This window comes from Agelaius phoeniceus, chromosome 3, assembly GCF_051311805.1.
Source record: "Agelaius phoeniceus isolate bAgePho1 chromosome 3, bAgePho1.hap1, whole genome shotgun sequence".
Lineage (NCBI taxonomy): Eukaryota > Metazoa > Chordata > Aves > Passeriformes > Icteridae > Agelaius > Agelaius phoeniceus.
In genome coordinates, this window is record NC_135267.1 from 86082031 (window position 1) to 86370388 (window position 288358).

At 36.0% G+C, this 288358-nt stretch overlaps 3 protein-coding genes across 4 annotated transcripts; 1 reads left to right on the forward strand and 2 right to left on the reverse strand.

Moving 5' to 3' along the window:
• Window positions 1-38416: 38416 nt before the first annotated feature.
• Window positions 38417-153161, reverse strand: BTBD9 (BTB domain containing 9). 2 transcript variants are annotated; one of them, XM_077175805.1, is made up of 13 exons: window positions 153032-153161; window positions 151062-151228; window positions 145926-146136; window positions 145030-145393; window positions 143157-143421; window positions 141117-141336; window positions 137156-137275; window positions 83524-83633; window positions 75574-75763; window positions 68156-68263; window positions 52324-52402; window positions 48366-48386; window positions 38417-47687 (listed from the first exon to the last, which is right to left on the reverse strand). In XM_077175805.1, exons 2-13 carry the CDS (start codon window positions 151141-151143, stop codon window positions 47583-47585), a joined length of 1875 nt encoding a protein of 624 aa, XP_077031920.1. In that variant the 5' UTR covers window positions 151144-151228; window positions 153032-153161; the 3' UTR covers window positions 38417-47582. The 2 variants fall into 2 exon arrangements, with proteins under 2 accessions (XP_077031920.1, XP_054485680.1); XM_054629705.2 differs by lacking the exon at window positions 48366-48386.
• Window positions 153162-154697: 1536 nt separating this feature from the next.
• GLO1 (glyoxalase I) lies at window positions 154698-162114 on the reverse strand. Its single transcript, XM_054629331.2, has 6 exons — window positions 161960-162114; window positions 160900-160982; window positions 159601-159741; window positions 158754-158821; window positions 157763-157852; window positions 154698-155878 (listed from the first exon to the last, which is right to left on the reverse strand). The coding sequence occupies exons 1-6, from the start codon at window positions 162038-162040 to the stop codon at window positions 155790-155792; spliced, it is 552 nt and encodes a 183-aa protein (XP_054485306.1). The 5' UTR covers window positions 162041-162114; the 3' UTR covers window positions 154698-155789.
• A 3365-nt stretch (window positions 162115-165479) lies between these two features.
• DNAH8 (dynein axonemal heavy chain 8) lies at window positions 165480-281011 on the forward strand. Its single transcript, XM_054629253.2, has 92 exons — window positions 165480-165671; window positions 166291-166425; window positions 168619-168703; window positions 169534-169682; window positions 170990-171179; window positions 171539-171702; window positions 172665-172841; window positions 173199-173312; window positions 175708-175815; window positions 178517-178618; window positions 179903-180049; window positions 180970-181167; window positions 181704-181780; window positions 182256-182355; window positions 184578-184697; window positions 185421-185556; window positions 186253-186440; window positions 187341-187421; window positions 188198-188314; window positions 190786-190905; window positions 191647-191776; window positions 192819-192928; window positions 193838-193944; window positions 194886-194946; window positions 196458-196653; window positions 198413-198603; window positions 200181-200307; window positions 201832-202067; window positions 204054-204158; window positions 205136-205249; window positions 205795-205857; window positions 207192-207292; window positions 208180-208317; window positions 209537-209777; window positions 210786-210985; window positions 211350-211503; window positions 211596-211759; window positions 211905-212007; window positions 212563-212667; window positions 212953-213114; window positions 214911-215135; window positions 216078-216250; window positions 217894-218072; window positions 219777-219964; window positions 220825-220911; window positions 221012-221119; window positions 221898-222032; window positions 222701-222862; window positions 223689-223935; window positions 225259-225500; window positions 225583-225723; window positions 228989-229226; window positions 230126-230268; window positions 230834-230968; window positions 233165-233287; window positions 234306-234519; window positions 235070-235179; window positions 236114-236277; window positions 238289-238481; window positions 238906-239028; window positions 240591-240721; window positions 241053-241206; window positions 241641-241805; window positions 242380-242606; window positions 242997-243115; window positions 245780-245883; window positions 246712-246888; window positions 247744-247911; window positions 248723-248935; window positions 250098-250235; window positions 250500-250627; window positions 251344-251515; window positions 252559-252714; window positions 254010-254165; window positions 255155-255337; window positions 255813-255918; window positions 256744-256996; window positions 257097-257287; window positions 257667-257788; window positions 259761-259879; window positions 261172-261374; window positions 262325-262398; window positions 264670-264822; window positions 267300-267455; window positions 269490-269606; window positions 270767-270868; window positions 271244-271404; window positions 275968-276124; window positions 276649-276801; window positions 276887-277076; window positions 280119-280240; window positions 280698-281011. The coding sequence occupies exons 1-92, from the start codon at window positions 165480-165482 to the stop codon at window positions 280983-280985; spliced, it is 13896 nt and encodes a 4631-aa protein (XP_054485228.2). The 3' UTR covers window positions 280986-281011.
• The last annotated feature ends 7347 nt before the right edge of the window (window positions 281012-288358 follow it).

Here is a 288358-nt window from a genome sequence, read left to right on the forward strand (position 1 = left end):
TTCTTGATTTGCCATGATTTCCATAAGCTTTTCTCTGTTATCCCTTTTGCAAATTCCCCCTCATCGACTATGATGCCCACTCTTACATCAAATTGTCATGTTCAGAGACAGATTCTGTGTGAAGACAACAGGAGAGCTGATCCATATCTAAAGGTGCTGGGGCTTGTACTGTCATCTGCAATGAAAACATAATTTTCAAATGTTAAATGATTACTGCTCTTTAGTATATGAAACTCCTAGAGCTGTTTTAATACACTGTAGCAAATAACATTAAGGCTGAGTTCTACTTGCAGTTCAACCCCCTTCTTCCTTGCTCTTAACTCTGGACTTTCTCCATCTGAGGAACCTTAGGCTAGCTTGATACTGCAGCCACTGGAGATATGCAGGCAGTGTTTCATAGCACCTCTGCAAGTACCAAATACCCATCCAGACCAAGAATAAAATATTGTCTGTTTTTCTTTAGTTCTTTCTTCTTCTTGTTAACCCAGTATTGTTATTCTGTGGATAAAACATAAAGCTATCAAGCACTCATTTGCCAAGTAATGCTAAATATTTATCAATCACAGTGATTGCTTTCAGATTTTTAGCATGTGGTTGATACTGTGGGTTTGTTTGGTCTCTTTACACCAAGCTTCATGAAGACAAGTGTTAACTATGAAACAGGCAGATCTGACTGATGTAGAAATAACACATCAGGCAGACCCGAGTCAAGACTTCTTAACATGAATCAGGAGTTCCTTGCCTTTGCTGTTCTCCATGTGGAGAATAAAGGTAAAGCCAACTCTGCTGCCTCAGCTGACAGCCTGTGTCGGTGGTCCCCTGGCTCGGCAGCTGTGTCCCAGGCCCTGAAAGATCTCAGGAGTCACAGAAGAATCATCCACGAGTCCCTGAAGGCAGTCAAGCTGTACACTGTACCTCCTCTTTCTAAACGTGTGTGTTCTGCAGAACAATAAAATTGTTTATGAAGAGATGTGATGCATTAAGACAATGCTGACCTGCAGTTGAATTGTGCATTCCAGGGTGGCTTTCTCTTAGCAGCTTTTGGCTGGTAGCAGTAAGGTGGGTAAGGAACTTCAACAAGCCTGTGGAATTTAAATCACTCCACAGGAACTGAAACAAACGTTAGGCTTTATGTAGTCTGCATACATCCAGCAAGGCAGAAAGATTAATGCTTTTATTTCACACCAACCCTGATTCAGTCACTTAACACCAACACAGATCAGTTTCCCTCAGCCAACATTCAGCATCTTTCTAGAGTAAAGGCAAGGAGGATCAATCATTTTGAGAGCAGTTTGCAGATAAAACGCATCAGAGTTAAATATCTACTATAAGGATTACACAGTTTAGTGTAAAGTGTGCCAAAATAGAATTCTAATACCGCAATGCATTTCAAACACAACACTACATTTCTGATTTCTCAGAAAGCTCCATGTGAGCTGAGATTGGGGAATTAACAGCAGAAAAAAGCAAAAGGCAATAGGCTTCCCACACTATATAATTCTTCACAGTAAGACAGTCTGACCCTTGCTGTTCTTACTGTTTATGGATTTCTTGGTGTAATTTTCTGTTTGAGAGAGCTTAACAGTGAACTACAGTTTGTGGATACTGTGTAATTCCATTGCTAGATAACTGCTGCTCCAAGTGTGTGAGAAGAATGAAAGCATTAAGTCTTAGAATGTCTAGTTTTTATCCTTGAGGCTAAGGGCTTGATCCCCTGAATATCGGAAAAACAGGCAAATTTAAAGTAGCAAATTTTCTCAAGGGGCCTGTGTAAACTGTGTGCACAGATTCCATCAGCATGTTAATTGAGAGCTGCCAGGTAAACAATGTTCAGTTTAAAAAAAGCCTCCTCAGTGATACAGTGATTCACTCACTCCAGCCAGGGGCACATTCTTCATGGCATGCTTCTGTTCCATATGAATTACCCGTGACTACTGAGGCCCTGCCCGTGCCAGCACAGCCACACAAACAGTACAAGCTTTGCACGGCAGCTCTCACAGTCCACAAAGGCAGCTGAACTTCAAAGGTTTGCAACAGATAACGGGTTTACACAATGCTGCTCCAACCATCCTTTGTTTTACTTCTCTGCTGGCACGTAGGGCTTATGGAGAAGTGTAACAAATGTCTTTGTTTTGTGAGGTGCCAAGCCAACTAAGACTTAAACACTGCACATAACTGTCCCCAAAATAAAAAGGATCTTTCCTTCTCGAAAAAGGTCACATTCCTTTAGTTGTGATGGGCCTACAACACTCACAGGGGAGTCTCACACCGGCATTATTTCTTCAGAGATGACAAACTATGCAACCTTCACCTGCACACAGTTCAGCAACTAGTTCATGTAATTTGGCCAGGAGAGAGAAGTTATACTGTACCCCAAAGTATCCCAAATTTATCTGAATCTGGTAGCCAGCTCTGATACTGAGTTACAGTCCACAGCAACCCGCATAAAAGAATCAAGCTCCATTTCTGTGCTTGCCCACACTGACCATGCCAAACCAATAAAAGAAATGCCATCTCTGGTGTGACAGTCAAACAAGTCCCTTGTCACTCCAAAGTCAAAGGCAGCATCAAGGAGTTCAGATTGGCCAGGCCAGGCCAGGCTGAGACCTGTGCACCAGCCTCTCCACAGAGAAGAGGGTACAACCCCCTGCTAGTGTGGAGGGAAGTCACTGTGACATTCCTGCAGTGACTTTGGTAGGCAGGACAGAAGGGCAGCCATGGGTAAGATACTGTCAGTACAGCAACTGTGCAGTGCTGCCAAGGCACCTCCTGTGTGAGCTCCATGCTCTGCCCCCACATCACTTGGCCATGACTTCCCTGTACTCTGCAGAGCTTCTCCTGCAGCAGTAGAAAGGGCTTAAGAGCTCCTCTGCAATAACATCCTCTCATTGTCTCATTCTCTCCTCAGAGAGTGGCAGATCAACACTGGCAAATGCTTGACCAAAAGCCCTCAAAGAGGAAGAAAAAAGGACTAGAACTCTCTGTGCTGCTTTGGACTGCTGAAGGCCATTTTGAAATCTTCCCTTTCCCCATTCTCCAAATCTTGTTTCAGGTCCTGAAAACCTGTCAAGCAAAGGTCAGTGAAGGGACACACATGCTCCACACAAGCCTACTTCCAATATCCCACCAGCTCCTGCCCAAAGTTGCAGCGGCGGCTTTGATGGTACTGGAAAGTTTGGTGGGGGTGACATGGGATGCAAAACTTGGGTAGAATGTCCTCCTGACACAACAGAGGAAGTTGCTATGCTGTTTTTGAAAACTGGCATGAACCAGCCTCTGTTTAGTGAGGTGACTGTGCCCATTTTATCATTTTGGACACAGAGCTTCCTGCAGAAGGCAAGTTTCAGTCAGTGACCTGATGTCTGGGTACAAGACTGTTCCTCAGGAACAGGAACAGTAAATCTGCCACAGTTTCATTCTCTGCTCAAGCTGAGCCCTGCATCAGTGATTCCACAATGTCAAGGTGTGACATAAAATATCTGGCTCCATGCTGACCTAATGCTTTGACTCAGTATTTCATTTTCACAAGAAATGAAAAACAAATAGACATGGAAGATTACTGAAAGGACAGGTCACTAGCCAGGGTGACCGGGCTCTACATTACACTGACTTCTTACAAGCCATTCAGGTTTCCTAAGGTTAGCTGGAGTACCATTCTCCTCTTTCCCACACTAACATGGTGTTTGATTTCTCTTTCAATGTTGTAAACCTGTCGGATCCTCCCAGAGGTATTTGCCCTTTGGGAAAGGGATCAAAGTGTGCAATCCAATTTGTAAAGCACAGAAATACTTGCAAAAAAGTGCTGCATACAGGCTATTAAGAGGCTGTCTGTCAGTATTCATTTCAGAATAACCTGTGTGTAGCAGAAAGTAAAATAAGTGTGTGACCCTAAATATAAATAAAGTCAGTATGTGGCTCCTGAAAAAGAACATGAACATTGTTGACCCAGAACCTGAAGGGTAGGGTTTAAATGACTTTCCTTTCATTTGTTTTAGCAGCCTTGAAAGTAGAAATTCTCCCCATCTCACATGGCTACCTCTCCAACAGTTCAGGTCTTTGGTAGCACTCCAATTTCACATCTGTGTTTATTAATAAGTGGAAAAATGTACTGGGCTGCCACATTTCACAGCTGAGAATTAAGAGACCAAATAACTACAAAAACTTCTGCTATGTGGCTAGAATAAAACTAGATCCTAGATAAATCAGAAGTTCCTGATTATTACCCTTACCATTAAGATTCCTCCCAATTCCTTTATTTAAAGAAAAACTCTCTGGGAATGCTGCAACATCACAGAAATTACAAAAGACTTCTGTAAATTTCTAGGCTAATAGAACTTTAAAAATCCCAAACAAATATCAATGCCATGAAAATGCATTTGCTGCCATCTCTTTAGGCAGCAAAGACTAAATGACACGATGTCACCTTTCATAAAGAGTTTTAGTTAGGTACTGCTAATAGCTGTTCTGTGGACTGAAATCAACTGCACAACATCATGCAGCCGTGTTACAACACCAGAGTATATGGAATTCTGCTCAAGTGCTGTGGGAGACAAAGCAAGCAAAAGAAGAAACAGCAACAAGGGGATCTCATGCCAGGAGAGAGGCAGCCACCCTGAGGGCACAGCCAACAGCTGGGGAGCTGTGGTGGCACTGACCACCCCTCCACTCCACACAGATGCAAAAGCAGTTCTGAACTTCATGGGGCATTGCTCAGCCTGCAGTGCTTGCCTTGCAAAGGCATTGCTCAAACTGGCTTGCAAACCTGGCCAGCAGAGTTAGGCTGTACTTGTCCACATCAAGTCTGGTTGAATTCTTGCCACCAATTTAATCTGTGGGTCTTGGGCACATCCAGTGCTGAGATCTCCTGACTGCAGATTTAATATCCATAGTGTTCAGCACCTGAGCATCAACACAGTACTGCCACAATGCCACAAAGACAGCAGCAACACTGACCAGACTTCAGCAAAGCCTTGGGTTGTTTCTTATATTTGGCAAAATTGCCATTTATCAGGTAAACAATGCCCAGCCTTTCCCTGTTGAGCTTCACAATCCTCCTCTGGCCCCAGCAGAGCCAGTGCTTTGGAATAAAGACCCTTTCCTGCTGAAAACTGGGCTAAGTCTCTTCTGCTCTAAGATCACCAGGCCACACTGATTGCCAGCTGCTGAGCTCTGTTGTTATCTTTGCTTTTAAAGCACTCTAGACAACCACAATGCTGCACAAAACATACTCATTTATTTAGCTAAATTACATTAGCCCTGCCTATTACACTGATGCGGCCAAACTGACATTTTTATTGATCCAGGTAGCCTGTTCTATGTACCTTCTTCATTATTTTCCATTTGTCCAATTAAAGGAAAAGGAGAGAAGAAAAATAGGCTGTGACAGAACCCTGAAACAGCTTGAGTATTCATGTGGAACAACTCCCCACCTTTTCTCTCAGATAAGCACATCAAAGTACACCAAGAAGCTCTCAATCTCTAAAGCAGATGATGTTCTAGTTTATTAGGCTCTAAAATAAGCCCTTTCTTCAAATAGATAAAAAACCGAGATTTGCTTGGTAAGGCAGTCAATAAAAGAGTTTCAAAGCACATTCTCCCTTTCACATCACCCTGTTCTTATGGAAAAAGAGAGGGATTCTGTCTCTCTGTTAGGGTTTCCCTACCCACGTTGCTGATCTATTCTGCTGAAGATTTTCTACCTGAGAAGAATCCAAGAAGCCATCCCCAAGAGAAAGTACAAATACTTCCAACAGTATTTCACCCTTATGTAGCAGGTGCAAGACACACAGGGAGCTCTTCCTCACTGCTACTCCCCTACAACACACCTCATGAGAAACAAAGGGAACAAATTAAGCAGATGCACCCTTTGCATCTGGTACCACCCTCATCTGCTAAACATGTCAAAAAACAAGAACTGTGTACAAGAACTAGGACAACTCAGCTGATGTACCCAACCTGCATTACTATACACCCTAGATAATGAATTTCCTGCAGCCAAGAATAACTAAAAAGTCATTTGGAATAAACAGGAAAGCTGGGGAAGATGAGCTTCCCAAATTTAATTCAAAATATTAAACCTGGATTTTTGTGGTTAGATTTTGTGGGCAACTTAAAAAGACGCCATGAAGAGCTATGAAGACAATATTCTTCCTTTTACAAAGAAAAATCCAGACAGAAAGCAGCTGCCAATAAGGTAGCATTTGTTTTAGTCACATAAATAATATCTTCCATAACCTCCATGTCTTGATGTCAACAAATGACAGTAATAGAGAAACTGAGATAACAGCAGGTCTGGATGAGCACAGAGGTAACTCCAGGTCTCCAGTGATGGGTGGGTGAGCACTGTTTGACAGATGGCCTGAAAACCTGTGCAGTGCTCAGCTCATTCTGAATGGCTGCTCTTTACTGTGGAATGGAAAGGGCACGTGTTGACAACACTGTGCGGGAATCAGAGGGACGTGGTTTGCATAACAGCTCTATTCTTATGTTTGTTTGTTTTTAAATGAGGCGTGGGAACCTGTAATCCAAAAGTTTTTAAAATGCTCTCCCTTTTTACAGCTTCCTTTCTCAGCTGCCAACATGTTTTATATCTACATGCTTTGAGAATTTCCATAGCTGTTACACACAATAGCTTCTGCAGCAATTGTGGGGTTGTTCAGTGGTTACAGACATATTCAATTAGTTAGCATGGAGAAATCTTTGGTCCTAATTTGTTCCATTTCTGTCTTCTCCAATACCTTTCCACTGAGATCAGAATTCCAGAAGTCGAGTCAAACTGTGCAAGTCAGTCAATGTCAGATGCTGAACCAAAGCACTTTTTTGAATAGCAAAAATAAATTTTTCTTCTTTCATTAATTACAGCAATGCAGCACCCCTTTATCTTTCTTTCCTCACCATCCAAAGAAGACAGCTGAGATGCATATGTTGGCTAGGCTCTCTTGCCTCATTTGGAATCATTTAATGGGTTTGTAAAACAGGCACCCAGCAGGCAAAAAAAATTAGCCAGAAGGTTTTCCATTCAAACATAAGTTTGGCTACAATGGTTAATCTTCGGCCCCCACCCTCTGTCTCTCAAGTAATTCTGTCGTTTAGGATGCAGGTGAAAAATCAGTGCAATTAGTACCTATTTCTCAGTGGTAGCTGAGCTGACCTACCTTGTACATGCCATTTTTTCTCCTTGATGCAAGAGCATAGCTGCATCTTAACTTCAGCAGCATAAAGGGAAGATCAAGTCAATTAGTGGCAAAAGGAAAAAAGAGCAGTTCCTCTTATATGTAAGAAAGGGAGAGCAAGTACTGCACAGATTAGGTGGCTCATTACATTCTTTTTCATCTTAGATTTTAAAAGGCAGCAAAAATGGTAATATATCATCAGAAGTATTTGCTAGGAGTTTCTGCAGTCAAGCCAAAGTCTAAATGCAACAAAGAAGAATTAGAAATCCCACGCAAAGCCTTGGTGCCAAACGATTCCTGATCAGAGCAGTGAATTGCTTCACGTGGCATTTAGAATGCCACAAGCATCAGAGATCTGCCCTTTGGAGATGATACAAGGCATCAGAACATCTCATTATTCTTTACACTAGAAAAATCCAAACATTCACTCTGCTACTGAAATTTTACTGCTAGATGTAACCTCAATTGCAAAGAGCCCCAATCACAAACAATTTGTTCTTTCAAAAAATAAAACCTCTAATATGAAAAATACTCTTCTCCTGCTGAGTTGCCTACACACAGGTAAACAAAGCCCAATCCTTTTCACACAGGAAAATCATGAAATGTGTGGATTAAAGAGAGACTCATCACTATCCCTCTGAGCACGCTGGTAACACTGCACCTTTCTTTGGCATGAAAAAACCCAATCATTTTCAAATGAGATTGCTGTCTCCATCCTGAATGGAGCTGCAAGTGATTGAGTTACTGTGGTGTACAGTGGATCAGAGCTTGCCCATTGAGCAGCAGCAGCCAAGGCCATGGTGTGCCCTTAGCCCATTGCAAATGCAAAGTAAAACCACTTCCACATGGCCTAGCTTAACATCTTCTACTAAGGAACCATCTATCACCAGCACTTCAGTAATTCTTCACATGCATTTTCCTCCTCTTGCAAACACAGGCCTTCACACTCAGTACCTCAAACATTTGTTATCATAGGAATGGAGATTTAGGGAGGCAGCACTGAAGCTGTTTACATGGAAATTTGAACAGGCCATGCAGAATAAGACTCCCCCTGCCTTGGGAAGTTTTTAAGTGCAGCATAAACCAGATGCAATTTTCATGTAGTGCATGAATGATGGCACTTCCAGAAGGACAACATCCCCTGTTATCACAGCAAAGTGCTCTCTGCCCCTGAAGAGAGAGGAATGCCAGCTCCTCCATCAAAGAACTACACTCCTTGCAGCACAAGCTTTTCCCTCTGCATTCTCCCACCTCAGAACTGACCAGATTTGAACCTGCATTATCTCACAAAATTTAACAGAATCATAGCCTGTGGCAGACAGCCAGCATGCCAATCAAAATGCTACTCTGATCTATGCAGTCAGTGTCTTTTTCCCAGCTTGACTGATTGCCTTTGAGCTGGAGCCTCAACTCCAGTGACATCTTCAAAGAGACCAGCTGCAAGATATCACACTGCCCATGTCAACAGTCTGGCACTAAAATGGCTGTGAGATCCCACTGCATCAGAATGGGACATGGATATTGTAGCCCCACAAGGAGATGTGTACTAGAATGGGAAAACAAGACACACAAAAGGAATACCACATTTGCTGATGTTAAATGGCAGTCACCCAAAGTATTGTCCCTCTTTTCCTTCACCTGTGCAAGTCCCAAACGGATCAAATAACTTTCTGGAAGGTCACTAGTCAGGAAGAGAAGGATTCAACAGCCAGTATTTCAAAGCCAGCCTGACTTGAAACATTCAAGGCACAGCCTCATGTTTATATCATGGTCCATTATCCTTGGGTTAGAAGACATCTCTCTAGACTACAAAGTCCTTGGGATTCTAGATTAAAGTTGGGGATAACATGGCAGAATGCAAGGAGTACAGGCTTCCCAAGAGGAGTTTCTCAAGCATACACATTTTACACAACAGAGGCAGAGACTCAGTGCCCAGGATTCAGGAACCCCAACCCTCTGACACAGCAGCCACCCCAGCCCACTGACGATGCAGAGGAACAGTACAAACACCTGTAAAAATATTTCAGCAGGTTCATGTTGTGCCCACCTCACTGGCTGCAGGCACTGAGGCAGATCTCAGCAGCAAGGTGTGCTGGCAGGAATGGTGTGGATGGCAAAGGGGCCCAGGCTAATAAACCTGGGCTGATAAACCTGTCCCTGGCATTGTGGAAGCGTGAGCTGCAGTAGTGGCATGAAGGAAGCCTGTGGGAGTCCCAGGTGACATGGAGATGGGAGAAGCAGTGTGTGCCTAAGAAGCACCTGGGATCCCACAGTCTGGTTGGCAGAAGCAGTGTGAGGGCTCTGAGGGTTCTCTTGGTCTGTTGTTGCCCCAGGTGCTTATATTCTACTGGCAGTTGTCATTTCAATGTTACAGCTTTCTTCACATCTGTACTCTTACATCAGGGATGACCTGGACCTGTCTGCACTGCTGAAGGAGACAGACAGTAGAGACAATTACTCAAAAGAAGCAGAATGCTGTCTATATTTGGACAGTGAAGCAAATTTTGCTTCAGCTTTCCCATGAACAGCCAGGTGATCAGAAAACAAATGAGAAAAACAGAGGTAGGGTCACAGGGTGAAACTAAACAGGAGAGGTCCAGTCCAACAGCAGCTGCACACAGCAATCACAAACACTCTCCCTCTCCCAGGTGTTTTTTGTACTCAAAAGCTGGGAGCAGTCAGAGTTGTGATCTCTGCCCTTGGTAAGAACCGGGCATGATCATCTCAGTGGGAGAACACATCTCAGGGTAAAATTAGCAACTCTTCTGTAGACACTCATCAGACTCTGCATCTTGAGAGACACAAGATGGAAAGTATAAAACCCCTGTTAGATCTGCAATTTTGCTGCAGTAGAGGAGCTGTAAATTAAGAGACATTCAGCATATTTTTATCAGCTTAGCAATAAAGAAATCATGCCATAGATGGTTTAGTAGCACTTCACCCCCACTTAGAGCACCCCCTACATGGGCAGCTGAGCTAAGCACTGTCCCTGCAGCCCAGGTGTTAACTGGCACTGGGCTAGGAGGAAATCCCAGAAGGAAGTTCTTCCTTCCCCCAAAACACTAGTGAAAGCCCTGCTTGATAGACTACACAAAGAATGCAAGGGTAATCCTGAGTGGCACAGAAGCACTGCACAGCCTCAACATGCCAGACACTACTTCCTAAAACTGCTTCTGTGGATGTAAAATCAACAGAAGAGCTCACTCCACACCTGCTGTGGTTTAACTGGTTTGGCCGTAGGTGACCAGGCTGGTACAATACAATATTCTACATATGTTGGTACATATATTCTATACATGTTGGGCTTTCCTGTTGCTGCTGCAAACTCCTCATTAAGCATGTCTGGAAGCAGAAATAGAAAGCTGAGTTTATCACAAGGTGTTGGGACCTTGTGATAGTGAGGTCTATCCACGTTCCATTTGTCACCTCTGTTAGAGCAAGAGGCTGGCCACTATTTTCCTCTTTCTCTCAGCCTACTGGCTCCGTTTACATTACTGCCTCACATAATGCAACTCCTTCACAGTTCAGTTACCTCCACTCTGCAGATTTTTGTCCTAATGTTGAGGCAAACTTAATTGCTCATCAAGTCAAGTGTGCCTCAGGCTCTTTCTGTGCTGCCCTTTAAACACAAAAGTAGTCACACAGTAAAATCTACAGTGTCACTGAGAAAATTCTTCAGGTCTCATCTTCAGTCCACAAGATATATGACAATGGTTGGATGGATCATGCTGTTCCAACATTAGTCACTCCCCAAGCCGCAATTTTTATTCCCCCCTTCTACTGTTATCCTGCATTACTCTGGCCCCTATCCCTCTATTTTTTAACAATTGTTCAAAGGTTTTTGGGACAGGGCTTAACTTTTCATTACATACAGAGTACAGCGTTGAGTCTGATTGGGGCCCTTAGATGCAATGATACAAAATAATAATAATAGCTGCAGAGCAGTGGTAATATTCTGCAGTTGTAATGGGCATGCTGGAAAGATTACTTGATGTTTATAAAGCTTTTTCAGACTCTTAGATGAAAGTCAAGCTAGTGATGCACAGGATTTATTATTCTATTCAGCACTTCAGTATCCAAGGCTAGCATCTATTCTAGTTGAAAAAGATCTTTACTGTATTGTAAAATGGAAACAAAATGAAATATATACAGTGCATGGTGCTTTATATATAAGGCACAGGCAGCACAGGAACAGAATTTCATTATTGAAATGGATGTAGCTGAAACTGTTACACACAGTAGGTAAAAGACCAGATTCAATGACCTCTTATTCCATTTAATCAAAATTGTTAGTATATGGTTTTCCAAAGGCCAAAGAAAATTTCTGGGTTTTTTTCCCTTTTCTTTATTACATATTTCATCACTTTGTAATAAACCTTTGTAGTTGCTTATGATGTGAATCTCAAGCAGACTTGACCAGCAAAGAAATGAAAATAAAGCACATGTAGGCTTAGCAAACAAAGCCAGGGTTCTCCTGTAATACCCTGTGCATTTAACCAGCAGTTCACAATCATCGGAGGCGGCTGCACTCCCTCTCCCCCCTCACAAGTTTCTGCTCATTTCACAGCATCCCCCACTGCTCCATTTGGATGTGAGCTCCCCCCCATCCCGTTCTGTGCTTGCTGAGCACAGGGGGAAGGCGATGCTGTTTTAATGGCGCTGGTTATGTTGTACGTGGTCTTGCTGTTTCTAGGAATAGACATGCTCAGACATCAATTAACATCTAATTGCGGGAATTAATCTTGTTCCTCTGCCTCAGACACCACAGAGATCAAACCAAGCCCATTTGCAGCTCTATTTTTAATTTACTGGAATTATAGTTTTTTCCATCCAGTGAAAAATAATTAAGTGACACATTGTCCAGAGAATACACAGTTCAGGGATCGGGGTGTTCAGGAAGAAATGAACCAAGCCAGAAAAGATCATAACTATTTGTGCCAAAGCATCTTTGTTACTGAAAGTCTTTCCTCTGTTCACACCTTCTCACCAGTACTTCTCTTCACACCTTCCTGCTTGAGTGATCCTAGGAGAGACAGTGAGAATTATGACAGTGCTTTGGGAAGGAGCTGGATTTACCACCCTAGCAGATAATCCCTACTGTCTCAGGGTCAGCCTGTGAAAAGGGCAAAACAAGAGTGGAAAGATAAAACAAGGAAGTGGAGGGAAATATTTTAAAAACAACATCCACCAGTGCAAACCAACCAAAAAATCAAGCAAAATGTTTTTGCAGCTTTGCCTCAAAGCAGCCACCCATCTTCCTTATTATTTCTTGAAGACAGACACTGCAGGCCACGGACAAAGCTTTGTACTGTATTTTGCAATTTTTTGTACCAAATGGAGCAAAGCAGCTTTCAGCAGACAGCTCCCAGTCTTAAGATCCTGCCCCAGTTTCCTGTACACATCAGCAGGGATGGCTCGAACGTGGCCAGTGAAGTTAGGGTGGGAACAAATTGGATTATTTAGCAAGAACAGAATCCTACACAATAAGAGTGAACCTGCAACTATCAGAAAGCTGAGCTGTGAAGGGCTCTGTGACCCAACTCAGACATGAGACTGCACTCTGGGACTGGGTCACAGCACCTTCTGTGCCAAACCTAAAGCAGCTGAAGCAGGCATTATGTCCACATACAATGCAGACTGCTGAGCCATATTTATGGAAAGTTCTTTGATGGTTCCTTTGGTTTTCAGAAAGAGCTGAACCACTCTTCCTCATTCCTAGGTTAAATTGGCAATGTCCTAGGTTAAATTCCAAGGTCAATTGGCATGACATGTAGCATCACTCATTTTTAGTGCCTGTGTCAGTCCAATTATTCTCTTAGCTTGTCAGCACGAGAGACCTGAGCTGATCTCACCTAAGGCCATTACCCCTTTGCTTCCTTTTTCTGTCATTTGTCAAGTTCAGCATGCCCAGTAATAAATAACATCGAATCCCTCCTCTTACTTCCTCTTGCTTGAGGAGAATGTGGAACACTCCCACTTCATACCAGCTCAAACTCCACCCAGAAATGCAGTTCAAGAAAAAGCTGCATTGATGAGGTTTTCTGGCACCTTTACTGTGGACTGTCTCTCCCTGTGTGAGGAGCCCATTTTGAGGTCATGAACATCAGTCAGCTCCACACCCAGAGACATTTCAGAATTTCCTCCCCCCCCCCACCTGCCAAAAAGGGTGTGGAGGAGTACCACCACCATTCCATTCCCACTCACAGATTTTCCAAAATCCCACATTCTTACTTTCAAAAAGAAGAATGGTTCCCAGAGCTTTGGCAACCAGACCCATCATTCCCACACTGCGTTGTAGTCATAAACATGACAAATGTTGGTGGAACACCAACATGCCACGTCACACCTGACTGGAGAAACTTCTGGCTCCTTTAGAAGAGGGAGATGCTCAAAAACAAGACTCAGTTTGGTGATACTTTCTAGGAAAAGGTCAAATTTGCACATGCTTATGTGTGAGTGAAGGGCAGAGGCAGGCTGTGAGTAGCAATCTGTGCTAAGAAGTAAGACAAAAAAACCAAAATGCATTTATTCAATGCACATCATTAGGCACTTAATTTACATTCCTACCAAGCAGCAATAAACATCCTTCTGCTGCTTCCCATTTCCCCTCCCCCCAGTATTTCTATTAGGAGCTCAGCTGGAGGCAAGGAAGGAATGGGAGAGGAGGGAAATAGAGAACCTAATTCTATCTATCTAGTTCTCAAAATACTGATACATTATTCTGCCAATACACATTACCTTGACTCATGACCTTTGTGCCCCCAGCAGTCCTTACTGCTGACAGCAGAGCTTCCAACTACCAACACCACATCTCAACAACAATTTGACTCACTTCTTCCATTACCTCTCTTCTTCCACTACCTCATTTCTGGAGTTTGCCCCTCTTCCTCCCAGTTGCATCCCCCCAAGCCACCAACAATCCACACCACTACAATCCAGTAACTTTGTGCAGCAAGAAAAAGTAACACAATCAGTGAGAGAGCTGAAAGAATCCATTCCCTACTGTCTCATCCTACCCTACAGTAAATGTACTTTCTCAGGAGATGGACATTGCAATGAAGCAAGAACATAAAGAAAAACAAACCCTTCCCAGCATAAAGGTCTTCTGTCCAGGTGAAACCCCCACAAAACACATAAAGTAAGGACCATTCTATTTGGATGGTATTTACCTGACTTGCAACCCACACAGAATTTTTTTGGTGTGAAAAAGCTCTGGCTATCAAGTGCTAAATATATCCTAGGGCACAGAACATGAAGAAAGTAACTTTAATGTAAACCCTAAGCACAAACCCGCATTTTTAAAAGTGAGCCGTGCCCAAACAAAAAGATTTTCACATTCAGAGATTTTCTTTCTTTTGCTCTTCAAAGGCACAGCACCTGATCCCAAAGCCACCAGGCTACTCCTTCAGAATAATGGATACACACTCAAACTCAAGAGTAACAAACAGGTACAGTTAGAGTGGTGCAAACACGAGAAAAGAAATCAAGTAGCTAAACACAAAACTGGTTTGGGGAACACGGCCCAGGCATGGATGTACTGATGAAGCATCAGCACTTTAGATGGTTTTTGTTGAGAGCAGCCAAGGATTTATTGAGTAGGAGAAAAGGGTGTTTAGATGAAAGACTGTAGTATCCCATTTCTGACTTAAGCTGCAAAGCAAATAAAAGTGTAACTTGCATTCCTACCTCAGTTTTCCATTTATATAATCAGGACACTAATATTCAGACACCTTTAAAAAATATTTTACTATCTTTGTTTGACAGTTGCAAAATTAATTAAGTTTATTCATGCTAGTCACTTCCATCATACTCATTAGCTCTACTTGAAGACATCACAGCTTTATTAGAGACACCAAAACTGCTTCATAAATTTCAATTACCTAGTACAAATCATTATTACTATTATTTTATTAACTCTTGTGTAATTGCCTGTTGTGCATACAATTACAAAGTTAATATATGCAAATCCAACTTTAGAAGTTCTTTCTGTAACTTTTATCTCCATACCTGGCACATGTGTATGCTTACATAATTTTTCCATTAGTTTTAAAATCTCCATCCTGAAATTTTCACTGTGTTCACACACTGGCATGATTTAGACATTAAAATATGATTTTTTAAATGACCTTATTATTTCCAAAGCAGCCATTTGTATCATTGAAAAAAACCAAAAATCATCTTACCATTCAGATGCATGCAGGAATATCCATATTGCAGGAAACCTCAAAAAAGAGGAGCAGATCATTATTCCTTTGATTCTTTTTTAAGAGGAAAACAAAGCCACCTAGTTGGGCTCCAGGCATAAGGTATCAAGATCCCAAATTACTAACCCACAGCTTTCACTCAGTTGTTGCCTATTAATGGCAATGGTCTGCTTTTACAGAGCACCTGAAGACTTAAAATATGCACCTGAGAGAAGGCAGCATTGAGTTTTGAGCATTACTCCAGGGAACAATGTTAACTGGAAAAATAACTACATGTTCTCAGAACTCTGGGCACTCAGGCAACTGAAGTACTTCATGTGGGTGCCAAATTTTCTTTTCTCATGTATTATTTTCTGGATGATGACACAGGTAACAAGTACTGTGCCTCTCTCCCTGTAAACTGCAGGCTTAGAGTATTTCTGGGAGTAGAGCGAGATGTGACTTTGAAAGTTGTGAAGTTGCATAGAGAACAGTCTCTCAGTTGCTGCACAGTTTCTCTGACAAGGTGCTGTATACCAAGATGATACCTTCATCTCATCTCCTACAATGAGGATGCATTAAGGAAAAAACAAAAGCTCTCTTCTCTTTGTAGGCATCTCTGCTTGGTAAAGAACTCCAGACAATATCCCAAATGTTTCCTAATTAAACACTTGAACTCTAAAAAGAAACATGATGGATGATGAACCCTTCCACTCACAATTTCCTACTGGTTAGATCTATCTTGTGGAGCACTGTTGTGCAGACACTGTTCTGGAAGTAATTTCAAAGCATCTTTAAAATACTGTTCTGGAAGTCATGTTGATATACCCAGCTTTTCCTACAGCCCATTCAAGAAGCACAATTGGGATTTGATACAGGTTTCAGACTCAGCCCCAAGGAGAAGGGATTTCAAAAGAAACCATTTTGCCATTTAAAGTGCTGTGCTTCATTGTGCTGAATTGTTTTTGGTATCTAGCTCCTAGAAAGTGGCATAACGAAGCTGTACTTACCTGCTTTCCTTGAACTAAACAAGCATCTGAAGGTAAACACAGCAAGTTGTTTTTAAAAGGAAAAGGGGAAAAACTGAATTGATGGGAAGCCGAAAGCACCTTTCATTGTAATATTACAATGAAATAAGAGATTTCAGGTAAGACTATAGTGGTTTTACCAGGCAGGGACGAGCAGTTCCTCTACAGACCCCAGACCTCGTGGTTGCACGGCACAAAGGAGCGACTGACTCCCCGGGAGCCGCGACACACGGCGGGCCCCAAGAACTGCATGGGAAATCATGGAACCACGACTGGAAAAGGCAGGAAAACAACAGGCAGAAAGCGAACGAGTAACAGGACACCTCTTGTAAATAACCGTAACAACGATGGAATTACTGTCAAATCAAATTATACCAATTACAGATCGTAGGGTGCAGCTATAGAGCAGCCTGGTTGATCCGGGTGGCTCCAGGCGGAGCGGGCGGCGGGCACCTCCGGCACTCCGAGCAGCCCTTTCCCTCAGCGGGAGGCACGGCAGCAGCACTGACACATTTCACGCCCCTGGGGCTTGAGCCCTGCTCTGCCGGCAGGCCCCGGCAGGAGGAGGGAAAGCCGAGCCGCCCGTGCTGCCCACAGAGAGAACACCGGGCCCGAGGGCCCCGGCGCCGCCTCCGCGGCTCGGCGGTCTGCGGCTCCCTCTGCCGGGGCCGCACAGCGCTGCCATGGCGGCCCTGGGCTGGGCAGGGGCAGCCCCGGCACAGCTTCCCCTGTCCCCAGCACAGCTCTCCCTGTCCCCGGCACAGCTCCCCCCTGTCCCCGGCACAGCTCCCCCCTGTCCCCGGCACAGCTCCCCTGTCCCCAGCGCCCCGGCTGGCTGAGGGGGTGCCCGGAGGTGCCGGGCCCGGCCAAGGGCAGGGGGAAAACGCTCGGGGTGCGGCCGCTGGAAGAGGAGCGGGCCTGGAGGAGGAGACGAGAGAAGCGGGGGGCGATGTTGGAAGTGCAGCGGGGGCGGCTCGGAGCCCCGGTGTGGAGCCCAGGCAGGAGCGCGGCTCTCCCGGCGCCTCCGCCGTGAGGGGCGGGCGGTGCCTCCCACCGGAATCCCGCCCGTGTCCCTGAGGAGGCCCAGAGCGAGGAGTGCAGCCCTGTGCCTTGAATTCACCGGGTATCTGATCTGATAAACCACCTTTCCTGTAACAAGCCTTCTCGTTTCCAACTTGAATGGTCTCTTTCAATAAAATAAGTTGTTTTTATCGTTTATTCTGTCTGTACAAAGCACACCAGATTTGTTGCTAGAGATGAAACTATAGCAAAGGACAGTGTTTAACAAAGATATCAAAGGGTTTTTCACAAAGCAATGCCCAATACACACTTCACATTACTGATACTAAGGAAAGAAATTGATGGCCATTGTAGATTATCCATCTCTACAGAGAAGAGAACTTTCCCCAGAAGTTATTAATGCAAAATTACACCTGTCACCCAAAATGCCCAAATCGGTTATTTCAGCTGTATTTTGCTAAGGATCCTAAAACAAAGTAGTAAACCCTTAAATACATTACTGCATTAAGCTCACAATGTCAACCTTAATATGTCACTATTGCCTTTCTGGCCGGTGGATATCAAAAAGCATTAAGTAGTTTGTAGGTTGCTTTCCCTTTAATCTTTCCTTGCCCAGCAGTTAGGCAGCATTTCCTTGGGATACTCTGCAAGAAATTATGTAAAAGAAACAAAACTAAATATTGCCTCAACTTCTATTACAGTGTGAAGCTCATATTGTAGCTCAGGTAAATCTTCATTTGAGGTCTTGTCTTCACAAACTGTTCCTTAACTCACCTGCTTTTATTTTTTAATAAAATTGTCTTTAAAATGTATGTGGAACATTGGAGGGGAAAAGGTATACAAGGACAGAAAGTGCACTGTCAGCCAAATAAGCCCCTAAATGCAATAAATAAATAATGAGTGGAAGCAGAAGGCCCTGAAACATGGGGCCATAAAGATGTGGGAATGCCCAGGAGAGCAGTATTGTAAAAGAGCAAACACTACAGCTTTGCTTCCAGACAACCACCCAGCACAGGGGAGGTGGAAGAGAAAGCTGCCACTGATGAGGGCAGATGCAGTGAGACTCCAAGTGCAGGCACAGGCACTTCCAGGGCTAGAAAAATTAATGCCTCACACAGGACTCAGATGCTAATTGCAGGTCACAAGGGAAAGGAGAATCAGTTCCTACTTGCAATGATGAGCTCTCTGCTAGAAAGAAGATCAGGGAGTCTGCCATTTCAGGTCATTAAAAATCTGTGATCTTGCTCTGGAATGACTAAGCCAATTCAGGGAAATAAATCAGGAATTGTCCTCTCTTCCTTCTTTCCCTTCCTTCAAGATGAGCAGGACAATACTCACCTTTCCATAATGTCATATGTCTAACATTTCTGGGAAATCTGATGCTGTCATTAAACTGACAAATCCAAGTTGATGCCATTATTCCCGAGTTTCATTGATTTGTTATATAGCAAGGAAAATTATTAACTGCCCAGATCACTGTGTGCCCTTGGCTTCACTGTTTTCCATTTAAATAGATGGAGACTCAGGGAGATATTTTCAAATAGAGGAGCTGTAAATTTAACCACTGTTTTATTTTCAGAGGTGCTGATATTTCTTAACTATCAGTGAAACAAATTGGAGGGGCATTTGCTCAGCCCTGCTGAAAATTAGGGTGGTTTTATTCAGGAATTGCATCAATTTGAAAATAAAAGTCAAACACAAACCTCATCTGTGCACTCAGGTTGAAGATTTTGGCCGTGATTTTTAGCAAGCATCAGTCCAGGCCCAGTGCAAGATCCATGTAGCACATGGGGGAAAAAAATCCTCATTTCATTCTTTGCAAATGTTAAGAACAGCATTTTTGACTCAGCTTTTCTTTCTCAGTAGCACACATTGTTCTGGAGATTACTGGGCCTGCTCTGTTCTGTTCGTACTTAGATGCTCATGAATGGAATTGTCCCCTTTGGGGAGAGGGATGGGAGAGAGAGGCCTGAGGATTGATAGCTGAAATACTGATACTGGCTGTGGAAAGCCCATAAGAGGAATAAACCTATAAAAAGATGATTTTTTTTTTTTTTACCATGAAGATGCAAAAGAGCCCGTGGCACATTAATTTTTCATATGGAAAAGATAGAAACAGGTTGCAAGTTTAAATAATTTACTTAGAAGAGTTAACACACTCTCTTTTATCTCTAACTCATTCATTTTTCAAATACAGATATTTCTGAAGAGCAGACTACTGCTGGCTCCTGAACAAGTTTATAGTGGGTGTGGTTTTACTGGCTCAGTGGAAACTCTAGGTGCCAAGCCAGCCCCTAAAGCCAACTCACCCCACCACAGCAGGAGCAAGTGAACAGCAGGGTGAGGGAGAAGAAAGGTCCCATTTGTCAAGACTTCTGTAGTAAATGCACAAGTGAAACTCAATAAAATTTCCCTTTAAAGCAGCTAAATCTTTACTGTGATATCATTATGAATCTAGTCTCGAAGCATCTCAAATTGATACTATTCCTGGACTCCCATCTGTAAGGATTTCTGGGAACACTTTCACACTGTAGTTATTAGGGGAAGAGCAAGCTTTGCTGTGCTTTAGTCATCCTGCTTCTTGCTGGGATTAATCTGTGTATGAGGAAGAGGGACATCTCCCAGACCTTTTCTGGCTACATAGTGCAGTATCGTTTAATTTGATAATTGTAATTAATACTATGCAGAGGGTTATGAATGAACTGTGTTAGATAGAGAATAAGAACAGAAAATGTTTTAAATGCACCAAAAACATTCAAAATACTTTGTACCAGCAGAAAAATTGGAGTGTCTATTGACAAACAGTCACATCTTTGGGAAATCTCCATCCGATTATCAATGTTGGAAGCCTTTCTTTTCCAAGAATTCACTCTAATTAGAGATCAGATCACAAAACAAAACCTCTAGCTGCTTTCAACATCTTTTTCCACAAGAAAGATCATTATATGCATAACAATTAGGTGTATTTTTTTTAAGGCACTACTATCATGCTAGGAAAACAGCTTTAGAAATGCCACCACCTTGAGCCTCCTACCATGTTGGGAACAGCATTAATGAGGAAGCTGGCAGGGAAAGTGTCTTAATCTCTGCTGAGCAGTATTGGGGTGTAGCCACTCACAGAGGTCTTTCTACCATGCAAGATCTACTAATAAGAATTTAGATTAATCTCTCATCTCTCAGTACAGAAAAGCCTTTTTAAAAGACAAGTGTAGAAAAAATAATTATTTTCAAGACTCCACATTACAAAACCACCTGACAGATGGCAGCTGACAGTGAATGTGGCTGTTTTGATGTAACTTACACATCTGAGGAGCAAAGAGTATTCTGCATTTAGAATTAATGGTTAAATCATGCTCATATTATTGGCTAATGATTACTTTGTGAGTGATGAATATATTAGTCGTGAGCTATTTTCAAACAGCTATATGACCTCATGGAACAAGCCCATATCAATCTGATTTTAGATAGCAAACATTACAGTGCCAAACAGTGATAGCTATCAGTACAGTCCCTCTGTTAAAATTTCTTTACACAAAATACTCATTGAGTAGCTCTGGGTGAGAAACTTGTTCTCTGTTCAGAAACAAAATTCAGACTCAGTGGGTAAATAATTTGTTGCAGATAGCTCAGGTAGACCAGCAGTGGCAGGCTGCTCTGTCACTGTTCTCTGTACCCACAAAAAAAACCCCAAACATTTGTAAGGGTGCATGCTGCAGATCAGCATAAAGGACAAGCAGAACATCAAGCTTTTTTTTAAATGGAAAAACTATACGTGATGCTTTTGTCAGCTGCTTCCAGTAGACAACATGAAGCTGTGGGCAGGAAAGAGGAAGCTCTAATAGAACAAAGCTTTTCTAAAGGGCAAGTCAAGCAAGCGCTCTATAAAATTTCCAAAGAACAAGCACACTTTTTGCAGTCAAATCCGCTGTCCAACTGGATCTGTTTACCACCTGCCTTATCTCAGAGGCACAGCTGAAATAATAACAGGGATTTTGATGCTGGTGAATTGCTTAAATGTGGCTCATTAAAACACAGAGCAACTTGTGAAGGTGAAGTATTTTCTACTGAGACTGAGTAGTGTCAGTATCAGGGACTGACATATAAGAATGCCCTCCTTGCTGGTGGCCTAAGGTGGCCAACAATGAGGGCTGTCTGCTCAAGGAATTTGGAATATGATTTGGTTTCACTCTGAGAAAGGGGCTTGAGTGGGATATGGGAAAAAGGACAATATGTATAAATCAGAGAAGCTGCAGATGGACAACCTAGTCTACATTTATATCAGTGTCACGTTAGATATCAGCCAAGATTTATTCTTCCAGAGCTTTTATAAGGAGCTGAAGGTTCCAGGCAGGCTGGGGAGAGAATTGCTATGGGAATGGGTACAACATGATGCTTTTCCTATTAAAGAAACATGATTAGCCTATTGCTTACTGTACCTCTTAACCTTGGTGATTTGAAACCTGCTTCATGCTGACCATGGCTGGCTACGATCCCAGTGCACAGAACCTTGCTGTGAAGGCACTTGGCTACCCAGGAGGGATGATTAGTGACTCCCCTCATCACCATCACACAGACTAGGAAAATAACATTTATCTGACCTCCCCAGAAAATCTGAAACCTCTAAAAAGCCTTGGCAGCAAGATGAAGTAGATACTGATTGGTAGGAATCTTGCAACTACTATCTTTGGTCCAATCCTGCCAGCCTTCAGAACATACTTGACTTTTGCACCCTTCAAGGAATAGTCACACTTTTCTATAAATTCCTGAGTCATCTTTTTGTTGCCATGAAGATAACAAAGGAAATGGGTATTCTCTGAAGCCAGGGACTTTTAACCAGAACTTTTCTATTAACATTCATTCTGAATCCTTATTCACAAACATGAAATGTTGGGCTCATATTGGTTGTTGCTTCACGTTAGAGTAGAACAATTGATTCTTCATGGAAAGGTAATGCTGGCACAGAGGTATCAATCAAAATTCTAGTCTCTAATTCTCAGCAGTGTTAGCACGTGGGAATGTGTCAAAAGAATCAATGTGCCTTTACTCTTCATTATATAGCAATAAAGAAGAATTTCTAAATCTGTATCTGACTTCTTGTTCTCTCTTTTTTCTCCCCAAAACAGGGTGACACAATGCACCAACTTACACAAACCCAGTATTTAAGACAGCAAAAAGCTGATTATAATACTGTGATCTGTCAGCTCTCCAGAGATCTTATCACAGTTCATAATTGCTAATTCAGGCTCAGAAACCCCGGTGAGATAGGCTGAAGCCAGTATTTTCATTTTCAAATATGAGTAAACAGAGACAGAGTGAGAGGTCATGGATCATGGAGTATTGCTTCAGGAAGACATCTTAGAAACGTGGCACTGCTGCCTGAAAGCAGACTGGTTAATGAAGGCTCGTGCCTTCTCACAGAACTCCAGAACAGTGTGCCTACTGAGCTTAAGGGTCTTGGTCACACGTGGGCAGTTCTACCACCACATAAGTCAGAGGAAGGTATAAAATTTCTTTGGCATAAATTCACATCATTCCCAGGGCATACATTAGTCACTTCTATTAAAAACACTGTCTCCCTATTGCTTAATTGCACTAAAACCTTGGTGTCCTTTCTTCAGGATATCAAAGGAATAAAAAAAGCAATAAGTAATTCTGGGGGCAGGGATGCTGGTGTTTGGATGTCCTTTACCCATTAGAGAATCAGGATAATCTATTAATGCTGTCACAGTGAAAAAACAGCTCTCCTTCAAATGCTTTAAAATCACAAAGAGAGCTGTTTTTAGTGGTTGGTTACATATTCCTTTTAATGGAATTTTCCTTTTTCGCTTGTTAGCCAAGAAGGGGAATGTTTCAGATTACTGCTATCCCCCGCAGTTTTCCATGTTCTCCCAGGGAGGTGACTATATCCAGGAGGCAAATGAAACCTGCTTTGGTTCTTTCTAAATATTTGAGTACCCGGGATTCCCTTCGAGGGGTTTTTCATTTAGCTGCCTCTCCTGCATATACATTTCAGCAGATTTAAGAAGCTCATCCTACTTTCCCCCTGAGAATACTCAGATAGTCAAGTATCTGATTTGTCATGACAGTGTAGAAGACAAGCACTTTTCCATGTTCAGTTCAAGACACCTTTGCAGTCTTTCTTCTCCTGCACCTCCACACTCATCCTAGCCTTGCAGAGCTGTAATTTGGGAAAACTAATACCATGGACACGACGATGCAGTCACCTCTCTGTTTTCTGGGATTGGATTATTCAGATTGTGTTTATCTCTGGTATGGCTGCAGGGGGAGTTGGCTCTGATACAATTCCTGGTATTGCTTAGGTGGGGAACAATGACACACCACTGTGTGAGGTGTGGAAATCACAGAGCTGATCTGTGTTGCTTGGAGCCCCCACTGTAAACCTTAGATTCAAAGTCCCTCAGTGCCTGTGCCAGACTGGCAGGATCAGGTGGGCTGTCAGGAATAGTGTGCAGGAACAACTTGCAGAGCAGTGAGACTGAGTACAGCTGTGCAGAGCAGCCCTGTGCAAGCAGGATCTGAGTTAGTGCTGTGCAGAACCACTGCCTGTGCACTGCAGCTCCAGGTTCCAGGGCCTGTTTGTTCAAGGCACGGTGCAGCTGCAGACCCAGAGTCAGCCTAGCACTGTGCCTAGGATATTAGTGAAGCCTCTCTGGAAGACTGGGAATGCTAGTGTGACAGAAGAGCCAGCCTAGCTCTGATACAGCCAGCTACCAGGCTCAACTGAATGCAGCCCTGCACTGGACACACACATGTGTTCATTTTATTGTGCTCTCAGCTGCACCCAGTAGTGCATGTACAGGCTTCTCATCTCCCAGGCTTGTCCATTACCTTTGATATGGGAGATTCTGCTATAGCATCTCTCTCCCATCTCTTATCCAACAGTATTTATGTACACAGGAAGAACAAACATGGAAGAGATTTGCAAATTGCCAAACACTGCAACTGTCGCAGCTCAGTATCCACGTTTCCATTCTTAGTTGAATACATTTTGCAAGAGATTCTAAAGATGCCCAGGCACAACTCGATCAAGCACAGCTTCATTCTTGGTTCATTTGTTGCCTCTGATGTTTTACTTATTTACACACAGATAAGATCAACAGATTCAACCTAGAGCAGCACCTGTCTTACATTTCCAAGAGGCCAGGGAATGCCCAGGCAGCCTGCCAAGGCAGAGTATGGTACTGGAGAGGCCACCTGACACAGAGGAAAATTGACTGGTTTCTCTAGCAGGGGTGCTAAATTAATTAACTGTAGTTTGTAATAAATCTGGTATGCTTTGGACATTTAATGATCAAGAAAAACAACACTTTGGAGGGAAATAAGAGTAAATAATTGTTAGGACTAGCTGATTATGACTACCATTTCTCTACTTCTAGCTCTATTCCCAAGTTCCTGGCTGTCATTTTTGCACCATTGGTGTGTGAGATTTCCTTCAAGCCGATTTAACAGAAAGTATATTTGCACATTTCATTTCACTTCAGTTTTTCCAAAACTAAGCTTCTTTCAGGTTTTTGGCTCCCTGTACCTGATTTTTGTCACAGCTTCTAATTTTTCTCTTTGTTTTGGCTGAGATACAAAAATTGAGATTCTGAGTAACTTTGCTTATTGAGGTTCCATTTTTTGAAAGAACTAGGAAATAATTCAGTTTTCTTAATGGAAAATTCTATTGGCTGTTTTTCCTTTTTAATACCTCTTCCACCTTTTTTTAAGGATCAGTACTGTCCTTTTTATTTGTTCTAGTTCTCCACATCTTTTCCCTCCTACTTTTTCTTACTTTCTGCTCCTCTAACCTTTCATTTTCCCTTTCTTTCCAGCTTCTCTCTACTGTGGAGCACAAATGCCTGTTCCCTGCAGTCCTGCAGTGTTTTTCTCTTGCCATGCTTTGTTTGAAAAGCTTTCCACCTTTAAAATGGCTTCTACCTTTAGAGTAGTCTTAGTGTTAGCCTTAATATCTGAACATGGCATGGGGTTTTGAGTGTTTCAATTTGACTGTTCTCTGCCCTGTCTCCTCTTTCTGTGTGTCATTCTCCAGTGCTGTCCTAAATTCCTGGACAAGCTGTGAGGATGCATGTTTATTCAGAAGTTTCACTTCAGAGGTGAAGTAAGTGTCATGGTTTGCTGAGACTTATAGGAAGTTTTGAGGTGGTTATCAGCTGATTAATAATCACAGGAGAATGAATAAAGTCCACAGACAAATGGCTGCCCTGCCAGTAGCATCCAGAAGGCTGAGAAACCCATTTGAATGTAGAGAAATGTACTAAGATTCACCAAAAAGGGCATTTCAGGAGGGGTGTTTAAAACAAAAACTATGTTTTGGAAAATAAAATTTACATCAGAAAAATGAAAGCCTGTAACTTTCCATTTGCAGTCAAATTACAGTCATGCAAGATCCTCTACATGCCTGCAGGGGCCTGTTTGGTAGTCAGAAATGCAAGTTTATTTTTTGTTTTGTTCTTGAACTTATTAAAATGAGGCCCAGATTTACCATTTTTGAGCTTGTATCCTGCAGAGAATTTAGACTTTCCTATAGCCATGGATCATAAATCCCTGACCTGACATGATAGTGAGTGATTCTTGTTTGCTCCTTCCCTGCTACAATCATTAGAGAAGTGCTTTCTCTTGATCAGAGCCTACAAAATGGATTCCTACAGTTCTCAGGCCAGCCAGCCAGTTAGTTAGCCTGTTCTCTTTCTGTCATCAAAAGAACTGTGTAGAATGATTAAAAACAGGCCATGAACATGGAGAACAGTGCAATTATTTCAAATCCATATTTTAATCATGCCAGCAGGTTCCTCCCACTCTGCTTCATATGCTGAGCCTCCTCGTTTCCTTTAATCATTAATTAGAGCACTTTTCAAGCAAAAAGATTCTCAAAAACTCCAAGGCCCCTCTGAATTTAGTGATTGTCAGCCCTGTCAGCCTTTCAGCAAAGTTTATTGGTTATGTTTTATCAACTCCATTCACAGTAAAATAGTTTATCACTGCATTGATCCTTGCTGGTTATATTATGGGATAGCCACTTTCCTGACACATACTAGGGCCAAAGGGACACTTGCACCAAAGACATGTCATAAAGGGATTGCACAAAAGAGCAATAGCAAGAACCAGAAAGGAGGAGACAAAAATGTGCAGAGCTTAGGATTTATTAATTTAGGATACGCTCTTTCATGTGTTGCTTTCTCCTCCCTCTCTCATCAGTTTTTTCCCTTAACATAGATGTTCCTTCCTGCCCACCTAAATTGTAAGTCTGATGTCCCAGACTGGATTTAATTGTGCTATTTTGTAGAAACACATCAGGCTGAGCATCAGTATAAATACAGTGACTTCTGTGTTTTGCTTTTTTTGCATAGTGAAGCCTTTAATCTTATTTGGTTATCTAAATTCTGCTAAAGGGAAATTTAGACAAAACAGTAATTGAAACACAGATGTACCACGGTGAAATATGAAAGACAGCTGTTACAATCTCTTTTGCTTCAAGGTATGAATGAAAAAAATCCCAACATTCTAAGGTAAATTTGTTATGTGGCAGGATACTTGTAGCAAATTTTGAGGAAAGGCCTCCTGGGATGGAATATACTAGCTACTTTCTCTAAATATAAAACTACAATGAAAACAAAATCTGTCTTCTACAGAGACACCACTATTCTATGGTTTCTATTTTTATATAACAGACATTTGGCAGAGTTCCTTTAAATCCATAATCCATTCTTTGGGTACAAAAAAAACCAACTAATTTTTGTTTAGAATCATAGAACCATTTAGGTTGGGAGGGACCTCTAAGATCATTGAGTCTAACCATTAACCCAGCACTGCTGGGTTCCCCACTAACCCACGTCCCTGAGTGCCCCCACCCACACATCTTCCAAATACCTCCAGGGAGGGTGACTCCACCACTTCCCTGAGCAGCCTCTTCCCATACTTGACAACCCTTTTGGTGAAGGAATTTTCCATAATGTGTAATCTAAACCTCCCCTGGAGCAGCTTAATACCTTTTCCTCTCTTTCTATCACTTGTTACTTGGGAAAAGAGACCGACTCCCACCTCAATTTCTTTTCTCACTTTCACCTCACATCTCTCTATTTTTTTGTGACCTTACCTATTATTAGTGTTTGAAATTAGATTTCAAGTTCCTTTAGACAGGAATCCTATATTATGCAACATAGAGATCTTTAGAACACACTGAGCTGACTTTAGAAACACCTTAAAAAGAAGAAAACATAACACAGCAGTGATTCTGAATTTCATGAGCCTCCATTATTGCACATCTCCACCAGTTTTTACTTCTCAAACAAAGGATTTTGTGTTAGATTTGGAATTAAAGATTGCATGTGGGCAAACTGGGAGCAAAGGCTATACTCATAATGTTTTTACATTTTAGTTTCACAGACCTCCTGTCACTCACCTGAATAAAGACAAATCTCCCCACCCAGCTAACCAATAAGGCCACCACAGACATCACTAAAGTCATTAGCTCAGGAAGGTTTTTATCCTTTTATCCATTTATTTATAAATGTTTCTTGCTTTTTTATAGATCCCTTTGTCTTGTGAAAATACCAGCTCTTTGGAGAAGAGGTTGCCTTCAAGCAATTTCTCAGACACCTAACTTTGCTATTGCTGGGACACTGATACCTTCTCCTGCTTTTGCATGGGGCCTTTACATTCTAAGCTTTTTTCTGAACTTCTGCATTATAGAAACTCATATTGATTCAGTCACAGAGTTTAATGTTACAATCTTAACTTACCATGCCCATCTTAAGTGTGGGTGGTGCTCATGGCTGGAGAACCTGAGTGCCCAGGCAGACAACAACTCAACAGTTTTACTGGTGAGTAATAGAGTAAATCAGATAATCATGCAGTTTTGAGATCAGCAGTGTCTCTCAAATGTGCACTGGCTGTGCCACTCTGTTTTTTGTTCTTACCAGAGTTCATTTTCCAGGTGACATGGGACAGGCAAGAAGCAGAAAGAATTTCTGAAAAATCATTGCACTCTTGGTCTTTGGGCAATGATGACAACAGCACAAATTGACCTTATATATCACTGATGATCACTCCCCCTAAATACAAGCAATTCAGGAAGCTGATGTTGCAGCTTCTTTGGTAAAACTCTGTGATTCAGTAGCTGCTTTGGTAAAACTCTGCTATTCAGTGTGTAACACACAGCACTTACTGTGTGACTTCACTCCAGAACTCCTCCAGGATTTATGGCAGTTCAAACCATGTAGGAACATTGCCAGACACTGTGACTTGGATAACCTAACTGTGGATAAATATAAGTCATTGTATATACTTGGTTTAGCTATTTTATTGGAGCTTTGATATGTATTTGCCAGTTAGTTGAGAGACTTGGGGAGCTGGATCAAAGAAAGCTCTTGTGTGTGTCTGTGTGCATCTGCATTTTTTTGTACATACACATGCATAGATTCATACATACATAACCTTACCAGTATAAAAAAGTGGTTGAAGAGTCTTTCAGTCTGTCTAGACTTCCATGGTGGAAGTACTTGTACAATCAATATCTATGACCAGTTCATTCATCTCAGAAAAATACCCTGGAGTTTTGGGGTTTTTTAATTGCTCTATTCCTATTTTCATACTACTGTATACTTGATGCTTTAGAGGTGTGAAGTACTAGGAAATATACTATATACTATAATATACTATACTAATATACTATACTAGTTTAGGAAATACCTATAACTACTACATATGCCACAGACCTTAGACTATATCCTCCCTGATTTACAGCCTTTCAGTACACACCATCTGTCTGATTTTGACTAACAAGGGGAGGGAGAAAGGAAGAAGAGTGGACTTGGGGGTTGAAGGACAGAATATTATAACTGTTCACATATTTTCTGTTTTGAAAACAAAGGCAGTTAGGTTAATAAAATTCTCACACTAATGTTGTTCGTTACCATTAATTAATCTTGATGATATGCATGCACTGTACCTCTCAAAATCACAGTGACATCTTTCACAGTGCTGCTTTCCAGCATCTGATACCATTGTAATAAGACTTTATATGAAAATCCTTTATTACTATGGCTAAGGATATAAAAATCTAACAGATGTCTGAATGACAAACATGTAATTGAATAAATCAAATTATGCAGTGCACTGATGTGTCTACTGGGAACTGGAAAAAGCAGCATCTACTTTGGTCTGGATTTATTTTTCCACCGTGGTTCCAGCTGGAAACCATTGCATAGGAGCAGCATGTTGCTTGTATCCTGAAGAGTCTCATTGAGTCTGCATTTCTTTGGACTCTGTTTCAGGATTTTTTAGGATGGTTTTCTGACTTCACTGACTCATGCTGCCCTCTACAAGGTGACCCTTAAGCAGGCTGATGCACTTGTTCTCTCCCAGAATCACTACTCACTCCCACCTGGGACATGCCCCCAGGATGATGATGTGAAAAGTCATGGTCTTCAGGGTAAGGTGAAACAGCAGGAAAAGTGCTTTATGATGAACAACAGGGGTTTGGGTTTTTTATTGTCATTTTATTAAAAACCACTGAGCACTTAGATAGATTTGACTTGCCAGTATCAACAAGATACACTTATATTTTGATACTGAATGGGTGGAACTATGATGCAGTCCTACATTACTGTAAGAGCTCAGCAAAGATCCTTGAGCATGTTGCATGTTTTGAATTTGCTGTAATGGAAGAAAATATTTCTGGTCACTTCAGGAGGAGGGGATATTGCTTTACTGTGATTCCCCAAGCTTTGCCATGAAAATCAAGTCATAGCTGTTGGCAGTAGGAAGTTAAAGCTGACCAAACACTCTAATATATGATGCCTTCTGATTGCTCTTCAGTGTTTCTACAGCTTTCAGTATTCAGATATTCAACTTTAAAAGCCTTTCCCAGTTTAACATAGAGTCCCTGATGCATCCCTAACTAGGGAGGATGATTAGATGAGCCAGGCACACGGTGCTGTTCCACTAAGGATAGTCTCTGTGGCAAATCTTCGAAAAGCAAAAGATAAACTCCCACTGGAATACACAAAGAAGCACTAACCATATGGGGATTGTGATGTTGAATATATCAGAGAAATCAAGAAAAAATATATCTCAGAATAAGTCACCATATGGCAGGCATCAGCAAGGCTTAGATATTCTCCTCAGCTTGGGCTGTTTCTTGCACAGGTCACAGATAAAACCCAATAATACCAGGAGAAAAAAAAATGAAAGATCAAAGTCTGCACATGAGTTAAAAGCATCTCAATATGTGGGCACAGTACGTAATCCATGGAGCAAAATAAGCAGTGTAACATATTGCCAGCTGACACTTCCAGCACCTGATTGCACACAGGGGTACAGCCCATCTCAGTCCCTCTGCCTGCAGCCTGGTCTCTGACTACCACTATGGGGACCATGGAGAGAAAAGGAAATCTGACCTCACACTGCAGGACAAACAGTCATCACATGAGGAGATAACTGGAATTTCTCTTTACCTGAATCTTATACCATGCTGATTACCACTGTTTCTGAAAATGCACTCAAAACAAAAATTAAACTTCTTTTTTTTCTCCCCTCTACCCCCAGGGGGTTTTCTCAGGAATTGCTTCCTGACTGTTTTCTGTCCAGGACCACTCAAATTATGTATGTTTTAGAGAATGTTTCCCTTCAGTTGAAACATCAGACATCAGTCCTTGCCAACAGCAATGGAACAGATTTGACAGAGCAAGAGATGTGTGACAGCATCTATGCTAGCAATAGTTTCCCTCCCTTTCTGGAGGCAGCTCATATATTCACAAACTGGTCAAATTTGTTTTGTAATGCACTGGTCTATCGCTTTGGGAAAGTGAGTTAGCAATTTCCAAGGTAATTCCCCAATTTTCCTGCCAAGAGCTCTGACAGACTCCCCAGGGAAAGAATCATTAAGCAAACATCTGTCTGCTTCCTATCTGTCAACATCACAACAGCTTCAGAAGTGGGGACTGACATGAAGGACCTGCCAGCTTTACCAGAGCCCACATTCTGAGGCTGCTGAGATTAGCAGAAACTCTGTCTCTACAGTGATAAAGACCCAGAGAGATGCTTAACTGCACAAAGTAGTGAATTGCTATTTTCCTAAATGTATTTTGATTGCCTTGATACAAGATATGTCAATTTTTACAATAAAAATCTCCCTTGAGAACCTGCTGCAGAATTAGCATTGTCACCTGTCTCGTGATGATACAGTGTACTGTCAGCTTGTCAAAATGATTAAGTGAACAAGAAAACCAAATTTTTAGCACTTTCTTGATAAATTAAGAGCAGAAGGGGTTCTTTCTGTTTGTCAGCATCTGCTATGTTTTAGTAGTTTGGCTCTGATGGTGGAGGGAAAAGGAAAAACAATGGTGAGAAAGACAAGTAAGGAAACCCATTAATCTTGAGAAAAACAAGACTCTGATCTGCCCATCAACCTAAAGATTAAAATTACTCAAAAAAAAAAAAGAAAAAAAGCAATATTATTTTCACTTAAGAGGAAAATGTTAAAACAACTTGCTACTTCACGTTCTCAGAAGAACAATCTAACAATCAAACACCTAAATATTCGCTAGAATATTTTCAGGGGAACAGAATACCTTAGTTATCTTCCTTGCCACAAAATGGGCCAGCCAACACTTCCAAACTACACCTGAAATAACACTTTTGCACAGTACCTAGCAGAGAATATTTTCATCAGTTAGATGACTACCAAAACTGTGATCTTATATCACCAGGGAGGTGCTGAAAGTGGTATTAGTGGCAGAGACTGTACCGTAGTTACCTTGACACAAACTTGTAATCAAGTTGAAAACATTTAATATTTTGGATGTAGATATTACAGATGCATCTTAATGGAATAAAATTTGATACAGAACTGCTTCAGGCAACCATGAGCATTCTCTGTGGTGTCTTAGCAGAAGGCACATAAATCTATGTCTTGCCCAACAGCGTGGTTGATTTGGCCTGCCCACTACTGCAATCAGTGAAGACAATTAGAGATCATCTTCAATATGCCTAATATAGGTATCTGCCAACTTCAAAGTTCAGGCTACATTCTCAGTATTTCACAGCCTTGAAAAGTAAATTATTTAAATTGTCATCTCTTGACCTTAGAAACTATTACAGGTAGACACACCAGCCTTACCTGTTGGTCAATTGCCTGCTGTGGCACTGAATATTCATATTTCATCAGCTCCTATCTCTGTCAGAGGGGAAAAAATCCTTGCAATGTTTACAAGAGCATCTCCTTGACTATGGGTCATATGATAGCCTAAAGTGAAGTGCCAGGCCCTTTCATGAGCTGCTTCATATACATAAATCTGACTAAAGGATCATTTTCTAAAGATGAATAATAAGCTGGCTTCCTGTTTTCTTATCCCACTGAGAGAATATCTGAAATGTGTCATGGTTAATCTTAGAAATCATAGCATTTAAATTTTTGGGACAGTAATTTCCCTGAACAGCTAACACTGGGAGCAGTTCAGAGTTAATACTTGGAAAACAAGAAATAAAATGCCCTTGGAGTATCAGTAAACTTGTGGCTTGTGTTTCTGAGCCTGCCAGTTTTAACAATGACATGAAGGGAAAACAAACCTCTGAACCACCCTCTTTGAGCAGATGTTTTATTCACCCTGGTCATGTACAAGAACCCCCACGTGTTGGGCCATCACCCAAACAGCTGTGTGCCAGTGTGAGAGACAGTGGAAGTTCTTAAACACACCATCAGTCAAGCCTGAATCTGGCAAATGCTAGAAGATTACAGGATTTCTTGCTGTAAGTCATGGGGCCTAGTTTAGTTTGAAACAAAAAGAAAGGTCAGTTTAATGGCGAATTCTGATCTCATAAAATATGCAGGATAACACATGTATGCTTATATTACTGCTCCTCATTCTAGAAAAGTAGGAAGAACACTGGACTTACTGTGTTCTAATCTGGAGCTAACACTAAATCACAATTGTGCCACAACTTTCCCCAGTTAGTTTTCAAGGCTTTTAAAGTACTAATCCTGTATTCAGTGTTCTCTGCCCAAATACTCCCCCCCAGGTCGGCAGCTGGGAGTGATGCTTTTGGCAAGGGAGCTACTGGCATTTCCCACCATTTAAATAAATATTTGTACCAAGCCTGTATGAAAACGTGGACAAATAAAATATCTGTATTATAGTAATATAGCAATTATATGCTTTATTCCCCTTTCTGTAGAACTTGGGAGCTGGGGAACAGAACTGTCCCGGGCAGAAAGCCCTTCAGACTGGAGCTACAGAAGGGTGAAAGCTGCTGGGAGCAGGACACCAAAGCAGGACCATTAAACATATGGGAGAAGAGTTAACTGTACACATCAACTGGAAAGCTGTTCACTGGGAATATATGAATCTCCCTACTGTTATTTCCTGTGCTTGTGCAGAAAACCACATTTCTTCTAACAGCCTCAATTGCAAAGCTGTGCTTTTTTATTCCCCTACTAAGGGTTAACCAGGACAGTACTATGACAGCATCAAAAGCACGGGCAATTGCTTTCCTTGTTCCAGTCACTTCCAAAGGTAGCCATTCCCATCTGGTATTACCATTAATAACCAGATAAATCAAAATGTAACTATAATGTAAGCTTATATATTGGTAGCAAACTTCTACTAACATTATATAGCTTAGAACATGGCTAAAGGATCATTGTGACATATGTTCCATTTATATTAATAAACTCCCATTTATCTGTTTATTAATAGTGAAACTTTAGCTTAGAAAAACATCTATAAAATAAAGCATCACCTCCATTATGTGATACTGAAGTCTGAGCAGTGTAAGTAGCAATAAAACCATACTATGTCAGCACCTTGACAAAAATATCTTTTCACCCAGCAGCTGATAACAAAATGTGATAATGTCACATCTGAATTAAAACAACAAGGATATTTATGCAGACGTTTAGCAGAGAGCATTCAGCATAAAGAACACACCTGACACAAACAGATCTATTTCTACCACATTCTCCTTTCCTAAAATACACATTGTAAGTGTTCATTTCATTAGACTGCTGGAAAGCAAGAACTTTTCAGATCCTTACACCGGCATCAGTTGAACACATTGCAATGATGGATTGATAGTAATTTGCCTTGTAAACAGAATGCACTTATAGACCTGCACCAGGCAGCCTCAGCTGTGCCTTAAGCAAATTTCTAATACTCTTACCATGCCCTTCATTGATATGTACAAGTACATTTGTCAGTGCATGATCTCTTTGTACGTGCGACTAATGAAGCCATTAAATCAAGCTGCAAAATGGCTATTTATCAAAAAGTAAATACCTCTGAACAGAGCTCAGACCTCGTATCATGCATCTCCAAGGCAAGGGCAATTAGGAGTAATTGTTGCTAGAATCACTTTCACATGGTTTTTAAGCAGCAATCCTGGAACCTGTGACAAAGCTTACTACCTAAGGATACAACAGCCCATATTTTCAAAGCTCACAAATTCTCTGTATCGCATTCGGGATCTCTCATTAGCAAAGCGTGTGCATGAGCACAGCTGATTTGCTGGTGGCCATTTGCATACATCAGGTGTGCAGAAATATGTGTGAGCATGCATCACCTACAAGGCAAAGAGGTTTTTGTATGAAATAAGCACAGCTGTATCTCAGTCACTGCTCTTGCCCACACATGAGCTCCAGGCAGTAGATGCAACTATTTGAAAGTACCCAAGGCACGAGGGAGTAGCCAAGGGTAGATCAGGGAGGATGGACTGGAAAGCAGTAACACCTCTGTGAGGATTTTAGCCCGGAGAACAGGAGGTTCAGGGGAGACCTTGTTGCTCTCTGCAACCCCTGAAAAGAGGGTGTAGTTGGGTGGGGATCAGCCTCTTCTCCCTGGAACCCAGTGCCAGGATGAGACACAGCCTCAGGCTGTGCCAGGGGAAGTTCAGGTTGGACCTCAGGGGGAATTTCTCCACAGAACAGTTGATTCAACATTGGAATGGACAGCCCAGAGAGGTGGTGGAGTCACCATCCCTGAAGATGTTTGAGAAATGACTGGAAATGGCATTTAATGCCATTATCTATTAAAGAAGATGGTGTTCAGTCAAAGATTATGGACTCAATGATATCAGAGGTCTTTTCCCATCTGAGTCTGGTTCTCAGGATGACCAAAGCCCTTGGCTATTCTATAGCTGTGCCTCCCTGGCTGGGGCAGGTTCCTCCCTTACATACAGCACATGCAGGTGGCCAGCAGCAGCTCGTGTCTTCTAAAAACCACACCACAAGTGTGAGTGAAGGACTATGAATGAAACTGGGGACTGACAAGCAAGTCTCAGGTAGAAGCACACATATGACCTGGCAGATGTGAAAATGTAAAAGCTATTGCACAGTGCACAGAAGGGTGACTCATCTTCATTACCTCCCCAATAGACACACAATGGGAACACTCAGGATGGCTTTGTAGAAGAGATAATTAACTAACAAATACATTTAGTGCCTTGAAGAAGTGAATGAACAAGGATACCAGTGATCTAGTGGGTATATTTAGGTTTCCAAAAAGATACTCAGTTGTCATAGGGTGTAGAATGTCCCCTCACAAAAAATAATGTTCAGACGATAGAAAACCAAATATACCTTTTATATTATGAAAACACTTCCTTCTTGCCAACTTGATTTTATTCCACAGATGGTGATATTTCTGTGCTAAGAATACCACTATCTCCCTTACACACATGCTGTGAACAGTCACATCTGAAAAACATGGAGGTGTTTGATCAAACAGAGCTGCAGATGCACACATTGAGAACAACCATCCCATGCCCTCTGTGCAGGCCAGAAGGGTTCCTGTGCAATCATACAGTTTGTTGCTGAGGGAGAGGGGAAGATTTGTGACTATTTCAGTTTCTCCCTAAGTGATGCAGTCTTCAAGGAAACATACCTAGCAATTTAACCATCAACCTTCAAGTTAATGTTTACCACCTTCAAAAGCAGACAACAAGGAACACTCTTTCATAAACAGGACTAAAGGGGGCACTGCACAGACCAGGCACTTCCCAATGACTCAGCTGCAACAAGAAGTACTTCTGTGATGTGTCTACTCTTATTAAGAGGGATATGCTTTTATCTCTATACCTCAGTTCTTGCTGCACTCTTCCAGCTGCAGAAGGTCAGCATATTATTGGATGAGAAAAAGGGAAAGAGAATGGCAAAGCATGGAAATTCAGAGACTCAAATAAAATTTTATACGATTATTTCTTTTTTGCCTTGAGCTACAAGGCAACCATTGCCTACTTTCCAGAATGTTTAATTTAATTAACACAGCCTACAAGGATATTTAAGCAGAAGTTAATAGATTATAAAATACAAAATAGCAACAAAAACGTCCTGTTTATGTGCATTTTGCTTTGTATTGTAAAGATAAAACGATGGTGATTTGATTGGTATCTGGTCTTACTGAAATGATGTGTCATGGTGTTTTAAGCTTCAATTGCCACTGCTCAAGCAAGCAAGCCCTTTGCTTAGAATTAGAAACAACTTTGAAATAAATCCTCAGGCTATAGCAGAGACAGTGCTGACTGCACTCCACTACTGCTTGGAAAGGCAGCTCTGTATTTCCACTTCAGTCTGCACCCTCTTCATGAGCCCTTCCTGCTGATGATTTTACCTAAGCACAAAGATAAACTGGACCCTTACGAGAGCAAGGAGAAAGAATATTTCTTCTTAGCTTTGTTCTCATCCTACCTGTTTTCCTCTTCTCAAAGCTTTTTAAAATTTGTTTTTTCTTCTAGTTTAGTATATCCAGCACTCACTACAGACTGCATTATCTTGAACACAATCAAAATTTTGCTGAGGGCTGCAATGCAAATTTCCCAAAGGCCTCAAGAGGCCTCTGATGTGTCAAGACAGTCAAGCCATTGACTCTCTTTTTAACTTGGACACATGGCATGGGAATGCAGATGGCTCCAGCATGAGCTTCTTCTCATTGACTGGGTTATACTGCTTTCTGGCTTGCTTTCAGCCTGTACCTTATTATGCACGCATCATTTCAAAAGTAAGGCTTCCTCACCCCACTATTTCCACACAATTTAGCAACTGAGCTGAGTGGCAGCTTATGCTTCAGAATCTACACATCTGCTTCTTAAAATGAACAGGAGGATCTGACACTTAAAAAAATCTCATTTTTATTCTCAGAATCTAATAGTAACTGTCAAATGTATTTACTATTATATGACTAATCAACCACAAAAGAAATTAGATTTAATTGCATGATGGCATTGTATGGTTTGCTGTGGTACCTCAGTTTGATCTCACAACTTAGTACTATCTTTTTTTTTTGTTTTTTTTTGTTTGACCTTTTTTTTTTGTTTGACCTCTCCACTTTCTAGGTACTTTTATGAAGAAAATAGCATGACATACAAATGTTTAGAAGATTACATGGTGGAGGAATGTAGCATAGCTACAGAGAGAGACTGGAGAACGGTCACTGCTTTAGGGCATGAGGTTCTGAAAGATGGGCAAGGCTCACAAAAATTCTGTTTGATATGTGAGGCTGATAAGCCAGGAAGATAAAGGTCTAATATTCATTAATCAAACATTCAATGCTCCCACCTTACATGGTAGTCTGATGGGTTTATTAGCTAAAAACCTCTGAAAAATTAAGCCTTTTTTGGTTTTTAGGAAACAGAATCCCAAGTCTCACAATATTAGTCCACTTTTTTTGTGAAATAAAGTGAAATACTGATTCATACACTTCATCCAGAGAGTGTAGCAGCACATAATGGTAGCAACACCCAGCACCTGTTGGTCCAAACATTTGCAGTAGCTTAGTGGATGCCCGGTGGCCTGGAATCACAGTGAAAATCACCCCCATTTTCTATGTTGATATTAGGACTGTGTCGTTATGAGTTAATATATCAATGATGGGGTAATTAACTTCCTTGATCTGATGAGAAATCAATACAGTTCTGCCCAAAGTCTTCTATTCACACATGCAATATGTGAGCAGCATCAGACAGGTTCTAACATTAAGTTAACAAAACTACAGACAAGCAGTGAAGCACAAAAGATCACTTTATTTTCCAAATCACACCTCTCTCATTCTTGAAAAGGTGTATTTCTAATTGTTACTATTTTAAATATACTCTATATTTTCCTGTGAAGTTAAATACTTTGAAGAAGAATCCCCAAAGAAATAAATACAAAGCACAACAGTTTCACTTTATTATTTGCTTTGAGCATTGTCTGGTCCTGCATCCACTCTGGCACTCTGCTGCTCTTTGAAACTGTAAAATCCACAGCCAGCCTTCCTCGTGTGCCACAGCCCTCTGCTTATCAGCTGTTAATACAAACTGTTAATACAAGGCCAGAGCATGCACAGAATAGCTTACAGCAGTTTAATAATTCTAAAACTTTTGTTACAAATACACACATTGCTACTAAGAAAATAATTGGGATGCTTCTTTTTCTGGATGCTCATAGAAAATTCCATGTTACAAAATGCTTGTTTGATGATATGCATGTCTGCTGGTGAAAAGGAAATCAGTACTAACGAGGTTTGCCGGGTTGTTTAATGGATAACTTACAAAACCAGACAATTCCCAAAGTTATCAACTGGATCACTGCAGCACAATCTGCAACCACCATTTAACCTGAAACCTAATTAGCCCAAAGGGTCGGTAATGCATATCTGCAACAGTATAAAATGACACCGAGGTCATCAGAACACACCATGTGGGGTTTATTCTCATATGATGAGCACAGTCCAATGCAATAGCACGGATCCTGCAGCCAGGGATGGAGGCCTGATGATGCAGTTTTATGATGCTTGTCACGATGACGGAGAGGTGGAAGTTGTCCAGTGCAGGCAGCATCATGTCCCTTCAAAGAGAAAGTTGGAGCACTTCTCATACCAGAAGTTGTGCTCCTGAAAAGCTTTTCTTGAAAGAGGTATCAGCAAGAGCCTGAACAGGTGTGGCTGTGAATTCATCCCAATTACATGTCTCACTTGGGACCATGCTCCTGAAAACGCCATCAGGGTCTGGCAGGCCGGTTTTGCTACATACACATGCACTTAAAGAACATTCCAATATTATGATAGAGGCTAAAAACTGTAGCTGAAACTCGTACCTGTTCACAACAAAGTCTGAGGTAGTTTAGAACCACTCTATGAGAAAGAAGGAAAGGGATTTGATGCACAACAATTTCAAGATACAATTATAATTGCTACAGAGAAGGAGAAGGTAACATAGTGTAAAATGGATTTAAATTACTGTCTGTCAAGAAAGAGGAGCCACTAACAGAGAATGAGTGAAAAAGTTCACTAAAAGCTAAACTTCTATTTAGCCTGGCTCTGAACATTAACATTCACTTAAAAAAGAAAGCCAAAGACAACAGTGACACTGAGCAAAGCAAAAAGGAAAGAACATCTTACGAGAGAATGGACAAGGTTAACAGACAAAATTGTTAAGTAATGCTGAACTTCACAAAACAAGTCCATGTGCTCAGTATGGTGTTTCATATGGACAGGTGAAATACCCTCACACAGGGACACTGAAAAGTTATGAATTCTTTCAAGGTTCACTCGTGATGATGCAGTTAACTTAGAAAAGAGCACTTACGTACAATTAATGCCTTGGACAATGCACTACTAGCAAATTGAGTGCATAGCTGGTGTACCATGGTGAGAAAGAAATACTTCAAATTTATATTTAAACTGAAGTTATGTAAGCCAGCATAAAACCTGACCTATTTCCTAAGTCAACAGTAAACTTCTTACTTATTTTCCTCTTAAGGGTAACAGACTGTAAACAGATCACGGAAGTACAAGGCCCAAAATAGTATTTCACACATCCATAGAGAGCCAAATTCAAACGCTGCTCACTAGCACTTGACAGCCTAGTGGTGGTTGCCTTTTAGAGTCTGATGTGAATGAAAGGGGATGATTATATTTTATTCAGCATAGGATAAAGAGGTAAAAGTAATTTTTAAAAATTCCTTTATACATCACAATATGGAGGAAAATTACAGGGAACACTCCAGCAGCAGTGATATGATGCTATGTAGGGAGGAAAAGAAAAGGAGTAACAAGCAGGTTGGGGAAAGCATGTAGGAGAAAGTAACAGCTGGAAAGACTGGGGACAAATAGAACTAGCTCAGACCACAGGAATTTTATCTTCATGCTGGTCTTGCCATAAAATCTACTAAAGCCTCACTTCCTGTGTTCTCTTTTAGCACTCATATTCAGATGAGTGATAGATTCCTTAACAAAATTCCATTTTTAACCAAAAGTAAGGCCATATAGAAACACATCTCTGCAAATAGTCACTCAGCTTGCTTAACACATACGTTTCCATTGCTACATATGCACAGATGCAGCCATGTAATTCCATATAATTCCATACCAGTCTTTCTCTCCCCCAAACGCCTCTTTTTGCAACTCCAGCTCTTGCTTTAAGAGATATTTCTAATCTAATCATCCAAGCCTCATGAGCTTTGTATTGCTGCATAAAAACATTCACGTAAGTATTTACCTCTCAAAATGAGTGACACAATTTCTGAAACAGATCCAGATCCTGCAACACCAACACCCTTGTTATTAAAAATGGCAAAAACAAACTCAGAGAATAACCCAGACACGATCCTGGCCTGTGGAAGCAGGAGAAACCTGCCCCTGTTCTCCAGCAATGTACCTGCCATGATTGTTTCAAAAGCCATTTCTCAGCATGACAAATCTCTATGAGAAATTCCTGAAAAGAATCTTACCATCTTTTAGCAACTAAAGATAACTCAAAAATCCAACAGACAGCTATAGAAGATGCCCAAAAGCCAATTCTGTGGCCTGACCATGTTTCAAAAGCACAAGCTGAAAGTTTTGAGTAAAGACAAAAACTTCTTAACATCTGTGGTTAAACACACTGGATTCCAGGTATCAACCACTAATCTTGCCACTTAGAAACTACAGCTCAGGAGTACAGAGACAACAGATATGTGATGTAGACCACAAATTACATGAATGAAGGGAAGGCTGAACTGGGATTGCTCAGCCTGGAAAAGAGAAGGCTTTGGGATGACCTGACTGTGTCTGTGCAGTACTTAAAGGAGCCTACAAGAGAGATGGAGATGGATGTTTTACACGGACATGTACAGGCAGGACAACGGGGAATGGCTTCAAACTGACAGAAAGCAGGTTTAGATTAGGTATTAGGAAGAAATTCTTTACTGTGAGGGTGGTGAGACACTGGAACAGGTTGCCCAGAGAAGTGGTGGATGACCATCCCTGGAAGTGGCCAAGACCAGCTTGGATGGGTCTCTGAGCAACCTGGTCTAGTGAAATGTGCCCCTGTCATGGAAGGGAGGTGGGAACTCGATGATCTTTGAGGTCCCTTCCAACCCAATTATTCTGTGATTCCCTGATTCCTCTCCAGAAAGATACTGTGATAACTACTGTTCACTTGGACTACCAGGCACATAGTTTAGACAGCTTCATCTGAGTGGTGATACTGTCCAACTCACTTGGTATTTCAGGACTTGGCTGGTACTTTTTGGGCACATAGAATCTGGTTAAAGGCCATATTAGATTACTTTTGTAAATTCCTCAGACTGCTTAATATAATTGACTGAAGTTGTTGATGTGGATCTGCAGATTTTCAGGAGTCAGAGGATTAATTCTGAAAATGACGAGAAACATGTTTTAACTGAGCAGCTGCACAAAGAGAAGTGCCAAGATGATAAGCACAAAAAGAATGCATAAAAGTTTATTTTATCAATAGTGTAGCTTTCCTCCTCTGTGATAGCCCAGGGCCTAAAGAAGTAAGAGGCACTGGAGAGGCATGTTTACACCTGTGCAGGGTGATGCCACCACTGATTCAAATATTTAGTAATCTGAACTTCAATTCCATTACATTCATGTAAGCAATCTCAATTTCTTCAGAACACTGTTGTATTATTGTATTAGGCTGCAAGGAACAGTACAAGAAGTACTTCTCTAATGACTGGCTGTGTGAGAATTCATCATGTCATGGGTGAATGGAGTTCATTCTTCACTTTCCACCAACTGGACATGCCCTAGTAATTAAACACATACAGTATGATAAAATGGGTATGTGGTTGCACAGGTTAGTTAGAATGTGGGTATATGACAGATACCTGTAGTCTCCTCATACTACGCTGCAGTTTTTAATTTGGGCTTTCTTTATTTAAAGAAAGTTGCAGAGCAATTTTAAAATTTTTCATGTAAGCATTCAAACACAGATCCAGATTCCACCGTGGAATGTGAGTGAGACTTTGTCATTACCCAGCAAAAGCTTTGCAACAAAAGCTTGGCAAGGGCCAAAAAGACTGCAGGGTTTTTTTCAGCAGGTAAGAGAAGTCCTAAGAAGGTTCACTCTGTAAATACTGCAAAACATGGCAAAGTAGCTAGGAGGAATATCTGTGTTCTTTGGACTGCACTCATCTTTGAGATGAGCATTTAACTTGCTTTTATATATACCTCACTACAGCGAAATTGCCAATATTTAACTGGACAAAAACTTTGGACTGGTTCATTTTTAGCCATTTACATTTTTAAAGCAACCAGCATCCTGCCATACCACCACAGCAGCATTTCACACCTGCCTGCATAGGTTTTTTTTCCCATTTTGGAGCTTTAGAACATATTCTAAATGCAAGTTAAATAATTAGCTATGACCTCAATTTAATGTACACACACACATATATATATGTATGTATGAGTATTTAAGCAGTCCTAACACTTGACCCAGGACCTTTACTTCTCTATCCTGAACAAAGCTTTGTGGAGCTTCCACATACATATATGAGTTAACTAGCACAACTGACAACAACAATCAGTTCAGAGAGAATTAATGATTCTAACCTAAACAGAACCATTAACTGAGAGATGGGGATGGAAACCAGGCCTCAAGCATCCTCTGAGATCTACAATTATTTTTGAAGCATGGTTTAGTCCTCTGGCAACTGATATGATGACGCACAAGCCTAAATGTTTACTCTTGGATACATCAACTCTTACTGGTTCTATCATTTGCTCTACTACTCTAGTCACAACAACAAAATTACAAATGCATTTGCTTGTTTGTTTGGTAGTAGACTAACACCTGTCAAAATATAAGCCAATTAATATCTTCATAGAGAAATACAATCTATAGCTTGTGAAATCAAAGTTCTAACTCCTTATTAAGCATCTCTGAGTGGGCGTCACTTTATAACCAGAACTACGATGACACAACAATCAGACAAGAACGGCAATAACTTTGTAATCTAATTTTTGTACTGAAAATTTAATTAGACTGAAACAATTACAAACTTCTTTTGCTTTCTTTTATGGAAACTAGCTCTCATCAAGTCAGGTACTGAACTGAAAATTCTCTAATGTTGTCATTAGTAAAGATGAAGATGCATTAAACTGAATTTTTCAGCAATGCTGAGAAGCACTGAGCTCTTACATGAGTTGTCATAATGAATAACTTATTTTCATGGAGAAAAGAAGAAAGAAATGGAACTCTGAAGGAAGAAAACTGCAATGAAGAAGAGTTCTTACTCTAACAAAATTAGCAATTTCTTCTCTGTATTGTCTTTTACATTAGACTTGCATTAACTTCTCTCATTGTAATTCCATTTAACAGCCATTTGAACTTTTTTTAAAGCTGATTGGAAATGGCTTGAAAAGCATCTTGAAAAATTGTAAGCTGCACAATGTTTGCTCACTTCAAAAATTAATTTTCTCAGATAATAATTTTACCCTACATTCTGTGAATAAAAACCCTTTTATTTTCATTTGGAAAAAGTTAACTAAATAAAAAGATTTTAGAAAGGCCTTTGCTGAGCTCCATGTGAGTTAAGTCTAAGCCTGAATTCAACCTACAGAAGTAAAATTGAGAAAAGAAGGCTTGGGGAATTTAAAGATGCTGAAGTACCAAATAGAATCAATGGCTCAATATTGTCAGTATAGTTATTTCCATTATGCAGAACTCTTAACAACAGGTCTATTTTATAGATTCTGATAAAAAGCAATGAGTACCTGGTCTGTTCTGCTCTAACCTTGTTCTAAATAGAATAAGACTGATTATACAGTTCTGAATAATTACAGCATTTCATCACTTTGATAAACCCTGATACTATGCCATAACAGCACAAGTTAGTTTTCCTAAAAGAAAAAGTAAAGATAGAAAAGGAAAAAAAAACTTTAGAGGAATATACAGGAAGCACATGTGAACTTGAGAGTCAATAAACACACACAGTAATTAGAAAGAATGAGAACATTCACACAAAACCACAAATCAGTTCTGTGTTGTATCCTCCTTTGTCACTACTAATACATTGCTAACACAATTTTTAAGACAAGAGACCTCTTCTAGGCAATGCAGGTAACTAGGGGTGTTTGTTGGGGGGCAGCACTGGAAGACCCAGTGGAGTTCAGCTCTCTGTAAACATTTATATCTTTAAATAAAGAAGGTAAAGGCTGAAAGTGGGAAGGGCTTGTGGCAGGGCGTGCCTTAAAAGCCTACGGCTCATCTTGATGCCAGGTTCTCAGAGTAACTCTAAATAAAATAGACTCTGAGAAAGGCCAATTGTGACTGAGAAGAAGTCTACAACTAAAAATTGCTATTCACCTGCATGAAGGGATAATGCAAAGTTAGTTCTTCTTTTTATTGATTTATAGGGGTGGGAAACTGAAGGGTCTGTAGGACCTCAAGAGTTTTTGCTTTGGGGATTTCAGATATGTTCATCTAGATTCTTGGCAGAGAGTGAATGTCATGGGAAATAAAGAGACATTTCTTTTCCACAATGAGTTACAGGACAAGATCAAACAGATGTTCCATAGGTTATAGTCTACAAGACTTATTTGTAACATAAAAAGTAAATGTGCACATCAAAGATTATAAATGGAAAAATTCCATTCTTTCTCTGAGAGCCTAGGCTCAGAACAGATGGCACAACCTTTTTTTTAGCTTTTTTAACATTCTCTAGAAATGTTGGCTACTAAATAATAACAGCTAGGAAGTTATGCCCTTTGCTTACCCACAGTCTGAGAAAAGCAGACCGGTTTGATGGAACTGCAAAGAAGCACCACCACTGCCATGCAAGGACTTATCTACCAAAAGCAAGATATGCTCCAGGCATCTCAGTAGTTCCAGCATGGATTGCGACTGAAAAACTTTTCTGCTCTTAAAGGGAAAAAAATTCCAATATTTTGGACCTGTACATGAATATGAGAGTGGTTCCCTCAGTAGCTGCTCTCATTGTTCCATGCTCTAAAGGCTGTTAAGCCATAAGATAATCAGCCCTGCAGACTGGGAGGTGGCTGGCACACGCAGCGTCCTGCCTCAGAACTCTGCACTGTCCAAGGCAGCTGTGGCACAGGAATTAGAAGCTTCATACAGCACAGTGGGCATTCATCTTCACCAGCAGACATTCACAAGTAAGAACACAGCAGTGGGAAGGGAGGGAACTGTATGCAAATGTCTGAACTAAATTGTAATTTGGCAATGAAAAATACTATAATATTATTGATAAAGCCTAATCAATTTTATTTGAAAGAAAAGGGATGCTTTTCTTATTTGAAATATCCTCTGATTCATTGCTACCACTGATTATATTTCTTAGGTTTAGCACAACTAGTATCCAACAGGGAAATTATTTCAAATTAAGCAGTGTGATAAATTAAGATACAATTTGCTATGTTGATATAACTCATTTTATCACTATGGTTATGTAATAGAAAGCCATATTTATCCTGCACTAGCTTTGTTTTCTTCTGGCAAGGTTATTTATCACCACAGGAAATTCCAAGTTCATAAAACTGGTTAGCTGACATTTCCAATATAATATACTTTGCGAGGAGGAGCAAGCATCCTAATCAATTTTGCCAATTACATCAGCGTTTGTCTTAATACAAAATCTCTTTATCCCATATGGAAAGACTGGCATGGAGCTCTTCCTAAAAGTCATGCAGATCTGGAGAGTAAGAGATTACATCATCATCAGTGTGAAAACAGAATAAGCAAAGTAGCAGGCAATGTAATCCAGACAGATATGGATGGATAATGAATTCTGTGACTGTAAAGTAAGAACCAGATCTTTTACAATACAGTGCAAAAACATCACATTTTATGAAGATCATGAGAAATGTTAATGCATACACAGCCTTTGAATTTTTAGCTCCAGACTGTAAAACAACTCTTCTTGGAAAAATGTAAATTATCTACAAATTTGTCTTTTGGTATTTGAACAACTGCTTGTCAGTGACCAGATGGAGTTCCACTTTTCTAAACCAAACATTTTTGATGTTCTGTTGCAAGTTGTCTTAGGCAGGCAGAATTTAAATAATCATCTTCAGGAGTGAAAAAATACAATTTTCTTCAAGATGGATGTTTGATTTAGAAACTTCCTTTTGAATGTAGGAAAAGACAATTTTGTACTTAGAAAAGTCAACTAAGGTCAAGATTAATATAGATACATTAATTAGTTTGTTGATATCATGAATGCTTTTCTTATCATCCCACTGATGAATGAGAGAATTTGCATCTCAGCAGGTAAACATGTCTGATACTTCCTTAATCTACTGTACAGCATTTGCTATAGTCAAAAATAAGAAACTAAGTGGAATACAGAATCAAAATTATTTAGAAAACAGATTACTAGTTACAAAAGAATATGGATGAAGAATCACTTCAAAAATAAAATATATTCTGGACTGATGTGTTCCATAAACTTTTTTTTTGCTAATAAAAGCCTCTAGGGAACAAATACTTATTTCATATGCTTTCCATTCTGCTTGAGTAATTTTAGATTTCCACTGTAGCTCTGCCTTTTATTCCCTTCTGTTTTCCTTGCCTTGGTTAGATTAGAGAGGTAGGGTGTTAATGGGGTACTTGATGAAGATTGAAGACCTATTTTCTCCCCCCTTGGGACCAGCCTGATTTGAACATATCCAGGAGAGTGCAACAGTCTCTTCATGTCCTTGGGAGAAAGCCTTTTCCATTTCAATACTTCCAGCTTTCAGACATGGTCCCCTTCATTCACAAAGAAAGAAAAGGTGCCAGCACAAGAAGGTTCTGAATAATTTCATAGAATGTCAGTGGGGCTGCAAAAGCTCCCTTTCAACCTCCTTTACGGTTGGTGAGCATGAGGATGCGAGATGGATCCAGGAGGGGAATGCAGGGAAGCAGGTGCTTGCAGCTCCAACAGGGCAAGAAACAAACTACTGTCCACCAGTCCCCACCTCTGCTGTTGCTACTTCCTTACTACTCTCGTCCTTGTGGGTACTGTTTTGTGCTGGGCACTCAAAATGCACACAGTGAAACACCTGGAGAGAACAAAAAAATGAAGATAAAGCAAAACAATTTAATGCTGGCAAAAGCATGATCAAAGTAAGATGAAATCTACATGGAAGTCTACGTGGAAGTCTGCAGGCCAGTGACAAAGTCAAAACAGAGTGTTTCACCATGAGGTCAAAAACATTTACTCATGGGCAATAAACATTAGGCAGGGACAACACTGGAGCAAGAGAAGGCCTTCAAATTATAGCAACCTTTATATATAGCACTAAAAATCAGATAGGGATATTTGTAAACAATTTTTTTTCTTTGCCAACTACCAGAAATACCTACTACATGCTATTGGATAATAACAACAACTATATTAGTAGTCTTAAACACATTTTATGATCTAATCACTTCCTCAAGAGGCTGAATGTTCATGCACACTAGAAATGAAATTTAAATCATTACCAACATGATTCTATTTCAAGATTGCCCTCTGTTGTAATAACAATGGCAGCTCTACAGACATGTCCTGGAGTATGTAGAAAGGCATTCAGAGTGTCCAAGGTGGCTGCTGCTTCATGAGATGAAATATTCCTTTTGAAATAGTGATCATTTTCTGATGATTCAAATACTTGGGACCATTGTACAGGTGACTGTATCTTAGAGTAAGAGGACCATGTGCTTAAGCATTTTTCCAATTTATTTTCTACTTTACTTACTTCTACTTGTTCTTGAAGAGCCTGGGAGGAGAAGGGGGAGGAACTCTTTAAAATTGTTATAAAACCTCTTTCCATATGATTTTGCATTGCTATGAATTGCACATCTTTGTCACATACTAAACTTAAGTATTTTTACACTGCTTTATATTTGCTATTTTCCCATGCATTATAGTTTAAAAGCTAAATGATTATTAAATAATGAATTTCAAACTTATTGTCTTAATTTTGCATACTTTTATGACATCTTCTATTATTCTTGTCTTTAAAACTCTTCTCACAAACAAAGGTAATCTCTTATAATCTTAACTGCCCTTTCCCAGACCCTTTCAAATTAATATGGGCAAAATCAAATATCATAAACAAGACATGGATATACTACATATTCATACAAGACTACAGAATACTGTGTTTTTTATCTTTTCTCCAACATAACCTAAAATCCTATTATTCTTTTTGAACCATCCCTGCTCAAGTGAACATTAAGCAGACATCTGCACTGACATGTCTGCAGTAGCCCCAGGTCTTTTCTGAGGATGTAGCTAGCTAATTTGAATTCTGACAGCATACATAAAATTAATTTAAAAAATCTTCAGTCACTGCCTGTTTTTTTTTTTAATCCCCATTATATTGTCTTGTGCCCCTCAGTGTAAGTTTTTTATGCAGATACCTTGCAATACATGCTTATATTTCTATATATACACTCATGCTCACATAAAGATGTATTGCTATGTCTTTATATATACATATATATGAAGAGATTACAAATCTGCACAGGCACCCACACATAGACACGTGCACAAAATGGTTTTCCTCTGCATTTCTTCTGTTTTTTTCCTAAAGCTGAACTAATTCCTATACTGGCATGCATTCTCTGCATCTGTTACAGTTCTTGAGAAGCCAATTTTTGTATTTATCTACACTTCTAGAGAAGTCCCTTTTGTACTCATCCCAATCCTGTGTTTTTCAAGTAACAGCTATTGTAATTTTTCCAGCTGCACTTTTCAGGATAAGGCCTTGAAGAAAAGAACATTCTCTCATCTGTGTAGCTCTGTAAGATGCTGCTTTCCTTGAAAGGAAGCACAGAATCTGATGGAGGTCTCTAAGCCAGAAGATTCTGTATTTCTACTGTATCCCACAATAATAGTATTTCTCATTTAAAACCTCACTTTACATAGTTACACAGCTTTTTTAAACATAGTGTGGATAGCCCTGAAATTTAGCTAATACTAATCTAGAAGGTCAGAAGTACACAATTCTTAAATTGTAACTTTCATTTTTACTGATTCTTTCATATCAAATTGTTAATGGTGAAAACATGTGGCATATTGACAAGCCTGTGAATTTGGAACATTATTCTCAGTTACCCTGCCACCTCAGCATATAAAGAATTACACTGTGTGGGAAAAGCCTAAGCCTGAGAAGCACAGTTGAGCTCAGCTGCTTCATCCGGCATCAGAATTAAGCATTTCAGAACAGTATCACTAAAACAAACAATCTTGCATGTGCTTCTCTCAAAAGAAAAAATGACAGCTCAGGATCATCCTGTGACCCACATCATGTTCTACTTCTCATGGATATTTTAAAAGAGGTCAGACACCCAAAGCAGGAAGGCCAAGTACAAATACACTGGTGCAGTAATTTGTAAGATAAAGCTCTCACATCAGCAGCTAGGTGTCCTTTCCAGGTCAGTGATACTGGAGAGGAATAACAAGAGAAAACTTACATAAAGTATCAGGTGACCTAGCTGACAAATAATGACAAGGAAAAATAATTCTTTTCTCTACAAAAGTAGGAAGTGTGTAAGCTCAAGAAAACAGAAAGTTACACTTCTATCATGCTCTAATGTACCAAAAGCTATTCGAACTCCAGGTCAAAAAAATTTGTGAACATGTCTTTCAAAACTTGGAAAACTCTGTGAGAAAAAGACGCGTTTAAAAGATTAAAGAATTCACAAAATGGAGAAATTTTATGGGATTTCTTTTGAATTCCAAAAATCAACTCTTCCCTTTGGGATGTACAGATTGTGTTTCAAAGTTCAAAGGTATTTGTTGGTAAAACAAGTAAGGAGTATTTTGTACCTATTACAGTAACATTCCTTGATAAGAATATGCTGCTGAATATGCTGTGTATTTTATTTAAAATGAAAATGGTTTGACATACTGTACAAGAAGCTGTGGGCAAGTAATTCTGGACATTGCTTGCATTCTTACTGAAGAGACTACTGAGACTATAGAACAAACCAAGACTTTGGTTACACTGTTCCTATTTAATTTTTAACTATGGAAAATAACTTGCTGCTTTCTTTGGAAAATTAAAATCTATGACAAAATGTTACAGACCCTCTGTTTAATATATATATATATATATATATAAAAGTCATTTAGTAATATGTACACAGTGACAATGTTCCTCCTCTATAGGTGTTAGAAGAAATAATTTAAAAAATAAAAACCAAATTAGTGCTGGATACAGATTTTACAGACAAAAGAGGGAAAGACAAAGGAGAACAGCATGTGTTTATAGTTCAACTGAGACACTACATGAATAGCTGTAACCTCTATCTATACTCATCTTCCCTACAGTTATGCAGTGCTCTATATAAATAATTATACAGGATATTAAATTCCTTGGAAATAGTAACCAATTTGAAATAAAACTTACGGCTAAAAGGCCATTGCTCTTCAGGGCTTAAAGCTACCTTCAAGAACTCAAAGTTGAAAGTAATGTTTCATGCATTGCTAAATTTATGCAATGCACCTCGTTCTTTTTTAACAAAGAGTTGGGAATTTACAAACACTGGCATGAGAGGAAACAAGACTGTCAATATGGATCAGTAATGGAAGAAGCCTTCTTCACACATGTACTGCCCCACAGGCAGCTTCTGACACTAATTCTAAGGACTCATTGAGGCTGAACTGTACGTGGTGGGAGACACTGCTCAGAAACACAAAATAAAAATTTGTATTCCCACTTCTGTTGGTTGGTCAGCTACTTTCCAGCTGTTGGCTGAGATGTTGATATCTGGTGCTGCTTTTGTTTGCAGGAGTTGCACTACAACTGGGAATAGACACTGCCATTGGACAATGCTCCCATTGCTTAGGAACCAGCAGGCCCAAATGCTAAATACAATCAGAAAACCTCACCTCTGGAGCTGGCAAATTCTAATTAACCCAAATGTAGTAGTGCTACCTCAAGCTCAGTGTAAAGCATCAAAGTATCATGTTTGGTGGTGAGTTACATGTGTGGGACACAGACACACAAACAGGTCTAGACACACAAACAGTGGCCTTTGGTGCCTCTTATGATGTTGTCATATATAAGTCCTCACAAAGACATGCATCTACTCTTAAATTCATATACTGTAAATTGTTTCACTGAAGTCAAGAGTAAAATCTAGACTTCATCTGAAACAATACACAATGACTACAAAAGAGAGAAGCACAAGTAAACAAAGATGGGATGATATTGCACTTTCTTTTTATACAGAAAAATATTTTTTTCTGAATAAAATGAAAAATCTTCTGAATTGGCCACTATTAGTCAATCAATTTACCAGGCATGAAAATTAATTTTAAGGGACTGTTATGCAAATAAGATTTTCTTATGAATAATGAGATTTTTCTTATGTTTTGTTAATTAAAAAGATAATATACAGGTGATAAAACCCAAGTACATCAGAGACCATATGCCTTTCTCTAGTGCACTAAATTGGTATTTTAATTGCTCATCAAAATAAGGATTAATTTAAAACCAAACCCAATAGGAGTGTTTGATGGCAGTGAGGAAAGGTCAAAATGAGGAACAGGTAATAACACTGTTCAAGCATTTTGCTAGAGTGCCAGAGCAAAAAGATGAAGTATGTACATTTGAGAAGGCCTTATCAATTTCACTGCAAGATATGAAAAGCTGTGTTGTAGTATATTCCTGAAGGATATAGGATTTTTTAGAAGTTCCTTACCTCATTAGCTGTGTTGCGAGTTCCAACTATTCTGATAAAAGATGCAGGCTGTTTATCAAAAGTGATTGTTTGCCAGGATCTACAAAGAAAATTCAGAAAGACATACAAATATTGAATATAGTCACAAAAGCCTCCAATAAAACATACAGAATGCATTCAAGTGACAGTATGTACTATTATCACTTAACAGGGCAAATGGAGAAACATTCTTCATTGCCTGAATTTCCAGCACTACTTCCTCATCTTTAAGTGTCTTGACTCTGCTTATGCAATTTCATACATACCTTATACCACTATAATTTGTATGCAGGGACAACAATCATACCAAAGTTGAAAGTTAAGAAAATATTCAAAGAAAAAAGCTGAAAATCTTTGACTAATATTGACTGTATTAGATTAAAAAAAAAAGGTCAGATAAATAAAAGTGCATCCTCCTATTAACTTCTCACAAGGAATCACCAGACTTTGGTTACAGAAAATTACAAATCTAGGAGAAAAAAACCACCAAACCATCTAAAACCTCAAACTTTTCACACTCTAAGGTGAGCAGTAGAGCAAGAGGAGCCAAGCTTTTTTTTGTGTGGACCAAGGTCCTTCCAGGAAGTTAGAAATGCCACAAAGCACCATGTGCAGTTCAGGTTGTGAGCATTTCCCCATCCTGACACAGCAGCATGGAGGAGAACAGACCACTATTCCAGAGCTGTGTATAATTTTCAGGCTAGACTGAGAACACTAGAGGTACATTGGGACCACTGTAATCTTCGTTTCTCACTCATATCTGATCTGAGTGAGGTGCAACACCTCAAGCAGCCTAATACACAGCAGGAAAAGGACACTATACCTTTGTACTCACAGTACAACAGAACAAATAAAAAGAATACCAGGAACTAGAGGTTTCAGTTGGGTACCAGTTTTCCACTAGTTTAGTACTTGAACACATTAAAATTTCAATTATTTTATATTCATAAAACATGAAAAAAAATCCAGAATTTAACTTCTCAGCCAAACTAGACTCTATCACAGAAGGCCTCAGAAATAAAATGAAATTAGGTCTAACTTGATTAATTTACTATGGAAAAAAGCTGGATAGTTTTCCAGAATGGGTTCTGAATATATTCAGAAGTGTTCATGTAAGAAAAAGGGGACCAAAATAAAACTGGAACAGAACACCACTCACTGCCAGCAGACAACCCCAAAGCCTGGCAGTATGAACAGCTTCACTGCTGACTACTTGTCTGACATTTGATTTTTTTCTTGTTGGGAAAACTCCTTTTGTCACAAACATAGCATTTCTCAGCTTAATTTAGTTGGCTATTACTTTTATCACTGCTGTCCAGTTATATTTGCTTAAAGAAGATTACAAATCCAATCGAGTACGAATTTCAAATAGTTTACTGGTCTTACTGCATGAGGTAATGGGTGTAATTAGAGTCATTCATGATAACAGACAGGTGTGGTTTGTGGCAGGCCTCAGAGGTAGGCAGTTATCTACCTAATGGTATGGTTTATTTATATGCCTTACGTGGCTATACCTCTGTTTTAAAGCTCAGGTTATTTCTTCATGCTCTAAATAAAATATAAAATGGGAATAGACTATTTTGTTGATTGTTTCAAGACTTGAAAGATTGTTATGATTTATTCTTCTTGATATCCCTTCTAACCTTACTCTAGTATGGTCAGTCAATCTCCATGGGCAAACAGAACTTGTTATCTTGAACTACAATGTCCCAAAGATGAGAGGCTGGGACTAAGAGATGATCACAGCACTGCTTCTCATAACAAAGCACTGCCTCAGTATGCATTATGCATATGCTTTGACATTTACACACAAAAACTTGATTCAAGGAGAACAATGATGTAAAAACCAGTTTGCTTTCTAGTGATTTGGAAAGTATTTTAAAGCTGTACTAAATAAAAGAGTTTAAAATCCTAAAGGAGCTATTAAGAAGAGCCTGTGCCTCCCTAGACACTAATGTAGAGTTTGTGTTCTGTGATAAGAAAATATGTTAATTAGAGACCACAAACTAGAATAGAAGTGGGTCTGCATTTATTTCTACTATTTCTGAGCACTGGTCAGATACACACTGCAAGAGCTCAGTGCAGAATTTCCAAGCATGGCAATAAATGCCATTGTCTGTGCCATGATGTGATACCAGGGAGGCTGATGATCTATTTGGGAATACATCTGAAGAGCACAGACAGTAAGAGAGGTGGAGAAAAAGATCTCTGAAGATTGTTTTGATGGCATACTTCCAGATCAACTCCTCCAGGAAGTTCCTATGCTTGTTCACTTCCCGCTGCATTGCAAGTCCTTACTTTCTGCTACAATGGCAGTATTAGGATTTGATTATAATTACTCCTTTAATAATATTAAAATATAATGGAAAAAAATAAAAACATTTATTGAGGGTGTTTTAGATAGCATTTTCAGCAAATTAAGTCCTAAGAATATTTACTATTTTGGTATGTGTCCATTTTACTCCTTTCTCATTGGAAAAATAAAGTCAAAATTACATACAATTTGTAAGCAAGTTATTAAAATGCAATAATATTGCCACTAGAGAATTAATACTTAATTGCATAATGAGAAAATTAGAGGTCTCATTTTATTTTCTTAGCAAAAAGGATAAAAGCCAAATAGAAAACAAGCCAAGTGGATTGGGAAGAATAATTTTTTAAATAAGCAAGGCAAACCTTCACTAGAAAGATGCATGGATTTGACTGCAACAGTACATTTGAGATTGTCTATATATGCAAGGCAATACCTCTACAGTATACACATTATTATGCAGCAAAGAGAATTTATGCATGTAACTATACCCCTATGAGAAAAGGGATTTCTTACAGAACATTATCCAGGCATATCTGACCTCTTTTTTGCATTTTTTGCTGATATAACAAATTCACTTAGAATTCTATTAATGTATAGAGCCATAACAATTTTTCAGTGGTGTTCCTCAATTAAAGACATCACAGGTAATCCTCAAGTTTTTTTTTAACCTTCCTTTTTTACTACTAGTTATCTCTGCTAGTACTATTTTAATAATTTCAGTTTCTCTGTAGAAATTCTATTCTGCAAATAGATTTTTTGTAGCCATGTCATTTATTTAGTCCTGCCATGCCTATGTGCTTACTTTACATTTTCCTCGCACAAGTTTGTCTTTCTATTCTCAAAATCACTTTTGATGGTCTCCACAAAAATTTCCTCCAAACTTTATACATTGCTTTCACATTGATTCACACATAAGTCACTCTGTAACAGGAACAGCAGCATTAAAGCAGATGAAAAGCACTTAATTTTTAGCCTGGGATTAGACAGTCCTGTGTAATGGATGGCATTTCTTCACCTTTACTCCCCATATGCCAAACAAACAAATTTTTCAAATGGCAGCAATACTTTTACTGTCTTTACCTGGGACACAGTCATAAAGAATCTATCAGAATTTACTTCTCTCATAAAATGACACTGCTGTCTTTTGGACTTTTTGTGTCTCTGTACAGCTTATTAGTGACCCTATAACAAATACAGTTTTCAGGGTTTAGCTTTATTAAATATTCAGGCAGTGTTGATATTCTTTATGCTTTGACACCTGTCTTGCTGGTTGATTTGTTTTAGATTTGCTGGCTCAGTCTGCAGCAGTTCTGGTCATCACTTTCACCACAGAAATAATCACTGCGTCAAGCTGAGGTTTCCATCTCGAAGAGAAGACCCAGAACTAGCAGCCTACTCAGATTTATACCAGGACCCTCAAGCTGAAATGCAGCACTACAAGTTGTTTGGCTAGCAGCTCCATTTTAAAAAAGAAATTAGCCTTGTTACAGTCCTACAGCGTTTAACACTCTACATCTCACCTCAGCCACACGACTTCTAACTCTTTTTCTGCCTGATTCTCCTAAGGAGATGCAGTAATTGATGATTAGCATTCCAAAGCCATGCTTGCATCCTGTGAGCCTGTCATATTTAATTACATTTTAACTATATTCGTCTTCTATAATAGCCTGAACATAATTTAGATAATTATCTTTTGCTCTCTTATTCTCTGACTCTGCCTGTCTCACTTAGAGCTCCTTGCAATGAAAATCACTTTCTCTGCTTAAACATATAAACAGACTCTTGGGCTAAGAATTTTCACCTCTCCAACAGCAACAGCTGAAAACATGATGGCTTTGTGCATCTCACAATCTTTTCACCACACTCTATTCAGAGAAAGGAAAAAGATAACTAGAAATCACCCCACTTTTATATTTCTTCTTGTCTTTTTCCTTATTAGGCTGTTGCAAGAAAAAAGCAAGAAATTCCAGGTAAACCAAATTAATACCTTGCTATTCATTAAACTATCTGTAGCTCCAAAATAGCAATTCACCTCTTAAAGAACATAATGGATTTTTTCAGCATTTTGAATATTTTCCTAGTTATTTCTAAGAAAAGCTGCTATATTTCTAAAGATTTATTACACATAATAGGACATAAATAGGGATTCCTCCCCATTATGTCCTTCTCTTCCAGAAAAAACAAATAAGAAAGAAGAGGAAGCTTATATTTTATTGAGGTTTTCTAATGAGCCAGTGGCACTACACAATACTACCACACTGTGGGCTTACCAGAGCAGCACTGATCAGAGCTGAAACCCAGTTCAGGCCAAAGGTATCAGACAAAAGAGAAAGCTGCTACATGTAACTAACATTCAACAAGCTGTAATAACCATATCATATTCCTATCAAGGCTTGCTTTAGGCTAAGCATGTACATTTTCAATGTGCACATCATGTCTCCTCACTTTCCAAGATGACATACAACTTCCATATTTCTGTTCCCCACTCCAAGAAAAAAAAAAAGCAAAGCAGACATTGAAGCAAATTTAACCTCCATTTTACTTTCTAATATTTGTCTACATATGCCTTATTCTACAGTAAGTGATGAAACACTTCTTAGCTTATTTGGATGTTGACTTTTTCAACTGTAACTATGTATTTTTTAAGGGAATTTGTAAAAGCAGGTAACAGGACAATGAAAGAAGAGTTGTGTCCTTTTTCTATATATTAGTCTGATGACTGTACTGATACAAAGAAGGCAGATTGTAATCAGCATGTGATGCTCTCAAATAAAATTGTGTGCACAGATAAGCAAGCTTACTGGAGGAGTGCCACAGTATGGTCTGCACGGTATGTTACACCCCCTGCTTTGTTAATGAATACCATACTAACCTTTCTTATGGAGTACCTATAAAATAAACACAGAAGCACACACCATAAATGCTATAAAATTAATTGTTATATAGATACTCTTTGTTATAAAAAGGTCTACAGTTACCTTATAAATTGCCTATAAACCCCTTGTTTTCCACCATAACAGCACTAAACAATGAAGGGAATACTCCTTTCTCCTGTTACAGCTGTACTTTAACATAGGAACTCAGAAAGACAGACCCTTACAGAAGTCAGACCGAGTAGCTGGCTCAACCAGCTCCTTGCCATCCAACCTCCCGAGCTACTGAGGGGGGAAGACAAAGCATGAGAAAGAAAATATTGTTAGGAATCAAAGGTCATCAATGTTTTGGTTTATGAATTGAAGCCAACTAAGATAAATTCTACTACTGGTCTACCTCAACTAAAACTGAGTTTCCATCTCATGCTGTGACCATGACCCATGTTTCTCAACAGGTGGCCTATGAAACATGGGGCTCCTAAGGAAGCAAGGAAGGTCCAAGCTGGAAGTAACAACCTTTCATCTGTTCCTCTCAGAGATGGAGGCAAAATTGACCTAATTATGCATCTTGGCAAAAAAACCCAAAAAACACCAAACAGCCAAAAAAGGACTTTAAGTACTAACAGAGGTAATAAAAATAGTTTGTATAAATAATACAAGAGTCTAGAATAAATGTGAGAGTAATAATAAATACTGAAAGTCACCTCTTGCAGTATAGCTTTATATACTGACAAGTAAAAACATGCATGAACATCTTTTGGGAAACTTTCCCTCAAAAGGTTTTATTGTAAATATACTTCCCATAAGGACTGGATAATTCTGAAAGCATCTGAACTAAATGAGTACCTACTTGTAGGATAATTTCTATGATTTGGTCCCTTGCACCAACCCAAACAAAATATCTGTCCTCTGTAAGAATGCTTTACTCAACTGCTACAAATGTTGCATTGCATAGGATTTGTTGTAGAAACCAAATGTGGGCTTGACAAAACAGACCTACTAGAAAAAAGCTCTGACATATAATAGATTTCATGAAGTCCATACTGGCTTTCTGACATCTGTATAAAACTTCTCACTTGAAAGACTCCATACAGTAACACCTGCTTTCAAAGTCTCAGTGCTGACAGTTTCATTTTTTTAGAAAACTTATTACAAGAAGAAAATGCTAAAAATATAATCAAATTGAACAATTGGAAAACTGAATGTAATAATTATCTTTCTATCTAAACAAAGCAATCAATTTTCAAATATTTCCACATACCAATGTAGGCAACTGCTGGCATTTCTGTACTGCATAAGCCCATATAATTTAGCTTGCTTACACCTTTTTTCAGTTTCAAAAAGTCATCTTTCTTTATTCCCCAAAATATAGCTTATATTTTAAAATCTTACATAAAATTAAATTATTAGCAATTTGCTGGAAACTGTCAGAATGCCACAAGCCAAATTTCTATGTTGTAGTAAGAATTGTGCATGTAGTACCTACACACACATCCTTGGGGATTGGCAGTGGCAGATGAAGCTGACAGCAAAGGCTGTGAACTGGAGTAACTTGAGAGTTCATCTTCATTCTGTGTACATCAGAGCATACATGCACATGACAAGTCTGCATAATCCCAGAGGCTGAATTGGGTTTTTTGTGCTTACTTGTTACCAATAGTTATTGCTCCTGATGTTCACAGGAGCAATACTACCTGATATGGTAGCAAAGATATGAAAATCCATCCAATGCAATAGCAAACCCAATAATACAATTAATGGGATGCTTTCAACTTTGAAGACTTCTTGTCCCCATAAATCTACAAGAGATTGTAGGCTACTTTTATTATCTAACTTTTCATACCAATGGAAAAGTTGATTAAAAACAAATATATAAGCAATTCTTTTAGAGATATGAGGCAGAATATGAGGTTCCTATTAATCAGTTTCTTTGTAGTACGTACACTAACGCTATTTATCGCACTTGTCTCTTACATTCCCCTGGGTGTAATTTCACGGCCCACTCGTAAAAACTTCACATTTACAGCAACCGCTCTTCTATTACAGTCGATAACATCTAATTGACATGTCAAACCTCCAAGGAATGCAGTAAATTGAACCACAGCCTCTAAGAAGAATAAAACAGTGAAAAAAGTAAATCAGCATGTGCCTCCTCCCAACAGCAATACAAGCATAGTGAGGTTTGGTAATGGAAGGGAGGAAAACTGTTACCCTTTCTACTACCACACTGAATTATCTATTAACCTCAGTGTCAGAAAGGAAAGCCTTGTGACCTCAGACTGAAACTCACCCACTAAAAACCCTGAACCTGAATCCAGGACTGCAGTAATTTTAGACATGAGAGTGAAGTGAGCCAAGACAGACAAAAGTAACACAGACCACTTTTTTTTCTGTTACTTTTTGAACAGAAGAAATGAAAACCCCTCAGAATATAGGGTGTGGTAAACTGAATTTTAGTATTTAGTTGGGAACTCTCTGCCTTCAAAACTTACAGAGAATGAACTGAGTAAAATTTCACGAATAGAATTTTTAAAAGAAAGGAAACATGACTCAGGATGAAAGAGCACAAAACAAAGTCAGGCAAAACTTGTTTGCGTAGCAACTGAAGTATCAGGAAAAACGTAGAATGATTTAATAAATAGGTACATGATATATATGAAATCCATTAAGAAATTAGTTTACAGGTATAGAAGAAAAACAATGAAATGAAATTAGGTAATATGATGATATTCTGTACTGTCATTGAGAAATAAAAAATTCTTACTGTGGGAATTCAGTGTAATAGAAAAACAAAGAGCAAAATGGAAGCATCATCTCTTTAAGTATGTGAAACAAATTGACAAAACATTATTCTAAAAAAATAGACCACATGGCACACAGCGCAGAAGACCTCAAAAGATGAACCTAAAGATACAGTAATTCTTTGACTTTGTGTATCATGGTTATAATCTGTCTTGGTAAAAACATTACTGTGAATAAATCAATGGCTTAATACTGCATGAATCTCAATGCAAAACATTTGTAACCCTAAAGATCATACCCGTTTAGGCTAGCATAAACAAATGGGTACTTTTCAGAGTTTTGATGAAATTAGATCCTGAATATCAACAACCAAATTAGGGCAAACCTGTTGATTAGACATGTTAACTGACTGGCCTCCTGTCAGTACAAGGAGATGTCAACAGCTGCTGTATTGTTTAATTATTTTACCTGTAAGAAAGGCCTACAGACAAAAAAACCCCCCTTACATTCTAGTTTATTTGGGTATCTCTTATTCATTAATTTATTTTCTTAAGCAACAATGAATTTCAAAGTAAACAAACATAGCCACAAAACAACAGTTCAGGTATGAGGCATTCCTTTCTCATCCCAGGCAGATAAATGGGCCAGTTTCACAGGAGACATGTATAATTTGGATAACTTTTTTGTAGTAATACTTATTCATACAAGTGCTGAGAGGGTGCATGCATGTCTACATGCATGTGGGTATATGCATGCACACACAGACATCTTCAAGAGAGAGAATTTAAGACTGTGAATGCAAGCCAATGTACTGCCACAAGAGAATAATAATAATTCTTGAAAGTAAATGACCATTTTGAATTTTTAGTTTGAATAGAGGACTATACTACAAATATTTTACACATATTGAATTGCCTTTTCTTCTTAAAAGTATTTTTTCTAGATGGCAATAGCAATATGTATATCTATTCTGAATTTACCAATTTTTGCTGGTCTCCAAAGAGACATTCATGTCTTTGCTGGCATGGGGGAAAAACTCAATACTTAAAAGAAACACGTAGTGATATTGTGGGTATTATTTGGTATTGCTTATTTTCTCTGAGGCAGAACTGAGCTAACATCCAAATTGATGTCAGATTTACTGCGGTGTTTTCACAACTCTCCTCACAGCAATGTGCGTGAAGAGGAGCCAAGACCATGGCAGTCACAAGGCAAAACTTTAATGAATATGGTACATGCAGAGCTGTAGTGAACAAGAACATGGAAAAACATTTAAGGCAGAATAGGACACTGCAGTGTGCAGCTCCTTGTTACTCTGTTGAAGGCTTGTTCAAAAGCTCCATGTATATTTGTGGCTGAAAAGCAAACACAAGGAACTGAAGGTAGAAGCAGAAAAATAGAAAAGACAAATGAACAATTTGAAAACCTTGTGATCCTGAACTGCTGTTAAGAAATGTAACTTTAAAGAAGCCAGATGCTTCTTCAATCAAGCTAGAATAATCTAAAATAAAACTAGCAAATGAAATGTTAGATGTAGAAATTCTACACTGCTGAGAGGCTCCTAATGCTCTGAAATGGAAACTCTGGTTTCTCTCTGTGAAATCTTAATTCTTTGTGCTTAATAAGACAGCACTGTGAAGCTGGAGTCTTTCTTCTTTCCCCTTATTAGAATAATTCGAAAATGTGAGCATATAAACACAGGGAAAAATATGTACTTCAATGCCTCTCTCATGCAGGGCTTAAAAGCTCAATAATTACACAAAATGACCCTTTATATCTGTCTGACTTGTTCCAGTAGGCATTATTACCAGGATAATGAACAGACTAATGAGAACTCTTAGTTTATTTTTGTGAAGTGAGACTTGAAATTGAGCTTCACAGTGTAGCAATTTCCCAGACATCTTGCTTGAATATATTTCATTTTGTATTGTATGAATGTGGCCACAGTGAATTCGGCAACTCTGGAGCAGGCATCTGGATTTCAGAGAGCTGCTGTGAAACTTGCTTCATGTGAAATAAATAGGATGAATCACAGTTGAAATATACTCCATTGGACAGAAGAAGAGGTACAAGAAGAGTTTTGCTGTGAAATTAACTTCATGTCAAATACGACAAAGTATGGTCAAAAAATCTGCTTGACATCAGAGGTACAAGAACAGGTCCTTTTATCCTGTTCTACCTGGCCACTTGGGAGCTCAGGCATAAGACAGAATTAAGGACTACACAGAAATCAGGAAAAATGTTTTCTCATTCTAGGTATGACAGGACAATAGATGCATGCAAAACTGATGGGAAACAACAGAAGAAATGTGATGCAGGCATACAGGCAGTAGGAAAGAGAGCTGAGAAAATTTCCAGCCATTTTATTATGCAAGAAAACATTTCTGTGGAAGTAGTTAAGGAGAATAATGATGAATGAAAACTGATGCAAGGGAATTCTAGAAATGGGATCATACAGTGCAGTGCAGGAACTAGAGGAGGACAGGAATAAAAAACTGCTGTGTTTGTGGTTAAATATAAGACACTACAAATGTAAGTACATAATGTGCCCTGTGCAGGAAAGATATTCATACACTTCAAATATTATCTCCACAGCAGAAGTAATAATCACATCATGATAGATATTAACCTGGTTTTACAAAAGTATACCCAGGAAAACAATCCCAACTTGAGTTTGCTACTATTATTGCTAAGAACATAGCAATATGTTCTTAGAAATCCTCAGACAACATGGAAAACACTTTTCTGTACATCAGGAAAGTGGTTTAGGACTGTTAAGTGCATGATCTAGATCTCTCTAGGTGTTCTTTACCTGTGAATTATCATCAAATAAAATACAGTAGTGAATGAAAACTTGAAACGCACATAATATGTCATGAGGAAGAAATATGAAACAGTAGACAAGAGCAAAAATCTCAAAGTTGAAAATTATTCTGAAAAAAAAAATCAGAAGACAGTTAGTAAATTTTGATAATAAATTTTGCATCCACACTCCAAAGGTTGTTTCATGTGAAACTATTGATTAGATTTATACATTAACTACAGAAAAAAAATTGAGGGGAACTGAACTGAGAATTGAAATAGCTATTATACAATAAAAGCTCAATAAGCAATGGAAACGTAAAATTAAGTTTGTAAGCTTTTACACTTTTGTAACAGCAGAACATTCTGAGTAACAAAGAACTAAAAATATATGTATAATGCAGTATGTTACAAACCTGGAAATCAAGTAATGCCTGCCATGAGAAAACCTCAACCAGCCATACAGACAGTTGATACAAACTGCTTTAGAACTGTCCATCTAAAACCAATATTCATTGTCTCTCAAATTCCATCACAGCAATAGACAGAACATACTATGCCTGCTGCCAAGGGATTAGATCCATTTCATAATAACTACAAAGCAGAGAACTTTGAAGACTGATACTGAGTTGATGAGCACCGTGATAGCCTGCTTAGTATTTGTCTTTGCAGGGTTTATTTTATCAGAAGTGCCATTAACTCTGAGGTCTGGTTCTCCTACTGGCCTTTGGTATCTTTTGTTTTTCATTTGACTTTCAGACTCTGTCAGCAAATTCTCCTAACAAGTGCAAGTCTCTGTTGTTCAACACTAACAGGCTCAAGTTCACTTATCATAAATGTTTTTAAAAATAGAAGGGAACATGACTGTTTTTCATTACTGTCATACTGTGTAGAGAAAAACAGCTTATTGTGGAAAAGAAAAAAAAATAGCCTCCATAGAGCATGTGAAAATTGTCAATTACACAACCAGTATGCATAAATTGGCTTTCACTTAGGGAAGGTACACAAGCTTCCTCTGTGAAGATAACAGACATCCAGTTTTTTCTTCAGCCTTTTAAAACTGGGAGAAGAAAAGGTTAGGAGTAGCCTGTCACTTCCCGCCTTTGAGCACTGAATTATTAATTTACACAAAACACTACATTAAAAATGCCATTAAAACAACCTAAAGCAGCACACTGAGAGTTTAAAGGGGAAGTTCATGCTTCAGTAGTCTGCCAAAACCAATACATGCTCTTTAAACATAATTTAATTTTTTTCTCACAGTTTTTTCTTCCACTTCCCGATTATCAAAGGTGTCTGTCGAGGTCTGTGTTCAGCAGACAGTTCATCCTCCCCCTTGTGCCAGCAATTGAGCAAAAATTATTTGGAGACCTCACAGAACACTTGCAAGAGAGCAGGCTAATGACTTCCACAGAAGTCTAACTCCACTGCAAGAACAGGTAGCCATAAAGCCAGGCAGCAAACAGTGAAGGCAAAAAGTGTTATTCACAAAAAGAACTCTTACCCACACATCTTTGAAGACAGGAAAATGAATAGGAAATATTACTAGTAATGCAAATGTTCTCATTGAATTATTCTGTCTTTTCAAATGTGGGCCCCTGTGAAATTCTCCCATGTTTTCACTACATCCACTTTGATTCTAGATTGGAAAGCAAGTGAGTTATTTTTCTTTAGTCTACAGCAATATATAAAAACACAGAACTAATGCCAGAAAGGCTAACCTCAGGATTTCAAGACCTTATCAATCACTTATATTGCACTCCATCTCCAGTATATATATTGCAGTCAAGTGGGCAACCACAATCCCATGGAAGGACATACCTACTTCTTATTTTCCTTAAACAAAGACACAAGTCTAAGTGAAGACAATTTTTATACCAACAGAGGATTAGTTAATTTCAGGCTGGGATGTCAAATAGTCATAAAAAAAAATAGGATTTGGCTGAGATAAAAAACTAGCTGCAAAATTGGACCAAAAATTAGCAAAAGATTTGTTTTGTTTCACCCAAGTGAGAGAGGAGCACAACATTCAAAACCATACAGAGAACAAAGAGATGAGGGTACTGTTGTTTCTATCCCTGTATGCTCTAGTCTGGTTAATAAAAATTGCCAAATGTAGGCATTACAACTGTCTGCCTAAACCTGATGGTGAGTCAAACCCAAGCACAGTGCTTCAGTCTGATCATTCCTTTTCCTTGGGGAGCCTGTAAACCAGCAACAGAAGGCATTCAGAGGCAGACTAAAACTATCAATGTAATGCTAAGAGGAAGGACAGACAGATAAAAAAGAAATCCTTTGCATCCAGCAGGAGTATCTTCACTGTTACACTATGATAGTAAACCAGAAAACTGTACCACCTCCACTTTACCAGCATCTGTTAGTTTTGGTTAAGATCCAAATCTATCTTTTCTATTTGTTGTCACTGTTAAAATTGTCTGAAGTGAAAACAAGTTGTTTGTTTTCATGGCAACTATCCCCAGGTTTTCAATTTGAGCTTTTTTTTTTTTTAAATTACAGAAACTAACCCAAAAAATAGTTCTTCACCAGTCATAGGCAGTGACTGGTACAATTTTTCCCTTTTCATTAAAAAATCTCTACCACCACATTGAAAGTTTACTCAACAATTTTAGGTGAGGGCCTTCATTCAGCACATGAGCCACTGAATGATGATGACTCTTCTATTCTATATTCCACTATTTTTAAACACTAGGAGTATGGCTTTTTTAGATCATACTGTGTTTCAGTGTTTTTCAGAAAAAAAAATTAGTGTGCCAGTACTGTATGTAATTACACACTGTATGAAATGACAATGCTCTTTTCTTTACAGACCAGTCCTAACATTTGTGGCATGTGGCAGTTATATACCATTTTATGTATTTAACATATTTATTAGAGAAAAAATATTGATACTATGGATATTACTGCATATATTTATATGATACATATACTTGGTTATCAATCTGCTGTTACAATTCAAGTAATTTTTTGAGCTGAAGTAACTTCAGTATTTCTGCAAATCATACCTGAAAATAAAATGAAACATATTTACTTTTCTTTGACTGAAAAAACCCAAGTCTATATTTCTGATCATAAAGGCAAGACATATAAATTGAATGTAAAAAATGCTATCAGATGCAAAGAAATCACCTGAAATTTGATGGCCAGTGAATTCTGGTAGCTTCATGACCAGGTTTTTTTTATCTGTTTAAAGCAGATACAGACAATGCTAGGACACTCCGTGTCTGCAGACTTCAAGAATAAAGACTGGCATAATGCCAGCTGACTGCACATCTGTCAGAGCAAGAAGTTAGGCAAAATGCAATTCTTTAATCCACATGAAAATTGTTCATGCAGCCACAGCTTTGAGAATTTCCAGAGTATCTATGTTGTGAATCGTGATATTGAAGTATACCCAAAGAAGGTAGCTATCTTTACTTTAGGGATGTATCTTTATTTGCTCAAGGCTAAGGCTTGGAAAATAACAAAAAAAGCAAAAAAGCTTGGTTTGAACATGGTGAAAAGATATTTGAACTGGGCAGTCTATCAGCAATTTCACCTACACTGTGCATACTTAAGCAAGTGCTCCTTTGGACTGTTAAAAGGCTTTCAATATCAAAATGTAAAAGGAAAAAGTGCACAAAGATTCCTGATATCTCTTTCTCTCCCTTTTGTGGTTTCAGCCTTTTAGTGCTCCCACTGCTGGAGGCAGACAAAAAGATGAGTTTTATCTATTATGCTGAGATGCCTTTGAGAACGAGTGAAGATTTAATCGTTCTCCAGACCTGCAGGCAGAACCCAGGTTTTCTGCTCATCAGTACCCCCCCTTTACAGGCATTGAAAGGACGTGTCAAGTTCTCCTTCACCAACACATCCAGAGTGCATTGTAAAGCATTTGAGTCACACTGTTTGTTAAGAGATGAAATATAAACTTTAGAAAAACGTGTGTCAGCAGCGCTGCTACAAAGGACTGAATAACTCTCTTGCTTTATGTGACAAACTGAGAATGCAGAATGTCTCTGAATTTGTAATATCAATTTTGTTTTGGTTGGCACAAGTAGAAGATGGGTGGGGCTGGCCCCATATAAGCTGATGACTTGAATTTTGTCCGAAGAAAGAAAGCACATCTCATGGAAAACTGACTCAGGGAAAATGAAAGATGTGTAAGATTTTTATAATTCTGAGCTTCCCAGGGGTTTAATCAGGAAATCACATCCCATCAACATTCACTGAGTGCTGAGCATACCTGGCTTCTGGATACGTCATATATGAATTTGCAGACTGTCTTTTCAGTCTTATGACCAGTATCTAGATCTTTGCTAGGAATTTGAATCATCATCACATGGTTTAAGAAAGCTCTCGGCACCAAATTACTCATCCATACTTGAGGAATGGATTTTATCAGCAGAAACTGCAGTAAAGCCAATGGAGAGTATACAGTTGGAAAGTATTTGTGCCTGATTGATTTTTCCTGATTTAAATATTCAAATGTAAATGGAAGTTTTTCTCTCTTCTTGATCTCTGCTTAAGGAGCACTATCCTTCTCTGGAAGGGTGCTTTTCAAAAGCAGAGTGTTCAGTGCATAAGTCAAGTACTCTACTTTTGAACAGAGGATCAAGCTTTGGCAACCGTGTGGTCTATCATGATTTGGTATCTACCCTCACTCTCCTCAGATGTGATACAATACATTCATGAGTTTTGGTAAGGGAGAAAGACGTTTGAGTAGCAAAATCCTTTATCAAGTATGCTCTCTTCCCTCTCCTACCACATTTCTCAAGGGAGGGTGGTTTGACATCCAGGGTCACCATAAACATGTGACCTCCAGAAAAACACAGTTTAACTTGTAGTGATCACAAAACCAAGGGTATAGTAGGCAGGCTTTTTATGAATGAAGAATCCAACTGATTGTCTGAAGATCCAGAACTAATCTTAAGAAATTGATTCTGTAAGTGTTGCATTAATCCACAGGTTATGCAATGATCATTCTTTTCACAGTAACATACATAAGTAGTGAACAAAAAACCCACCAGAAATCCCAGCTTCCAGTTCTTAATTTATGCCAATGAGTGTAAAAAACTAAACTCACTTGCAGGAAATTTTTGTGCGATCCACCACCATGGTCCACTGTTGCTGATTTGTCGAAACCTCAATGTAGTAGCTGTAGCTCCGATCATCACAATCCCAAAGTAGCAACCTACATAAGAAGAAGTTTTTGAGATATAAGTTAAACATTAAACCAACTTTTAAATTTTTCCAGCCCTTTATTTTCTCCACTTAACCCTTTCTAAATGTAACTGTTTCTTATGGAATGTACCTATAACACTCAACAAAGTCTTTACTGTTTTTGCCATCTCAAACTACGGTGTCTCCATTCTTATTATCCTGAGGCCAGCAACAGACTCACAAGCTTATAATAACCAACTTATGAACATTAATCTATTAAATTAATCCAATTACTTTTAACTTATTTGCCACATGGAATTGCCTTCTTAATAAATGATGCAAAGATCTGTTTCAAAAAGACAGTTTAGGAGAGGACAGAAAAAATAATTAGGTGATTAAAAGGATTATGCTGCCTTCTTAATTGTATTTTATTTTGATTTTGGAAAATATATCAGAAATATATGTTTTAAAAAGTAAGGAAATGGGAATTCCCAGTCCTGGTTCATCAGAAGAAGAAGGAAAAAAAGGCAGTAAATTGTTAAACAAATTGCTAAAAAGGCAGAAGAAAAAGAAAAACAATAATTCTAACAAACATGCACTCTCTTCAGGAAGGGCACTAAGTGATATTGAATAGCCTTTGATTTCCATACTTGTCTTACAGAGAAGAAGACCTAAAGCATCAGGGATGGCATTTAGCTCAAGTATTATCAAAAACTGTATCTGGGAAATGTATCTTCTTTACTTTTCTTTATATGGGCATTATCTCCCTGTTATTAGAGATATCTGGCCCAGAACTGGACACAGTACTCGAGGGAAGCCTCCCAATGCCAAGTACAGAGAGAAACATCCTAGTCCAGGCCTTTCTTTTCAGCTTTTGAAATCCCAGTGTTAAAAGTGGCATTAGGTCTAGTGGCCAAGCAGATTTAAAACAAGTTCTCCAGATGCTGAATGTAACTCAATATTATCAGAAATAATATGCTGTCAAAAGTAGCTTTAAGAAGCTAAATGAAAACACTTTCAATAAAAGTCTTTTAGACTTTTGACATATGAATACTGTCTATTTGCAAATTAAAAAATTCAGAGTTGACTTATTAAAAAATGAAGAGTTGTCTGTGGCATCATAACAGTCTTAAAAAAACATCCCACACCCCAAAACACAACCACTCAACTTCAACACCTCTCCTTCATCTGATTATCCCCATTCTGCTTTTCTACAGCTGAAAGGTCTTCAAAGACACCAAATGAAGAGCATTTTCTTAAAAAAAGAAGTTTACTGATTACAGTCCTCTTTTTGGTAACTGCTACTAATCAACAGGTCCTAAATTGATTTAACATTTATATTTAAACCAAGTCTTCTAAATTATAGAAAGAGGAAAAATAAAACCATTCATAAATTTGTTTTCCTTCAAAAAGTCTATCAAAATGTAGCTAATTATGCTTTTCAATAGAATCCTTTTTATCATGGTGACTCATTGCTGTTTCCTTGATCCATGTTTTCAAAGCTATGATCAAGAGTTTGAATATCAGAAGCACACTGGCGACTGTAATTTCAACTAACAATACCATAATTAAAACACAGCTGGCTTGGCTTTAAAGCAAAAGTCTTACAGGACATATTTGTTCCTTTCAAAAATATATAATTGATCTCTTCCAAACCAACCGAATCTCATTAAATAGGTTTAAAAATCATATGGTTTAGAGTTATTATAAATCAAATAATGAGTGAATTAAAGTCAGCAGCATCTTTCCCAAAGTGACTTTGCATGAATGCTAAATGTAGATTTCTGCTTCTTTGATACTTCTGAAGGAAAATAAGAAGTTATTTCTTCTCTAGTAGCTTTTTAGGAGAAAATCAGGATGTAGACTGACAGTAGAACTTAGGTGGAATTTACTCTGCTTGAAATTTCAGGTGACAACTAAAATATTCACCAGTGCACACTGAGCACAAAGGCCACTTTTTATGCCAGGCACAATAATCTTTGTGACACATTACAGGCAAATTACCATGCTGAACTTTTTTAGCAAAGCTATGTTTTGCTAAGATGAATATTAAATGACCAGAAAGAGAACATTTCACTTAAAAAGTCAGAACTATACCCATTGGAAATGCATCTGTTTATGGCAAAATCCCCCATGTTCTTAGGACTTTCCATATTGAAATAAAAAGTTAAATTAGCTCATTAGTGTATCTCACCCTCAGGACTGAGAAAGAAAAATTGAGTGAAGATTTATCCAGCTTACACCCTGCAACACTGTGAGATTTAAACATATTTCTGTTTTGGGTATCTGGAGCCTAAGCCTGTGAATCATTTAATATGACATTGCCGTTTACATCACTTGTCCACAATGCCTTACTTTATAAGATAAAAGCTTTTCAAATATGAATAAAACTTCACATTGCAGGCATAGGAAAATGATTATATTGGCTACCTGTTACAAGAAAAAAAAAAGCTGCAGTATTTTTAAACAGTTATGTCCCTAAATGTCATGTGTTGCCCTGTGATTGAATGTTCTGCATTTCTAAAAACATTTTCTGCTGTCTGTGCTTACTTTTTATTTTTAAATTTCTGTAAAAAAGATTGTCACTGTTTAGTTCAGACTGCTATATAACTACATATACTCAAGGTGCTAGCAGAAAACCAAACAATATTAGTCATGCACCTGACAGGATGACACCTGCTTCCTGAGTACTGTAAGTCACTACAGAGAACATACAGATAAATATTTGACAGTACTGTGTTCATAAACCACTTGCATACTTGTAGAAACCTAAACGACAGAAATTAAAACATGAAGTAGCGACACATCTTGAAAGAGAAAAAGAAAGAAAACCCTTCCACATGGAAGGAGGTTTTATATACAATTGTTGCTGCATTTTTGCCTCTGGTTGTCTATAAACCCCTTCAATTTTCTGCAGATATTTATGTTTCAGTAGTTATCCTGCAAGAAACCTTCTTTCTTCCTACAAAGATCCTATAAAGGAGACAAAATTTCTGCCTATTTTCTAAGTGTTCCTATGATCATTCATTCTGAGTCATGATTTTACTCTCAAGTCAGGCAAGCGCAGAAAATGAGCAGCAAAGAAAGAAAAGCTTCATAAGTGGAAATGGTATGGAAAATCAGAAAGCATAAGATGATGATGTATATGATGATGGTATAAGCAAACAGAAAATACATTCAAGTTCACTGATGCTGTTTGGTAATTTATGGATTACTCTGAATACAAAAAGCTATCAATTTCATATGACCATTAAAGTCTTCAGAAAGATTAAAGTTGGATACATAGTTCTCGTACTTTTCTAAAGACATACTTTTTGTCTTCCTATTTATTCTAATATGAAAATCACTATGGCATAGAATTCCATCTCTACCACATACACTCTAAGAATTATTTTTTTTTAACTGATAAGAAAAATCAGCCAAAGACTGTAGCATAATAGTACTATATTTCTATTCCAGATAAATGCAGGGAGAATTAGAGAGAAAGTCATTGTGATATGGCAGCTGCTGCAATATTCACTTTTAGCCATTTAAAAATTAAATTATGTTTACTATGTTACACACATCAGTTGCTTTCTTTCTGCTCCTAATTAAACACTATAGCATTCTGCCATTGATATGGGTCTTTTCAGGGACTAAAAGTAGAAAGATATTTTGTGTCCAGACAGGCAACTATGTGGAAAAAATACCTAAATTAACAATTACTCTGTTAGCTGTTCTGAGAACTAATAAAAAACAAAACTCATAAATATTCCGAAAAATTTAATAATCTAAAAGACCGTATTTAGTAACAACTGTTTAAAAAACCCCATAGGATCATAGAATAGTTTGGATTGAAAGGGAGGGATTGAAATCTCCATGTTTTCCATGTCTTCTCCACTAGAAAATAGTATTGACCTATGATTGTCATTAGACCTCTTTTAGAATTTCTGAGTAAATTTTGATGTGGAAGTCAAGACTCCAAATTTATATATACATAACATATACATAACAATATATATATATATTATTTATATACAAATATATACAAATAGAAGTATTCAATATTAACAAAGTTTCAATGTGGTCTCCCATGGAATTCCTGAGTCAAACTGAACAGATGTCATTAGTTGCCTGCATGTCCTCTCAGCAGTGAAGGTTACAAACCTATGGAGCTGGAGTAACAGGAACTGAGCCAGCAAAACGATGGTAAGAGATCATTGTTCTGTACCTGACACTTGTTAGATCATGCCTGGGATACTGAATCCCTTTTTGGATCCAAATAGAACATTGATACATCTCAGCAATTCCAGCAGAGGACCATCTAAACGTTCATGATATTGAAGCACACACCCTGTGCGAGAGACTGGGGAAGCTGGCTTGTTCAGCCTAAGGAGGCTTGGGGCTGGGAGGAACCTAGCAGCACTTGTCAGTGTCTGAGAACAGCTTATCACAGGCTACCCAGAGAAGTTGTGGAATTTTCTGCCTTGGAAATTTTAAGACCTGTGTACATGAAGCCTTGATTTGGATGGTCTTTTTTCATAACTGACCCTCCTTTGAGAAACAACCTGATGCTAGATTCCTTCTTCCTCAAGTCCCTTTCAACCTGAAGGGTGCTAAGATTCTTAGACATTGGAATGACTTTGGCAGAAAGCATGCATACAATATATATTCTTGAAACATTCAACTCTCTGCATTTCTAAGGCATATCTGAACACCAATAGTTCTTCTGGTCTTTTTTCCATACTCAGAATTTAGTTGCCATGGTAACATATGTCTTAGAGGCTCTCTCCAGTGATATTCCCATTTCTATAGACTAAAAGCAGCTACTACCTTTTTTCAAAGGTTTATATAATATTTACCCCCTCTGAAATAAATATATTCAATGGCACACTTGTGTTTCTGAACTAAAAAGATACATACTTTAATTCCTAATTATTCACTTAAAATCCAAACCCATGGGTATAATGACTCAGTTTCTGAGGGCAGCAGAATTAATTCATTCTGTAGTCATGGTGTACTGCCAGCCTAAAGCAAATGCTCCTGGAATTTTTTTCTATTTGGTGGGAGCATGAGATCAAGGGAGTTTTCAAACAAGCAAACAGCAGGAAAACAGGCAGTGACTACAGTTCCATCAGTTGTGGCAGACATTCTGTTAACAAAAAAAAATTTCTTGCTTCCATAAAGATTAAATACTAAGACTTTTTGCTGTTGTCTAGGTTTATATATGATTTGATTTCTGTACAAAACATAGATTTCCTGATGCTGAATAAAGAGACCACAGTCATCATCTTTAGCACTGAATAATATAGAACATGTTCCAGACCCTTGCCAAGGCTGTAGATGCCACAGAGTGAAACTTCACTTCCCCACTCCAAGGGGCAGCTTCCCTCGGCTTCCTATGACCTGCAATAGACATGGCTCCAACTCAAAACCCTTGTTCTTCTAGGCAGTACACAAAAAAAGGAAAAATGACATGCTGCTAGCATTTCTGTCTCTAGGCAATCCAGGTAGTCTCCTCTGCGAGAAGATACCCCAGACTATAAGCTTTATTACTGTTATTTTTGTAAAGCAAGCTATTAATCTTGGTTGTACTATACATGCAGGGAAACTGACAAAGAAAGATGAGATTCTGAACCTCTAGCTGTACAATTCAATACCACATAAATCATTATATGCCTAATAGTTTTGAATTATGTAATGTTTGGGTTATTTTTTTAATTTGCTCTACACACTTGCTGATTACACAGTTATCATTTCTTGGCAACCAAAAGTTTAATTCACCTAACACACCATTTAATAAAGAGATTTATTAAAAATCTTCTGCACAAGAATAAACAATAGCATAGCATTTATTATAAGAATTCAGTTTTTTTCACTAACTGGAAAAGGATGGTACAATGCATCAATTGAAGGATATATAATTGAAGGATAACAATTGAAGCATATCAGAAAACAGTATGATAGAAAGACAGAGAAACTATCCATTCCAGTTAGCATATTCTTCTCTTCATCTTTTATATGGCCGAAGCCTTGCTGCTAAAAACTGCTACTTAAGTTTAAAATGCCATGAAAATGATAGCATTACATTTTCATGTACCTATTTAAAGAAATCTGAGTACTGCTTGTTTTTCTACTTGAAATGCAAAATTTAATAGAATATTAACAACACCAAACTCAAATGAGTGTGGAAAGTTGCCAACCACACTTACTCAACTTGTTTCCCACAGTGAGAACAATGCTGGACTTGCATTATGCATAACATCTACAGCTTGCATATGCACAAAACACTACTTTTGTTGGGTTAGGGATTTGCCTGGATAGCTGATGTCAAACTCTTATCTTTGGAGTTTTACGACCATCATAACAATGCCATAGGCCAAAACCCAACCACACAGAATAGAAATTGGCAGCTATAAAAGAGTTTTCAAATCTCACTTGGCAGCTCTTAATAGGGGGAAGGCACTGAGCTCCTAGAAATACGTATCTACATACATGGTCTCTGTTTGCAAGCCAATACTCACCTGGGATTTCAGCCTTTGATCACTGGTACTCTGAACTTCAGAAATCTTTATTTCTCTGTCACAGAGCATACAAATTAAGTCCCTGACTGCACAGTCTAAATTTACAAAGACCATTATCCCATTAAGACAAGGTTTTCTATGCCTGATTTTATGAAACAAACATCCCAAACATTAATAGTCAGAGAATATGAGGTTGGCAAGAATATTTTTCTTTTCACCTGTGAAAAATCCGGCTCTCCTATCTATTTCCTAGGTCTCTACATCAGCCAAAATTTTCATCTTCATATGTATACACACATTTACAGTAGAAACAGCCCAATGAACTTCAATCCAAATCTAAACACATTCATAAATCCAGCCTGGTAAATCAATATTCAGGTTGCTGTACCTTTATTACACCCTCCATGTTTAAGTAAAAACTAGCAGTAATTGTATAGCAGAAAGGAAGCGGGGCTGACTTGACATGATGATTTTCTTCAAGGAAATTGTTTTCAGAATTAAGTGGATAACAGTAACTGCACCTACTTAACCATAAGTGAGACTGCAATTAAATTCTATTATAAAATAAGTATATAACTTTAATCTTATAATTTGGCTGTTACTACTATTATGCCTCTGAAAAGTATTATTTTCTGCAATTGCACTCTGTATCTTGACATATAATTCACACATTTAATTTTTAACATGCCTGTTATACTGAAGTAAGAAGCCAAGTGACAACTACTAAACTAGCCCCCTAATTAATGTCATTTCCAAATGTCATACATTCTAAAGAAAATAACTGCTCAGCAAAAATTTCACTGTGGCCCCTAATTTAGAGAAAAATAAATCCTCCTACCGTATTGATCCAATCATGTAGGGCTGTGCCAGCTGCACCACAATGGCTCCGCTCCCAAGCTGGTGGCACGTGTATCCAGAATCCCAATCGTAGTTCTTCGTGTCTCCATTCAACAAGGCATTGCGACTGCGACTTACACCCTCAATCACACTGGCACAGTCTGCAATTGTTGCCACATTTTCAGTGGGAACTGTAAATTAAAAACACAAAGATGACAGACAGACATTCAGAAAACAGTTCAGATGCCAGTGGTCTTTATTGCTGGAGAAGAACTGGTAAAAAAAAAAAGAAAATACAATCAACAGAAGGAAATTTAACTCACATATAATGAACTATGAACAAGTGGTACAGATACTTTTTATACCACTGATTCCAGAATAGCTTGGTAAATTAACAGATGGATTTCAGTATTGGTGTTATGAAAGCACTCTTTTAACACAATTGGGAAAAAAATATCTTGTCCAGCAAAACTTCAGAAATTTTGAAATAATTTCTTCCTATTTTCATGATGAATCCTCCCTCTACTACAACATTCAAAAATGACTAGAACACAGCTATGAGAAATTTCAGAGATAACTGTATGAGTTTTCAGCATGAAAAAAAAGAGATAATTTTCCATGAAGAGCTAGAATTCTGTGATTTCACTGTGCTATTGGTGTCAGAAGCATAATCTTAAGAAAGCCACTAACCAACCAAAACACCTTAAAAAACATATGGGAAGAAGCTGTAAGATCATTGCAAAGCAGTAATCCAAGGCAGTGGAAAACAACCAGTTTTGGCAAAGCTACTGCATTACCAAATATACTATCATCTCTGTCTGCTCATAAAAAATTACTAAAATCACCACTTCACTATTCTAGAAATCTCCTGATTCCCCAATTACTGAAAAGAGGCACTCAACAATTCCTAGATTCTTATGGGAGAGCAGGTGTTAGACATTAGAAGTACTTCACTGGGAACAATCTCAATAAAGCAAAGCCTTACACTGCGAACTAAGAGTACTGGCATTGAATTAAAATTTGTCTAGACTTCCTTTTCTTCCACTCCTCCCTGGGAGCAAAGGAACTTATTTGTGTATTCATTTTATATAAACGTTAAAGCATCTTTTACATAGAGCTGGTTTGTTTTTTTTTAATAGGAAGAGGAAGCTATTCCAATCTTGGCAAAAAAGAAAATGAGTAGAAGAGTCAAAATCAATGCTTATATTGAGGCTCCATGGCACATTCCAGACACACTCTGAGCTAAGTGATTAATTGAATGTAGTGCAGCTCAGTTCATGCAATATTTGGCCTGCGTGCCCTCTGAGCATCATCCTGCTCCTTCTCACATTTAGATTTCTGCACTAATCCATGACCCTCCTAAGAAGATGTTACCCTGATTAATCAAACTCCTTAAAAACTTTACAGAAACTGTCTTGGTGTGGTTTTAACATAATTCTGTGGTCTTCCCTACAACAGCTAATTAGAAAGTGACTCTGACTAATTGAAGTGCGCAGAAAGTGTGATCCTGTTCCTTTTCCCCAGGGGGTCTGCCACTCCCTATTTTGAATGTTCATTATCTTTTATATACGCATGATAAATTTATTGAAAGTACCATCTGATGGGGACTCTTCTGTATTTTCAAGTCTTTTGGTTGTCTTTCTTCTTCCCATTAGAATATCCGCTTCCATTTAGGTCACTTATTTACAAACAGAAACTGTCAAAACCAACAGTTGTTTCTATTTTCGTTTCCTTTTTCTTTTTTAAATCTACCAGCTATCCAGCTCTTACATGTTGTCAGAGAAAAGAGAAGATTACAAATACAATTTTTTTTTTCCTACTGTTCATACAACAGTTTTGGGCTGAAAAGTCTGATTTGCTTTTATGGAACAGGAAAGACCATGTGTTAGCAAAGCAAACACATTCTGTAAGCAAATAAAAGGAGAAGATGATTGAGGTTACAGGACAGCAGCATCAAACACTTATTAAAACTTACTTTCTTGTCTCTTTGTCTTATGCTGCAAGAGATCTTCCAAGATAAAAATGTACCAGAAGTGTGTTGTAGCCTCAGTCATTTATCACTCCTTAAGCTTGTTTCTCTTTGTCTTTTTAGCATACCTAATTTTTCACAAGAATTTTTTTTTCCCCTGAAGCACTCTGAAAAAAAAGTAATTGCTGCTGCTGCAAAGTAGCTTCCATATCTGAGTGTAGACTACTTCCTTTTATCTCTCATTCTGGACAGGTCAGCTTTTGCTTTCTGTCCATCCACTGTGACTTCACTACAATGTGGGTGGATGAGAATATGAAAGAAAATCTTCAAATAACTTTTTGCAACACAGAAAGGAACAGAACAAAGTGGGTATTTGTACTGGTTTACAAAACCAGCCATTAGTAAACCTTAAAGAAATTATGAAAATAAACATACATGGAGACAGCAGATCTATTACATAGTCTTATTTTATAGGAAAGCATCAATTTAAAGCATTATGGACTGTGAATATATTTATACTGCACTCTAGGCAATAGTCAAAAGTTCTTTGCTTATGTGTCATCATTGCAACAAAACTGTTCATTTTAGGGAATTCTCTTAAGACACAAAACTATCATTGTGAAGAAAACTATAAACAAGCAATTACACTAGAAGCAGCATAATTTTATTTTAGTTAGTATGAAGGAGTGATTTTCCTCTCATGATTATATCTGTTAAAAGCTTATCTTCCAATAGTTCAATTTTTAACTATAAAATTGCATTCCTTCTCTAATTGAAAACTACTAAACTGACAAAAGTTTCCTTCCTGGCTGGTAGGAAAATAGAAAGCTGAGACTAAAGAAAAAGAGAATTAAGTATGCAAGGATTATTTCAGAGTTTGATCATATTGTATTAAAGAATTAAAGGGGTAAAAGGCATTTTGCTCTCATTATTTTCCACATGCCAAAAGATTTGTTAAATCTAATCTTTATTCAATATATGAATTTGCCCTTGTTTATTTGCTACATGGTAGAAAAAATAAGAAATCTACAGACTTTTCAGTTAATTAAAAGTACAGCCACATGTCCTGTCTTTCATTCAACATACTCTTTCTTATTTTCTTGAGTTGAAACTTGCTGATGAAATTATTATATTTAATTTGAATCTTCAATTAAATTATTCAAAGAAATCAAGAGCTAAAAAAATATCAACTTCAAACAAATATCAACAGTATCTTCACCTGTTTCAGTGAAAAGCCTTCTGCAAGCCATATTTAGCTGGAAAAGAAAACCCCACTAATATGTGTTTTTGTCCAACTGTCAGAAATTATATTAGAAAAACTTCAGAGAAGGCTGATTTTTCACTTGATACTTGCTACAGTTTGTGATTCCTAATCCAATAAATTAGAACAAAACCATTCAAGTCACTAGAATTGGCCATACTTTTCATTGTCAACTAATTGGCTGCTACAGGGCTCTTTCATTAAACATTGTGTCTGCAAAGGGCTGTCAGAAATATCAGTTGTTTTAGGAAGTGTGCATCCCTCCTTGTGGCACTGGAAACAGACAGAAAAGGATTAAAAAAAAAAAGAACTGGAACCACATGAACAGATCTCTCTCAAAACCAACCATGTGGCTATCCTTTCTTGCAGAAAGGGGAAAAAAATCCTGCAGTACTTAGATTGTCTTCAATTTTTCATAATTTCCTAAAGCTATGTCTGCAGCAGAGCTGAATTATACTGCTGGGTAAGCCTGCATTGTTTTGGAAAATGTGACCCTTTTCAAAAAGGAATAAACAAAATATGATAGCTTTGTGTGGAGTCAACAACAAACTAGACAAAACCCAGCATCTTTCACTGCTTCCTTGGGGAGAGACAAAGTCATCTTTTACGAAGCTGAACCACACACTAGGAAACTGATATGACTGGTTTCTCCCTGTTACACATTGAGTTTTGTTTGTTCTTTTGCTTTTTCTAAATAACTGCCAGAGTAAAAGACAAGTGAATATTTATTTGTATCATTTTATCCCTTTTTAAACAAGTTCTCCTAAGGCATTGAACAGCACACAAATGAAGGTTCATGATGATTCCTAAGAACTGAACAGCATTCCTCAGAGGGTGACCAAAGGACATTCCAATGTTTTTACATCCATCTTCTGCTCTTCACTCATTATTCACTGTTCTCTCTTTCATGTGCATTGTACATATTACAAGACAGCCTGATAGACTGAGATAGACCACAGACCAACACTGCTCCATGGAAAAACCATCCACACTGCACTTCCAATGCCCTTCACCAGGCTCAAAATCAGAAAGACGGTTGGTCGAGCCCACATAATCCTTGACTGCCCCTTAGCACTGAGTATTGATTAAAGGACACTGAGATTATGATTTTTTTTCCATTTGAGGCAGAAAAGAGGAATTTTTTTCCTCTACTAAGGCATGGAAAAAAATCCAAGAAACCTAAAGAGGCCTTGCACAGAAGCAGCTCTTTAACTCTTGTAACTTTTTGCCACTGGGCAGATTAGAACATTTTACAATACACTGCATGACACCAGGTACTGCTTCCAAAGCAGTATATCTCTTACTTGAGAAAATAATCTTTTCTTTTGAATTCTAGATTATATAGTAATGGCTTAAGACCATTCACAACTTCATAAGCAGAAGTTCATTATAAGCAAGCACTATGATTGTCAGATTAAAGAATATTTGCATCCTTTTTAAACAAAAGAGTTATGTTAATATCATGAATTTAATATGGAAAACTGCTAACTTACACACTTAGAAATAATACTATGCCAAAAAGAAAAATACATCTCAACCTTAACATCTGCATTAGGGAAATAATTTCATATGATTACATTCCTTTCTGTCACCTCATTTCACAAGACAACAAACTGTAAACCAACACTTAAACACTGGGTAGTGCTATGAAGAGCATTTTCTGCTACTTTTGCTTCAAAAGTGCTACTCAGCTACCATTGTGTTGTGTTAGTACCACATCCAGTATTGTATAAAGTAACTGTATAAATCACCTTCCATATTGACTTTTAATTGTAATATGTAAAATTAGTAATTTTTCAGTAAAACCTTGTAAACAAAAACACAACAACATAAAATTGTTGTTATAATGAAGCAACACTTCATTTTTATTATTTGTTTACCAGCCTTCTAATCTTCACTGTATGGTGATGGCCATCACATAGATATTATGCACCAGTAGTAATATATCTGATAAATTACACTCTTCACATACACAGCTCTCTGATCAAGTTGAGTATCTTTCACAAAAATTAAATAAATAATTTCTCAAGTCTCTATAACATCTCTAACCAAATACCTCAGAGGCCTCATTTCTTTGGAATGAGTTTTCAAATGACAAATCTTCACATCTTATCTTTAGTGTTGTTTTGGTAGAAGTAGGGGGTCACTAAGTCTTTTTGAAAGGACCTTATGGCCTTCTAGGGCTGACCAATACTTCATTTTTTAAATAAAACAGAGTACAGAAACAGCAGCTGTGTTTTTTCTAGGCTAATTTAATAACTACCACATTTAATAACATATGGGATAAGCAATGAACCCAATGAACTGCTTTTCAAGGGTTTAAGATGAAAGTTTCTCTACTCAGTCAAGCTTAAAAGCAATCTGCTCTGATTACTGCGCTTTCTTATATTTCGTTGATTTTTCCTAACTGCTTTCAATTCATTTTATCCTATCTGGTCATTTCAGAAGCAGAAACAAACATTACAAATCCTCAACACAGTAATAAAATCAATCTGTGCCAACCCACTGGTACTCAAACTGAGTTTTTACACAGGTAGACCTCGGACTTGCAGTCTGCTTGATTGCAGAAGCGATACAATATAGCACCTTATGGTAATCACCACACTGAAAAAAAGCATTGAAGAGATATAATATCTCTTTGTTGGATCAAAGTTGCTGAGAATGTTTTTAAATAGGCAATACTGATGGCCAAAAATTCTCATGGACAGTCAGAGGTGTCCATGCTCCATTTCACAACTGGACTGGCCTCAACTAGTCCCCAAATCTTTCAATTTTCTATCTTTCTCACCAGAAACTCTGCAGGGTCATGTATACAACTGCTGGTGCCTCACTGACAGTTGGAAGACTATCCACACCCCACTTTCAATTAACTGCTCCTCAAGTTCTTACTTTTAACTTTCTACCAATTGAATTGACTAATATCCCTTAAATATAAAAACCTGTGTAAACCTACAGGCCCCTCTCTTTCCTTACTGTTGATCACTTGAAATGACTTACACATATAACATCTTGACTGACCCACACTGAAGAACAGCAAAGCTGCCCTTGATTAACAATCACCATTAACACCAGAAACCCTCAGTGTTATGCTGCCAAATCCTATTCACCTGTAAGATTCTACAAAACCATTCTCTCAAACAGAGAATTTTTAATAAATCCATATAAAGTCTCCATCCCCTAGATTACCTTTGAAACTTAAGAAATGATAAAAGATATCAGTTTGTCTCACCAGAATGATCACTCAACCAGTAAAAATAATTGAGTCTATGAAAGATGAGTCACTTTCAGTATAAATTCACTTACACAAACATGCATGGATTTACTGCCTCACCTACTTATGATCAAACAATCTTTGTGTTAACACTCAAAATTCTTTAAGTCCAAAATTGAGTGTTTACTAAATAAGTTTGATCATCTGAAATCAAATACATACAAATATTTGTACACACTAACTGATTTTGTATGAAGTTTTTAAAAACTCATGGCTGGCAGGGCTAACTATGAAATTCAGCTCAATGGCTTTATCAAATCTGAGATACTTTGTTTCTCTGCTAAATAGCTTACTGAAGGGAGATACTTTCTTTTAACACAGTTCTTCCTTACTGCTTATTCTACTTTGAAGTCAATAGCAATTGCATTGCCGCTTGCATGCTGCCTAAAACAAAGGGAAGGCTTTTGATTTGCCTTTGTATAATGCATGGGGAACAGGCTGGAGAAATTGGGTCTTGGTTTTTCACAGCTAAATATTATAGCTTTCTGAGAGAAAAATTTGAAGTGAATATGTCTTACTAAAAAATGTTCCTTCTCCTCCTATTTTGAAAACTGTTTTCCCTTCCATCTGTCACGGGTACATATTTAAAATTTAAATATATGTTTAAAACCAGCATGAACTCTGAGAATTTTGCTGAAATTCTTGATTTTATGCCATAAGTAATAAATTGTGGGAAATCTGCCCTAGACAACTACTCAACACTCTCTCTCCAATGAACTTCAGGATCTGACTTTTGTGAGTTTATATGGAAGAAAGCACAGAAACCACCCCATTTTAACGATTTAAAAAAATCAATATTAAATCTTTCTGTGACACATTTGATCATTCAGTACCATTGATCTTTAGGGGACTTTACCTTAAGTAACATAAAGGTACTTAAATCAGTGCTGTATAAGCTGCCCAGAGCTAAGAGTGCTCCATCAGCATGGTGTTCTGAGAATAACAGCAGCACAGCTGATATAATGTTCTGCCATGGCTAAGCATGTCTATGACTCTTTGGGGGGAAATGAACACATGAGAGTTTACTTTCAGCAGTTGTAACCAGGTTGTATAAGAGGCCCTAAATGTCCAAATCCATCATCACTACAATAAATAGCTGTGCTTAGTCCATTCTTGTATAAGAATTCAGGCTAACCTACTGGGAGGCATGAGCAACCATACTGTGACAGGCAAAGAAAAATCACATTGCCAGCACTGACTGACTCAGCTACAAGTGGCTTTGTCAGCAGCGGTTGATTTGAATTTCAGCATTCCCGCAGCATCATTAATTAATCCAGAGTACAGGAATTTCATGGAAGTTGTAAGGATTAGCCAATTAATTCTATGCTTACAATACTGTTTAACTCAATTTAGAGATTTCTGGATGGAAACAGAAGTAGAGTGCAGTAATGGCCAGCTTTAAAAGTGTTTACACCAGTTCATAAGAAAGGAAAATGGTTTTATCTCTTACCTATCAGACCTTTCTCAAGGGTAAAGGATTTGTTCGTGAACATGCATTCAAATGCCACAATATGGAAAACTTTGTTCACTGTGTTGTGGGTCCCAACAATTCGAATATACCTATAGGGAAACAAAAAATGGTAAACAGCACAAGTTAAACATGACCAACTTCTGTGCACTTAAATATAATTGATTCAGTTAGACTGTAACATGCAGACCCATAAGAACTGAGTAATTGCTTAAAAAAAAGAAAAAGGAGTAAAAAAGAATATCAATTTCATAGCAGGTTTGCATCTAGTCCAGCATTTCATGCTGGCTCCAGTGCAATTTAAGAAGAAAAAACACATCTTTAAAGAGATGTGGAATCTGTTAAAAATGTTTCTGGATTAATTTGCCAAGAAAAGCAAAATTAGGGACCTTCTGTTTCTGAAATGGTCTGTTAGTGCAAATACATGTTCACGGAGGTTTTAAATACTAATACTAATAATAACAGTAATAATAATAACAACAAGAACAACAGTAATAATCATCCTTTTATGAACAAATTTTCAGCACTGTGAAAAATGTCATACAGCCAGGACGAACGCAAAAAAGGAGTCAGGCTTTTCTTCCAAAGCCAAAAATCAATTCCATTTTATTAAGACTGTTTCTAATTCTAACACTGGATGTACAGGATATCAATCTCTGTTGGTGTATCTTTTATTAACAATGAAAAAAAACTCATTCAAATATTATGAAACAAAGCTATTCTGGGTTTCATGCCTGGTGGTATAACTCACATTTCCACACCCGAATTGCAAATCAAATAGAGCTGCTCTCAAACACTGTGACCTATTCACCTGCTGCATTACCCTGGAGGTTTCACCTTCCATAAACAACCACTAACCTTGATTCAGTCTGATCCTGCATTTTCTGTAGAGATCCAACAGTTCTTACTGTAAATTTTGAAAAATCTCAAAAGGACTATAGTACACCTCTCAACAAATGCTGAACAAGCAACCAGAAAACTACCTAAACCAAATATCAATTACTTCACAAGATGGGTTAGCCACACTTACAGAAAACTTTGTATGAATTTAACTCATTTCAATTATCAACTATCAGAATGTATGAATCTTAGTCTGTCTTTCATTTACATGCTATAATTATATTGGCCATTCACCAATAGCATCATTGTGGCTTGTGTTCTTCATCAGATCAAGTTGAGAAGATACACAGTATATTTTCTAAGATTTTCTTTTTAACAAATAAAACAACCATCATAGCTATTTACTGTTTCCAAATTTCATTTAAAAATTATTTAAATAATCATAATTGGGAACAAAGAATTCTATGCTATTGCCTAATTAGTATTAACTCGCAGATCAATCAATTATCACAGTAGCAAATGTCTTGAAAGTAATTCTATGTAGAAAAAACAGTTGCAAAAGTGGAGAAAATATTTATTATTCACAAAGAAGATGAACCTGTGTTTTAAGAGTAAAGCAGAACTTAGCCCTTATGCTGTAGCTGTGCCAAGTGCCTGTGAAGAGTATTGCAGGAATCTTGGTTGACAGGCAGGCAAACAGGAGGTGTTTCCCCAGACCTGCCCATGTGAACCAGCTGACATTTTCTTATGAACTCACGACTGTTGTGTTGTGTTGGTATGTTCTGTTCTCCACATGTTTTGCAATGGTTCTGCCCTGGTTCTCCCTCCCCTCCCTGTACTTGTCAGTTACTCTGGTTCCTCCCCGGTTTCTCTGGAGATTTTCTCTGGAGATCGAGGTATATTTTTCTAAACCCCTCCCCACTGCCCTGCCAGTCACTCTCTGCCACCACCTTTTTCTCTGGAAACTTCTGTCTAGGGCACGGAGTGATTGGTTCAGGGGCCGGGGCCCCTCCTCCAAGTTGTTATCATTGGTATTTCCCTTATGTCAATTTCCTGTACCCCACTCCCCTCTGCACTGCTATTTGCCCGAAGACAGGCTCCTCCCCTGTAACCCTCTCCTTTATAACTTGCTGTAGTCCCTCCCATGCTCTCTTCTGTTGCTGGCTTCCCTGGGAGCTTCAATAAACCTGGACTTGCCCCAACTGCAGAGCGCTCTCTTATTTCCTGCCGGTTGTAGCCAGAGGCGGCCTCGTCCTCCTGCAAGGAAGCATCACTGCTATAACGCAGGGTGCTCTCCTTAGGCACAGTCCCAAAGACCAAGAGCGGGACAGGGCCCCCCAAGCTGCAAGCGGTGCTGGCCAGCTTGCCAGGACGCTCGAGAAGGCCGACCCTTCTTCTCTCTCGCCGCGCTGCTTCACACGACCACAGTTCAAACCCTAAACACACAGGGAATGTCCAAAATTCGACAATGGTAACTGATCTTGTTCCCTCCAGCCTCAGAAGCACAGAATTCAATTAAACACAGGAATAATTCTGGAATATTTTGAAGTGCACATGGAGCCTGGCTTGCCATAGACACTCCCTTGACTCTCCCAGGCAAGGAAGATATTGATTGAGTCATGCTGTTTGGACAAAACGCACAGTCAAACCACCAGAGTGTTACTAATGGAGATGTACTTTGACACCCTTCAGTTACGCTTCCCTGCATTAAAGAGCTTAGAGAATAAACAAAGTAACAAGATTAATAGGAACACAAGAAACTGCTTCATAATTAGCTTTAAAAGCTAATTTACTTAGATTTTTTGTGTTATAAAATTGTATCATTAGATCAAACTTCTTGATTGTTTGTTCAGAGCAACTGGAAGTTGTTCAAATTCCTGTCAGCAACAAAGCAGGTTCACATGACACAAAGTTATCTATGAATCTTTGATTGCAGAGTAAAAGAATCACAGTCCAATGCCTAGACTAGCTCCACTGTTTATGGATGTTAGACTCAACTGACGAGACTGGAAGACAGAAAAAAACCCCTGAATCATTCTTTAATGAAAAAAACCTTGATCAATTTGTGGGGTTTAAACAGACTTCCCTAGCAGGTAAACAGGAATGCAACATGAAAATTTTCCCCCTTACTTTTGTTTTCTGGCCCTTTTTGAGAATAATGGATACTGATAATATATAAGTGCTCTAGAGTTTCATTCATATGTCACAGACTTCTCTAGCCACATAGAGTCAAGCTACACATGACCTTAAAATCCTTACAACAGGAATATCAGAAAAATCTGGTTAGTGTTTTTTTTTCCCCACTACCAAGAAAATTGTTTTGACTATAGGGAAACAGCATGTTCTACTGGATCTTGGTAGCATTTTAAAGGACTGAAATTTGACCTGGGCTGATTAATTAGGCACCTACATGGCAACATCTCTCATTATCCCCCATTCTTCCAAGAGCAATTATTCTCCTTCATATGAAATTACAATATTTGTACTCTGATGTGACTACATATCTGAACAACTAAATTATGTTTTACTTCTGCTCTTTACATCTGTAAAGCTGACACATATAATTCAGATCACAGCAGCTGCAGATCACACCACTGATTCTGCTGTGGATACCCAAAGGACCACAAACACCAAAGCTCAGCTGCCTACATCATCACAACAGTGCTTAGGAAATATGTGTCAAAGCATGAAAATATGCATACTCTAGGAGTCATTTTAATCCTTCATTATAATAACAGCAGTAAGATACAGACAAACTAAAATATATTAAGCACAAACTCCAATCCCTTGAGACTATTGAGACAGAAGACTAAATAAAGGGAGGGAATGGAAATTAACAGGTATTTTGCACTGATATCCACTCTTCAGTTACTATCAAAGCAACCTAGAATAGCAACAGCAAACTCAATGAACTAAATGTAATCAGTACAAAATGCACTCATGAAATTGGCATTTCATTTTCCTTTATGGAGCATTTGGTATGAGACACCAGTGCCAAAATTAACTACAGACTTTATACCTCTTCTAACTGCTTAGAACCACTAAAATTCACATTCCAATCACTGCCACTAAGATGCATGAGGCACAGCCCAACACACAAGGGCATTAAAAGACATTGTGTTTGTTTTTCAGTGGAAAAGGAAACAGTGTTATTCAACACCGCTTAAACTCCATTTATTGACAGCTCCCTAAAACGAATAATCCTTCAGACTCACACAGCTGAATCAACAAACCTGTGGCAAGAAGATAGAAAAAACAAGGAAGAAAAATCTATTGCCAGCATTAAATCATGTGGGAGAACAGTGGACACAAATAAATACATAATATAAATAATTAAGCCAGAACAAACATGAAAACATATCTGTCTTTTGACAGAAGACAAGTTTTCCTGCCCTTAGACAGGCAAGTCTAATAAAGTCTATTTTATACCAGAGGAAATCCCTGCTGCAAATATTGAAAACAACTGTGACAAATTAAATAAAACACTTACACAAGACAAAATCATTGAACTCCAGTAGAAAAAGTACATCTAACACCTACAGAACCTGGACAGTAACAAACATTTTCACCTTGGAAATACAACTGACGTGAAGCAGTTTGAAAACACAGGATATTTCCCTTTGTAATGTGCCAGAATGTGTATGCAGGTATTTTATGCTGGGGCATTCAAGTGACTAAAAATATCGGTATACAACACTTAAACAGGACATGTAATTGTTTGTGTACCACATGTAAGCAACATGTCAACCAATCAACCAGTGCTTCTCAAAGGATATAACCAAATTAACACTGATGTGCTTTGGAACATAAGTAAGACTTGCACAATGTGGTAATAGATTGTGTACTCCATACATAATAATCTGTAAGAACAATAAGTTTACAAATGCTTTGTTCTTTTCTAATGATTTCCCATTTTTATTTCTTTAAAACAAAAAACCCCCAGTTTTGGGTAAACCGGCTTTAACCTCCATCTTCACACTATATGCATCTCTAGTTCCAATGAAGTTCTCAATCTGAACCTGGTTCACCTGGTTTTATTTTGGGTCAGATCTCAACCCAAAACAGCTCAGTTTCCTAGAACCCATCTGGATATGAGCAGAAATCTGCAATCACACCTGTTCTCATAATGGACTTCCACTGTAAGAACACAAAATAAAATATGAGAAGATATGAAGATCTGGATGACATGAAATCTATATTTAAACCATACTCCTGATTTGACTTCGCAGCCAAGCACAACTTAAATATCACCTTGACTTATCTTTATGCCATCTCTACTCAATACACAAAATGGGACTCTATTTAACTGTGTAGAAAAAAATAGTTTTTAAATAGAGAAGAAAGCATTGTTCTTCAGAAAGTCTAGTTCTAAAACAAACTGGACAGGGGGATTCAGAGAACAGACACGAGCTGGCTCTGCACACCTTCCAGGCGGATGTGACATGAAGCCACATTCTTTCCAAAGTGAGCCTCATCTTCAGTAGAACTAATTTTCTTTGAATCACACTACATCCTCATGAGGTTTTATGACTTAGGATCAATTGAGCTTCATTGTATAGATACATTGAAGCTTCCACATTTTTAAACATATCAAACAAAACATGAGAAAATACAGGAAAGTGCTGTTCAGTGAAATCTGAGAGTGTTTGCCATTTTCCCCAGCTTCTCTTGCTCCACCAGTCTGTGAATTTATCATGCAATACTTCTTTCTTGCTCCAGTGACACTTCAGTAAATGCTGTCTAGATCTAGACTAGAATCAGACTATAAACAATACAAGAAAGAAACACCTGAAAAGTATTAGAAAAAAGAGAGGGAGGATGGAAGGACAGAAGAAAGGAAAAGAAAGATACATTGATTTCAATCCGCATCAAGGTAGCTCAACAAAGAAATAACAGTACTTTTGACCCGTGCTTAAAAAAGAAAAGAAATTTGAAATTCATCCTATAAAAATGTAATGAAGATACATAAAAAAATTTGTATTTAGCTCTGGCATCACAAAAATCTGACAGACAGTGGTAAAGAAGGGTGGATTTAAAAAAAAAAGTCTGAAAAGTATTTTAAAAAAGGAGGCAATTATTGAAGAATCCTTTTAATATAAGTGTTGTTTGGATGAATCATTACTAATCAGAAACACAGTAACTCCTGGTATTTGAGCTCACAGACGTAAGAGAATAAGAGAAGACCTCAAAAGGGGGTCACAAATACACATGAAGAATTAAATGTTTAAGGTAAAAAGAGCCCTAACAAACTGACCAACAAACAAATAAACTAAATGCTCGACGACTAAATAAACCACCACTCCTATCCAAACAGTATAACATTTTACCTACAGAAAAATACATCCAAGGATATATGCAAGAAACCTTAGCATCCATTATGTTAAAATTATACTAGAAAACTACTAAACAATACTCAAATGAAAACAGCTAAATATTGGTAACATTAAAATGACTGATTATATATTTTTCATCAATATTTTTATGATTTGAAAACTTGTACCTGCAGATACAACTTCTTATACTTGCAGGTGATTAGAAAATTGATGCAAAGTATTGCTGGCTCAATTTCAAATCTGCTACTCAGTTTTGGAGTGCTGAAATATGGGGTAATTCATGAAGCAAAGTATGTCTCATACATTTTAAACATTTTGTGTAGCATGTAGTGTTACTACTCAAGTGTGGGCTGGATCTGGGGAAAGAATGCCTTTGTTAACTGAACAAGATTTGGTTCTTTAACTAAAGATATGATCATACAATTATTAAACCCCTGTACTACCAGTGATTTATGGATTTACAAACACCAGCCAACAGTAAGTGTACCACAAGAAATATCAACTTCAATTGTTCAACATTAGGAGCAATGTTTTTAGGAACAAAACCACTAAAAATAAAAAATTACAAGTAATGTCCCATCCAAAGCAGTGGAATGTCAGTTCTGAGTGCTTTGGTGCTCCTTTCTAACATAAAGTGTGCAATACCTGCTCCTGATAACACACAGCTTAGCCAAACTTTTAAACTATGATCATTCTTTAGATGGATTTTAGAAATTATTATTGAAGACTAAAATTCACATGAAATATATATCAAATACTTTGAAAGAGTGTTTGTGAAACAAATGTCTGATGTGAGACAGAACAGTGAAAGCATCAACCAATTATTTCTAAATTCACCAAGTTCTGTCTTTTATGAAAAAAATCTCAGATGATATCCACTAGCAGTATCATCTGCTATACATATATGCCATTGCTACCTCAGTTAATCAGTGTCTCTAAATTTCCTTGCTTATACTTTCCAGCATATTGAAGACCCAACTCTTAGCTACTGCAGGCCTGAACTGAGCTGTAAAATAAAGGACAAAAGAAATATTATTTATGGGCCTATTAATCAAACACAGACAGTGCAGCAGATTCAATCTTGTAAGCTTCATAGGTCTAGTTCTTTTAAAATCAAATTGTGTTTTACTGAAAATAATTGATGACATGGTGAAAGAAGATCATAAATTTGGATTACAAGTAGGTGGTCTGTATTAACCTGTACAAACACTCCTACACAGCTCATCAGCAATGAGATGGCAAAAGGGAAGGGTAGTGACTTCCAATATATGTACACAAATAATAAAATCTCCAGAAACTCAAGTTCATGTGAGAATAGCTGAATTATGGTTAAAGACAGAGCATTTAAGACAGACAACTACTATATTGATGTCTTGTTCTCACTGCTTCACTTTTTTTTGATATTTGTTTTAATTATAGAGTTATAGCCACATGTATCACACAAGATTTGCCACATTTCTCTTGCTGATTATTAAGCAGTAAGAACTGTTTAATTCAGAACAGCACTCTGCAGTATTGCACCAATTAAACTGATTACAATGGATATTTATTCACTGAAACATTATCATCAGCCTGGAGTGGCACACTGAGTGCCACAGCCCCAAGAAAATGTTATTATTTTGTTAAAATATAGTTCTTGTTCTCCTACAAAACAAAAGTAACTTGTTTGACATGTTTATGAAATACACCACTTGTGAGCAGATCTGCAGAAAACAGAAATATATTGACTGAGCTACTGAATTCAGATCTCTTCAACTGGTTCCTTAACCAAAGAACAATAACCACTCAAGAAGTTCTCCTCTTGTGGTTAAGCATCTAAAAATATTAAACTGTTTTAAATCTAATTTCATAAATCTTAAAATCATTTTGGGTGCAATGGAAGAAAAGAAGAAATGGCAACCAGAAAAAAAAAAGTAAGGCTTTTCTTCCAAACTTTATTTCTTTCAGTGTGTAATAAAAAGTGAAGTTCTCACCTGCCCAAAATTCCCCAACACTGACTAAGCTGCACATAGGTTACTTCTAGGTGATACTAATCCAGTGGGAGATTGTAACCATTGATACACTGACTACCTCCTCAGAAGGAACTCCAGACTCAAATGGAAGGAAGAACACTACTTATAGAATAATTAACATGGGAAGTGAGGAATATAACTAACAAATAGGGGTTTGGGTACTAATTAATGCAGAAGTTATGTAATTGCTAACCAATGAATGCTGATGCATTTGTTTGTTGAAATGTATAAATAGTGTAAAGTTTTGATGGTCAGGGAGCCAGTATTTTATGCATTACCACCCAGATCCCTACCTGGAGCAAACTAGAATAAAAAATAGAAATTACTCTCCTCAGTGTGTGAATTGATGCTGCACAGGTAACGAGCCTGTGTTTAACACAACAATAATGCATATTTGTATCAGTAGCAACAAAAAATCTGCTTTGGTCTTTCTTAGTAATGCCTTCCAAAAACTTAGTAACAGATTCTACAGAGCTTTGGAAAGACATGAGAAAGTCAGTACTCTTGCCTGTGCACAAAAATTTCGAACGGTTGCCAGATGACTACTTCTGTAGTGAAGTAAGCTTTATGGCCATGGAAAAAGCCAGAGTAATAACTTCCTTCACTATGAACAAAGAATCTCTTATCTGAGAATGAAACAGAGCTTTATCTGGATGCCTACTTGAAGACAGAATGCATTAAGCCATCATCCATTTGGCTATCTATATATTAAAAACTGCCAAAGTGCAGTTTAATCAACTGTTTCAAAAAGTAACAAACTCCCTGAGCATAAGAACTGCACTGAAAATGCTGGAAGTTGCAAATCAATAGGCTTAGAGCCAACTTATGACAAAATAAAGCATTCTTAAATAATTTAATGATCTACCTAGGATCCTCTAATGTAACAAACTTATTTCTTTTTCATAAACCTCTGCCTATTTCAATTCAGATGACATGCAGTACTTCTTTTCTGAGCTTAAAGCTGTTTCTGAAATATTTTCATTACTCAAAAAGGTACTGTATTAGACCCCAAATCAGATAAATCTTGATACCTTTTTCCTCTACTGTTAAATTTTGAACTATGTTCAAAACCACTCAAATGCAGCTCAAAAATTCATATATACATATAGATATATATATGTAAAGAAAATGTGAAGGAGATTTTTTAAGTGCTCTGATCCATCTAAATGCTTACCACAATATCCTTGACACCACCTTATAAACCTGTGTCACGCTTCTGATTTCACCTCAATAGCAGCTGGAAGAAGAATTCTGCTTATACAGCACATCTCTAGCACTGACAAGAGTTTCCAACATTTGGTTTGATGGGAACTTGTTTTCTTTGACTTCTACTTTTGACTGTTTCTGAATTCAGTCAGCTAGCACTTAGAATGTGACTCCTCAATGAAGAAATAAACCACTATACCTGAACTAAAAAGTCAGGAAAAACAAGCATAGGAAAAGACAAAAAAAGAAAAATAAGTAAAAGGTATTTCCTTATACTGCACAGCAGGTAAGGTCGTGAGAATGAAATCAGTGATTTAGGATATTAGCTCTAACAATTGTACAGTCCATCAGAAACCTGCAGTTACACATTTGTGTTGGAATCAGCTAAGCTGCTCTATTCATGTGCTTCTTTCACCACAGCTACCCTCAGGATATTTGATAGCTCTCCATTGTTATTACTTTGTATGTGGCCTTTCCAAAGTGGCTGCGAGCATACACAACGGCTCTCTTATTTGAAATCCAATTAAATCATTACAACATTACACTGGAAAAACGGCCACTGAAAGGCATTAGGTTGTATTGTATCTTCTTCAAGCAAGTTTTTTCCCTTAAATAACACTATTCTTACCTCAGAAGTGACAGAAGAGCTCTGTGGAAGAGTGTCTTTTAAATGAATCTACCACACAGTTATATGGATCTCAGTTCTATGGACATAAACTTCATTAGCACATCAATTCAATTTTCCTGAATGTCTTGCATTACCTTTTAAAACATCTACTTCACTTTATTAAGCTGATAATTTGAACTCAGTACTGCATTATTTTGATATATAACTAAAAGATGAGTTAATGCATTTTATTCTTATATATGAATGCAGTGAAAACATGTTTCAGGAGGCAGCTCTTTGTCATACTTCACTGCTTTATTCCTAGTTGTAACTGATGTCAGTTAGGTGGCTATTATGAGTCTAATAGTACCTTTTCCTCAATAATAATATTATTATTCTCAGTCTAATGACATAAATATCCATTTAGAAATGGAGGCAATCAATATTATTTATTGCTATTTTCCATTAACTAGAAATTTACAGAGAATACAAGGCTGTGACTTCTTTCTGTCCTTCATGGAGTAGAACCTTTGAACTTCAGAACTAAGGCTCCCCCATCTGACCTTCCTCACCTGGCCTCTCTGACCTTCTTTACCTATGCTGAAACTCAATTTTTCTCACTTAATTTTCCTATCTTTTACTCTCCACCTCTCTGTTCACACATTCTTTCCTTCACCTTGACACCCCATCTCCCTACTATGTCATGTATCCTAAAATAGACAGTGTATTTGATATAGTCAAAATGAATCTTGATATACTTAGAATACAGTCTCCAGATTTTAGTGGAAATCAATAATTAACCTTTGTACTTTTCATCATAAAATGACATTTAAATACCCTACTGCCCATATATTTAGCAGGTAGCTGTAGTATTGATCTATATATATATATATCTTTTGATGTATACCCTAACCATTTTTACATAACTCAGAGAATTTTCTTGATGTCCTACAGTGTCTAATTGACTCAACTGCATCAATACTAAACTAAACTCAAACTATCTGATAATTTTCTTTATATTACATTATAGTATCAGCTCATAGAAATCTGGTCATTGTTTCTAATGAAAATAGAAAAACTTAAATATACACAGTTGACTCTAAATACTTCAATTTTCAGATTCAAAACATCAGTTCAGGGAAAAGATGCCAGTAACACCAAAATGCTAGCAAAAGAGTGGTTTATAGGCTGATTTCAGGGAAAGGAGTCAAGGCCCACAGATATGGTGACCAAAGCATAAGGGAACAAAGTAATGGTAATTTTTATGCTACAGTACCATTGGCTTTACACCATACATTATGGATTAAAACACAAAGAAGTCTAACAAATAACCCTTAGAATCTCAGTAGCTGAAACCTGTATCCCTACCACTCGCCTATTATTATCCATGGTAGCCAGATTAAAGTTAAAACAGGGAAGTTTAACTCATATTAGGATCATGCTTTCATTTTGCTATACACATACACCACAGAAACAGTATTTCTGTGTTATCAAACTGCATTTGAAGCTCTCTCATACTCAGGGATTCTACTGCTAATTTTCCACAAATAAGTAAGTAAACCAGAAATACAGTGACTGGACACAAACAAATTTCAGCTCTAATAATTTTCTGTAGCCAGAATACTAAAAATTATTTGCTCAATGTCTTATTCCATTCTATATATAAATATCAATACCATGAACTATTTTGTGAAAACATTACAACTAGATCCTATATAAAGATGTATGACTATACATGACAAGCAATTTGAGCAACCAGCATCTAACAAAATGAGGTGTAATGCTAAAAGAAGAACAACTAATCTACGAGACTTGACATCTACCTGTGTTTCAGGAGAGATATTTAAACAAAAAGAAAAAACAAAACAATAACAAAACCCCCCAACACAATCAACAAAATTAGGGAAAGAACAGAAATAGTAGCAAGAGTGACCAAAAAAAAAAGGAGAAAATGCAGTGAAAATTAATAAACAGGCAGGTCCACATATTTCTAGAGCTATCTCATTTCAAAACATTTTAAAAAGAACTTATTTCAAGTATTATTTAACCTCATAGTGAAAAGTAACCAAATATTTCCCCAAACAAATGAGATCTGATTTTACTGTGACATCTCTTAACATACTTGGCTTCAGACTTCAAAACATTCACCATGTTTTGTGAAAGACAAAAAGAAACAAAAAAATGGTTTGGAAAAACAGCATCATTTTGCAAATATCTTGCTAGGTATGCATTGTCAATATTAAATAGTAAAAATTCAAAGCTCATTTTTCTTATCAATAATTCACTATTACTGCAGAATGTCAGTATTCTAAAAAGTAAAGCCTGTATATATGCTTTTAGTTCTGCACCTACAGCTTTGGTTTTCCACCTCTGTTTCAAAGCAATAATATTGCACATATATAAGCTAAAAAGGACATCTAGGATGAATAAATAAAATTCAGAAGTCTGCTTTAGTGCACTGCAAATGAACAGCAGTATAGGTGCACCTTACTACGACTGGTATGAACCATGTCTGCTTTGCACTGGTGAAGTCTATGAATCTGCCTACTCTACACCAAAAAAAATTGAGCCTTGAAATCACTCACATTCTCATAAATACTAAAGCTAAAGGCCTGAGACACACTTAAATTAGAACTCAAAGTTAAACCTTCATGACTTTTGAAATATTAAACCATCATCAAAAATACATTTTTAGAGGTATTACTTATATTTTATGCTGTGATGTCCCTTTCCAGAAAGGGATATTTCAGACCTGTATTTAACAAAAGGTCTGGACTAGAGACCAGACTTCATACAAATAAAAAGCTGAAGACGTGGTGAACCTTTTGGCCTGGAAAAATCACTCTTGTTTTGGCACAAAACCAAAGTACAGACTATTCATTTTTGAGCGAGTTCACACATGGCTAACATATCCCTTGCCTTTTAAAAGGGATATATTACTTGAAATATTCTCCTACAATTTTCATCTGTATTTATAAACATTATTGTTAGTGTGTTCACTACAATCACAGCTAAACTCTGCACCAGATCAGGATAAGCTAAGACCAATTTTCCTCACTATCAAGGGATGAATAATCTTTGACTCTTCTTTTTTTAAACCATCTGTTCCAGATCTGTTGAACATTAGTATCCTCCAGGGTACCCAGAACTCACTTCATTGGTAACTGATACAGGCTTATATCCAGTGTTCTTACTCTATATTAATTCAGTATGAAAATTAACATTAAACCTGTCCCATGCCTTATGAGCATAAAATTAGCAAAAAAATTCCAAAACAATCTCACAACTTTTCTTCATCAGATATCCTAAAAAAGGATACATTCAGGACAGAAGTCATTAGCACTAGCCATCATCAGCACACTCCCCACACTGAGGGCAGAAATGTACCAATCTAACAATGACCTCTGAAGTGCCCACATTTGATATTTTGCTTTCAAGTAGAACATTTGCTCTGTGGTCAACATATTCAAACATAAAGAAAAAGAGTTTCTACATTTGTATCTGAAAACTAACTGGTGGAGACTACTGCAGGGGGAACAATTGTTTCCAAAAAGTAGTACATCAGAAAGTATCTCATAAAAATTTCCACTCCTCCTACCCATTACAGGAGACATGATCATTTTAACTTTATATTTGTTTATATATTTGTTATATTTGTTTATATACAGATATATGTACATATATATAAATGTGCCTAAAAATAAGTCAGCACAAAGCCACAGTTAACAAATAGAATGGACATGACCTAGAAGGACCTGAAGCTCAGAAGCTTCAGATTTCAAATTAAGAAATTGATTTAACATAATATTCCATTACAAAGATCCAATAAAAATGCTTTAAAAGCTTGAAATAATAGGATTGCACACCTCATCTGCTCAAGGGCAAACACGAACCAAAGGATGCCTACATGGTGACAGTTAAAATGACAACATGCAGTTGATGATTAAAGGAACTTTATATATATTCATGATCTCTGATGTTTCTGAAGTTGAAAGAGGTGAAGGTCACCCTTTCTCTGCCCTGAAACATAGGTCAATCAAGTAAAATTGAAATTATCAGATGGAAAGATAAACCATATTTTGATATTATTGCTTTAATATTATACTTCAATGCTTCAATATTATACTTCAATTAACAAGATTTTAGGTTTGCCTGAATGGTTTTGGCTGGTTTATTTTACTTTTTTAACAGAAATGTTAAAAATGTTATTCTCAACTCAGAATGGATGAACCTTATAAAACAATGCTTTAGCCTCTTCCAAACAGGAAAGAAGAGCAGAAGGGAGATCCTGACATTTTTTTAACATCAATAATATTGCCAGTTAATATACACAGCCAATGATTCTGTAAATTACAATATGGAGCAGGAAACTAGCATTTTATGTAAGTGAATTCCAACTGGCCAAATATATTTCTTTTGATAGGCAAAAACTCTCAGAGAAAATAAGTAATTTCCTTTTAAGGGCATCCATACAAGGAAACAAAAGATTTAAATTAATATTAAAATCTTAAGACATATGAAAAATTTTCTAAAATTAACACTTGATGAGAAGTAAAATCATTTACTAAGGGTTTGAGCTTTATTTTTACCCACCTCAGTTTGAACGAATTCTTTTATGAGCATACACAGCCTATGAGTTCAATAGTGCAGAATACAATGTAGAACAATGGGGGAAATTTTCAACTATCAATAAGAAATTTTGAAGCAAACTGCTTCCTCCAAATACATTCACTACATTGTGCAGAAATTCTCAGTTACAGAAACAGGATTCAAAGGACAAATGACAATGATGTTGGCATCCCCAGTCTCACAGAAAAGAGAACACAATAATGATTTAATTCTTTTTAACTATATTGGGTTGGGGTTTTTTGCCAACCTTAAAATATCAATGTAGCTCTTATTCAATTCAACGTTTCAAGTCCTTCCTTATTTTTTCCTTTAATCCTTGCTCTGCTAAATTTAATTGCCTTGGCAATGCCAGAACATTGCCTGATCCTAACAGGTCAGCATTGATTGTTCTAAACCAATTGGTTCCTTCATTACAGAGAAAATGAGGTAAAGAGAAAAGGCAGGGGTGCCCTCGCACAGTCAGCTGGACTTCAGCCCTTGACCTTCTTCTCCCTCATTAACTAGCAACCAATCGATCAGGAACTTGCCCAGAACCCACAAAAACTTTTCATCACTTCTGACATGCAATGGTTTTAACAGGTCACTCAAGGAAAGAATATTTGAGGTATGTATCTTTAGAGCCTTTAAAGCTCATACAGTTTTTAAACTTTCATCCATGAGAAAGGAAAATCAAATTGCTACACTCCTATATAGTTCCAGTCTAAATCTTGAATCCAAAATAAAATCTGTTAGCTATTTGCCCAAGACAAGAATTTGTCCTAATTTTGGTGGTGCACCTAATTTTAAGTGTTCTTTAGTGTGAAGAACTTTGGAGAGAAAGATCACAGCCGGGAGAAAAAGTGAAGATGGCCCCAATCCCTGCTTCAAGTTCATTTTCTTCTATACTTGCATTGTCTTTAGTTGAACAATTTAGAAATGCCAATGAATGGTAATTCTAAAGCTTAATACATCATTTTTACTTCCACCTTTTAAAATATTTGAACACTGCTTGTATTTCCAACCATTTCACATAACTTCTTCTTAATAGTCCCTTTACTGTCAAGCTCCATACTTAATTTGCCCATACAATTGCTAAAGACCTCTTTTACCTTGCTTGTCAAAGTTACTAACTGTTCAGATAACTTTTTAAGAAGAATCATCCTTAAGAGTAATCTGTACTGATTAGCTCTTATTCCAGTCAGTTATTCATGTTTGTTTCTTTTCTTTCTCTGATTGTAAACTCTATGCAATATGCCTTGTCCTTGTGCTTTGTTCATTAACACAGATTCGTAGTTTTACATTACTATCAGTTTGAAATATTGCTATCAAGTTGATTTCAGGAGAAAAAAAATCAAAGAGATCCTATAATGAACATATAAGCAGGAAATAAGATGTTTGAAAAAGAACAGCCAATACGCCAACAAAACACCTCACAAAGAGAACAAGAAATGAAGAAAGGGAAGGGGCAGTAGACAACAGATTGTGTGAAGAAATAAAGAGGAGTGGCACAATTTTGATTAGGAAAAAGAAAATTACAATGAAAGATAATGCATTACTTCTTCTAAGAGGACTAGAAAAGAGAAACATCAAACCAGTATGTCACTTTATGGCACACTGAATGGAAAAAAAATTAAGAGGGCTGCAGAAATATAGGTGTAATCCTTTTATTTGCAAAGCAGTGTAGAAAGCACTTATCTCCCACTTATGTCTCCTGTCTAACAAATTAAAAGAAAAGGTTAAAGTTATTATTTTGAACAAATCCACAGAAACTAATTTACTGAATCCACAGAACATAATAAAGAAAAAATCAGGTGTTTTACCTGTGTTCTTTGTAATAGAAACATGACATGTGACCCGTCATATTAGAAACTAATTTCAGCTGGGAAAAAGTTTTAGCCATTATATCACATTCATCCCAGACTACTATAACAATTCTTAACTATACAGTAAAATGGAATTTCCAAGCACAAATAAATTAACTCATTCTTTTGCTAAATATTTCATCTGCTATGATGGCATACAGAATCAGCTTACTTTGTGCTGCTGGTTTTCACCTCCTTTTTCACCCTCCCTCCCTTTTGAAACCTTTCAAGCAGCTGTACTGTGTATCACTTAAAGGCCATTATTTCTGAAAAGATATTGCTATGCAGAAACAGGCTCCTGTGAAGCAAAACCATTTACCAATAGAGCACACTACGTACAGGGCTATTCACATGACCTAAGTTAGCTGTTTGGATTCTACCTGAGCTCTGCATGATGATTTGAGTTCCCCAAGTCTGGCTGGGTTATTCTTTGTCATCAAATCAGACACAATTGCGCATTTATGAGTAGGCAATTAACACTGACAGAAACTGGATCATGAGCCTTGCTGTGACTATTCAGCAACACATAGTCATTCATATGTCAGAAGAGAAGCATGAGCATGTTCAGTAACAATTTTAAACAATGTATGATTGCCCAGTAAGTCAAAAATTATCTTCCAATGGTAAAATACATTCCAGCATATTTGTTACAATTCTACATATGACTGCAGAAAAAACTGCATTTAAAAAATCACCTAAATCAAAGCACCTAAATCAAAGGTTCCCAAATTCTTTGGTCAGTGGCCATTCTCCAAGTTTTCTATGGGTTTTAAACCTTTTGAGAGGTTTTTCTACCCCCCTTCAGACCTCTATTCTCTAAACCAGTCAGTCACAAGTTTGTCCATCTTTTCTTGTAGGCCGGACTATCCCGGATCTTAGTTTTCCCTTCTGGACTGCTCACACACTTTTTGAAGTGGAATTTTCTTTTACTAATGATAAAATGATAATCCCCTCAAGGATCCAGAATTAGCAGTTCAGATATGACTGAACTGACTGAATGACACCAATTCATATTACAAGTTATACTCCTATCTATATATTAAAATACTTTTTTTTCACTAGCAGGAGATACTGCAGTTCTATATCCGGTTTGGCATTGTAGAACTTTCTGGGGCTTACCCTCAATCTCTAAATCATATTTCCCTACACAGGGAGAGATTTTTGCCCTTGTTTTTAGGAAACTGCACTCTATTTACTTTAGACTATCTCCCCTTTTCAAGGTCCTTATTAACTCTCATTTTGTCCTTTTGCATAACTGCATCTTCTCTCACAGTTTCATGCTATCTGCAAATTTAATAAAAACACATTCCTAATATACAGAATTGTGTGGACTGTGTGGAAAACCCCATAAAAATCCCACCTCACATTATCATTCCATTTTCCATTTCTATTTAACTATGATTACAACAGGTGCTAGTCAAATTTTATCTTCACTTTACAATATTTTCCTGTAGACCATGTTCCTCTTGCTTGGATATGGAAATACCCTTTTACTGTCAAAAGCTTTACTTATGACAAAATATAACATGTACTGATTTATTTCTTATCCATGCCCAGTTTTTCTGCCTCAGAAGGAAACTAAATTGACTATCTGTTTTTGACAAATCCAGTTTAGCTGACAGTAATTCCTTTATCTTTGAGTGCCTACAAACAATTTGGTTCAATTACTTGCTCCAATATTTTTCTGGAAGCTGAAATTGTGCTGTATGACACAGTTCCTCAGCTCCCTCTTTTTGTTTCTTTTAAGGATGGGAAAGGAATAAGTTTGGTACTCATTATATCTTTTCCATTAATTTATAAAATTAATAAGTCTTCCCAGCTAATAGGTATAACCTACAACTACTAGTTCAAAAGCTGTTTTCTGGGGAGTAAAAAGCAAGTTCTGTGTTTCTGTAAAGAAATAAAAGGGAATTCAAATATAAATTTCAGGTACCAGCAGAACAAATTTCTTCCTGGTTCTAAAATTACTAATTGTTAATTGCATTACTGTCAAGAAATTGGAAGATTACATACTGTAAATTTTCAAGGACAACAGATATTTAGAGTTTATCTTATTGCTTATATTTCCCAGTTTTATTAAGAATAGAACAAGTACTGCCTCTTCTCTAACATCACTATTGCTCTGTACAGCCTTGTAGTGAAATAAATAAGGAATTTTGGAATTAACTTTCCATATCATGAAATCATCTATAGTATAAAATAAAAAAAACCTTTTAAATAGAAGAGAAAAATTACATCTTACTAAATAATATTCTCTAAGGAGCACAAATCAAGAACATATAGAGAAAGAAGTAAATATGATGAGTAATTTGGAAACAGTTTAAATTAAATAAAATATTCAGTGTTAGTGTTAAGACAGAATGTAATCCATACTGCCAAGACCATTATTCACTAATTTAATCAGATGCAATAGTATTCCTAACAATACACCTGTGAGGGCTTCTCAGAGAATTCCACTGGAAGGCAGAAGAGGAGAAAAGGCCTTAAGTGGAACTGCCATATTCTGCTGCAAGCCTTTACAGAAAAAAAATATTGACACCTTAATTCTCCTTTTCCCTCCTGCAATGGATGGATGGAAGGAAGGGTGGAAGGAAGGGAGGAAGGGAGGGAGAGAATACAGCTATTCCAAACAGCTTACTGACTTCTTGTGAAGATCCCACTCAAGAGGAAAACCTCTGCAGGTGAATGCTTATATTACTGGAAATGCACAGGAACTACTGTTCAACACACATCATGATAGGACACTTATGGCTCTGAAAAACAAGTTCACCTTTTTTTTTTTTTAATTTACTGACTGAAATCACTAGAAGTGTGACAGCTGATCTGCTGGTATCTGCTAAGTATTCATAAGAATCATCTGTTGTTTTCTACCTAAACCTAAGTGCTATAGAAAACTGTATTTCAAAGTCTGTCTAATCGTATTATATATGGAGGTTAAAATAACATAAATAATAAAATTAAAAGAACTATTTAAAAAATAATTTATTTTTCTAAATGTAAATTGGTTGCTGGAAGGCACAACAAACCCAAAGAACATAGCTCTGTCTTGTTCTTCTGTATGCAAAAAGTAATAGTGTTGAGGTAAAATGATGTGGGGTTTTTATTTATTTGAAATAACTGTTTTATAATATGGCTAAATGGGAATCAAGGAGGAAGTACCTATTGCATTTGTCTGTTCCACGCAAATACCTGCAAGTTAATTTTACCATTGTTTTAAAATTTGGAGGCTCAAGGTAAGGGAGCAGAGAGAAAATCAGCTGTGTCAGCAACAATGTCTTATGTGCTTTGCAACAAAACCCTGAGAGCTGCATTCCCACTTTACAGAAGCAGTTGCCCATTTACAATGGTTTTTACACTTCAGTAACATCAGCCTATGGTGTTAGTGACATATCAGCATGCTTCACATTGGTATCCTTATAATATTAAATGCAGCAATCACTGGGAAAAAGAACAAAACTCAGAAACCCGTGAGACAAATTCTTACCTTAGTACCCCCAAAAATTTATACTCTGATTAGAGATACACTTAAAATCCCTCTAGAGCAGCTGAAGTAACATAGGTTTGTTTAATATGTAAGTATAAAGCAAAAAAATGCTACGTTTGCTCCTTTAGACCTATTTTCTGACAAGAATAGCCTCAGAAATAGCAAGTGGCAAGATAAAATCCAATAACACACAAATTCAAAATCAGAAAAAAAGTTGAGTACTTTAGTAAGCTTAATTTTCAAACCTATTATAGTATCCTTTGATGACTGTAATCAGGTAACAGAAGAACAAACACTATTCCACAAGAGAGATTAATTACCAGCTCTTCCTATTTAAAGCTCAGTCATTTTACATTCAGATTTTCTCCATGTGATATACAAATCTTAAAACAAACCACAAAACCATAACATGACTGTAAAATATTATTTCAGAAATTGTCAGTCTTAGCACTGCAATGCTGGAATTGTGACCTGAAGAAACTTCAGTGTGGGAAGAGCAGAACTTCCAAGCAGATTTAACTTAAATCCACAATGACTGTTCAAACCACTTCCAGGCTAAGTCCTGCAGGGCTGCTGAAGCATTTCCCACCCAAGCTTATTATACTGGAACAAGCACACCACCAGTACTCAGATTATAAACAAAAAAGGAAAGAGACTTCACAGCAGGGGTGGACAATGCTCATCATCCTGATCATCAGGAGTGGAAAAGGAGAGGGCAGAGGCTTCCAGGAAGGTTTGCAGAAAAGAAGATGAGTCTGCACTGGGGCTGATAACCCACTCTGCACCACTCTTAAATACACATCTTGGAGATGTCTCTGCTGAACTTTGCAGCAAAGAGAGTTAAAATCCAGGCACTAATTACTGGTTACTAACAACTAGCTAATACTACTACTGCCCCTCCCATTTTCCCAGCTGTAATTTTTAGCTAAGGTAAAGGTACATTTAAACTCCCAAAGCAAAAACTGATGTCTCCCTCTTTCTCTGTACTTGTATACTTTATTTCACTGTAAGAAATAAAGTCTGCAGATTGTTAAATGTAATATCTTTCCTTTGATAAAAGGCTCTTCAAACTGTGAAGCTGCAGTAACAGTTTTCTAACTTCAAGGATTCAAGTTCATTCATTTCAGATGGACTGTTAATAAAGTTTGGTAGTAGAATTTCAAAGACTGAAAATAGCTGTGTCCCACTGAGGAATTTATGCGATCTATTTCTTATGACATTATAAAGAAGAACACTGCAATGAAAGTCAATATGCTGTTCCATACTTATTTCCAGCCTAGGATCATACTTTCTTTTATAGGAAATCTCTTCACTGTTCATTCAACTAGAACAGTTACATGCTTACCTTATTCTGGTAATAGTTCATTCCATATTTTTAATACAAACTTTTTTTTCTGCCAGTAGTTTGCTGTTTCCCTGTGAAATAACAATAAGCTCTTGCATTTCATCACAGTTTATCAGTTGAATATCCATCCAGTAGAGTTAAAATATAAAATACGGCCTAGGCTAAAGTGAAACTTTGAGACATTTAGTGCAGTCTGGACATTACAACAGGATCCTGATCATCACAGATCCAGTGACCCTGACACTTTTGTTGACCTTAGTGAAGAAAAAACCCCTACCAAAATAGAGCTAACATTACAAAAATTATAAGAATAAAAACCACTGTGAAAAGTAATTTATTTGCTGTTTCTTCTATTTTGTTGATATTTTTGTTTAACAGATGAACAAGAGATGGCAATCAAACAAACACTTTGAATTTTCAGAAAAGCATCCTTCATCTCAGTCAGCACTAGCTCCTTTTCAATTAATAGCTCAATCAAAACACGCAAATTACACCAAGCAAAGTATATTTGGAAATGAAAAATATTGAATGACAAATTAACACTTGAGAGCCATTTCCTAGAAGTTGCTTGACAAAAAGAAGCTTCAAGAACACTAGATCTGTAGCTTTGATACTTTGCAATTTCGAGTAACATCAACAAATTTTGCTTTTGAAAAGATATTGTAAGCCTACAAAATGAGAATTAGTTACATTTATTTTACCACTCTATTGAGTACATTTCTATGACTTTGCTGCTGCTCCTGTCACCTACCACCTTTAAAGGGTGGTAGGAAATACATCAGCAGCAGATTCAGTATTTCTTTGCAGTTATAATACTGCCCTTCTGTTTGTAACACAAACTCTGGTTCTGACACGTTAAGAAACCACAGAACAATTAATCAGTTCAACTTTTGCTTATCTCAAAGATTAATCTATTCAGCCCATTACAATTCTATCTTACTGATAATATAGTTGAAAGAATAAAATCAGAGCACAAAGACAACTCAGTCTGCAGCTTTCAGTCAGAGTACTTCTTCTCCAGAGCCATAGTTTCTAAATAGGGTAATTATTTTTCTAAGACAGTAGGAAAGAAGCAGGTGGGCAGACAATTTTTTTCCAGTCAAACCTGTCTGTCTGTATTAAGACACTTGATACATTTAATATACTTTCAGACCAAACAAACACAGTTTTCAAGCTCATTCAATGGCACATTATCATTCCAATTTTCAATATGTTTATTTTATCTCCCAGAGATAAAGCCCCAGAGCAATCACCTCAAATACATGACTTTCCTTATCACACCATCCTCAGCTGGGGGTCAGTTGTGGGGCTGACATAAAAGACGATGCTGTAACAGCCTCAGACACTATTGACTTAGCAGGAATGGCAATGCCTCAAATATATTGGCCTCTCAGAGAAAGAAGGCTAAAAAGCAGGATGCAAGGAACACATCAGCACTACTACACGACTCAGAGAAGGAAAAGAGCTACAAAGCTTGTACATGAAATGTGAAAGCCTAACTTGGCAAACATATTTAAATCAGCTTTCTTTTAAGCTAAAATGGATACCTTCTGCAAGAGACAGATACAAAGTCTATTTTCAATTACATTCTCTATCCACCACATTGTTTCTGAATCAGGAATATCACATGGAAAAAATATTTTTCATTCAATACAGTTGATTCGCAAAGTATGTCAATTAAAAGTCCAAAAGAAAACCCCTTAAACCTATCTTTAGGAAAAAAGGCAAAACTTGATTAAAGAGGTTTATTTTCCTTTCACTGAATAGGATATTCCAGCAGATGCAACAATGGTCTGCAATATACAAAACAAATCCCAAATTCACCACATCTCATGCTACTTCATAGATATTAACATTTCTGCTCTTTTAATGTCAGCTATACAATAAACCTAACTCCTATTATTCAAAATGTACTTTTTTCTTTTAAAGTATAGCATTATTCTCACTGTTAACAAAAATTTCATATGAAAAATATTTCTTTGAAATGCTACAGCAGAATTTTTACCAAGAACTGAGGAATTGCAAAGAATTAAGGAAAAGTAAAAAAATCTTCTGGAGCGAATGGAGTATTCTTTGTAGGATTTTAGCCTAGCCAGCATAGTAATATCCAGGAACAAATCTTTTGCATGTCTATGTCAGCATATGGAAAAAAGTAAGACCAAACCCAAATCATACCTTTGACCACTGTCCATACCAGGGGAAAACTGCAGAACCAATGTAACTGTACCACCAAAATATTTTAGGGAATTGTATAATATACTCATCCCTGGAGGTGTTCAAGGCCAGGTTGGATGGAGCTCCAAGCAACCTGGTCTAGTGGAAGATGTCCCTGTCATGGCAGAGGGTTGGAATAAGGTGATCTTTTGAGGTACCTTGGAACCCAAACCACTCTATGATCCTACCCAGAGCAGGAAAACAACACTTCCCTTACAAAGGCTCGATGGTGGGATATTTATATTGCAGAGTGTTAAGGACCAAAACAAGCCACCACAACTTATGCATATGATTAAGCAAAAGCAACCGAAGGCTATTCCATTTCTATATGACAATCATCATGGTGATTTAAGATCCTTACCTAATATATACCTCTCTCTCATACTTCCAATGATTCAACTCTGCAGTTGCCCTGGGATATTCCCACGTGTGTGCATCCTGAGCAGGAGTTTTTTTACATCCCCTGTATTATACTATACTACATCCCACAAAGTATATTGTGCTACAGCACATAAAATCTGTGCCAGGAAAAGCAAATGCTACTTACAAGATACTCACTACAGTAGACAGGTAATGTCAAATTGCTACCAGGAAAAAAATAAAGGAAAAAAAGTGTAGGAATTTGGCTAGGTTCCTGAAAACTGCTGTTTTCTTTCCCTGTTACATTTAAGAGCAATAACTACCTGTCATTTAAAATTCTGTTAATTTTCCAGTGGACCTCTCTTCTCTCTTTCACAAAATTGTTGGCAATAGTGGAACCTTCTGTTTACAATATACTTCTCATGTTTGTCTGTCATTCATGTTGACAGTATAATGAAGACTGCAAGTATTAGCAATGTTATGCCACTTCATTTGCAGTTTCTCCTCGCTCAACAGATGCACAGTGGTTCTTCCAATATGCAATGTTTTAAGAAAGTTAGTTTAAGCCATTACAAATTATCAGCAAATATCTTTCTTGTACAAGCTGTGTATAGGCTTGGTCTACAACTGTGAAAAACTAACTTCTGCTATCCCTAGTACCTCCTCAGTCTGCAAATAAAGGTGAACCGAAGTGTTAAATCTCTGCATTGCACATAAAAGTCCTGCAAGCCCTGCATCCTTACATGAAGGACTCCCGTGCATCTGATGCTTACACACCTTAGTGTATCCAACTAAAACTTTTCCCTATGTTCCATGATCCAGTGGAATGTACACACCAATTCTCTACTTCTGCCCCACTGAGTTACCATTCACCTTCATCCATGCAGCCTGAAGTCCTTCTAATATGCCACTTGGTAAGATACATGATCCATATGCTTCAACCATGTGCTTCTATGCTAAGACGGCTAATGTAGTACTCTCAAGGGCAGAGCTCTGAGTTCACAGAATCACAAAATCAATTAGGCTGGAAAAGACCTCTGAAATCCTCAAACCCAAGCTATGACCAAACACCAACTTGTCAACTACCCCATGGCACTAAGTGCCATGTCCAGTTGTTTCTCGAAAAACTCCTGGGATGGTGACTCTGGGCAGTGTGTTCCAATGCTGGACAACCCTTGCCATGAATAAATTCATCTTGATGTCCAACCTGAACCTCCCCTGGCACCACTTGAGGCTTGGTCCTCTTGTCCTGTCACTGGTTGCCTGGCCTCACTTTGAATATTGTGTGCAGTTTTGGTCAGTTCAATTTAGAAAGATATTACAGAGTGTCCAAAGAAGGGTTGTGAAGATGGTGAAGGGCCTTGAGGGGAAGCCATATGAGGAGTGGCTGAGGTCTTGGTCTGTTCAGCCTGGAGAAGAGGAGAATGAGGGGAGACCCCATTGCAGTTACACCTTCCTTGTGATGGGAAGAGGAGGGGCAGGCACTGATCTCTTCTCTGTGGTACCCAGTGACAGGACCTGTGGAAAGGGTCTAAAACTGTGTTATGGTGGATATTAGATAAAGGTTCGTCATTGAGCGAGTGGTTGGGCACTGGAACAGGCTCCCCAGGGAAATGGTCACAGCACAGCCTGACAGAGTTCAAGAAGCTTGGACAATGCTCTCAGGCACACAGTGTCACTCTGGGGATGTGCAGGGCCAGGAGTTGGACTTGATGATCCTTGTCCAACTCAGCTTATTATGTGATTCTGTAGGGATTCCCTCGAGCCTCTTTTCTCCAGGCTACAAAACTCCAGCTCCCTCAGTTGCTCCTCATAGGACTCACCCTGGCGCTCCTCTCTGGACAAGCTGCAGCACCTCAATGTCCTTCTTGCAGTGAAGGGCTCAAAACTAAACACAGGATGCAAGATGTGGCCTCAGTGAGGCCAAGTACGGGGGGACAACCACTGCTGGCCACACTGCTGCTGATACAGGCCAGGATTGGCCTTCTTGGCCACCTGGGCCCATGCTGGCTCATGTTTAGCTGGCTGTGAACCAGCACAAGTTGGTCCCATCTTTTCCACCTACATTTATTGATGTTTATTCCTCTTAGAAGCAGTATGAGACTGTGTGTGTCTACACTTATCAAACCTGGGCTCTTAAATGCCTAAGTTAGATGGAAGGAATGTTCTATATCATCACCTAGAGGATAGGGGCTTAGCTGTTGTTCTAACATGTGTAGAAATTTTCACAGAAAACTCCAAGATAGAAATATGAGAGACTCAAAATCCAGAAAAACTTCAGTAGCATAACCAAAGCTAAGCTAATACCAGCATAAAACTGAACCAGTATGATTCAACCTTCCTTATAACCTGAAAGCATTTATAGTTCTTCTGAAAAGCTTATACTCAACAAGACCACCTATATCAGTGGGACACAATTCGAAATTCACAGTGAAAAGACATTAAAGTCACATTTAGACAAATAAAAGTAAGTTAAACTTATATTTATAAATTAGTAGATTTCATAAAATCCATGATAATATTTTAAAATTTCTATATTAATAGAATATATTAATTAATAGAAGTTGGATTTAGAAGTGCCTTGTGGGGCACAAAGGCAATTGTACATCACTTGTATGGTTTAGAAACTTGCATGGCATCTGCATAAAATAAAATACCTAAAAAAAGAATAAAAAAAATTTAAAAAAACTAACAAAATCTTATCGTTTTAAATGAATGAATTCTAGAGCATTTAATTTCCTCTTAGTAACTAATTTCCTTTACATCTACTATTTGTTTCATTTATCAATATGTTACATAAAGCTTTGGAAAGTCAAAATATTAGACATACTCCTGTGCACAAAATTTGGCAAATATCACACTCTCTACTATGCTTTAACATCAAAATATTTTTAAAATTGAATCCATTTAAAAACCATATTAGATTCTAATGTATTTGATGCTACAAAGAGCAGGATTTTTCCCTAGCTAGAAGGGATAATTTGGTGCTTGCAGTGTGATTCTGAACCTGCTAGGTTAACTAAGTTTATCCCAAGAAGAGAGCAATACATTTGTCCAAATGTGATGTATACTCCCTGGATCCTCAGAGGAAAATAAAATACAAGTCAGCAAATAATGCATGCGCACAGCTGGAGCTGAGGAAAAAACACGAACAAGAGTCAAGGACATAACTGGGGAAAGTTGCATGATTCAGTGCTGCACTGCTGAATAGGGCACAGTCCCTTTGCAGGCTGCAGTTCTGATGGGATGCCCAAAAACCCAGGTAGAACAGGCTTTTCTCAAGCACCCATCAAGGAGGGCCCCCCAATATCTGAAGCTTGTGGCTTCACTTAACATTCATAATTGTGAACTGAGTTCAACATGAAAAGGCAATAAATGCAAAACTTTATAATAAACATAAACTGAAGGCGGCCAAGTAAGGTTATATACAACACCTTGATTTTGGCCTTTCCAAACATCCAATTACTGGATTTGCAATTTTGCAAAGAAAATTCACACAGAAAATTCAACAATAACTTCTGACCTTTAAAGTCAATATGTCCATCATATGGTGTAACACTTTTGTCCATTTAGATGACCAGACCAAATGCATTTCTCATGCAGACTTGTCAACTAAAGTCAAGCAAGAGCAATTAAGAACAACAGATACTCATTCTCTACCCCATCAGCAGTACAAGTGAACGGGACATTCAACAAGTTTCACAGTATTTGCTGCCAATAGGGGAAAACCAACATTCAATGCATCTGAAGGTGATACTAATTATAAACAGAATATAAACAGAAATAAACACAATTAGCACTCCTGGTTTTAATTTTTCTTCTAATTTATGCTCATACACACTTCAGATTTGGAAAGGTGATTTTTCTTAATTTCACTTTTAGATTTCCTTTGTGTTGAAAATTATCTTGTATTTCAAATGAATAGACATGCTTCTGAGGGCATCAATCATCGAGATAACCAATTAAGAATAAGACACATTATATCTATTGCTGACTATAAACTGCTAAATAAAGGTAGAAAAATACCACCACCCTGAAACAAAAATGTGAACTTCATGTTTAACATACTGGTATTTTAGGCCACTATATCTTCTCTACTCTGTTATTAGGTCTATAAATTACTAAGAATCAAAATGAAACAATAGTAAGTGGTAAGACCAATTGTACAGTTGGAAGGTAAAATATTTTAAGATAAGTAAAAATGAAGTACAGTATAATTTGTTCACACCACCAAGCAATACAAGTTATAATAATGGCTAGAAACCTTAATAAAATACCCTTTCAAAAAATATTGATTAGAATAGTCAAAAATCTAAGTGCTGTTCACACATCGGTGCATATCCTGACCTCTAAGTCGTGACAGGAAAAAACTCCTTTCTACCCGTAGAGTATTGCATGCCCAAGCATTGTGTATTATTTTTTGTGTTACCTCCTGATACATAATTTCCAACCTCCCACTCAGAGACAGGACATGGCCTGGCTACACAGGTTGTTCTGCAAAGGCAAGAACAAGACCCCATGAAAGTCAAGTATCTCATTCTTCACAGTTTCATTAAAAGAGCAAAAGAAAAGGAGGCCACAAGGAATCACTGCAGCAAACTGACTACAGTTTACACATACAGTTTAACAGCATCCCAATTGGACAGGTTTGCTCCTTAAACAAAAATTTTAGTGAAAATACATTCCCAAATATGTTTTGCACCTGTTATACATTAAAATATGTCATCCTGGGAAAAAGAAAGTAGATCCTTTAGTGCCATAATGCTTTGATATGAAAAAGTAGTCAAGTAGCTATTATTTAAGGCATTAGTCACAACAATAAAACCTATGAGGGAAGGGAGTCAAAGAAAGAAAAGTATCTTTCAGATTGAACCAAGTAACACAGAGTAAGCAGAACTTCTCTTGTTAATAATAACTCAGGTCATAAGAACCTGAAATATTTTCTCTTTATGAAGTTGCACATTGACAGCCATTTCACATTTAAATTAAAAAAGAAAAAAAAATCCAGAGAAATAAAAGCTTCAACAACTAACAGTCATTTCATGTTGCTTTAACAACAAAAGAAAAAAATGAATTTAGTATAGTTCCTTGAAAAGGAAATTTCAGCTGTGGCTACTCTGCTTTCCAGATACTTCTGTAATATACTTAGTGCTGAAAAAGTAAAAGCTGTCATTTTTTCCAAGTCTCATGGTTTTCACCTGTTAAATTTAAGAGCAAAGAGCTCTCTATCTCTTGTCCTGGGGAATGAAATTCAAAGACAGAATTAATATAGGAGTCTAATCATCTGCCAAACTGTCAAGTGATAAGACTGCCGTATTATGATGATCAAGCTGACAACTTCTCTACCATCTGAAAGAAAAGGTCTCATTCCATTTCCAATTTCATTATTCCAAGCCTCACACTTTTTTAAATTTCTGGCCAAGGAGTTCCACCTCGCCTTCTGATAAACACCCTCTGGTGTTTATCAGACAGAGGTTCTTCACTTAACTTATTGGGAGGTAGGAAACTACCCTGTCATGGGTCAGTGAATTGAAATTGGTCATGCAGAGGTCAGACATGCAGCAGAGCAAGCACAATGGAGCAAGGCAACTATGCTCACCCAAGAATGAGGAAAAAACATCTTCCATCCTTTTCAACTTTCCTGCAATCTTGCTACAGGTTGTACTTGCACATACAGCTAACCCATCTTATGAACCAATTAGTCCCCTAAATTGCTTCAAAGAAGTAGAAAACAAATATTTCCTCACTGTTAATAAGAGTTTTCTAACAGTGAGCATGTCAAGACATTAAGTGAGGGGACAGGATTCACACCACCAGCTCTGAGCACTTCTCACAGCCTTGCTCTGAAGCAGGGGGTGACCAGAAGTCGTGTGGTGAAGTTGGTGTATGTCAGTACCTGAATGATAAGTGATGTACTTGAAATCTCATCAGGCACCTAAAGGAAAGCATGGAACTGCACCCAAAACACTCAACTCCCACGTCAGTACTTCAGGCAGAATAACCTGGTATCTTCCTAATAAATATGAGGGGAAGGGTCATCAACTGATGAACAGATCTGACAGATGCAATTACAGGGCTATCAGAAACAGGGCAGCTATGCTTCCAAAACCACCTTACTCAGACCACCAGGTCATACCAAGCTGCAGAGCAACTGACCTACATGGAACATCACAAGCCTGGTACATGTTTTCCAGTATTTAAGCTACCACACCTACTCATACACATTCCTATAAAGTCTAACCGACATAACCCTAACTAAGGAAATTGAATATAATTATTTAGAACTTTGTAGAATCCAAGTATCAGAATCCTATGCACAAGGATTGTTTTGCAGACATATTTATTCTGCTTTTTCCTTTTTTTAAAAAAGTATGCATTTCCTTCTAAAATTGCTACAATGTGAGTCTGTGACAAATTGCAACAGAAATAGATATGAAGCAATGAAACACAAAACATTAAAATACATGGCTAAAGAGATGTTTAACTAAGAAAATTATCCTTTGCCAAAATCTAGCAGCAACACTCTTTAGTTTTTTCCACAAGACACAATTTTATTATTCATACAATGCCATATCAGGTCTGATTAAAATATAAAATCTCTTTAGGAAATGTTAAGACTATGTTACACCACAATTTACAGCTTATTTGTCAAACTGTGACAACACTGTATTTCTTATCAAACAACCTCTATTTCTATGTATGAAAATTCACCCTAAACTAACTTCACAGTTGTCAGAGATGACTGTAAAATTAAAGCCCATGGTTCAGTACAAAATGTATTCAATACACAAGCATAATGGCTGTATTGAGCTTTGTATCATCTACCTGCTCCTTTTGGGAAGACATATGGCAACATTCACTCTTACTTCCATTGCTCACTCTGTCTTAAGCTTTCTTAAATATTGTTTCTGGATGTGACAGGAAAAACAGAGGCCTGTTAAAGTGCTCTGAGCACCTGGAAAATTAGATCAGGTGGCTGTACCATCACTGCTATTCCTCACCGAGATTAAAGGTTATTAGTGAAGACTCTAAAGGGAGCTTCTGTAAAGGAGAATTTGAAAGAATCCTGATTGCCATAACTTAGAGAGTAATTAAACCAAAATAATAGACCTTATGCAAAGGTTTTGACCAACATTTTAATGAGGTTGGAGAGCACTTTTTTCAACTGCTATAGCTATGGACTCCTGGTAACAAAATACTGTACTATTGAGTACTCACACAATGCAGCTATTGAATTTCCAAACAAGAAAAGCAGCCAAGACTCTTACAGCTTTCTAGCAGCTAATTTCAGTAAATTCAAACCTTTTAAAACTGCACAATAAAGTACTTTTCTACACCTTTATTAGCTGAATCTGTATCAAAGAGCAAAAAAATTCCTGATGAGATCTCTGGGTTTGAATGCTGAGGTTTTAACTTCAGCAGTAGGAGACAGGAATTAAAGTACTCCCACTGTCAGTTAAGTCCACATTTTAGTTCCCTGTTTGGCAATTACACTGACGTTATTATTTCAGCAACCACAACATTAACTTCTGCTCAATTTATAGAATCATACAGATTAAAGAAGGTATTATTATGACTTCAAAATCGAGATTTTTTAGAAACATCTACATTGAATCAGCACTTGCTTCAAATCTGATATGTAAGTCTACTAGAACAAAAACACAGGAAGAACTATAACGAACTATTAAACTGAGCAGAAGGAAGAAAAGAATAGATAAATGGAGAAAATTCTAATTCTAAAAATTAAAATCTTCAAAACTACATTTATTTTCAAACTTTCTTTCCACATAAGAGCTGGATGGCAAAATATGAATCAGAAAGACTTTTGGCTTGTTTTTTTTTTTTTTGTTTTTGTTTTGGGGTTTGGGGATTTTTTTTGTGTTTTTTTTTTTTTTACATATACAGTTAAATTAATGCTAAAAACAACAGCAGCAGCATTTTGTTTTGATTCAGTCAAATAAGGAATTACATGACTTTGAGTAAATTGTAACCTTAAAAGTTTAAATAACTTGCAATGAAACCATTACTGTCACTCAAACAATTTTCTACAGTTAAAGCCTGCATGTTAAGTGTAAATTAATTTTCCATTCGAAGAATATCAATAATTTATCTGCTCAGTGTGAAGAAGGAAAGACGCAATTGGAGATTTTTTTCCTGCAAAGATTTTAGTTATTGCATAGCACACTCTAGTGGCAAGAAGTGTTCAAATCAACTGGAACAATTCTGATTGAAGAATTTATGTCATAACACGATTTTGCATTACTTAATGCCTACCCTATGTTTCTTTGGAGTTTGGGAAAAGTGCTTGATTTTGTGTTGGTTTTAGTTTTAAGTTTTAGTTTTTGTTTTAGTTTTGTGGGGTTTTGGGGTTTTTTTAAACTACAATCTCTCACATGCAACTTTTCTCATGGTAGTGCTTCAAATACAATCTTTGTGAAGATCATCAATGCTAAATCTAATAACATTTCATCTTTCCCTAAATCATGCCTTTTAATTTATATCTAGGCAGGATATTCCATGAACAACAGAACAAAGCATTTGCATAACTCTCCACTGATGTTCTCTGTCTTCAAGCAGAGCCCGTAAGGACAGATCATTCTGAACTGCTGGAAAGCAGCTTCTACAGTCTGCATGTATACTTCTTTCTAAAGTATATTTCCAAGAGGCCTATTATTCAGTAGGTTACAAATGAAGATTTGGATACCCACACATGTAGCCAAATTGTATTTTGTACATTATAAATTGTAGCTAACACATATAATGACAAATATCACCTACCTCCATTAATCTGCACCAAAAAAAGACATAATAGGTAATATTTTCTGTTATATTTTTAAAGTAAGTTATTTTATTTTTAGATTATTATTATCTTTGCATATGTCATCCCAAATTCACTCATCCATCACCTTGGAACAAAGATACAAGGTTGGTTTCTGCAAGAAGTGCAGAGGAATTTACTGGTCTTTCAATAAGCTCACTCCCTACCTCTCTCCCAGTGAAAAGCAAATTTTCACTGGGATCCTTGTGCTAGACAGTGCAGATTTCCTTTTGTATTTGTGAACTAAGAAAAAAAACCCCTTTACATTACTTTTCAAATGCAGATCAACTTATTTCCATGTTCATTAAAAAAATAAATCTGAAACTCAGCTGTGAAATGGAAAAGCTGTACCTTATTATTTAACTGCTCAGGACATGCTGGTTCCTAAACTCCCATTTTATACCTTTTGGTGAAATGGCATTCTTTCTGGCAGATTAATAAAATACTAACTTAATTCTAGCAATAGAACAAGCACAGGTAAGACTGGCTAATTCCTTATTATGACAAAATTGTAAATATTCTGTTAATAACTGTCTATAACAATTTTTAAACATTAAAAGTGAAGTTCAATTGTATTAAAAGTCATTGTTAAGATACAAATATTATGCTAATTCCTTATTATGACAAAATTGTAAATATTCTGTTAATAACTGTCTATATAAATTTTTAAACATTAAAAGTGAAGTTCAATTGTATTAAAAGTCATTGTTAAAGATACAAATATTATGAGCATCTGACTTAAAATATACTTTGTCAAAAAAGAAATTTAAAATAACAATAAAACCCTGAAGACAGGTTTGTGTTGTTTTTTTTTAACAAAATGTAAGAATTAGAATTATAGTCAGAGGCTAGGAGCCACGGCAATTTACTACATTTGTTCATTTCTTGTTATTTAAATGTCTCATTTTTAAGCGTTAAGTATCACATGCAAAATTATGCTTTCTAGACAAGACTTTTACACAATAAAGAGAGTTTAAAACATTTTAATTACTGAAATACATTTCAGCCCAAACCTCCAAAGAGACAACTAGGGATCCATTGGTTGGTGTGACACATCCCTAGACAAGCTCCCCAGGCAGGAGCAAACAGTGTATTCCAACTGCTGACAGCGAGCTGAGCAGGCTCTGATCAAAGTAAACTCAAGGACCGGGGATTCAAAAGGCTCCGGCAGGCAAAAAGAACTTATGTACCTAAATATTGAACTGGCTTCAAGAAAGCAAGCCAAAATGCTTTTATCTAAGGAACCACCTAGTGCTGGAGGAATACACAGCCCACTGGAAAGCCTTCATATGGATCAGTTTCTTTGTATGCCTAAAATTTACACATACAAGCTCTGAAGCATTATTGACTTCTGATACCTCTTACCAGCTGAGGTATGACCCAGAGACTAGATAAAAAACTCCTAATAAACCAGAATTTTTCTTAACTTCTACTTCTTCTTCTTCTTCTTCTTATTATTATTATTTCAAGGTCTTTACATTATCCAGAACTAAGCTGCTTCTGTTGAGAATACGAGGTCTCTCAACACTCCTTGGAACACTTTCCTTGATTTTATTACCAGGGTCTGCTGGGTTTTTCTAAATCTATTTAGTGAAGGTAAAGGTGGATATTTGTTGTTCTGAAAAGCTACCCTGGCAATAAACAGGTCTTTCTGGTACAATAGCATCACAGTTTCACAACTTCTGGAAAACACCACAGATACAAAACCAGCCTTTGCCCATACCAATCTCTACCTGGTGTTCAAAATGATTCTGCTGAGCACAGCAGGATCTCTGTTTGAAGTCATAGCTCAGAAAAGCTTTGGAAGTACAGCTTACTCCTTTAAAGGTTGTATCATAAATATATTGATGGCTTAAAAACTGCAGAATTCTTGGAACCTAATAGAAAAACTTAATTCCACAATAGGATAAAGCACTGATTGTTGCCATCATGCAAGTTTAAAACATGAACTGCATTCCCGTAAAGAATTTTTCCCACTATCAAGTATCTGCTAGAACAGTTTGCACCATTTAGTTTTCATTTTGAACACAGTAAAGACTAAATGCTGGAGGATCCTACCTAAAATAAAAAAAAAAAAAAGAGCAAGAGGGCTTTTTAAGACCATATAAATCCATGTTATTCCCTTTTTCAAACTTTACAGAAAAATATTCCTATTTTAGGGTGTCAAACACTTATTCTAGATTAAAAGACTTTCTGAAGCATTTTTGGTCTTTGACTTAATTTTAAGGAGTACATAACCATGGAGACTGTGGTTGTTTCCAGAACTGATAATTTAGGAAAGGAAATTTATCAGGACTTTATTCTGAATTTCTTACTTTATTTAACTAACAAATTCTAGTTCTTATATGCATAGCTGTCTTGATAGAAAGAAGACTTTTAAGAAATCTTTTATTATAAAAAATCTTGTATTATTGTTTTAAAATATTATTACATGTGGTATCTAGCTAGCTAGATTTTTAATACTCCCAGTTTGATCTAATTTTAATGTAACATTTTGAATTTTAAATGTTGCATTCCCCACATAAACTGAGTATTACACCAGCATACAATGTACAATTAAAACAACTATTCATTACATTTATAAAGGAACAGAATTTAATCTTCCTGAAAGTAGTCTTAGTATTCTGCTTAAATAGGTTTTTATGTCTTCATGCATATATATGTCTTCATGCATTTATGTCTTCATGCATAAATGTGTGTGTGCATGTGTGTATAGGTGCTTTATACAGCCATTGAAAACACTACCAAATACTGTGAAAACACTAAAGCCAAAATCAATTCGATGTTTGCTACACATTATTTTATAATGATACAACACCTGAGAAAAATAGTATAAGAACCACTGCTTATATAAGAAAATCAGTTTTCTTGAACTCCTAATTTATTTTATATCAGTAAGAATACTTTAAATTAAAATTCAGTACCCTACATGGGCTTAAATACATAAAACACAAAATTTCGTTTCCTAGTCAAAGGAAGATCTGACTGTGCACGTTTCATGTTAAACCTTGAAATTACTGTAAGGACAGAATAAATAGTTTCTCACAGGCACGCTGACTTTTGCTATGAAAATACACTGAATTTATATGACAGTTCTTATATGCATTCTGCTCCAAAACAATGTCTTGAACTACTGTGCAGACTAAAAAGCCCAGTCTCTTCTTTCCAGAGGTAGTCTTAAAGAATTTTCATAGGAATATGAATTTGAAAAGTTAGCACGGTGCCTTAGAACTGTGACTAAATGTAGTGTTTTGTTGACATCTTTCCTTACCATCAAACAAATGGACATTCTGCATATGAACTGTCACAACAAAAAGTTGAGGTTTTTTACATTCTTTTCTCAGAGCTGAACTGCTTCTGCATTGCAAAGTTTAGTATAGCACTAGAGCCTAAAGAACAGCATTTTTTAATCTCTTATCACCATTTTTAATAACCGACAAGCAATATAAAACATAAGAGTTTTCATCATCTGGTCCTTGTATTCCTTTCCATATGAGAATGCAAATGGCCTCAGCTCAGCAGACAACAGAAAAGTGTCCAACAGCAGAGACAGAAACCCCTTTTTGGGCTCCTAATGAGGTCTCCAGAGCCCAAGGCAAACCAATAACAAATTGTACTTTCCACACATTGGGATGTGGGGGCTGTGAGGGAGGAGAGGAAGAAAACCCTGGAGCTTGTCATCTGAAATTAATTGAACTTAGCCATGCCAGGAAAACACTGGTAATAAACCCTCCCCAACTAAATAAAGCTTTTACACTAGGAAAAAAATAAAAATTTATGGCAGTAATTTCATCTTGGGTTTTTCAAGAAGAGCTTGCTGTTTTTCTTTCACTCGATAAAAAAAAATCCCAAAGGAGCAATGGAGGCAGCAATAAGGCAGACTTCTAAAAAGATACCACTTAATTTCTCACTCCTCCCTTGCACTGTTGCTCCTCTTCCTCTTGTATTTAACTGAATATTAACTCTACCACTGAAATATGCTACCTCAAGGTTTCTCATTCTGTAGAGGTAGGAAGTCTTATGCTTCAGCATCCCCCTGAGAGGGTATTCCATCTCTGCAGGTTCATCATTCATTCCATCATCCTAAAAGCAGTCCAGAGCTGCTAGACAACTTGGTATTAACAAAATGCCATAAAAGATCAAAACACAAAAGACTTTAAAATAATAAATCTCATCTTGAGCCAGAGGATAAACATTCTATATGAGTAACTGACATTGCACTTCTTGTTCCCTACATGCCACAGAAACAAAGTGATCTTGGATTTGGCAATTGCTGAATACATATTTTTCTTCCCTCTCTTACACATCTTGCATTCTATTAAAAATCCAGCAACTAATGTTCATAGAATCTACTTTATATACAGTATCCAAATCCTTTAAGCATGAAAAATAAAAGTTTGCAATTTTAGTTTGTTCTGTAAACAAAAACAGATAAACCAATATAATTTAGTTTTATTTTCCGCATTTTCAAAAGGATGATACAACTAAAGGAATTTTTTAGATAACCTGTATTAAAAAAAAAAAGCAATGCACTCTACAAAACCTAAAGCAATTATCAGCGACATACTTTATTACTTCACTCGGTATCATAACAGAAACCAAAATTTCTGTACAGCTCACACATATATCTATTGTGTCATAGATCAGCTTACACTGAGATGCTTTTCATTCATCAGAGAAATGCCAAGCAAAGTTCTCCAAATTAATTATTTAATGAGTTGAACCTTGTGCAAAGAGGTTCCACACTCTGTAAAAGTCTGCTCAAGCAAACCAGAACTATGCCCTCACTAGACTGATAGCCCCATTTTAGGCCTGCTACCTTCAAGCTTTTCCCCTATTCTACACAGCAGTCATTCTGCACAAAAGCACAAGAAAACCTCTCCCAGAATCCAGTCTCGAGATTATTCTGGCTACACTAACTGTTTTTGAGGTCATCTGAAAATGGAAGCAGTATAGTGCCCACACTGCTAATGCAGTAGGCCTGTCCCTGGCACAATTCCAGCCCAGCCCAACTGGCAGTCCCTTCTCAAGCACTACTTCAGTGAGGATCCACATGGGCCAGAAGCTATTCCACCCAAGGGCAATGAGGACACTCAATACATTCTGAAAGCTGAATGGAGTTTTATAGGATGAACACGGCCAAAATGTAGAAGGACTCTACATGACTAAAGAATAGGCATTGGGACTATTTAGTCCATTAATTTTTAGATACAGCTATAGACTATTTGAAGCAGTTTCAAAGGTTTAAAACAATAGTTATTAGGAGCAAATATACTTTCTAGGCCAAATGATAAATTCCCTAAGTTTGTTCAGCATTCTCCAGGCTTGTCTTTCATGGCCATACTTCTGTGGTTTCCACATGACACTTGCTCCTAATCGTACCTTCCGCATTTAGCTTGCTTTGCCCTTTCCCTCATATCCTCAGTTTAAAAGGTTTTCTTTACTTTAAAAGCTTATCCTCCTATTCTTGTCTTCTGCCCAGGTTCTTCTGAGACTCACAAGCTACAGAGTTCTTAAGAGTTTATGTAATCTCCCTATCAGGCTTATACTGTATGTTTAAAGCTGGAGAATGCCAGCTGACTTCAAATAGGATGAAATAGTTTGTTTTTTTTTTATTTTAAGAGCTACAAAATCTGGATCAAGAAAAAAACCAGTGCAGCATTTTTTCCCTTTAAACACAGTGGTTATCAGGCTGATTTTCTGATGGAAACTCCTGAGAATCAAACAGTGACATTGGCAGTTACTTTATTATCCTGTATTTCTGTTTTAATCCAATTATATTATCCAAATAGACACAAAGAAACTTTACAAATAATCTTTATTGCCTGCCATATATAAGCCATTTAATTTACTGAAACAGTTCCACATCTCATCTAGCACAACTATCCCATCATTTTCAAATCAACAAAATATTCCTTCTAATTCTGTTGAAACCATTCGATCCATTTTACCTTAAATTAACACACTACTTACAAGCTGTTGTATTATGGTGAATGCTAGCATTCACCTAGCTGTCCAAATTTTTTGAAGGATCCTCCCAGTTCAGGACAGAAAGATGCTGCCAGAATAAAACCAGCTGATTCCAGTGAGGAATTAAGGCCTTTCCCACATCAAGTATGAAACTTTTACTCCTTATTCTTCCCTCCCTTCTTCCTGCTGTATGACCCAGGTCTCAGTTTTAATGAGAGAAATTAATGATGAGCTCCTGTTGTCTTTACCACATCTATCTACAGGTAAGAATATGTTTAAGGAATGAAGCCATGCCAGGTAAACTAAAACAAAGAAAAGGCACAAATGTGAGATAGCTTTAAAGCTATCTGGCACTACCTCAGCAGAGAATTTAGAGCATCAAAAACACAGAAGAAAAAAGATTGATATAAAAAAAATAGAGAAACCCTACCAGAAACAGCAGAAAAAAGGAAAAGAGCAGCTCAGTAAAACAAAGGCTCAGCCTGCTCCAGGTACTGATCAGATCAGCATTTTTCCACTTTACTGATGACTGGCCTGCAGAGAGTCACTAGGGCACTGTGCTATGGGTGGAGAGCATGTTTAATCCAAGAGTGTGTTTTCCTATTTAATTACCGTGCATTACGAACAAGAACTATTCTTCACTCACAGACTAGATACCATCCTGCTCTCAAGCATCCACAGCCAGTGGAAGATACCTAATGATGCAAAAAATCTGATGACTTTTTTTATCTCCTACCACTATAGAGTGAGGAAATAAAGCAAAGGAAGTTTCAAGCTTGATTCTTGGATCTCCTGTCTACATCTAATTTAGCTAATTGTTTTTCTTTCTGCAAGAGGCTGGCAGAGTTTCCCACACACTCTGGAGTCCCACCTTCCAGTTTAAGCATATGAGGTTAAAGCAGAGCACCAGATGTTTTTCTCTTCAAGAGGAAAGTGAGAGTCAGCATCAAAAATCCCTGCCTCAGTGCTAACCTTGAGCTCAGGGCAGAGGCAGACCAGCAGGAACCATTCCAACAAGGCCTTCTGAAGGAAGACGAAGCAGTGATAGCACAGCATATGGCAGCTGTGTGCTAGTCACTAGGCCAAGAAACCAGCTGTCTTAACACCTGCTTCTTTCAACCAGAATAAACCACTTACAATTTAGCCCTTGCCTGGAAAAGAATTTAAAGGATTAAATAAGGAATTAACAGGTTTTTTAACTACAAGGATCTCCAAAGCAATAGAGGAAGAATGTTAGCATCAAGACATTGTTAATGTGCAAGTGAACTGCTGCATTTAACTTGCTCAACAGAGAGTGGTGTAAAGAGGAAAGCAGAGTAAAAAAGAAATGCATCTTCTAGCATCCCAGATAACAAGCACTTGTTCCATTTGTTCTTTTGGAAATTGTGAGAAACTGTATTCTAGAGAACAGGCCACAAAAATTATTACAGTGAGCCTGGAATAAAGTATTCTTCATTAAAGATCTAATGTTACAGTAACTATGAATAACACTTCCTCTAACACTGAGGCGCGGCCATAATTCAACAAAGAAGAAAAATTTTAACTTTATTTTTAAGACCACATATTCCCTGTACTTCCAAGCCTTGTGAAAAGCACAGGTGTATTTCAGAATATCTGGATAAGAATTCTCCATTTTTATTCTTCATATAGGTGTCTGCTACTTTATTTTATACCCATTTTATCTTCCAGATCTAATAAATCTGAAGTGGAATGTTGAAAATATTTGCCTATAATTATTATGGAATAAGTTCACTCTAAAGCACCACATATGAACACCTAAAATATCCTGCACAAGAAAATAAACCACAAAAAAATGTAACCCCATGAGTAATGCTAATTTCTATATATATATATATCTTCTCTTTCAAGTTGTGCAACATTAAGATCAGACACATTAGTCTATTCCATCCTAGTGGAACTTTTGCTCACTCAATTTAAGAGTATTTTAGCCACATTTCATGAAACTACTGTATTAACTGGGCTAGAGCTTATAGATAACTAAGAACCAACATATGAGCACATGATTTTCCTGACCCACAAATCAAGATTAACTACAAGGTCAACATAAAAATTCTCCTTAAAAGACTAGGTGGGTAGGAAAGCTCCATAGTACTGTGAAGACATTTCTTCTATCCAATGTCTGAAGCAACAATGATGGATTCTGAAAGCCAGAAGTCAGAAGGAGAAGGAGCAAACTGTGAAAGGAAGCAAACCAAAAGATGTTCAGAGGAACCCAGAAACAACTCTTCTCTCCTTTAAAAAGACCACTAGAAATAGGAAAAAACTGCAGAGATGGCTAAAAAGCTCAGTCCCTTTCTATCAGCGTGATCCTATGCACCTCGTACAAAAGCACTCTCCATACATTGTTTGTGACTCCACTGGTGACCTCTGTTTTCTTTAAAGTACTTCAACTACTTCAACTAATTTCCATGGTAACTGCACACAGTTTCTAATTTTAATAGCTAAACCAATTCTTACCTGAATGAAATAATACATATTTTAGCTCCTTATTTGAATGAATTATGTTCATAATTCACTAGAAGCTAAGATGAACAAAGATATTCAAGTGCAGTTATGCCTGAAAAAGAAAAGAAGGTAATTTTCCAGTTTTACCGCTGCTTTCAGAATTCTGCCTGAAGGATTACACTCGGCAGTTACTCAGATGCAAAATATTAATTCTATTCCATAGATTTTGAACATGAACTATTAAATCTGTTAGATCAATAGCCATTCCTCCCACATGCACTTAAGAAATTAATAACGACTGTAACATTTTCATACTGAAACATTTCCATTTTAGGTAAAGACTTAGAGAACAAATATATTCAACTTTTAACACTGCATCACAGCAGTTATATACAATGTAAGCCATAAAGCTACATAATGAAGATTAGATTATGAATTTCACCAAAACGGCAATTTTAAATAATGTACCACTGAGCTTACCTTAAAATAAAATGGGATAATAGATGTTCTTCAGTGCATAGATATATCTTTCCCCCGGCAATGTTTTTGTCAAATGTAGCCAGTAAGTCAGTTTCATAGTTTGTTTTTGAACAGCTCTAACACTGGTTATTCACAGTACAATATGAGAAAAAGTATCACGTCATTTCAAACAGAGTAGATAGAGAAGATCTATCTGGAAATCAGTTAATTAAAAAAAAATATTATAAATTGAGTCCTCCAAAAACAAGAAGTTGCTCAAGAACAGTTCTAGAACAGTGGTTTAAACAGGCAGTCCAGCAAAGTGGGCGAGTTACCATCCCTGAACTTAGAAGACACGTGTGGATGTGGCAATTGTGTGGTGGACTTGGCAGTGCTGGATTAATGGTTGGACTCCATCTAAGAGGTCTTTTTCAACCTAAATGACTCTGTGATTCTACTTCCTCTTACATGCCACACCGTCAATAAAAAATTTATCACAGAATCATCCCAAAAACACACATTTTTAACTGAGGTCCTGTATTTGCCAAAGTTAATACAGGAAATGGGCCAATCTGAGCAGACAGTTTACATTCCATGCACTACTTAACACAATTTTCCTTAGCCTGTGATCTGGAGGATTCTTCAGCAATAACTTTTGAAAGTAATCTCTACTAAATGAGCTTAGAGGACAGAATAAAATGTTCAGTCAACTCCCCAGTTGCTAAATGCCTTTTAAAATTAATTTTAGACACAAACTAATATTGTATCTAATATACATCTTTTGAGAATTCCAACTTAGAAACTGTTCCTTAGTTCAAGAAGCCCAAAAATTTTGTTAAAATGTTGCAGAAAAAAGTATTCTAAATATCCTGCTGACCTCAAGCATTATTATATTTACTTCCAGAGACCTATGGGGGAAACCACTTAGGTGCCAGATGTGATGGTGCCAACACATGCCCACATGACAGAGGATGGTAAAGAGCCTTGAGTTATCCTCGTAGAAATCAGGTGATGCATAGATGGTGCAGGCACAGCATAGGTAACTAAGAAGTTTCCATAATACAAAGAGTAAAGAAAGATTAGGGAGTCTGAAAAAATAAATCTTCTAGCAGCGAACAGTAGCTTCTGTTAAAAAGATGAATTGCACACTCTTCTGTGTAAATTACCTGTGAGTACAGTGAACCCCTTTTACTTTACTATAATTCAATACTCGTGAACATGTCTGACAACTGCTGATGATATGAGGAACATTCTCTTACTACTAATCCGCATTATGTCAATCCACACCAAGAGAATAAAAGACATTTATAGTCTCTAGTTTCACCCAAGAGTAAACTATTTCAATTTCATTCATTTTCACTCCAAAGAAATAATATAGATTTGCTATATTGAAACAATTTGTTTCCCTTTCATTTACACACTTACCTATGAAGGCAAGATGAAATATGACACAGGAAGTAATCTCTCTTTACAGCTGTTACATGTGCTTTATAATTTACTGCAAGCTGGAATCATCAGCAATAATGTCTTCTAGCCCTTCACCCTATTTTGATCTATCGAAGTTTTAAAATCAGTTTTCATCTTAATATACATTAAATCATTCCTTTAAAAAAGATGGGATGAAATAATATCTGAATGGGAAGAGTGTCTATGCATATATATAGTGTTTCACACAGATTCAGTTTTCCTAGCTGTTAAGTCAAAATCAAGAATTCTCTTGTAAAAAAAAGAAAAATAAACCCCAATAAAACATTAGCATCATTAGCAAAACTGAAAAAAATAATTAAATTGTCTAGCTACCAATATACAATAAAAATAATAATAGCAATTCCAAAAAGCCAAGCTCAATAGAAATTAGAAGAAAGTTTAACAGATAAAAAACTTAGTGCTATGCACTGAGGGAATACAACTGCTATACAAAATCAGCCTAAGGCACAGTTAAGATTGATTGTATGCTTCAATACTACATACTCATAATTTACTCTTAAATTTTTCACAAGTCCAAATATGTGACACTTAAACCCATAATTTCTAGTCTAAAAAGCTTGTTACAGAAACAGTAAGGCATTACTCTTTTCAGCTATTGCTTTCTTAACTGAAGTTATTTTTAAACTCTATTTTCCAAATTTTGGTGGTATAAAAAGAGCAGAGGTGCCTGATCAGTTAATGGGAAAATGAATACGTAATTTTAGATCATATAGAAAATGAGTATAAAATACTCCAATACAAATCTTATACATCCAAACAATCAAATAACTTTAAGGTAAACTGCAAAACAAATGAAAAAGTTCCCCTTTCAAATCTTCACAGGAGAACATCAAAGAAAAAAATTACTTTAACTTCAGAATGTCTCACTAATTTTTAAGACTAGAGTTCTAGTCATGAACTTAAAAAAAACAAAATTGGATTTTTATCCTCTCCCCCCAAAAGAGACTTTAAAAAATTCCCTGGATAGAGGAAATTTTTTAGAGGAAAAATTTTGGAGAAAATAAACAAACAAACCCCAAAAAAGAAACCAAACCAACTAAGCAACCAAGCAGAAAAATCCATCTCCCTCCATTTGATTTTAGCTTCTAAAGTATATAAGGGTATTAATCTTTGCAAACAGTACATCAAATTCAAAGAAATACTACCAAATCTTACTTTTAAAAATTGAACCGAACGGGAATTCTCATGTGGCTCATGCAGTTACTTGTAACTGAGTGAAAGCCAAAAATGTTTTCATTTACTAAGTACTGTCAAATATCAAGAACAGAAGTAGTGAAATCTTTAATCTTGTTTTTAAGTAGCCTGGGAGCTAATAAGCCTAAGTTCTTGTTAGTGCAGCCTCCAAGTCTGCAGATGAGGAAAGAAACTCTGGGTAGTCAGATAGCAGGGTGGGGTCAGTGAAATACTGCACATCATTGTGAAGGTTGCTGAGAACAAAGCAGTGCTGTTCTGTCACTCTGTTACAGTTTGCTGCACCCAAACCTCAAATGTGCACATACAGTTCTGGTGTCCACACCTCAAGGAGCACATACCAGAGTCACAGATGGTACAGCCAACACCACCAAAAATCATCAAAGCAACTGAATAGATGGAACCAAAGAGCAGTGGTTGAAGAGTCTACACCTGACGTTCACAAAGGCTTAGTAAGAGTCAAACAAGTGAATGCAACGTTTTCATGCACCAGATCCCACAATACTGGAATTAGAAAGAACAAAGTAGCAAAAGGATTGTCTAAATAGATAAAACGACTTTTTTTATCCAGTGGTTAATGAGCTTTTGGAAAGTGCTGCCACTACAACCTGCAAGCAGTTGACAGCACCCCAGTCAAGAGAGGGATCTTAGATAAATGAATGGCCAAGCTATCTCTGAATAGGTATGAGCAGGATCAGAAGAGTACGAGGATGAACACACGGGAGTCTGTGCTCACAGCCTCTCCCTGACCAGCACCTCCTGCTCTCCGGGTCAGAGACTGGACACACAGCAAGGTGCCCACTGACCCGGCTCAACAGGGCACCTACACTGTTAATGTAATGAAAATGCAGCTTGATTAGTCACCTTTGCAATTTGCCATTAATAGAGACAGGGTAATTTAATTGAACAGAACACAGATTTAGAGATCAATACTTAATACACCTTCCATCACAGCTGTTATTCTCCAATACAAACGAGAAAGACAATGGTATGAAGAAAAGTAATGGAATTACTACTTTATTGATCACTAAAGATGTTACTTGCAGTACCTAAAATTTCCAAGATCTTTATTACACCTGCAGTGAAGTATAGAAAAATTTGTCCTAGTCTTACAAATGAAAAACAAGCTTGAAAGTATAAAGCTGTTAAAGTCACTTTGTGGTGAAAATCAAAACCCAAATGCAGAATCTGGTGTTTTAGAAAAACTATTTTTTCTTTCTTTTAGAAGACATTACAAATAATAACTGCTTCCAGTACAGTAGCAGCCTAAAAATCATAAATCCCATGTGGTTTTCCTATCATTAACCCTACCATAAAAAAACCTCTCAAAATATTTTTCACTTGCAGAGTTTTTCCCAAACATTGTATTTTTTCTGAGTAATATACCTCTTCCATTGTTTTCTTTCCTTGTCTCACTTCTGACAGTTGAAGAGACTTATACACAGGTTCATGTCTTACTATCTACAGATTTGATTCTCTATAGCACATAATTTGTTCAGTTTGATTTTTCATTTTCAACTGTTTGTATCCTATCTTCTTTCATATTAAAGAGTGAATATTCCTTTTAAAAACCATTTAAAGCTGCACCAAATGGAACCATCAGCCCCATCCTCCCAAATGAAACTGAGATGAGAAAGAGCAAATACAGGTGAAGCCCAAGAATTTTAACTTCCAGACAAGTTGCATGAACTTCTTTTGCAAAGAAAAAAGACACTGAAGAATAGTTTACTTTAGGGCTTTTCTACTCATACTCTTACCTTTCTGCTGCACAGAAGATAACTTGAGGTTTGTGAACAAAGAATCAAGTTTAATCACAGACAAATCTGCTTTACTGTAAAACTTTTATCATCCAAATTATTCCACAGCTAAGATTGGCCTAATGTTGGCTGACAGGTGACTTTATAAATTTAGACACTGAGAAGTAAATCCACAGAAGTGCTTTACTTGGTTCATGCAAACAATCTGAATACTCATAATGTGCAGTTTTAGGTGTGGTACAGCGTTTCAGATACACATGGGCAAACTGTGCCCGTTATCTGCTAAGAAATGGGAAACAGAGAAAAGCTTTACACAGCGGCATCAAACAACTTCAACAGACAGCCATCACGGATCAAAGAAGTGAAATAAACCAGAATTCTTACAAATTTGCCAAAACATGATTTCCTCCTGGAAAAGCCTGTCTTTGTAAACATGTATGGCAAGTTTTCACAGTTAATTCCATCTCTTGGAGTGCAACAGAAAACACAGAAGAGAGTTTAAAGAAAATAAGTGCTCAAAATGCCTTTTAAACACACTTGTCTTCTGCAACATTACTTTTAAAATACAGCTTGCTGTAGAATTATCATCAACAATTTGAAAATTCAGCATTTAGGTGTATCTTTACGCATCACTGTCAAGCTGAATAATTACTGATAATTTTCACCTACATCAGATCTCATTTATGAGGTGAAACATTGAAAACAGAACTCAAGACAATTTAGAGTTTAAGAAACTCAAAATGAATACCTCAAAATTCAGACTAAAGAAATTCTAACCATACTACAAAAAACCTAGTTATTATTATGTCAAGCGTGAGAAATATGTAATCTAGGTCTCTTAAAAAGTTAATTGTTTCTTCCAAACCATAAAGCAAAAAAAAATAATACATTACACTTTTTTTTATAATTCATGTCCAACAAACTGGATTGGCAGGCTCTCCCTATTTCTCAAGTATTTCTATCCAAGTTATATTGACCCTCTACAGACACTTTTTCAGACAAATACCCATTTTCAGCTGATAAGTTGTCTGGCAGGTTGTCATCAACAGCTTAAATACACACTAGCTTTTTTACTTTTCCTCAAAGCTGAGTTGGGCTCTTTAGGTTAAGATAATTGAAATTGCTATGACAGACAGGAGAAGGAATCTGAGAATAAAAAAGCTGCTTTGATAAAGTTCTTCATGAAAAATACTATTGATTATTCCTGTAGAGAAATGAGCTTTTGTATCACTAGGAGCACATTTGGAGATGAATTTAGAAATGTAAGCTTAAGATCAAAAGTATACATAACCTGAAATGAAGAAAAAGATCTTTTAAATCAATAAACACTCCAACCCAGATGAGGCAATAGCTTTCTTGATCCCGTGTAGATGATCTACATTGTTTGAAAAATCTCAGACTATCACCTTTTCTTAGGAACAGAAAAAAACATCAGAATGAAAACCCACTGGAAGAGAAAAAAGGATGCTTAAACACTGATAGACAGAAAAACAAGCAGCAGCTATTCACTAAAATGGAGACTACAGGAAACCATTTCCTCCTATTTCACAGTTAAAAGGCAAAGTATTGGAAACATGCCAATAAAGACTCGTAAATATGATCACATCTTACAAGAAAGAACAATGAGCTCTACTCCCCAGCCCCAAAACAAAAAAGAAAACTGCCTGCAATGAAAATTGATTTTTGAAAATAATGTCAGTGAAAAGCCTCAAAGGCTTGCAGTAACATTTCAAAATTGCTTTTACTATTTATTACCACGCTTCTGTAATGCAAATCAAGATAATTTTTACTTGTTTCTGGAAGTTACATTATTGCTGTATCACTTACAGTATTAGATTCAGGAAAAGATTTTAAAATTTCAGTATCCAGAAATAAAGAAAAGCTAATCTGAATTATGCAGCAAGGTTGGGATTTCTTCGTAAACTCACAAACACCAGCATATCTGCACAGTTACAAATAAAATATCTACACAAGAGCCAACACTTCCCAAAGAACAGTACAAATAAAATAACTAATCAACATGTTGCCTGTGCAACTATTTGTAGTTCTCAGTACTACAGTAACTAAAGTAAAGATGGTTTCAGCTACGCAAGTTTAATCACTCCATTTGCAGGAAGTCCTTTTATAAGGATACTAAGGACTTACTGATGAAAAAATTTTCACATACTTTTCAGACTGACAGAAGGCCTTACCAAGCTCTTACAGCAACTCTTAGTCTATGTTTTCTAGTTAGCTCAGTGATGCAGTAGGGCTTCATTTTAAGTTAAAACAATGTTCAGAATATTCTTTTGGAGGTCTCCGAGCTTCTTCTGAACACCACCATTCCCTACTGGGAAACAACACATAAAAAACACTCCCAGTACTAAATTAAATCTGCAGACACTGCTTTCCCCTCAGTTCATTTCAAGTATGTTGGACTATACTTCAACTGCATCTTCCTCAGAAGTTGACTCCTCACTTGTTTCAACATCTTCTTAAATCAAACTGTACCTGGAATGTCTTTTGGTAAGTTACTATGCACTAAGATTCCACCAAGCTCAGGAAAACTGCAAAATGGCTATCCATAACAGATAACAATTATCCATTGTCAGAGACCTACTGGTAAGGCTGAGAGTGAGACACTGCTGCTTAATCAGTAGCTAATTTCAATGACTCTCCAAAAGACAAAGAAAAATAAAATTACTGCAGCACCACCAGTAGAAGTTATCGCAGTTACGTGAGGCTGCCTGATTAAGGCCAGAATCAAAGAAAAATGTTTTGTCTAGCCTACATCTGAAAATCACATCTCCTCGCATATCATTACATACAAAACAATTGTTCACAACTACTAACGTGTCTGAGTTTAGAACCACCTTAGTACTGAAAAATTTACTCTTCTTGTATTTTTTCAATGTTCAGAAGACACAGTCTACAATTTAATTTGTCTTCACTCAGGCAGAGGATTACAAATAGTTTAATCATTAGTAGCAAAAACTGTTGAAGCACTAAACAAAAAATCCACCCAGTATCATCAATGCTTAATAAAAGGGAAGGCAAGTAATTTTTTCTGCACTAATAAATACATATAAAATACAAATACACCTTCTAAAGTAAAAATAATTCTAATGCCACACTTTCTATAGCAGCCAGGTGCTTTAAGGGAAACATGGAGCCCTTATATCACTATTAATTCAACACATTAATACTAGCAAACCTCAAGATTTTTCAGTTTAAAGCAGATGTGAAAAACAGGAAAAACAATATGCTTAAATGATTTCCCACGTTTACAGCATGCTTTTACAGGCATCTACCAGTTCTCTTAATAGAAACATACTTTAGGACCAATTGTTCATACTATTTCCTTTTGATAAATCACACTATTATCACCACAAAAAGAGCTAAGGCAGTAATAGCAAATACAGACAAAAATTGATCTCTTTACTATTTCAATATATTTTTTGATTGTTGGTATTACTGACAAAATAGCATTGATTTCAGACTATAAATTGGTCTGGTCAGGGAAATACTTCCCGAATCAAAACACAGAATCATCCAATGTCAAACTAAAGATGGAAAATGAATTGAAGGTTTCCTTCTGATTTTATGTACTAACTCTGTACTTGCTCCCTCTATAGCATAAAGAGCAAACCAGAATGATTTTGTAAATCTGGGAAGTTTAATACACAAAAAAAGCACACAGTAGGAAAAACACTTTCATCAAAGAAGTGTAAACAGAAAGAAATTAAGTCTTTTAAACTTTTATTGTAGTGACACCTTGTGGCTACATCTGCCTTATTATGAAACCTCAAAATTTTTCATTTTCTTGTAATTCTTTTCATGCAGTTCTTCAAATATTGTGGTCAAGGATGAAGTAAAAAGATGAAGTTACAAAACAAAAATGAAAGGATGAAAAAAGCGGGAAGGGTAAGACAGAAAACAGCATTACCTGCTCAAAGACCTTTAGCATTTTTAACATTCACTGCTACAAGAGGAATATGGAATAACTATGAACCTGACACTTGTTCCTAACTTCCACAGGAACATTTTCTGTGTCCTGTCTTCCCTCTAAAGAGTTTTCAGCTTTACATGAAAGTTGATATGAAAGCGTAAACAAAGAAAACAGGACCAAAAGAAATTTTAAAAAATTGCACTACTGTATTGAAAAAAAAAAGGGGAGGAACAACCCTGTAATCCCACTCTCTTATTTGCTTTTTCTGCATAGTATGTGATTGTTCAATTTTCAAAGATGGTAGAATAATGTATTCTAGAAGGATTTAAAGCAAAAATTGAAAGTCTAAAACAATCACATCAATAAAACCCCCATATGTTTTACTCAGTATTTTCTTCTACTAAAACCCCTCTAAATACAGCAACACCGTGTTACTTGCTATACTGAGCTTTGACACTGAACAAGTAATCTTTGTACAAATTAGCTTGTTTATCTAAACCAGGAATTGCATCCTACAAATAATACAAATGATCTGATGTGTGTGAGAAAGCACAATCTTCTCATCTTTTTATTTTAGAATTTCAGTCTTCGGTTATTGCTCTTGCACTTTTTTTCACTTATTAATCTGACAGAGGTTATGGCTGCAAAAATTACTCTGAACACATTAAGACAGACTGGAGCATGTAAGCAACAGGAAGAAGCCAAGAGTGTAAATAGTCTTATCACATTACTTGACTTTGCCTAATGAGTTTGGATGGTTTGATATGCATGTTGCCAAATACAAATCATCTTTCATGGGAAGCACAACAATGCCCCTAACTCCAACACTACTGTAAATATTTCATAACGCTCCATATATCAAAAAAATCAAATCATGATAGAGACTATGGCACACATGGCAAATGATTCATTAATAAGGAGGCTGAATTGGTTTTAATTCACTGTTGTATAAATTATTTATTTAACGACCAATGGCTAGAAGGTTGCATTTTTCATCCAGCTTGTGTGAAAAAGGCATTGATTGTAGAATTGAATATGGATAGATTTGTTTAAAAAGGGAATATGGATAGATTTGCTTAAGAGAAAAGTCACAAGTTTTCAAAAAGACAAATACCCCAACCTGTACACATGCAAATAAAAGACACACTCCATTAATTTTTATGCCCACAGAAATGTTTGAGTAGCTTCTTAAAACTTAGATGAACAAATCAGTTCAGATGTTGACAGCTCTCACCTTTTACAACTAATATTTATGTGAAAGGTAACTCAAAAAGGCAACTAACCCTGCCTAATGTTGCAGGGCTCATATCCTGTTTATAATCTATGAAGAATTGCTCTAGTGTATCAGTCAACTGTACGTGTTCTACTCCCTCACTTTGGCAAAAGGCATGCAAATAAAAAAAACCCAGCCAATAATTCTACTTTTCAATTATTTGTTGCACTTCAAAATGACATCTTAAACAGTGACCTCATAAAGCACTTTGAGCTAAAATAATTTTTTAAAATAAAAAAAACCCCAAACTACCACCTAGTTGAAGACCTTCCTGGTAAGGCATTCAGTCCATGATTATCTACTAAAAATGCATTCAAAACTTCTAAAAAATTGCAGCATGGTTCCCTAAGTGGTTGCTTCCAAAAATATTACCTGCATTAGTAAGACAAAAAGAGTAAAATGCCAAAACTAATGGCAAGAAGACAGAACATAACGCTTCCATTCCTCTGTACTGTTATCCGTTAACAGGAAAATTTTGGCACTGGGACTTGAGACACTAAAACAAGTTTAAGTAAACAGAACTACTTTAAATACATTATCACAAAACACTGAAATTGGAGACAAAAGAAAAGTTTAGTAGTCCTTGCTTACTTCATTCTGAACAGATTATTGATGAAAAGACAGACAAGTAAGTCTCTAACACTATCTATGTGTACACAGCCTCCCCTGCTCAAAGCCTCTCTCCTGGAGGGAATTTGATCAAAATTCCCAATCAAAGGAGATTCAACCTTCAAGTAATACCTAACTATTTATATTAATATAATTAAATAAAAAGTTCTTAATGTTGAACTCCTCAATGGAGGCTTCAATTCTCTGGTGTAAATAAAGATTACAGAAAATCTTATCTAAACTATATTTAATTATTATGGTGACTCAGCTGAGAATTCGTATTTTGCCTTAAGGTTACTGCTCCTTAACAATAAGTGCTCATAACCTTAGGCTGCTACATGGCTTTATCTTTAGCTCTTCCACTCTTCAAATAAGCTGCATCTCCAAGAAATTTCCAACCATTTTGTGGGTATAATAGTGAGGAACAGAGATTTATAGAAAAGAACAGGACTTCTTTGGGAAAAAGAAAGCACTTCTCTCCATGGAGATTCCAAGAGTTGCCGTGCCAATTAAAAAGTTTATGTCTACAGTATAATTATTACAATGCAGGTCATTTCCTCTCAGCGTCTATGACCCAAACCTACTGATGACAGCATCTTTGGTATCTACAGGTTGTATCCTCCCTATCAAGTAGCTCAATTCAGTTTTTGAATAAGACTGCTTCAATGTGACTATCAGCTTCTTGCAGAATTCCCAATACCTATAGTTAAAAAAAAACATTTACGGTTTAAAAAACATCACTTTAACAACACTTAAACCCATTTATTCATTTTGACACAATGGCAGAATCTCAGAATATGCTGAAGGGACCCATAAGGATCACCAAAATCCCTGTCATGGACAGCACCATCCCCAGGAGTGACACCTTGTGCCCAAGAGTATTGTCCAAACACTTCTTGAACTCTGTCAGGCTGTGCTGTGACCACTTCCCTGGGAAGCCTGTTCCACTGCCCAACCACCCTCTGGGTGAGGAACATTTATCTAATATCCAACCGAACCCTCCCCTGACACAACTCCAAGTCATTCCCTTGGGTGCTGTCGCCGGGCACCACAGAGAAGAAATCAGTGCCTGTCCCTCCTCTTCCCCTCACAAGGAAGGTGTAACTACAGTGGGATCTCCTCTCATTCTCCTCTTCTCCAGGCTGAACAGACCAAGTGCCCTCAGCTGCTCCTCATATGGCTTCTCCTTAAGGCCCTTCACCATCTTCTCTGCTCTCCTTAGGACCCTCTCTAATGGTTTAATATCCTTCCTATATTCTGGCACCCAAAAGAGCACACTGGAGGCATCCCTCAAAGCTCCTCAGTCCTACCTTTCCCCTTTTACAACTATTTCAAACAGTGCATCAGTAGAAAATACATAGTACATAAAAATACATTTTCAAGTTCTATAGTAGGTATCTAAGTGCATTATAAACATTTAGACAGTCAAGGAATCATGTTTACTACTGAGTGAAAAAAACCCAGCATCAGCTGCAAAAAAGGTAGGTATGACTCAAAAAAAAAAAAAAAAAAAAAAAAGGAGAAAGAGATAGGTAGATATGGAAAAACCATAGTTTTCAAACTGGATACCTGCATTGTATCAACTACATTAATATTAGAAAAGGATAATATAATCTATTATAAAACTATATAAACTAAGATACACTATTTTTTTAGCATAGCTGATAAAAGCTGAGCTATAACACATTTTCAGAAATACATAATGAAGTAGCAAAATCCAGCAAGTTATTCTGTTGCCTACATTCTTTAGTGTCAGACATTGTATGTAACACTGATGAACTAACCTGCAGACACGGGCAGGAAAATACAGGTTCTGCCAGGACCGACAGAGGTATTTAGAGTGATCGATAACCCGAATCCAGTCCAACTCATCCATGGACACCTCGATGTAGTAGGAATAAGACCTATGGATTGTCAAAAAACACTGGTTAGAATACAAGTTGACAAATTTTAGGTATTAAATTTTACACCAACTTCTGGATTTTCAGTTGTGCTGAAAAGAAAACTGTTCTTACCCAGATTCCTATTTTCAAACTAGCTTTGAAAAGGAAGTCTCACAGTTAAGATGTATTCTCAGAATGATTTAAAACATCCACACACTCACAATCTACAGTCATTAGATGAGACTACTATGCCTAAAACAATGAAATGGAGACTTTTGACTCTGTCATAAAAATTATCATTTGTATTCCTTCCTCATAGAATAAAAGTAAATCATCACCAGTGATACAATGGTACTTCGATTGCCAAATCAATAAAGAAAAATGAAAAACAATTACTAGATCAAAAATGCAAATTCAAACTCCTCACTTGAAAAAAACAGATTTATTTTATGACCATTTAAACTTTATGACGATTTCACAACTGAAGTTGTTCTTCGTTTCTGACCCTTTCAGTACTTTATGATCCATCACTGAGCCTGCCATTACTTCCTTACACACTCCAAAATTACCTCATGAAAAATAAAAAAGCCACTGACAGAATCTGTCTTCCTCTTGCTTATCAGTTATGTTTACCTTATAGTTTGCTGTTAAAAGAAAGCAAACCCAAACTATAACATAAAAGTTACAGCTAATTCACTATTGTATCCGTTACTCTAATGCTTAGAATAAAGTAGATATTTCACTTGTAGGACTGCAAGTCACTGAATATATGTTTCAGAATATTTTCCTTCTCCTAAGGAACCAGTCTGCAACATTCACAGGCCTTTCAACAGCACCATGTCAGCACTTAACATCCTTTCACTTTGATTTCTACAGAGGAGTTGCTCTTATAGAGTTCTACACAAGCATTTTTTATTGAACATTAATGTCTTTGTTGGTATTTTTAATTTTCCTGATGACTTAAAAGAGTATGTACTTAAAGCTATATTGTTTAAAAATCCTTAAAATGTTAGGTAGCTGTTAATACCTTGGAAAGGTAAGGCTGAGTCTTTAAATGTCAATTGCACAACCAGCTTTCACATTCACACCAATCAGATGTGTAATACTCAAAACCCACATAAATACAATGTGTTTTTAGCAACATTACTATTAGTAACACATGTGTACTTGACCAAACTAGGCCCCAAAATTTTAGAGTTTGAGCAGTTTGTATACAGAAGTTACTGACTTCTGACAGTTCTCTCTGCCTTCAGAACTTAGAGGCTCTCATCATTGCTAACATATATTTCTAACTAATACACAACGCTACTTTTTAGTTTCTGAAGATACCCAACAAAGAAATATTACCTCAAAAATAGAGCTCCATTATCGTACAGAATGGTATGCCTTTAATTCTTTTAAGTCTGGATAGCATCTTATTTGCAGAGGCAGTTTGGATAGCCTCCCCCTAGCACTTATACAGCTAAGATTCAGCTGTTAACACCTCTGAACGAGAGGTGTAAAACACCTGTTAGCTTCCATTTGGTTCTGTTAAGAATATCCAATAGATCAGAACTTCACACAGATTGTTAAAATTAACAGAGTAGCTTAAAAAATTGTTCAACAAGAAGCAATCATGTTGTACAGGTCTGTTCATGTCTGTACAGGTGTTAAAACACCTCTTTCTCATATATCTCATTATTCATGTATCCCAGGAGAAAGACACAGTTTAGTGGCCAGCAATTGTTAGACAAAGATGCTACAAAGGAAAATATCTCTACAAAAAACAAGAACAATCTCAGAGTAAGAGAGATATGGACATGTCTGGGCAATCCCAGATCCTTAAGATCTTGGCTGGCAAATTTCTGCACACCTCTCTGGCCAAACTCTTCCCAAGTTCAACTCCCCCACTGTAAATTGTTTTCCTAATATTTATTATTAATTTATCTTGCTTGTGTCTAGTGCTCTTTGCACTCTCAGCACACAGCTGCAAGAGAACTCTGTCCCTGTATTCTCCACATTCTTCCACTGAATAGGTGAGGAGAGCAACAAATTCTCCCTTCTAAGCCTGCTCATCTTAAAACAGCAAGTTCTCACGTGCTCAAGCCTTCATCTTGGTGTCCTGCTGAACTCACTCCAGGAAGTCAGTATCTTATACGGAAGAGCCCACAAATAGACAAAGTACTCCAAATGCCTCCATTTCCATTTATCTTAGACAGTTGAGTTACTGGAGGGAAAAAAGCTTGACAATTCATAGAACAGAGAATCACAGAATATTCTGAATTAGAAGGGAACCCCTAGGATGATAAAGTCCAACTCCTGGCCTTGCACAAGACAGACAGTACTAATTCCAGTACTATCCCTGCTGGGAAGCAAAAGAAAGCCCAACAGTAAACTTTCCACAGAAATCAGGATGATTTAAAAAGAAAAAACTAAAAATTAGCAAGACACAGAAACTAGATTTTAAACCATTGAGCTCTCAGTATTTCATGAAGACAAAAATCTCTAGAGATCCACCTTGTCAGATATTCTGTCAGCAATAATAGTTTGTTGTACAAGCTTCAGATGAAGCACACAGGACACCAAGTAACAGATAACTTTGTAAGAAGTTGTCCCAAGGAGAACATATTTTCCCTTGAGTTTCACCAGCTGCAAATTTATGCCCTGCAGATGAGGGGTATTTTACCAGTTACATGAGTTCTCTAAAAATTGCTAAAGAACTCATTACTAATATATGTCTAATACTGTTTCAGATTTTATAAAGTTGGTTGAAAATTGGTTCATAAATTTGGTTGATCTCCTAGCACAACTAGTGTAATATTACATGAAGCAGCTCCTTATACCTTCAAAGATCCACTTTTTTGATCTTTACAAAAGAAATAGAAGTGAAACAAATTTCAGTTGACCTGAAGTAGTAGAACTTCCGTGAAACAGTTAAATAGCTCAAATTAAATTGGTTTTGAATTATTAGTAACTAACTCATATTTAAAAATTTATTTAAATTTACAAAATACCTTATCCTAACTAAAACTTTTATACACCCTGTTCTAGAATAATATGGCTTAGCTAAAAAAGCAAAATGAAAATGTTCTGCAATGCTAAACTGTTTTTGTTTTAAATAAAATAAAATAAATCCCTTATCAGAAAGGTAATAAGGTATAATATATTATTATATTGTTTTATTGTTTTTAACAGCTTATGAATACCTGCTGAGCTGTCTACTAAACTGTAAGATCTTTGTCATAGCAAGTTACAAAATTAATATATTAAATTTCTCAGAGAAAAAGAACCCTGCAATTTTTCTACTTCAGCAGCCTCTCAATTGCTCAAATGAGCTTAATTTGAATTTTCATACATTCCATAATAACCTGAAGTAGCTCAGTAACAACTGGCTACAGCATCTATGACAATTCATATTTCAGCAGTCTAGCCATGAATTGGCTTCTAATAACTACTGTAGTCAGTTGGTAATTCACATTCTAAATTAAAATTTACTACCTCTGACTTACAGAATCATAGAATCATTTAGGCTGGAAAAGACCTCCAAGATCAAGTCCAATCTTATTGTCAAAGTGTGCCATTTCTTAACTGTTTTGATATATTGAGAAAAATTGGAACAAAAGAAATCTTTTAATGTTTGAAATGCAAATATGTAAAAACATTTAAATACTTTAAGGTAGTTTAACACCTCTAAATATGATCTGGTATGTAAGTAACCAAAATTACATTTAAAAATCAGGTTGTTTCCAAATAAACCTTGTAACTGTCAGCTCCAACACCACCATGCTATTCCCATAAAATACTTAAATTATAGTTTACACTGCTACATTATGTCCAGGACAAAATGCATTACTTTTCCTTTTTATGTCACCTTGGCACCTACCGACTGTCTCTGTCCCACAGGAGAATTCGTATGTGGTTGATTATCGAGGGCTGGCCCAGTTTAATCTCAATGCCGGAGCGGCAGTCGTCATTGATTGGGTGTCGAGAGAATCCATGATCCAGGTCATAGTTCTGAGTGTCTCCATCCAAAAGAGCAGACTTCAGCTCCCCTTTTACAACTTGTGCTCCATACTTCATTGTTGCAATATTCTCCCCTGGTACTAAGAAGAAAAGGGAATAATTTCTTAAATTTTACACTCTAATACTGCAAATTAGATGTTCTGAATATCAACTCTACTAGGTCAGACCGAAGATTTATTGCTAGTATCCTTTCTTGGCCACAAACACATTCTCTAGGGGGAAAAAAAAAAGGAAAAGAAAATAAGATAAAAAAGAGGCATTAGAATATTTAGCTTCTTCACTTTTATTTGGTACCTCCTACATGCTTTATGGTAATAAAGCTGTGATAATTTACTATTATGTAGCAGCTATATTCTCAGTCCCCTTCATGATTTTACAGAATTCTGTTGCGCCTGTCAACTGCTGTTTGCTTTTAGTTTGGGTTTTACTGGTGGGGTTTTTTTTCCCCTAAATGGAAGAAACTTAAATGTACAAGATGTGTATCAAATGTTCAAGATCCATCCTGAATTTGCAGAGTGGTGCAAAGCAGTAAAGCCACACATATGCTCCTCTGACAGATATACAAGCTTCCAGTACCCTGCAAAGCTAAATGAACTCAAGTGAAATGGGAAACTTTTGGCTACTTGGGCTCGGAACTCATCTGGAAAAGCAAGCTTTTTTATGCCACCATTTCACAGTAATAAGCCTGTGTCCTAGGAACAGCTTCCTTCAAGCTAACTGGGAATAATGATCCCTAACTTCAACTACAGAACAAAACTCTGTAAACTAGTCTCTTCAACAGACATTTTTAACAGCCTTTGTTTGAGGAGAGATCCTACAAAATCTGATCTGAAAACTAAATGATGAAAAGCTATCCCAAACTTTTCAGGCAGGTTGACAACAGAAGTATGAATTTTAACGGGCTGATAAAAATTTGATATCTAAAGAACAGAATTTGAAGTGCTAGTCAACAATTCCACAAACAGAAAAAGCTTCAAGATCCTGAATGAGTACTAAAACAACAAAGAAATTCCACTCTCCAAAAAGCTGTGATTAGAGAATTTTATTGTGGAGATAAATATCCAGGAAAAGAAGCCAGAGAAGACCATTTGACTTATTCAAATGTATCTACTGCATTGTCAACAGAATATCTCACATAACAAGACTTTTACAATACCCTAATATTAAACTCATATGTTTAAATATTAATAACTATAACTTCTAAGGGAGAACAAAGAATATTCAATTCTAAGATAGCAGTAATTTTCATGGCTCATCATGCATGATGGAGACTACAGTGCAGACTCTTAAAGAACACTGAACTTTTCCTTTGCTGTGGGTCAAATTCATACATTAGATGGCTAACAATATCTTTTTAAAGCTTAAGTGTTAGACACTCCTGTTGAATTAACAGAGAACACAGAAAAAGTCAAACACAAGTCTTCTTACACTTTTTAGGCTTCCATTAAAAAGACTTCAGAGACTTGTTTAAAGTATTTAGACATGCACGTTAAGAGCAAGAGAAAAATCTTAAGTAGTGGAGAAATTATGAAAATATTTATGAAGTAGAAAACAAGTCACAGAAAAACCATTTAAATATCATATCTTTCACAGCCAATTAATTTTTATTTTCAATGATTTTGTAAAACCTTTTCTACTAAATTACTTCCTCTAGGAAAATGATATTACACTAATTTGTGAGCAACATCTGAGATACAAAGCAAGAGAATAATTGACTAATATTGAGAAATAAAAATGGCAGGAACAGTTACATAACAAGATGTTTCATATTGCAAACCTCTTTAACACAGTAAATAGATGAACAGTAATAGATGAAAACTCAAAGCAAAAATTAAGCATATCCTCCAGACAACCACAGTCACTAAATGAGAGAGAAACAAACAAAAAACCTGATGCTTACTTAACATGCCCCTGTAGTTGAGGTCCATGTCCCGACTCTCAGAACGAATCTTAATGGCATCTAGGATGGCATCAGGTGACAACAATCCCGAAGGTCTTACAACATTCAGTAGTTCTGTCAGACTCATTAGTGGCAAACGTACTGCTTGCATGATTTCAGCATGGTTTTCCTTGGGGTTATGTTTACACCAGTTCATCAATGCTTGGAAAATGTCCTTTTCAGGAGCTGCAAATGAGTCTCTCAGTACAATACTTAGAAGAGCAGCCTAGAAAAGAGAAATAATAACAAAAAATATACCCCCTTAATAAACAGAAATAAGGTTGAATTTTATTTTTTTTAATCAAGGGAAATTCAAATAAGGCAAAAATTAATGGCTATTTTACCTTAGAGCTATTAAAAAATAATCTCCAAAGGGGTGACTCCCAGAAATTGTAGATTCTTTTAGTTATGTAAGAATTACAGAATCCATGACCAAAATAATAGGCAATATAACAAAATCACTAGAAAAAATTGAAATGTAGAGAACTAATCAAATCAATATAATACCATTCAGTAGTGCAAATTTACTTTGGAATATTATAAAAGATTTGAGGACTTAGCAGTATAGTTCAAAGTATTCCTTTAAACTTAGGTTGCTATAAGACCACTGATGAGAGAAAAAAGTATTGCTTGAAATCACTTTTTTAACCATTTCTAACTACTTGGGATTTCTGTCCTGTCAATCTTTCTCTCTCTTTGGGTACCAACTAAGAATCATCAGGTAAAAACTCCAGTGGCTTTTATTCATGTAGAAAACCCACTGACTGCAAAATGAGAACACAAATAATCAAATAGCTTTTTGATTTTCACTTAGCTAGCAGAATCATCAGGAGCTTGCCTAGAAAATGGAAAGATCTCTCCTATATACCAGCACTGGCTGTGTCAAAGATCTCAAAGTGTACACTTCCTGATGAATGATACTTGCTCATTTCTTTATTGATAATAAAGATAATCTCAGAACTCAGCTTAAACAAATAGCATATGAGAAAGTACAGAGAGAAAAAAAGTATCTTTTTTCCTTACACAATGAGTAATTTACAGCAGGGTCATATACTCATTCAAGGAATGGACCCTTCACAGCTCTTCCCCTAAGACAAAAACACTTTAAAAAGCCCCAGCTAAAGCATCATTCATTCAAGGTGCTCTGCTGCTTCATGTGAACACTACTTGGAAAACACTCTTGCTACTAAGTCCAGCCCAAAGACCCCTCCAGAGTAAATGCAAAATTCCAACTTTGTAGAACAGCCTGACTCAGTCCCAAATATTTATGCATCTAACAAAAAAACAACACACACAAAACCCAAACCACCATACCACACCCACCATATTCTGCAAGTTCAGAGCATGATGACAATCAGCCATATAAATTACAGTAATCTCCAGAATGCTTTAGTTCACCCTGCAGAAAAGTTCACCCATCACTGATGAAGCCTGTATCAAGGTATTAATAGAACAAAGTATGTCCTGTCATATTCAATTCTATATCTGACTTCCACTCTGCAGTACTCAGACGCCAAATTATATTATACCAGGAACAAATGAAATAAGATAAATTAAAATTAGATTGCCTGCTGCCATCTTTTAGAACACTCCATTAGATATAGTATATTAAACTATATTGATTGGTCAATACCTGAAAAATTCAGAACAGATTGCCAAAATTTTCAGTTCGGCTTATCTTGAGCATTTCCAACCATCACAGTTTCACAAGCATAAAATAACTATGAGCTTACACAAGTTTTTAATTGGTGCCCTCATTAGTATTTCATCACAAAACTGTATTATCATTGAAATCAGCAGTCTTGGGGAAAAGAAGTACAAACTAAAGATATACCTTAGAAAGTGACAGGAAGCCTTCACTGGAGAGCACCTCTTGGGCATTTCTATCCATGAACATACAGCACATAAAAGTTAATTTGGGAAGAGAATAAAGACTGGCAACATCAAAAGTCATACAGACATTCTGAATATTAAGTATTGTGCAAAGATACTCAGATGTGGAATCCTCCAGTTCTGGGAATCCATATTTATGTGCTAGGCTTAAGAAGTCAAGAAGAACCTCTTCTTTCTCATCTCGTAGCGTAGCACGACCAGTGTAAATGTATTTCAACAGCATGGTAAATGCTTCTGCAGTGGTGTCCTGAAGAGGAATTTCTGCTTCAGGCTGAGATTCTCTCATTCCTCCATACAATAATGCTCTATAAGGAAGAGAGTTGAGTTTAGTTAGTAGTTTATCCCTCTGGCAAAATTCACTGGGATATTAAATGTATTTCTATTGAAAAATTTCCATCTCTTAAGAAAAAGTTGGATTAGTATTATTCCCAGTTTTAAAATATATATTCTAGTCTGTGTCAGCCAAACCTCTTCTCAATTCCAATTCATCAAAATCAAGCTTGCTATCTGACTATATTCAATAGAAACACACCATTTATACTCTGAGAAATCAAAACAACTTTGCAGTAGTACTTTCCTGCTCTCAAGTTCTCTTTCTCTTGAATTTGTGAAACTACCTTCAAAATCCAATTTAATGAAGGTCAAAAGAATAACACTGTGACATGGTATTTATCTTTTTCTATTTGAACACAATGATTTGATGCGCTGGGAAGCATTCACACAGAAAAGGTCACACTCAATGGACAGATGATTACACCCTGAAAAGTTCACAGGGAAATAATGTTTATCTCATCTGCACAAAAACTTCCTGTGAACCTGACAAAAAGCCTTACTCACCTGAAATAATGGCATCTAGCAGCCAGGATGACTCTGTGTGCTGGAAAACGCTTCTTTTCCACAATAAAGGTAACGTCACTGTATTCCTCCCCATTCATTAGGGCACCAATGTGCTCTGACAGAATGTGGACGTGGTCGATCTCCCCCACAGCCGTGTACGGACGAAGCGGGTGGCTGTTACTCATCTTGGAGGGATGGTGATACTGATAACCTAAAGCACAAAGAAAGCAAGCAGTATTATACAGGGCAATAATATTATGAATAGCAAGCATAACTGCAAAAAAAACCAAAACAAAAAATGTGACTAATCAAAGTAATTATATAATTACAAGAAAAATTAAACTGAGGTTTTCTGCGAAAGTTCATTTTCAATCAGACTCAACACAGCTGGCACCAACAATTCTAGCTAAGTATTTCAGAGAATTATCACCTTGTTATTCAGTCAACCTATTTACTTAAAAGAAAAAGTTACCAACAAAGGGAATTAAAAATTCAACTATTTTACATCATGTTACCATTAGAAAGCAACTTTTATCTGAATTAAAATGCACACACACAAAGTAAAATAAGCAAGGTAACCAATTAAGCTTAGTCTTAACTCTCTGTACTAGAATCAGTTAAAAATAAAAACTGTTTTTGTAGATTTCTATTCAGCTTTTCAGAATTGGGAGAAAAAAAACAATCAGGAAAACTTTTAATTAAGAACCAAGTCTGTCAGAGAGAAAAGCTTTACAATGTCCAGTTCCATTTTCTTATTCTTTACATTCAGTTTCCTTGATGACTTTTTGTTCCTGCACACATATACACACACACACATATATATGTATGTAAACATAACTATCAGCCCACTAATGTGTAATATAGATAAATGCATTAGTCATATCTTCTGCAGAATTCTTTTGTTTCTTCTTCATTCACAACAGGTTTTAAGCTTTTTATAGTTTTGGTTTTTTTTGGCAACACAGACTTTCTGTAGTCTCAATGGCAAGAGCATCCAAAAGCAAATTTAGGTCTTATATTGGCTTCTACTGTGACACTTTGGTTTACTTTTCTTTAAAAAGAGGTTGGCTGTCTCAGATAATGACCATCCATACCTTCAGAGGTATCTTCCCTGCTCCAGTTACTAGATACTTTTCAAAACGGGCAGATACCCAGTGCTGAAGAAAGGTGCGGTACCACATGAACCAAGGAAATGATGAGGCCATACCTTACACACACCTAACACACGAATCCTTCAAGTCAAATATTCATGACAGAAATACACTTTTACATTCTACTGTAATAATACTATGAGCAAATATGTAAAAAATCAGATGCACTTGGAGTTAATTATTATCTGCACTTGAACACACGGAAATGCTTTATCCAAAAATCAAGATACTGTGGAAACACAATCCCAAAGAACCTCAAATGAAACGAAACAAAAAGTGATAGAAATAGAAAATAAAATTTAAGAAAAAAATACAGCATACTAAATCAATCATAGATCACAACACAAATGGGAACAAACTCCCAGGTTTCCCCTGGCTGTCTCTGGGACTTGAATTAGAAGCTGTGTGCCTGTGAAGCCACTACAGCACAGAACCAGCAACACTGGCCAAGATACTGGAGGCAGCCTAACCATGGGAACACAGAACACTGTAGTCATTCTTCTATCCTGACATGAAAGCAAATTAATTTTCAAGTTTTCATCATAACAGACTATTTCTTCCACTTGCATTAGTTAACTTACAATTAGTTAAGACAATTTAGATTTATTCTACTTACACTTCCAGTAAGATTTACTTTCTAACAAGCAAAATTAAGCTGATTACATCAGCCCAGCAACATCTGTTTGTACCAGCAATACCACTTACCACAACATAATTGTTTGAGACTTGAGACAACAGTAAAATTGAAATGTCCTCAAAATACAAAACTTTTTATTACACTGAGGGAGTATGCAAAAAGATGTTATTTGTTACTCAGCTGCAATCTCAGGTCTGCGTACTCCTTGAAGACTTCCATACCACACCCATAATTGCTGTTGTTGATCTTCATTTGCAATAGTCAGGCAAACGAACTATGTGTGAATTACACATCATCAAGGAACTCTGTATAATCTCTCTTCTACTAGTTTAAACATTTGTTGATTCAGGAAACTGATTTATGATACTTCATCCATGTACAAATATTGGCACATTTTAATTTTACAATCTATTTTTATTTCAACTTTTTTACTACATTCTACTTCTTTGTTTCCTGAATCCACTCTTGTCTTTAAAAAGAACAAGTACTGTCTGAATAAAACTGAGAGTAAAAGTAGTGAAGACAAGGGAGTGCCACCAGCTGCACCTTAACTTTGCTTTCAGTAGCTGTGCATGTTGTCATGTGCCAGTAGGGCAAAAAGCTCAAGGGAAATTGTTTCTATTTAAGGTTAAATAAACAAATAAAATCAAAAGCACACTTCCCTCTCAAGAGTACATAAACCTCTGTCTAAACAAGTATCAGTGAATATAAGAGGGCAAAGTTCTGAAGTGGGAACAGTTGCTAGTGACCCAAGGATGCCCAGACCTTATGAACATCAAGATGCTGAACAGCAAGCAATGAAAGTAGAAATTTAGATATCGGCCTGTGTGTAAGCAGCAAGGCAAATTTCTTCTGATGGGTAATGCTCTCCAAATTGCTGGTTCCATGTACTATTCCAACCATCAGTTTCAAACACAAACCTGCTGAGCACAGAAAATACAGGACTCAAATGATGGCTACAAGCTGAGGAGGCCTTTCATATATTTGAATGACCCAAAGTGTTGGGCACTGCCACCTTTACAAAACCATGTTCATACCTCTTCTGTGTGCTATGGGTACCACCAGTATATTGAAGAATCACTCCAACTCATCTATTGTCTACTTGTACAGATTTCCAAAGAAGTTTTGTCTGTATTGTGGATTTTTCATATAAAGCAGACCAGTGAGACAGTCCTGCCTCCAAAATATAGAGCCAAATAATACATGATTTCACTTCCTAGGCTGGATTAATTAATGGTACAAATTCAGGCAACTCGTTAAGTGATCTGTACATTTCTTGTTTGAGGAAGTAAAACTTAATAACCTCTTTAGCTGCTCCAAATTGCACTGAGCTCACAACTTCCCTGTAGAGCTAAACATGTCTTTTTGTAGTTGTTATTCAAAAGTAATATTTATGACTGAAAAAAAAGATGGATGCTGCTAAGAACTTGTTGCAGAGAACCCTTCCTGAAGCTCCCTCTGGCTCTTCTGTCATCAAACAACATCACCTTTTCAGAGAATACAGATGCTTACTCTTCCTGGCAGTCAAAGAACATGCCATTTTGTAAGCCTGCTGCCAGCACCATAACCTATTTCCAGGAGGTATTCAGAGCTAATTAACTGCTTCAGGAGTCAGCTGCTGCAGCTTTGCTCATGACACAGAAATCAACAAACAAAACAGTCTTCTCAGTGATTTTGAGGCACCATTAGAACTGCAACAATCTGAAAAAGCATTTGTTAAGTCCTAAGGCCTACAAACCACTTCTATGACCTCACTGAAAGACACCCTATTTGGTGGCCATCTTCAACAACGAGCATGTGAAAAATGCAGCCTAGTATTAATGACATAAGGCAGTATGCAATACTACACAATGTGTGCTGTGCCTGGAGAAACAACCACCCCCTCCATGATTGCAGTCTCCTGTATTTCTACTCAGTAGGTAATCTGTTAACATGTTATGGGATACAAAAACATCATCTAGGAAATTCAGCAAACACAACAATGACATCCTTTCTAAACAACTCTCAGTTGCAATGAAAGATCAGCATTCAGTCTCTTCCCTCCCTCATTTAGGCTAACATTGAGGAATCCTCTGAAAAGCAGTGCTGCTTCAATGAAACATGCAAGTGTTGTTTTTCTACCAGGTATAGAAAATTGACTATAAGAAATTAATCATGAATTATTTGAAGAAAAATTTTATATAACATGAGTAAAGAATGCTTACATAACTGATAGCTCTATCAAAACTTTAGAAATAAATGTAAGTTAACAGACTATTGCTAGAATTAAGTTTTTCATGAAATAAGCCCAATTTATAAACACTGAGGAAATAATTTCATACTCTTAAAACAACTAATTCCTACAGCCTCTAGTTTGTACCTAGAAAGCTAATACTTTTATCAGAATTACAGAAAGAGAGTTTTCTTAAATGTAATTCTTTTACGCTGCTCTTTTATCTAAAAATTGGTTCTCAGTTGATTAAATGGCACTTGAGTAGTATTTCAATTTTTTGTATTTCATTACTTCATAATTACTTCAAATATTGTAAATGAATTCCAGTAAAGTATTACTTAAGTTTCAATTTCTATTACCACAGACTCACAGAACATGATAGATGTAACAGTAACACTACTGTACAAACATACCACAGGTTCAAATCACATGTTTTTTCTATTTTCAATGGATACACGTATGTCTTTTCATAAATATATAATCTCAGGAAACAGAAATTTTCAGTAAATACTTCAACATTCAGAGTGTAAATACTTTGGTTCTGTCAGAACCCTAGCTCCTTTGTACTTCTAAGTAACAATGGTTGGTTCAATCAAAGTTGAACCTGAGTGAAAATTGTAACGGAAAAAAACCAACAAAACCACCAAACAAGTTTTGATACTTTGTAGCCAAAACCACAAAAAACATAATTAACCCATACTACTTTATAAAAACAGAATTTGAAAGCTCAAATAAGCGCAATTCACAGAACTTTCAAGTCTCATCTCCAACCCTTCTGTTGTGAAAGAATTAAAAGGAAAGCAGATGGTAACACTAATGGAAACTAACCACACCATCCAATCACAGCATTCTAAACAGCAATTTAGTACCAAAAAATGTTTTGACTCAAAGCATATGGGAAGTTATGCCCTGCTCATCTGCAAACACATTCCTGTCACTTAAGTGCTGTAGCGCTAATATTTTACATTCCGCTCAGATGCTTTCCAGTCACAGAAGAGAAGGAATAAGTTTAGCAAAGTACAAAGAACAATATACTTAGTTCAGATTGTTTATTAACACATATATAAAATTAACCTGGTTAAAATGGCATACACCAAACCATTAGAATCTCAAGAAAACACACGGGGTCCACTCACCAGTGAAGCTGTCTGAAGACCTACAGTGCGCGTAGCCTGTAGGCAGACTCCCCGCTTCTGGGAAATTAGGGTTCTTCGCCATTCTGAACAACAGGCAGATTGAACAGCAAGCTCATAGAAATGTTATTCAGCAACATCCAGCTGCACAGCAACAACTGGACCATTTCCTGGAACAATGCATGAAATACACACCATCAGAAACCATGAGCACAAAGCCTTATGACAAAAGTGAGAGAGATGCGTATTTCTCAATTCAACTTCTTGCAGAAAGAAATTCTTTAAAAAGCCTTCAATTTCATGGGAAAACTTCTAAAAACAGAATGCAGGAATAGTATTGCTATTCTGAGTCATCATAATTTAATTTTGACTGTTAATATTTTTAACCATCACAGAAGACAGTGATGGTTAAAACCACACTGCCATATTCATTATAAGCCAAAAAATTCCATCCTGACATTTCTGCTACATCTCAGCATTAACGTCCCTGAAAACACCATTTTCCCAGATAGGTGTCCTAATTAAACCAGGTCTGTACAAACTGTATCACACATGCTTTATTACAGACAATTCTCCAAGTGTTCTTGCCTAACTAAAGTTTTAGGGGTTCTGTTTGGGTTTTGGTGGTTGTTTTTTTTTTACAAATTAAGGCAGTCGCTGACCTTTCTATTGCATGAGCCTTTTTTAAACAGGAAACCAAAACAAAACTGTAAGGTCAGGAAATGGAGAAATCTGGAGGCTTGACTTGCTTAAATACATAACCAACATAACGAGTCTCTCTCAACAATTACAAATTACTGTTAATCTTCCCATCAAACCTTCCAGGAGGAAAAATAAACTGTATTTAATTTGCCAAATGGATGATATCTTGATCTATGAATTCTCTCATATGGGTCACTCTAATTTATGTTTAAGAGAACAAAGGAGGAGAAGGCAGAAAAAAATATTTTTAGGTAGTCTCATGAACGAGGAAGTAATCACACCTTAATCCTGCAAATCAAATCCAAGCTTTTTGCAAAGAAAGTCTCCTGGTTTTTGAGGATTAAAATGTAATATGTAAGTATCTTTCCTATAAGTAATGCATGTTATCAAGTTGGCCTGTGTTATCAAAATACATTGAAAAGCCATTAGTGAAAATTCTCGGGGTCTTTTTTTGTTAAATTTGAGTAAATATCTCAACGGAACAGTTCTAGCAGCTGATTTAGAATTGTAACAGAAGACACATCAAATACACTTGCTCTGTGAGCAGGCTCAATTAAATCCTGAAACACATAAAAGCTTAAATTATTCCAGCACAGGACTTTAAGGAGGTCTGTGTGCTGTTTAAAAACATGAGCAAAAGACATTGCTCGGCAGCGAGATCACTGGCAGATCGCTAGCAAGTTAACATCAAGTTGGTTTTTTTTAAATCTGATAATATGTCTTCTAAGCTAAGAGTAATTCCAATGAATCACAGTAGTGAGTAACTTGCAGAGTGGTTGAACTACTACGACACCAAAGCACAGGTAAAACATTGAGTACCGCGACAGCGTCAAAATACCGAACTTATACTTTTTAAGAAATAAAATTCGAATTAGACTGCAACAGCAGGGCCTTGAGGAGCCAGCCAGGGGCACGACGAGGGGGCGCCAGGTGAGGCGGGCGCGGAGCGGAGCCGGCGATGCGCCCAAGGTCGCGCCCGGGGCAGCCCGGGCCGCCACCGACCCGCAGCTCGGAAGGCGCCAAGGGAAGCGACCCCGGCCCGCTCGGCCGCCCCCTCCCTCGCCTCCACAACAAGGCACTTCATGTGAAACCGCTTCCCCGCCAAACGCGCCCGCCGCCTTCCCCGGACGGCGGCGCTCCCCCGGCCCGGCCCGCCCTGCCCGCGCCCTGCGGGAGCCGCCGACGGCAACACCTCAGGACCCCGGGCAGCCTCGGAGCCCCGCTCGGCCTGGGGGTCGCGGCCGCCACGCCCTCCCGCCCGCGGGACTCACCGGCCCCGCCGCCGCCGAGGCCTCCTCCCCCCGCCCCGCCGCCGCTCATACGTCACCCCGCGGCGCGCTGACGCCACCGGGCAGCAGCGGCCTGCGTGTGACGCAAGCGGGTCCCGGCGCGCCGCGGGAGCGCCGCCGCCGCCGCCGCGTTTCCTGCTCCGCCCCTGGAGCGCGGCGGGCGGGCTGGACACAGCGGCGCGGCCGGACACCGGGGAGTGCGGAACAGCGAGTGGTGTTTAACCTTCCCCGCCACCGGCCCGCTGCTCCTTGGCTGCGTTCAAAAGCCCTGTTTCCTTGGTAGCGGCGTGCGTAGCTCCTGCCCTCCGGTGCGTGTCCTGCTTTCCTGCGTCAGGAGAGCTTCTCCCAGCGGGAATGGGGAATGTGGGCCTGTCGCTATGTAACCGTGAGAGTGACTTCGGATGCACTGCATGAAGCTAAATTTAAGCCCTCCGAGAGGCAAAGCACTACACGCTATTTAATGCCATGCTTTATTTAGAAGAAAAGAAGCCTACCTTGGAAGAACCAAAAATAGCGGCCTGTAATCAGTGAGAACATGAAACAATTTCAGAAATTTTCTACATCTAAAATATTTTAAAAACGTTGCAGGTTAAAAGACTTACCATTAAGTGTTTTTCTTTAGTAATTTATTCATGGATTTCCTATTTGCATACTGGTTTAAATTAGTTCTCAGTATGACAAGCAGCAGTACTGTTTTTCTCAAAAAAACCCAAACCTACACCTTGCCCACTTCATGATACTTCTGTAACTAGTTTGTAGATGCCAGTGGATTTTTACTAGCTTCCTCTTTACTACCTCAAATCTATCATGTCTACACTTTGTCAAGCTTAAAAAAAACCAAGGGTCACTACAAGATTAGCCAACATGCTTAGAGTAAATTTTGATTACTAATCAGAGAAGCTTTAGCATAGCCTGCTCCTACTTATGTAGTTATCCACTGGACTACAGGATAGGAAAGATATGTGCTAATGTCTTTCCAAGCAATTCCATAGGCAGGGTATAGGTGTTAATGTCTTTGAAATAGTTCCTAATGTCTCTACCAACTTCAAGCCATAGGTTTGTTAGAGCCCAGAAATTTGACTCCTGAAAGAGACAAATGGGCCCACCACAAGCCTGAGATTCTCAACTTTGGGGGAAAATGTTTAAGGAGGAAGTATGTGGTAGGCAGTTCAGGAAGGCTGTACCTTCCTAGTAGCTCAGCCAATGGGAAAAGGAAGAGGGCAACATGTGGCTGCGAGTTTATAACGGGTGTGCCCCAGTGAACTCTCTCCCCTTATTTTAATAAATTTGCAGGACTCCTCTGTCTCCTTTGTGGACACTGGCTTTCCACAGTGTGGCTTTTCTGCTCACATGGGGGCTTTCCAGGGTCCTTCCACCATTTGGGACCAACATATGACAGGAGAAGCTGGGGTCAAGCCTCACCCAGTTTTTAGGTGACCAACTCCCTTTGGCACTGGCAATTGATTGGGTTCCCAAGACTGTCCAGGAGACAGAGAGATGGACCAGTGACGTCTGTGAAGAGTCCACAGGAAAGGACCACTGGAAATTTCACTGCTGAGTACAATGATTCAAAACAGAATCCTCAAAGCAAAACAGCGAGCCTTTCAGTCATCTAGAATCCAGCAATAAGCAAAGCAACACATCATCATGCTTTTAAATGTTTCATAGTTTTCACCAATGCTTTATTGAGAAGTGAACTGCAATGCCTTTACACTATTCATTAGCCTTTGGTTACACTACACATTAGTTGGTAGCCACATAACTGAAGAAGTTAGGTGCTATTCAAACCAGAGTAAGACAAGGCAGAGGGTTTATAGTTTGTGTAACACATGGAAATGCTACATGTTTTCCTGCTGCTCACAGGTATGTACCATCACTTGTTTTGGGAGGGCAGATCAAATGTCCAGTAGTAGGAAACTGTTGTTTTAGATACTCTTTTTCATTAATTTCCTAAGGCAGAATATACAGAGCATTTAAGTCAAATATAGCCCCAGGCTTCTACTGAAACAAAAATTATGAGCAAGTTCTTCCTAGTGTTGAAAGAGACAAGGGTTACTGTGAGTTAGCAACTATGAGACCTCTTCTCTTGGCTGTCATCAGCAGTCAGAAGCTGAGCAGAAAGACGGAATTCTTTCTGCTCTACAGATTTATTCCCTCTGTAAAATTTCTTTTTGCAAGACTGCTTAAGGCTGCTCCTTAAAAGAATTTTGCTTGGATTAATGTAAGTATGATTATGACTTTTATAAGCACGCTACTACTCCAGTCAAAATTAGCCTGACATTTTATTTTCTAGTATACAAGATAGGATATGAAGTCTTCAGGATCTTTTGACTTCATAAAAAAATATACTGAAGTTTCTTTTTGCTGCCTCATTGATGCTCATCAGTAGTAACACAGGAGTTGTTGTCATTGCTAGTTTAATCAGTGTGAAATGCAGTGAGCTTCTGGTCACGTATCTTTTGACAATGTTTATTGAAATATTAACATAATCAATGTTCAAAAGGACAGTCTGTTTAAGTGCTCTTCCAGAAAGTGATTGAGTATTCCTAACTGGAAACAATTTGCAGTGACATCACAGGACAAGAGAAAAGGAATCCAAGTGAGGTCCCAGGGGATAGTTTTGGAGGAGACTCTGAACATGACTGATTCCTCTCTATTAAGCAAATATCACAAACACTGTTACAGATTTTCTCCAGCAGTCTGAAAGTGGGTCTCTGTTACACAATATACTTCACTAGCACTAAGTGAGAGTCACCATGTGGTTAGGATTCAAAATTTCAATCCAGTAGCCATCAGGATCCTGAACAAATGCAAGTCCTTTCATTTTACCTATTAGGGGGAAAAAAAAAAAGATAAAATTAAGACTACATGACTGGTTCTAAATGTCAACTATGACTACTTTGAAAAACATTTTTTTTCCCTTTTGCATGAGAATTAGTTCAAATTTAGATGGATAACTCTAAAAACATCCAGATTAGCTTTTAATCAGCATTAGATCTTTGTATGCCAAACTGTCAATCCTACTCTCAATAGAGCTATAGTTAAAAGTCACTTTGGAATTCCATCTTTTGTTGATTGAAGTTTTTGCCCCTGTATCGTTGAAATTCAGAAAAATATTTTTGTGCTCTGGGGATGTTTTGATATATTTTCTTGAGCTGGCTTTGCAGGTATAAAATCCTGTGTTCCTCTGCCCTGTTCATCTCCCATCATTCCCAACTCCACACTGAAATTTTACCATAAAATTTTTACCTCTGATGTGGTTTACAGTACACTTCTGCACCACTTCATAAAGCAAAGAAATGCAGGACAGGATTGTTATAAATTTTACTGTTGGAAAACATATTATTCCTTAAAACAGGATCCCCAAAAGTTGTTTTCAACAGTAGATCAGGATAGCACAGCTTCACATGTTATATTGAAAGTGTTAACCATACACTTGTAGTTATAGTTGCTCCATTAAGTTATTTACTGTAACAGACCCAGCCTAGCTCTTAATATATTCTAGTCACAAAAACAACTGAGAAAATAGATGTTTGATCAGTAAGGCAGGAAAGTAAACCCCATGCTTGATCTCCCAGCCTGCTCTGCAAACAATGTAACGCCCAAAACTTCCTCCTCCTCCTTGGCATTTGCTGCATCAATTTTGTTTCTGAATTTTAAAGATGAGTTTTGTTCTGCTCCCACGCCTTGTCTGCTTCAGGAGTTCTTCTGATTCTCTCCATAGTCTAAGCTTGTACTTCTATGTACTTTCATTCCTACCACTGCACAGCTCTAAGTCAGCAACTGTCATTTCAAGCCTCTCACTGTTTAACAAACAGACAAATTAAAAAAGGCTCAGAAACTCTAAAATGCTAGAAATACCAATATCTATTCTTAATTTAAGAAATCAAGTTAAGTTTTCAGCTATATTTCTTATTTTGCTTCAGCTGAGAACACAGTGAATAAGATGAAAATCACTTAAATCTCTTTTCAATTACTAGTATTACATGTCTGGTTTTGAATGCATCAGTTCTAAAAATCTCATGAGGTCTTTTTATGAAAGAGAATCCAGCTGAAAAATGCAAGACTTCTCACCACTTCTGAATTTTGCAGTATTTTCACATACACATTCTGTGCTTCTATACTCTCTAGACATTTGTACTATACATTATGCAAGTCAATTATGATACAAACTAATGGGGCTATTCCTACCAAAGCTCAAAAAAACCAGTTAAAAATATAATAACTAGTAGGTTGTATAGTAGGTGTTAGGTGGATTTACATGAAAATAGCCAGAAAAGTCAAGAATGACTCAGTTTAAATGAGTAGGAATTATTGTTTTCTGACTTATTTTCCTAAGCAGATCGTTATTCCTTGTTATTTCCAAGCAGATGTGCCATGTAAATTTGATCCATGTTACAGTAAATTCTGTAACAACTCTAGGCAGCAGTACAGATGACATGTAAACTATGACATCAATAGAGAATGTGAATTTTACTGAAGGTCAGGCTGCATACAAAAGGCATGTAGCAGATTGATGTATTCTTGTTACTGGAATGGATCTATTGCCAGTTTTGCCCACTCTATAAGGCAGTGCGGGAGTAACTGCTTCTAGAAACCTCTAAGCAGTGGCAACTCCTAGCAACACATTACGCAGCTTTCCAGGAAGACCTCATAGACAGTATATATTAAAACCAAAAAAAAAAATTACTTGCATTTCTGATCAAGACTTACCATCATCTGGTTTTTTCACAAATTTCACTCCTAGTTCTTCAAACCTCTTACAAGCTTTATAGACATCAGGAACAGCAATACCAATGTGTCCTGTGCAAGAAGGTAAAAAGAGTGAAGTGCATTATAAATATTGCTGAGTGTTCTGTGGAAGTTAGTTTAGTATTTCATGCTGTAGTTCACATAAACTATGACTATATTTAGGAACAAACTCCAGGAAGAGCGTTTTGGGTATTAACATTATTCTTATTCAAACAGTAGTCTTTTGATAATGCCTTTTAAATACAAATGTTAGAGTTGAAGTATCGTGTGTTGTTTAGACAAGAACTTTTATTTAGAATAGGAAAAAACAAGATTTTCAATCAAACTGTTATATCAGCATGTTCTTCCTTGAAGCAGAGCTCCATAACAGAATTTTGTTGTATTTGCTCTGTTTGACAGCACATGGAGTTTATCATTAATGCTGTTTTTGCAGAGACTGACACTCGTGCTATGCAAGGACTGAGCTTACAAATCACTTCAGGAGCTTTAAATGTCAAGTGGCTGGACCAAGTGTGAAAACTTATTTCACAGCAGTGACCTTTCAAGCACTCAGAGTATCAAATCAAGCCACACAAATAATATCCTCAGTGCTACAGATGAACGGAATTGTCCTCCTACCTTAAAATCATTAACTAGTGGATTATACAGCAGAAATCCAAGATTAAATCAGTTTAAGAACCATGATAATCTAATATACAACCACAACTGATGTTCTTCACTCAGTAGTTACAATTAGCATGTGTTTGCTTGCCAGAGGATTAGATTCTTGATAAAGAGTGAAACTATGGCTCATTACTCTGAAACACATTGCTTCATTTATTTTCATTATCCTTCACAGTATACATGTTGAAAGAAGAGAGATAAAGGATGAAAGGCAAGTTTTCTGCTTTCCAAGAGTTAGTACATTTTATTTCAAATGTTAAAAATTATAAACACAAGACTAAAGACCTACCAAATCCTCGGGGATCTGAGTTGCCATTGTGGTAAGACTGACTGTCATCATTTTCAGTGCCCCAGTTGCTGTAAGAAGTAATTATTACATATTGAAGAAAAGCATTAAAATTAACTAATCCTAAATGTTCAGTTTCCTTGGGGAGGGTAAATTGTTTCTCCTAAAAACCAGAGAATTTCAGCTGTTGGCTGCATTCATTAAACTACAAAGATCTTCCCTAGTCATGGGCTCCAGGGATGGTCTTGGGACTAATCCAGCATGTTCACATTCCTTCACTATTATTTAGGCTCTACATTTGAATGAGTCAGGAATACTCCTGTCTCATTCAGCTTAGGGAGGTTTTGCTGCACAAATCAGTTGAGCTACCCATCACTGGGGAACAGCAAGTGAGGGTAACAGGTCATGCAGTTAAGACAGCATTTGGGAGATTGTGTCTGCACAATTATAATGATTAGTAGCATTAACCAAATTGTCCTGTTTACAGGAAGCACATGTTTTGACTTAATACCTCTTCAGATTAGATTCCAAAAGCAATAGCTACCCATTATTAGGATGCTTTGGGGATCCAAAGAAAGGTCCCTAAATTACTTACACACATGGCATGCATATAAAATATATCAAGTACTGTTTCATATTAGTGTTCACCTAGCAGTTTGAAAGAGCTCTGAAAGAGGAAGATTAACCTTTCCAAGTATCCAATCTTGGATATATTGTAAGCTTGTATGACAGTGAAGATGTATCCACAGTAACAATTAAATTTTTTATTCAGTCTAATGGGATTTACACTTATCCAATACTGTTTAATCACTGTTAGCAAAGTGTCATGTCTCCTTATGTAAATACTTACTGTGTCAGTTCAAGTGTAGCTTTTCTAGAGAAGGTCCAAGGTGTTCTCTCAGCTTTATCTTTCGGGATATCGTTTTTATCTTCATACCCCAGGAAATAGAGTGAGAACTTCATAGTAGGAAAGTCAAATTTTTGAAGCAGTCTAAAGGGCAACAATTATTTTGAAATAGTAACTTAAAAAGGTAGTCAGTCAGCTTGCAAATAAACCAAGATGCTTCTCCTATAGAAAAGTTATTTCCATTAATTTTTGTTCTTCTATAATCCACACCTTAAAACAGCTACATTTTAAACTATCAAATAAAAATACCCCAGAACACATTACAAACCTACAAAATTTGAAAGAATCAGATGTTTAAAAACCAAACTATCAGTAACTGAATAGAAAAGTCAGCACAAAGGCTTGGATCTTCAGATTGTCACGCTGTTACTTGACTGTGTTTTCACAGGAAAACCTTTAACCATTTTAAAATTTCACCAAGGAATAAAAAGATCTACTTTGAATCTTACTCATTCTAGAGAGCTCACTGGTACCAGACAAAGTTTAAGAACACAGCAAACATACCTTTGGATGAAATACATTTACAGTTTCAATAACTAGCTATAATGATAAAATCCCTTTCAGATGTGACAATTTAATCAATTAAAAATACATGAAGCATATATTTTTATGTAGGACATTTAACTGGAACAAGTAGGCATGCAAAATTAATCTCATTTCTTTTTTACAAGGTATTTAATTTTTATTTTCACACATTTTCACTACAGTGGAAGTAATTTATTTTACTTTAGTCTGGACTCATTTCAAAATGTTTAAAAACATAAATAAGAATGCATGTGCTAAGAATGCACAAAAAGCCCCAGCATAAATGTGTTAAGCTACTGCATGGCATCTGCCTTCCAAAAGCCCTCTCCAAAAGACTGAGCCTGGACTTTGTCTTCACCCTTTATTGACTTATTCTCATGTGATTGGAGGCAGTCATAAGCCTCCTCATTATAAGCACAGTCATAAAAGTTACCAGTTAGCTGCAGGCTCAGTGAAGGGGAAGTAAGCAAGTTGTTCCCTGATAATTAATGACCTATTTAAGAAAAAAAGAAATTTCTAGTCAAGGTCAATATTAGTTCATTTGCAGCTTAGGCATCTACAGCTTACTGCCAGACCATCCAACTAAGCATCAGCTGATGGGACAGCATTGTTTATGTAGTTAGACCAATTAATATAATTACATCCCAAAAAAATAGTTATTTTCAGAAGAACAAAAAAAAAGTTTCTGATAAGTCACGGCATTCAGATTCTACTCACGTCATTCCAAGTATCCTTGTATAAAAATCCAATGATTTCTTCGGATCCTTTACTCTTAACATTGTCTGCTGAAATATAAAATCCTGTGGGGAAAAAAGGTTTATACTTTATACATCAACCAGAATTGAATTATGGGTGATGCCAGTTAGTAAGGACTCTAAAAGCAGGAGGCTCAGAAGTAACAAAGATAATTACTCCAAGTGTAAAGTAAACCTTTTGTCCTGATTCTATACATACAAATTTTTGTTAAATAAATACATCTTTGTAACATAATGTTTAAAACAAATAAACAATCCCATGAGTGGTATCATTCAATATGTATTATCAGATGCATCAAAACAGAGTACCCTTATATTTATTATCCTTTTAGGGACTGTAGCATACATAAACAACTTCACACACAAGTGCAACAGACACATGAATATTCAATATTGAGCCTCCTAGACTCCTGAGCTCATTATTTTTATTATTTCATGGCACAGGTATTGAACTTCTGTCAAGCTTGATTATATCTTAGCAGCAAAACCGGCCTAGCACCCTGTAAGGATATTTTCTTGAAGCCCCAAGGTAACGATATACCAAGAGGCTTGTGAACGATGAAGTGGATACAAAGTGAGTGGTATAATAATTGACAGAGGTAACGGGGAAAAAAAATAAATTAATAATTCAACTACAACGTTCTCCTAATAAAAAGTTAAGGGGTTTGTGGCGTTTTCACGGATTTTTGTGTTGCCGCCCGGGCAGGGACTGGCCGAAGCGCCGCGGAGCGCTCTCAGAGCCAGGACAGCCGCGGGCCCGGCCGAGCGCGCCCCGCGGGCTTCAGCGGCTCACAGGGACCGGCCCGGCCGCCCCTCGCCACGACCCCGAACCACGCCGGGCTGCCTGACAGCCCGCCAGGACAGCTCCGGACCCGGCCACCCTTCGCTGCCCCGCCGGGACCCGCCCGGCCCCATGCCGGCTCCCATGCCCCGCACGTCCGCCCGCTGAGGCGCCGTGAGGGGACTGGGAAGGAGCGGGCACCACGGCCCCGGGGCGCGCCCGTCACCGCCACCCACCCCACCTTGGTGCTGGCATCCGGCTCCGAGCAGGCAGCGTAGGCTGCCTCGTCCGTGAGCCCACTGGGTTCCGCGGGGGCCGCCATGTCGGGAGAGGAGGGCGGAGGGGAGGAGGAGGAAGGGGAGGAGGAGGAGACGGGAAGGCGGCGCTGCGCCCCGCTGCGCCCCACGCCGCTGGCGGTCCGGCCGCTCTCTCGCAAGGATGCCCGAGGAGTGCTGCGAAGGTGTGGGATCAGGTCGAGGTCTGCCAGTTCATCCCTAACTCATAGCGAGCCCCTCAAGCTCTGAATCAAGCTTTTAAATTTTTGTTTTTCTCTTAGTCATTAGTTTTATCTGCACAGTTATGATTAAGCAACTACATTGTGAACGTCGTCTGCTTGGTTAATCTTCTGTTTTAAGGAAAAGGGAAAGCAATCCTACATGATGAATGGGCTGTCTGGACTAGAGCCACCAAGAGTGAAGTCAGCAAAACTGAGCAGTAAGTGGCAAAAAGATAATCCCAGCAATGGGCAATTGCAACTCTGACTCATTGACCACCCACTCAAGACAGACCCCAGACTCAAATGGAAGGAAGAATTGCACCTGTGGACACAACTAGTAAAGAGACACAACTAGCAAATACGAGGTTGAGTACTAATTAATAGCGATGTTATGTAATTTGTAACTAATGAATGCTGATGCCTTTGCTTGTTGAAATTTATAAATACTGTGAAGTTTTGATTATTGGGGAGCCAGCATTTTGTGTGTTACCACCCAGCTCTCTATTTGGAGCAAACTAGAATAAAAAGTAGAAATATCTTGCCTCAGTGTGTGAATTGATGCTGCACAGGTAACGAGCCTGCATTCAAGACAACATAAGGACCAAAGGGAAGGAACTTCCCTGACTGTGGCATTACTTAGCTGAAACGTGGCATGAAAGTGAGGATCCCCTACGATGACCTGATGATGCATCCCTTCAGTTGCCACCAGGAGGCCGAGGGTACCACGCCAGTGCCAGAGCAGACATAGCTGATAACCCAGCTCCACTGGAATGGTGCTGCTTACCTAAGTCCTGCCAGTATCAGGCTGTTTGGGAATCCTGGCCTTGCCTTATTATCATACTCATGACAGCCTTGGTTTAGTGTTGACAGAGGTTGATTTCTGCTTTTGCCTCCAGGTGCTGGGAAAAGATTTCAAGTAGCATTTGTCACAGAATCGCAGAATTGGGCAGATTGGAAGGGACCAGAGTGGATCTGTTTCAATTTCCCTGCTCACGCAGTGTTATCTCAGAGTACATGGATTGTGTCCAGATGGTTTTTTAATATCTCCAGGGAGGAGAATATCTCCACAACCTCTCTGGGCAATTTTTTCCAGGGCTCAGTCACTCTCACATTAAGAACTTCCTGTGCATCACTTTCTGCCTTTTATCCCTTATCCTATTGCTTGGCACTCCAGACAAGAGCCTGGAAACATCCTCTTGGCACTCCCCTCCCACCCCTTTTATATCTTTATAAACATTACTGAGGCCCTCTTTCAGATGTCTCTTCTCTGGAGTTATGCATTGTCCTTTAGTATAAAAATATCATTTCAGACCAAAGAGTGAAGGATAATATTTCTCTCAAAATCGCAGAATGAAAACCAGGATTGAATACCCTATGTGGAGAAAAAAAATTTAAAACTCCACACGTTTTATAATCGAGAGCAAAGCGCTTCCGCAGCGCGGAGCTCCGTCTGCGTTACTCAAGTGACTTCCATAGGCGCATTTACCCTCACCAGCCGCGCGGGCAAGCGGTTCCCAGGTACACGAGGTCTTTACGTTGGAATGGCGGTTCGGATGCTGGGGCTCGGATTTTGGCCGGCCGTGCGCGGGGCCGCAGCGGGCGGGCACCGGCAGCGCCCCCTGAGCCCCGCGGCTGCCGGGAGGCGTTGGAGCCGCCGTCCCGTAGCGGTTACGGGCTCCCGGTACCGGCCCGGCCCCTCCGCAGAACCGGGAGGAGTCTGCCCGCGGCGGGCGCTGGCCCGCCCGCTCTGCCCGCTGAGGGGAGCGCCGGTGAGCGCCCTGCTGCCCGCCCTGTGAGGAGACACAGCTCCGGCCAGGTCGGTGGGGATCTTCGCCCGCATCTCTCTGCCAAAGCTGAAGTGCAGGCTAAGGCAGCTCAGCTTTTCAGAAGAGAGCCGAAAGGCTGTATTCTCAATACTCGAGAATCCTCCACTTCTGCTTCTGCTTCCCTCTCATTCTCCTTCAGCCCTAAGATGATGCATGCTGGAAGCCAGACCTACTTTCCTTGAATGATCAGTTCCTGTAGAGAAGGTTTGGGGCATCCTGGAGGGAAGGAAAGGAGGTTTTGACATGAAAGCCTGTTTGTTATTCCAGCCAGGAGAAGGAGGCAGATGGAGCTCACACAAGTTTTTGAAAAGTGTGAGAATCTCACCTGAGATTCTTGAGTATAGATTTTGGAGATAGATCTTCAGGTATCTTGAGTATAGATTTTGGAGAGCCAGGGATGATGCCAGGATAGAATGCAGCCTTTGTGGGTTTTTGAAAGAAAGCTGTGAGAACCCCAGCTCTGTCATCTTGGGCTTCAGGGGAAAGTATCAGCTAAAAGTGAACCAAAGGCAGGGAAATTAGCATCCAACCTATTCCACTTAAGTGGAATAATCAAGGAGGTAAGCATCACTGCTAACCTTGTAGATGACCAGGCCAGTCATAGAAACATGAAGAAAAATAAATAAATATGATCATTTACTTTTTTGTGTGTGTGTGTGTCTTTCCTTAATTTGTTTTTTTGGTGGTACATTTACTTCAAGAAAGAGATGAACGCTTTCTGTAGCAGGTGGTTGCATGCCTAAAACCATGGTACATCAGCCAATTTGTCACCTATTATATGGGCAAGAATAAGGAGCTAGTAATGTACTACCAGGTGTTGCTTTTCAACCAGATGTTGCTTTTCATGTCAGCCTCACCTTTGATTTTTTACTTCCCACATCAGGTAATAATGTCTAAGAGAGTATATAACACTGTTACAGCAGTAGGAGGCTGCCCTTAGGTCTCATATTAACTACTAAGAAATTCTTGATAGTTATCTTGATCCTTATTGTAATAGTACACTGAGCAGAATAGCAATTTCTGTGTATGCAAGTCTTTTCTAAGTTGCTGAATTTGGGTATATATTTTAGAAACTAAAATTTAAATAAGTCATTTGTGTTTGAAACCATTTCCATTTCTCAGTAATTAGATATGCACTGAAATTATTTATATTGTAAAATATATTTTTTTTATAGAGAGGCATTCACTCCACAAAACGCATGTGTATGAAAAATTGTTTTTAAAAAATGTCTCAATCTTCGTCTTGACATTTGTAACCTATCATAAAAATGTATTTAATGTCTGGCATTTTAAAAACTGGAAGAGGATTCGGTGAGACTATTAAATTTATATACCTGGAAAGTCAGTTTTGAGATGCTCCTGTCTTCTGCAAAAGGTAGACTTGAAATGTTTGGATTGTTAAAAACATAATCTTCTCTTTTCAAATTTCAGATTTTAGAATGGCGGGAGTACAAAAAAATACTAAAAAAGGTTCAGCCACTGCAGAAGATTTACCCAGACCTTCTCTGACAGCTCATCGATTAGCAAGCCTTTCCTCTTCGTCTCGTTCTTTTGGAAGTCGAAGTCAAAGTTTTTCTAAGATTTACCGCCCTAGCGGAGTTCCAAGCGTGCAAAGTCACAAAGCAAAAAAGGTTATAAGTTTCTGGTTCTTTCCTCAGATTATTAAATTCAGTTTATATTAAAAATTAGTTTGAATCTTTTGTTTATTGATTTTATTTTTGTTTAGACTCAGTTGTTTTACTAAATTATTTCTGGCAGAAAGTGAGTATTTTTTTCCATGTTTGTAATATTTTAAAATTTTAAAGTAATAGAGATTAGAGGCAGGAGATATTACCTGAATAATTTACATAGAAGCTGTACTCACCTTAGTTCTTGCAAATATTTTCCCACCCTAGATACTTCATTTTAAATGGATGTTTTAACCTTTCTGTATTAATTTAAGAAATTGAAATTTTGATCGTGAACAAGGAAGCCTGTTAATGTCACGTAAAATCTTAAAATCTAGCGGTCATATTCTTAATGTTTGTTTTTCCCTCACAAATCCTCAGATTTGACTTCACATCTTATAATAATACTTAATAATTTGTTCTTCTGTTAGCCTCTGAAAATTTAGGTATTTCTAAAATTAGGGCATTTTGTAGCTGTAAATACAAGACAGTAGATTTCAGCATTAGTTGCAAGTTAAGTTGCAGGTCATTGTTGTGATTACTTTGTATATTTTTAGCTTGAAAGTCTTGCTTAATGTTTTAGATTCAATATGAAAAAGCAAGAGAAGATCGAAGAGCGAGAGTTAATGCTTCATATAAATACATATTTGAAGTTCTCAGTGCCAGGGTAGGCTTAGACTTAGCAACTGTGGAGGAAATGATATTGGATGTCCCTTCGGTGAGTCTGTTTTGTATTCCTGTTGATTTAAATTATTAGTAAAAATATGTAGCAGATTACCCCTTTTATAGAAAGTGTTATCCATCATTTTTATTGTTTCTGCCAGAAAATGTGATTACTAAGGCACACAATCAATCTAAAAGGACACCTGACTAAATCTTTCAGCTGAGTTTCCCAGCAGATTTGCAAATATCTCCAATTTTTGATTGTGGCTTTTTCATCTTTCTTACCTCAAGGAAAATATAAATGCCACTGTTATTTTGATCAAAGGGTTTATTTTCACATCTAGTAGTTCCAAACAGTTTCATCCATCTGAGACTGACCTTATTATGTTCTAATTATGATCATTTTGTTTGTTAGGCAAGTTCTCAATGAAATTTCTAAGATAGTGCAAAAGTGTGTAACTTATGGGAGCATTTTGAAAATTAGCATGTTGTTAGTAGTAAGAAGGAAGATTAATCCTGCACCATTTAAATACTATGGAAATGTTTGAAAGACCCACTAAGAAATTTCACTTTTGAGCACTTTATTTATGTTTGTATGTTTAAAAGATTAAGTGGGTTTGCAGAGTGTGTAGATCTCAAATCTATGGAACTTCTGAAAGCTTTCACTATTTTTGTGTATTTAGTGTTGTCTTTCATGATGTTTCAAAATGATTAAACAAACAGCAGGAAACAGTAAAACTGTACTTTAAAGAGATTATCAAAACTCAGTATGGCTGTTGAGAAAAGATACGACTCAACTTCTCTGATTACGTTTTTGTTATTTGACTGTTGTTGCACCTCATTGAAGTTATTTTTGTCTGTTAAGAGAGATTTGACTTAGCATTTAACACTCAGCCACGTAATATCTCCTTTGATAAAACAAATCAATTCTTAGAACTTCAGTTTTACAGTTACAAGCCAAATTTAGCCTTACTCCAACTTTGTTTGGGTTTTGTTTGTTTATTGATATTTTTATATCATAAAATGTACTTAGCCTCATTTGTTTGGTTTTTTGTGCTTACACAACATAGAGGTGTGCTAAGTATTGTCCCTTTTTTACATTTGCTAAATGATATATAGTTTTAAATCATTCTGATTTAATGTGAAACTGCTCTTCTACACCAAGTTTGACTAGTCCCAACACTTGAGAAATTGAGAAATTTTGGCTTCTTTAGGGTTTTTTTTTGTATTTGGTTTGAGTTTTTCTGTTTGTTTATTTTTGTTTGGGTATGGTTGGGTTGGTTTTTTTTTTTTTGGCTGTCACCAGGACCATCTGAAAAATTATAGTGGTTGAATATTTTCCTGCTCCCAGTTTTAGTTTATTTATAAACAATTCAGGCTGCTGGGGCTGTGTCAACATTGTCCCTCACCAAATTATCATTTAATAAATTCCCATAAACATATGTCTTTGATATCCATGAGTTGTTTTTCCCTTTAAAGTGTTAGCCTGCATATATATTCACACAGTGGGTGTGAGAACCACATGGACTTGAAACAGCAGATTGATTCTTTGCAGAATCAGCAGCTGTGGGAAGAGCTCACATCTTACCTTCTGTGTAGACTGATACAAGCCCCAAAGTTACTGTTTGTCCTCCTCTTCCTCACAAGCTGGAGTGCTTCTTGTAGTAGTGAATTTTTCCTGCTTTTTGTCACTGAGCATTGAGCACTTTAACAACTTTTTCTTTCACTATTTTGGGGGTGGGTCTTTTTAATGTATTTTTCTCTGTTTTAACCTTGTTATTCACTAATGCTGTTTACAAAAGTGAAATGCACTTGTAGAGCTGGCTTGCTTTTGCTTCTTTTATTTTCATGCAATGTTGTCTTCTCACTAGAGTGGCTTTAAGTTCTGTCAACCTGGGTGTCACATATTTTCCCATCATTGCTCTGATTCAGCTTTAATATTTGTTTATTTAGGGGAAAAAAACGTGTTTGTAAGAAATATACCACAACTAGAAGTGTATCCTTTGTCCCTGAACAGGTGATGCATCTCCACACATGCTTGCTAAACTTCTGACCTTTTTTTTTGATGAGTAGGAAGCCACTACTATGGCTGAGTCCTTCAGTTGGACGCTTCCTATCTTCTCACAATATTTGGGGATAAACAGTGCAAGCAAAACTTTAAACAGTAGCATGGTCAAATTAGTTTTGCACCTCTTAAAGGCACATAAAAATATTTTGAGTAACAAGTATTCACTCTTTGTTTTAACAGTTTGATGCCTTTGATTCCTTTTTTGCCAAGGGAGGAAAAAAATCATTGAAAATTTTTTATCAAGAAGGAGATCCACGAGGAATAGGTAAATGTTTAGCAATAATAATACAGGCACATGTAACAGTGCATTCTATTGTTCATTTGATTTGAAGTTTCTCAGAATAAAATCGGCTTTTACTTGTTCAGAATTTTGCAAGATTTGCTCTGAGGACTAAAAATTCATATTTTAAATGCTTGCTTCAAGTCAAATTGTTTAGGAAAAAAAATATCAATTTTAGCCATTCCTGGAAGAAAGACTATAAAGTGTTATCCTGAAGTACTGAATTGGTTTTGACATGAGTTTTGCCTGCAGTTCATTAGAAAGCACTTTCATAAAACCTGTCTCAGATTTTTCATTTATTATAAATATTTGAAATTTTTCGCATTTCACATGCATGGTAGAGAATTAGAATGTAATGTCCAAAATCCCTAATGATCACGAATTATTGCAAATATTGTTCTGTTACTTATTTATATTGAGCTATCAAATTGCATAAGAATATATTCACAGAGGACCTGAGGCCATCTCGAAATCACTCTTTTCTCACTTAGACCTGGCATCTTTTTTGGTAGGATAAATGGAAATACAGTACCTTAGTCACCAACAAATTGTTTCAGAACTATGGGCCTGAGCAAATTCCCTTTTCAGTGCATTACAATGCACCCAAATAGGTTTGTAAGATACACGTTATACGTTTGGTGTAGTTTTCTAATAGTGTGCTTAATTACAGTTAGAAATTATACTGGTTTTTGTTCTCTGACAAAAGAAGAAAATAAATTATTTATATGTTCAATTTTATTTCCTTATATTGATTTTAAGCATTTTATAATACCCTCATTTTAAAAAAGAGTCATATCTATGAAATTCCTTTTCAGAGTGTGGTCGGGTAATTCCAGATGTTGAAAAAGGAAGTAAAATTTTTCAATTTTATTTGGAGAGGACACCAGACAAAATCCTAGGACAATGCTTTTATTTTGTTCGCTATAAGAATGACACATCCATAAATGACAAAACTATACATGAGGTACTCTCTCATTTTGTTTAAAAACTAAAAGCTTTAAAAGCAGCTATTTTTTGTTTCATTATTTTTTTTCACAGTTGTCACATAACTAAAGTTACTGGTAACTTTTTTGCTCTCCATTTTGGGTAAACAACAAATAGCTGAATCACTTCAGCAAATACTTGTGAATTTAGTGTCTTACAGGATTCTTGTTAAAGAAATATATATTAATTTCCCTTAATTTCTCTTTCCTTGGTAGTGGTCAAAGCTGCTAAGTATATTTTAATTGTGATCAAAATTCCTAAGCTACAAAGAAACACTGAGAAGACTTTATTGCAAATACCAGGAGACAAAAAGTTTACCTGTACCTTTTTATTTGTTTTGATTAATAAAATACAAAATAAGCATTTATCCTGTATAAATTATGTGGCATGAGATTTTCTGCTTTACAAGACAAATTCTTATATAAGTGTGGGCTTCATTATTGTTCATAGCTACATGTCTTAGTATTTGGGCAGTGCTTAAGGGACTGTAAATTGATAACAAATAGTTTCACATATGTATCTTGTAATTAGTATTATTTCAAATTCTTCAGAGAGAAAATCCATTATCAGTTTATATTCTTTATATTTCATGTTAAAATATTCCATTCCTTTTGAGACCCAGGAAGGTGAAGGAGAAAAAACATTATCATAAGTAAGATACAAGTTCTGTCTTTATCACTTTTTCATCAGATACCTTCCCAAATAATTCCAAATGCTGAAGGGATAAGGAAAGAAAATTTATATTCTAGGAAGTTTGTTACATGATGTATGTTAATACTTGCTCATTTTAAGGACATTTTAAATACTGGAATATTAGAAATAGTCACACCATGTAAAGTTTTGTTTTGGAGAGAAGGTAAAAATTTAACTTGATTCAAGATAATATATATTTAATCAGATAATTGCTTCTTATATAACTTCAGATAAGGACATTCAGAGAGTTTTTTGCTATTTGCAATTCATTAATTAGTACCTAATTGTGGGTGAGGAATTTTTCTACCATTTCAAAATTTCCAAACTCTATGTGATTGATAGATAAATAACTGATGTAACATAAGCATAACTAGACAGCTTTTTAAAACTGTACTAAATAATTATTGACTTCCCTTTTTTATTGAAAGTACTATCTTATAGGCACAATGTAGGTGTGTAATATAATGATTTTCTCTCCTTAAATTAAAGTTTTGTTTGGCATATTGGAGTGCTTTTATAAAAATACATAGAACTTATAATACTGTTTCTAGTGTAAGTTACTGCTTTGATAACAATAATATTTTTACGCTGCAGGAAATTTCTTTTGGTGTTTTGGATGCCACTGATGGACTCCTCCCTGGTATTAAAGATTTACTAGAAAAGGTTTTTCTCCCTGCTATCCTTGAAACAAGTAATTGGGGTGATTTAGGTCAGTCCAAAGAGGATACAAAAGACAAGCAGAAATTTGTGGAAACAATTAAGAAATACATTTCATTTTTAGGAGGTAAGCATTGCATTTAGGAAACAAACTAGAGGAATTCTGCTTAAGGATTTCTATTTAAAGGCAGTAGTGCATAGATAAGGAACTTCTCACATTCTGCAAGGAAAAGTAAAATTATCCATTACTTGCATAATATATACATGGGTGGATTATTTTCTTAAGCAAATAGTGAAACATTGCTTTTAAGGAATACCACTGCATTTAAAATCAGATATTTCTGCTTTATGTGAGTGCAGTAAATTGCTATTATATCAAAACGACACTGGCTGCAGATGTATATTTTCAAATTTAAATTGCTTTGACTGGTGGAAATTTATTTTAAAGTCTTAATTGGTTTGATATTTTAATTGCCTTTTTCTCAGGTGCTGCAGCATGCATTGAAGGAACAGTTGAGTTGAAAAAAATAGATCACATTAATTTTTCTGAACTCCAGAGCTTTGATAAAATAACTGCAGCTGCTGACAGTCATGACACAGTTAACCAGCTAGAGGAAGTACTTATGATATGGTATAAACAAATTGAACATGTAAGTTGCTTTTTTAACACATCAATTCAGCATGAATATGGATGAATATTTACAAATTATATGTGAGACTTGCCTGAAGTTTGCCAAAGGCTTCAGCTGCATCTCCACCCAAATGAAGAGAAGCGCTCTGCTTCTATGCACAGGGGAAGTTAAGTAGATAGTCCTTATGCCTAGGAATTTACAGTCTAGTGAGAATAAGAGTTTCTGAGCACTTAATTCACAAATAGTAAGAAGAGAACAGAGAGTTGCAGGACTAATAACACTGATGAGGACCACGTATGCATATAGAGCATACCTAACTGTACGTTACCTGTTAAATTTCTGCTGTCACTTGTGCTGGGAAATACTGCTCTTAGAAAGATTTTTGAGCAGGCCCAGCAGGGTGTATTTTATCCAGTGTAAGTTTTGCATTGTAAGGTCTCAGTTATCAAAGTCTGAGACTTCCATGAAAAAGAGAGAATCCTTTGTCAAAATATGAATCTGTGTAGGCAGGGACATACTCTACTTATAAGGCATACTATAGTTAGTGTGTTTAGTTTATAAGAATAGAAATGTTAAAGAGATGAAAAAAGAGCTGACTGCACATTTATTAGCATACAAATGGAAAAATTTATGACTTATATCTAATACTTTTATTAAACTAGTTCTTGAAGTTCTGGACAAGTGAAATTACATTTGGTGCATTTCAATCCACAGATTCTGGTTAAAGGCTTATCTATATACTCTGATATTCACCCAGGGTATGACAGCAATTTATATTAATTGCCTTATTTTCAGTTTAAAAATATGATTGAGTGCAATTCAGACTTAGAAATCTTTTCCAAATGGGAACCATTTTCATGTGTCAGTAACTGCAAGCTTGTTCTTTTCTAAGTGAGTTTCCTCAAGAGCGTTTCCTCTCTATAATGACATGTCTATTTCCTATAGTAAGCATTTGATTTTTTTTTTCAATTGGATTGCAGGTTCTGACTGAGAGCAAACAGCTAAGGAGAGAAGCTAAGGATTCAGGTCCACTGATGGAACTGGAGAACTGGAAATACATGTCTGCTAAATTGAACTTTATTATTGAACAGATCAAAGGACAAAACTGTAAAGCTGTTATCAGTGTTCTGAAAGTTGCACACTCTAAAATACTAAAGGTAATAATTTTTTTCTTTTTTATGCTAGTTTTTTTTTTAAAAAGGTTATTGTTTGTTTGTTTGTTTTTATTTCATCTAAGAGAGATTTGCCAAGGAGAATTAGAAGAAGAAAATTTAGATGTGTTGCTGGTATGCTGAATGTATCAAGACAAAGAACAAGACATTTCAGGAATGCAGCCAAAAATGAACATAAAATGCATTATATGTGTAATAAATACAATAAGTTAACTTTTATTGCCTGTTTTGGCAACGCCTCTTAAAAATTCATTTACCAAAGTTTACTTCTGGCAAGTGAGTGCAAGTTAAAGAAACAGTTCACTATGTATGAAGTTTTTCACAGTACTCTTTTCCCACTAGTCATGGCAAGAATTAGATGGCAAAATCACAGATGCAGCAAATGAATCAAAGGATAATGTGAGATACCTAAGCACACTTGAAAAAGTTTGTCAGCCCCTATATAGCACTGATGTTGTAAGTATGCCTTCCGCCATTCTTTATGCATAGTTTAGGTATTTACATAGAAATCCCAGAGCAGAATAAAGTTTTCCTTCCTTATATTTACTGAAAAGCAATTTTTTCTAATTTACTACTAGTAATTTAGTAATTTTTACTATTTTTTTTCTAAAATCGTGTAAAGCTAAATGTTGAAGCATTATTATATATTTCATCAAATATAGTGTTTTGAAATATGTATTTAGTAAATATGAAATATGTATTTAGTAAATAAGCATAAATACGATTTTCTAATGAGTCAGTCCTGCTGCTGGTATTATTTTTTAAAGCAATTAAACTAGCTACATATTTTATAATATGAAAATCTCCAAATATGTCTTCCCCTGAAAATGCCATATGTGTCTATGATCACATAACTGTAACCAAAGTACTAAAATTTCAGTTATATAGAAAATAATGAAACCTGATAAGGTCCTAAATAGGCAAAACTTTTTTTTTTTAATATGGAATACAATATTATCTGCTTCTATTTGCAGAAGTACCTGCCAGTCAGAATTTAGACAATTGGTTGTCCGGGTACACCATTCAGTTGTAGTTCAAGATATTAGTTATTTGGTAAAATAACTATGAATTATTATAATAGGTGTATTGCAGAACAGAATGTGCAGAACAGAATGAAAGGAGTAAATAGCTTAGAAAAATAGTGCTCATTCTCATTTGGTTTTGAGTCCTTCATGTTTTGGTCCTGTATGCCTCCAGCTCTCAGTCAGGAAGTGCTGCATTTCTTTTGAATCTCTGGCAGCTTAGGACCCTACTACAAAGTTGTAACAGAGGGCAAGCAAAAGGGCTTTGATATGACATAGAGCTCATATTACATGGAATAGTGTAAGAGGCAAGTATGATAAGCAGTGTCACTAAGCTGGTTTATCTTCAGCTCTTAAAGGTATCACTAGAGGGTGCCAGGTACCAGGCCCTAATGATGAACTACTTTACATTAGTGGGTGCAAACCTGTTGAAAAGTTCATAATTTTACCAATACAGAATAGTTAATTAGAGTTCTTTGTTTAATCTGGAACAGTTTGGATACATGTGATTTTCTGTTTAATCATGTTCCTGAGATCAAGTTAATTTAGGTAGGATTTTCTATGATGTTCAGCTTAAAAGCAGTGATTTCCAAGCTTAATATATCCTGTTTTAAACAGATCTTCATTCTGTGCAGAGTTGCATTTAGTATCTGGTATGGACAACTCTTTTATATATTAGTGAATAAGGAATGGAATTAGGAATACATATTGATTTATGATGGTATTTGGTGCATGCAGTATCACACAGTGAACATTTGTGCTGCAGTAGGTTAATATATGAAAATTCAGACTGAGCATTTAACTTGAGGCTTTGAATCAGAGAAATTTCTACACAGTCCAGTATTCAGGGTTTTATTTTCTGTCAAGGATTGGAAAAGAAAACCTATAGACTCAGAATCTCCTGATTCCATTTCACAGGTGGTGTTGGTAATGAACACTATGGACACAGATGGGTTTTTTTATACTATATAGCATTTATTTCACACTCTTGCTAAATTCAAATACCTTCTATTCACACTATGAGTTTGAGTTTACAACTCAAATTTAATTACAGGACCTTGGCTTCTCCATTGAGGGGTGACAGCCAAAATTACTTTCTTGATATTCTGAATTGCAATGTTGACAAGTTCCTGATAATGTTAATGAATTATAATGTTTTGTCTTTTGTTTTGTTTAGTTTTGTTTTTTCCCCACCAAAATACTTCAGAAGTGTTTGAGCTACTGAGTATTTGTAATGCCACTGTATGATTTTAACAATGTGAACATTGATTTCACAAAATATGTGAAAAATTTAGGTGTTTGATATGCTTGAAGGAATTAGGCATTTGTTAATGAAACTTACATTGTGACAATTATTTAATGAGTTTTCTGAAGTGTCTGAATGAAACATTTTATGTAAAGATTGTTATTACAATAAAAGTACATTAGCACCCTTACCTGAAGAAAAACAAAAGCATCCATCACAGAAAATTGCTGGCAGAAAAATACTTCCTATTGCACCAAAAAATGCAACCTTTACACTTTGAATCAGTGTTCAATTTTGTTCATCAAAATAGGATACTAAAATTATTTTGTCTTGTAACATCTTTAATCTGATTTCTTAGCCAGTGATCAAACTTAGCCATTTATTGTTCTTGTTAGTTTATATTTGAAATCTTATTGAGCATGGTTAGTCTTTTTTAATAAGAAAACTTTTGGTAAGCTGCCATGACATTTTAAAGACTGATTCGTGTGGCTTAGGGAAATACGTAATTCAGAAGTTGTCAATAGAATGGAAATATAGTTGCTAAGAATAGGAAGTAATTTTTTTCTTGAAACTTTGCTTTGAGGTATTAATGACACAGGGAATACCATACTTGATAAAGGCTGTACAAATGATTCACCGTGTTTCAAAATATTACAATACTTCTGAGAGAATTACATCATTACTTATAAAGGTAAGTATATTAAACAAAATAGTAATTACAAAAATTGTGTGACTTTTCAGAAGAAAAAAAAATTGTTTAAATCAGTAGAGCATTAAAAATGTAAAAAGAGTTTTAAAATGGTAGTAAATAGTGGGGTTCTGTAAGGGAAAGGAAAAGAACTCTGTTGATCACGAGAGGATTAAACTTGGATTGCAGATTTCTCTTTTGAAAGGAGCTTTGTTTATTCTTGGTTCATCAGTGTTATTTTTTTTATTCTTAATTAATCTTCTAATCTGAATTAATCTGATCAGTTGTTTCCCAAGTCACAGAATCTGCAAAGGCTCTTTTTCTCTCAGCCTGGATGACCTAATGGCAGATGGCCATCAATCTGACAAGGCTGTTCCTCCAAAAAGTGAGAAAGATAAAAGGTTCCTGTTTTCTGAAGCAAGTCATACTTGAAAAGTTAATTGAATTTCAGATCATAAACTTTCCCTCCTTAAAGTGAAAATTGAGACTGTCTGTGCATTTATACCAATGTCTTTTGCAGAATCCAGATATCCACTGCATGCAAAGATAGTTTGTACAATGATTTTCTAGCAAAGAAATCCTTCCTAACTAAGCCACACACCTGCAGTAAGCATTCAGGGGAAATTCGCAGTAGACTCTCATTACTCAGACACACATTTTTTGTTTCTTTACACCACAGAGTTAAGCATAAAATTTTGTTACATTTCAGTTTGAACTAGGATATTAAGAAGTATATGCTCTTTTGAATCTGTATCTATTCATCGCTGTGGCTGTTTTCTATATATCACATTAGGTATATATTACCTATCATAAAATGGGTCTTTGTACGTTTGTATATTGACTCTTGCTACTGTCTATTATTTAATGGTTTAAGGGAGTAAGTATTTCATTACAGAGGCTAATAGCAAACTGGTTACATGAAGCTATGCTTGAAATAGGAAGGAAAAGTCTGTATTTTAATCCAGTAGTTTAAGGTCCCTATTTACTGTTTGTTTCCACTTAATGATCATCAGCAGTGACACTGGAGGTCCTACCTCCAACTTTATCAGTAATTTTCTTAAAGTTTGAAGCTGCCTTTGGTATGGCAGTTTCCAGTCTTTTTTCAATTAGGAATACTTAAGGCCTGCTTTACAGTAGCCTCATGTCAGTGTTGCCTTTTTCCCAACCCAGAAATGAAACTTGAGATAATTTTAGTAAGGAGGTAATATAAAAGAGGATCTTTAATGAAGGCCTTCAGAGGCAGTTATGAAAAAATGTTCGTGAAAGCCTACCCCTACAAGGATGAGTATACATTTATAGGTTTTAGGAAATTAGCATAATTGATAAAAATCACCAATTAGGAGTACAAGTGGTGCAATTTTCCTCCAGGTCAAGCCCCTTCTCTGGAGCCCCGCCTTCAGCACTAGTTGTGCTTTGTCCATGAGAATGCATCTTGAAGAGTTGTTCTTGGCTTTGGCTCCCAGGTAGAACCAAGATAGCACTGGGGCCTTGTACTGTCGTAACGGCGGGAGAGATGCGACACACCATATGCGATGAATAGCAAATCTCGAAGTTTATTGAAACTCTACACATATTTATATTAGTGTTAATGAAGCTTATACATATTGCAAAAGCTGAGCTCATTATTGGTTAAAGCACACTTAGATCAAACACACTTACTTCTATCTCTTAACAATTATTTTGCTTCTATGTGTACATTCTTCTAATTTCTCTACTTTGGGATAGCTACATTTTCTGGCAAGCAATTTTCTCCCCCGTCTTCCCGTTTTAGAGAAGGTCACTGTGACCTTCGTCAGTAATTAGGCACCGGTTGCTCAGTTCCCAGCTTGTTTCTCTTACCCTTATCTATCGGTATCACATCGGAATGTCCTTTCTCAGCTAACCAATTATCCAAAAAGCTCTCTACATTGTACCTCTCAGGGCTTGAAGCTCTGGAATTTGTTTTGTCATTCTGCTTAGGGAAAGGCCATGGAAAAGTACTGGGAAAACTAGCTACTAACAAATATATGTGCAAAGAATACAGAGAACATATAAAAGAAAAAAGGCAAAACCCAAACAACACCATCAGGAGAATTGTTTTGAATTGTTCATATTATTTAATAGACAAAAAAATTGTCCACCTGTAGCTGTTCTCTGTGGTATGTCTTCTGTATCTGCACATACTCCTCTCTCTCCTTCTGTCATGACTAAATTTGGATTTTTGTGGTTGAGAAGTAGAAGAATGGTTGAGAAGTAGAAGAATGGTTGAGAAGTAGAAGAATGTTTTTTCCTTTTTATAGCCGCAGGAAATCAAGGTAAAGCCATACTACTAGGATAAAAAATTCTCTAAGAGCAGTCGTTAAATAAGTGCTGCAAGTGTAAAGACAACAATGTAAGTGAAGAATAGCTGGAACTCACTAAGTTCTTTTTGTTCTTGAATTTTGATTGATGACATTCTGTGTTTATGTATTGCTGCAATTATAGGACTTACAAATATGTCCTGGGACTTACATATACTTCTGGGAGTGTTCTCAGAGTTTTTATAGGGTGTTTGTTGTATATATTGCATATATTTTTTAGCCACTTTCCACAAGTGAAATTTATTCCAAATTTGATTGATAGTACTGACATATGTATATGAGAATTTTATTAGATTTTGTGAAACAGGAAAATTTACTGTTAAGCTTAAAATTACTGTTAAACTTTTTTCATTTGTCTGTCCTAGGTTACAAACCAAATGGTCACAACATGTAAAGCATACATTACAGATGCTGGCTTGAATCGACTCTGGGATCAGGAGACACCAGTAGTCACTGCAAAAATCAATGTTTGTATTTTGGCATTATATTATTTACATGTCAAACCTATTGATTATCTGTTGATATTGTAAGGAAGTCCATATCAATATGTATCAAGTGCTTCATACCTCTTGGATTTTTTTATTTCATGATGTTTTGAAAGTTTTCCCAAGTTTTCCCATTTACAGCAATGCCCATGGACTCATAGCTTCATCTTTATCAGTGTGGTCTGTCACCGACCTTGGAATTGGCATCTTTGCTTTATGTGTAACCAAGGAATTAATATTTCACATTTTTCCATCTTGAGGAAGAGGGGCTATGGAGGAGGGTATAGCTCTGATATGGTACCATCTTCCTCTACCCTGGAAAATCTGGTGTTTGAATAGACCCTGAGTTTGTTACAGTAGTTCCTTTCCATACAAGATTTCCTTGGCATACCATGAAAAGTCAGTGTTAAGATAGTCTTCCTCTTCTTCATCTGATGGTGACCTATTAAGAACAAATTAAGTAAATGCAATATGCTATGGCGAAATATGTGCAGCTGTGGGAATACTGGTTGCCAAGTTTACTTCATTTCCACCTTCTCCTTTTCTGGACCTCAGTTACTGAGTTCCACTCTTCCCCAAAAGGCATAGAATACAGAGGAAGAATCACTTCCCTAGTCCTGCTGACCACACTATTGCTCATAGAGGCCAGGGTGCCACTGGCCTTCTTGGCCGTGTGAGCACACTGCTGGCTCATGTTCAGTCTGCCATCAACCTGTACCCCCAGGTCCCTTTCTGCCTGGCTACTGTCCAGCCACTCTGTCCCCAGCCTTATTGTGGCCAAATGCAGGACACAGCACTTGGTCTTGTTAAACACCAAATTGCTGGATTCAACCCATTTATCCAGCCTGTCCAGATCCCTCTGCAGAGCCTTCCTACTCTCCAGCAGATCTACATGGGCACCCACGTTTGCAAAATGGCTGATGGTGGACTCAGTCCCCTTATCCAGATCATCAGTGAAGATATTAAACAAGACTGGGCCCAACACTGATCCCTGGGGACACCAGGGTGGCTGCCAGCTGGATGCAACACCATTCACCACCACTCTCTGGTTCACTGTGCTCTACTACTGCATGTTCGTTCATATGTTGCGAACACTTTCTTCAGATACTGAAAGAAAACCACTGTGTTTAAGTTGTTGTTGCCTCTTGACTGAAACCAGATTAAGTGATAGCTAATGGCTTTGGAATGTCAATAGGTTTGAGTACTCTAGTCCCTCACTCATAAGCATAGCATAATGAATATAGTTTTTTTTCCTTCTCCTGTTAGGACTGCATATATCTGTTGAGAGAATATCAGAAATGCTTCCATGAAGCTAGGCAAGAGACTTCTAAAAATCTAGGAGAAAAGGCATTGGAAGTATCAGAAGTGTACATTTTTGGAAAATCTGAAGCTTTTTGTAGGAGATTAGAAAAAGTGAGTATATTGGGTGCTGTTGTTTTTTGCAAAGAAGAAGAGTCTCTCCAAAGAACAGTTTACAAAGTGGATGCTTGCCAACATACATTCTCTTAATCATCCTTTAAAGGAGTCCGTAACTCTCTATTGAGAGAATTTAGGCACTTCCACAGAGTAAGTCATCCCAATGATTGATGCTATTACCTCACAATTGCCTTCTCAACTTGCCAATTTATCTCTTTTAGTGTGGGGAGAAATAACCTGATCTAGATTCAGATCATTATTTTAAGAGGTTTAAAATTATGTGAGAAGTAACACACTTTTGTTTTTTTTTTAATTACTTTAAAAACTCATGTTTACTGCCAAGCAGAATTCTTCAGATGATTCTGCTGCTTGGTGTCATCTTAACATTTAGCTTGGTTATGCAGTGAAAGGGTTTTAAACTAACAATCTTGAGTGAAAAAGGTAATAGGTGCTTCTTGGTACAGATTAAGGTCAGACAACGGATAAGATGATAATCATCACAAGGTAGGAATTCTGTGAGTCTTTAATGTACTTTTTTATCACTCAATATACATACTAATCTGTAGGGTTGTGTTTTTTTATTCTTTGATATATCTTTTTGTCATAAGTATGCCATGTTTTAACTCCTTTTCCGTATTATCCTATTGGATCTAGCAGTAAAACATAAAAAAAACCCTCTTTATCCTTAAGAAAAACAATTATTATTTTACTTTGTGTTGAGTTGTGGTGACAACTGATGTTGAAAACTGAACTAACCATGCTTCAAGTATTGAAGATACTTGACTCAGAAACAACACATTTGTGCATGCAGTAGCTAGAAGAGTGGCTGTTGAATATTTTATTTTGCTCAGGTTTTAGTTTATAGAGGAAATAACAAAGAATTCATTATGAGTATGAATATAACATCTTTATTTCAGATCATGGAAATGATAGCCATAGAGCAGAATTTTAATGCACTGACTCAGTGTGCAATTGAAGGTATAGATCTTATGGCAGTAAAATTCAAAAATATCTACCACATTTTTCAAAAGAAACCATATGACACCCTTGATCCACATGTAACAGAATTTGATGTGGATTTTGTGAAATTCATGACAGAAGTTGAACGTTTAGAGGTGAGTAATATTTTTACTTATTATAACTTATGTGGGAAAGAATTTATGAAACTGATTGTCAATGGGATGTTGGATTGTGAGCAGGTTACATTGTTCTTCTAAACAGCATGGAGTTTGTTTGTCTGGAGGGAGATTTTTTCCATTCCTTCTCCTTCTTTCAAAGGAAGGTGTAAAATATATCAGACAGTGCTTAAGGATGATTTTTATTCTGTGGCTAAAATGACAAAAATTGTGATATGATCTGAGAGAATGATCTATGTGAAAGTCATTTATTAGCCTGAAGAAATGTGGTCAAATTTTAGGCAGAATAAATTTGCAACTAATTTGTTTATTTCATAGAATTGTATGACATTTTAGAGATTGTTTGACTGAAACTGGCTATTTAATAATTATATTAAGCATGGCCTTATGAAGCCTGCTGTTTTGTGCTCTAAGTGTGCTTTAAGTAACAATTTCAAATGATACTATGTTAAGAAAGTATCATCAAAATACTATTTTCTGACCTGAAAACCCACACTGAATTATGTATTCTTTAGACACAGCTACAGAATTTTATGCGCACCTGTTTTCGGAAAATTTTGTCTTCACAGAATTCACTTCAGTTACTTCAAAGGTATTGGCAACTATGTTTTAAAATATTTTAAAGTACCTTGAAATTACTGATTACCACAATTGAAAAAGCCCAGCAAATTTTAAAACAAAGACCCTAATTGAGAATTTTTCATTTAATTTTCATAATTTTCACTGATATTCTGAACTACATAACCATGATAAAATATATGTTTTATCTTTCTTATGGGAATCAATATATTCTTTTTCTTAATTTCATTAGAATATTATTATGCACAAGAAGATACTAAAGGAAAAGCCTAAAGCATACTAAGCAACAACTACCAAAGTACCCACCAGAGCAGAAATTTTCAACTTGTTTAAACTTCCTCAAAGAAAAAAGTTTTCCAGGATCAAAATAATTTCCTAGATTTTTGCTCATTTCATTTTATGTAATGTTCATATATGCCAAAATAAATTAAAACAGTTATTATTTTAGAAATGGCATTTTGGGTCATTTTTGTCAATTTTTCATACAGGTTTCAAAGTCTGAATATGCCATGCCTTCAAGAAGAAACAGCACATACAATTAGTTGTATTCTTCAACATTATGTAGAAGAACTCGAAGCTACTAAAAAGGTATTTAATTTCTTTCCAGTAAGTTGTAAACATCATGTTAAAATAGGAGCAAACATTTTAATATGATTATTTTTTATTTTTTCTGCCTCTTTCACTAATTTACTCCCAATTCTTAATTTATCCTACTTCTGTTTTCCTGTTACAGAAAACAGGCCTAAGTGAGTGGGCAGCACAATATGGACAACTGCTCTTGTAGGCAAATTTGTCATCACAATTTTACTTTGTAAACCAAAATATTTTCTGTTATTCCTTCATAAATTAAATTTAAAGAAGCATGTTCTTTGCTGGCTGTGTACATTTCTTGCTTGTACCTTTTGGATTTTTTTATTAAATGAGGTTTTTGCAGTTAATTTGCATGTATAAGTAGTTATTATCAGTTGCTGTGGCAGCATAAAATACATGTAAAATATAGGTGAATGGCATTTATGTTCATTATGAAGTAATTTTTCAAGATTTTTGTAGTGCATCCTGACTGAAGTATAATGAGAATTAAGTTTTGGCAACTGCTCATATCACTTGACTGTAAACTATTACTTTGTCCATAAAATAAACATCTGCAACAGACCTAGATGTCTAAACTCCCTTTCTACTAAAGAAAGAAAGAAAGAAAGAAAGAAAGAAAGAAAGAAAGAAAGAAAGAAAGAAAGAAAGAAAGAAAGAAAGAAAGAAAGAAAGAAAGAATTACTCTAGAGTGAGTTAATCTGATCAATTTTATATAATGTCCTGAAGATTTAAATAATTCCCTCCAAATAACCATTTTTCTTCAATGAATATAAAGGGAATCTGGAAAGCCGGATTGTTGAAAAAGGTTTTTTGAGATGTTTACATTTCATAAAATCAATGATAGAAGTTTGCACTTCACTAATGATAGAAGGAGCCAATATCTATAAACTCTGCAGTTAAGAGAAAATTTTTCCTCCACACAGTGACTTAGAACTGTAGCCTAGCAAGGCTGTGCTGAACCACTCTTTACAAAAACACTCTTTCCTTTCCCTACCTATACACTGTGTAAAACAATCCCTGATTACTGGCTTAACTAAATGAAGAGATTTTTAGCAGCACTGCTTGCTTAAAAATCATGTAGCCCACCCTTAGTTGTATTTTCCCAGACAAAATAATGATAGGTACAATTACTGAGAGGGTTTCATCCAGGTAAGTTCCTCTCAAGGTCATTGTGAAGCTGCTTGGATTTCTTTGGCTGGGGCCACCAGAGACAAGGTAGGGCTAAGACGTTCTCGTTAGTGAATAGTTGTGTCATCACAGCCTGAGTTCACGTGCCTAAAGTTGGGTGGCTCCAAATACTCCTTTTTTCTGCCAAAGAACACGTCTTGATTCTGCTGACTAGTTTTAACTATTTATTTGATATTACTAAATTGCCTTTTATCTTTGTCAAGCAAGTTATTTCTAATAAAATGTTGCTCTTACTGCAATGCTGGTTCTAAAGTGATTGAATACTTTGTCATTGCAAATTTCATACAGTATAAATTTAGGCCTTGTTTTGTTTTGTTTTGTTTTAATACAGCCATTCGCTGAGCAGGGGACATTCTTTTTTCATCTTAGGCACAGATAAAAGCATGGGCTGTGTATCCAGGAGTATCTACATGCATTTTAGTTAGGAGTTAGTAGAAAAGTGCATATCATAGAACGCTAAATTATTGTGATTTGGAAGGGACCCACAAGAATCATTAAGTTCAAATCCTGAAATATTATCTAATAGTCAGATATGTGTGTCTGAAGAACAGTGTTGATGTTTCCATTCAGGAAAAAACTCCCAGTTAACTGTCTAGCTTGGGCATCTCCCAAGGCTAGTTCCAAGCAAAGGAAGAACAAGAGTTCTCCTAACACCACTTCCTTAAACAGCTTGTTTTCACAGCAGATGGCTTCAAAGTCAGGTGTCAGACTTGATCCTGAGTACTGGCTGCTCTGCCCCAGGGTTCACAGTGCCTTTTGGTGCATTCAGGTCTCTGTCATAAGTGAGCACAGCTGAGAAACAGCGTGTGATAATGGAGACAGAAGAGGTACCAGCGTCGATGTGTGTGCATCTTTGAAGGGTAGCAAGTCAGGGAAGAAATACATTTTTTCTCTCCATGAGCTGTTGTGTGACACCATGCAAATTTAATCTGTTTGGGAGGAGGAAGAAATTGTGCTACCAGAGAAAAAAGTTTAGCATTTCAATAGATTTTTTAAAATACATCTGTTTAATGATATTGTTCTTGCTATAGCTTTACCAAACCCAGAAAGACGACCCTCCTCTTGCTCGAAACATGCCACCTATTGCAGGAAAGATACTGTGGGTGAGACAGCTATTCAGAAGGGTAAATGAACCAATCAGCTATTTCCATGTAAGTGGATGTGCTTAAAAATTAGGTGTTTTGTATAACTGTGAACTGTCTTCTGTAGGGTAATCATAAAATTTCTGGTTATGATTGCATCACTTGTTATATGCTAAGGAACCTTTTTCTTTGTATGTTTATACTGCTCTGCAGTAAGCCTTGTAGATCCAAGATGTAGTGTTGGAATAGAACAGACTAGACTATTTCAGTTGAAAATAACTTGGAAGAATTCTTGAAATGTTTGAGTGATTTTCCTACAAAGCGTCTAGGGTCTTATGCCAAGTTAACTTCTATGTGAGAGAGGTTTTCACTTTCCCGTTTCCCTCGGATGTGAATAGTGATAATCTAAATCTGTTCCAAGGAAAACAGACATAAATACTGATTAATCCTCCCAAACTGATTAAAAACTTTTACAATAAATTTTCACTTATTCAATTTTGAGTAGAACTAAGTATCCATTTCACTGTGAATTGCAGGTATCTATGACAGTATATTAAGTAATTGCTCTTACTGATGTTAAATATTTAGTATTTATTCCTTACAAGTTCTTACTGACTTTATTGCCCTGTAAATTTGAATCATTAATATTTGATACAGTTTTTAAGACCTCTGTCAGTATAATTCATAGTATTAACCGACACTATGTATAGACAATACTTAAATTGAGAAAAACCCAAGTGGTATCGGTGGTTTTGGAAATAGTTTTAATTTGAATGTGCTGTTTTTTAACAGAAACATTCAGATATCTTGGCAAGTCCAGAAGGTAAAGCAGTTGTTCAATCATACAACAAACTTGCATATGTATTGGTGGAGTTTGAGGTAGTCTATCATAATGCATGGATGAAGGAAATGTCACAATTACAATATAGTAAGTAATTAAATATGTACTTGTTCTTTAAATTGTTGTTGAATAGTAAGTTAACATAAATCAAATCAGATTTTTTTTAAAGCTTCATTTACCCTTAACATGTGCAAGTTAATCATGATCCAGTTATCAGACTCAGTAATACAATCTCAGTGCTTTACTGACCTTGATGCTGGGTTTTGATGCACAGGATTGCAGATTTGGTACACTAACTGTACAGATGACTGTAAACATTAGTGACACAAATTTTGGTATTTAAATTCTCTATGTGTACTATTTAATAATTCTTTCTGGGTTTTTCTTTTTCCAGTATAATAACTCATAAGGTTGTATTGCCCCAGTCCCTCTAAGGACAAATATATTATTATTAAACACCTAGAAATGTTTGATAGTCAAGCATTGTGTTTCCTCGTACTTAGAGAACTAATTTAATGATTTTTTAACTTGGGCTGAGAAAAATTATGACACAAATAAGACTGGATCTGAGGCTTGTTTAGATTATGAAGAGAAAGGCAGAAAGTTAATATGATGGAAGTGGATTGTGTATTTTCTTTAACTGAAAACAATATGAAGCTATTTCACAAGTAACTCTACATAGTTAATCACTATATTTCAACATTAGAAATATGGATTTCATAATAATTTATATAATTTAAACAATTGTTTGCTTTTGAAACTGATACTAGAATGTCTTTACAGTCCTACAATCCACGATATTTGTGCGTCATCCTACAACTGAGAAGTTCCTGGTTAATTTTGATCCCCAGATTCTAGAGATTGTGCGAGAGACAAAATGTATGATAAAGTTGGGTCTGGAAGTACCAGAGCAAGCATTCAAACTTGCAATAATAGAAGATAAATTGAAGTCAAACAAGTTGAAGTTAGAGGTAAACTTGAAAAGTATCATGATTGCTGTTCAAGAAAATTAAAAAGATAGTGTGTTTAAACATGTAATTTTTATCTATAGCTAATGATTAAAGCTGGGTAAGAGGAAGTTTAAGGTAAATTTGCAGAATGCACAGGTGAACATAGAAAAATCTCATTTGAAAACCTCCTGTTAAGTCCTGTGTGGGCTGGTAGATACTTAAATATAAGAATATATACTTCATATACCCAATGGCACACTAAGTATACTTTGGTCATGAATAATTTAAGCTATACAAATAGTTTTCACAGTGAGAAAAACAGTAAAATGCAGGATTTTAGAGTTTTTGACAAGAAACATTGGAGTTAGTCTGGTTTGGAATTGTGAAGAATTTTGAAGAATTTTGCAGGTTACCTGCAAGAGAAGTTACATTTGTCATGCCTATTGTAGTCTCCACTATGGTGTTGTTTCAAGAGCCTGTATCTTGGGGAGCCTGTATCTTGTGCATCATACAAGACTTCTCTGTGTGTGTGCGTATGGCATAAGAGAAGAGGATATTTTAAAACTGACTTAAGCATCTAAAGGATATGATACTCGATATTAAGAGGATATTGCAAAGATTAAGATGTCTTCAGTTCTAGAGAAAGTTCATTCTCTTTCTGGCTTTGTGCCTTAAGAAAGTGTTACAAAAAGGTGGCTTTCATTTCTCCTTCTACAGCATAATACAAATTCATTACATCCCAGAAATGATGTTCATAGGTATGTAATCTCTATGCAAAATTCTACATTTCTTTTCAAATACAGAATTGTGCAGTTTTCAATATCTTTTTTCAGATGATTTGATTGTATGACAAATTGTTTTCTTGAGTAAAGAAATGCTTTAAATATTCTGTTTGATGCTATCCTTTCTAACAATTAACAGGGTGTTATTGAAGCTTATGAAGATTTGTGTAAAGGAACACGAAATGTGTTTGTAAATCTGCTGACACCAAAAATGCAAAGGGTGAGTATTGCTGCATGCACTTCAGTATACCTCATAAGATCTTAAAATACCTTAATAATAATTTATAATTCTGAAATATTTAGATGGATCTGTATGTTGTGATCTTAATGGATTTTTCTGAGACCTTTAAGACAAAAAATTTGGTTTTTTGATCCTTCATACAGTTCTCAAATAATGTGCTTTACGGTCAAATAATCTTAGTGCCTATGAGATAGAAGACCAGTAGAACAAAAAATACGGTCTTTGAGGTCTATCTATCTCCACAAATCTCTGGCTTTAACATGGAAATTTGCTCAGAAGGAATTATTAACTTTTTTAATTGAGTCTCTTCAGTGGTGTAGAATGCTACACTATGATGTTTTATGCTACACTAAAAGTACAGTTTTATTGGAGATGCAGGATGTCTATCCCACAAGCAATTTTGTTTTGTCAGACATTTACGAGTGTACGTATGTGAATGTTTGAAGTAACCCTCCCCATTTTGTTTGTAAGCAGTCACACTGAAAGGTTGCAGAGTTTGTGTAAGTTTGTATAACTACAAAGTTGGACAGAAGTTTGAGAAACTAAAAACCTGAGGCTCTAGTATGCACTACCCTCCCCTTCCTTTCTATTGCATAAATTTCTTTGACCTTTTTTAGTGGAAACTTGTAACCTCCCTTGCACACCACTCTGTTTTATAAGCAATGTTAGTAAATATAATAATAGAACTTGTTTTAATTGTTTTCTCTTGTGGTTTTGTTTTTTTTTAATCTATTAAATTATATCTTTATGCTTAGATGGAAGCTGTGTTGAGGCAAGGACTTACCATGTTGACTTGGTCATCTGTCACACTGGAAACTTTCTTTAAAGAAGCTGATCAAATTCTGCATATATATAGACAGCTTTTGAGAAGGGTAAACATTTGCTCACTATATAAATAAAACCAATACCTTACAGAAATTATTTCTAGGATGCTATATTTCATATTCAAACATAATCTGTACTTATTTTTGTACTATACCTACAAATTTTATTGCTTTTTAAATTAGGTTGCTTTTCTTGGAGTAGGGATACACTCAATGATTCTCTCCTATTATTGCCATTATATATTTGACTTTTCCTTTTGTCCTTAAAATAGAATCTATTTCCACTTCTTGTCTTCAGATTCTGTGGCTTTCACTCTGATTTTCAGAGTCAATGCCTGTCTTTGAGTGCTTGTCCATGACTGCAGCTGCATAAAAGATACTTCCATGTAAAAACTGTTGAGTGGAGAACTTTGGAGCATTAATTCTGTCCATAGCAGGCATGTTGTGAAACTCTTTGTGCAGCCCATAAAATAATGAATGAGATTATGCTCTTTTCTCACAGTTCTCGGCATGCTGCTCTGTGCTCTTTTACTCTCTTGGTATTCATCACATAATTTCTGAATTTATTTGATTTCTTATTTAATATCTACATGAGTAATCTGGATAATGGGATCAAGTCTACCTTGACAAAGTTTGCTGATGACACCAAGCTAAATGGGAAAGTAGAAAGACACCCGACAGGAAGACCTGAATAGGCACGAAGAGTGTACTAGTAAGATCTTTACAAAGTCCAACAAGGACAAATGTAAGGTCTTGCACCTAGGCAAACATCATCCAGGAGTGCAACATAGGCTGAGATCTACCTGACCTGGGCATCCTTGTGGATAACAAGTTCAGTGTGAGTGAGCAGTGTGCTGCTCCAGCAAAGAACGTCAGCAGGATGTTGGGTTGCATTAATAAGCAGTGATAACAAATCACCATCCTCCTCCACTTGGTGCTGGTGAGGCCAGACGTGGAAATGTATTCAGTTTTGGTCCCTGCTATACAGAAGACATTTGGAGAGGATTCAGAGAAGGGCCATAACAATGATCAAAGGACTGGGAAGCCTGACAAATGACGAAAAGTTGAGAGAAATGTTTTTTTTCAATCTTGAGTAAAGAAGGCTTAGAGGAGACCTTATCATCATGGTGTAATATTTGACGATTGGCTGCAAAGATGGAGACTCCCTTTTTACAATAATTTATGTGGAAAAGATGGGGGGTAATGGGTATAAGTTACTTGTGGAGAATTATCAATACGACAGAAGAGGAAAAATTTTTGCAGTGAGAACAGTCAGCCACTGAAATAATCTCCCACTGAAAGTGGTGTATTCCCCAGTGCCAGACAATTTTGAGACTCAGCTGGACAGGGTGCTGGACTGTCTTGTCTAAGCTGTGCTTTTGCCAAGAAAAGTTGGACCACATGATCCTTGAAGTCTTCTTTCAATTTGGTATACTATGATTCTATGATTTATCATGCTTGAGGACCAGTATTGTCTTGCTTTTTTCTCAAGACTTTAGCTTGACAGTCAGATTGCTCTTCTGGCTTGATGATTAAACTGTGTGACTATTATCTTTTCTATGAATATTGTAAATTGTGTTTCCTTTGTGGTAGGAGATTGTTAGTCACTAGTCAGTGTATCTAGTTCTTTTTATGTATGTTAGAAAATCATAATTATGAGTAATGCCCTGTTTGCCACTGAAACCCAAAGCTGGATAAAGATTGTCAGAAATGAACAGTTTTGTAAGCCTGAGTATATCTAAAATAACCATGTTTTTATGTAAATTTAGGTTTTTACTTCTCCCTCCCATTTCAATTAAAAAAAGTTAACCTTGGTTAGACTCTTGATTTCTGTGAATTGGGTATTATTGTCAAACAGGAAAAAAAGTGATGTGCAATGGAAGCATGAGGTATATTGTGAAAAACAAGATGGAATAACACAAACCCAGACTACTTCAGATAATAGACTAAAAGATGGACAGAAGTCACTTTTACTTGGATTCTTCCATGGCGAAAAACAATTCAGTGTAGTTAACTGTATACTAATAATGCTGCAATTGAGGATCAAAACCCGAGCAAAAACGGTGTTGACTAAAAGAAGGGGAAGGACTGAAGATTAACCCATAAGCAATTTACAGTAGACCCCTCCCACTTGCCTTCCTGCTAAACTTGTGGTCAGTAAGATCATGAACAAATATCCAATTATATTGGTGTAGCTTGTTCTATTACTCTGTTTTATTTAATCTAGAAGCAGTGTACCTTGCATGACAGGAATGATCCAGAGTCTGACTTTTTGTTACTGCCTGTCTGCCTAAAACTGCAGTTAAACCAGCCAGGATTCTTTGGAAGTCTAGTAATTGTAAATAACCCTTAAGTTACCATAACTCTTGTTATTATTCACTTGGAGAATTTTCTACTCTGTAACATTCTTGCATTTATTTTTCTGCAATTCCTTTTTTTACCTGTTAGAGCACTCTAAAATGGAATACATTATTCTTTAAAGATAAATGTATGGTATTAATGTGGTTTTCTCTTTTTAGGTAAATGTTATAACTGATGTGCGGATTGGTACAATATTAAAAGAAATATCAAGAACTTCTTTAGTTAGCTTACCAGTGGATGGTGCTATCAAAATTGAGGATCTGTTGACTGACAATGAGGTGTGTGCCACTTTATATCTTTCAACTTGAATTTTAGGGCATGTTAGAAAAAAATGCCTTAGTAAATGAAAATAAAACTATAAAATTCTCTACGTGGAAATACAGAACTTTATTTGTAATTAAATTATTTTGGTTAAAATCATTTATATGAAGATATATTGGTTCTTTGGTATTTGAGATACTTAAGCTGTAGTATGTCATAGATAATCTTATTTAAGTGCTTTGTATTTAGATGAGATTTCTTGTGTATGAAGGACCTCAGAGATATATAGCCCTTCTTTCCCCCTATTTTTTCCAAATTGTTGTTTTTATGGAGAAGGCAAAAATACTTTCCAACAAGTATATTTGAAAATCTGAAAGTTTTCTTAGTACAAAATAGGCTAAAAATGTATTAATTATCAAATCAGTACAAGTGAATAAAATTCTTAAGGACAGTTGAAACAGTGTTTGGGTAATTTCAGAGTGTGACCTCTCTTCAATATTCAGGATTTTTTAAAGCACCTAAAAGTACCATTGCATTTTAAAAACTGGGCTTTTTTAGGCATTAAAAGTATGGTGATAATATAGCAGAAGTATTTATAAATGTACAAGTATATTTTAATAAGTATATATGTTTCATTGAAATGGTTTTGGTCTGATTAATACAATATTCAGGGAAATGTTTTGAATCCCCATCAAGAGAAACAGAAATAAGATAATCAGTGTTAACTATGACAATGCATTGATATTTTTATTTAACAGGAATATACTAAAGAATGTTCTGAGTTATTTAACGTCAAAAGCATGCGCATTGAAGATGCTGTTCAAGATCTAATAGAGATATTTGAAAAGCATTATGAATTTCCATCTCTTAGGCCCTCAGAATTACAAGGTAGTTAATACTGCTTATTTAAATAAAAAGTTCTGTGGACTTCAGCTAGTTTTTATCAAAACTGATGTTTTAGCTAATTTGCTAAACAAATTTTCGTCCCACGAAAATTTCATCTGTGTTACAGCTCTGCCTTCTTTAACCACTGTTAAACTAAACCACTAACTCATGAAGTACGGAGATTACTCAGTTGTGGGGTTTCTAGAGTTAAAAGCTATCCTTCTGTTTAGATTAGCAAAGTATTTGCTCTAGAGGAAGAACATTTGAGTTCCATTTCTATCAGTCACTCATCATAACTCTCCCATGTCACATCTTGCCACCTGTAAATGAAATCCAGTGTTCCAGTCTTCTCAGCTCTGTCAGCTATTTGGTACTGTCCCTCTGTTTTTAACTTTCTTGCAGCAGTACAATTATGTGCTTTTTTGGCTGGTCATTTTAAATTAGTATAGTCAAAGGATGGCACTTGAATGACTGGTTCCCACTTCTTTGGGGTGTCTTACAAAGATTTTTGAAGATCCCATATTGTTACAAGAGAAATAGTTTATATTTGGAGGAAAAAAAATGTTTTCAGGAAAATTTTATTTTGAGGCTTAATCAGTAATGGAGCTCTTTTCTTTCATGGGATTTTTTCCTTCTGGGTTCAGGTTTCTCCAGCTGTCGAGGCATAGGCAGGGTCAATACTACAGGTGGTTCAGTAGGATGCAAGCAGAAAAAGAGGACACAGAAATACTTCTCTGTTCTTTGTTAAATTGTTTATGATTATTTTGATTTTTTGGTCATTTTCATGGATATATTAATGTCTGCCTATCCATCTTTAGTAACAGATTGGTAGTGCACTGTGTTTGCTAAGCTAAGGCTTATAGGCTGGTCTCTAAACCACATTTCTGGTGTGAAAAAGTGTCATGAAATAAAACCAATTTTTGGTGATCCAGGTATTACTAAACAAAAGTCAATATTTGTTTTGCCTCTAATGAGGGGACAGCATGCTTTAAAGCAGAATATTTATATAATAACAACTTTCTTTTTTCTTAATTTACAGGAAAAGACAAACGTATAGCATTTGAAGGTAAAGTAAAGGAGAAAGAAAAAACTCCTGCTGAAGGATCTCAAAGTGAAGATAGCAAGAGCGGTGATAAAGAAGAAGAGTTTAAAAAGGTGTTTTGTGAAAACAAGGAAATTATTTTTAGGCCAATTGGATTAGTAAACATATCTTGAGTTTTGGTAGCTCCATATCTATGTTACAGAAAGACATCACATGGAGAGTATCAAATGTAATGTACAAATGATGAAATAGCTTACCTAAAAAGTACATTTGAGATGGATTTTAGTTTTCACAAGTATATCACCTTTATTAAACAAATTCTTGACAGAAGTGGTAAGTGTAAAAATTGGAGACAATAATGTGCCTAAGCCATAACATGGACTTTCCTTCTTGGGTAGACAGGATTTTTCATCATTTCTATCATTCTCTTCCAACTTCATCAGCAAAGATAGTCTTTGTACTTTTCCCATGAAGAATGCAGTTTCTTCAAGTTCATCAGAGAAGGAATGTAGAAATAAAGAACAAGGACTCTCAAGCTTGGAAGTACAAATACAATAATGCTACCATGTTGCAATTTTAAAAAATGGTGATAATTTCATGTTGCTGTATTTTCATATTCTTGATCCAGTTGCATTTTATTGTATTTGTCTCTTATTCAAAAATGGGTACATGTGCACCAATATTCTTGAATAATATTGGTTTCGTTTTGTGGCTTGGTTTTCTATTTGTTCTTTTTTAATATGGAGAGCTTTTCTGAAGGAGCGTATTTCAAACAGATTTCAGTATTCTGTATCTGAATAAGACAAGTTGTTTCTTCACATACTGTATTCTCTTTTCCATGCAGCTTTTACTTATTTACTTACTTAAAACCCCCCAGCTTCTCACTTTGTGCCTTTCGTGTAGCTTACAGCTTAAATTCCTTCTGACAAAATCTATTAGGTTTGACTTACGACGTTTTTGCAATAATTTTCAGGTTCCTATGTGAACATGATGCTAAATAATGTATGGTTTATTTATTACAGAACTGTAAAGACTTACTTGCCTATTTCAGTCGCCGGCTGCTAGTCAGTCTCCAGAAATCAACCCGACTGTCTTTGGATCGTATTAAAAGAAGAATGAGTGTTCCAATGTAAGTTGCAAATGAAGGATTCCCTCAATAGTATGCACTCTTTATGAATTCTTCATGATAATGGCAAGATCCATACAAAATCACTCTCCTATATTCAGGATGATTTCTGTAGATTCTTCTCTGTTCGAACAGGCATAGAGTTCAGAGACAGAATTGTTTCAGTATAATATATTGTACTTTGAAAAGCCTACTTAGAATTCTTTTAAGAGAATTTAGTTCAAGCAAGTGAAGTTATGATGTTTTGTCATTAATGTTTGTTAAAGTCTGAATTGCTTTTTTTCCCTAAGGACATGTTTCATAAAATATGTATTGAAATCCTTATCAAAGTCAATGGGAATTATTTGGTTGTTTCCTTCATATTTGTCTACTGTATCATATTGTTGAATTCTCCCTTATTTGGTTAATATATCATACCACAGCATTTAAAATTTTACTTTGGTCTATGTTTTTAGGTTTTAATTTCAGTTTTGAGTAGGTTAACATCATGTTTTTATAATTTTGCATTAGCTTGTCATCTTTGAAACTTTTTTTCCATTCTGTTGAATACTTACCTAAAATGTAATGGGACAATTTTGCTCTTGATACGTTCTTGCAGTTAATGATCAATGAGATCTTCTTATGCCCTATTCAAACCACTGGCAGAGTCCCATCATTCTGAACCTGAGAGTTTAAAATCCAGAATCAGAAAATACTCTGGAGAAAAAAATCTGAAAGCAATGGCTGGATCCAAGTTAGCCTTTGTCAGAATGGTGGAGCTCTAGCTATTTTCTTTATCCTTTAAACAATAAACTTCTGTAAGTTTTGGAAATAGTATGTAATTTCATTTGAAAATTCTCCATGAAGCTTTGGTCAGAAAATGTAGCTCAAAATTACATTTCTCAGATAAACTGAGGAGGTTTTGTGGTAAAGTGTTTATGATATGTGTCAAAATCATTTTACAGCAAATCTGAGAATGTCACTCCTTTTCTAAAAGCAGAAGTACACCTTGAGATTCCAAATCTGGTAAGTTTTATTTTATATAGGTATGGTAAGATACATTGTCTTAGAGTTATCTCTGCATTTGCCCAAGTGCAGGTGTGGGCACACTTTCACTGAACCAGCATCTTCTTCAAAGGAGAGCAGTTGCTCATATCTTTCAGTGGGCTAAGAGCACTGATGAAATGTGCTTGCAGTCCAAATACTCTGGCTTCTGTCTCAGTAGTGCTTGCAGAACCTTGCTTTTTAACCTTCTGTGGTTTAGCAATTACATTGCAATCCATTCATCTATGTTCTTTGCAGAATGATTGCAGTTCTCCTCATGTGTAGTAGTTGCATTACTACTATTACATGGAATAGGTTCTACATCTTGCTTTATTCTTATTCTTATTCTTATTCTTATTCTTATTCTTATTCTTATTCTTATTCTTATTCTTATTCTTATTCTTATGTAATCTAAATCTTTTTGTTGAATTTCAATAATGAACATTATCTTTGCTCAGTTTGGCTTTAGTAACCTAAATGGGAAGTTAGATGACCAGACTGAGGAACACTGAACAAAAATAGAAGATTCAGAACCAGCAAAAGGTGTTGTGGATTTCTATGTACAGGGAAAAAAAGGCAGCTCAATTGCAAAGAAGTAAAGCATTAGTTTGTTTTCCTTTTGTAGAAAGGAAACTATGTGTCAGCAATATGTATTTTTTATTTTATGAGAGAAGGTTACAAAATTTCTCAAATATCTTAGAAAGATTGATGGGTTTATATTGAAATTACAGTGCAAAAAAGTTCTGCTCTTAGGTGATTTTCCTTTGACATTGAACTGGTGTTCCTATCACCATTCTGTTATACATTCACATTGTGTGTGTGTACACATGATATGTAATTTCTGTCAAAGTCTAGAAGGCTTACCTTGTTGATATTTGTAGAAACATAAAGCACCAAGCTCTACCCACTGCAAAGGAAGTACATCTCTCTTTCCAGTCCTCAAATGCTTGACTGATCCAGGGCAGTAATCAAGTAATTCTGGGAAAAATACCACTTTGCTAATGCTAAACTCTAATGAGAGTTTGCAAGAGCCTTGCTTTTATGTATGTGGCTGATCATACATAAGGCCTGAGAAGGGTGGGAAGTGGTGGTTGCACGTTAGCATGCAATTTCTAATGCTTTGTTATTCTAGAATGTAAAAAACAAGGTTTGTAATGTATTCCCATACATTACATAAAAGTCATTATAAAAATGATGCTTTAAATGTTGCAGGAGTTTTTTTAATAGCTGTAAAAAAAGCCAGTAAATCTATCTGCTTATATACTTGGTTGACTTTTCACCCACAGTATGAGTGCATAATTAGATGGCAGGTCATCACAGTATGTTTCATCTCTTGAGAAGCAATTCTGAGCCAGACAACCTGCTGAAGTTGTATTTTCCAGCTTCTCTTCTGGGGTAAACTCTGCAATTCACTATGGGTGGAGTAAAACTGAGGTCTCAAAAATGACAATTAGTTGCATTTATTTCAACAATTTTTCAACTGTTTCAAATAGGTAATAGTTCCCAGTTTAGATGATATACAGCATGCCATCAATCGCATGATTCATTTAACACTGGAAGTAAATCGAGGAGTTGCTCAGTGGGGACAGAGGCATTTGCAAAAATCTATTTTAAAAACAGAAGCAGGCATGCAGCAAGCAGCATCTGCAGGCTTTGGATCACAAGGAAAAAAAGGCAAAAAAGGGGAAAGTAAGTTGTTTGTTTAGGTTTTGTTTTACTTTTAATTTTACTTTTTGGTTTAATAACTATGCCATATATAAATATTTGTAAATAAGTTCACTTTTCGTCAGAGAAGCCTACTGTGAATTATTTTACGTTAATTTTGGGGGGTTTATTTTGATTTAATTACCTGTATTTTTCAGAAATAGCTTTTCAGGCTTGCATAAGTATTACAATTCCAAAAAACAGTAAGCAAAAAACTTTGAAAAATTCCTAGGTTCTGAATATTTTAGTTAACTTAAGGCAAAGTAAGCTGTTGATCAATCTTTTTACATCCTTATTGTGGAATGTAGCCATAATGATATAGCTGAAACCATAAGCCATGATTTTATACTAAATCTCATTGAAATATTGAGATACCGCAAGAGACAGATTTCAGGAAATATTTTAATTGTTGGATGTATTCCTAGATTGGATTAAAAACACTTCAAATGTTCTTTCATGGAATGAAAAATATTTGACTGGAGACAGATCTACGTTCATTTTAGTAAAATACTTTATTTCTTAGTATTATTTCCAAGTGTCTCTCCATACATTTTGCAAGCCACCATAAAAGCCTAAATATGTTTTTACGTATTTAATATTAATATTAATATAATAATATTATTTTTAATATTAATATTAATATAATAATATTATTTAATATTAATATTAATATAATAAATATTTTTACGTATTTTACATGTCGGTTTTTCTTAGCTGTTTGACCCAGTGATATGCAATCCAGTTATATCTTTGTTATCATTCCTTCAAAAATCTGTAACATCTTGGAAAGTTTTTCTTTCTGATAGTCCAGAGCTGTTACTTTATTCTTCTACTGATGTGTCTTGTATGATTCTCACCTCTTTTAATGGGCTTCAAGCAGGGTGGCAGGAGCCAATCTTTGTCAGATACTCAGAGTCTTTTCCTCTGCTGTGTCAAAATACAGCATCAGCAAATGACCATTTTCATCACCTTTAACTAGACACCAGCAACACCTGGGGGCATATGTTAATATTGTAGCAATGAGATTATGGAGTAAACTCGTAAGGATGGATGAATCTGAGACTGTTTCCAGTAAGCAGACCCCAGAAAAGGCCTTCAGAGTAAAAGAGAACTTGGAGCTGCGTCAAATTCCCCTCATTAAACAATATATACTGTGGGAAGGGTGGATTTTTCTTTTTTGTTCACTGAAATCTGCTTCAAAATGCTCAGGGATTGTTATGAAAGAAGGAGCTCATCAGATCTGAAGAATATCAGTTTCTATATTGACCATTATTTTCTCAGCAATTAATCAAAGAGTTCAAGAAGTTTACACAGCTTTAAGCAGTATATACATTAAAACTTTAATTTCAAAAATTTAAAAAAATTATTAAATAATGTGGAATGTTTATGAGGCCTTTGATGTTCTGCTTACAATTACATTAAAATGAAACGGAATGAAATTTCATTTCATTCATTCATTCATTTCATTCATTAATTCATTGAGAAAATGAAATTTGTGAATGAAAAAGACTATTTTCTTTCCATTTGAAAACCTTCATTTTAGAGTGAATTTGCTCTAGCTGTATAGTGCCTGGCATGAGCTAGCAGCTGGTACTTCACATTAAGCAGTGTGACAGATCTTTGAAGAAGGATACTCAGCCTTTCTGAAGAGCATCATTGCTCAATTTGGTATGCATAAGTTTAGAAGAGAATGCTAATCAGACTGTCAGCAATTAATTGATTTCTATATAACTTTATTTTACAGAAGGAGGTGATGATCTTGTCAGAAAGTTAAAAAATTTTTACTCGGGTGTTGCAGAAAATGAAGCTATTACTAAAATAATTGTGATTCTCTCTTCTGCTGGGAATTCTCTAAAAGAAGGAGTTAGTGAAGTTCTGCAAGAGTTTGATAAATATAAGGTGTTGTGGACAGAAGATAAAGATACCATATTTCAGGTCAGTTTAATGATTATCATTTACAGGACTATTCTTCATTAATCCTATCTTTTGAAATCAGAAAACATTGTGAAAAATCAAGGGAAAAAAAGATGTAGAAAACACATTTACAGCTGAAATTCTTTTATCTTTCTGTAGGAATGGTACTGTATTTGCTAATACTGATTCTGTGCCATTCTAGATACTGAAAACCTGGTAATTGCTTTATTTTGTTTGTGTAACTCTGGATTTTTGGCCACAAAAAACCAGCCCAGTTTGATATGATGCATGTCTCTATGCAAACACAGGTAGCACAGGGTATTAACAAGAGGAGTTAGAGATATGCACATACCTGCAAGGCTACTGATATCACAGGGAAATGGTGGGATGGCACCTATGAGTACAGTGTTGGAATGGAGGGACACAGGCTCTTTAGGAAGGCTAGGCAGGGAAGACCAGGTCAGGATTAAAAGGAGGGCAGGGACAGGTGACATTATTGTGGGGATCTGCTACAGGCTGCCTGACCAGGAGGTCCAAGCAGATGAGACTTCCTGTAGACAGACAGGAGCAGCCTCACACTCACAAACCCTGATCCTCATGGGGGACTTCAACCACTCTGATATCTGCTGGAGGAACAGCACAGCAGGCCATAAGCAATCCAGGAGGCTCCTGAAATGTGTTGATGATACTTCTTTGACCAAGTCACGGAAGAGCCAGTGAGAAGAGGTGCCATACTCTCCCTTGTTCTCACCAGCAAGGAGGAGCTGGGGGTGGGGAAGGTGAAGCTCAAGGGGCAGTTTTATGCTGCAGTGACCATGAAATGGTAGAATTCAACAGGAGTTTATGTGGGTTAAAACCCCACCAATTCATAAACAGGGCTGAAAATTTCCTGTTAGTCTAATTAAAGTTTTAAGTCTAAAGTAGTTAATGTTACTAGCTTGATCTAGTTACTACTGAGGAATAGGCTACTGCCTTCAATAATAAGGCAGCTAAGTTTTATACACACATGTTTAATTTCTACATTCTTCCTTTTCCACTATGCTAATCCTTCCACTGCCTATCTGGGTACTCTTGAACAGAGGAGTAGAAGTGGGATGATAAATGCTTTCAGCATTTATTACTTGCCCATTCAGTGTAAGCATAATCAATACAGGTCTTAAGTTACATTGCTGAATTTCAGCTTTTCAGAATCACAAAATGTTTCTACCTTTGAGTTCTGCTCAGGGAACTACTTAGAAAATGTGTTTCATTGTGATTGTTTCTCACATAATTTGGCTTTTGAGGTAGTCTTTCTGTAAGTGTGGGCATGTATTTGACCTCTGTTTCATCCCCTGTTTTCACAAAACAAGTAGGTCCTTAATATGTCTTGGTTATCTGTTTCTCTGTTGAATTTGGTTGGAATTTCCCAACAAGGTTGAGTGTTAGTGACAGAGAAATTTATAAACATTCATTTTATGATGCTAGCAAGGCTACAGAAGGCTAAAACCAAGTATAATAATGGTATACATTTTCAGTAATTGCTGAATTACTGTTACGACATGTTTTACCAAAATTATGGAAAAGGACATTTGTTGATTGACATTTTAAACTGCACACAGGAATTTTTTGCTACTGGTCCCACCCTGTCTGAAATTAAAGAAGAAATAGTTCACTACGATACATTTGAGCAAGAGATGAAAAATTTTAAACCCATTATGCTGCTTGGTCCAATTGAGTTGCACACAGGTATGACATTTTCTTATCTTAGTATGTACAGTAAGATAATGAGTAAAATAGTCACACAATCACAGAAGATGCATAGTTGAGAGGGACCCACAAGGATCATCAAAGTCCAACTCCTGACCCTGCACACGACCATCCCCAAGAATGACACCATGTGCCTGAGAGCACTGTCCAAATGCTTCTTGAACTCTGTCAGGCTGGTGCTGTGACCACTTCCCTGAGGTGCCAGTTCCAGCCCAACCACCCTCTGGGTGAAGAACCTTTATCTAATATCCAACCTAACCCTCCCCTGACACAACTTCAGGCCATTCTGTGTTCTGTCACTGGTTACTACAAAGAAGAGATCAGTGCCTGCCCCTCCTCTTCCCCTCACAAGGAAGATGTAACTTCAATGGGGCCTCCTCTCAATCTCCTCTTCTCCAGGCTGAACAGACCAAGTGCCCTCAGCTGCTCCTCATATGGCTTCCCCTCAAGGCCCTTCATCATTTTCATTGACCTCCTCTGGATGCTCTCTAATAGTTTAGTATCTTTCTTATTTTGTGGTGACCAAAACTACACACAGGCCTCAAGGTGAGGTTGCCCCAGTGCAGAGCAGAGCATGCTCTGGCCACTGCATCACAGGGACCCAAGTCCTCTAGGTTACAGAACAAAGATATTAAATGTTTTTTATGATCTGGGACAGCAGGTAGTTTCTTGGACTCAGTTTAGGTTTGGGAACTGATTTATTGTGATTTATACATTTAAACTTCTGGAAGGGTGTGGTAATTTTCTTGAAATATGCCTGGGCTTCACAAATCATCTCTTTAATGTTAATAGACACATTATTAAAGGAGCATCTATATCTGCTGCAAAATTTGTGGTTTTTTGAGCAGAAGTGTTTTATGCTGTTAGTATATTTTGCTTTCTTTTACCAGAGTACAAAATGCTGCCTAATAAAATCCTATTTTTTTCTGAAAATAAATTTGAATTCTTGACTCTTCTGTCTCTTCAGTGTTGGTTTGCAATTATATATTAAGTGCATATAACATGATGTGTCACCTTACAGTTTTAGCTGTGGACTATTCCAAGTCCCAATTTTGAAATCCCAGGATGCCATTTCCTCAAAGGGTATAAAGCATTTAAATATCACTGATCTTAATACATTTGGTTAATGTATATCAAAGCTATTCTCTGAAAATCCACATTAATATGTAGACATTTTGTTCTTTATTCATCTTCTCCATGTGCTCCACTAGGTAAGCTTACCAATAGGTTTTACAGATAGCATAATATACAATAAAACAACAGAAATATATTTAGTTATAGATTAGAACTTGTTTTGAAAAAGTTCTATTGAAAAGTTCTTTGAAAAGTTTCAAAACAAATAGAATTTGTTTTGAAACTTTTAAAATGCTGTAATTAAATTGCTTGTCTGCTGTTTTCTAACTGCTGTTAAAGAACCATATGTGATGATGTGGGCTTTTTAAAGAAAAAAATTAGGATATGAATTGAGTAATTTTTTTTGTTATTATTGTTTTTTAAAACCAGAACCACTGAAGAAAGCTTTAACAATTGAAGCCAATTCCTGGAAGATGGTCCTCTGTCGTTATTTAAATGAGGAATATAAAGCGAAATTGTTAGACATAATGTCATTCATAAATGATTACCTAAACAAATTGGCTCGACCTCTGGTTGACTTAGATGATGTCAGATTAGCAATGGAAGCTTTATCTGCCATTCAAGAGAAGAGATCAGATATAGACATCTCTATGGGACCTATTGAAGTAAGATGACTTCTAATTTGTTATATTGGAAAAATGTTATTGTTATTATTAATAATAATAATATATATAATAAGTGTCACAGGATAAGATAAACTTTGAACACTGTCTTGAAGGAACTAGGCTGAAGATGGGAAACAAAATATTATTTTTGGTTTTTTTATATTATAAATGATGAATATGTATTCATATGATTATATATATTATGAATCAGATAATTTGATAGATTCTGTATTGATACAAAACAGAAAAAAAATATTTCTCAAATTCTGATATAGAAACAATCTAGGAGACAACATGCAGAAAAAAGATGATGAGAACACAAGACGAGGGAGCACTATGCTCCCTTTTGCTTTTCATTAGCCTTAATCCTCTTACTTTTTCTGTATGTGTAAACAAACATCTTGATCATATAACTCCTTGAAATATAGCCAGAGAATATTCATGAAACCACACATCATGGTATGCTGTCAAAAACTGGCAACATTCTTTTAGTTTTTTCTATTGAAAGAAGCTAAAACAAGCTCATTATAAGTAGTTGGTATTTACTATCGCTGTCTGAAACAGTCAGCTAATAGAACAAATTAATTAATTAAATGATGTAGGGCTAAACTGTGGAAATACAGCTGCCTTCTTAAGTGTGTATCAAGTATGTTAGAAAGTCAGCCTTACATCAAATAGAAGAACCTGAACAATAATGTAGACATTTAAAGTAATATTCACATCTACTAAATGTTATTAATCTGTCTTCAGGATATGATAATCATACCCATAGCTGTTAAATAAAGCAAGCAAGAGGAACTGAGTTCAGCACTGTCTACTTGTTATGTTTTACATAAGTAGGAAATAATGCAAACTTTGTAAATAAATAAAAGGTATTAACAAAGATGAAGTATTAACATTTTGTTTATTATTGTTATTACCATTATCATCATCATCATCATCATTGTGCTTCTGCCACTTTAAGATGAATAACTAAGATAATGAACTTTCCCAAACTACTTATAATTCTCATATCTCGTGAGCATTTATTTCCTTCCTAGATTAATGTAATGAGTTCTGTCAATGTCAGTAGGGTTAGTCGTGTTAACAAGTCACCCTTACATCCTTTTTCTTGAGGAGATGGAATAACCCTAGACACCAGTGCAATATGGGTAAAAATCAGCTTTTCAGTAAAAGAACTAAGTTCTTTTTTGAAAATACACCAAAGTGAACATAAACTAGAAAAGTGCCCTTGCAACAAAGGGGTTTAAGGGTCTCCTGGGCCTTTTACAAGCTGTGTTGCCAGCAGTTGAGGGGTATGATTCCCTCTGCTCTGGGATATGAGATTTAGCTGGAGTGCTGTGTCCAGTGCTGGGCTTCCCATTACAAAACAGACATGGACATACTGGAGTGAGTCTGGCAAATGAAAAGTAAAATCTGAAAATGAACTTCTTTTTAAATAATGCGATTTGTGTAGGAGGAGGATCATAAAGCAGAAGGTAAGCAAATAAATTGAAGATGAGAACAAACAATAAGAAAGGTTCATTCCATTACAGATATGTATCCATATATTTGACAGTTCAGCAACCTTAGCAAAAAAGGTTTTATAGATGATATGGCAAAATATTTATAGATGTGTAACTTAATGTGCACAGTTATTCAGAGTTAGGGAAAATTCATCAAAATCTGCATTCAGGTGGACTGTAGATATATGAAATAAAATACCATTGACATGATAAAATTTTATATTTTCTGATACTAAATCTATGGTGTTTGTATGTTTTCCTAGTCTTTCATCCACGACATCTTTGAAGAAATAGTTTTTGCTGTTGTTCCCTAGTTCTTCATTCCTCATCCGTATTAGAAAAAAAAACCCCACCAAAACAGTTATGCCTAAAATATAAGAACAGATTTTCTTTGAAATGTTTTTTACAAATTTGATCTATGTTTCCTCAAATAAACTTATAATATATTCCTAAGTTAGGTTTGTTTTTTTTTTTCATCTAGGAAGCCTATGCCATTTTACATGCATTTAATGTGGAAATTACAAAAGAGGAATCAGATGGTGTTGATACAATGAGATATGCTTTTAATAAATTAAAAACCCAAGCTGTAAGTACATAAAATTATGTTATTTTCCATTTGTGGAAAATGTGAATTTCTTCAGGTCATAAATGAGAGTGTGAGACTAATTTTCCATCCTCTCTGACTTCTGACTCTTGACATCAGTTGTGCAGTAGTCTTAATCTACTGTTAGTAGGTTCATATTCTAATTGCATTTCTATGGATAACTTTGATATTTAAACATTATTGTAGCTTTTAGATATATGTATAAAACCTGCAAGAAAATGCTGTGTCAGCTCTTCTTCATTTCCAGTTTTTGTGTCATTTTTGTCTGATCAGGGAGTTTATTACCCTTAAGTTACATTTTTCTAAGAAGTGCGTACTCTGCTGGTGCCCTTACCCTTAAGTGGTGGTTGTACTTTCACCTTTGTGATTTAGAACAGTCTTATATACCTCAAAAATTCTGTGTTTATTGAGTATTTTATGTAATGAAGGTGTTTAGATGGAAATATGTAGGTATTTTTTTGAATTTGTTAAGTTATATCCTCTTCCACAAATTAATCACTCAGGAAAGGACTCAAGAGTACATTTTACATTTTTGTGTAGCTCTTGGTTATTTCTCTCAAAATTTTGATCAAAGAAAAAGAAATTTGTTAAAGAGAAGGCTGAGCCCTGTATGAGAAAGATGACTCTGTTAGCTTGGGGTTTGAGGTTTTTTTGGAGGGAGGAAAGAAAGATAATAGGATCTTGTTCCACCACCCCCTTGTAATGAAATACATTCCCTTAAAGTCCAATGCGAGATTTTGTTATGATTTTTGGTTGAGGCGGTTTGGTTTATCCCTCACCTTTCCTCTCAAAAATTGAATATAGCACCATAAAGGGGAAAAAAGGTGTTTAGCTTCAAATAATCAACTTTTGTTCAAAAATTTGAGATGTTTTATTCATAATTTTGATTTATATCTAACTCAAATATCTGTTACTGTTTCTTACAGAAATAACTTTCATTTTAATCTTTTCCATGTCAGATTGTAGTGCAAGATGAGTTGGTTGAAGTTCAGCCCAAGTTTAAGAAAGAGTTGCTAGAAGCAGTTGCAGTTTTTCAGGAGGATGTAGCACAGTTTGAAACAGCTTATGAAAAGGTAAATGAATTTAGTATTATTTTGGTTTGCAGGATTTGGGTGCCAGAATTTTATTCTGCTCAGCTACTGATGTTGGATGCCATGGTTGCTAAGCAGTCATCACTGTAGGTCAAACTTTTCAGTATGAAGAAATACACACAACTCTATAAAGAAAGAAAAGAAGCACTGGTGATGCAACTTGTAATGAAATGGTGATTATAAATTACAAATTAATTAAGAAACTGTAGTTCATGTTGTGGCATCTTTGCACACACATCAGCATTAAAAAGGACCACTGTCCTGGTTTTGTTATTTTCAGCAAAATAAGGAAGTATGAAAAGTTAGAATCTAATCTTATTAATTTTAATTAAGGTAAGGGATTTTCAATTCCATAGAAGTTACGTCTTCTTAGATTTACCACTGTAAGTATTGAATTACCAAGCTACATGACTTGATTGGAGTTTGACTAATAAAAAAATGTATTTTGTAATGGTCTGTAAATACAGAGTGGCCTTCAGTCACTTTGAGAATTAGTATTCCATTTTTGTTAATTGCTTATTTGATAGGAAGGGCCTATGGTTCCAAACATTCCACCTCAGGAAGCCAGTAAGAGGCAGCAGATCTTTCAGGTAAGAAAGTAAACTGTTGAATTTGCAGCTAATTAATTAAATCTGTTCTTGTTTATCATAACAAGTTTACCAAATTATAATTCAGATGTTCCTTATAATATTTTGTTATCTATAGTTCCTCTCACACTGATAGTGGAGCCCTGGAAAATGTTAAAGATAGAACTCTGAAAATGTTAGGCTTTGTGTTTTCTCAGATTGCTGCACCTGCATAAGCAGTATGATAAATGATATAATTGTTAGATGTGATGATTGTTTAGTAATTAAATATAATTATTATATAATCATAAGAAGAATCATGAGAAACTATGTTGGAAATTTAAGGGGGCTATGTTTAGCTGAAATCTGTGTATACAATAGAACAATATAAGTTTAATAATTAACATGAAAGTTATATAATGATAGAGTATAAAAACATGATCATCTTGAATGTATGGTTGGAGTCAGATTTGAGTTGAATACTCCTGACACCCAGAGCTCTTAATAAAAGCACCTGCATATAATCTCTTATGTGATTATGTGTTTCTGAACGCTAAAAACACAATGTTTTCCTTAATGTGGAAGGATCGATTGATTGATCTGTAACCTTTCTTCACTCTTCATATTTTGTGAGGAGAAATTATCAATTTGGAGTAATAAAAGCAGAAAAATAGGCAAGAGTCAATTGTGACACCTTGATAATGGCCGAAAATAAGCCAGGTTACAAAGCAGTCATGAGCCAATTTTGTAATCTTTAAAGATCACATTTTTCATTAGATAGTTGTCTTTCAACTTGTTATTTATTTGTTATGAACCTTCATTCATATGTCCAGGAGTAGTATTTTCTCTCATTTTAATCCTTCTTTTTTCTGTAAGTTATAGTAACTTAAATAGTACTTTCGTCAATCTAAAATATTGTATAGATTGTATAAAGTAAATTCTTAGTTTGTAAAAAGAACTGAGTGACTAAGAGAAGGTGCTTAACACTTCTAATGTATCTAATATGTACTGAAAATTGAGCGATTCGGGTTAAATTTGCTGTGTTTCTTATTTTGCTAAGGGAATGCTCTGTACTTTTGGAAACTAGTTGTGAAAATCATTCTTCTTTCCATTTTTCTATGGTGATCATATTCTTTTGGACATCAGTTAGACTTTGAAAGTAATTGTGTTATTTTGCACTCTGGTGTTTTTCTTCAAGCTATATACATGTTTAGATCAAAAATATTTTCAGATATTTTGCATATACTTCTAATAGACTTAATAAAAGTTTGAAACAGTTTAATGATTTTATTTTAGACAATTTTAAGTTAAAACTAAAAAACTTGTATTTTCATTTGGTCTGTATGAAACACAACCAGGCTAACTTTGATGAGCTGTGGAGAAAGTTTATCACATACTCGTCTGGTGAACGGTTGTTTGGATTGCCTGTCACAGAGTATGACATGTTACATAGAGTCAGGTAACTGTGGAAATATCATTGCCTTAAGTATGGTAGAAAGTCTTAGGCTTACACCAAAGGCAGAAATATTACAATATGCAAGTTTTCCATTGCCTTTAAATAAATAAATAAATAAATAAAATCTAGAAAGTTCTAATGAATTTGGTAATTCTTATTTGTTAATGTTGAATTTGTTATTTTTGAAAAAAATATTTATTTATTATTGCAATAGAATGATACCAGATGATTTTACTCTGTAGAAATACTATATAAAGCAGCAATATGCCCTGTTCTAGACATAAATATAAATTAAAAAAATATATATTAAGATACGGTAGAAAGTGAAGAAGAAATGTAAGGAAAGATCATTCTATCATGACATAAGAAGAATTTAACTACAGCTTTTTTGAAAGTCTGAATTTTTTGAGCAGCTGTACAAATGATGATCAGATTCTAAAGTTATTGTTCCAGCCATTTCAATAGTTTAATGATGATTCACCCAAAGGAGGATCTCACTCTTTCTGCCTGGTTTTAGATCAGAGTTTTAGTTCAGATTCAGAGAGTGTACCTAAGTTTTTTTCCACCTGCCATGCTCTGCTTTGCACTGCAGAGCCAGCTCAGGGCATATAACCTAGGTTTCTTTTGTACTAATGGGGGTTTTGAGAACTAGGCAAAAACAAAACTTCCTCCAAATATGTTTAGTGTGGATGTTAGGTCCTTAGCACAAACCATCTGCCCTTTTTTATGGATATTTTTTCATGAAGTATTCTTTTCTACATTAAAGAAAAATACTCTAATTGTCTGCCCCTATTTTTTGTATTATTATTTCCTATATCATGTATTTAAATACTGTGAGGTATCCAGAAAGCTGATTGGAATTATTGGCATAATTGCTTCTTTTTTTCCAGGAAGGAGTTAGGCTTGCTTCAGAAATTGTATGGATTATATGATACTGTAATAAGCACTATTGATGGTTACTATGACATACTTTGGACAGAGATAGATATTGAAAAAATCACTAATGAACTTACGGATTATCAAGCCAGGTATGTTTAATGTATTAATAGTAATAGATGTTAAGGGCATTAAGATTTAGGTGAGTTCAGCAAAGCCATTTATATATTTATCAAAACCTCCATGAATAAGGTTTGTTGTAAACAATAATATTATTCAAGAAGGAATGAGTTAACACCCTACTTGTAGTTAAGAAGCCTTTTACCTGTAGCTTTGATAAGTGAAGGGCATAAGATCTAAGTGCCGGTCTCATTAGCTAAACCAGCTGAAAGATTAGGAGGACTGAAACTTTATTTGTAAAAGCTAAGTTCTTCAACAGGGATGATTAGCCCATTGATTTTAAGTTTTGCATCCAATAATAATAGGCACACAATTCTTTCACCCTCAGAGAAAGCCAGGCAGGAGTTAAACATCCAGTTTGACATTAAGCAGGGAGTTAACCAACATGAACATACTGACAACCACCCAGCACTGGCATAGCTCTAAGCCACACACATGCTGTTGTATTGCTCCTGATTACTGGGAATATGAAATCATATCAGTGGGAGGTAGAGAAGTAAGTGATAAAGGATGCAAAACCAAGGATTTATTGTTTTTCCTAATAAGGATATACTTTACCACTTGCAGTAGGGTATTCCTGTGGTAGGTCACCTTCTCGGTTCTTGGTATGTTGGCTCTTTAAAAGTCTGGTCGAAGAGGTGGACCTTTATTTAACTGTTCTCAGGGTTTTTTCCACACTAGAAATACATGGTTTTCATTAGTGAATGGTTTCAGAACCACTAACCAAAAGTGCAGGAGACAGTCATGTTTATTTCATTTTCATGTCTGTCTCCAAATTGGTATGTTAGTAAGTGCCATGTCTATTAAATTGAAGTAAATATTATATTTGTACAATGATTTAATATGTGAAATTCAACTAATTTAACCAATATTTTTCTTTGTTTTTTCTTTTCCAATAAAGAGTTTCTGATAATAAATAGCAAGAGATAACTATGTTTTATCAGAAACTATAGTATTTTTTATTTCCTTTATTTGCAGGGAAAATATCAGTGTTTGAGACTATAAAATACTATGATTTTTAAGTAGGGCATTTGTATTAGTTTTTCCTAAACAGGTAGGCTAGTTAACATAGGAAATGTTGACCTTAATACAATCCACTTCATATCTCCTTGTTTAAACTCTTGTTTAAACAATTGTAATTTTGACCAAAGGGAAATTTACTACAGTATCACTTTAATGGAACTGCCATAGGTGCCGTAGACTACCTAAAGGCCTCCACCACTGGCAAGCATTTTCTGATCTCAAGAAAAGAATTGAGGATTTTATTGAGTGTTGTTCTTTGCTGGAAATGATGTCTGACAAAGCAATGAAGCAAAGACACTGGGATCGTATTTCTGAAACAACAGGGCATCCATTTGATGTAGAATCTGAGACCTTTTGCCTTCGAAATATCATGGAAGCACCAATTCTTCAAAATAAAGAAGATATTGAGGTAGGTACATATGTTTTTCCCCTCCTTGTTCCTTTTCTGTAGTCAGCAAAAATAATGTGATTGGTTATAGAATGGTTACTCTCTTTAAAAATAATTACTTCAATTAAGTCCTTGACTTTCAATCAGATCACACATTCTGTGTTTTATTTAGAAGCTCTTATCTATGTGGGAAAATGTAGAGGTAGCAGCTGGAATCTTTAGACCCTTATTTGTAGATAATCTTTTCACATTGCTCCTGCCATTATTTTTTATGATTTTCTTAGCTCTTTTTAAGCAGGAAAAAATCCTCAAACAAGACTTTAAATGGTCATAGTCACCTAATTTTTTTACCTCTGTTGTTGCTTTATAGTTCTATAGGTAAGTCAGAAATTTTAGATGAGGACTTCATGCTTACGAATATTTACTATTAAAACTTTTTCTAGATTATTAAGAAATAATCTTTTGATTATTCTGGATTCTTTTGAACCACACAGCTTCAAAAAAAACCACCCCCTATAACTTGTGAAAACTCAGTGGAGTTTCCATTTTTCATATGGTAAATGCATATGCAAAAACATATTATATCTATACTTGATTTATATGGAAGCATTCCAAGGTGACTAGCTTAATTTTTAATTAAGCTCTGATTTGAATAGCTTCATCAATCAAGCTCTGACTTGACCTTTCCAACTTAAACTTTTTTTAGATTCTGTGATTCTATAAAATGAAAAGTGATGAGTCAGAGTTCATCTGGTGATGACTCCAATCATTGCCCCTCCTCACTCAGCCTTGTAAAAATTATGATCCAAAAATCTTTTTTAAACAGAAGTAACAAAATGTGAAGCCACAGAAAATACATATCCATCCATTTCCAAAAGTGATTTTTTCAGGTGTCCATACAAGTAATTTGAGTGAGTAACATTAGTAGTGTGATATCTGCATTTTTTAATATTCTGTGTGTGGTTGTACAGTATTAGGAAATTCATTTCACAAGACTGGAGTGTCTAAAAAGGGGTTCTTTCCTTGCAGGATATATGCATATCTGCTATGAAGGAAAAAGATATAGAAGCCAAACTGTTGCAAGTAGCTGAAACATGGGGAGCCCAGAATCTGAGCTTTGCACAGTTCAAAGGAAGAGGAGAGTTACTGCTAAAGGGGATTGAATCAGCAGAAATTATGATATTGATGGAGGACAGTTTAATGGTTCTGGATTCTCTACTGTCCAATAGGTACTTGGCATTGTTCATGTATGGCATTCTCAGAAATACACTGTGATAGTAACAGTACTATTATTGAGCTCAATTAGCAGTAAATTTGAATTAAATGGGTTTTTTTAATAAAACAAACTATTAAAAGGCCTAATGAAAAACCTCCTTATGAGAAAGACTTCAATGCATATTCAATTATGACAACTTTCATCTCAATATACTTGAATGTAATCAAGCTGCTAAAATCTTTCCAAAATGTTGTTCTTGTTCTAAGTGAAACAAGAGTTAGTTCTTTCTGGGTTTGGGTTTTTTTCACCATTGTAAGTATTTATTTTATAATAGCTTTATTTAAAATTAAATAGTTTATGCTCCTCTCCACTTTTAGATACAATACAGCATTTAAAAAGCAAATCCAGAGCTGGGTTTCTAAACTAAGCAACTCTTCACACATAATTGAAGAATGGCTGATTGTGCAGAACCTCTGGATTTATCTTGAAGCTGTTTTTGTAGCAGGAGATATTGCAAAAGAGTTACCCCAGGTAAACTTTACAATGCTTGCCTAATATTGTTTACTGAAAGCTTTCTTTGCAATAATTTTCAACAGATTATGCTTTGGTTTTTCTATATATAGGAAGCAAAGCGTTTTCAGAATATTGACAAATCATGGGTAAAAATAATGCAACGAGCTCATGAAAATGCAAATGTAGTTGCCTGCTGTGTTGGAGATGATACTATGGAGCAACTTCTCCCTTATTTACATGAGCAGTTGGAAGTATGTCAGAAATCACTTACAGGGTATGAATTGTTTGATTTTTACTGCTTTACTATATTGTAAATAATTTGTATGAAGCATTAAATGTATTTCAGTCTTACTTACACCCCTATATAGAAAAAATTACAACCTGAAATGGTTTAATAAAAATCTTGTTCAATTTTAAAGATATTTAGAGAAGAAAAGACTGCTGTTTCCAAGATTCTTTTTTATTTCTGATCCTGCGCTTGTTGAAATTCTTGGACAAGCAAGTGATTCTCATACAATCCAGGTATGACCTTAATGATTTTTTTCTACTTATAAAAAGAATTAATATACAGAGAAGCATTTAATAAAATGGGATGCAAACATTTTCTTTTTATAAAGTTTGCTTGAAAAAAAATTTGGTTTTTCTTTTTCTCAACTACTTTAAAAAATGTGAAATGGGTACCTGTAATTCAAAACAATTTTCAGAATTCAGAACAGAAAAACATAGTTTGATCAAGTGATTTGCTGGTGTTTTCTTTCCCAGCTGAACGAATAAAAGGGCCCTGTGAGGCTTCCCTGCTTTGCATATTGCAAAATTCTTCCAGCTAGTCTGGATTGTTACTGAGGGTCGATTGAGATAAGCCAGTGTATCTCTGCTAGATCATCTCTGCAAACTGTAAAAATACAGTAGACAGAGATAAAATTCTACACAACCATTTCTGTAATTGTTACCCACGGAGGGCCAGAAATTCATTTGTAAGTTCAGATGAATTTTGCAAGGATAACCTTATTTGAGGGGGGTTTTCTGTTTGCTAATGCTAAATATTTACATTGAATAATTCCCGAATTATCCTTACAGCCACATCTGACTTCCATATCTGACAACATAAATGAAGTAGAGTTTCACCCAAAGGATTACGATCGCATACTGGCAGTCATATCAAGAGAAGGAGAAAAAATTTCAGTAATTATCTGATTTTTTTTTTCTAGAAACATTAATAGATAAATAATTTTATTATTGAACATATAAGATGCATTAAGATGAATTATGGTTAATTACGAATAAATATTTCAAGATTTTTGTTAACAAGACTAGAATATGTCCTCATGAAATAAATTGCTTGGATACGAAGTAAAATCTGTAGATGTCATGAATAGGAATTTAGTAACTATGTAGTAACTCATATTCTTGAACAGGATGTTGGTAAATATGTTCAATTTTATACATTTGCTTTCATTAATTTTTCAGCTGGACACTCCAGTGCTTGCAAAAGGACCAGTAGAAATCTGGTTGAAGGCTTTATTGCAAATGCAGCAGAAGTCATTGCATGGCATAATTAGGGCAGCATTTTACCAAATTAGTGACCCAGGATATCAGTTGTTGCATTTTCTTAATCAATTCCCAGCACAGGTAAGAATACCAGATGTGTACACGTGTCTGCAGTCTGGGGTGTATCTGGGGGCATGTGGAAGGCAAAGAGCACGTGGGATTGCCTGTATGAGGGAGTTTTTATAGAGGACACAAGGGGAAGGATCTGGTCAGTAGAAGGTAATCCTAAATCACTTTGATTTTGATACTCAGTATATAGCATCACATTTTTCTTGCCATCTGCTTTGAATTTAGTTTTTTCAGTTCTCTTGGTGAATATAAAGTAGAGCTTATATTTTCTGTAATGGATTTTTAATCCCTTTCAGCTGCAAATAAAATTGCATGTGCAGATTGATTTCTCTCATAATTTAAGATTGTAGGAGCTATGATTATTTTTCTCATAATTTTTAAGATTTACCTCATAGTTCATATAATTGTCACTATGATAACGCAGTGGTAGTACAAGGCTATGTTGAAAGATTCTAGAAACTCCTCCATCTTACTGATAACTAATAAATTTTAGCTAAAATTATTGAACTGTTTCCTATTCTGTATTAATTCTGAATCTCTAATTTGCTGTGTGGTACAGTGCGGGGTAATTTTTAATAAAAATCCTGCAGATATTAAAACTAGCTATTTTCAAAAAAATGAATACATTTAAATATTTAATAGAATTATCCTAAAACTCTATTTATTATGTAATTGGGTATTGTCTCATCAGTGTTTATTTGAAAGTTTTTCCTACCTTAAACAAATAAGGACTGTTTTGTTTCATGTCAGACATTTTGATGTGGCTTTACTACTGTCTGCAAAGATCTTTTCTCACACCTTGCTAAGTTCTTATGTTCAAAAAATTGTTTGTCTTGGAAGGGTTTGGCCAAGGAATTTTTACAAAGAAGAGCTGTGCTACAGAAGAGAGGAGTTGGGCAAAATACTGACAAATTAAATGTTTTCTTCAAACTGTCTTTTTCCTGGCTCAGAAACTGCTGTTATAGATAGCATGAAATAGTCACATCCTAATATAATGTTATTTATTTTTTGTTTTCCTTTGACTAATTGGTCATTCTAAAATTAATCTTTTTTAGTCTCTACCTATGATAGCTCACCATTTAAAATCATGAGGCTATCTTCTAATACACAAACTTGTAACCATGAAATCACTACAGTTATAGGGAGCCAGAAAAGTAGAAAGAGATGTTTAGTAAAACTTCTAGGGCTTGGTGCTTTGTGAATATAAAAATGTGTGTAATAAAAGAATACAGAGATTGTCTGTCATTTTTTGTTGTGGGTGTTGTAAATCAAAACCAATCTGAAATAGTAATTTATGTACAACATCCTATAACTCTTTAGATTTATTTAGAAGCAAAATAGCTTATAGTTTAATGTGCTCTAGGCTTAACTCTGGGCATGACAGAATGTTAGAAGGCAAGCCATCCCATGTTCAGTGAAAATTCACAGCAATTTAATGTTCTTTAATTAGTTACAAATTGGCAATGGAAAATTGTCAGGAGGTCTTCTCCCCCCAGAGCCAGTTTGGGTATGTATTCCTGGAGTCCTCTAAAGGATTAGAAGGGAAACTGACTGTAGTCCTTAGTTTGAGAGTATCTCACTATGTGACAAATTTTTGTAAAATTTTTAAATCTTTCTCAGCAGGTTGTGCAGCAGAGCCCGTTAATTCAGCCAAGGTGTCCTGGTGGGATAGAGTCATGTTGGATGTAGTGATATTTTGGAACTGTCCACACATAATTTATCGTTCCTATTATAACTAAGCCTTCTGTCACACAGCTAGAGTTCAAAAAGTGGTTAGTTTGTATATTTTTCATGTATTACATTTTTAGGTTGGATTACTGGGAATTCAAATATTGTGGACACGTGATGGAGAAGAAGCTCTACGCAATGCTAAGGATGACAGAAAAATCATGGACGTAACCAATGCTAGATTTCTGGATATTCTGAATACCTTGATTGGCCAGACCACACTGGATCTTTCCAAGTTTGAGAGAGTGAAATTTGAAACACTTATTACCATTCACGTGCATCAGCGTGATATTTTTGATGACTTGGTATAGATTTTGATTTCTGACAACTAAATGCATTTTCTATCATAATACTCTTTCTTATATGTGGTAGCTACAGTTACATGTGTATGCATATGTAAGAGATGTCCATAATCTCATCACAGTAAAAATAATATAATTTTGCTTAAAATAGAATAAAATTAGTTCTGTCAGCTAAATATCTTTGCCAAATGTCTACACTTTTCCTAGAACATTTAAATTTTCCATGTCTTCCTATAGAGTTTTTTTTTGGTAGGCAAAACAAAGTATTTCCTTTCTTTGAAAAGAAGTTGTACTACTCTTAATTGCATAATTTAAGAAATTGAGACTACTGAGGGTGCTGTAACTGTAACATAATTTCCTCATGACTTTACAGAATCTCAGTTGGCACACGGCTGCACCTTCCTATGGAGACTACATAGAACTCAAACAAACAAAAGACCTCCTAAAATAGTTACAATCCTACACTTGAACTTTTGAGACTGTGCTAAATTGTTACTGTTCCTTCATTCTTTGGGGAAAGGCATCCTTCAATACTGTCCCTCACATATTTCCAGAGGCTGTTTAGATTATGCTGCATTTGCTTCTCTGCCTCAGTCCCATCCTTGCCTCATCACACCCTTTGTTGCAATGTGTTTGGAGGATTTAGCAGTGTGCTATTTGCATTTCTCACTTGGAAAGTGACTGCCCTACTAAAGCAGGTTCAGGCTTATTTGATAACACAGATGTTGGGATGATTTGGTTAAGTGGTCAGGAGGTTTTTTAATATCAGTTTAGCATACATCTGAACATGTTATATCATGTTTATTGTATATAAGTTTACTTACACAGGAACTTTAATCTGAGTAATCCCTCATTATTCACATAAAAATAAGCATTTTATCACAGTTGGTAAAGTCAGTAAGTATGGGTGCTCGGTTATAACACATACTTTTACTTTCTTTTAAGGTAAAAATGAACATCAAGTCACCCACTGATTTTGAGTGGTTAAAGCAGTCAAGATTCTACTATAAAGAGGATTATGATCAAGTCATCGTAGCAATCACAGATGTTGATTTTGTTTACCAAAATGAATTTCTGGGTTGCACTGATCGTCTGGTTATAACACCTCTTACAGACAGGTTAGAAAAGCAATTATAGATAAGGAATACTTTTAATATCTATAGTGTTTATTTAATATTTATCTCTAAAGAGATACAATCTGAGTTAAGTCCTGTGTGGGCTGAAAGCATTCTCATACATTTGCTTAATATACTCTTTTAGAAAAAGTAAAATAGAGTCTCACTACTCTGTACACTTACTAATTCCTTTATCACTGCCTTTATCACAGTTTAAAAAGAACATTTAATAACAGAAATTCATTGTTTTAAGGTTATATAGTAGCATATAGTTTAGCAGAATACTGAAGAGAAGGTTAGGTCAAATATTTCAAATTTTGTAATAAGAGATTCTGTAAAGATTCTCTGGCTTCTTTGAAAATCTAAGAAAAAGCTGTGTGCACTCACCTTCCTTCTTTTGTAGCCAAGTAAGTAAATGGTCATTTTGTTTCAAATGTGGCTTAACAATGTATTTCCTTTTTCCTTTGGGAATATCTTTGCTTCCTTCTTTGTCCAAATTATTTCTCCTTTTGATCCTTTCTTGAGATATCACTTTAAACCAAATGAGAAAATAGAAGACCAAGAGATACTTCACTTGCAAAAAGATCCCCTTAGGAAATAAAAACAACTTCCAACTTACAATAATTTACTTTGATATCTGTGTGGTATATGTGCTTGTATGACTTTTTCAATACCTTTATTTCTCCAGAAGAGGTAGAGCTGCTATCGTGACAATATAGAAAGTTCAGTAGGTTTCTGCAGTAAACTTTATTGCCCTCAGCAACTGAGTATTTTTTATGTAAAATTGTTAAACTCTACCCCAAAATTGATTGAAGTAGAATGGCAGAGAGAAACCCTTCCTGACACTTCAGAGCTCCTTATTGTATAGAAAGCAAGAAAGTTCCTGAAGTGCAAGTTGGGCGTAATGAATTGCAGTGATTCAAACTAAAATGAGGAACCAGTTAGTTATAAAACTCTATTCAATATGGATTAATACCAGAAATACTTCATTTAGAATTTGTCCAAACTATGTTGATTTGATAGTGAGGATACCCCATTGTTTAATTCCTTTAGCATTACTCATTCACATATAAGTAAAAATGTAATCTAGACTTCTTAAAACTTTTTTAAAAAAAGGGGTAGAGCTTAGGGTTCTTTTCTATTTCTTCTACAAACAGAATTGTAACTATATCTTACACATAGCGTGGGAAGGGGCCACGCATATGTCCTTATTCTTTCACACTTGAGGATTTAGTCAAAGGTAGTATAATTAAATGTATATGGGTTAGTATGCTGCAAAATATGATGGCATAGCAGAATGCAACAGCAGAATGTGCTCTTTATAGCTGCCAGAAAAGTTAATGAGAAATATCTTTATGGGATGTACATTGATTTTTTTAGCTTGTTAACACCAGGGTTTGTTTCTTTTCTTATTTGTTTGATTTGTTGGGTTCTTTTATTTTATAAGTAGTGTTTAAATGTCGTATTTTGTGCCTTTTACCTTTCTGAACTTCTTGCATGGAAATCCATAGGATTGCTTTATAAAGAAGTAGCATTTCAACATAGGGGCTGTGAAATCTATTGCATAACTTGATCTTTATTTTATATATATATGCATTTATATCTTGAATATAATTTAATAGATTAACATCAATTTATATTTTTAGGTGCTATATAACTTTAGCGCAAGCTTTGGGAATGAACATGGGAGGAGCTCCAGCAGGACCAGCTGGAACTGGTAAAACAGAAACAACGAAAGACATGGGAAAGGCTCTGGGAAAATACGTAGTAGTCTTTAACTGCTCTGATCAAATGGACTTCAGAGGTTTGGGCAGGATTTTTAAAGGTAAGATTTCTTCCTGTAGGATAGAAGAGACTTCCACAGGTCATTAGCAGGTGCAGGTAGAGCAGGGTGCTCACTCAGTACCTTTTTTGTGTTGGGTTTTGGCTGTCTCCAGGGATGGATGCTCTGCAACACCTCTGCTTAAGTGCTTTGATCATTGTCATCACATTTTTTTGTACTTCCTCTGGCTTGGAATCTTCCACGTTGAAACACGTGTCCATTGTCTTCTCTTCTTCCTCTGCACCTCTGAAACAAGCCTGACTCCAACTTCTCAGTGCCTCCTATTATCTAGCTGTCAACAGCAATAGGCTTTCTCTTCAGGCCCAACAAATACTGTTCTCAGCCTCTCCCACTGTGTCCTGTCCTCCCTCCAGCCACTGACACGATCACGGCAACCCCTGGGTGTGCTCATGCGAATGTATCCGTGTCTCTCCCCTACTGGGAAACCCCAAAGTGAGCATGACACTCCAGCTGCTACCTCTCAAGTGCTGAGTAGAGGTGAACACTGATATGCCTCGCCCTGCAGGCCAGGCTCTTGCCCAGTATGCAGCTGGCTTCCCTTGATACAAGGGCATAGACCTGATTCATGCTTAATTGGTTGTGAAATGGACCAGCAGCTCGTTTTCTGCAGAACTGCTTTGCAATGCAGTCAGCACCGAGCTTGTACTGCTGCACGGGGTTATTGTGGTCTAAGGGACTTGAACTTCATGGGATTTCTGTCAGCTCATTTTTCAGAGTAATGGTATTGTATGTATTGGGAAGCAAGAAGCATAAAAGTGGCTAAAGCTGTGGGTTTATAAACATATTGCCCATTTGAAAGTCATTAAAATTTTAGAAAATCTTTGAGTGACAAAATCCATGACAGAATGTCTTTAAAGTGATTTAGTCTTAGCTGTGCAACACAAATAAACCCTGAATGACTGGCATAAATTATTCACAATTAATTAACAAGCTTTTAGCATGCATGAAAGAAAAATATGGCTTGCTGGTACTTTAATATCATTTGGGAAAAAATGCTGTTAGAAACTTTCTTATAAAACATTGTGAAAGGAAAAACAATTCTCTTAGGTGCTACTACATACATGTTACTTTTCCAAACAGAAATTAGGCAACTGTGAAAATAATCCTGTACAAAAAGTACTCTTCTTATTAATATAGTACTTCTAGATTTCTCTTTTAATTTCTTTTTCTTTCTCTGGGTTTCTCTCTTTCTTTCATAGACATATCCACACTTTGAATGTTGTTAATGTGTTGTACTATTATGAGAAACTTATTTAGTGGGGACTTAAAATGTTAAAATCAAAACAGTGACTTTTTTGGTGACATTTAGTACTAATGTTTTGTAGCTCTAAGTCAATTATTTTTAATATTTTAGGCTAACAGTAGAGCTTTCTGCAAATACTTGAATGGTACTCAACAATAAAAGGCTACATTCACAGAATGATATATAAAAAATATTTACCAAATACCCAAAATTATCAAAATATTTTTTCAGACTATGGCTCACTTTTAAGCATTGTGTATAAATCAACTAATATTAATTCAGACAGATATGGAAACAGGTGGATTGGAGGAAGATGGGTCTTGACCACAGAGCAATAAATAAAACTAGTGTGATTTAATTACTTGCAGGAAAAGTCATTTAGTTCAGATATTCAAATATGCATGAAGGACAAGAGATAATATTTTTTTCTTTCCCTGTTTTAGGTCTTGCACAGTCTGGATCTTGGGGATGTTTTGATGAATTCAATCGAATTGAGTTACCTGTCTTGTCTGTAGCAGCACAACAAATCTATATTATTTTAACAGCAAGAAAAGAAAAAAAAAAGCAGTTCATTTTTTCTGATGGGGACTGTGTGGATTTAAATCCAGAGTTTGGAATTTTCCTAACTATGGTGAGTGTAGTAATAATTTCAAAGAAGTGGCAAATTATACTACATAGAGGTTAAGTGATACAGTGAAAAGAACTGGTCTTATTCATAAAATAATGTTACAATAGAATTAGATTAAAGTGCACAATACATAAATAATACGATTATTCATGAATAGCCTGCCTTCATTTTGACTTTAATATTTTCATTTTGACTTTAATATTATGGGAAGTGTTCCTAATTATGTCCCTTCATTGCTGTATTGCTACTCACTGTGCAGACTAGAAGTTTGACCAAACTTGCAGAATTTTCTGTGCTCACTGAGAGGACTGAAACACTAATACACTTTACTATTGTATCTTTAATAATGCTAATAATAATGCATTAATAATTCCTGAATGTTTTAATAATATTAATGTATTAGTAGTTTAATAGTATTAATATTTTAACAGTATTAATGAGAAAGATACTGTAGGGAACAGGGAGAAAAAGAACATTCACTTAAAGAAGGAGATATAAGAAATATGTTTTTCAGGGACACAGGTCTTGACTAAAGGGTACCTACATGGATATGTAAAAATTCTTCAATCTCCCGTAATATTAACTTTCAGAGTATGCTGTCTTGTTGCCATAGGATTCTTGAGACTTCATAGCACTATTTCCTGTAATCTCATGGGCAGGAAATTTTAAAGTGTATGTTTCCTAATGCCAAGGCAGATGGCAATCCAAGATTACTTTATGGGAGATTAAAATTACAGTAATTGATAGGCAAGACTTCTAACTCTGAACTGCTCTAAGTATTTATACATGCATTTATTTTTATTGAACAATAAAAAGGAGGCTATTTTGCAAATAATAATGATGCAATATGTTTTCTTATTTAGAATCCTGGATATGCTGGACGTCAAGAACTACCAGAAAATCTCAAAGTACAGTTTAGAAGTGTTGCAATGATGGTTCCAGATAGACAGGTATAATTCTTGACTGAACTGAAAGGGAAAAATGTGTTTTAATTTCCTGACCTGTCTCCAGGAGAACCTAATGGAATTTCTACAAATATTTGTATTTCAGATAATTATAAGGGTTAAACTTGCAAGTTATGGATTCATTGATAATGTGGTCTTGGCTAAGAAATTCTTTGTTCTTTATAAACTTTGTGAGGAGCAGCTCACTAAGCAGGTAATGTTATGTATTCTTTTTTCCTTGTATTTACATCATAAAACCTCCTACTTTTTGGGTTATGCAAATTGTTTCTGAAACATCACTTTCATGCCTTTTACAAAATATTGAAGTACTTTAAATGTAATTTTAAAAAATACCTCTTTAAAATTTCTGAATAAATTACTACATTAATTCATTGATATGTAGTTGTATATGCACCTTTTTTGTTAAAAATGATGCTTTTTAGTTAATTGCAAGTGCATGAAGTTCTCTGCCTAAACATGTCAGCCAGACAGAAAATATCCCAGTCATGTAATTTTTCTGTAAGAATTATCTAGGGCTAGGCTAAGTAGTTGGAAATTAGAAACTGGAAACCACAGTCTAGTTTGATTGAAGTTGTTCATGTCCCTATAGCATTGCCTTGATCTGAAGTCTGTGCTTTAAGATGCCTTAATTGAAAAGACATGACTCAGAATGGAACTATTAGTTTTTTAGAATCCTGTTATTCAGAGCTATAATTTTTTTATATGGCATGATATACGGTTTCATCAATTAAATTTAAATTAGGAAAGAAAAAGCTTATAGCATACACACATCTTCCTGAAAACAACTTCATTATCCTTCATTTATTTGAACAGAATAATTCCTAAACCGCAGCAACAATTCCTATTTTAGCTACCTTTTCCAGGCAGGACAACTGCACTTTATAAGTAAATATGCAAGTAAAGCTTGATATATTAATGAAATAAAGCTAGAGAATTTGTTACTGATACATAAGCCTTCTTCCACTCTCTAGGTCCATTATGACTTTGGTCTGAGGAATATCCTTTCAGTACTGAGGACTCTTGGAGCTCAAAAGAGAGCCAGGCCAAATGAAGGCGAATTGAGTATTGTCATGAGAGGGTTAAGAGATATGAATCTTTCTAAGCTGGTAAGAATCTACTTTAATATTTTTATTACTTTAATCTACTTTAATAAGCACCATGTAGAGGAAAGCCTAATAGATGTTTCATGGATTTTGTATGAGATCAGAAAAAATCTCAAACGTTCTTTACTTTAAAAAATGAAGCATGATAACCTTCATGTTATCATTAAACAGCATAGAGAATTTATTAGACTTGTAAAGAGTGTTCATTATGCAAAGGTTCAAATAGATTCATATTAAGGCTTACCTCTGCATGTGACTTTCAGTGTCCTGGCTTGTGCACAAACTGACCACTGTACCATAAGTAAATTGAATAATGAGTACCCACTAAATCAGACTTCTAAAGATTTCTTTCCAGATAGGATGTTCTTTCCAATATATGCTGCAAGTGGTTTAAAAATCAATTTTATAAATTGACTCCAGTGTCTACTCAGTGGGAAATTTCCTTCAATTCTGAATTTCTCTTTTGCATGGCTTGTGGATGACATTTTCAAAATGCTGCTTTTTGTAGCAAGCTCTCCTGTTAGCTGTCTGTAAACATCTAGATGTTTTTTTAGCATCTGTATCTAGATGCTTTTTTACTGCTTTTTCTTTTAAAACAGAGAGTAATTTTGCTTTAGAAATGTTCTTTGAATAACCATCCTTGAAACATTTAATGACATTTTTTGTTTCAGATAGATGAAGATGAGCCTTTGTTTCTGAGTCTTATCAATGATCTCTTCCCGGGGTTGCAGCTGGACAGCAGTACCTATGATGAGCTTCAGGCTGCAGTAGCTCATCAGGTTGAAGAGGCAGGATTGGTTAACCACCCACCATGGAACCTTAAGCTTGTTCAGGTAAAACTTTTTTTCTAAAGCATTCTTCACAATCAGGAGTCAGAACAATGTGTTTGTGGCTAGACCACTGTCTTACCCAAGAGCCTGCACATGGCATATGGGAAAAACTGAAGGTTGTGTGTGCACCATGCTGAGGAAGACCAATTCAAGGGACTTGCACTGTGGTGCCTGTCGATCTTCATCCTGGACTGATACAAGCTTTTATTCAGCTTGCAGAGGAAGAAACAGTGTATGTTTCATCTTACAAGATTTTGGCACCCTGGAGGATTACCACTGTTTTGTGCCATTCAGTTCATTCATACTTGTATAGGCAGACTGACACTTCCACAGCAAACGAAAGGCAATATTAAATGACAAACATAAAATTCAGTAGAGAACTCTCCTGAAACTAAACCCATACACAGTTCTGGAGGAAGTGCAGTCCCTCTGTTTGTTTCATATACATAGGTATTTCAGACTGTAGTAATTACTCATACTTCTGTAGTATTTATGTTTTACTACTATTAATTTTTTCTTTTAAATAATACAGAAAACCCTTTTTCAAATCTTGTAAAACTGTTTTCAGCTGCTTAAAAAATTTTCGGTAAGATTTAGTTCTGTGAACCATTTATAGTGTACTTGCTTAGTGCTAAAAAGATTAGGAACTGAAGATATGTACTCTTCCACAAAACATTAAAATTCAGCAAATGCATGCTAAATTAAATCCTGAGCATATAACTTGTATGTCTTAATCACTACTAAGTGCAAGCAAATATCTTTCTAAAGCATATATTTGTTTTTATTTTGATTTTTAAATCGAAATATTTTATTTTGATGCTGTTAATAGTTGTATGAAACTAATCTAGTACGTCATGGATTGATGATGCTTGGACCTAGTGGGTCTGGAAAAACGACAGTCATAACTATATTAATGAGAGCACTCACAGAATGTGGACATCCTCACAAGGAAATGCGCATGAACCCCAAAGCTATTACTGCTCCTCAAATGTTTGGAAAACTAGATGCTGCAACTAATGACTGGACAGATGGAATCTTTTCTACTCTGTGGAGGAAAACACTGAAAACCAAAAAGGGTATGTAAATACTTCTCATTTGATATCATTAAAATGTATCTTGAATGATATATTGAAAAAAGTATATTGAATTCACGCATGTTCCTCTTGAGGAAAACCATAGAGAACATATGAGATGAGATGAGATGACACCTCTTAAGAAGGGAGGTATAAAGATTTAATATTTCAGTATATCTACATTTAAAAAAAAAGATCATTTTCTTGCCACTTCACTTCTACAATGTAGATGTGTTAGTTGGAAGCTGATGAATCATAAATTATATTAACTTGTTCTAATGGCACTATCTTTATAATAATGTTATTGTCATGGTTTACATGCATTGATTGCCCGTATTTATATTCCAGTATTTTAGGATTGGCATACTGAAATTCCTTTTTACAGTGTTTCATTTGTATCTGAAAAAATAAATATATTAAAGAAAGGGAATTCTTCTAGGGAACCTTCCTAAAAAGATGTTAATTTTAGAAGACAGTTGAATTTCTTACATTGGAAATGCATATGTTTTCTCTGTTAGAAAATTTATATATTCCAAATGAAGCTGGAATTCTAAAATTTAATTGCTAAAACATAGGTACTTACATCTATGTTTATATTTCAAAGTATAAGAAAAACAACCCGATTTTAAGAACAGAGGAGTGTTCATAGTTTTCATTAACTTGAGAGGGATCTGTGAACATTCAATGTCTCTTGTTTAGTTGCTCAAAGAACCCTTACTTTAGCAACAAAACACTAAATTCCCTGACATCCCTGTGCTGCTGGAGTAGGGTTGGGGCAGGAGGAGGATGGTGGAAGAGTTAGATTAGGTTGTAAAGAAAGAGGTTGCATCTGTAGAAAGAAGATGGAGTGGTGTAAAAGTGTTCCAAGTGTTTGTCTTTGCTTCTCATCATCCAAATTTATGTTAATTTGCAACAAAATAATGTTTTCCAAGTTGAGTCTGTTTTGCCCATGACAGCTGTCAAGTGATCTTCCGGTCTTTATCTGAACCCACAAACATTTTCTCTGTATTCTCTCCCTATGTCCTGTTGAGAGAGGGTAGAGAAAGAGACTAGCACAGTTTCTATCTGGTAGCTAGCCAAGGTAACAAATATTCAACACTATAAAGGTATAATTGCACCCTCATTTGCTACCAATCTTTTCAAAAATGTTTCCTTAACTAAGTATGCAATTTATTCAGTAAGGAGCATCCATATTACAGTAAATTAAATTACAATAAATAAAATAAAAATTTGGATGACATTTAAGTTCCAAACCATCTTTTGTACACTTATTTTCTTGATTTTTCAGAGATGTGATACGAACGATCTCTCTTTTGATTTTTCCAGGTGAAAATGTGTTTCTGGTTTTAGATGGTCCTGTAGATGCAATCTGGATTGAGAATTTAAATTCAGTTTTGGATGATAACAAGACCCTCACTCTTGCAAATGGAGATCGAATTCCTATGTCTCCTTCCTGTAAACTGCTATTTGAGGTCCACAACATCGAGAATGCCTCTCCAGCAACAGTTTCTCGAATGGGTATGGTCTTCATCAGTTCTTCTGTCCTCAGCTGGAGACCAATATTGCAGGTAACACAACTATTGCTGGCAGCTCTTTATTATACCTTGCTATACCTTTTATACAGAACATTATTGTGGATGTTTTTTTCAGGCATGGCTGAAAAAACGTACTGCTCAGGAAGCTGAACTTTTGCAAAGTTTGTATGACAGAATCTTTGAACCAGCCTATACATATATGAAACTGAACCTTAACCCCAAAATGGAGCTTCTGGAATGTAACTACATTATGCAGGTAAAAGAGATACTGTATGAGTCTGTGTGAATTGACTGACAATAGTGAAAGTGCAGGAATAGCAAGGAGAACATTTGATAGGCATAAAATTTAATCTAAAAATATTGTTGCCTGAAAAAGAAAAGCTCAAAATCAATATTTGTTTCTTGGGCAATATAAGAAGAAGTGTGAAGATGTGCAGAAGAAAATTTTTCTTCTCTCTACTACTTCATACCTAGGCTACTCTTCTAATGACTGGAATTTGCAGGCTTCAGTAAATTTCCAGAAGCATATATTTAATAAGGTAGTGAATTCATTTTGTTTCTTTTAATACCAAAACATAATCATAAGGGTCGCTATATCTCTACTGGCAGTGTCAGCAGAAAGAGAAGAATAATTCTATTTATCTTTTTATCTTCAGATGTAATAGGTGTTATTCTGTCCCTCAGGTCTTTCAAGATAAATGTAGTCATTTTTGCCTATTCTTTCCTATCAGTTGGAATTCTACCTTGAATGGAGTCCAAACTATATCAGTGATTTATTAATAATATAAACATGTGTTTGACAGATTTTGCAAGACTGTCAGTCCTGTACTGCACATCTCCAACCTATTTGTTTATGAGTCTGTTGTCATCTGCAGTTTCTAAGTTTCCAGACTTTCCATTTGTCCATGAATCTCCCTTTTATTTTGACACACTCATAAAAAATTCAGTGGTGCCCTTGAAGAAGAGTCTAGACAAGATAATGTTTTGGATAGCCCTCCAGTTTAATGTCAAATTACCAAATTTGCACCCAGTATCATTTTTCTGTTCATTAGAGAGTTAGTTTCAGATTTTCTAGTTTGTGAAGTATTTTACTGCAAACTAATAGCCACAGTAAATGCTGGAGAGCTTAACTGTGCAGTATTAAATGACAGTAGAGTATCTTTAGAATTGAAGTCCCCAGGCAGAAACAATTGAATTTTATGTTGTGCAATGCACAACATTTTTGAGAGAGGTGTAATTTTTCTTCTACATTTCTTATCTGTGAAACCTCTGACTGAACTGAGCTTGTCTTCATGGAAGATTTTTCCTGTGATCAAAAGTTTCTGTTATTTTTGATTAGCACTTGTTAGGAAGTGTCAGCAAGTCAGTGCTCTATTCATGCTGCTTGATCAGGGAAATATTTCCCTGATTTAAGCTGTATTGAATGTTTCTTTGTGTGAATGAAAATCTCTAGAAAGTTTCTGTCACATCTGTGACAAAGCAAATAACTCTTAGCAGGCCTCCATGCTTGTGTTATCTAAGAGCCAGTGTCACCAGAGATTTTTACCCTACTTAAAATCCCAGCTTTGCCATAAATGGTCTCTGTGCAGAAGAGAGACCTTATCAGCCTCCTGTTTTGTTGGGTATTACATCTCTTTAGCAACTGCAGGATTCAGGACATGCTGCTTCTGTTTAGTTCATGCATTTTCAAGAATTACAACCAAATCAAAGCAGTTTCATCTGGCAGACTTGTATTTGAGTTTCAAAGCTCAGTTTTGGATGTTTATCCAAACATGCTCATGTACCTGATTATGTTCCATTTTTTAGCACTCACAATTTAAGTTTCCTATTCATGTACAACAGCTTTATAATGGCTTCATACAAATGTGGTCTCACCTTTGCTTTCCTTCTTGTAATTTCCACTGACTTTCTAACTCTTTATGCATCCTCTGGCCTACCTCATTAGGAAGACAGATATCATTTACCTTAGGAGATTCAACACCAGTTTTCTGTTTATAGAGTTATCCTGCCTTATGTGCCTATTGGAAAAGTCAGTAAACTTGTAGCTAAAGGAGACTTGATTGATATAGTCTGCATGAAGGATCAAAGGTGCTTGACATCATTCTTCACCAGGCATTTATGTGGATGCTAAATAGTCATAGCAGAAGATAGGAGTTTCATTTCTAGATAAACAATGTATAGGAAGATAGTAAATGTATGACTGGATTATCAGTTCTTAGGAAGGATAGAGGCTATCACTGATCCTGAAGCATCTTTGCAGGGATCAGTGCTGTTCAAAATGTTCATAAAGAGTTTGGAAAAGTTTTAGGTGAAGAAATTTATTGATGATACTAGATTATTCAGGGTATTAAGGACAAAACAACTAACCATGAAGAACTGTAGACAGACTTTATGAGACTGAATAAATAGGTAATAAAATGGCAAATGAAATTCAGTGAAGATAAGCATGAAGGAGTTCACACAGGAAGAAAACAAACTGTTCAATGCCATGAATAGCCGGCCTATGGGACATCTTGCCAAATGTTGTAATAGACAATAAAAGTTTATGTAGGCTCAAGACCAGTCTTGCTATTTTCAGGGTGGAAAAAACCACATGGGATTATAAAAACAGAAAAAGTGTGTATTGTTTAGAAAGCCACAAGCTGAAGAGGGTACCAACAGAAAGTACTACCCCAGGACCACCACAAGCCAAGAGAGATTTTTTTCTTTTGACTCCTCCACTTTTGGCCACTGTTGCAAATGAGATTCTGGGCAAGCATTAGAGGCATGTGTTACTTTATTACTTCCCACTCCAGTTATGAGATGCAAGACAGCCTAAAGAATACTAATTCCAAGAGCTGACTGAAAAATCTGTCTCACTGGTAAAAAAGCGTATTTTGGAACAATATGCTGCACACTGCCTTGTATAGAAGTGGAGTACAAATGGGGTTGCCTAAGACAGTCAACATCCAAATTCATAAGCAACATCTCAGAATTGTAGATAACAAGTTACTATTTTTCTAGAATCTGGACTCTAGTTCCTTATAAACAAAGTGAAGCAATCACATAACAGAATAATTTAATATTTTTTAAATTAAAAAATAGAAGTTAATGTGATAGATACATAAATTGTACCATAATTGAGATAAATACATCAGACAGATGCTGAAAATTCTTTCATGTTTTAAAATGGAAAGAAATGGCTAAGCTTCACCTATTCTTGGAGTTCTGAATATTGTAAAGTCCCTTAAGCTGCTTTGTTACCCTAGTTCATAAATGATGTTTGTTTTGTAGGCATAATTTAGAAGAATAACTAATAATCAAATTACCTAATTAACTTTGAAAATTTTATTCAGTTTTATGTAGCTATCTTTAATAAATTTTATTTGGTTTGTTGTTCTGAATTTTATGCTTGGTGGATTTTGTAATCTGTGTTGATTTAAATTTTGAATATATATAAATAATGCATGTGCATACTTATATGGGTAAATAGAAAGTGATTATGTAATATTTTCTAAATGCATATTTTAAAATATTTTCAGTCTATTAATCTTCTGGAGGGCTTGATTCCATTGAAGGAAGAACGTGGCGTATCAACTATACAACTTCTGCATAAATTGTTCAACTTTGCAATAATGTGGAGCTTAGGTGCCCTTCTGGAGCTGGACAGTCGAGATAAACTTGAAGCCTTCATTAGAGCTCATGATAGTAAATTAGACTTACCCAAAATCCCCCGTGGCAGCAATCAAACGATGTATGAGTTTTATGTAACTGATCGTGGTAAGAAAAAGAACCAATATTCTTTTTTAAACTGTCATTTTAAAACTCTGCTACTGCTTTAGTCCTCATTATACAGTCCTATGAGTTGAGGATTTTTGACAGTGTAGTACCGGCACATATGTGGATGTGAGAAGTCAGAGACAAGGCATAGAGTGCTCACTGATAATATTTTATTATTTCTTTTTAATTTCCTTCTTACAAATTACTTTTCTATCAATTTAGCCAGCCTGCAATTTGTAGATAATTCATGCTTAGGCTGGTTTAGTCTAGCTCAATACTATTTTATGTTTAATTTTCTTATAGATGGTAGTTTTTGTTAAAGGAATAAAATCTGATTTTAATTTTGCTTAGTAATTCACATCTAATAACCAGGCATGAATCTGAAAGGTTATAGAATTATAAGAATAGTGAGATATTTTGATTCTTGATATTTGGAATAGTGTACTATTTTCTAGAACAGATTTTAAAATTTAACTAGCACAAAAAACCATAGTCACAAAAAACTTACTGTCATGACAGAGTATGTTCTCTTGTGAAGAAATTGATTTCTCTCATATCCAAATTTATTTTTTTTTGCCAGCAATATTGGTTTAGTGTACACATGTGAAATCCATATTGCCATGTTCTGTAATTTTTCATTAGCAGTGTGAGAATTTGTTTCTAGGTAAACATTCTTTAGGGTTTTTATTTAGATAAGTATATATAAACTCAATAAATATGTCTATGTTTAGTAGGATTGTAGACTAATTACAGGTCATGACTAATAGAATGCCCTTTGTTAGGTGCCTTTTAGACAGATTTGAGAAAATGTATCCCTTTTTACACTTTGTAGTATTCTACCCATAATATTATGAAATTTCCCCCCCCCCCCCCCCTTTTTATTTTTTTTGTCATTTCAGGTGCCTGGGAGCACTGGAGTAATAAAGTTCAGGAATTTGTTTATCCAACAGATCATGTCCCGGACTATGCATCTATTCTGGTTCCAAATGTTGATAATACCAGAACTCAGTTTTTGATAAACACAATTGCAAAACAAAAGAAAGTAAGTACAGGATTACATATTTTAGTATATACCTACCATATGCATTAAGTAGAAAACGACTTTAAAAATAACTGGATGTTACAATTGTTCTTAATTTTCTAGTCATTGTCTCTAGTCATTGCTTCCCAGGTGCATCATTATATTGTTTTATTTTTATTTTCTTAGCATGGATCCTCTGTATTTTTTTTTTTTTTTTTTGCAAGAACAAAACTTTAGAATATAAAGGAAGGAATTTACAGGAAGCCTTCTTAGGGTCATCCACTAAAGGAGACTGTTGCAGCAGATGTGTCAGAAACTGGAAGAAGTTTGGCAACTGGAAGAAAATCCTCTAGCACATTCTTGTTTCTTCCTTTCTCTTTTAATTCTTCAAGGAAATTTCTTGGAGAATCTGTGTGGGATGAAAAACACATATGGTGTCAGTGCATCTGGAGACAAGAAAAACCTATCAAAAAATGTAGCACTTAAAAATAGACACAGAAACTATTCTTTTCTCAAAAATAGGTCTGTTATGCATATATAAATATAAGTTTTGATATTACTTATGTGGTTTAATTATCTGTTACAGGCTGTTTTGCTCATAGGAGAACAGGGGACTGCGAAGACAGTTATGATTAAGGGATATATGAAGAGATATGACCCAGAAGAGCATTTGTCAAAAAGTCTAAACTTTTCTTCTGCCACAGAACCATTTATGTTTCAGGTAAAAATATAGATTTTAAGCAATCTTGCATACCATTTCCTTGCTAAGTGTGTAAAGGGTACTTAATTCTGATGAGAAGTGATTTAGAAATAAATTCTAAAGGATCTGTATTGTCTAAGTCACTTCAACATTTCAGAAAATTCTATAAAAAATAATTTTTGCAGATCAGAGTAAAATATAGCCTCACATAGAGATACATATATTATATACATATTATATACATAAATTACATACATTATATACATACATTATATACATATTATATACATAAATATAAACTCACATAGAGATACATATATTCATGATTGCTGTGAGATTTTTCATTAGGAATTCTAAGAATGAATTTTTTTTGCTAAAGACCTCTGATTTTCTTCTTAGATTTTTGGTTATCCTTTCGGTTTTTTATGATTCTTTAGTACAAAGTATTAATTTTAATTTTAGTTAAATAAAGAACTGATATCAACCTTTAGATAATTTTTTTCCCTCAGCTCAAGGGTAACTACAGCATCCGAAATTCAATTTTAAAGACCTCTAGCAGGACAACTTTGTAGAAATTTCTCTTACTCTATGTAACTGGTAAAAATCTCTATAAACAGAAAAAAAAATGCTGTGCAGGTTTTTTCAAGTGATTGAAAGGATGTTTTATAACACTGTGGTATGACTTGATACTACTAATTTGCCAGGATATGATTCTGTAAGTTAAATTAGCTTCATTACCAATTCATTGTAATGAATTCATAGTGATGAGCCTCTGGTAGGAAAAAGAATTCATTTTGAATAATTTATTGATTGAAAAATCTGTTCATGGAATAGGTCTTACAAACTCCATTGCAAAATTAGGCATATTTTTTAAGAACTTAATATAAATTTTATTAAGAAAATGGTGAAAAATAGTGAACCATACACCTGTTTTTAAAAAAAATTCCAGACTCACAGAATGGCTGCTGAGTTTTTCCCAGTTTTTTCCATTCTTATGTGTAAGATCTCTGGTCATGATTTGTATCAAAATGAGACAGAATAAGGCAGCCACCCTTTCATGCATGCAAGGCTTGTTGAACAGTCAGTGTCTCTGTCCCAGTGTCCTTTACCAAGCATATTATGGGTCCTTAGAACATTCTTGGAAACAAATCCCAGGCTTGCTCGTCTCTGGTACAGAGAATGTGTGAGAGGACCTTGGTGTGTGTTGTCTCTGCTGCAGTCCTGCAGCACCTCAGAAGAGGGGCTCCCTTAGCAGTGAGTCAGCTCAAGACATGATTCACTCTGCTGGTTTCCAATGGAGAGATGTAGCAGAAAAACAGGTGAAATGCTTCTAAACACTTGAAAGAGTTACACTAATTTTTTTTTTTTTTAATTTTGAGTCACCATTCGGAGGCTATTTGAAAGGTTGTGTGATTTTGGATGCATTAGACATGCTACAAAGTTCTTGATTTCTTATGTAATCACTTACCGGTTTCTCTTTTACACCTTAATCACATATTCTCTGTATGCCTGTATCTTAAAATACTCATCAATATCCTGTTGTAAAAATGGGGCAAAAACACTGGACAAAAGATGTGTGTATTTTCTGTTTCAAAAATACTTTTAATACTTTTATCTTTATGACAGCACATGCTACATTACTCATATAGGGTGACATTTGTGCTTTTATGGAGAAAACATTACTTGTCTAAGGAAAACATCTGGTACCATCTTGTAAGGTGTTTTTTTATGTCATTGTTTATGTATCTTTAGAAATACTGCAGAGCTGTAGAACTTTGAAGAAACACTTCAGCTATATATCATTCTTACTTGTCTATTGCATCCTCTTTCTTGCCACCAAAATATTAAAAATTTTGCATTATATCCCTCACAAGACACTTGGAAAATAATAATTAAAGGAATCTAAGTGGCCTCTGTGCCCTGCAGTTGTATTGCAAATATTAAACAAGTTATATTAGTTATTAGAATGATAATGCTGATAATGAAATGATAATTTCTAAGTTTGGAAACTTTTTAAAAAGCTCTGATAGCCAGAGGTGGGTTGCAGGACTGGAGTTGGTTTCCTTAGGAACTGGTTTCCTTAATAGTAAAATTAAAGATGAAACTGCTAGCAAAATGACAGAATCATTGGCTGAGTGCTGTTGCAGGTTTTTCAACGATTTCTTTTAAATATTATTGCTTTAGATATAAAAAAGAGAACTTTCTTTATCTTTTTAGAGGACAATAGAAAGTTATGTGGACAAACGTGTTGGAAGCACTTATGGACCTCCTGGGGGCAGAAAGATGACTATTTTTATTGATGATATCAATATGCCATTTATCAATGAATGGGGAGATCAGGTAGACCTTTTAAATATTTACTACTTATTCTCAAATTTTTGTGGTTTTTTATGTGGATTTCTTATACATATATATATATATATATAGTGGACTTCCTAAATTTTTTAATTAACTGTCAATTATTGGAAGCGCTTTATAATTTTGGTACACTGACGCACACAAAAAAAAAGAAAGAAAATTATATTTATTGATGAAATATGTAATATAATGATGCTATATTTTACATAATATCCACTTCCTTATTTTTTTAAGACTAAACAAAAATCAGCACTGTACTAAAGTAGCATATTATCAATTTCAAGATTGACATTAATCTGAGAGGACTAATAAATAAAGCTGCGCCAAGAGAAAGGCCAATACCTTGGAGAGAGAAATAAAGGATATGAAAAATTCAAGGCCTCCACTAAGTCTTGCATTATGGCCGCAAGACATGGCTGAAATATTTTTGATGGAATAATGATTTGTGATTGGTGACATGCTGCATATCATACTGGTTTTGGTGGGGTGTGTGAGCACATACATAAGGCCTGCTGAATATCATTGGAGAACTTGCTGTGGGCAAACTCTGGAGCTGTAGAGTGGAATGAAGAGTGAATAACCTTTCAAAAGAAACATTAAAAAATCGCTTATTTTGCTTTGAAGGAGGCCCAAGAGTGAGCGGAAAAGCATAGCTGCAACATTTGTAGCTGAATTTCCAGCTACAAATTTCCAAATTAAGGAACAAATTTTTTTCTACTCCAGTTAATTTCATTAATTTTGTTTAGTTCAACAGAATACAAACACAATTTCTTGATATTATATGCCAGTAGAGCTGTGAAAAAATTTTCCTGCCTCTTAAAATCACATAAACCTAGATTTTCCATATGTCTAAGGAAGGTAGTTTAATCTGTTTTTTGATTAAGGTAACAATATCTCACTATGGATTGGGAGAATTACAAAAAGAAGTTAAATTATCATGGTGTATTTTCTTCTTTTCTTGCATAAATTTCTAATTTGTACAACTCACATAAATTTCCAGATAACAAATGAAATTGTCCGTCAGATGATGGAAATGAGAGGAATGTACAGCTTGGATAAACCTGGAGACTTCCTTACAATTGTGGATGTACAAATAATAGCAGCAATGATACATCCTGGAGGAGGCCGTAACGATATTCCCCAGCGTTTAAAAAGACAATTTTCTGTATTCAATTGTACATTGCCATCCAATGCATCCATCGACAAAATTTTTGGTACTTTTTTTTTGTTTTAGTACAGTTTATTTCCCTTTGTAATGGATTTTAAATTTATAAAAGTATGCTTTCTTTCTCACTTTCATCATGCAAATTCAGAGTTCTTCCAGGAAAACAGCTGAATCTGTGGTACAGCAAAAATAGTGCTGTGGAAGAGAAATTAATTCCTTAAAATGCTTGTCTTTCTAGTTTTGGACAAACAAATATTAAGAAAGTAATGACATTTCCTGGAAGACTATAAGCCCTGCTATTTCTGTGTAGGTTAACATTCCAACTCTGAACTGTCTGGAATGTACTCTGTTGCTAAATTTCTCAATTCTGGAAACTCTGTCAATACAGGATATGGCAGAAACCCAGCACTTACTGCTCAATTTTTCTATACCAATTCAGAAAAGCCATAGACAACAGAGAAAAATAATTTCACCTGTAATTTTAAATTATGTTTTACCAAGTACTATTTTAAATAAGCACCTATTTGTCTTGTCCATGACCTACCTTATTATATCCTATAAGCTGAGATTAATTGTTTATTGTGTCTTGTATTTTTCAGGTATAATTGCCAATGGATACTTTCATCCCTGTAGAGAATTCAACCCTGAAGTATGTGGTATGGTGGAAAAATTGGTCTCAACAGGAAGAATATTGTGGCAGCGGACAAAGGTATAAATACAAGGAAAGTTTTATCTCTGAATAGAGTTGTTGTTGTTGAGGTGGTTACGACATAAAGTAGAGATTACAAGCAGTTTTAGTTGGCAATACTTTATTATTGAACATAGCTGACTTTTATACACTTTCTAATTGTTTATGCTTCTTCTATCTTTACTATTAGTTACAAAAAGTCAACATAATACTATTAGTGAGAAGTTATAGTAACTTCAACTAACTTTCTAAAAATGCTTTGTGTAGCTACAAAGTTCTCTTATCTTTCTTCTCTCAATCTCCTTAGTTACAACCTTAGAGAAAGCTCCTTGTCAACTTCTTCTTACTTCTCAACTTCTTCTCGCTCCTTTAACTAACAAGCCTGCTGTTAACCCCTTCCACATAGAGTGCCTATTAGTTTAGTTTAGGCAACTATTCCCTAAGATCATATCTATAAGAAAAACACAAACGAAAAACCAGACCACAAGAAAAGAAAATAAGAGATTAAAAAAACACCCAGAGAATGGGCTACAATGTTTTCCAGATGAAATCTGGAAAATATCAGATTTCAGTATAGAAGACAGAATAGAAATATCAGTCCATTCATTCCTATGAGTTAATTCATGTTACCCAAAACTTTGATCTCCATAGCTAAGGGGCAGGGAGTGAAATTCTTTACAAATTATAATTTTTAATTTATAAACCCAGAGCAACAGGTGAAAAAATTACATGTTGTATGTCTTGGTGTTATACATTTAGTGATAGATTCTGCTGTTAAGGAATTAGATACTCTTGGTGACTTCTTATAAACAGTTTTCCCACACTATTATGTGTGAATAGTAGTGTATTTTGTTATTTGCATGTTTTATATGTGTTATTAATGATAAAGTTATAATTTTTATTGATTCTTTCTTGGTGTTAACTGATTTTGAATATTAACAATCTTTCTCTTTAGGCAAAGATGTTACCTACACCATCTAAATTCCACTATATCTTCAACCTTCGAGACCTTTCTAGAATTTGGCAAGGAATGTTAACTATAAAGGCAGAAGAATGCACAACCAGCAGTGTTATCCTAAAACTTTTTAAACATGAATGTACCAGGGTAATTGCTGACAGGTATAATAATTATGGCATTTTATATTTTGTAGGTTTAGCCATTTACTTCATTTATGCTCATACATCTGTAAAACTGCTAAATGTTGTAAATCTTATTAGGCCAATATGAAAACTTTTATCTTATTTTACATACAGTCTGCATTGGTGTGTTATTCCAACAAATATAATGGTATATACTGATATATTAACCCAGTATCTGAATGGAAAACATCAAAATATCTAGGTATTATATCTTTTAACCTACTTTTTTTCCCCCTTTAGCTGCACTCAGCTGATTGCACTGTAGAAAAGAGAACTTTATGGTGTCCTAAATTTATACACATAGGTTAATTTAAAATTGCTTTGCTCTCCTCACAGAAAAAAAACAGGATTGCATGCTTATGACTAAAAATTGGCCCATTTCCTACAAATCTCTTTCAAAATATTCATAAAACAGGTATAACTATGACCTGTATGTCTTGGAGACCACAAGACATTTTTCTGTTCATTTTGCTTCAATTTCTTGTGAAATTCTAGATGTAGCACTAAAGCTGCTGCTAAAAGCCTGACATATACCCTCTACTACTGTGAGTAGTTATAATTATTTCTCTGTGATCAGAGAAGTCTGTCCACTACAAAATATTAGCAGTGCTGATATTTCTGTCTGATATTTCTCACTCTCTTTACTGTCAAATATTATACAAACATACATATTTGATGAAATTTATGTCTGTAAATTTTTATGCGCAACAGAGTGCTGTTGAAATGAGACAGGGAAAATATTTAATTTTATTTTAAGCTAGGATCCACCCTACTAAGGCAGAAGTATCATACAGAATTATACAGTGTACTATTTTCTGCTTTAAATTAGGGAGCAGTATCACTGGTATTTATTGATATGTTAATACATGTTTTTAATTTGTTGTGGTAAATTTAAAAATGCATAGAAGACATGTATTTGTACAGATATATTAGAAAGAGGGAGACAGAGAGCATAGTCATGTATTCCCTGTTTCCATGCTGCTTTTAAATTTCCTAGTGATTAATATTTTAATGTCATTACAAAAGACCTCTAGCAATAGTGATGTAATGCATACCTAGGCTATCTCTACAACAGTTCTTCAATTTAGCTTGTCTTATTTGAAAACTCACAGCGCTGGGCTTCTTCACATTTTTTCTACTTTCCTCTCAGTATCACTGAAAAGAAAAATAAGTAAATATATGGAAACTATTTTTTATGTACTTTGACATTGACAGTTGGAATTAGTTTTTTCTGTTGATGAGGTGGTTCTTGTCTCTTGCATTTGCCAGTCACTCCTAAGTAGTATTTTTTGTTGCTTCACCGGTAATCATAAGCAGAGTAGCCAAAGGTCTGATCTGTATTAAAATCAGATTGAATCTTTTAAGGGAAGCAGATAAAGCTGTTTACACAATGAAATGTAGTCACTAGTATATGTTTCCGGACATTAATTAGTCCCCTCTACCCCAATGTGTATTCCTCTGCTAATTATGGGTTTTGTGTAAGATGTGTTGAGAATGGAGTCAGGATGTAGTGGCATATACTACCTTCCTTTCAGTATTCCTTGTCTAATTGCAGTTCCATAGGCAGTGTTGTGATACCAGAAATGATGCTGTTCTACTGTAGGTTGAAAGATGAAAGATTCACTTAGCCGTGGTTATTTGGGAAAGCATTCACCCTTTTTCTGCCTTTTTTATCTGAAAAATTACATAGTCTGTTGTTGTCTCATTCTTGGTCAAACTTGGAAAATCAAATTATCTTGTTTTATATTTCATGTCACTGACTATTACACTTTATAGTATGGAAGCATTTGATTTTTGTGAATGTTGCCTAATCCTTTTCTGTGACCACTGTGTAGTATGTATTGTCTAATACATATTTTCTTTAAAATGTTACAAGTTTTGGGGTTTTTTTGTTGTTGTTTTAGGGTTTTTTCTTAGTACTTAGATACCTGTTTTCTCTCTATATAACTAGAAATATTATTTTTAATTTGTACTAATTTATGGTTTTCAGGTTTAATACACCCGAAGACACAGCTTGGTTTGGACAAACTATTGATAAAACAATTGAGGAATATGTGGAAGCAGATTTAAGTCAAGTTCTCAAAAGTGAACCGTATTTTGTAGATTTTTTACGAGATGAGCCTGAACCAACTGGTGAAGAACCAGAAGATGTTGAGCTTCAAGCACCAAAAGTTTATGAGGAGGTATTTCATTTTACAAATCAAATACTAGGCACCAAAGTTTTCCTTTAATTTTTAAGTGTGTTATATTGCTGAACTCATACAATACAGTTTTGTTAAATAGCTATGAAAATTTTTGTGAAAATATATCCAGATTTTTCTAGTTAGCATGCAACAAATCATTTTAGTGATGTTAGATTTAATAATGACATACAAATGTGATCTATCTTTTCCTGTTCTTGTTGCTTCTTTTTTTCTTCCACCATTAGCAAAAAATTTCTGCGTAAACACAACTGCAATAATTATGGTGAATTAGCAAGATAATATCATTACACATGGCCAAAACATAAAACTGAAGTTTGTGTAGAAATATCAAGGGAGTTTTAAAATTCTGAAGTGGTCTACAAGTGTTGCTACAGATTTTTTTCTTTTTCTTTTTTGTCCCCAGATTCCAAGCTATGAATTCCTTTGTAACAAATTGCGGCAATATCAGTCCCAATACAATGAAAATATTCGAGGGTCCTTTCTTGATCTGGTGTTTTTCAAGGATGCAATGACACATCTTATTAAGGTTTGGTATTGCTATTTTTTTATTTAACTGTTGTAACAGTGTTTACTTGGACAAGCTATTCTTAGAGTGCACATTGTGAAAAGCTATCCTTATCCCCAAACTACTTTGCCATCTTTGCATGGTCGTTTTTGAGAACTAGGAAAGAGCTACAGTCATTTTACCTGTTTGCATGTTTTATAATAAATTCCTTATTTAAATATCTGTTTAAACTTATATATATTCAGACAGATGAAAATTTTCCTCAATAGGAAATGTGAGACCATAAATAAAGACAATTATACTGTCTATATAAAATTATTTTTAACCATTTAGAATTCAGAGAACACTTCAAATGTATCTGTGCCTGACAGGGGACAAAAACAACCTGAGGTAGAATCTGACTGGATGAAAGGAAACATAAACTGGGGCTGCAATAGAATCAGTGTGTAGGGTAGAGATTAGGGTAGTGTGTAGGTCTCAACTAACAATCATTTGTTGTCCTAATCAGAAAGGAATGTATAAGAAAAGAATTCATCTGAAATCAAAATCTGATTCATGGGGGTTAAATAAAGGCAAAGTATAAGATAAGTGTCTCAGCTTTAAGAGTTATCTCAGGAATTGCTTTGACTGGATTGCTGAAAGACACAAAGAAGTTGCAGTGAAACAAAAACAGAAGAAGGGGTTTTGTTTGTCTCTAGTTCACCTCAAATGAAGTAAATGTTTGTTTGCTTTGCATTTAAACAGGAGTAAATAAATTTCTTTTAAAATATGGTTCACATGATGCAAAGTGCATTTCAGAAGACCTTGAATCCTTGATATGCAATCAGTGACAGCAGGGCTCCTTTCTACCTAAGGTGACAATAAATCTAGTCACCTACATAATTTCATATTTAGACTTTAATATATATATCTGGAAAGCCTCATAAGGAAGTGTGCAGTAAGCTAAAATATTATAAAAGATAAAAATGAATATATTTCAAAGACTTGATGTAGATGCCAATCTTTTGAATTTTGTGCATAATTTACATATGAACAAAAATATAATGTAGCATCTTAATAGTGCACTAATATATCATAAACCCAAAGAATATTTGTCAAAAAGCAATAGAATAGAAAATTTGTAATTCAACTTTTGTCTCTGGAGACTTGGTAAAAAAACTATCACAAAAGAAATGTTGAAAGTTGATAGACTAGAAAGTAACATTAAAGCGTAGTTTATTCGTGTTAAGTCTTTCAGACTACTAAAATTAGGAAATTAGTATCTTTGTTCTAGCTTTTTATTGATATTTTTAAACGCATTCAGGATGATGTCTTCAAAATAAACTGGAGCTCAAAATGTCCCCTTTCATGTGTTTATGATGATAACAATCCCATATTCTTATATGCAGTTTCTTCATTAGCCACACAAAATTCCTAAAGAATTTACAAGCGTTCTTTTGAGGAAAAATTTTCTGCAAGTATCCTTTTAATAATTTTTACATTGTATTATAGCAAATTAGGCATAAAGCATAATAGATTTTTTAATTTTCCTAACTAATGTTCAACTTTATTACTGATATTTTTCTTTATTATCTCCTCTATAGATTTCCCGAATTATTCGGACAGCCTATGGAAATGCTTTACTTGTTGGAGTCGGTGGATCCGGAAAACAAAGTCTTTCAAAGTTAGCCTCCTTCATTGCTGGCTATAAAATATTTCAGATAACTTTAACCAGGTAAGAAATGCAAGAAATATATAAATCAGGTTTATGGTATTGCTTTGTCTTTACTTGGCTACAGATTTTTCTATTTTTTTTCCTTCTTCTTTAATATCAATTTTGACACCATTGAAAAAATATTGAAAACAATACACTCTTATCTGGTCTGTATACAACACTGGATTTATTTTGACTTGAAAGAGGTAGACTGTGTATTAGCTATTCTTGCACCAAAATATCTGTGTTTACAAAGTATGTTTGCAATGTCATTTATAAAATACTATAATCCAAAAAGAGCAGTATTCTGCATTGTTTTGAACTAACAGATAATGTTCCTTATCTCTCTTAGATCCTATAATGTAACCAATCTGGCTGAAGATTTAAAAGTATTATATAGGACAGCTGGACAGGAAGGACAAGGTATCACCTTCATTTTCACTGATAATGAGATAAAAGAGGAATCATTTTTGGAATATGTAAATAATCTGCTGTCTTCAGGAGAGGTAAGGGTCTCAGCCTGACAGCCAATGTGCTCTAGAGACAGGGTACTGTAGAATTTGTTCTCACTCCTTTATTTGTCTTGGTAATACATTGTAGAGTAATAATAATTAAAATATTTCAACTTTTTAAGTAAGGAGTGCTCTGGATATGTAGTTTCTTTATTTCAGTGTAAGCCAGGAGAATATAAAAGGGCTGTGGTTAGTATTTCAGTAGCCTTTTATTAAATGATGATTCGGTTGCCATTCAAATTCTATACTCTTCTGGAGTTGGACTTCTTAGATTTCAATGGAGTTTCATAAGTCTAAACTTGTGGTTTTTAGTCTAAACTGTGTATATGCAGAGAGAGAGAGATACAGATATTAACAGGCAAATATTTATAAATTCTGTAATAATGACATCCATGCAATTAATTATCAATTTCTTACTTTGTAAAAAGATTTCTAATTTATTTGCTCGGGATGAATTGGATGAAATCACCCAATCCTTAGTACCTGTGATGAAAAAAGAGCTGCCTCGGCATCCTCCTACCTTTGACAATCTTTATGAGTACTTCTTAAGTCGAGCAAAGAAGAACTTGCACGTTGTCCTCTGCTTCTCTCCAGTAAGTTTTTTCTATAAATCTGTTTTCCTTTCTTCCATTAGCAAACTTGCCTATGTGGTATAAGATAATTATTCAAGTTTTATTTTTTAAAGGAAGTTCAAGATGCATAAAAAGATTACTGAAGTCTTGTTGTAATTGCTGAGATAATAAAAGTAATAGTACAGCCATGAAAACTTAACAGCAAAATACTTAAAAACAAAATAATTTCTTACAAGTTAAAGTATTTTTTTCCTCTCACATATTCTTTCCTAATACACATCAGTGAATGTATTTTTGTGAAATTATGGCTTTTAACTGGAAAACAGTATTTTATTGGCAATTAAAATACATTATTTGATGCTTCAAAATATTAAAACAAAATATATTTGTAAAGAACTTCTTTCTTCAAATTTCATGAATGTTGAATGTTAGAAATTTTGCAAAACTCTATTTGAGAAGAAAACAAATTCAAGGTGTTCTTAGCAGAAATTGATCAAGAAGAAAATAGACTATTTAGTTGTTTTTACTAATTAAACACTTTCATTGACCTTTGCTTAAGAATCATATTGCTAACAAACTGCGATTCTCTCTTCAGGTTGGTGAGAAGTTCCGTGCACGTTCTTTGAAATTTCCTGGTCTGATATCAGGGTGCACCATGGATTGGTTCAGTCGATGGCCCAGGGAAGCTCTTATAGCTGTGTCCAACTATTTTCTGTCAGAATTTAATATGGTTTGCCCTCCACCAGTTAAAACAGAAGTAGTACAAACCATGGGTCTCTTCCATGATATAGTATCAGAAAGCTGTGAGAATTATTTCCAAAGGTAATATTTTCTATTAATGCAATAATTAATCTCAAAAATGTTGCTACTGAAAGTGTTTTTTGAACTCGTGTTCTATGTATCAATAAAGGTATTTTAAGGGTATTAAAAAATAAATCTGCTATGCTATTATATCCTCAGGCCATGAAAAAGAATTGCTATTACCTTGCAAATTCTTCATCTTCATTCCCACTATTCAACAGTCTTTAATATTGTCTATGTGGATAAAAAAAAATGTAACTAAAAGTATAAGGGTTTGCATCATGAAGAAATCTGATTTTGAATGAATAAAGACTTGAGTTATATACTTTTCTCTTTTTGTGGAAGTGATCAAATAGCTGTATATATCAAAAATACACATGAAGTTGATGTTGCCAATACGCTTTTGTTTAGGTATCGAAGACGAGCTTACGTAACACCTAAATCTTATCTCTCTTTCATCAATGGCTACAAAGAGGTTTACACTGAGAAGTTAAATAGTATTAATGAGCAGGCTGAGCGTATGCAAACTGGTAAGCAAATACATTCCATGTGTCATCTCAAATGATCTATGTTTTTAACATTAGACTTCTTTTTCAGTGATCACTTATAGGGAATTGCAGTCCAGAAGTGGTAGTATATGAGGACCTTTACCAGACACTCCCCCAGTCACAACCTCATAATGAGTCTTGTAAAAATACCTCAAAGAAGCTACCAGTCTAACCACTCAGCTCAGCATTGTACTGAACTTTAATATTTGTGTATCAGAATTTTTAATAGAAAGTAGAGCGTGAAAATGGGCAGAGGTAGCATCTGATTTACTGGTGTAGAGAGAGGTAATTGTAAACAGTTATTACTTGTTTCTGGACTTGTCTATAGAAATTCTCACTATGCAATCTGTGTGCTTCACGTGTGATTTATTTTGTATTTTTGCTGTAGAATAAGTAGTTGTTAATTGGGGTCATTTTATAGCTGTGGTTCTGAAATATAGAAAAGTATGGTTGAAATATTCTTCAGACAGATTTTGGATATCTGTTTGAAATGGCCTAATTTTTGGCATTAGTATTTAAAGGCTTCAGAACACCAGTTTTCTAGTGTTTTCAGTTTTCTCCAGTTTGCATCTAGACATACTTTTGTAAATCTATAAAGTCAACTGAGCACCTTAGGAAACCTGGCCTTTATCAGAAAAGATATTGCATACCAATTCAATGGAATAAAGAATTCTACATGATAAGATTTTTCATACAAAGGTAAAGAATGTGGCACTTAACCAATGATTAACTGGTACCCTTTATATGAAGAAAAGTCTAGAATAAAAATGCATAGCTATTTTATTCATTAATTATTTACTGAATTAGAGTGAACTGTAGAGGAGTAAGTGATCCTGAATATTTTCAAATTGTGTAAGTTTCACTCTATGGATCTGTTGCCAGTTCTTGAAAGCTGAATTTATCCTCTGTCTACTTTGAGATGGGGATAAAGTCTGAGAACCTTGAAGATTCAAAAGGCTGGGGTTGGTTTAGGTTTTTTTGGTATTCTTTCTACAGTTTTTTAATTTCCAAAGTAATTCAGAAGTAGTAACATAGGCAGCTTAAGCACTATCAATAAAATTTCATATGTAGATTTTCATAGCCTCTGACATGTTATTGCAAGTTCCTTACATGTTCTGCTGAAAAAAGTGATTGTGTACCAGTGAACATGTGAATCTATGTTCACATAGATATGTTCTACTGCAGCATCTTCATATCTTTGATGCATAGAAAACCATGTCTAATGAATGCCAGTTAGAAAATATTCTAATTATTTTCACTTGCATAGTTGCTGTAATATTTCTTGCTGGAAGTATGCAGGGGACCTCAATAAGCTATAAAGGTTTCTCATTTATAATTGAATTCTTCAATTCTCTTTGATCTGCATATTCCTATTTTCTTTCCATCTTTCCTTCTTCACACTCTAGGCTTGTAGCAGGAAAAGGAAAAGTAAAGCATCAAAGGGTATCACTTTCCCTTTTGTGGCTTCTGGGTTGAAGGTGCTGGATTGGTGGTGTAACTAGATGATATTGAGGGTTTCTTCCCACCTAGGTGATTCTGCGGTTCTGTAGAATGGCAGCAACCTAATCAAGAGGCAGCTGTGTCAGAACAAGGGCTATGCTGGGAGAGAACTCTTTTCTGTTTGAAATGGGGTACCAGAAAATTGGAGAGCCATCACAGAGAAATATCACAGATTCAGTGTGTAGCTGCAAGGGTGTGCTGACTCAAATCCTTAGGGAGAGAAGGCAATAACGGGATTTACTTCCAGAAAGCTTGTAGGATTTAAAGATTCAGTGATGAGGAAGAAATAGGCTGGAGAGGCTTCAGCATGCAATGAGGAACTCGGGAAAGGCCAGAATTTCTGTGCTTAAGTCTATGAGCAAGAGAGAAGAGAAAAAAAGAACCCATGAGTGCATGGGAAAGACTGAATATATAACTATACAGGGAGCAAGCACATCTCTTTCTGGATGCTCTCAGGCACATGGTGGGATTCTTGGAGTGTCCTGTGCAGTCTGGGAGTTGGACTAGATCATCCTGATAGATTCCTTCCAACTCAGCATATTCTGTGATTCCGTGGTTCTATAAAAGGAGTGGTTTCTGTAGCACACAGAAAAGCTAGGATGGGACTGGCCCTCAGCACATAGGTGCTTTTTCACCCCCTCTGTCACCAGGGACAAGAGAGGGTAAACTCAATATGCAGGAGCTGGAGATCATAATTTTGCTGTGATCTTTAGGTCCACTTTTGACTCCACTTGTTCCCAATTTTTTCTAGAAGGGACTCTATTAGAAGTCAATCATGGATCCTTAAGTAATTTCTTCATGTAACAACACAATGAAGCATTGTTCAGAAATTCTGATTGTCTCATGACTTTATGATGCAACATATACTTGACATAGTTCCTTTTTTGTCATTTTTGTTGTTGTTTTCTTTTGAAGAATTAATCGTATTTATCATAATTTTCTGCCTTGCAAAATTACTTATATCTATGAAAAGTGAACAGTAGGCACAATCATGATATTATGTCTGCTTACACCCACTTTCTCTCCTTTACATAAAATTGAATGAGAACACAAGGTACAACCTATGTGAGATCATGCCTAGATTGTGTAATCTAACTAGGAAAAAAGAAGTTGCTATATTTCTGAATTTTATCCTTTACTTAATAGGTCTGTCCAAGCTGATGGAGGCCAGTGAATCTGTTGCTCAGCTCTCTAAGGACTTGGCTATTAAGGAGAAGGAGCTGGCTGTGACATCTGCTAAGGCAGATAAAGTAAGTGAGTGTTAAATAACACAAGAATATACAGCGGGTAAAATGCTATTGCAGAATTTTATCGTAATTTGCAAGAATTTTCCTCATCTAAAATGAGGTTTTACTCTCTCTATAGCATTGATTTATATATATATAGCTTCTGAAAGTGAGGTGCTTTTAAACTGCAGCAGAGGTTGAGTGCTTTTCTTGTCCTTCTCCCATTTCTTACCCACTCAGATAAGCATCAGATTTCATTTTTTCCTTTTTTTTTTTTTTGTATTAATTGACATAATTAAATTTGGAATTTATGTGCACTTACTAGCAGAGAATAAGTTAACATGATATTGGGACTTTTCTACTTCAAAATTCCTTAGAAAAATGTTCATTGCAGTCCAGTTTCAGATTTTGTCTTTTACATTACCAAGGTATCTGTGTGTTCATGAGAGTGGTGGTCTGGTAGAAATCTGGTTTCCAAAATGACTCTCTGGAAAGGCATGCTAGGGAATGGATCAGTATAGGCATTCTGTTTTCTGAAAGGTACCGTAATGCTTTGATGGTGCATATTTAATATGCACTGGAGAGTGAATTTTGGTGATGACTTAGGGACTGCTTGCATGCTTTGAGTCCTTTAATCTCATAAGAGAGAAATATATGACAGAAAGGGATGAATTTGAACTTCTCACATTTAATTTTTATTCAAAAGTTATATGATGCCATATGTAGTTAGCTGTAGTTTGGGTTAGATTTATATACTTAATAGCTGTTACGTACCTATTTTATCATGTGTCTGGTAATCATTTGTTCCACCATTTTGATTTATAGATTTTATGTGTTTATTACCAATTCCAGGTACTAGAAGAAGTCAAAGAAAGTGCTGAAGCTGCAACTAAAATAAAACTTGAAGTCCAGGAAGTGAAAGATAAAGCACAAAGGATTGTGGATGCAATTGATATAGAAAAGCAGGAAGCAGAGAAAAAACTGGAGGCAGCTAAACCAGCACTAGAAGAAGCAGAAGAAGCTCTGAAAGTGAATAAGTTTCATTTTTATTAGTACAGTATTATTTGCATCACCTGTGAGAGGCCAGAGCCACCAACACAGAGCAGTCTCTTGGTATTAACTGCTGTCACCAGCTCCTTGCTGTTGCTGGCCATGTCTCTCAAGAATACTTAAGGCACACGTATTTTAGTTCAAAGACATAGGAACTATTTTATAGTATTTCTTCCCTTCCATCTGAATACTTGATCATTATGAAGGTGGAGATCTTTCCAAAAGCTACTGATGCCTTTAGAATATCTGTTATTCTGAATTCAAGGGAATACTTGTGCTAACAGAATGTTTTTAATTCAAACTTAAGTAGTTACACCTGTCTTTTAAGACAAATAAAAATCTATATCTTCCTTGACCAAAAACCACAATGCTTTTGATTTTAAGACTAAAACAGGAAAAAAAGGGGATTCAGGGCAATCAGAAGCAGGGTTCAGAAATCTGGAGGCATTACTGTGCTACATAATTTCATTATTCTGCTCTGAACAGTGAAAACCTCTGAAATCAATCATGGCCTTCCATTCCAGTTATAAGAATTTATGTGAAAGAAGTTATTGAGTAGTAAAGGCAAAAAAAAAAAGGAGCATTGATTGCTCTTACACTGATATTTAGATAATGAGTTAAATGAAACTTTCAAAAATAGTCACAAAATTACTAAAGTTTCACCAAACTATGAAACTTATTAATTAGGCCAGGTTTCTCACTTTTTTGGTGTATCCTTAATACAAATGCACCTCATAGAAAAGTATTATAAATGAACATGAAAATTAAGATATTGAATGGGAAAATAGAATGATGGTATTGATGCAGGATTCTATTGCACCTTTCTTCAAACAGACCATCAGACCAGAGGATATCGCTACTGTTAGAAAACTTGCAAAGCCTCCACACCTCATTATGAGGATCATGGACTGCTGTCTGCTACTATTTCAAAAGAGAGTGGATCAAGTTACCATGGATCCAGAAAAGCCTTGCTGCAAGCCATCATGGGGAGAATCACTAAAAGTAAGTAGAGTTTTCAAACAGTGTTTCTTAAACATCAGAAATAGCAATTAGCTTATCAGAGAACATTTGATGCTGTTTACCCAAAACATGACAGAATTTTATTGAAAGGCAAACATATTGTTTTAAGATAAACTGTATCTATACACTATGTCTAACTGGTAGAAATAGTAGGTGAATTGCTTAGAGACTTTTGCAGCAGAAGCTTTAGAGTTTCTTTGTCCCTTCCTGGCACATGGCCTGATGGTAACAGTAACAAATAGTGCTCTTTCATTTTATTTAGACTCTTACAGTTAAAAAAGTCATCAAAAGCTTTTGTTTTCCACCTATATAATAAAGTGAGACAGGCAGTTATTCCATGAATTGCCTTTAGCATGCAAAAATTTGTTAGAAAAAAATGAAACCAAATTATTTCGCTTTTCAGAATTTAGATAATACATCACAACTGCCAAAGCTTTTTTTTTTTTTGCATTTAGTTAAGTTACAAATATATTTCTGAGTCTTTCTTTGGGTCAATTTTTTTTAGTTAAATGATGCTTCTTAAATGCTTCTGAAGTGCAACACAGGAATACAGGAGATGGAAAGTACATCAGTAACTTTTGAATCTAGTTACTGGAGTGTAATTGGTTAAAACTTCAAAATAACAGAAGGTGTGTGTGAGGAGTTACAACTGAATAGCACACTTACAATATTAGCAATATGAATTACCTCTTTTTACAGAAGAATTTTAGGAATGCTTTTTAACAGCTTTAACACCTATGTACAAGACTTTGAATGTGAAATGTGTAAATAACTCGTGTGTTGTTTTTTAAAGCTTATGAGTGGCCCGTTCTTGAACAACCTAAGGAACTTTGCTAGGGATACAATCAATGATGAGACAGTAGAATTAGTCCAGCCTTACTTTGAAATGGAAGACTATACACTGGAAAATGGTAAAAAGGTGTGTGGCAACGTGGCAGGACTCCTCTCTTGGACAAAAGCCATGGTGGTATTTTATGGTGTTAACAGAGAAGTCCTGCCTCTTAAGGTAATACATCCTCTCTTCCTTTGTGTTTGCTTACCAGTGGCTAAAGAGGGTAGGAGCAGAAACAAAACTATTTTCTCCTTGATTCTAGAGAGAAAACAGAACAAAAAATTAGCCTAGACTAAATTTATGTGATCTGGTTTACTTTGTATAGGGAACGGTGTTTTCAGTCTTTTCTTATTATGTTATAATTACTTTATAATTGTTTTTAAAATGTTGTACCAGGATCTTCATTCCTTCTCCAGAAGGTCCTGCAAACAGAGGTTTGCAGCTATTTTAGCATTTTTGTTTTCTCCTGGTAACTTAGAAGCAGTGGAGCACTGACATCTTGCCTATTGGCTTTCTAAAGAGGTTCAGAGTTCACGTTAAAGGAGCTATGTTGCAATAGTAGGGAGCAAAATAAGGAAAACATTTTTAAGAGTAAATTTTTATTTTAGTGTGTGTGAGTGTTCTTTTTCAATTTTACAAAGCTCAGTCAGTGATTTTTTTCTTCTAAACTATTTTATCCTTAAATATAGCATAATAAAAAAAATAGTAAAAGCGGTGAGCACATGGCAATCCCAAATTTTTTTCACATTTTGTCACTGGTAGAAGTGTTATTTACAGAAGCAACAGTAATACAGATTAATATTTTTAAAAATAATTTCATTTCTTGTGTTCACCATAAATATAATTTTAGGAACAATAGGAAGAGTCACTGTTTTAGGACCATTTCATAGCATGTAAAAGCAATATTGTTAGCTGATAAAGGACCAATCTCCTGTTGTGATTGCTGGTCACTACAAAATTCACTAGTAGAAGAGGAAACTACATATAGTCAAGCAAGAATACTGAGTGATTGTTCTTCTAGTCTAACCAATGTGTACAGATCAGGAACCTTACTTCCTTAACCATCATCTTGAAATGTTATTTTTTTTTTAAAGGAATAAAATTGACAATATATAGTAGAACTTTAGGTGCTGTATTGTTATTGAACAAAAAAAAAAATCTTATCTTTGGTATATATGTGATATAGTTTTCAGCTTAAATGTTTTTATGTGTATATAAAAGTTATTTTGATGTATTGTTGTCTTGTGATTACGAGCTAAGTAGGCTTAAATAGTTCATTGAATTATATTAAAATCATATGTATGATTGAACTTCTAATTTTTTTTCTCCTTTGCAGGCTAACCTGGCAAAACAAGAAGGTCGCCTGAAAGTAGCTAATGCAGAAAAAGATAAAGCTCAGGCAGAATTAGATGAAAAGCAAGCTGAACTGGATAAAGTGCAGGCAAAGTTTGATGCAGCAATGAAGGAGAAAATGGTGAGATAAAAGTATTTTAGTCTTACCAAAAATGCTTGTACAATTTTGTTATGTAATTAGAATTTGCTGCCAACACACATTTACCTGCCACCTTGAATAACATGGCTGAGATTCAGGTGTAATAGTAAGAGATTTAAGCCTAATCTTCTTCCTGTGAATAGGAACAATAAAATAGTTATAATAAATATAAGAGGATGAAAAGTATATAAAATAACTCCACCATTTTGCATTTGATGATTAAGTAGGACATTTTTTTAATTTTAGGACTTAGAGGATGATGCAGAAGCATGTAAAAGAAAGATGCAAGCAGCCTCTGCACTTATAGATGGACTGAGTGGAGAGAAAATTAGGTGGACTCAGCAAAGCAAAGAATTTAAATCTCAAATTAAAAGGTATCAAATCCATTACAGAAAAACAAAAAAGAAAATGCTTGTAAAAACTGAAGTGTTGGTAAACAATTTAATAGCTTTAATTGTGGTACTTAATTTTCTTCCTGGAAATCTTAATATAGCAATGCAATCAAATGAACTACCCTGAAATTTGAATTTTCCTCCCATAAGTAAGAATACATGGGTGCTGAGTACTAGTATTTCAGTTAAGAACAATACCTCTGATTTTGGCATTAGCTTCCAAAAAAATTATTATCAGGACTGTTATGTGCCTGTATTACAGCTGCCTCTGCAGTCCCCCTAATACTGCACATCCTTCTGATGTCACTGGGGAAGTGAAAGCTTCAGATAAGCTCAGCTTCTGTTGAAGACTTATGTTACTACAAATTTGCTATGGGGAAAGTGGGCATTTCTGGTGGGAGTTTCAATAGAACTAGGTTTGTATCCTTGATAAATACTGTATTTCAGACATGTTTTTAAGAAATAAACAATTTTCTTAACTCATTTAGGAAAAAAATAATAGTAGTCATTAGGGCTTTATTGTTTTGTAGGGGTGGAGATGATGTTGTCATAAAATACTATTCTTAAGTTTTGCCTCAAAAATGCTCTGGAAAAAACTTTTTTTTTAATCTTTTTATATTTCAAAAGTTGGTAGTCTAAGTAATTAGAAATTGAATTTGTGCACCGCCTTTTAATGGTGATTTTTCTTCCTTTTCTAGACTTGTGGGAGATATATTGCTCTGCACAGGCTTTCTTTCATACTGTGGACCTTTTAATCAAGACTTCAGAAACCTTTTGCTTAAAGACTTATGGGAAACAGAGTTGATAGAGCATAAAATCCCCTTTTCTGATGATTTGAACCTGATTTCTATGTTGGTAGATCAACCAACAGTAAGTTCTTGGTGCTTGGAGGGTTTAATTTGAATTTCTGTTAGCATATTCTACAACTGTTAGCCAGCATTATGCCTGCTTAGAGAAGAACTATAATCCCCAGTATTCCAAATATTGCTGTGCTGAGTAGTTCTGTGGTTTCCAAATGCTCCTGGCAATTTCCACTAAATCTTGGTGTAGTAATAATAACAAAACCCAAGAGAAAGAAGTGATGCACAATAGAATTTCTCACCCCCTGCTGACCAATACCCAGTCAATCCCTAAACCATGATCAAGCCTCTTCTGAGTAACTCCCCCAATTTATATAGTGGAGATTCTATGGTATGGAATATCCCTTGGGCCAGTTCAGGTCAGCTGTCCTGGCCATGATCCCTCCCACCTTTTTGTGCACCTGCTCGCTGGCAGAGCACAGGACACTGAAAAATCCTTGACTTGGGGTAAGCACTACTGAGCAACAGCCAAAACATCAGGGTGCCAACATTATTCTCACACTAAAGCAGAAGAACACAGCACTGTACCATCTACTAGGAGAAAATTGACCTTTATTTCAGCCAAAACCAGGACATTTCTAAAACAGGGGGTTTGGTTGTAATTTAAAATAGAATACATAAAGTCCTTTTATTCAGTGTAAATGTATTAGAAATGGGCAAAGAGTGGGAAATGCCGGAATCTTCAAGTTTCCTTTAGTAAACATTAATTCCCAAAAGCTCTCTTAGACTAGTTTTTGCTTACTTGATCCCAATGCTTAATTTGTCTGTCAAGCTGTCTTTTAACATTCTTACACTTTAAAATATACTTTTTGTGATTCTATACAGTTTAAAAAATCCATAAGAATAAAATTCTGGAAATATTTTTATACTTGCATTAATACTTCTTCAGCAGGTTCAGATATGCATTCCCTTTGACGTCCCTGTTACTTCTTAGAAAAATTTTAATTGAAGAAAAATTCCCGTGATAATTGATTTCAAACTACTCTTTTTCCTTCATCTCTCTCTCTCTCTCTCTCTCTCTCTCTTTTTTTTTTTTTTAATTTTTTTCTTTAGATTAGTGAGTGGAATCTTCAAGGATTGCCTGGAGATCACCTCTCAATTCAGAATGGTATTATTGTCACTAAGGCATCAAGATACCCACTTTTAGTAGACCCACAAACTCAAGGAAAAGCGTGGGTTATAAATAAAGAACAGGATAATGAATTACAGGTAAACAGTGTCTTAAAGGAAGGGTGTGTGCTCTATTACACTCCTTCACACATTATTGCTTTAGAAGGAGATTGCTTTTGAGTCAATGTGATCTGTGATAAGTTTAACATGTATGCAGACTGACAATTATGCATCAGCAGGGAACTTGAGAACAGCTGTAAATCCCACTCAAGGGCATGGAAAAGACTATCCAACTTGTATGAGTTCTAGCAAAACAAGTATTAAAGTATTTTGTTCAAGATGGGTAGATATGGTCCCAACACAAAAGAGGACAAAGAGGTGATAATTAAAAAGCAAAAGAGTATCATATGAAATTATTAAATGAGAGCAAATTGGGCAACTGTTAGTAACATTACAGATAAAGGCAGCATAAGTTACAGCTCTGAAAATGTAGGCAAAGTGCCTCAAGTGTTGCAGCCCATAATTTAGGACCTGAGAAGGTATTCATAATGAGGTCGTCACTACAAAAGGAAATTGAGGAAATCCAGCTGAAGCCATACCCATGAAAAATTTGCCTATCCTAACATTACTGCAATCTTCATAGCTCTTTTGCAGGTTAAGCCAATATGCTAAAATGCCTGCTCATGAAATATAATACAAAGATGTTCATGTGTCACTATTTGCAACACAAATTATTTTTTCCCAAATGATGTGACATGGCAAAAGGAAACTGCATTTTAAAACCCTTAGCCTGAATGCTGAGAAAACTCATATGTCCTGAATATCAATAAATTTTGGAGGTTTTAGAATTAGTTAATTACATAGCTTACTATTTTATGCATGCTTTTTAATAATTTCATATAGTATGAATCCCACTTCATGAAATATCAATCTGAATTCATAATATTGTAGTAGTCTTTCATTTTTTAGACTGAGTTCAGATTTCCAGAAGGAATTTCTCAGCACTTCAAAGCTAAAATTAGAAAATCTAGTCCTTCTAGGACATAGAACAGAAAATTAAAGGCTGGGTGTCTCTGATTTCTAAAATATAGATAACATCTTTAATATGCCATAAGCTGTACCAGTTTGATTTAGTACATTATTACTCTCATAATGAAGTCCTGAGGATTCAGTTACAGCCAACCTTTTTAAGCCACCATTTTATGGTAATTTTCACTGTACACACAGAAGTATTTCTGCATAAATTGCTGCATGGTCAACATTTATAGCACCTGCTTTAAAATGCAACTAACAAAAACAATGAAAAAATTTTCCATCGTTAGGTCTGTGGCTTTCATGTAAGACTGTGAAGAAATGCTTTGTCCTTACAACAAATTTATAATTTGCTTTTTGAGGTAACAACTCTGAATGACAAGTATTTCCGGCAACACCTTGAAGACAGTCTTTCACTGGGACGATCACTCCTGATTGAAGATATAGAAGAAGAATTGGACCCAGTCCTTGATAATATATTAGAAAAAAATTTCATAAAATCTGGATCTGCTTTTAAGGTTAGTAATCAAAAAAAAAAGAAATGGAAAAAGTAGCTAGCCTTGTGACAAATGTTATTTTATCATTGTTATAAACACCTACGTAAACTTTGTATTCAGTAGAGATGTAAAGAATCAAACTGAACTAAGAAAATGTAACAGACAGAGCCTCAGTTATGTAGTAAGTTGGCAAGTCTAAACTATGACTTTAACTAGCAGGGTTATTACTGAAGTTTCCAAACTGGAACCAATTATACTTATCTGACTGAATGCTTAAAATTCTTTCTACTGATTTTCAAGCAATGCAAATATACTTAAGGAAGTGGTTTGGTCCTACTCCTTTATAAGCCAGGTATTTGAAGACATCTTGGAGACTCATATGTTGGAGCCTCATTTTCCCCCCACTGTCCCATGGCAGATGATCTTTAAGGTCCCTTCCAACACCAACAATTCTGTGATTCATACAATATCCAGTGATCAGATTTCCTTGTGCACATGCAGCTTTTGAGTTAGACTGCTGTTTCAGAATATCTTAATTCTATAAAAAATTATTTTGAATACTCTGAATTTTTACTTCATTTGGAAATATTCTTTGAAACCTGCTTAGTCTTAATAAAGATAAAATTTATGTCCAGTAATTCCTGTTCCATTGATGGATCACATAATTCCTTTTACCTTGGACATAAGAGAATGATGACTTCTACAAAGGTCAGCAGTTTCTACTACCTCTTCATTTGAGGTGTGCTTAGAAACCAAATGGTTCTGAAACTGTTAATCATAATCCACAGTGGAAGTGATCCCTATATTTAACTGGAGTGAAATGCTACTTTTATAACATACTGTAACTTATACATTTGATCATTGACTTTTATTTTCATGACAAATTTAAATTGTGAAATAAATTTCCTCTTTTTGGCACTTCAAATAGTGTAAATTTTTTCTGCTCAATGTTACTGAGTTTAATAAAGCTCATTTTCCTCTGTTTAATACTATTTTAACTTAATCCACAGGTGAAAGTTGGTGATAAGGAAGTAGATGTTATGAATACATTTAGACTGTTCATTACTACAAAGCTACCTAATCCTTCTTTCACACCTGAAATTAATGCAAAAACATCAATTATTGATTTTACTGTTACAATGAAAGGACTTGAGAATCAGTTACTGAGAAGAGTAATACTCACTGAAAAACAGGTAAGTTAACAGTACAAATGAATCATAGTGATATTTAATTTTTTTTCCATTTAATTTGTTTTGGTATGTAGAAAAAAATAAGTTTTCAAATGAAAAAAAAAAGATATTAGCTATTTTGTAAAATTATATTCAGATTCAGAATAGACATTTCCAAATATCAAAAATGCATTGGGAGGCTCTTAATATATATATGACTGTCAGTACAACACAAACAATTAATTACCTGGATTTGACATTGATAAGATAAATCACAAGATACTGAATAAACACTGCTTAAACAAACATTTGTTATTAAAAACATGTTTTAGATACCAAGAAAAGTAAAATGTACATTTCATGACTGGATCCAACTCTTCACCTCTACCTTCAATCACAATTCATTCACTTGAAAAATCGGAAACTGAATTTTAAGTATCTCTCATAAAAGTTGCACCCCATAAAATGTCATGCCATTTTCTTCTTTTTCCAATAACAGGAACTAGAGGCAGAACGAATTAAACTCATGGAAGATGTAACTTCTAATAAGAGGAAGATGAAGGAACTGGAAGACAATCTTCTTTACAAACTAAGTGCAACCAAAGGTTATGTATCAAAATATTAATCAGATTAGGCAGATAAAACTAATTCACACTAGGTCTTTCCCTTACAGATTTTGGTTTATCCATCTAAGATTTAGTCAGAGAATGTACAATGGCAGGAGTATGAGGACTGTGAGGGATTTGGTGCTATAACATGCCACTATGTGCAACTCAGGACACCTGAGCTTAACACCTAAACAAGTTTTTTGAAATACATCTATATTTTTGAGAGCTTTCTGCCCCTCAGATGAGATCAGGTATCTGAACATGGGCAAATCTTTAATCCTTTAATGGAAATATAAATTGGAATGGCCTGGCTTAAAATTGCTTTGAAACTCTTCTGCAGTACATTATGAGCCTGAACATGACCACTTGCAATCTCTGGTGGAAAAAGAATCTGGTAACAGAAAATCTGTGAGTAACTGCTGGAGATTCATGCATATTGTTGAATGACCATTTCCCTTAGGACCATAAGTCTTTTTTACTTTGAGAGTGACAATGAATAGACTTCAAAATAATTTAAATCATTTGTTGACTATGTAGGTTGTGTGGATAAGATAGGATCTTCTCTAGTATGTGTTGCAAAGCTGTTGGTATAAATACATTTAACATATTTTGAATGAATTTTCTCAAATATATTGGATGTAAAAATAATCTTTAGTATTACATATCCTATCGGGTCTCTATTTTCAAAGCTTTCTGTAATTCAGTAAATAATTTCATCTTTTGAAATCAATTCCTATAATTTGGCCTTTTGTTTTATATATACATATGAAGTGAAAATATTGTTACAATAATATCCTAAACACCTAGTATTTTACTTTTCAGGTTCACTAGTGGATGATGAATCTTTAATTGGTGTCCTGCAAACAACTAAGCAAACAGCTGCTGAAATAGCTGTCAAGTTGTCTGTGGCAGCAGAAACTGAAGTGAAGATTAACACTGCTCAGGAGGAATATCGACCTGTTGCTACACGTGGAAGCATTCTTTATTTCCTTCTTACAGCAATGAGCATGGTCAATAATATGTATCAAACTTCACTGGCTCAGTTCTTAAAGCTGTTTGATCAATCTTTAGCCAGGTAGGAAGACACAGATTTTTCCTACTATTCAGATGTTTGCCTTTCCAGTGTATTTGCTCTTATTCATGTGGTTTCTTTGTGCTTTGTTTTCATGATTTAGGTCTAAGAAGTCTCCTGTGCCTCAGAAAAGAATCTCAAATATTATTGAATATCTTACTTTTGAAATTCACTCATATTCTGTTAGAGGCCTGTATGAAAACCACAAATTCCTCTTTACCCTCCTCCTCGCTTTAAAAATTGATATTGAGAGAGGACATGTGGAAAACAGAGAGTTCCAAACTCTCATTAGAGGTAAGTTTTAAAAATTGTTTTATGTGTAGAACTAATTCAACTTTTTTTAACTTTTATGCCATTTCAAAATCTTATTTCTTTGTCTACGTGGTTTCTATCAACATTTCTGTGGGAACTGGGCTTGTTCAGCTTGGGAAAGGGAAGCCTTAGAGGGCACCCAATAGTAGCCTTCCAACACCTGTGAAAAGGCCATTAATAATGCTAAGTTATTCTTTGGTATAAAATAAATGCTAAGTACACAAGAGTACAGTTAGCATCCTGGAGAAAATTACTTAGGTCAAAATATATAAATTAAAAAGAAATGTCAGTTATATCTTGACCCCTGGAATATCATGTATTTCATCAGAAAGTACATTTCATCCTGTGTTTTCATCCACAGGAGGTGCAGCTTTGGATCTACAGACTTGCCCACCCAAACCAAGCCGCTGGATTCTTGACATGATATGGCTAAATCTAGTGGAGTTGAACAAACTTCCACAATTTGAAGAAATTTTGAACCAGGTGATATCTTCTAATTATCTTTTTAATGTTAATAACCAGTTTTGTCATCACAATTGTGTTTCCACAAAAATACAGAATAACAGAATAGAGACAATTAGGAAGCATGAATGGTGGTGCGTTTATTTATGTTCTTTAGGGTATTTGGTATTATAATAATTGAAGTAGAAAAAGGAGAGAAGGAACAGGAGCAAAGGAAACAGGAAGTCAATAAAAGAGAGATAGGATAAAAAGGTAGAGGTATAAAAAAGTCTCATAAAATTAATCTGAGTATTAGGTTTTAAGTTACAATTTTGTCTGTCTTGATTTTGGTGTATTTTTACAAGTTTGCTGCTTGTTTTTAAATACTCATTTCTGTTCCAAGGGTAACATTTAGATATGATGAGCTGGCTACAAATGCCATGTTTTACATAGGCATGCATGAACTTACATGCACATAAGCTTGTGAAGTTCAATTTGTTAAATTTATTTTTCTTTTTTAGTGCAGTTAAACCATTCCCTAAGCATTTCTTGTATCTAAGTGCTCCTTGTTAATCAGGCTGATAGCCAGGACAGTAAGTTCTCCTTGCTGTTACAGCATTGGCCAAGTCCATTTTGTGATGGCCCTGGGGGTTAGCAGACATTTTAGCTCAATGGTTACCTGCAAGTGGTCCTGGCTGTTTCTAAAACCTCTATCAAGGCAAGAGTTGGATACATACTAGTGCAATTCTTCCAGTTTTTGGTTTCTTGAGGTATCAAAATAGAATATTAAATTAGGAGAAAGTTGGAGAAGCTTTAGTTAGGTTGTTCACTCTGGGTTGTTAGGGCACCAGAATCCTATTTCTATAAAAGTCCTTTCACCAGGACTTTTCTAGAATGTGTGTAAACAAAATTTTAGACTCTGAAATACTTAGGTGACTATGTTACCACAAAAGCTCTTCTTTTTAAATTAATTTTTTAGCACTGTCTTACTTTTGCCAAGTAGTTGCAAAGTTAAAAAGTGGCAATTAAAATTATTTCAGTCATAGATAGAAATGGAATATGGAAGGGTGCCAACTAGGATATCACTTAAAAACCCAAATATTGTGAAAGCATCTTTTTAATACTTATTTTTATCCATTAGAAGTGCTGTTTTATTTGATTAATCATATAAAATAAAACCGTATCATTATTCATTTAGATAAAAAAGAAAATTATTTAAAGTGACCAAAAAAGGACTGGGAATGGTATGCCTGGTCCTCAAGAGGTCTCCTGTGCTTTTCTTTTTCTCATGCTAGTCTCAATTTGTTTTTCTCCTCTAAAAAAAAGTAAGTCCCAGAGGCCTAATTTAGGACAGACATCTTTTGTTTTAAACCTTTAGCAGTGCATTCCTCGTTCTTTTTCCAGTGGTCTGAGAGCATTGCAGCAGCTGACCCTCCTCAGTCCCTGCATTGAAGGCTCAGTTGCATTTTCACTATGTTCTTCCCACTGGTATTCCTTGTCCTATTAGGTCAGGGGTCTAAGAGGTGCCTTATATTGTGATGATATTTGTGGTCAGGTTTATTCTTTCTCAAGCCAAAAGCTTACTAGAATCTGCTACTTTTAATTTTTGATTCATTGGCTGGATAAACTGCACTGGGACAAATTTTTCTGGTCCTCTTCATATTTTGTGACCAAAAGGAATAAATTAATCAATCACAGGGTGTTCCTCTTGTAGTATAGAATCCTCCTGCTAATTACTGATTTTTTTAAAGTAGATGCATGTGTTTGGGAGGGGAATGCATAGATAACTGACTGACTTGAGAGTCTGCATCTTAACACTGAATGCAGCAATTGAATTAATATTATTTGTAGTATTTTAATAGAAATTCTCATAGCATATGTCTTAAATGCTATAGGCAATGTTACTTTTAATATGTCCTAATATAATAATGGCCTCTCATTAAAAGCTACATTTGCAAGGGGATTTTACTGCAACTGAAATATATTTATTTGTGTGTTAATGTAACAAATTTAGATAGCTCACAGTGATAAGGCATGGAAACACTGGTTTGATAAAGATGCCCCTGAGGAAGAAATTATCCCTAATGGATACAGTGATTCACTTGACACCTTTCGCAAGCTTTTACTCATCAGGTGAGCATCTTTAGAAATTTTGGGAAATTACACAGTTGCAACACATCTCAACCTATCAGTATGCTCTTATCATAATAGTGTAATTTCAGTTATCTCTGTGTGACAATAAATAGCAATTCACTCACATGAAATATGTTTTTATTCAATTACTTCAGAGCTATTTTCTGCCATCTAAAGGTATTTATAGAAAATATTTTTTATAACTTTGCTTTTATGCCAGGAGAAATGCAAACTGGATTGCATGATGCAGCCTTCTTTGAGAAGCCCATGAAAAAGTAGAATATTCCAGATAGTTTTCAATTTTTTTAAATTAAATTTCTTTTGAAATTAACTATTTTAAATACCTTTAAACAAGTATTAAAATATAAAATAAAAAAGAGAGATGGTGAAAATCCAAAATAAGTATTCAAAATCCCATGTGAAAGGTGTGCTATAAATTATATTTTTTTTGCACCATATAAGACCTCTAAGATCTTGGGATAAAATGGATTTCCCCAAAGAAGCATTCAGCTGCCTTATACATGAGATCATATCTTATTCCATTCATTTTATACTTCCCAAATGCTGTAACAAATAAATCAGATATACTAATGAAATACTGCAACAATATTATTTACTAGACTGTGATTTGTCTTTGGAGCAGATTCAGCCTGTGCCATAAAAAAGGCTGAAATCTGATGAAAATACCACATTGTTTAATGCTCTACACCCTAAGAGGGGAGGGGACCATCCAAGTCCACAGCATTTAAATAATCTTCAAAACTTGAAGATTGTCAAAGTAATATATTTTATCCAAAATTAGTTGTTTGTTTTTCTATGGGAAAAACACTCATCACCAGCACAAATACAATCCAGTGCAAAAGAATTGAATTTGTACCCTAAAAGGCTAAATGACCAAATGAATCATCTGCAGAGTTTTACTAAAGGGCAAAGAAAATCTTAACATTTTCCTCTTTGTGTTCTCAAATACAAAAGTTCTGTTTAAAATGAAGAATGTCCCAAACTAATGAAGGTGCCTAGAAGAGAAAATTCCAATGCAAATAGTTAAGGCAAAATTGTAAGCAACTGGAAAGTATCATAAATAGAGGGAAGACCATCAGCTCTGCCTGTTATAATGTCTGTAAAGACAAACCTAGAAACATATATATATATATGAATGTGAATGTATGTATACATATATATCATTATTTTAAAAAATCCCCCTAATTGATAAAAATAAAATTTCTAATTTGAGTCTGATCTTGGAGGAAGAGGCAGTGAATTTATATCTTTGTATGTATTTTATTTTCTAGGTCTTGGTGTCCAGACCGAACACTTTCCCAAGCGAGGAAATATATTGCAAGTTCCTTGCATGAGAAATATACAGAGCCAGTTATTTTGAATTTAAGAAAAACTTGGGAAGAAAGTGACATGCGAACACCTCTCATCTGTTTCTTGTCTATGGGATCAGACCCAACTGACCAGATTAATTCCTTGTCTCGGAAGCTTCATCTGGGTATGAAAGTAATTATTCATTGTCATATGTTAAGGCACAGATGGGCAGTGTAAGTAATTTCAGAGATGATTTTTCCTGAGAAGTATTTCTTGAATTCTCTTGCACTACTGTTTGTTCCTAAAATATCATCTTAGAGATAAAATAATGTTTTAAATAGAAGACAGTATGCTAAGAACCATTCTGTGTGAGGTTGGACAGTAATTCAAGTCTTTTTTTCATAAATTGTTATCATCCTTCCTGGTGATGATAACTTTTTAAATCCTTATCTTGTAAAGCAATTAATTCTTCTTTTAAAGTCCTGTTATGGTGACAATAATATTTTCTTGTTTTAACTCTTAACTACAGGTAACTTAAAATCAGTAATCTGATTAAAATATTACTTTGTAACAAAAAAATAGTTACAAGGTCTACATTTGTATATTCTGGACTTTAGTTCTACATTATAAGGAAGTTTTGAAAAAGTGTGAATACGAACTGAGTTGAGAGTAGATCCCATGTATTCTTGACATTAGTCACATTAATGTGTTCATAAATTCAGTTTTACATCTTTGCATTGTGTTTATGTACACCTTGAGAAAAACCTCTGTTCATATTTCAAATGCTCTGGTGTTGTTAAAATTTGTCACAAATTCACATTCACAGTCAACATTAGTCACAGTCTTTAACTTCTGTAAGTATATTGTCTATGTGTATTTCAATGTTGTTATACAAAATGTCAATGTTTAGAAAATGTATACAATGTATACAGTGTCAATGTTTAGAAAATGCTATACATTAATAGCATAATATGATGGCGAAGGGCTTTCATATTCTTTCATATTTATATATTTTTGCATTAAATTTATTTAATTGTGCTGTATTTATATCACTGGTTGTTGGACTGAATTGAAATTCTTACTTTTTCTCAATCATGTAAGTTCATTAATCTTATATTGTCAAATATGTTATAGAATGTAGGACCATCTCAATGGGCCAAGGACAAGAGGTTCATGCACGCAAACTCGTAGAGATGTCAATGGAACAGGTGGGGAAAAAACATTGCAACATAAGTTGATTGTTTTGGTATTCTTTTACACCCCTTTAGCATCCAGTCTATAATATTTTGCATTTTCATCTTACTATCAAGCATATCTCAGGGTGACCATGTCTTTTTGAATGCCTGAGTTTAAAAACATTTCTCTGTGGCATATATATGTGACAGTGGAGTCCAAGGCAATGCCTCTGGCAGCAGTGCTACTGAGCAGCTTCCCAAAAGCAGCACATCCCTTACTTATCACCACACTCTTAACAAAGGGTAAAAGGACATTGAGGCCTGGTCCTGTCCAGATCCCACCTCTTTATTGGAATTTTTTTTCATTTTTTCCCCTCCCATATAAGAGATACCTGGATTTTGCATAGCTTCTACTGAATGAAATGGTGAGTGCACATGTAGCTTAATGTTGTAGATACAGAAGGATGTGCTTGCTTCTAATACTGTTTCACATTTTTCTTCCAACACTGCTAGTGACAGGACTGCTTACTCACCAGAATTTGGTGTCTCCTTTGTTTAATTGTCGATCTTTTGGCTTTGAGTCCCAAGCATGTCTAAGAACTTCTAAACAATATATAAGAATTTTTCTTTAGATGTTGTAGTGTGATTTATTATGGCAGATCATATTCCCCAACACTAAAATCATGAAAAACCTAAGTAGCGGCTACAGATTGATACTAATTGAAACTTCAAATACAATATAAAAGTTTTAGTGCAAAGGTGGTACCTTCTGGTCAGCTGGACACTTCAAGGAGTTGTGGACAGTCTTTCAAATGAAGACATACAGCCATAGTTGCCTGCAAGCTCAAAATATGGGGTATCAGTCATATACCTGTACTTTGGAGGGGTAGAATATCTCCAGTAATAGAGAGCAGAACATGAGTATTGGCATATAGATGTACACCAATTTGGAAAAAGAGAAAAAAGAAATATCTTTATAGCAAATGAAAATTTATATTATAAGTGCACACATACATCTGGTATTTCTTTTTTTGTATGTCTAGAATGGTCACTGTAAATGCCCAGTTCATAGCAATGGTGAAAACTGGAGCATCCCTTCCTTTCTTTTGCCCTTAAATTGAAGCACAAGGACGCTAAAAACAGCACTCCAGTAGAGCTCCCAGTGACAATTTCTGAACTACATGCCTTGGTGCTGAAGGGAGGAAAATATGTACATCAGATTTGAAACTACTAAACTACATATTCACTAAAGAATTAGTGAATATGAAGACAAATACCTATTTGGTTTTTTTGTACCTCTGGCCAAGAATACATAATATGATTAAAACTGCTGTGCTGTGTTACAGGAAGATAATTTTCAAAAACTGTGTTTGATTCATTTGGAAATGTATGAAATTGATTAAAGATCTCCCTCAGAAAAGTTGATCCCCATAAAAGAATGAAAAAAAACCACCTTCATTTAATCTTCTTTTTTTAATATCTATCAATTCACCACAAATATGTCAATTATATTTTTTCACCAACAGTTACTGATGTTTTTTAAATGAGCTAAAACAAAATTGCAAAAATGAAATTACAAGCTGTAATGAAATCCACTGTCTATCACTGTTTAGAACTGATTAAATAATGTCCCATTTTAATATCAGGCTTCTAATTCATCAGACTTCTAAAGTGATGCTAAAAATGCTGATTGGATTTAAATTCATAAACAAAAGTTTAGAGAGACAATAATCCAACTAGAGCTTTTATGCAATTTGAGAGATGAATAAGATCAAAATAAGTGGAGGTTGAATTTCATGCAAATGCCTTTATTGCATATAAACTAATTGGAGTTAAAAACTTTTAGAGTCTTATTACCACCTCTTTGCACTTATTTAGATTGTGTTATTAACAAATCAGTTTTTAAAAATACGTATTCCGTTAATTTCAGCTGTTACTTTTCCACTCACATTCTTTTGGATCTGAGAACAAGATTGCTTATCACTGATGTTTTGCTGGGAGAGTACAGGAACCTCTTTTTGCCACTAGATAGCACTGATTCTTTACTTACAATATTGAGCCTGGTTATGTTATTTCATTGAGAAAAAGATAATGTGGAAATAACTTTTGCACTAACTTATCCTATTTGCTTTATCTGTGCCAATATCCTATAATATCAAAAGAGAATATATATTTAGGAACAGAACAGAACTTTAAAAAAATTACATGGAAAACCAAATTTTATTCTTATATAGACAGCTGGCTTTAGCATTATGAATAACTTGTTCTTAATATTATATGGTAATAGTTGATATCCTTGTTTAGGGAGGCTGGGTGTTACTTCAGAATTGTCACCTTGGACTGGAGTTCATGGAAGAACTACTGGAGACACTTCTTACTGCTGAGATCCAGAATGACACATTTCGAGTTTGGATAACTACTGAACAACATCTTAAATTCCCAATTACACTGCTACAGGTTTGTTCAAATATTTAATTCAGGTATTTAATGAAAATTATTCAAATTAATTATGTAAATGGCGGTAAAAAAATGGAGGGGAAAAACCCAAGGAAAAAATGGACTTTTGTTACAATGTAAATATCACTTCAAAAAGGAAGGTTACTTACCAGTAACCTGGAAGTTCTTGATGATGCATTATGTATGTGTGAGTCCACACTGTACACAGTCCATTCTGTACACAGAAGCACTTCAGTCTAAACTATCTGGCTTTACTTCTATCCCTTTTTGCCTGACCAGGTGCCTTGTAGACAGATTAATGCCCACAAATGTTCTTCCAGAGAAAGATTCCAGATTCCCCTAAAATAAAGAAATGAAGTGTAAATGGGACAGAACACACATGGATAACACATCTTAGAGAACATCATCTACCTGATCCCTTTGGATGAACTATAAATGGCTGCTCTGTAGATCTCAAGGACACGCTTTTTATCACAACCAGGAGAATTGTCTAAACTCTTACAAAGTACGCTTAAGTACTGATGAAGGTTCCCAACACTCTCATTGGGTCTTAATGCTACTTAATATCAACTGTAATAGCTGTATGTTGACATTCCTATGTTCCCTTTCCTCTAAAAAACAGTGGAAGTCTCCTTAGTCATTCTCATTCTCTCTGAATAAAAAGAGATGCCTCACCTGATATCCAGCATGTAAAGGGGGGAAGGACTCCTGTCTTGAAAGAGTGTAGAGACAACCTTCAGTAAGAATTGTCCATCCCCATGGTCTGTGTATGGAAAGCTAGCTGTATGCACTCCTGTGTTCTCTCAAAAGAACAAGAAATCATCCTGCATCTCCAAGGGATTTATGAATAGTGAGGTGTATGGACACACAGTTTGCTAAAAGTGAGAAAAGAACTCAGAGGGTTGCTAGATCAATTTCCACTGTGTTTATCTTAAATATTTCACATGTGATTTCCCACTATATATTGTCATGTTACCTGTTAAAATGTTAACATATTCAGGAATTCCAGAACAAGAATAATTGACAAACCAAAGCCCCTTCTCAGATGAAAAGAGAACAATTTGCTTTGCTCTTTTCAATATAGAATTTTCATCAATACCTGAACAGGATATCCTTTGAAATGTGGAAACATTGATTTTTCAAGTGTTCCAATCCAGTCCAACAGTAACAGCAACACAGCTCGGTGTGTCCATGGGCTGCCTGGCCTGTCCTTCCTGTGCAAGCTGCCATGTTACCCAAGCTAGACAGACAAGTATTTACAGTTGGAGAAAAAAAAAACCCTTTATTTTTATTTGAGTACCTACAGCATTTTTAATCGTCTTGAGCAACAGAGATTCTGGTAGGGCCAGTCTGTGTCTGAACTAATAAATTGTTCCATGAGCATTATCCAGCACTGGAATGCAATAGCCCATAGGGGTAAGTAGTTACAATATTCTCTGATGTGAAAACCTGTGCTTCCTAGCACTTTTCCAAATAATTTGCAGGTATGGTTTGAAAATGAAAATGGTGTAGCCATTCTTCCCATTTGGTAGTTTTGCATGAAACTAAGGGGCTGAATTCTAAGGGGCTGTGGCAATTTACTACCACAAATATGGATTCAATGTCTACTGACAATAGTATCAGGAATATTCTCTGATGAATCTAATTTGCTGCTGTAGACAGACACAGAGCCAGAGTAGCCACTGTGAACACAAAGATCTGATCTGATGGGTGAGATTTCATTGTATTTACTGTGAAATTCTGGGAACAGAAATACTACACTGTTCTTGTCATTATAAGGGATGCTTCTCTTGCATGATTCAGTCATTGAATCAGGGATATAAAAGCCTTCTGAAAAGCACAGTGACTGCTTTTATGTCATTGATGATAAATTTTAGGTGCATGGCCAAGTGTCAGTGATGGTTTTAACCAAAAGAAATTAAAGGTCTATGTTCAAAATCCTTTGTGGCCTAATCTAGTATGACTGCAGAAGAGAAGGGTTTGGGAAGACCTGTTTGCAGCCTTGCAGTACTTGAAGGGGCCCATAGGAAAGATGAGGACAGACATTTTAGTATGGTGTGTTGCAACAGGTCAAGGGATTCTGGTTTTAAACTGAAGAAGGTTTTATTTAGATTAGATATAAGTTTTTTACAATGAGGGTGGTGAGGCACTGAGACAGGTGGTACCCAGAAAGGTACTCCATCCCTGGAAATATTCAAGGTCAAGTTGAACAGGACTCTGAGCAACCTGATCTGTTTGAAGATGTCACTGATCTTCAGGGGGGTTGGACTGGATGGCCTTTAAAAGGTCCTTTCCAACTTAAACTATTCTATGATTCTGTGTACTCCTTTTATGCAGTTTAAGTACATATCAACTTCATTTCTACAAGGCTTCAGTTATTTACATTTTATTTATAACTAGTAGTTGTGACATTTTCATATGTTGCTATTTTTGTTTCAGTAAACAAATCCAATTCCTTTAAATTTTTCTTGTGACAGATTGCTATAAAGTTCACAAATGAACCTCCACAAGGTATACGTGCTGGACTGAAAAGAACATTTTCTGGAATTAGTCAGGATCTGTTAAACATTAGCAACCTGCCTATGTGGAAACCTTTGCTTTACACCGTAGCTTTCCTGCATTCTACTGTTCAGGTATTTCTTAAAAGGTTTGCAAATAGTGGTGTAATATATGGAGTCACTCTAATAGAGGTTCCTGAAAAAACACATTCTGATATTTATTGTAGCATCATGCTGCAGGATTAAAGGTTTAACGGCCGTAATCTGTATTTCAAGGTTCATTATTATCTCTTTCTTTTTTTTTTTAATAGCTTTTAAACAATTCTCATATAATGGGCATTTAGAATTTTTTTTTCCTCATCTAACTTCAGCTGATGGAAAGTTAGTCATTGGGTATATGGGAAAAATTTCTCTCTGTAGTCAATAGAAATAGATAAGCATGCTGAAACAGAAAACCAGCTTATCTGTCACAGCTGTCTTTCTGTAAGAGTGAATATTTTTCTAGAGATAAATCACTTTCTCCATTGATTTTAAAGGCAATCCAGATGCCTAATTTAGGGTAGCTATTTTCTAGATGGCTAAAATTAAATAAAATTCTTATAACATCTGTGCCAATGTGTTTTCTACATTTATTCCAGTGTGAGAGCAAAGATATCTATACATTGTACTTTAAAGAGAAATGAGTTTTGAGATCACAATAAAGACTAATATTCTGAGCTCTCTGAATGTACCACCTTTTCAACAAGGATCTCAAAATAGTTACAAACACTGTTTAAGCCTTAGGTTCTACTGAGCATCTTGTATTTTTTGGTGTAGGCAGCTGATGAGAGAAGGACAATTTTTTGATGTTCACTGTTACAGCATTCTCCATTATTTTCCTTCTTCTACCCTTTTTAAACAGTGAAAAAGTTGTTCTGTTTACTGCTTTGGGATTATACTGTTCTTGTGGAACTAGAAGATCTATGCTTATTCAACCCATCAGTATTTTTAAAAACTATTATAGGTATTCATCTATTAAGAAATTTTATGAATTGCCAACCAACAAGCACTATATACATTGTCCTGCCTTTAAAGTGACCAGTTCTTAATATCCTTTGGTGACAAGATCATGATGATAAATATAGCTTAAGATGTAATTCAAAAAACTTTGCAGGAAATCATTACACTTTTCTGCATGGTATTATTGGTTAATGCTGTCTCATCTGCTTATAAGCAGATGATGGTTCCCAACACTCTCATTGAAAAATAAAAGGTGGGGTTTTTTTTCATTCTAGTTCTTTTTAAATATTGTAGCTAGGGTACCTAAATGTTACTTCAGGTGTCAAAGACTGTCAGTGATTAGTGACCTGGTAATATAAAATCTGATAAATATGTTATTACTTAGATAATTTTAAAATGTAATTTATTAATTTGATAAATGTCAGCACTATTCATAAATTTAGTTCTTAACTTCTTGGATTAATTTGTCCTACATTCTGAAAAAAAAATCACTGAGCAAATTAACTGAGGTGGCTTTAATATACTTGTGAAAAATCTAAGTGCTAGATGTTGAAAGTGTTTGGGCTACAGAATATTTATTCTTTACTTTCATAGTTGACTATTTTTCTGTTAATACAACTGTTATCACTTTATTTCCAAGTAGGCATGCAATAATATATTTCAATAATGTAATGGTGGCAACCTTAACATAAAGTTATGAATTTTGAAAACATGTACATTAAAAAAACCATATTGAAAAAATAAGACAGAAGTGGCAATATAAAACTTTTGGAAAACTGAGCATAAATATAGGAGCTTGAAAATTTTAAATATCATTAGTCGATAGTATATGTAAAAAGAAGAGAAAAACTGTACCATGCTAAATTAATTAATTATTTAATATAAAAATCTCATTTTCCACACAGAAGTATGGCATTGTAAACCTGTAGCTTTCAAATTGATTATTAAAGTTATTAATAAATTATTTTGTTGCTTTTTCTATAAATAGTTATCCCTCATGGTATAACTTAACTGTATTATTGATATGTTTGAAGCATACAGCTATTTCTTAGGCTACATTTCTTCTCCAGTTCAATTCTTTACTCCACTGGTATTGTTATTGAAATTTATTAAGGAAAGAAAATTATAAGTTTTTTCATAAATATATTTGGTTTTAATTTTATTCCTAAGGAGCGACGCAAGTTTGGACCTTTGGGTTGGAATATTCCCTATGAATTTAACTCAGCAGACTTCACAGCCAGCATTCAGTTTATAATAAATCACCTAAAAAAAATTGACATCAAGAAGGTGAATGCTAAAATCTTTATATAGTACATTTAAATGCTTTGAATGGCAGCAGAAATTGTTTTTTCCTCATGTTTATCATAATTTACTCATTGCTATTCATTTAGTGCCACTTCTAATGATCAAAGGTTGAGATTCTCTGCAAGAAAATCAAGCTGAAATATTTTATGTGCTGTCATGCATGTAAAAATAAGTATTTGTTAAGAACATTAAAATTTGTTTTTCTTTTTCACTGTATCCAAAATTAACAAGTCTGTATGTTATCTGTTTTGGAAAGGGAGTTAAAATATTTACCAAATTTGATAGAGCAAATCAAACCTCTCTACAGCTACCATTTGATCTTCTACTGCTTAGCAGGGAATAGCCCTTCCTTATGAAGCATCACACAGCCAAGAGAGAAAAATAAGAAACTGGGGTGGTGTGGGGAGGGTGGAATGGGGAGTAAGAAGAGAGGCAATAGCAGCTGTGAGTGATTTCAGGTCAAAGAAGTAATAATTAATATATATATTTATATATATCATATATCTATAAAATATATTATGAGATTTTACTTCTAGAGCTCAAGGCATATGAGGAGTGGCTGAGGGACCCAGAGTGTGTAGCCTGGAGAAAAGGAGGCTCAGGGGTGACCTTGTCACTCTCTACACCTCCCTGAAAGGCGGGTGTAGCCAGGTGTAGGCGGGTGTGTGCCTCTTCTCCCAGGCAACCAGTGCCAGGACAAGAGGACATAGCCTCAAGCTGTGCCAGGAAAGGTTTAGGTTGAACATCAAGAGGATTTTCTTAGTAGGGTTGTCAAGCATTGGAATGGACAGCCCAGGAAGGCTGTGGAGTAACTGTGTCTGTAGGCGTTGAAGAAACAACTGGACTTGGCTCTCAGTGCCATGGTCAAAATTGGTGTTTGGTCAAAGATTGGATGCAATGATCTTAAAGGTCTTTTCCAACATAAATGATCCTGTGATTCTCTATTTCTAGTAGCAGGATCAAGCCCAACCCTTCTATAAAATTACAGAGTTGAGCTCAGTAAATACATTAGAAGTAATGTATTGTTATATAATTTTTCAATTTACATTTCAGAATATTATGAGCTTCAGATTGTATTTAAATTAAAATGTTCTTCTTATATATAATAACTATAGTCTTTCATGTACTTTACTTGCATCCAGGGGATATCATGGAACACAGTGCGCTACATGATTGGAGAAGTACAGTATGGAGGCCGAGTCACAGATGACTATGATAAACGTCTTCTTAATTGCTTTGCAAGGGTAGGAGAGCTTGGAAATACAGTTATTTGTCATGGTTATTGGCAGCTGTAATACAGAAATCAGAAGGTTTTCTTTCTGCTGAATATGCATTTCACCAATTTTCAAAGTAAAACAAATGTTTCAAAACATCATTTTTTGGCAGTGAGGATCTTTCCTTTGGTTCCTCTTTGGTGAGGAGCAGAAGCTTAAAAAGACTCAGCTGGAAGTCAAACCTAGCAGACATATTCTTAATGATTTACAGTTGTAATAAAGTAAAATTAGATGCAGTAGCTGAAACAAGAACCCTAATCCTCCAAGAGTAAAAGTGAGGTTAAAAAGCCCTCTAAGTAGCAAAATAATTGCTGTCTTTCTTTTTTCCCCATGGATTTTCCACAGGTATGGTTTAATGAAAGTATGTTTGACAGCGCTTTCTGCTTTTACACTGGCTATAAAATTCCAGTATGCAAAACTCTGGAACAGTACTTTGAATATATCCAGTTACTTCCTGCCATGGACACCCCAGAGGTGTTTGGTCTCCATCCCAACGCTGATATTACGTAAGTAGGTCTCAACATATTGAAAATGGAGAATGTTTCTTTTAGTATTTGGAAACAAATTCCTATCAAGTGTTAAGTAAAGTCTATTTTGCATTGGAAACCTAGGATTCATGTGAATTTCACTGTTGAAGTGGAACACTTCCTGTTATGTACATTGTTATAAATGCAGTATCTTCAGCTATGTTTTATACGTCCTTTTAAAGCAGTTGGAACTCTACTTACTCCTCACGATTTTACTTTTTTAAATTGAAAATATTATGAAACTTCAATATGAACACATGATCAGTGGATCTCAACTAGAGAAAGTTTCTAGTATTGGCTTCTGTTTCAAGCAGTTTATTTTTCTGTGCACAATTGTTAAATGATGCTCTGGATTGTCATTTGGTTTATAAGCATGCCTTTGGATGCAACTACAAACTTACGTTGCAGTTGGTCTGGCCATTTCCTTTATTTAAAAGAGGCTTTTCAACTGCACCAAGTACTAGCTCCACTTAAAATTTTATCTTTGACTGAATTCACTCTTTCATTCCAAATAATCTGTGTAACAGCTTAACCTTTATTTCTTTCTAATATTATATGCCCTGTGAAAGGATATGAACATCATAATATTTTTTCACTGATGTTCTTAATAATTTTTCCATGAAATATTGCATTTTTATATGCAGTATGTCCACATTCCACCTTCATTGTTTCTTCACGTAGCTATTTTTCTACTTTTAAATATTCAAATGCAGAGCTGCTATGAAAACCTAACATCATCTAATATTTTTGGATGAAGCAATAATTTCCCACAATTTTTCAGTGTCAAAGTTGAGAGGCTGATGCCATGTCAAGAGGCCTGTATTCTAGGTGTGCTGTGAGAAGAGTGCACAGTTTTATTGTCAACTCCTTCTAGCACATACCGCTCTTAATATATGCTGGTGAAGAAAAGAATCTGAGAGTAGATTCTGTTTCAAGTCATTCCCTGATACTTGCAAGGCCTCCCTTCAGAAATGATTAAAGAAGAAAGACGAGCCAGGATTTAACAGAGAGCTAAACAAAGTCTTGAAGAGAGACATGCTGTAGATCCAAAATTAGGCTTGTAGGAGAGCTAATTTATAGGAGGAAACTTGAGACTAATACTGTTGGAGGAGCTTTAGTGAGTAGGAACAGCTCTCTAGTTTCTCTTCTGTGCTCGGTTTTCCTTCCACTTGCTACCTCCACATATTCCTGTTACTTTGGCCCCTTTTTTCCTCCTGTAGATTTTGCCTTGTAGGTATTTCTTTAGAGTTTGGGGAAAATGTTTAACGGCTTAAGGCTTTTTTCCATGTCTTATCATGGTCTGTTATAAGCAACAATTGCTGTGTCTGAATTTCGTCTTTGACGCACAGACCAAATGGATTAGCATCCCATACTAAATACATACATTAGCATCCCATATAAAATTCTATTCAAATTCTTCTTATAAAATCTTATCAAGTCATCTCAGAGTATGCAGAGTATGCAGAAGGCTAACTGCTGGAATTGAAACCCTGAGAGAGCCAACAGCTCTGCATGCTACTATTACTGAGGACAAGAAAAATCTTATCTCTCACTGATTTACCGAGGCAGTTTTACATTTCAGCCAAAAGCTCAATCTGTTGGCTACAATTGTAAGGCTTCAATGAATTTCAATGCTTTCATTTAGGATTAACACCTGAAATCATTGAGAATGATTTTAACTTGCTGTATGAATCATAGGCTCTGCAAAGCCACATAGTTAACAGGTACCTGAGCAGGAAAGGAATATTCTGACAGTCTTCTGCCAAAACCCTTTCCCAACTGGTTCCCTTCTAAATCTTTAAATGTAGCTGAATTTTTGTTAAGCTGATGAATGTAAGGTTTTGAACACCGTGCTGCAATAGATATTGCTGTCTTCTATAAAAAGCTGAGGCAATGGTTCTGTCACGTGCATTTTTTCTTAGTTTTCACTTACAGTGAAAATCCCTGATGCCACGTATTCCAGCTATCAAATAATGATAGTATGTTACATCCAAATTCTTGGGAAAATACTCTTAATAATGTTTTTTGGAGCTCAGAATCCACAGAAAATTAATTTTCTTTTTTCATCTTATGACACAATTTGCTTTACAATACTGTTTTGGGGGAAAAAATATATAAATACGTATTGAGTGCTTTATCTTACGTACTTTAAGCAACACTCACACTATAAATGAGATTCGTTTAATGTTGCTGTATCTTCCTTTCTGTTTACTCTAGACTTGCTTAACAGTAATAGAGAAAAATAGATCCTTGTAAAGTGCAATTTCTCTCATCACAAAGCAGACATCTAAAATACATGAGCTGAATAGGGCAATCGAGACAAAAAGCTGATATGGAGACATCTACACATAAATATCTACATGTGATGAGGGTCAACCCATCACGTGCAAATTATTCCATGCTCAGGAACATGGTACTTCCTCTACAGACTTCTGCCATCTTTTTATTGTTATTGTTTGCATCTATACTTCACTTTATTTGCAATCTAAAGTAAAGTGAGATTTTCCAAAGCCCAGAAAAAATTTTTTGCAGAGTGGTTTTTATGTTGAATATGGCCCAGTGGTATGTAAATGAAATTCTTTCTTGGTATTTTAACCTCACTTCCGCAGTGGAAAATTACTTTTAATTATGTAAAGACCAAGATACATATTTTTGTCTTTTCTATTTTTATTTACAAAAAAGTCTTGTTCAAAGAGTAATTATTATTTATGCAAGATTCACGTAAGTTCTCCTCTTCAGAAGGTTCCTAGCTTGTGTCATTTAAGAAAGGAATATCACCAATCAATATCACCTTTGATTCCATTCCTTTGCTGCTATTTCTCAAAAGCCATTCTCTCCTTTTCCCCAAAGTTTGCATACTGCCTTCTTTTTAAAATAGTTTCTATTCCTTTTTTTTTTTTTTTTTTTTAGATTTAGAAAGACCGTTTTTTAAATTCTGTAATTTATTATAATTTAATTGATGTAATGATCAGGGAACCCATACCTTCTAGATAAAATAGTCTGATGGCAGAATTGGAAGAATGGTGCTTACAGTATGAAGAGGAAGGTTCACATATCTCTAATCACTACTTGTTAAATCAACAAGACAAAAAGGAAAGGTTACAATCACCAGTATGTCATCCAAATTACCAATAAAGCCATGAGTCCAAGAGAATTTTTATCTTTTCTGCTCATACGTGGTCTTGAATAAATCTTTCATTCTTTTAATGGGGCCATAAATTGAAAAAAAGCTTGAGAGTTTTGAGTCTAAGGGTTATGAAAAGGGTTATGAAAATCCTTGAAAGCCCCCGCCATTCCTATTTTTAGAAGCAGAAATTATATCCTCAGAGAAGCAAAATCCCAGTAGTATTTCTTCCATTTTTCTGATTTATAGTCTTTATAATTGCATTCACACCTTTTTTTTTTTTTTTTTTTGCTAAAATACTGTAGTATCTAGCTTCTCTGGTATTGTGACTTAATCCAAAGCATCTTTAGGTGCTTTAGTTCACACTCTATCCTTGGTTTCTTGTCTTATATAATTATGTATGACATCTATCCTCTATCACACATTCTATCCTTGGTTTCTTGTCTTAGATAATTATGTATGACAAAGTAATAGAAGGAGATGGGTATCATAGGAAAGTTGAAAAGTAATGTTGACATGCAAATCTATGCTTTGAATCAGTGTAAATGTATGTCCTACATCACTCATTGATGTCTGCTCCTCATGTAGCTGATTCCATAAGGTAAAAGTAGGCATTGCTGACACTTCAGTACTTCAGGCTTTCTTTCTTATTTCCTCTCATAGCTCTATGCCACTGGATAGCACTCCAACAAAAATACTCCTATAATTATTCTGTTGAAGGACTCATGTGGTCTACCATCTTTCATTATCCAATGCCACATAAATTTAATTCACATTTTTGTATTGACTCAGAACATTAATTTGCATTAGCACTGCCCATGCTTCACTATGGAATAGAAGTTTTTTACCTGCAGTGCTGTACATCTAGCAGCCCTTGTCATTAATCCTGAAACATCTGAAAGCAGAATGGATTTACTAATTATCAAAGGGGCAGCTTTCAGAGTTAGACCTCCACCTTTTCCTGTTTCTGCATTACACTTTTAAGAAGTAATTAAATGAGGCAAATGTTCTTCCTTGTTACAAAACTTTTATTGCTTCTTCTCAACAAATAGCTCTTTAGAAGACATTAATCAGGAATATGCCATTTCCTTCCCTTTCCTCAGAATCCCTGGTATCGTAGGTTTTTCTGCCACGTCACAATCTCAGCTTGCAGATCTCCTTCTTATCCCTGAATTAGGCACACAGCAAGTGTATAACAGGGAAGAGGGAAGTTCATATTCTTTAAAACTTTGGTAAACGAAACCTTCATGATCAGTGTATTATGCAGTGTATTATGGTTGGTGCAGGATGCAAAGGAAACCAATTTTGTGCGAGTTTTGATTTGACTTCATGGCACACTGTTTTTTGTCTGTTCTACAAAGTTATCATTAACTATTAAATATTCTGTGTAATTTATAGCATGTTCCTCACCCTCTCAGATACCAGAGAAATACATCAGCTGATGTTCTGGATACTATTACCAACATTCAGCCTAAAGAAAGTGGTGGAGGATCTGGAGAAACTCGTGAATCAGTTGTTTATCGTTTGGCTGAAGACATGCTAGAGAAACTTCCTCCAGATTACATACCTCATGAGGCAAGCTAACCTTAGTCTTTTCCTACTGTTCTCTCTGTTGAGTTTTCCCATTACACCTTCCAAAAAAGAAACACCGAATTGTACAAAAGATCATATAAATAGTAGCAGATTCAAGTAAGGAACCAACAGCCTTATTGCTACCAGCATGAATTGGTATGAAGTTTTTTTATCTAAAATCAAGACATCTAACAATTGGCTATGGAGATATGTTGGGGAGACTACACTTGGATTTGCAAAGCTACTTGGGAAAACAGAAAAAAGTCAGTCTTGACATTTTGTGATAGCAGTCTCCTGGGCCTTCTGGGTGAAGTCCTGTTCTAGCAAAATCATGTGTAATTGGGTAGTATCAGAAAGTATCAAAAAGTAAAAACTGAAGCAGTTTTAAGGAGATAAATGTTAGTTGAATAATACAGAAATATAGTATTTACTTTTCTGAACACATGGGTAGTTAAAATGTTGCAAACTACAATGGCATTTAAACAATTTAGACTTAACTGAATTCCTTCTGTGCTTTTATAATTTAGGTAAAGGCTCGTTTAGTTAAAATGGGAGTACTAAACTCCATGAATATTTTTCTTCGTCAAGAAATTGACCGCATGCAGAGGGTGATCACAGTTGTCCGCACCAGTCTGAATGATCTGAAATTAGCCATAGATGGAACTATTGTTATGAGTGAGGCAAGTAAAGTGCTTCTACTACATATGGAATACTGTGCTTTAAAATATTGATTTATTTACTTTGAATATAATTTAATTCTTTCAGAATTTAAGAGATGCACTTGATAACATGTATGATGCTCGAATCCCTCAAGTATGGAGGAGAGTATCTTGGGAGTCTTCCACACTTGGCTTCTGGTTTACTGAACTTTTGGAGAGAAATGCTCAATTATCTAATTGGATATTTCAAGGAAGACCAAAGGTGTTTTGGATAACTGGATTCTTTAATCCGCAAGGTAAGGCTACTGAAAAGACTTGAGTAGTAATGTATTGAATAGTATTATTTCAATGGTTATGCTGCCAGCGTTTGTCACAGGAGCCAAGATGAAAAATGGGTTCAATGTGCACTTACAGCCCAGAAAGCCAACCTTAGCCTAGGCTGCACTGAATGGAGCATGGCCAGCAGGGCAAGGGAGGTGGTTCTGCCCCTCTGCTCTGCTCTGCTCTCATGAGAGCCCACCTGGAGTTCTGCATCCAGCTCTGGGGCCCTCACAGAAAGGATGTGAACCTGCTGGAGCGACTGAAGCAAAGGACCATGAAGACAATCAGAGGGCTGGAGCACCTCTCTTATGAAGGCAGGAAGAGAGAGTTGGGGCCATTCAGCCAGGGGGGAAAAGGCTCTAGGGGTGACCTTTATAGCACCTTCCAGTACCTAGAGGGGGCTACAGGAGAGCTGGAGAGGGACTTTTCACAGCTACATTTAGTGATAGGACAAGGGAGGACAGATTTAAACTGAAAACGGGTAGGTTTAGAACTGATACTGTAAATAATTTTTTACTGTGAGGGGTTAAGGCATTGGAACAGATTGACAAAAGAAGTGTGGGTGCCCCATTCCTGGCAGTGTCTAAGACCAGGTTGGATTGGACTTGGTCAAGTGGAATTTTTTTTTTTTTTTTTTTTTGTGCGACCCTGACCATGGCAGATGAGTTGGAACTTGATGATTTTTTAAGGTCCCTTTCAACCCAAACATTCTATGTGATCCTATGGTTCTCTGATCTTTTAGTCTGACCCAAAGCCACAGTTTTTTTATTACAAGAAGGAAAACATATGGTTAATAAATAAAACACTTAATCTTGCTGACATATTGTAGCATGATATTATACAACTTCTAAAGAAAGTATCCTTAATAATAATGATATAGCTTTTCAGGAAAATACTATTTTTCTCTGGTTTGAAGCTGTTTAACTTATTCTAAACTGTAAGTTGCGAGTATGGAAGAGCTTTAATCTAGAGCAAGATGTTACAGTAGCAAGAAAATGACTTTTTACAGTACAATAAGAGCAATCACTCACTGGAACAGCCTCATCAGAGACATGGTACAGTCCCCACTTCTGGAGGTTTTCAAGATGTAATTGGATGGTGCTAGATAACCTCATCTAGTCTTCCCTTTCCCATGAAAGGTTGGACCAGGTGAACTTCCCATGTCTCTTCCAACGTGGGCTATGAACGTGCAATAGAATCACAATTTATAGCAGTTCTTTGTCTTTCACAAAGAATCATCAAAATGTATGTATCCATTTCACAGGTTATTTAATGAACAGTTTCTTCAAATCCATCAAAGATATGCTGTGAAGTACAAGTAAACATTATCTATCATTATCTGTTATAGCTTGATATTTTTACCATTTAGAGGAAAGAGGAGGTAAAACAAAATTTAACTATCTCCATGAGTAAAAAAAACCCATTACCTTATAAGGTATGGGTTCCTAAGAGAATCTCCTTCAGCCTATACAACTACACATACAAAATTCTCATGAGAAACTTGTGTGTGACAGCTTTGAAGGGTTTTTTTGTGTTTTTGTTTTAATTAGAACTAACCTCTGAAATTCTTGAATGTTATATGAGTTACCTTTGCTTTGTGATGCTTCTGTTCTTACTGGCCTTCCTACTGCCAGAACTGTAAAAACTACTAATACCAAAGTCTGTTTTAGAGTCACTTTCAGAAACAACTGAGGTGCCTGGAGTGCATCCAATTTATTATTGAAAGATGGTATTGGGATGCCAGTCAAAACACCATTTGTATACTAAGTGGCACAGCTAATAAGCATACTGATCTCTGATGATTCAAAAGCAGCACTCACAGTGGTGTAAAAGAAGATAATAGACCACATTCTTTTGACAAATTAAAACATTTAGCCTAATGGGCAACCAACCTGAGATACAGATGGTCTTGAGCTTTATTATTGCTTCAGCCTCTGTGTTAAAACCCAAAAGTAGTTCTTCAGCTAGAGAGAGGTTTGCTAAGTGCAAAATGTGTGCTGTGGGTAGGGGTGAGGTGAGTATATATGTAAGATCAGACTATATTTGTAATGCTGGTCACCAGGAAATTCACTATTAAGAATGCAGTTATCTATGTTAACTTCTCTTTATTCATCTTGATCTCTATGACTCTTAATTCCAAGCAGTTCATCTCATAGCTTAAAATAGCAGATATTGAGTTTTTGATGACTTCATTGTTATCTTCTGACACACTCAGAAACAACCAGGTATTTGGTACTGATGTTTCTGTTTTTGTAGCTTTTTCCTTTATAACACATTCAAACCTCTTTGCTGCTCAGTCATCTGTGCCTAAACTATTCAGCCCTTTACATCTCAAAACTTTCCTATTTCAAATTTCTGTAAAGTCTGTCAAAACAATGCTCAAAAATTCACCTAACTTGCTGCTCAGTTATGTCATCCTCTACCTTAATTTCTATCTGACACCCTTTTTTCCCCTAACAAAACATACGTTTTTCATTCCTCATAGGCACTGCATTGACTAGATTCCCCACACTCACATAGTGGTTTTATTATCATATTCAGACACATATTTTCTGCTTTCCATCAGTGAAATTTATTCTACTTCTTTCATTTAAAACACCCCCACCTTTTAGCTAAGTTGCCTCTACATAAACATCAGCTCACACAATGGATAACTTGTTTGCCTTGAAATTCTTTCTTGAAAGACACCTTTATCGTGGATCCTGTAGTTAATTCCCTTATGATAATTTGTTAGTCAGTGTCCTGACCAAATATTTCTTAATAGAAATTTAATAGAAGAAAAAAGTACATGCCATTTAAAAATATTTTTCTTGGTGTAATGCACAGTATGCCACTTTTGTCACTTGTTCCTATTTTGGTCCCAAAGCAAAGTTTGCTATCATTAGTCAGGATGCTCCTTTTTCAATACAACTCTGATTATCTGTCTGTAAGTTCAGTGCAGAACCATGCCAATAACTGAGCAAGATTTTATTTTATAATGTGAGATAAATACTAAATGTCTGGCTTAATTTCTCAAGGATTCCTGACAGCAATGAAACAAGAAGCAACTCGAGCACATAAAGACTGGGCTTTAGATAAAGTTGCAGTACATAATGACGTGCTAAAGCTGACCAAAGAAGAAATCATATCACCTCCTTCTGTATGTATGACATGCAAAGATGTTTCAGTATTAATTTTGGTATTTAGTTTATATTATGCATCATTGAGTCATTTTGGATTGATAGAGGAAAAAGTTACAACTTTCTTCACCTTAATGTTTTTGCTCAGCATAGAAGCCAAACACTAAGTATGAAGATATTAATTAGGTGAGAAAAATAATTAGTTAAATGACCTGTTTTCATTGTACCACCTGTTAATTTTTGGAATTTATAGTAAACTTTACATGAAACTTTGTAGTATATGGACTTTATTAAACAACTTTTTTGCCCTCAATTTCAGTAGCATTATCGTCTGAAAAAGGATTATATTATAGTTTAAAATGAAATTGTTTGAAGAGATTCAATGTCAAATATTTTTTACTATAAATTTTTTTTTAATGGTTTAAAAAAATTATTATGCTTTATATGTTGTGATGTATCTGCTTACTCTTCACACAGGAAGGAGTTTATATCTACGGGCTCTTCTTGGAAGGTGCAGGCTGGGACAAACGAAGAAGCATACTTGTTGAGTCTTCACCAAAGATTCTTTTTGTCCAGCTGCCTGTGCTCCATATGTTTGCTGTTGATTCAACCAAACCTAGGGATCCCAGGCTCTATGTTTGTCCTCTTTACAAGAAGCCCAAGAGAACAGACTTGAACTTTATTACAGAGGTATTTTTAAAGACAGCAAAGTCTCCAGACCACTGGATTCTGAGAGGAGTGGCTCTTCTCTGTGACATCAAGTAAGCTGCTTTTCCTACTATGGCAGAAGAGTATGTGGCACCAGTAGCAAATTAAATGTGTAATTCTTCTACTGGTCTTTATTTAGCAGCTACTTGTCATTATACTAGAAATTGCATTTCAGTCTTGGCTTACTGATGTTTTTTCTCTGCTGTCAGCAAATGCAGTTTGACTTGTCTGTTTGTTGATAGTTTTGAAGTAAATCTTTCCAAATAAGTTCATTGCTTGTAGTCTTTGAAGTATCCATTATATTACTTTAAATGGATATTTGCTTTAAGAATGTCAAATAAAATGTTATTAAAACTTACAAAAATAAAAACTTTGCTTTTTTTATTCTTTCACATGTAGAACTTTTAACTGGTGTTTCAGTGACGTATGATGACAGCAAAATTTAAAATCTCCTAGATACAAACTTAAATTCCTCGATTCTGCATGATACACACCTTATTTTCTGTGAGTCTGCAGGAAACTATATGACAAAAAATATATTTGATCCGTATTTTTTGCTTGGGCTTTCCCAGATCTCACTTGTTCTAGTTAAACTATCTAGATTAAGCAAAACTACACCAGGAATGTTTGTGTCTGGAATATCTGACAGAGGCCAATATGTTTTTTATCCAGTTTAGCTGTGTGGGAACAGAAGTAGAACAGCTCCAAGTACTAAATATGGATTTTTTTTTTAATTAGAGAACCAGATTATTTACAAGTATAATTATTTTGTCTGCATTTCCCTGTAGCTCTTAACTGTGGGTTGCAATCCATGAAGTGACCCTCACAGCATTATTCTGTGATGATACTCAGGAATATCCTAACCATGAGTTTTCCAGATACAATTAGTATTAAACTAATTTTATTTATGTAATACTAAACAAGATATGCAGTCTACACTGTCTCTTTAATAATCTCCAAAAAGCTTCTTCCTTCAGATACCTGTATTTGACAACACAATTTTTCACTTACACCCCATGACTGGACTTTCTTCCTTTTGCCATTCAAGAGTGTTCAAATGCATCTGCTGTGGCAAAGTGCAGCTACTACTTGACAAAGTCCTGGGCATCTGTTGAGATGATAGAAGGCCCTTCCTCCTGTTGGAGTCCTATGGCTTTCTATTGGAGATCACCATCCCAGAATATCCTCTTGCAGAAAGTCCATGGCATACAGGAAATAACAATACACAGACACAACATCATGAGCAGAGTAACAAAAAAGTGAGATTTCAGTAAAACATTTAATTAATTAAAATTAAGTAAAACATTTCTTCTCTCTCCTCTATAGATTTACTTAGATTCAAATACAAGAAACCTGCTGGTGTTGGGTAACTTTTATGGCTTTTATGTATTTTTAGAAGTCGTGCCACAGACCTACATCTGCAAAAAAGGAAGAAAAAAATCTGACTTTCCAATTGCAAAAGATTTTTCCCCAGTAATTGCAATACTGATATGAGAACTTGTGGTGGGTTGACCATCAGCTAAGTACCCAGTGGCTTGCCCCACCCTGCCCTGACCAAACAGAATGGGGCAAAGAATTGCAAGATCAGAGGCTGAAAAGAAGGAGGGCAAGATGAAGACAGCTTAATAAGTGAAGCAAAGCTGCACACACAAGAAAATTGAATTAATGAATTTATTTTCTGCTTCACACTGGTAGGCAGATGTTTAGCTGTTTTCTGGGAAGAGCCTTAGCACACAAAATGGTTACTTGGTAAGACAGATTCAATGAGAACAAATGTCCCTTATCCTCATTCTTTCCTGAAGTCTTTGGTGCTGAACATGACATCATGTTTATGCAATATCCCTTTGGACAGTTTGGGTCAGTTGCCCTGGCTTTTTCCCCTCCCATGTTCCTGCACATGTCCAGTATACTCACTGCAGGGGCAGAGGGGAAAACCAGCATATCCAAAAACCAGCACAAGAACTATATGTATTCATTCCTAGATGTTTTTTTTCCTGGTCTAGACTTTTAGCTTAATTACAATGGAGAAACAGTGTGTAACCTTGAATGCCTCCACAGGTAGATGTGCACTGACACATTTACAAGTGAAAGCCTATATGGGAAATAGCAGGGAAAGTACAAATTAATGTGCTGAGTTACATAACTTATACTGAATATGATTTTATTCTCCATCCATATTATATTAGCAAAAATAGAGATGAATAGTATATTGTTATCTCAGCTGTATCATTGCATCAGATTCTTGAGATCATCTCTTTCTTGTTTATCAAGAGTCCAAACCCCATTTCCCATCTTCTCTGAGCCTGTCTAGGGGTTTGTTCCATTCTCTTTCCTCAATACCATGCATTAGCTCACTACTTTCAGGTTACATTGAACGTTAATTTTCATAGAGCTTTTCAGTTAATTTATGGAAATAATCTATGTTTTGAGACAGCAACAATCTACTATGTATTCAGAAGACTTTTTTTGGTCTCTGTATGCTTCAAGAATATTTATGAAGTATTTTCATGTCCTGGTCATATGTGGGATAGTATTCTTTTACTTAATTTGTTTACAGCCAGCTCTTCAAACATCTAAAGCGGTGCAGTTAATTACTTGAACCACAAGTCATTCCTCCCAGCTGTCATGATCTATAGGAATTCAAGATCTCAATTCAAGACTTTTCACTCCCAGGAATCCTCTATACCTCCAGAATATTGTAAGAAGCATTCAAATTCCTAAATTAACACGGTTTGATGCGGTTTTTTAAAGTAACTAAACAAAGTTACTCTCTGAATGTTTTAATGCTGATTTGCTATTGAAGTTACTGCTGTTTAAGTTGTGAGACACTGTTGTGGTGCCTAAACTGACAAAGAAAGGAACACCATGTCAGTAAAACACAAATATTTAACAGATGATCAAGAGAATAAAAGTACTTGAAATATGACATTTAATTAGTCTCTATGAGAGAAGACCTAACTCACAAAGGTCTGTGTTTGAGAATATAAAGAACATGTCCAGAATTGGCTTAGAGAGTGCATTCACTGTGTGTATTTTTCTTTCCTCCCTTGGTGTCAACCCAAGAGAATTTTCCTGCTCTTTTACTCTGATTTTCAGAGGTAATCCAAGTCAGTGAGATGAGGGAAGGCACTTCTATTCTTTCCTGCTGCTTTAGAATGGACACCTTAATTGGGAGCTATTGATCTGCTGGTACTTCAAGATACTCACTTTTCACAGAACTTTTTCTTCTTAGATAATGATTCATGAGAAACCTGGAGCTTGGCTGTGTGATGAGATTTTATGTGACAGTGGCTAAGAATTAACAAAAACTATGGAAAAGAGCTTGTGAATGGCAGGAAAGGGAGGATTTGTTTTCTGTCCAGGTTTCTAAATCTCACAAAGCCACTGACTGGAATGAGCTTGTTTCAAGAAGGTAACATTTCAGCTAAGTTTTAACTTGAAAGATTTGTTGATTCCACAGAATCATTTTCTTCATCTACACCCTCTGTTTCTGCCTCTAGATTTGGATCAGCTGTAATCAGAATTTGGTCAGAATAGTCATAGTTTATGCCACAACCCACTGTTTTCTTATTCAGTAACCTCATTCACTGACCATATGTATTCTTAATATTTAAACTAATGCATTGTTTTTGAAAGTCTTGAAGAACATCTGACAGCAGTATATAAGTGTGTTTCTGTTGACACAAATACTGAAAATCAAATGTATGGAATGTGCAGGGTGTTTTTTTTAAGTCTATTGATGTTTTTGTAGGGTTTGGTGCCTGTATCTGCATCACACAAGCAGGATATTCCTGAGGTGAGTCTAATTTAATAAAAGCCAAAACCCCATGTCTTTTCCAGTGAGTAGCACTGCCTTCAGAGCACCAAGAGCCATGCATACGTTAACTTTTAGAAATTCAGGAAAACTGTTTGTTAGCTTAGCAATGGTCCATGATAAAGGTCAAATCCAGAGAAAGACTCTGCAACTAGAAATATGTAGGCACACAGTTTGTGGTAATTGGGAGTGGGCCTGCAGCTGAGCCTCATCCCCAATGGGCACAGCTGTGAGAATCAGGTGAGCAGCATTGACAGCAATGAGCCATGGAGTGCCCAGGGGCACTGACCAACCACCAAAAGGAACAGAGGGCACACAGGTGCAATGCATGAACATGAGGGGTATAAAAGGCTGGGCTAATGAACAAGAAGGGCAGATGCAGCCTTCTGAAGTGGTGTGATGTTACTCTGCATGGTTGAAGCTTTTTGAAATTGTATGGTGATACCCTGTGTATTGTGGCTGTCTCAACTGCAATGCATGCTGTGGCAAATACCTTGTGGTTTTTATATAGTAGATATTAGCAAGGGTAAGTAAGGCACTGCTAACAGGTCTGACTCACTTCTATGCCTCTCTAGTTCCATTACAATTTCTAATTTATTTGATATAACTCTACGCTGATAACATCACTGGGGACATCAGAATAGTCTCTGACTTACTGCATTGACTATTTAATAAAGGAATGACTCAACCAAGGTTTTAGTTAGTTAGATGACTAGTAATTAAGAAATATCCAGGAATACAAGATGTAGCTTATCCAATTTCCACTATCTTCACATTCCCAGGTGTCAAAAAGGATTAGTGATTGCATTCCACCAGTTAAAAAGTTAATTTTTAGGACTTTAATTATTACCTTGCTGTTTGATCTAAAAATTTGCCTCAGATTTTTGTATCCTTTATAATGAAGCAAGATACTCTTCACACTATTCCTGTGAGATTTAGTCTTTATCAAAATTATTTTATCATTTTTCCTGAATACTGAGATCTCACCCAAAATTCATCCTTAATATCAGTGCCAACATTTACCTTAATTAACATACAGTTATCAGTATTTTCCACCTAACTCTCATTCAGCTCCAGGAAAATGTGATTCCACCTTCTGAATATTAGGAAAACACTACCTTTTATTAGTTCCAGGACAAAATGACACACTTAAGGATTTTCCTCTTGGACTCCTTGCCTTTTCCCTCACCCCTGTCCCAACTCCTGGACTTTCCTTGTGGATCTACAACTTCAAATGTCTTACAATATCAACAGGCTGACTCCTTCAATTCACCTTATGCTTCATTTTCCCAAGTAATTGTGGCAGGATGCCTTAACAGGTAAACTGCAGCTTCCTGCATATGTTCACTACTCAGTAGTTCCTCCTACTGGAGTTTACATTTTTATGCTTGATATTCAGGTTAGTTGAGTGGCTGTTCAAGAGGTTAGCTGATTAAAATCCCAAATATTAATTTCTCAAAGTCTGCTGGCTAATCACCAAAGTGGGATTTCTGTGAACAGCCACTCGGAGACAGAATGACCATTTTTACAGACACAGTAATTCAGAGAACTGCATTCAACAGGTAACTGCCCTTTGTCCCAGCACCTTCAGGTGACCTGTGAGCAGGCTGCTGGGTAGCAATGGAAATGAAGGATGGTTAGGGTCACCTTCTCTTTTTAGGGGAATGTTTATGATGTGATAAGCAACAGCCTCAAAGACATTGTGATGAGCAGTTTGTGATCTCCTTCTCACTGAGCACAAAAAGTCGAAATAGTGAAATGTAAATTGGCACGTAAATGGAAATGAAAGCTATTAAACCAGTATAATTACAATCTAGAGAATTTAATCCAAAGAGTACCCTTCTCTCTCTCTCTAGTCACAGCCATGGTAACACATGGGAAATCTAAGAAACAGGTTCCCAATTTCATTCATTCATGCAGAGACTATTTTGATAAGAAATGCCAGACCATAAAGTTTTATTTCTCAAGAGACACATCCTGTCCCTCTTCAAAAGACATTTTTATAATAAAATATATTAGATGCTGCAGACAAGCAACTAAATGCTTGTCTTAGCATGTGGGAAGCATTTTACTGAGGGCACACAGGTCCTGCCCATGAGGCATCAAGCAGCAGAGTAGACAGAAGTTCTCTCCATCTTTTTGGGAAAGATCAGTATTAGATCATTGCACAATATGTATAAGGTAGTCTTCCTCTTCTATACTGAGGTTTCCCTTGGTGGGAAAACATTGAATGGAGGCATTTCTAAATAATTTCCTCACAGAAAAAAAAGCTACTACAACAAAAGAGATGGGAGAGTAATATTTCAGTCAATTTTACTTAATAAAAATAAGAAGACTTATCATTTCTTCCTTTGTTCTGTGGGTCATAGCTTCTTATTTTCTTGTAAAAAATGAGGAAAGAAATTGAATTCTTTGCTGATAATTTCTTACCATTATTAGTTCATCCTAGCAGCCTTCTGTAGTCCAAAACACTATTCTTAACAAAGTTATTTGAACAAGGTTTTTAATATGGAAATTTTAAATAAGAGTCAGGGATTTTGCTAAGAAATTCAAACTGTAATAAAAATTATTTTCTATTATATTACAAGACTGCAACTAGGTTTGACATTTCTAATTCTATAGTTCTAAGATTTTTAAATATAGGAATAACTGGATCATATTCACAAATTGACACAGTCATATGAATTCTTCAACAACATTTTAAGGAAACTATTTAAATCAATTTCTCCTTTATAAGACAGAGAACTGTATTGTATTGAAATTAAATACCCATCTAAATAATTCCCTCCATACAATCATTACACAGAATAAATTCCACAAGGCAGCTAGACTCCAAACGTAGATACAACTATTTCAGTTCATTATGTAGTTTACAAAACTTAAGTTAAAAAATATATATATTTGCACTCATTTCTTTGTTGTCATCAAGAAACTTATAGCCCAAAGTGCAGAAGCCATACTGTCTGACAGCTGAAAATGGAGTTGTCTGTTACTCACAACCATAGCCTTATGTCTGGAAAAACAAGTGAGCAACAGATTATGTTCATTCATTCTGAGCTTGCATCTAGAATTATGGAAAGCTGGTTGATTTCAACCCCTGCATTCCAGCCCTGCAGAGCTGCCATGAGACATTTCATGAACTGAGCACATTCTCCTGCATGTGGGCAGGTAACTTAAGTAACAGAACAATTAATACTTAAAAGCAATAAATTAAAATTACTGAGACTTAATGCAAAATGTTTATGATGGTCAGCAACCAGAAGAAATTCTCCTGCTTCCTAATGCTCTTGAAAAACTTTTAGAACTTTTTTACAGTGATCTGTCACATAAGTATTTTGAGTAGTCATGTTCTGATTCAAAATAAGATAATTTTGAGTTTTATGAAGTATATGAAGTATAAATTAACCCAGAGTTCAGGTTTCAAGGTGCAATTAATGTTATTTAGTGTCTCCAAAGATACTGAGGTATTTATAGCTCCAAGACTAAATGTGCTTTCTAAACAACAATGTGCTGTAATTGCAGTTGTGGCATATATGTTCGTAACTCTCATTTACATAATCCAGCTCAGAGATACCTTTTTTCTTTTCCCAGGAGGTCCACAGAAGGATTCCACTTA

Coding starts and splice junctions, on each gene's coding strand:
- BTBD9 (XM_077175805.1), bottom strand. CDS start 151,143: ATGGCGAAGAACCCTAATTTCCCAGAAGCGGGGAGTCTGCCTACAGGC. Junction 145,394..145,925: donor GCTAGATGCCATTATTTCAG/GTGAGTAAGGCT, acceptor TCTTCCTTATAG/AGCATTATTGTATGGAGGAA. Junction 143,422..145,029: donor GCTTCCTGTCACTTTCTAAG/GTATATCTTTAG, acceptor TCTCTTTTCTAG/GCTGCTCTTCTAAGTATTGT.
- DNAH8 (XM_054629253.2), top strand. CDS start 165,480: ATGGCGGGAGTACAAAAAAATACTAAAAAAGGTTCAGCCACTGCAGAA. Junction 181,168..181,703: donor CAGAAGTTGAACGTTTAGAG/GTGAGTAATATT, acceptor TGTATTCTTTAG/ACACAGCTACAGAATTTTAT. Junction 256,997..257,096: donor TTTGATCAATCTTTAGCCAG/GTAGGAAGACAC, acceptor TTCATGATTTAG/GTCTAAGAAGTCTCCTGTGC.
- GLO1 (XM_054629331.2), bottom strand. CDS start 162,040: ATGGCGGCCCCCGCGGAACCCAGTGGGCTCACGGACGAGGCAGCCTAC. Junction 157,853..158,753: donor CTCAGATCCCCGAGGATTTG/GTAGGTCTTTAG, acceptor CTTCTTGCACAG/GACACATTGGTATTGCTGTT. Junction 155,879..157,762: donor TGTGAAAAAACCAGATGATG/GTAAGTCTTGAT, acceptor TCCCCCTAATAG/GTAAAATGAAAGGACTTGCA.